This window comes from Ischnura elegans, chromosome 7 (genome assembly GCF_921293095.1).
Source record: "Ischnura elegans chromosome 7, ioIscEleg1.1, whole genome shotgun sequence".
NCBI classification, from domain to species: domain Eukaryota; kingdom Metazoa; phylum Arthropoda; class Insecta; order Odonata; family Coenagrionidae; genus Ischnura; species Ischnura elegans.
This window is the reverse complement of record NC_060252.1, coordinates 91,931,844-92,201,470: the sequence shown is the minus strand read 5'-3', so window position 1 is coordinate 92,201,470 and position 269,627 is coordinate 91,931,844. Positions and strand designations below refer to the sequence as shown.

Here is a 269,627-nt window from a genome sequence, read left to right as displayed (position 1 = left end):
TGAAGAAAACTTTCTGACCTTAGCCAGTTTTAATAAGTGATTATTAAGACATCTTTCCCTGAGCTCTGCGCCTCATGCATGCAATGGTAACCTCAGACGATGTATAACTCCTATCTTCTCGTATAGAAACTAGGTCCCTATGACGTCACGTGTAGTGGCATCGCATGGGCGCCAATCTGGCCCTTTTCAAATAAGGATAAAAATGGACCATTGCCTTTCGTCTAAACCGGTATTTCTAAAACGAAATAATTTGTTTAATTTGAATACACTAGTGGTGAGTAACGAATTGCAATCAATGCTTTTCGTTTTCTTTGATGAAGGAAACTACCCTATTCAATCTTTAAAAATTTAATGAAGAGTGAATTATATTTGGAGAAATATGGTAGTTAGGCATGCAGTTGATGAATGTCTTAACTCCTCCTCACCGTATAAGTACTGAATAGTGTTGTGTTGTAAGTGACATGCTTTTGATCTCAGATCCTGCGGTCAATGTGGTTGTGAAATTGATTTTTTGTATCACACCTGAGAAGGAAATTATGATTCCTTTGTTTTTTTTATACAAGACTCATTCTGTATATATACACATCAATGTATCATTTTCAATCATTTTCTTACTTGGAAAATACGAGACCATCCCCGAGGAATACAGAAGCCTGTGTTCTTATTTTCGTCTGAACATGAATTCATGTTTCTCTTTGTACACAGGTGATCCTTGACGTTAGTACTCATCATATTGCTAAAGATTTGTACAAAAGTCAAGCAATAAGTTCAGTACTAATGTTGGGGTGAAATCATATTATTTATAATATTCATGTAATGATGTATCCTTAGTATGCATGTATTACTTTTAGAAGTACAGGATTCATCACTTTCAGGAAAAATCACCTGCTGCTCTTGGTTTATATTTTCATGATGAATGAAATAATTCCTTGCATATTATCACTTTACTGTGAAGATATTTAGTTTCTTTTTTCTTTGGGATCTTTAGTTTTTATAAGTGTGAAAAACTAAATTGTTTCTCCATTTGCAGTTTTCATTCACTTATAACTGAAAGGAATAATTGAGTTTGATTCCATACGTCAATTTGAGCAAGCTGACCCAAAGCTTTGATTTTATGCAAGCATTTAAAATAATGTACAGGTGTCCTCGAGCCTTAGTTTGTTCTAAATAAAATGTGGACTCCAGCTGTATCTAGAAAGAGAATGCTTGTATCAATTGCATTGCATCGTAATAATCAAACCCCTTACCCAAGAGAAGAATTAATTTCAATTAAAGTATGAAGTATTCTGCAGTTTATATTTGAAGCTATATGGCATACTGAATATTTTACTTCCAATACTGTGAATAACTGTTCAATGTTCATGGTTGAAAGTTGAAACTATCTCTGAAGATATCGGGTCAAGAATAGGTCTTTTTGGGTAAACTAACACCACTATGTCACAATTTTTTCAGCACCCATTTATTATTTTCCTGGGAATTGATAATGACGAAACTACGTACATTAGGTGTACAATTATGGAGCTCATCTCTCTCAACCACTTTTTCTGATGCAAGCTTTATTAAGTTCAGTTTTGCTGCTCACATGGCGCAGAATAAGAAAATGCAATGCTAGAAAATAAATGATCTGAAAGTAAATTTAGAGTTTTTCTTTTCCTTTCAAGTAAATTCAAGCTAAATGCACACATTTTCTCAATGATCTCATTGCCTAATATTCTACCTTAACCATATGAGAAGTGAAAGTTCAAGAATGAAATGTATTACTATTATAAATACAATTTGTCTGAGACTGTCATGATTTACAATTATTCATTGATCAAATCACCATTTTTTCCCCCAAACACTCCCCTACTCTTTCATCCATATCCTCTTCTGTTCTCCCTTTCTTAGATAAATTTTCACTAAACAACTACCTTAATTTTCAACATATACCATGCATCCGTAAGAGGATGAATTAAAGTTAATTTAAGCTGTATCTGAGTATTGTCATTTCCTACGAATAATAATTCTCATACTCATTTTGTGAGGACTGTTTGCTGGTGCTGTGTTCATCCACTGAAAAGTGCTTGGAAAAAGATAATAATAATAATAATAATAATGTTTATTTGTCCAGAGATCTAGAAGCACAAGGGGTGCACTGGATATAGGACACGTCAAGATAAAAAAATATATATACAATAAATACAAATATACAATGATGCAGGATACATCAAACTTTGTTTAAAAATTCATCTACAGAATAATACATTCTTAATTTCAAATATTTAAGTAGGTTGGTCTTAAAAGTAGTGACACTTGATGGTGCCTTAAGTTCAGGTGGCAATTTATTGTAGAGTTGAAGGCCCATACAATTTGGACCAGCGCTGGTATTCTTGGTGCGCACATACGAAACATGCAGCTGGTCAATTTGCCTCGTGGAATGATGGTGGACATCACGGTTCTTAATGTAATGAAATAGATTTCTTTTTGTGTAAGCAAGTAAATGAAAAATATACACACATGGTAGTGGTAATATGTCCAGTTTCTTGAACAAGGGACGACAAGGTGAATCATAGGGGGCATTGCACATCAGCCTTATAATTCGCTTCTGAATTTTAAAGATTTCAGTAGAATGGGGAGAGGAACCCCAAAACAGGATACTGAAAATAATGTGCGAGTAAAATTCACTATAGTAAATGGACAATAAGACATCATTATTTACCGTGTTCCTGATGCTTCTTATGAGAAAGCATGTTGAACTGAGCTTGCTGCGCAATTTGCTGATGTGCTCTACCCATGTCATATTTTTGTTCAGGATAACTCCGAGGAACTTTGAACTGGAAATTTGTGGGAGTTGTTTCCCCTCTACAACAATTGGTATTGCTTCGGATTCTTTATTTTTGTTACAAAAATGAATAAGGCCAGACTTTTCAAGGTTCAATTTAAGAAAATTATTTTGACACCATTCATATAGGAGATCAACTCTTGCATGTACTAAGGCCCATGAATGGCCCTGGTACCTGCAATTACATTATCACTATTACTCAAACCTCCATCATGTTCAATTCTAGTGATGATACTGACTTCAAATTTCTTGGTTTGCATCGGCAAATACCCTTCATGGATCAAGTTTTGCTTGCTTTGCATCTCAAGTGAACAATGTGCAAACAACAGTTTGTAGTCTGGAATCATGCTATTATCGATGCATGAAATGCCTCCAGTTATGTGATTGATCTTTATGGTGTAAAACGTGTGTTTTTAAACATGTATAATCTGCAGTAAACTTAATGATGAATTAATAAGGAGAAAATGCTTACATGTACAGAAAATTATGGTAGATCAGTGGCATGGGGATGAAATGCACAAAAGATTGACAAATTAGTTGATGTTGAAATTACAAAGGAAATGATCATGAATTTCTATTTCAATGGGTTTGAGCTTTGCCCACCTTTGGGAAGGATAGCAAGCAGCTCCACGGCATTCAGTAGCGAATACAGAAAAAACTCAAAGGGGGGCGCAAAGGATACCTTGACTTACCTTTACTTTTATCGTAATAAAAAATAATCGAGTCACATGCAAAGTTTAAGAAGGTTTTAATTAAAGTGATTATGTAAAAATACACAATGCCATCTTATGATATAAAAAAGTTAAAACTGTGGTTGTGCAATGTTTGGCAATACAGGGGGCCCTGCGTGGGGAGGGGGCTTGCCCCCAGTGCCCCCCATCTGTACCCGCCAATGACTGCATTGTGGTTTTCCAGGTTTTTCATGCATTTTAACCCTCCCAGAAGTGGGTTCCCCATGGAACTTTTCCAGCAATTATAAACTGCATTCCTATTGTTGAGCTGTAGCAATTTTCTTATGAAAAAAGGCTGAATAAGGCATAACAGTTGCTAATTTTTTGTTTGATATGAAGAGCACATTGCTTATAATCTTAGTTCATATCTAGCTCATGCTTATCTTCATGTCTGAATTACATCGCGTGGACGACTATGCCCTTATTACACAACTTTTACATTTCTAGGTTACAAATGTGGACCCATTATTTTTTTGCTGTGAATATAACTTAGTGAAATTAACAAAAATCATTCGGTGAGATCAGCAATTAACTAGTAGAATGCATCTTGTTCCCTCTTATTTATCTAACTCTCCTTGATGCATCATAGCCGAGATGTTCGGTTGGTAATTTATCCAGTTATTAGAAATATTGCCTCTTTATTGAAAATTTAATGCCTTAGAATGGAGGCATTTATTGCAAAGGCCATCAGATGGAGAGAACAGAAAACATTTCAAGTGGTCATTGTCATAGTGAATTTTTCTTAGTTTTCCTCAATCATGTTGGAGTACATATCAATGGCTAAGTTCTAACAACACCTATCTCAAAAATAGAAAATTTTCTGGAGAGAAAAAAAATAGGTAATTTTTTTTTACTTGTTCACTGAAATTAAAAACCAAAAGTTAGTAAAACTGAAAAAGAAGCATTCATTTGCAAACATAAGAGTTGTTTTTTGCTTGTAATTTATTTCTTTAACGTTATTAGTCTTTGTTTAAGCCGTCTCAAACAGGCCGGATTTGAGATACATACGTGTTCATAGGTGGATCCAGGGTGGGGTACGGGGGCACGTGCCCCCCCCAGACCCTCAAAAATATGCAACATTTTTAATACGGTCCCATTATCATTGCGTTTGTTTTGTATTACGAGATATCCTTGTGCCCCCCTGAACAAAATCCTGGATACGGCCTTGCTTGTGCCCCCCCCCCAGAAAGAAATCCTGGATCCGCCCCTGTATGTGTTGTTAGAACTTAGCCATCGATATCTGGCCATTGGCTGCAGGTGTGCTCCCCAGAGGATTAAAGGCATCCGTAACCCAGGACAAACAAGAAAGTCCTGTGCAATGGGCCTCACAGGAGATGGCTAGGGTTTTCCCCAACTTAGGTGTTGGTAAATTGCTGAATTTAGGCTGTTAGTTGGATGGTTTTGCTTACTGACATGCATGTGTTACCATTTCAATATTTAGTTGGAGGACTGGACTTTAGAGGGGATGGTGTATCTTTCAGTTTCATTTATACTTCGTATATTTTATTCGTGTGTTTCAAACGTAATCATAATAATCTATTTTATTAGATTTTTTCCTGTTCAAGAGGTAATTGCCATTATGAATTTTTATTAGTTTCCCTCAATCATGGTGGAGTACATAAACAATGATCATGTGTTCTGTTTACGTAATGTGGCATATTCCATGTTTTTATGTCTTTTCATTGGCGCCTTTCAAAAGTGAGCATTTACGGTCTAATGTATCTGCTTATTTTTTTCTATTTCAGAAGCATGTGTATTATCTTGCTTTGCGGTTGAGTAATAGTGGATTTCAATCAATTCCTATCGATAAAAAAGATAATGCTGTGCAATTCAAAATCTCTTTATGACTTTGTTTCAAGTGTTTGATTGCTTCTATGATATATTTTTTCAATGGTCTAACCGGAAATCTTGAAATCACTGTGAGAAATTGAAGATTCAAAAAAGTATGTAACTATCAGATGTTGCTAATTGGAGTGATTCAGAAGAGAAATAGAAATATATTATTCCTCAACTAACTAATAATATTGCCACTCAGGAAAAAGATGTATGCTAAATTTAAGTGCCTAAGGCAACACAGATAATTGCATAGAAGCTGAAAAAATAAACTAAAATTGACGTTAGAGGTCTTAAAGGGTGAATTGAATGAAAGGAGGAATTAAAGGGTGAAGAGGTAATCTGTTTAAATATAAACCTGCAGGATCATATTTTTAATCTTGTATTTGTTAACAAAGGAAAATTCTGTCATGTGATTCATTTAATTGCTACATAATAGTTGATTATTGTGAGTACTGTGGTGTGTGTATCTCTTACTCAGTGTATTCAGGGTTGTGTTAGCTAACCGGAGGTTTATTACCCAAGTAGCAAAAGAATATTGAAAAATGATTTTAAAATGATTTTAAAATCAAAATATCATAAGATGGCTAAATTCATGACTTTTTCAAGATTTTAAAATAATTTTAAAATAATGTATTAGGTGTTGCTCTTTTTAAGTCATTGTACCATTTGATCTCATTTTGTTGATAGTGTATTCTTGGATATGCAAGATTTAATGGCTTATTTTTGCCAAAAATGTTCCTTTTTTAATTTCACAGAAAAATAATTATGTGAACATTATTTTAAAACAATTTCAAAATTATTTTACACACATTTTAAAATAATTTTAAAATAATTTTGAAATAATTTGATAAATATTTTCTAATCATTTTAACATAATGGTAAAATCATTTTAACATAATTTTGAAATAATTAGGTCATTATTTTGAAATCACTTTAAAACGCTCATATAAATTTTCATTGGTACATGTAATTTTAGTCATACCAGTGTGATAAAATAAACCAGTATAAAAATTCTCATTCCTTGGAGGTGATTGTGGATAACTGACAAGTAGCTTTACATAAAACAAGTAATACAGATATGAAATTGAATTTTGCCATTTCTTGAAATCCACAAAACTGTATTTTTTAGCAGTTTTCCATACTATTTTTAGAAATTTAAAATAATGGATTTCCGGGAAAAATATCCCAAAATGAAGGCATATCATCAAAAAATGGACATTGAACGATCCGAGAATGCAATCAAGGAACACCTGAAAACACTCTCAATATGTACTTTATTGCATACTATACAGGGATAAGGTCTGAGCAAATGGCTTTTAAGATCAAGTTCGTTTCTAATAAAAAAAGCTGGAAATAAACTGATTTGAAACTTATCCAAACAGTGGCATCTGCTTCACAAATATGTGAAAGTGTTCATGGTAATGATGGGACTTCTGTGAAAGCACGCAGATAATGAGATTCTGTAATTCTCATGATGCATGTACCACTTTCTTCAAAATAATCATGTCTGTTGACGCTAGGATAATTGTTAGGAGGGAAATTTTTTTTTACTGTTCCTGGCACAGTTCGAAATTTCAAACGTGTTTACTTATATCACATAAGCATAGCAATTAATCATTTTAAAAAGAGGCTGAATTAGTTACAACATATTTTAAAACTATTTTAAAATCTATATTTCATAGCTCATACAAGAGTAGGACATATTTTAAACTTATGTTAAAATCATTTTAAAATGGTGAAAAAAAGATTTGTAACGTTGAAACAGAGAAAGCTAATATGTTTTCAAAATTATGTTAAAATCATTTTAAAATGTTCTCGCAATATATTTTAAAATAATTTTTACATAAGATTTTGCTACTTGGGTAGATATTGGTTGGTAGTTATTCAGAGTTGCAATTATCAATCTATTTTTCACAGTCATAGTAAGGCTTTGAACTTCTTGTTTCTTACTTTTCAGAAAGCCTGATTTTACTGGGAATAATGTCAGAGGAACTTTAAGATATATTTTATTTAATAATTAATTATTATATCATCATGTACATAATACTAAGCTTCTAGCTTCATGAAGATCACAGCGTACTGCATTAATGTATGTGGTTCCACTTTGAATTTTTGTTTAGCATACAAATTAATGAAAGAATCTTGTTTTTCTCTTTGGTATTGGTTTTTCCATGATTGAAAATAGAACTCCCGTGGTGGGAATTCTGATTGTTGCATCTATTTTCCCCATTCTCGTCTACTTATATTTGTAACGGATTCAATGAGGAACTGAGGGTACCATAATGTTGGTTTAATGCCACGCTCTGCTGATCTATAAACATTGATGTTATTTACCTTTATTTAAGATTATCACATGAAATATTCTCTGAAGATTCAAGGGTGATGGGCAGGAATTTTTCCATATCGAAATAAAAAATTGCAATTTTCCATGATTATGAAAGAGCGGTTTCCAATACAAAATGCATTGAAACCAATTGCAGAAGGAATATTGTGCTTGTGGAAAATTACGTGTAAATTTTTATTTTCCAGTTGGTCACCGTATATTTATTCAGAGGGTAAAATTTTCTTCCTCTGTGATATTGTGCCATAAACGTGCATTAAATTGTATAAATTTAAATTCATCCAGCAGTTGGGCTGTACTTTTAGGGTTGAAATATTGTTATAAAGCATTTCTTTATAGTTGCTCAGTGTTTGGTCAAATTCTTTAAATTAAATCAGCCTCAGTACTTAATGACCTGATTCTTAAGTTTTGAGATTTGCTGAAAATTAGTAAAGACTGCTAATGATGAGTAGGTATCATACTTAGCAGTACCTATTGATTGATTGTAAGAATGGAGTGTTGGCTGCTGTAAGTTAGTGCAATAAATAAACATGTACCTTTAATGAATGTGCTCAATGCATCCAGCAATAAAATGTATTTTTTCCTTGGTTATTGTGTGTTGGTTTTATGTTAATTATGCTATTTCATCTAGTCATTTTAGAACATCTTAACAAACTCAGGACTTGTGGCTTAATTGCATCAACTGTATTACTCTGTACATTTTATCTTCGCTTCAAACATCTGATGGAATTATAACTTGCAATTTATTAGTTCCTTTTGTACCAAATAAATTAAGTATTAATGTGATAAAATATTTGATTATAGTTTATTTTTACTGAAGTACATAGATATCTAAATCCATCTCATTTACTAACTCTGTAGAGTATTTATTTATTTGGATATAAAATAACTAAATAGTGGACTTTTTTATTCATGTGCTTGTGGAATATACAATTAATTATTTCCTTACCTCACTCATGCATGAAAAATGACTGCATATTCTACCATGTAAAATTATCTCTGTGTGGTAGTTAATAGCTATCTTAAGTCATTTCTGTTCATTATAAACATGCTCTGTAACATGGATTTTCATTGATGGGAAGAGGAATGGCTTAATAATGAATATAGTGTTTAGCTTCTTATTGAAAGAGAAAGAAAAAATATCCAATGGGAAGTAGAATTGGAAATGAAAAAAGACTCATAAAAATCCTGTATCATGCTCTTCCATTTGTATTTCATAGGCCAGATGTGATACAGATAAAAGAATTGGTCTCTATTGGTAGGTTTTCTGGAGTCTGCATTCAAATCAGAATTTTTTAATGCCCAGTAGAGCAGTGGTGATTAAAGCATGGTATGAATTTTTCTTACTACTAAAATATGAATGTCATTTTGGCAAAAACATACATGCAAGTGGATGGAGATACTTTGTAGATCCATCTGGAACATAACATAATCACAGATTTTCTTTATATGGTATTATTGGTGGACTTGTTTGAAAAATTATTTCAGTATTGAAGTGAAAGTAACAGAGGAAGGTCTTTATGAACTTTAAAGGTCAAGTGACTGACCAAGTTTCGGTTTGCAAGCAAGTGAAACAGTCCCCTAAGCAAATATATTTGGTTGTAGGTGGTAAAACCAGAATAGAATAGCCCAATTTGTATTTTTGTTTATTTAGAAATCACTAGCTGCTTCTAGTATAGTCACTTTCAAAAATCAGTCCCCACGCCCAGCAAGAGCAACTGTGTTTTCTGCTGGGCTCAAACTTCCTGTGTTGCCTGTGCCTTGAAAGGGCCTGTTTGACTTACTCTAACTGACCGCGAAAGTCTAGCGAGGCATTCTTCACGACTTTTCCAACTCCTTGTGCTAGAGCACAAGTCAAAGCATAAGTTCTCAGTCATGTGATTCTCAACCTGATAGTATTCTGAGATAGATAGTCTGGGTTGTACTAAAAAAAATACTGAGATGTATCTGCATCGCAACGCACACATAGGGCAGAAAAAAAATCTGAATTTACATCTGAAAGAGGATTCCAAAAGTTGCCAACAAAATAAACTTCTTAATTATGCCTTAAACTCATGATTACCAAACACCACCAATGCATATTGCTCTATTTTTAAGTATTTAGACACTTTAACGGCACTCTAATAGGCGCATTCATTATTTCAAAGCATTTCCTTGGGATACATATTATCCTGCAGTTTTCTACGTGTCTCATCACACCAGAAATCAAAAATACTAATGTGCGCTAAATTATTATGTTTACTTTGGAACTCTGTAATTACTGACATTCCCTCAAGTCTACATTAAAACCTGTCATTTTCCTTAATACCCATAAATATCTTGCTACTGCTTTCAGTGAAAAATTATGTTTATCTTTAAAGCAATTCAAGGTAATCCCATTGCTCATCTGGAAAAGATAATGCAAAAATTATGTTCTCTCATAAAGCAATTGCCTTACCAGCAGTTTTTTTCTGGTAAGAAATTAAAAAAACTACCTTTTATTTTCTATTTTCAGGATGGGAATATTTACAGTTGCTTTTGCCTAGGGTAAAAGTAGTCAAATTGCACCATTTGCACAACCCGATCATGTCCAATTGATCCCCAATGGACAAGGAATGCATACACTTCACTTTTTTCTTTGCTTGGGATTCTGTCCTATGTATGCGAGAGTAGGCTCTTGAGACTTGGTATATTGGAATGAGCGAATTTATTCTTAGCTTTTGGTAGTTTTGTTTACAAATTTTCCAAGAAAAATGATCTACATACAGGTTTTGATGCCACTTGGTTGTGGAGTCCAGTGGCCATATGGAATCGCAAAATTCTATTCATGCCATTCTATTTAGTTACTTTGTGGTAAATTTTACTACTTGTCTCAGAGAATTATTAATGATCATACTTGGAGGGTGTAGTTTTGAGTTAATGCTTTTTGTCAGAGCACACATTAGGGTGCTTACACTCAGTGGCGGATCCCGAGAGGGGCTAGGTATCCAATCTTCACTAGATAAAATGGTAATTTTGTTTAGCTGTTAAATATATACAGGAAAGGAGAGCCCCGAAAGTCCAAGAGTTTATGGATAACTTCGTTCACCATGGCTTTTTTGCATTGGAACTTTTATGATAAGGAATGGAAATGTAAAGCATTATAGAAACTTAAAATGAGGTTAAATCGCTGTTTTTTAACTTAATTCTTGGGAAAATTAGTAATGAAACAACCTTAAAATGTTTTGTTACAGTGTGATAATTTTCGTGACCTCCCCAAACCTCGCTACTGTTGGGAAGTTACTTCCCAGGCCACTCATCTAGTCCCCCAGTGTCCCTATTGTGGATCTGACACTGCATAGGAGTTAATTTGAATAACTTCATCATTACCCACCATTAGTGTATTCATAGAATACAAATTATTTGGTTTTATAAATCCAAGGTTAGACGAATGGCAATGGTCAATTTTAACTGATTTGAAAAGGGCCCCATTGGCGCCCTTAAGGCCGTGGACTCGCAAGGACATGTAAAAAATTTTTTTACTTTTTTCTTCAAATAAATAAAAAAACAATCATCGAATCCACACTAGATAACACAACAGAAACACATTAAAATCCATTTTTAAGGGCAACAGCAGTTGAACTTTTATTCTTATCTTCAAAGGGTCTAGCAGGTTAAGATGTTGAAAATTGCCCCCATATATTTTGGAAAATGAAAAATATGTACATGAAGTGCAACAAAAATTATTTGTTTCCCCGAAGTTTCAGGCCTTGACTATTCAAATTAACTCCAAAAAAATTGAAACAATTTTTAGTTTTTTTCCATATCTCCAGTTTTTATTTTTGTAAAAACATTTTCTTGATTTTAAAATTTACATGCTATTACGTTCTACCTCCCTGTTGTTTTCAAAATTTTTTGATTGAAAAATTAAATCTTGCATAAGTTTGAAATTTTAATAATAACATTAAAAATTTTATGAAACAATAGACACGCCGAAAAAGTATTCATTGTTACCCCTAAATCAAAGTATGATACTAATTTTTTTCGGATTTTTAAAATCGGTGGAACACGTTTAAAAACACGAAAAACTGCCTAGCGCCAATTTGATTTTTGAGCGCAACGATTATTGATCAGTTTTTAATATTATTGATTGAGAATAAATATTAACAAAAACAATGCATATCACATTAATAATAATCGTAATTAATGCTTATAACCATGCTGTTAATTTATTCAAGCGTTGAGAGATGCAACATCTGCCGAAATGATGTATATCATATATGCTGACTAATAAACCATGAGGTTATCGCTAGAGTTTGAGCCAATTTCCCAATTACTACGGGAATATGACAAAAGTGGTAAATAATTGGTGCATCGTCTTCTATTCGTCTTTTTGACCATGTATAAAGGCACGCCCGTTTTACAAGTGGCACGTCGTTGCGTAGGTTAACACTAAAAAAATTTGTTGAAATTGCGAAAATGTGAACATGGAATTAGAGCAGAGGCTATTTGTCATCTCGCGGCATATATGAATTCTCGCATGCGTTCTAGCAATTCCCCGCTTTACACGGCGCAGTTTTGACTGCATCTTCGTACATACGTCAGATTGCGCAATGATGTGGCCCGTGTAAAACGGTCTTTAAGTCATACTGGTATAGCATTTACGGCAAAAAGTATCATTAACCAAGACCACGTCAATAATTTCCTTGGAATACTTTCATCAAACTCAGCTGTATCGATCAACGTTTTGTATCAGTCTATATTGTTTCCTAATATTTTTAATTTAATTTTAAAATTTCAAACTTATTTAAAGATTTTTAGTTTTCAGTCAAAAATATTCGAAAAAAATCAGTAAGGTAGAACGTAGTAGCATTTCCATTTTAAAATCAAGAATACGTTTTTACAAAAATAAAAACTGGAGGTATGGTTGAAAAACGAACAATCGTGTTTCAAATTTGTTTGGGGGTAATTTCAATTTTTAAGCCCTGAAACTTTGGGGAAACATAGCCTCTGATGAACTTTAAGCGTATGTTCTTTATTTTCCAAAATATCTGGGAGAAATTTCTTCCATCTTAACACGCTTTAGAGAGAAAAGATACCGCATTTCTTAATGAACCGAACGTTGAGGGATGTGCACTTGGAGTATATAATTTCTCTCGTAAATCTTGAATGCTATTGTGTACACACTTATAAGTTAACTATGCTTATGCGAACTACAGGCACAAAAGCACTCACTCATGCCAAGATCAATATAATAATATAATACACACGGTCAATATAATTTAGCTTAAATTTGTCACAATTCTTTCAGTTTTCAATGGGCAATATAATGGTTGAAATTCTAAAAATTTACGTTAAAGTAGATATAAACGAAAGAAATCTACATTATTTCGACACACCCGTACCCATAATGTAACCGACGCCTGAGCGGTGGGACTAAGGGATTTTTACATTATAAAAAGTAGCCATCTGAGAAAAAGTGGGTATATCCTCAAGATATTTGCTATTGCTTGCAAAGAAATTATGCGCTTTTGAGTTCAAATAATGATAATAGTGCCACGGAAAAGGATACAGAAAAATTAACTGCATCTTATTTTAAACACTCACAGGTCAATGGAGTGAGCTGACAGGCACACATGCCTCATGAATTCGACTGATTATATTCAATAACCAGTCTAAGTGGTTCCTGGAGAAACCACAATAGGAACTCGATCGGGTACCCATTGTCCATGCCTTCGTTCCACTGAACTCAATAAAAATGGAATGATGATTCCCAAATTTCTCCCACACATAAAATTTTTCATTCGTAAACCCTATAAAAGCGTTACTGTCGTAATATGCATTCCCATAGCATGGTTGATGTGATGGCCAATAGGGGATTTGTGCTCATTTTTACTATGACTAATGATAAAAAATAGTTAATAATTGGTAGTAATTTTTAAATCGTTGATGTATCAATATGTTATGAATCCCATAAATATTATAAGTAATTATAAAAATTACATTTACCTTTACATCTTTTGCTGAAATTATCGACGACCAGACAGCGATGACGTTTTAATGTTGAATTGAAGAGGAAGCACAAAAGAAATACTAAGCAAGCTTCTTTCAAGAAACAGAATTGACCACTTAGCACATGGTGCGAATCGCAAACCACACTAGAAAAAAACGATAAATATTGATGGTGTCTTGTTTCACTATCGATGTAGTTAGTTTGCTTTTCAATATCTTTTAATTCATTTCAATGGACAGTAAAATTAGGAACCAAAGAACAAATATCTCCTAAGGAAAACTTTTAGATATTTCTTATCAGAAGAAAAATATCTCCTAAACATTTATTAAAGCATATGATATCTTTTCGGAATGATGTGCTTCAATACCTACTTATTGATACGTCAAAACCGAGATTTTATCCGGCTAACGGACATAGAGACCCGGCTAACGGACATAGAGACCCGGCTAACGGACATAGAGACCCGGCTAACGGACAAAAACTTCAATAGAGATGGCGGTTACTCCCTCAGTAACGCATGGAAACCCGTATTGAATAAAATCCGATTGGCTAATACCGAGGACCAATCGGAGGGAACCTGATATCCCGGCACGCTATATAAGGCAAACACCTTCCGAGACATGACACCCAGCCCTGAAGATGGAGTACGACTCGTACCCCGAAACGTCGGCAGCCATGACGGAGATTACCCGGTGGAGAACTCGAATATCCTTCACTACGAGATTTGATGCTTGAAATGTTGTCCTCATCTTTTGGCAATTTGCAGCCACCTGGAGGGATCTGTTCCTATTTACTCTGTGATATCAACTCTTTGGTTTTAACACGTAAAGCGAATGAGGATACCGGGGAAATAACGGAATTTCCTTGTATGGCCGTCGTGGCCGATGAAGGGGTTGGGCTCCTTGATCTCTAAGGAAGCAATCTCTGTAAAAGGATGGGCCAAGAGTTGATGCGCTGCGAAGGACGACGGTCCACTCTCTCTCAGTGATTTGTCAAGGGAAACCCCAATGTCCTCCATAATACGCCCCCATTTTACATATGTGTCGCTATAAATGGGCACATAATGTACTACACATGGGGAAGCGCAAAAGGGTGGTATATCCATCCCGTTCCAAAATCCTTTCGCTCGTAATCACCCATCCCACACCTTGCTTCCTCCCCGAACCCTACCAACACCTCCTGCTCATCTTCGACTCATGATACAACGACGAAGTCTGCGGGCGATATAAGCTCGCAGATCTTTTTTGCTAAAAAAAATGCGTTGCAAAACAGGAACTCTGTTCTCGTTTTTACTATGAATATAAAGATTAAATAGTTAATAATGGGCTTTAAACTTAAAAACGTTGATATATCAATATGCAATAACTTAAAGAAATATCACCATTAATGACAACGATTTGATATACCTTTTAAAAGGAAAAATTTCGAAATCTTATGCTTCCATACCTACTTATTGATGTAAGACACGGTCTCAGGCGTTATTCTGTGGAATTGTTTCATTGTTGAATGAAATAAAACAAAGTTATTTTATTTCATTCTACTTATTGATGTGTCCAAAACGAGCATTGATGCTGAGGTTGCAATGTTGTACTCATGTTTTGGCTACAATACAGCCAGGCGGAGGAATCTGTTTCTCTTTACCCTTTACATTTTAAAATCAAGAAAATGTTTTTACAAAAATAAAAACTGGAGATATGGTAGAAAAACTAAAAATCGCTTCAATTTTTTTGGAGTTAATTTGAATAGTCAAGGCCTGAAACTTTGGGGAAACAAATAGTTTTTGATGCACTTCATGTGTATATTTTTCATTTTCCAAAATATATGGGGGAAATTTTCAACATCTTAACCTGCTTGACCCTTCGTAGATAAGAATAAAAGTTCAACTGTTGGTGCCTTTCAAAATGGATTTTAATGCGTTATCTACTATTGGATTTAACGCGTAAACCATTCGAGGGTACCGGTGAAATAACGGAATCTTCTTGTATGGCTGCCATGGCCGATGAATGGATGCACTTTGGAGTTACCATGTAAACGGTTTTTTCTTAAGTATCCAGCCTTTTCGACATTTTATTTAATACTCTGGATTTTACGGGCACTAAACCATTAAGGTTGGACGAAAGTGTGCGAATACATATATTATAATTGTCTGAAACGATTATTCTCAAATGGGTGAAATCGCGCAATCGGATTGCTAATACTTACTCAAAGCTTTCGTTTAATTAAGCTCAAAGATTAGCAATGAAATTAAAGAAACGATGTTTACGTTGTCATGGCTCAGTAATAAGGAGTTGCGACCCTATGTTTAAATGACAAAAATGCTCAAATTTGTCTCCCCTACCACCTCCTGAAGTATTGCAGATTTCTGATGACACACCCAGTATATCTGCAGATCAATATCAGAAGTAAATACCATAAAAAATGTTCTTTACCATTTTTACGCAGCTAACGTTGAAGAAAAATAGCATTGACGACAATATTCGTATCTGATTGAGACGAAGTCGATTCAAAAGAATCCACTGAGTTATGTTTTCTACCAAAGCTTTGTGCATATCAATCAGTGTTTTTGAGTTAAAGTTGACAATTACCTATGGCTAAATTAAATACTTGAGTCAGTGAGGGGGAAAATTTAATTTTTATTGGAGAGCCAGCGAGCGGGCTTCACTGCAGGCACCTACATTAAATTTATCCTAATGCAATGCAACACTTGTTACACTAGTGGTAAGCAGTTAGCCTACGCTAATATGTCAGGCGTTTTATTTCCAACTTATATGTGTAGTCATCATTCAAAGGCTCAACTGGGATGCATTTGTAGACAATAATCAATGAAAGAAGTAGAGTTTAAAAAATTGCATGCACATATGTAAAGGTAAATCAGCAATTATTATTGGGAATTGAGAGCCTCAGAATAAAAATAAATAAAATGTTAGTTTCTCCAGAACTTCTTTAGGCAGTAAAAATCCTTTGAAAGGGATGATTACCTCTGAGCTTCAGCAAGGTTTCAAAATTTTGTACCAGTTCCAAATTGAACTGAATTTACGGATCTGCAGCAGTAATGGGCCTGATATTATTGACGAAGAACTTGAAAGCGCATGAAATCTTGAATTATATTCCATAATACTTCCATTCCACGTCAGTGCTGGGTGTTCCGTTTCTCAATGTTCGATTACAGAGGTGTAACGTATTTATGATACGATAAAGTTACTCCGAGTAACATTTTTTCCACGGCAAGACAATAAGTATTTGTTTTAGCCTGAAATTATAAATTTACGGATAAAAAAATATTTCCTATGCTTTTGCTCAATACCCAGTAAAAAATTTGCAAACTGTTGCTAATTAGAAAAAAAACTTTTCCTAAATATTTTCCTCAAGGGGAAGAATTCTTAGGAGATATTTCTACTTAAATTCCTAATTTTCCTTAACTATTCATAAAATAATTACACTAGACACGCCTCAAATTTTAACATCTTATTCTTAGGCAACAAGGTGAGTACTCTGGCCGCCTTTTATTTGCGTAAAAGAGTCTCCAAAAATTTAAACAAAAGAAACAAAAATTAGGTATGAAATATGAGTGCAAGCTTGCACCTCAACACAATGCAAACGTCAAAAATGATTTTTAAAAGGTATTTACAGCAGCCATCTTGTCTAGTTTCTTTGCACACTGAACTGTTGACGACACAACTTGGCTAAATATTCACAGTTTAAGAAACTATTTATTTACAATCTACCAGTAGCGGATCCAGAATTGAGACAAGGGGGGCTACGTATGGGGTAAACTCGCAGCAGTAGTGGGGATCCGAAGAAAAATTGCCATTCTATCTAGTGTAAATTCGATATCCAAGGTGAAGGCTATAGCCCCCTTTACCCTTCCCCCTAATAGATCCGCCGCTGCAATCTACTATCTATTTATTTATTTATAAACGAAAGATACGAAAGACGTATTTAAAACCTGGGAAAATAAATATGTGTAGTGGTGTAGTGGTTCTCGTTTTCCGATGTTGGTACCATGAGATTTTGCGTTTCAGGCATTTTTTTCACAAATGTCTTTCTTATTTTATCATGAACTTATACTTTCCCATACATATTTAGATTTTTCACAATATTTTTCTTTTAATGACTGCCGTCTCACGAACGTCTTGTTAAAAACAGCTTCGATAGCTCGAAAAAAACTGTACTTTTCTAAAAGAGCCCTATAGAGCCCTAGGTCATATTTCTTTGGATCTCTGGAAGTGCATCTTTTAAAGAATATGTGACCAAACGGCCTTGGTGGCGGCGGGGTAACGTTCTTGCCTGCCGAACAAGAGGTCGCGGGTTCGAGTCTCGCCTGGGTAGGTTTCCCCGGTCCAGGGCATGGTTGTTCGTGTACATTTATTTGATACCTTAGTATAACACACCGTTCTAAAATGGCAATTAAAAGCTGAATCCGGTTGTTTGAGAATAAAATAAATATAATGTATAAATAAAATTCTTATCACTTTCACCGACGCGCTCTTTCACCTGGTTTCTTAGGTCTTTTCCCTGTTGTCCGAGACTTTTTCTCAGTGTGCATTGAAGACCACATGGTCATCGTGATATCTCGGCTCTTGAGTTGAATAAAAGGCAGAGAAAACTGCCGCATGGGCCTCCCGCGGGGACACTCACTTTCCGGGTCATCTACAGTACGCACTGCAGCCATCTTCTTCTCTGCGTGCTTGACCGTAACTCGCAATCGAGCAAAGCGTGGTATCACCACTGAAATCACACTGTACCGCTGAAAGGCGATGATGGAAGTGAATTTGTGTCCAGCTTGAGTGGATTCGGGCAGTTATATTACCCACGGCGATCGAAGGCGTCTGTGAACCCATTACTCTCAACAATTCTTCGGATATTGGATGGATGAAAGGGAAGGAAAGATGAAAGAGCTTGGTACTGCGGAGAGTATATATGTATATGTACAACTTGTAGAGACAACACACTCAATAATGAGAAGTGTAGAAAAGCTGAATTAAAATTTGCAACTGGTGAGTCACAAATGCTCACAGTAATTAAAAAAACAGTAATAGTCGAAATATTAGCATTGAAATAAATTGCCTAAATACTTGAAGTTCGTAGAAAAGGAAATATGAAAATAAGTCTTGTACAACAATCTGGTCACTTAGCAATAGTTAACATGCATATTTGTAAGTAAATTGATGGGTTTATGTAAAAATACTACCGGTCAGTACTAGCCTCTTATTCCTCACATCGTGTAATTAACCTTTGATCAACGCTTGGATACAAATATCCCTGAACACGTCAATATTAAGCTAGCTATGAACTGTTTATATAAATATTTATGATGAGAAGACGAAGTATAGAAATCAAACGGGAAGGACTGATGGGCGGATGGATATGTAAATTGAGGAAAATATTTGAGTCAAGAACTCTGATTGTCAATGATTCCAGAAAATGAGTGAATTAAACTGTAAAGTACTTATTTATGCTCTACAGCAACTGGAAAGAAAATATGAAAAAATATGTGAAGCATTTTTCAGAAGTTTTGATGGTATTTAATACTCTAGTATAAATCTTCATATGATAAAGTGGTGTAAATTTATGTTGACAGTTGTATCAATTGTATATACGCTGAAAATTACAAGGTTATAGTGTATCTTTATTAGATGTCATGAGCTGAACTAGGCTTGTAAAGGCAAAGCAAATGTCGGTGGAGTAAATATAGTCAACTCCGAACGTTTTTCAGATATTTAACGACTTTAATACAAAATTAAGCTATTCTGCAATAATTATTAAAGTGGAACAGGAGGAAGGTGAAACAGCGGGTATAAGTGTTTAAAATAATGTCGGTTTCTATTGAAATTTGTATGACGTCACTCAGTTGATTATTTTTACTTCATTAATACACAAGAATTGCGACGGAAAAAGTTTAATATCTTTGAATTACTGGAAATTCGTTTGTCCGGTAAAAATCTATACTTGCCTGTATTATGTGAAAAATGAATTTCACGCTCTCCATTATACTTCGCTGTGATTCAAATCCGTCTCCTTCCGAGAAAGTATCACGAACTCTACATGCCAATCATTTTCTCTGAAAATACTCGCCACTACCGTCCCAATTGCGTCACACCTGCTCGATTACTCAAATCCTAACTATCATCAACTAATTCGGTTTTCAATAACTTTCCTCCGCCTTCATTTTTAACTTCAGAGGGCCTGTGCCCTTAATTCACCATTCCCATTCCATTTAAATATCCATAAAAGTCTTAAGATGGGACAGACTCCTAACAGGAAAGAAGGCTGATAGATTGAGTGCTATCTACAGGATTTTTATTAATTATAATAGTCAGTGAAAATGATTTCTCTTGTAAGGAAAATTAGTAGGTCAAAAGAGTTACACCTGTTATTATTCCTTTTTGAAGAGGAGCATTCTGCATTGGAATCGGCTGCCTGTTGAAATATTTGAGCTCTTTTCTAAATGATTAAAGTTAATTAGACGTAAATGCATACTTTATTTAAGAAAAGTTTGCTTTTAGCTGTGTTAGTAAGTGAATTAATGCAGTGTCACCAATGCGTACTTTTAGAATTTATATTTTCTTAACCACATTGTATTTTCCTATTTTTAAGGCAAATTAATTAAGTAAATGTGGATCGAGGTACAGATAAATACAGACAAGGCTCGTAACGATACAGTGCTAAAATTTGTAAGTTGAAAGGGTAAGTTGCGTTAAAGTGATTTGGCATAAAAATACGACCAGTTGAGAGAAAGAGAGAGAAAGTTATCCTTTCTCTTAAGACCATGTATCATTTTCTCTTGACAGGTCGTCTTTCCACTGGATCAAACCTGAACATAAAATAAAAACGAATGGGCATAAAAAAAGCATTAAGCTTGGAAAAGCATGATAAAACACCACTACCAGAAATCTGTACTTAATACTGCTACAGAAAGAGTTACTGAAATAACTTCTCAAAAACCGGCAGTATTTTACTGTTTTTGATACATATAAAGAAAATATAATATTTTACCAATTTTCAATGCATGTTTCACTATTGAAAATATGGGGCATTTTGAACTTGATGTATTCGATGAAGTTTATGAGATAAAAGCTGTGTATTTGCGTGAAGTACAAACAAGTGAAAGCATAACACTCAATAATGCATGGGAAAATATCAGTACAAAAACGTATTTCTCTCGTCCGGTCCTATTTTTTCTGTTATCACAACGAAAAATTTAATTAAAACTTTTATTACAAATCCTAAATTTCCAGGGCATACAAAATAGGCATCATGAACATTTGTATGTACCAAGCATAAAAAAGTTTATTTGATAAAAATGCCAAAGCTACATTTTAAGAATTGAGATACAGGAAAGTAAGAACAATATAGAAATACTCGTAATATTGTTACCATGAATTTCCATTAAGTAAACTCGTCGATAATCGATCCGTTACAGGAAAATATTTACTTAGCAAAGTGGTTTGAATTGAAAATTCTAAAGTGATAGGCGTAAGTTCATTGAGTGAATTATTTCAAATAAAACCGAAATAGCGGAAGCGATGCGTCCCCTAAATGGCGTTGATTTTTAAAAACTTCATTGAGTCGATCGATTGCGAGCGAAATTCGCCGTCGGAGCAAACAGATATCTGCAGAGGGACACTGAGAAATAGTCCGGCATCAGCAAATCCCTGTTCCTTTCCCACTCTCCGTTCGCGCCCGACGGAAAGTCACAAATTGGGCCAATTGGAAACCACCTTGGGAGCGACGAAGGTTTGCAATTGAGCCTATTCATTTTCACGGGCGAAAAATTGAACATCCAAGAATTTTTCTTCTCTGCTTGAAAAAAATACAGCGTCGGAAATGAAACTCATGCGGCATAAAAAGATCGCGTGCGTAAATATTTGGAGCGTTGCAAGTAGGTACATGAGGATCGTTGACTTTACCAGAAAATTATTTTAGCCGTACGTAAATGGGCTGAAATTGATAAAATTTGTGAAAATAGTTACGACCTTGCAAAGATAATTTTCTCTTTTTATATTTTCCAATAAATTACGACGGAAAAATTTCTCTGAAGGTCACGGGGGAGAAGGAGTGTATGGTTAAATTACGGTCGTGGAGGTCAAATAAGGCATTGAGGAGAGGTGAAATGAATAGATGAAATCGCTTCGCATTTAGTTTGTACATATACCAAAGCTGTTAAATAATTGTGTACCCATCTGTGTCACAAATGTGATACAGGCCCCAAAGTGGAGTTGTATATGGAGGTATTCTCAAAATCAGTCTCCAAAATCAGATAGACTTAACTTTGCCAATACTCCTTTCCAGGAGCGATATTCAGCCTTGTATGTATAATGCAAGAAATTACTATGTTATTTGGCTTACCAGTGCAAGCCAGTTTCTCATAAGTTTTTCGACATATTTTGGTTTTTCTGTCTCAAGCAGCTTTTTAATTGGAAAAAAAATTATTTTGTAAATCTGAATGTTTGAGTGTATCTTAAACGTACGAAAAAGCTCCATTTCACTCCTTTACATCAATGATCATGAGAGGTTAGCGAGCTGGGGTGTAAAACTTAACCTGGGGGTTAAATATTCACTCCATTTGAACCCTCTGTCTCCTGCTTATATCCTCTGGATGTTTTATCTCACAGATTATGGCACAAAAAATACATTCCTCTCAAAAACCATAATGAATCTTAATAAATACTTTGAGCCAGCAGCGTGAAAATTTGACGCACTTCTCTTTTTTTTATTTGTCTATGATTCAAACCCGGTTCCCCTGAATTCACGCCAGGACAATCCACGCACTCAAATTACCAACGCATTTTCTTCCTCTGAGGATCCTTCTTTCGAAGGCTGGCTGGTTTATGCTGTTAGATATGCAATACCACAAGACAGCATGTTTACAGCATAGCGTCACAATCCCGAGGCTAAAGCTAGAAATTTACTACGCTGTTCACTATGTACGTTTTACAAGAAAATAACCGCGGACAAGACAGCAGCGTACCTTAACTGAATCACCCGCAAGTTCTCGAAAAAGTGCGAAAATTCTTCAAAGAAAAATTCACCCGCATTGACCAAGATTCGGTCAATGCGGATGACCGGTTGATGAGAAAACCAGTGACCCGTTCTCTAGTGAAATCTATCGCACCTAAAGGTGGACTTGCTGATAACTCCGTAGAGGTACGTCACTAGCTAGTCCACGGCCATTCACCAGAGTAACAGCAACGTGAATCTTAAAATACTGAGGCCAAGGTTCTGGGTAGAAGTCGTCCTATTTTTTTGTCTGAATTTCCCAATAGCCGTGCGAGAGCAGAATGGGATGGGGGTCATCTCAAACCCCCCCTTTTTACCCCAAGAATCGCGGAGAGCCGTGATGAGGCCTCTCAAGGAGACCCTTAATGGTGGACAGGGTCGAGACAACTGCGTCCTCTAAGGGTGGCTGCGGCGATCAAGGATATTTGTGGGGAGGGAGAGAGTAATCGGGGACAGTTCTCACTCGCGGAGGCTAGCGGTTGGGTCGATGACGAAAGGGCGCCGAGGTTTGTCAAGGCAATCGGGAGGTTAGGCAGAACAATGGGGAGAGGTAACATTTACAAAGGTGATGGAAAAGAGGGGATGAAACTCCAAGATATGCTAGGGTTAAACTCCGGCTCATCAAGAGTAAGTAAACCTTGCTTAGTGTCTTGGAATTGAATATATTAGTTGAATGAAGTCAACCTGGATTTTTACTGAACTTACAGATTAGGTCTTCCATCCTGGTTGTTGCACATTATTTTTAAGTTTCGTTTTGAGGTAGAAACTCAAATGTATGATCTTAGGTTTTCCCGGCGTATCAGTTGCAGAAAAGTTTCTCGGGTTGTCCACCGGTTGATGTCGTCCATGTCTCCCGACGTTTCGATCCGCGACTTGCTGATCATCCTCAGGGGATCTTCCGAATGCAAATATTTTCTCATATAACTCAAATATTTTCTCAAATATTCAAAACTGGATTTACATGAAACCGGACAATTGGGATGGTAGTTGTTTAATTTCGCATATTTTAACGCTTCAAAAGAATAATGACTTCTCAATAACAGTAGCTTTTCACTGGAAAATGAAAGTTTTTCTCAACGCTCAGGGATAGCAGAGTACAGAATGTGGAAGAAAGCAAACAGAACCAGTTTCAGTTTTTTCAGTTGCGCACGTATTGAACTCGTACTGAATAATGAGTGATCTGATATGAAAGAGTTACCTGCGTTAAATAAACTAAAAGAACAGGGAACAATAATCAAGCACAATGATATAGAGCGATGGTATTTCCAAGACCTTTCAGAACAAATAAAGTCAACGTATACCCGATTTTAATATACGTTTAATCGATTTTGAACGGCTGAAATCAGTATAGAAATCACTTTGTAAAAGGATAGATTTTTAGCGCCACATCTCACAGCTGGTCAACTTATTCTTTTATGTAATTAGAAATGCCACCACTCACCCTTAAATCTCGCCTAAGGAACTTTCCTCGAATAGGGTAGTTTCCTTCATCAAAGAAAACGAAAGGCATTGATTTCGATTCGTTACCCACCATTAGTGTATTCATAATATACAAATTATTTGGTTTTAGAAATACCGGTTTAGACGAATGGCAATGGTCAATTTTTATCCTCATTTGAAAAAGGCCAGATTGGCGCCCATGCGATGCCACTCCACGTGACGTCACAGGGACCTAGTTTCTATACGAGTAGATAGGAGTTATACATCGTCTGAGATTACCAATGCATGCATGAGGCATAGAGCTCAGGGAAATATGTCTTAATAATCACCTATTAAAACTGGCTAAATTCTGAAAGTTTTTCTTCGTTTAATAAGGTATTAATAATCCTTATTTAAGCCAAGCGCTACTAGCTAGCAGGGTACTCTGCTACCTGCTAGCATCCTGCGTCGCATCAGCACTCAAAGCCTCGCCCCAAGGTCACCTCACTTGCGGCAGCGGGAACCAGAACGACATCACACGGAGTTTTCCCAGCATTCATACTTAGCGGTCACGTTTTCGCGCGCTTAAAAATTTTCACTTTTCATTTAATCCCGAAAAATAGATATCGTCATTTAAAAATCTAAAAGCGTGAAATACGTACTCCAGGAGTAATAATTTTTCGATTTAAGGCAATAAAAAAATAATAGGACACCACCCTATTCAAGAACTTAGTTTTTCAGTTTCTCCTAAAATAAACTTTGCGTTTTATCTGATAATGATTTATTGTCTGCAAAAATTGGAACTTTAATCTAAACCATTGAGAAAATACCATATTGTGTTTTAGTAATAATTTTTTCCATTACAACTATCTTAAATTTTAGGATTATCATATCAAAACACCATAATTATTCTTTTATTTAGTCATTTTCATTAATGCATTGCAAATTTTTGGTATTTTGATAATAATTTTACTATAATTTTTTTTACTATAATATTAATAACTTTTAGTGAATTTCGTGCGTAGCTTCGGAGGGAGCTCTGCTCTCACCCGAAAAAACTAATCTTCAGTGTAATTAGTGAGTTGGTGAAACTACAGAGTTCACTAATGTGTCTAATGCTTCCTTTTGAAAGCTTAAAAAAGACGATGAATCATATTTTACAATAGAATACGGACTGATTGTTTATTTCCAAAGCGATACGTTTTCTAGAACGTAGTGTAAATAGGAGTCAGCGTGAGCAGTGAAACATGCATGTGCGCTGCGATCTTGGGATATAAATAGAGATAAATTTCTCTATAAATTCATACTCACTGGTATCGACTTTTGCTGCAGCTTGTATCTCTACGACTGAGTGCAGTATGAGATAATTCAATTCAGGAATGAAAAAATCAGAAAAATGTGAAATGAAATTTTTGACGGTAAAAAGCAGATCAATCCAAACTGAGGAAATTTATTTACCGTTTCTAATTCAAACTTGTAGAAATTTTAATTAGAAACGGTAAATTCTTCCAATAGTCATTTTGATTGCGTAGCATCCAATCAATTTTCATTGAGGGTGATCCTATGGAAAATTTTTGCAAGAAAATAACGTGAATGATATATTCATCAGAGTTCTCAGAATTAACATGCGAACTTATGGCCACTAAAGTTATTTTTATTTCCTCTATGGGGTAGTCATTTTTCCTTTCATGAAACTCAATGCTTGTCCATAGTTCGGCTGATTGAAGGCTGATGAAATTCCTGCTTAAAACCCCATTCATGATTACGTATTCATTGAATTTAGTTTTCACCTCCCGTGGATTCATGATACGGGAAAATTTTATTCACAAACACCTTTGAAATTTCAAACGCTTCTTTGGATAAAGAATATTCAAAAATTATAGAACGTCATTAATGAGCTTGCTGAGGATGATTTACCGGTAAGGTAGACATTTGATTCTAACTCCTAATCAAATATTTTTACTTTTAATTGATTTTCTAGGTTTGAAATGAAAAAGTAGGTATATAACTAATCATGCGTAGTAATTTTGGACAAAATGGCAAAGAAAACAGTTGAAGGAAATCTATTATCGCTTTATGAATGTTCGTATTTACCATAGGAAACTTGTTCGTTATCAATCCAAAATAAGTTATAAGAATCTACTTAGCTTTAAAAATCATGAGAACTATTTGGAATTAACATCCGGATCTTCTGATAGAAGTACCTATGCTACCAACTGTTAGACCTACAATAAGCAGATTCGGATTTGGGGTTTGGTAGCTTTGGTAACATTAGCATGGTCAATTATTTAAATAACTCTGCACTTGTGGATAAATTTATAATGTTTCTCAAATATGTGCTTTAGTAATTTTCTAATTGCTAAAAATATTGGCTGGGTTCCTCTTCAACCAAATTACTACATTGTAGATGGTCATTGACATACTCATTCAAATGTTTCTCTTGGAGTGTAGGCAGCTGCTCTAATATCACAATTTGCATTTCCGGTCTTCATCCCTAGTGCTGAAAATTTCCTTCCATTCAACTTTGGAAATTAAGCACAGTTTGGTTGATTTTAGTTGTATAAACCTCTAATAAGATTAAAAATAATTGAACCAAAGAAATAATTTACCATTATTATTTATATGTCACGGCATTATTTAAGTAAATATAATGAAAATAAAGCTAGCAAGATGATTGCTATCCGCTAACATTCTAAAGGCAAAATATTTGAATGTAAAATTTTAAATTCGCAATTAGAGATAATAATGTGAAGAAAATAACCATAACACTAGCTACTAAATAATAACACTGCCAAAGTAAGCAATGTATTCGAAGCTCTCAACCCTTCAAGTGAGTTATTTGTAGTAGCAAACAGACCATCATCATCAAAGTTATCATTATATAAACGCTGTTTTCTTTACATGGGGCCAAAGTTATTTAATTTGATTCATGCCGCCCGCTGGAATTAAAAAAATAAAAAATCCTCAAATTTAATATTAAGATTGACCAAAGACTGGATTTTCTCGAAAGAAATAATCGAAATTTTATTTTGATGTTATTTATTTAGGACACTCATGTATCATTATTTTTTTATTGGCATACAATTTGTTATTTTATGGTGGCTCAATTCTGGTTCTATGACCTTGGAGACCTCCTAAAGCTCCTTATATTTGTTATTTTTGTAATCAGATGTAAAGCAAAATGTAGGAGTAAATTAATTATTATTATCATTTATTATTATTAATATTATTGCAAAATTATTGACTACACATTTTTCATTTGAAGATATACTTAATGTACAATTAGATATACTTAATGTACATATACGTACTGTACAATTTTATAAAATGACAATATGATATACCTCAGAAATTTTTTATATATTGTAAAATTTTAAATTTGGAGACTATCTATTTGATTATAACAACAAATGAGCATTTTTTTACATTTATGTTAAACTATTATTTGAATACATAACTATCAAATGTATTTTTTATTTAAACAATTATCATTGTATCCTGATAGTATGTGGCTATTTATTTGATTGTATGTTACAAATGGCTATTTTTGACACTTATGTTAAACTATTATTTGAAAAGGTAACTATCAAATGTATTCTTTATTTAAACAAAAAAATATAATGATGATCCTAATAAGATCTCATACGCTTCAATTATTCACTGGGCGCGTGGGCAACAGAGGTGGCCCAGAGTGTTTCATTTATGTGCCATTTTACATGTGATGACATTGTGTACACGTGCTTTTCAGAAGATGCACATTATTAAGTCCTCGAAAGCCTCATAAAGTAGTATTTCAGAAATCGGCACGTGGTTGTTAGCATTAAATAGTGCTTAAAAGGAAGCGGGCGTGAGTGTGCCACACGCGTTTTCGATGCTCATAATATTTCACAATTTTTCAGTAATTCTGCATTTTGTTCCACTGTTAACTATTGAAAACCTTAACAAGAAGACGGAACAACCTTATAGGCCACATCTTGAGACATGATGGCCTGATGAAGACGATCGTCGAAGGACAAGTGGAAGGCAAGAACGGAAAAGGAAGACCTCGAACAAAATATATGGAACAAGTAAAGAGAGATGTGAAGGAGAAGAAATACGTAGGTGTGAAAAGATTAGCCGATAGGAGAATTGAGTGGAGAGCTGCGTCATACCAATCCTAGAATTGTTGATCAGTGATGATGTTAACTATTAATATGTTCCGTCGAGAAAAAAATCTCCCTAAACAATAGGAATAGTCCAAATTTATTATTTGTATTTTTTTACAAATTGTTGAAAACTTGAGGCAGTAATATAATTGAATTTGAGCCAATAGTGTGGCCCACGCGCTCACCGCTTAACAAAATTTTATGCGCCCACTGAAAGTTTAATCATTTTTATCAACTCCGGTCCGTATTTGCTATAAAGTAGATGATGATAAAACCCCAAGAATGCGGTGTTTTTAAGATATTTCGTAAAAAATTTAACATTTGGTTTTCACCTCCCATGGATCCAAATGTCGGAAAATTATTTGCAAATACTTATTTAAATAAATAAAAGATCGTAGCACTTTTTCACAAATTTTTTTACTGCGTACAGCGCGTTTAGGCTCAATGAGCCATCATCTGGAGAGTCTTGTAACAGATGATGGCTCAGTGAGCCGAAACGCGTTGTATGCTGTAAAAAATTTGGTGGAAAAGTGTTACGATCTTTTATTTATTTAAATATGTCTAACTTCCATCAATTGAAGCCTGAATCTTTTGAATTTGCTATTTTTTTAGCTTTGCAACTACAAACGTTTCTTGTGATTTAGCATAGTTGAAAATTGTAGAACACAATTTCTAAGCTTACTGTAGACGTTTAACGGATTAAGGTGAGGATTTTATTATAATTCTTCATTGGATTCGTATACTACTGATTATAAGTTTCCAGATTTATTTAATTTTTTTTTTTTGGTCTTCAAGATGAGAGCTAGGGACCTATGATTCCGCTTTGTATGCGTTTCTCGCGGAACTAGTCGAGATGGAGTCGTTACGAATGGAGAAAGAGTCAACTACCTATTAATATCGGCATGAATAAGAAAAACGTGGTATTTATTTCAGTCATAAAATTAAATACAGGAGAGGAATTTTCCGTTAGTAGGTATACGTTAAAACTATATAGAAACTTGAACACGATCTGTAATTGTACGTACGATTTCACTACTCTTGCTACAAATAAAGTAAACCGTGGCAGGTCACACCCGTCTGAATTCAGAGAAGCAAGTAAAGAATTTTCTTCGCGCGCTAGTTGCGAGAAAACGGCAATTAGAAAATGGAAACAGTACCAATATGAGCCGTACGTGACGCTGCCGTCGGGTTGAGCCAACCTTGAGGTTGACTCTTTCCCCATTCTCTAAAGGCCGTTTTACACGGGGCACGGAATTGCGCAGGTTAGAGCTGCATTAATTTCTAAAATGACGTGGAATTGAGTGAATGCATGAACGAACTTAGAACAGGGGCTATTTTGCCATCTCGCATCCACGCATTCTCGCATGTGTTCTAGCAATTCACTGGTTTACACGACGCAATTTTGATTGCGCCTTCGCACATACGTCAGATTGCGCAATTCTGTGTACCGTGTAAAACGGCCTTAAGACTCGTCGAGAAGGGGAGGCGAGGTGCAAGCAGGCCAATCCGATTCTTCTCTCTTTGCCCGTTCGAGTGTTTTATGGCCCAATATCCCTGCCTTCGTATGCCTCCGAAAACGGCCCTTTGTTGGTGACAAACGCCTCCCAATCCCTTCTTCTTCGCCGTTTCCAAGCGACGCCGACCGCCCGCCGCCCGTCGCGTCTTTGCTCCCCCCTCCCTCGAGGGACCGTAAAAGTGACGAGGGTAGATCCAGGAAGTGACGCGCAGATAAAGTGACGTAGTCTAGAGGGCGTTTGAGGCACCGTAATCAAGTGGTGTGCGTTTTGCAGCGGATGGCTTGACTCTTGAACGTACGTCTATTAAGCATCTTTCCCACCACTCGAGATTTTTTGAACTAGGATCGTGGAATGAGTCGTCTTATACGCGAAAATGAAATTTAAGACAGATATACTGAAATATGTACACATTGTATGGACATAAAGGCAACAGATGAAGTGAAGTACCTGGGAGTCACGATAACCTCGAACCTCACGTGGGGAACACATATAAGGAATACTTGCGGCATAGCCCTGAAGAAATTAGGATTCGTCAAGCGTATTGTGGGAAGATTTTCGGATGAGAAAGTAAAAAAAGGTGCTATTCCGCACTCGCCCAACCGCACCTTGAATATGCAGCGACCGTATGGGATCCGGTACAGAAAGACTTAACCTGCGAACTGAATAAAATACAAAGGAAGGCTGCGCGTTTCGTCAAAAACTGCTACGGGCGTACAGACAGCGTTACCCAGATGTTAAGTGAATTAGCCGACGGAGTCTCTGGAATCTGGAGCCACTGGAATCTCTGAGCTGCGCGCTAGGCTTAGATTGCTTGAACAATTGAGAATGGATGTCTTTAAGAGCGACACAGGGAACATAATATTAGAGCCACACTATATTTCCAGGTCCGATAGACGCGATAAATTAAGAAAGATGTTTTGCCGAACGGATGGATATAGGAATCAGTTTTTCCTCCGAACCATAAAGGACTTTTATAAACGCTAGTCCCAACTTCGTTAGAGCACTTCATTTTTTTGTCTGTGAACGGCTGGTCTCCTAACACCCCCTGCAAAACGCCTTATAGGTGGCTTGCGGGGCATTTTGTAGATGTACATGTAAATCTATACAGAAATATGTATTTGTGTTGAAAAGAATTCCAGATGGTCTTTCAAGAGTGGTTGTTAGAGTCGAATTTGAACGGTCTCTCACACTTCTGTAGGAAGCTTAGCGTAAAGCGTGACAGATTCAATTATATTCATAGCTTTTACTCATAAGCTACAAATTTGTTGCAATTTCTTTTAATTCCGAACTTCTCTTCTACTTCATGTAATAGTCTAGAGAGCACACTTCATTCTAACACCTTTGCTCCTCGTTTCTTTCCAAAGAGGTTATGATGTCAACACTCATCTCCAAGATAGCGCTGGGAAGGCTAGAAAGCCTTCACTGATTAGTTGAAACGCTTAAACACCGTTCAAGATTAGATAGAAATTGGAGACATTCAAGACAAGACGACTTAAATGCATTCACAAGAAGATGTTAGATTGTCATGAACATTCGAGAAAGATCGTTCAACGAGTTTTTAAAAAAATTTGATCTGAATTTGAAAGTATGAAACCGCCTTTGCAAATATACTAATTCAGCAAGAAACACAGGAAGGGTGCGATGCAAGCAAGCTTATCTCTATAAAAATTGCACCCTTCGACAAATACAAAGCCGAGTTGTATCATGTGCTGGTGAAAAACTACCAATTTTTCATTCTTTCCCAAATATTTCAAGCGACTTGTGACGAAGTTAGTAAGAGAGTATGTGGTCCTGTATCATCGCTCTTTGTGTAATCCAACCCGCGGTTATCAAACCCGATCTATTTTTTACGACAGATGGTGGCGGAGGCTTCCGCGGGGCTTGAATGAAGGGTTAATTCCGAAAGAGTGTGGAACGTATTTTTGAATATGGACCTAGTGAACAATAATTTAGTTAGGAAAAAATCGTTATAGTGGATAATTAGGAAATTATGTTCAGTGTAATTGCTTGAAAAATTGAAATGACGTTTCATAAAACTATCGCCCTAAAATATGAAAGAAATCCCAAAAATACTGGCAAAATAGTGTTTTTAAAAATTCACGAGAACTATATGTTCCCTAATGTTGATAAATAAAGCATCGACGGACTCCATATATTTCTAAGAATGCGTACATTAAATGTTGCCGGAATATTATTCTAGTTTTGAAAAGAAGCGGCGAGAAGAGAGCATATGAATCACGCATATAGGGTTTTTATTCTAGTCAAGGGCCATTCGCTGTCTTAAGTAATTTGTACTTGCAATCAAAACGTAGTTAAGATCGATTGACTTGTCAATGGTTTCCGAGAGCATTCCGGTGTCTAAAGAATATCCCAATCAGGTACCCTATTAATAATATTCGTAATTAAAAATAATTAGGTTCCTGTAAGCCTTAAACTTTGACGTAAATTTAAAAGATGGAATCATTCTTTATATCTTAGGCTATTACATTTTTAGACTCATTTTATAGATCCTTGAGTACACTTAGGAACATGATCGGCATATTTGCCTAACTCTTGTTTGATGGGCTGAAATCAGTATGTGATGTTTCCGTGAACTGAGCTCATTAATTGAATAGCCCAATTTCGTTTCAGTCGAGATTTCTTAATGCAAAAGAGGTCCCAGCAATGCCTTTTCACCCAAAAAAGACTCCTTAGTCGCATGGGTTATAAAAAAAATACACGTAGGATATAATAGTATCCATAGAGAGTAATATTATGTCCTTTATGTCCTTATATCACTCTCAAATTGCAAACAAATGCTAGAAATTTTTGGAGGAATCTCCCCACTAGAATAATCGCAGGCTTTCCCAGCGTATAGAATCGTGGAAGGTTACTCGGGAATTCAACCGGGTGAGGTTGTCCAACTCCATCTCGGCCGACGTTTCGATGTATGATTTGTGTATCGTCATCGGGGCATGATCTTCACATACCTCTACGGGGAGGAGACTCACAGAAGCATTTGCCAACTGGAAAAACTGCGGAAGGAAAAGGCTAGACGGTTTAGTTCTCTTGCCTTCCTCCTTCGTTGCCGCCACGAAAACATCATACCACCGTTTGCTGTCTTCCGGTCATATGTCGACTCACCTGTTGTCAAACGAATCCTGAGAGGAGCCAGCATGGCGATTATCCGGGAACGCATCCATTAAATGCCCTGATGACGAAGGACAACTCGTACATCGAAACGTCGCGACAACGACGCGTCGGCCGAGATGAAGTTGGAGAATCTGACCCGGTGTAATTCCCGAGTAACCTTCTACGATTCTCCCTACAAGTATTTCCCAATATTACTCTAAGATTCAACAGTAAAACTGTCATGTAACTTTTTTTCCATGAAATGGCAATCAGTTACTCTCAAATTTGAGCGCCATCTGCACAACAGTTTTGCCACAAGCTATGACACAGTTACCGATAAATCACGACACAGTTTTTAATTCCTCCAAGCGAAATTCATCCTAAATAGGTGAAAAGTTCCATTTCAATGAAAAAACAGACATTGATAACCTCAGTAAAATTTATTTTTATTTAATCAATCAAAATTAATGGTAACTAGGTGTGGCAATATATATATATATTGCCACACCTAGTTACCTAGTTAATATATATATATATTTTAAATTATATTACGGTATAAAAAACGCGATCGTAACATTTTTATGTAAAAATGTTGTCTATCGTTGTCATCTTTGTATTTTATATTGTTCATGTTTTCTCTTTCATAGCCCTGAGGATGATTTTAAATAAATCGAAACGTTGGCAATAACTTGGTTTACATTGACCTATAATCCAAGAAATATCATAAAAAGTTATTAAACAAGGTCAACAATACAAGAGGACAAGCTATGACGCCACAAATCATCACGAATTGAACGGGTTATGATGCAATCCCCTGAAGGAAAAAAAAAAAACTGAAGGTGTGTTAGTGTGTTTGTTAAATGTTCGTGACGTGCCTGTGAGTGACCAGGGGTGGGTTCGGCTAGGCTTCGCATTCACACGATTGCATCGGTTGAATGGGGCGATAGCGGGTAGCGGGATGCGCAGGCGGAAACCTCGATACAATGGGGCCAATAGGAGCGTCTCGTTGTCAAGGCGCTCATAGGAACCATGTCCGCAACACGCGGGGAAAATCCGATGTTGCGAATACAATCATTCGTTGATGAGAAAAATACCGAAAAATCACGACACAGTTTTTAATTCCTCCAAGCGAAATTCATCCTAAATAGGTGAAAAGTTCCATTTTAATGAACTAGCCCGGTGAATCAGAGGGGCTTTAGGTATTGGACACGTTTAAAATCAGGGTATTCTTTTTTGACAGGGACCTGTTTAAGTCGTTCTTTTGTGGGAGGGTCCGACATTAATATATCACCTGGATAGTATGCTCTGTCTCTCATGCAATTAATGCTAATCACTTCTTACTCCTTCCCCTATTTACTATGCGTTCTTCCATCTAACTAGGTATTAAGCATTTCCTTCACGTTTATTACGCCACATTTACACTAAGTAACATGTCAATGTTATATAGCATTGTCATATAACTTTTTCCATGAAATAAATTTATTGGAAATCGAAATGTGATAAAACAATCTTATGCAACAATGCTATGCAACACTATTTTAGGAATTAACTTTAGCAAACCAAAAAAATTATATAGCTTTGTTTTATAGCATCAAAAATGTGTAATAATATAGTGTTAATACATTTTTCCCTTCCAGTGTCGGCAAAGATAAAAAAAGCTACATAGCTGTGTTAAATGACTTTGTTAATATCTAATTCGAACGTCTGAAAATATTATATAACTATTATAACTATAATTATATAACTAATATTATTAAACGTTTTTTATAACATTGCTAAATAGTGTAAATGTGGCTTTCTCGACAAGCACTAAGGTGAGTGACTCAAATCGTCAATAACTTCTACCGCCAATAGAAACCGTAATATAGATTTTACATTAATTAGGTTGGGATCCCCTGGAGGATCGGAGGTAAATGCCAGGCTTAGGTACCTTAAGCAACGAAGAATAAGTAATTATCCAAGTGAAAGGGGAAGACATCATCAAATGACCTGATTGTATCACCAGGTCCGATAGAAACATTTCAATAATTGCTAGATCAAACTCACACAAATGGAACGAGACTCCAGGGCGGGCTCGCTAGGATACACTCCTGGGGCACGGTCTATAAGCGCGAGCTTTTCACCTGTGCACCGCGAAAGGGGGAGGACAGGAAGGAGAAAGGAAGAAGGCGCCGCGCCGCCGCGATAGGAGCCCGACGACGCCACCTGGGACGGGATAGGGAAGGAAGGGATGGGACGAGGAATCCCGCACCGTCACAAAGGCGGGCGGGTCCTACCACTAGCGAAACCAGGAAAACCATTGCTGTGTCAGCGATTTTAGAGTATTATTCTATGAGGAAGAATAATCCAACGATCAAATGGCTAGATATCAAACTCAAGCAGTCAAATCTCTTACAAATTACGGACACCATAATTTTTTTATTATTCTCTTACTGGAAAATGGCTAACGCCCTTCATCTCCCGCGAGGCCGGCGCTGGTGAATGTCTCAGGGCACTATCCCTTCGAAATGCATAGGATATAGAGATTTAGGTATCTCTCCTTCGAATGTACCCCCAGAAATGGACTTTTCACCTCCAAATTTTTTTTTGTAGCTACGATCTCGATCTCCTGCCACACGCCTATGAAGGCGGCTTACAGGGTAGAATGTAGATGCTGTGGCCAAGTACTTCCTCGTTCCTATTCCTATCCGCCCATTCCACCGTTCCCATGATCCTGCGCGCCCACTAATGCCCACACTAATTGTCCTATAAAGATATAAAACTATCGTTCCCTTAGCTACTCCCTACTTGAGGGACCCAAGCGGCCGCTATTGCCTTAGATTGTCGCCCGTGGAGAGTGGTATGGGGAAACTGGTGGTTCTTGCGGCAGACCGCCAGGCGGAAGCACTGTCGCTCCCCTTCGGCTACCTGTTGATTACCACCGGCCCACTCTCGCGGCTAGATTCCTTCCCCCCCCTTCCCTCACCCCCTTCCCACACTATGATTCAACATCCACCCCACCCCCTACCTTGCCGCGGCAGCCATTAGCGCTAATCATAAATTAAGGTGCGTCCGACGGCGTGTGCCATCTGCCACGCTATCTCGCAGCGCTGTAATCGTCGCCCCATTAAGAGGCCGACCTCCAACGCGGCTAATAGCATGATCGCGAAATCTGGCAGCCCTTCGGGTCGCGTTTGTTTGTCCGCCGAGGAAAAGTGCGTCGCCCGAGGATAGCGGGTCGCGCCGCTTTCCATAGTTGTTAACAAGGAAAATACATAGACGAGGCCTGATTTCATCACTTTGGCTGATTTCTGTTGCAGTTTCAGTTGTATTTTAATCGGTTTTCAAAATTATCCGCAGCGTGGCTATGAGCGTTTTGCGATCCTCGATTTTCCAATATTTTGCGTTATTGTGTTTGCATGTGCGAGTAATAGCATTGAATAGTTATGAAGTTAATAAGTCATATCATCATGAATGTAAATTTCGGTAAACACCCCTAATCATTGCTTATTTCCCCGTCAAACTCAGATCGCTTTTCCCATCAGCGAAGTGGGTGGCGTCTTTTGTAAACCCATATAAATGCGCGGTGGATGACAGCCAGGGATGGCAAGTGAAACGAAACGAAAATGTTTCGTCTCGACCCGGAGGGAAACGAAAATACGATGCCTGGGTTTAGTTTCGTTTCCACACGAAATTATAATCAGCAAGGAGCTTAGTTTCGACCCGGGAATAAACTTTACTCCCAGGAACGAAACTAAATTAATTGAAACTCCGCTGCTCATAATTAACCCTTTCTAACCCAGAGGTTCTTCGGGGAGAAATAAAATTTCAAGTTTTTTCATCTCGAAAGCTTGAAAATTTTGCACTCAATCATGATTATTATGGGCAGGCCCGTCGCTAGCTGATCTGGCGCCCGGGGCGAACTGGGATCGTGCGCCCCCCCCCCCGCCCCATAACATTGATATATCTGCAATCGGGAGAGTTGAAAATATAATTGAAAACATTTTTTCGTAATAAAGATATTTTATCGATAATGAAAGTAAAACATACAAGGATATTAAAAAAATTTTTTCGTCGGCGAACACGGTGCGCCCCCAACGGGCAAAATGCCCTGGTTGCCCCGCCCTCGCGACGGGCCTGATTATGGGAGCTATATATTTCGTAATTAAGCTTTACACCACAAAGTAATACGTAGTTAAGATATTTCTGAAATAGAACTGATAGTTTATGCATTTTTGATGTTGCTTCGAAACAAAATTGGGTTATAATAGGTTAAGTATCGAACCCAGAAGTTGAGTGGAGGGGATAAGAGGGAGTAGTTTCTATAAGTATCATTCCCTATTAAGCCCACACAACTACATTCCCAGCTAATTTTCCTCATTGGTGAAGGAAACTACGGTTTGAAATTAATGGCAACGCAATTATTTAAATGCTATTAGTTTTCGAGTGAAATAGAAATGGCTAACTGCTTTAGAAATGCAATACCTATGAGAAAAATCTATCTGTTGGATTCCATTAATTCCCAATTAAAAAAAAACCGATTAACTGCAATACAAGTGCAATTTCGGGAGCAACGCTATGAATTATAGATGAGAGGGGTACTTGAAGTTTGGTGGTTTCACTTTGCATATATCCTCTGCGCTGAGAAATACATGCGTCTGAAAGGGAGTTCCTTACCTCAAATGCCATCAGATAGAGGGAAAGTAATGCAGACATAGTGAGAAAAAGGTCCTTCTCTGCACTTCATCATTAAACCTGCTTAACGGTTGCATAAACTTATCATATTAATATCTTGATAGATCAAAATGTTTAGCGAGAAAATAGATGTCTCAATTACAAGCTGGAATTGAAATTATTAAGTCTTAAGGCACACAGTTGATTGATTTACGAAAAGAACCGTTTAAAGCTTTTATATTTTCCTAAATTTATCCAAATATTGGTATAAAGCTCTTCATCATCTTTTCGATGACAGTAGAAAAATCTTAAATTTTATCTTATCTTTATGCATTATCATATGATTATTGGATCCAATATTTTTGATCAAATGGTCAAGCTAAAATACTGCAGGTATTCCTACTGTATAAGAATCTTAAGATCAGGGAAGACGGAACTTGCTGATTAAAAATTCAATCAAACTCCATGCCTTTCACGGTCGTTGCGTAACATTTCAGGTTAAAAATTTGATATCATGATTTAATTTCAACTTAAAAATAATTCTCCGGATTAAAATAATTCTCTAATTCTCGACTAATAAAATAATTCTCGACTAATAAAATAATTCTCCGGAAAAATTAGTATATTATTCTACGGAATTATTCAGCAAAAATCATAGAAGAAATGATAAGATTTACTGGCCACCTTTAGTAACATTACTCATAATAAACTAATGTAAAATAATGTCATTCTAAGGCATGACATGGTTATATAAAACACAGCATTAAAAAACAGAATAGAGCCATTATTTTCTATGCCATCAGCCAATGCAAATAAGTAGGTTTTAGCCGATTGATGAAAGGTATTATTTTGCTCATCGATGCTTATTGAAACCTACATCAAAGTTTAGCTAAAATGAAGACCGTTGGTCGAGCTCCGCCTCGGTGGGTTATTCCTATCCAGATCATGGATGTTCCAATATGTTTAGTTCTTACATAGTCACGAAAACCCCGATGTAAAGGCCAATATTTTATTAGTATTTTGCCGGAGGAAATGACTTTTTTAAACAATGAGTAAATGTGCGCCAACATTTTCATCTTTGCAGAAGCAGACTTTTATGGTAAGACATCTTTTTTGCACGTCAATTTTTATATCCTCCGCTTCGTCGAGTAGCTAAAAATTGATGTGCAGCAAAGATGACAATACCCTGAGGAAGTCTCCAGCAACGAAGACGAAAGTGTTAGTAGATATTTTGAAACTCTGTCTTGTGTGCACCCTGAGGAATATGAGTCAAGGGCAAACGTTTTACCCATTTGAAGATATTGTGTTGAATTCTTTACAAATTCCAGAATAATGACCTCTCGGTGACTGAAATGGTTTACGAATTTGAAATGCTTTATGAGAAAATTAAAAAATCCTATTCATAACAATTTATCTTTGCTCAAATTTAACCAAAAAGGGCTATAAAATCCTTTTCGGTGCTTATTCGCTGCCTTTCCTTCGCGAATGATTTTCCTTGAAACAGGATGAAAATAAATTTGATTTCTCAATAGCTCTGATTAAATGACAGTGAATGAGGGCCATTTTCCTGACACTATGCAAAACATGTCTCCCTGAGGGTGAGGATAAATACAGATTTTCCTGCCAGTATCAGTGACGAATGTCTCCCAAGCAACATTGATAAACCTCGGTTCTTTTTCCATTTCATTGGTTATGTGGGTCAATACCTTGATGCACCGGTATGCAAACACATTAGGCTCAATGCCAGCTCTACTTTCGTAGGGGGATTCCATTGTCCACGTGGGCACTATCACCGTTGAATACGACCTCACAACGTGGGCCATTGAATGCGGGTCCATGCACGTCGCCATTTACCCCTTCATTTGTTCACAGCCCTTCCCACAACGTCCCTCCTCCCCCTTCAGCGTGCAGCGGTAATCCTTGGAACTAAAAGCTCAATCGTTCGGAAAATCATGTGACCACGCACGTCAGCGTACGAGCCGCTTGCACTAATGTCATGTGCATTTACCTCCAACCATGCTGTCTTACGTCATCAATCCTTCATGCACTTCAAACGTAATTCTCATGCCTAATCTGCGAGGTCCCTACTTCCACTATATCCCACTCTCGGTTTGCGCAGTATATTTCCAATGCCTGAAAATTTGACTGCAAAATCTTCCAAACATATTAACTCATGTAAACAGGTGATATCTAAACATTACCATTAGCCTTAAAAATCTATTCGGAGTTAAAATCTGAAAATTTAGATGAAACAAAATAATACAAGAGATGATTCGATGAGTACACGCTATTCGCCGGGAACAGCAAGAGTCCTCGAAGGAAAAAGAATTTCCCTGACTATCGGTGGTTTACGTGGTTGAAGCACATGGCTAATACTCGTGGGATCTTGATCAAGGAAAATTATATTTTCACGCTTAGAGCTTCTTTTACATATCTAGTGAAGGAATTACTATCTTACTTACGCTGGTCTAGTACCTTCTAGGTTATTCAAATATAATTTATTTTGAGAAAGAGTAAAAATTAAAAACATTACAGAAAATAGAAAGCAAAACGGAGAAATTTAACTGCTAATCATTGGAATATTTAGGGTGAAGGCGATTGGAGCAAGAGGAATGTCACAATTCTGTATCTCACAAATGCGAACGTCAAGTCACTATCAATTTCACTTAAACTATCAATGGAATAAATAAACAACTCTCGAGTTTTCGCGCGGGTCAGAAAAATTAAAACAGCCAGCGTTTCAGGTTCCATAACGTTACCCATTTTCAAGGCTATCATTTCATTCATTAATGGGCATAGCGAGACGGAACCCAAAACGCCGTCTACGTTAATTTTCCTGACCCGCGTGCAAACCCGAGGGAGGTTCATTGAGTTGAGTTGCTTCCACGAATTCTTGCTTAAAATTTCCTCTCTAGAGGAAAATAGGTACAAATTGAGAATAATCTAAAAATATATATAAGCAGAACAAATGTCATACTTAATTAAATTCCATTTTAAAATAAAAAGTATTAACAACAAAAGATATATTTTTTAAATTTGATACTTGCAACTGTTGTTGCCAAATAGTAGATGTTATTATTCCTACCCGTAGCTTTCGATGGACAAAGTTATTGTCAATCTTGGGATATAATAAAACTCTCTTGGCTTCAATGGAAAAGGGAATATTGAAAAAAAAACACTTCTTTAAAAAAAATTATTCCCGCCTTGATTTCGATGTCACAATATCATCTTTAAGGTCTGTAGTGTAGGTCTGTATTCAATGTAGTAACATCTAAACCTGGGTCGGAATACATTTTATAATCGTGGGAAAGTGGTAAGGAAAAATTCCACACCATCTCGCTCTTATCTCATGATTTAATCTGCAAAGAGAATATTTTCATTCACTGTGGGATTACTATGAAGCAGCGGAAATGCTACGCAGGTTTTTTGAAAATACTTTGCGGCACATGGGCTGGCTGGGAATATCATTCCGTCATGACGGTGATGGAAACCGTTAGCCTCGCCCTGCGCCACTGTCGTAATCGAAATGGCAGAGAGAGCACAAAAATATTTCCTTCTGCTCCCTTGCGCTCCTTCCTACCTCACTTAGCCCAGCCTCCCCCTTTCACACCAGAGATCTCGGTGGTCCGTTCGTTCTGCGAACCCCCGCTGGCAAGCGAGAATGAGTTAGCCCTCCCTTTCCTCCCAACATAAGCTCTGGAAAGCATTCCGGGGCGGCCACTAAGGCGAGATGTTACAGCGAGAATCATTTACTCCCATGATTGCTTTAAGAAGGGAACGCGGGAAATGGAATCGGCGCTGAAAATGACGACTGCGAAAGTCACTTATCCTCTCCACCATCTCCTCTGACCGCGCCCCACGCGCAAGGCTGTCTCCGTGACGGCCGACTGCTTTTCAGCCCGTGGAGAACCTAATTTACCAAACTCAACTCGTGTACTTCGGTGCTATGAAACGAGTTGTTTTTCACCTCTATGCATACTATCGAGCTGCTCTGTAAATAAATAGGACCATTCGGGAGAATAAAACGCACTGCGGAAAACTTTAACCCATATTCCTTCGAATATTAGGCTTGAAAACAATACGCGCGAGAGAAAAATAACTATCCAAAATATCAAAAATGCGTGGGTCAATTTTAAGTGAACTGTATTCAAATAAATGTTCATGCTCTAACTATTTATGAGTTGTAATCCACCTGAAATAGATAATGTGACAGTCAGTCAAGCATTTCATCATTAAAAACACCGTTCTTAATTCTCAGGTTAGCCGAAAAATATGACTGTCCTAAATCTCAAAAATGCCTTGGCCACATTAAAGAACCCGTGGAGAACCTAATTTACCTATTTCAACTCGTATATTTCTGGACTATGAAACGAGTTGTTTTTCGCATTTATGCACACTGGATGAGCTGTTCTATAAAAAAATAAAAGGATTGCAGAAAATAGAAAGCAAAACGGAGAAATTTAACTGCTAATCATTGGAATATTTAGGGTGAAGGCGACTGGAGCAAGAGGAATGTCACAAACCTGTATCTCACAAATGCGAACATCAAGTTTAAGTGAGCTATCAATGGAATAAATAAACAACTCTCGGGTTTTCACGCGGGTCGGAAAAATCAAAACAGCCAACGTATCAGGTTCCATAACGTTACCCATTTTCAAGGCTATCATTCCATTCATTAATGGGCATAGCGAGACGGAACCCAAAACGTCGTCTACGTTAATTTTCCTGATCCGCGTGCAAACCCGAGGGAGGTTCATCCATTGTATTCACCGGGAAAATATTTTATCGTAGATATTAACTGAATAATTTTTCATGCTCTAAATATTTTTGAGTTCTAATCCATCAGAAACAGATGCGAGGGTCGTTCAATAAGTCCTTAGAATTTCCAAGAGATTGCAAATTAATTTTTCCCAGTATGCAGTTCCCTTGACTGGTCAGCTGTTAGAGTTTCAGCTGTACCCATGCATTGGTTTTATTGTTGTTGCCGATTGTAGTGAACAACTTTCATTTGTTTATAAAAATGGATAAAAATGACTTTCGTATGGTGATCAAATACTTGTTTTTAAAAGAATTTACGGCGAGAGAAATCAAATCTGAGCTGTATGAAGTTCATGTCACAATCTTCCATTGTGTTTGCAACTATTTACAAATTGTGGAAATGGATTAAAACGTGGCCGGACATCCAAAAAAATTAACCTGGTTCCGGACGCCATGTGGAAGTGTCTACCCCCGAAACGATTGACAAAATCCACGATATGGTTCTAAGTGATACACAAATCGAAGTGTGCGAGATAGTTGAGGCATATCGCAATGCACAATCGCTTCAAGTTTGCACGAAGAAATAGGTGTGAAAAAATCTCGGCTATATGGCTGCCGCGTTTTCTCGCCGTGGAGAATAAACGAAATCGTGTGGTCAACTACGAGGCTGTTATGGCGCTTTTACGCCGCAATTCTGTGAATTTTCCTCGTTAATACATGAGTTTTTATGAAATATGGATTCATCAATACACTACAGAGACAAAAGCAGCCGAAACAATGGAATTATAAAGGTGAAAATGCTCCAAAGTGGGCAAATATGGTGAAAGGGGCCGGTCAGGTCATGGCAAAGACATTTTGGCATGGGTGTTGAATAATGTAAATATTTTTACTTAAAAAAGAGAAAAGCGATAAAGAAGAGAACTATGCATCATTATTGGAACTTTTGTTGGTATAAATCAAGAAATTCGTCCTCATTTGAAAGAGAAAAAGTTCCTCCTTCAACAACACAATGTACGGATGCACACCTATGAAGTTGTATTGGCCATAATTACGGAATTAAAGTTCCAATTGTTACAAAATACACCGTATTCACAAGATTTAAACCCCAGCGACTTTTTGTCGTTTCTCAACTCGAATAAATAGCTTTGTAGACAAAGGTTTACGTCTATGGAGTGGATAATAATCACCCAAAATAATGCCAATTATGAGGAGAAATATAGAAAAATACTATTAAATATTTTACTGAGCTGGAAGTCAAAATTGATAAATATTAAAAAAATTGACCCAAAATAATTTGTATTACTACCTTTTTCTAAAAACTTATTGAACGACCCTCGTAATATCACAGTTTATCAAGTATTTCATGGCTAAAGACACCATCACTTATCCCAGGTTAGGCAGTTGATTTTTTTTCCATGATATATAACGTTTTTTACAGCATCAACAAAAGCCTAGTGAGATTATGCTACCCATATCCTTGGCAAATATTGACGTTAGTACCTGTAAACGACAAGAAAGCATCCCGTGGACCAGCCAGTGATTACCTTGGATTACCCAGAATTAAACTCAAAGAAAACTTAGGAAATTTAACGCGGTATCCGATTGAAATTTCTTTTCGTGGGGAAGAAAAGCAACTGAAAGTAAAAAGCAATTTGAAAAAATCTGATACAGATAAGGGAAAGTTAAAGAAACGGATCAAGTACTCCTCCTTTCCCATGGCTTTTGATTCAATCATTAGTGATTGATAATAAGTGAATTATATTTTCTATGTCCCTCATTATAGGCTTTCTAAGCGCGCGCGGAATTCTTTCAAGGCCTTCTCTTCCAGGCGGCATCAAAACTTCATTCTTCAGCATCGGCTCTGTCGTACTTCGCCTGAATGTACTTTAATTAAATTTAAATTTTACCCAGGACAAAATGCATTGCCATCGAAGCATTGAAACACCTAATAGTTTTCGTTAACAATAAGCTATATGGTCGTTATTTTTTCATACGAAGATGCTTAAGGAGCAGTAAAGCTTGCCTCACCATTCCTTATTGGGCTTCCGTCTTATTTCTTTGAGGGAAGGACCAAACCGTCTTAAGAAAAGCACTGCATAAGTAGCCTTGCACTTAATAACACGCATTAATACAAATATATACGGGCATTAAAGGAACAAAATTTGTTGTGATTGAAAAAAAATTGACTTAGTTTAAATCTCGATTAACGTATTATGGAATATTTTGCGGATAATGTCTTCTTTTGGAGTTAGTAGAGAAAAAATATTTTTTAAACGGCAAAATACGTTTAAGAGAACAAAGAAGCTAACAATCTACAATCATGCTTACGTTAAAAATAGGCTAATTGGATGATTTATTTAATGTATTTACTAGAATGACAAAACATAAGTCGCCAAGAAAAAAATATATTCCTGAAACTCGGCCTAAAATTATTGTTTGCCTCTTTTTAAAGTACTCGAAGGAAAAAGGGAAGTTCGTGTACGACTTTTTGATGTCTTCTCCTTGAGGAAGACCTTTGAAAAAGAAAAAGACGACAATCCCGCCTTTTTCGATGCTCTTATTTTTCTCTTCTGAGAGAGATCATGTGTTGAGAGGTGGCAAGGGTTCGCAAAGCGATGGATATGTCATTGCTCCCCAGAGTAGTGAAAAAAACCTTTTTTATCTTTTGCTTCCACTCTCAGAACTCTTGCAACAGTGATTTCTTCAGAGTCACTTTATCTTTTGAGAGATCCTTGCTCTTATTTCAAAAGGATTCCCTTTGATTTTTTTCCTACGTAACAGTTTCTTTACTCCTAGAATTTCTGCATAGGGGGTAACTCGTGAAGCAGACCCGAAAACATGCGTGCTACTCTGGAAAGCTCACAAAAGAGCGCTGAGTACATTGCACGTAGCGTACCAAAAATTATACAGTAGAACCTCGGATAACGACCGCACTCCGTTCCATAAAGCTGTTCATTATCCGAAATGTTCGCTATCCGAAACAATTTTCCCCAAAAGAAATAAAGGTAATAGGAATAATTGGCTCCTAGCTCATATTGACTCGCTATTATATGAAAGTTACTGGGTAAATAGGTATTGTATTACATTGCATTACTTGTAGATTTACTATTGTAGACGTTGTATTACTTTGTATCCATTTGGAATCGCACACCACGGAACACAATCATGGCCGCTACACATCTGTTCGCTAACCGAAATTTTGTTCGCTATTTGAGGCAAATTTTAGCAAAAGTTTTGGTCGTTATCCGAATTGTTCGTTATCAGAGACCTTCGCTAAGCGAGGTTTCACTGTACACGGCTATTAGAGGCGAATACTTTGAACTTGTGTAAATAATCAATGTTTTCAGGCTAGCGATCTAATGTTGCAGTAATACCTTGAAATTTACAATGTAAGTAATAATTTTACAATCGCCTATCCAGCTGTCTTAGAAATATTGTCCAAAGGAAGCTTGAAAACCACCTTGGGCGTATCAACTTATACCTTTGACCCGAAAAAAAGTAAAAGGAAATTTAAAAACATTGTAGGTCTCTATCCCCATATGAGAACCTTCTTCATTGCATTCAGAAGGCCAAATAAACCATTTCCATCAATAATCATAAGTCATATTACTCATAGTGAGGAAACTGAGAGAAATATTCGAAAATCATCAGGAAAGAGGTCGAAATGATGGCTGCAAGATAGCTTGAAAAAACATGAGAGTAATTCTCAATTCACAAATTTTGATTGATTGCATGAGTATTTATAAGGACACCGAAAAGGTTTAGGCCAGACGTTAAAGATAGAATACTCGGAAAATAAAGCACATTTGGATTTGTATTTTAACTAGAATGTTTAGTTAAGGAAATTTATTAAATGACAGGTTAAATTTAATTTCTCAAAAATGTTTTTCGAACCATCAATAAATATTTGGCAATAATTGGCGTTTGCAAAAGCTGGAATCGTACTGACTACTCTTTTTTTCTCCAACAGGTTGCAGTTACCCTTATGCTAATGAAAGAAAAATTGTTATAGAAATCAACTGCGGCTGGAGAGGAGAAGGTTTTATATGACACACCTGAAACTAAGCAACGATCACAAAAATGGATGCACCAAAAATCACCAGGCAACCCAAGAAAATTCAGTTGATCCGTCAACAATCGAAAGGTTATGCTACCGTATTTTGGGATTAAAAATGTGTGATGGTAGCAGATTTCATGCTGTCGGGGATAACGATAAATACAGCTGCAAAATATGAAACACCAAACCCCATTAGGCAGAGCCGTTGAAAACAAAAGAGAAGAAATGCTCACTTCTCTAAGTGTTGTTATCCATGACAATGCCCGTATTCTCAGCGCAGGCGAGCCAAAGTGCTCCTTGAGTAATTTAAATTGCATATTTTCGATCACTTGCCGTGTGAACCCCTAGCTATCACCGTGTTCCTTCCATCCTTTTGCTTCAATGGGGATGTATCTAATAGTGGAGCGTTTTCAAATGGATAATGAGCTTGAATACAACGCTAAGATTCAATTCAGTCATTTGCGAAACCGTTCTATAAAAAAGTTATTGTAAAGCTTGACAACATGTATCACCAATACGGCAATCGCCGAGGCTTATATCGAAAATTAATCAAAAGTGTACTTAATATTTGGCAATGAAATTATTTTAACAGCCTCTTTGATGAGTCAATGGAGGTTGGTAAAAATGGCCGTCAAGATTTTTTATGCTATTTTGTGAGTTTTATAGATTTTGTAGTATCTTTGAATGTAATGCTATTAATAGAAAATTAATATTTGTATTCTTTGAACGGCAGTTCCCCTACAACTACTTTCAACAGCATTTTTTCCTCGCCTAATATTAGTTTTCCGCAGCAATGAATGGTAGGTACTCATTCATTGGAAAGAGTATTTTGTTCCCAATACCGAATTAGCCGAAAACTGATGTTGACAATGTGTTTAATATTACATCTTGGGATAAGGGTCGTGCTTTGTGTGGTTAAGATATGGAGGAACAACAAAAATACCTGGTATATAGGTGAATGTCGTCCAAACAAGACAGGTGGCACCGCATAGTGGATCAGATAGCATTTGCAGGAAAAAAGAGTATCAGATAACATGAGTGGGAAGAGACAACTTTTTTTTAGTAATACCTCTACGCTCAACGTAACGCTATATATGATAATTTAGGAAATTAAACACTATATACCTATAACTATAAGCCGCAAATAAAATACTGAAAAATTTTGAAAATGTACTCCTTCGATATTTTTCTATCGTTTCATAGAATAAAATAACAATACCCATGGGAAAAATTCCATGAATGAATATTTTTCAACAAAAATTAATAAGCACTGCAGGAACAAGTGACTATGTACGCAGTCACGCGCACGGGTGAATAGATAAATACACTAGCGGATAAAGTTCGCTATGAAAAAATATTTGACTTAACTGGGATTCGAACCCGGATATCCGGATTGCCGGTCAGGTGTGTTAGCCAGTTGTCCCGAAGTTCGCTCTGAGAAAATGGCTTGGAGGTGTAACTGGCTAACACACCTGACTGGAAATCGGGTGATCCGAGTTCGAATCCCGGCTAAGTCTAATATTTTTTCATGGCGAACTTCATCCGTTGGTGTAATTAAGAATTAATAAGTTCAGTTGCCGGACAGGATTTTCAATTGCACAATAAGGGATATAAAGTAATCGTGAAATTCACTTCATTGGCATTAACTAAACACAACCTTACATAACAAAGCCCATGTGAAAAATTCCATGAAATAACATTTTTTCCACACGAATTAGTAAGTTTAGTGTCCTGACAGCATCTTCAATAGTATGTCGAGATGTATAATGTATCGTAAAATTTACGTTACTGAAATTAATACCGCTTCGAACATTCATCGTATTCCTCGTGGTTAAGAATCATTTTCTGTATTTGAACAAATAATTTCAAGATAACGTTCCTTAAAAGCAGTTCAATTTCACGTGTGGCAGATGAGTTGAGATTGGTCCAAGCGCAGACTACCTTTCTCGATATCAGGTATATAATTTATCCTTAATAAATTAATGTTATAAAATGAATAAATGCATTTTGGATCGCAGTCAGAGAAGGTAATGTAAGAAAGGAGAAATAAATGCGTCCTAGTTTCAGGAGAAAACAATCCACTTTCATTGACGCAAAATCTACGTTAAAAAAGTAAATTTGAATGTGAAAATAAATTCAACTAAACCTATCGTAAGTAAGAGTGGCAGATTAGCTTTTTCACCCCATCAATGCAAGATTTAAAAAATCGTACCACTCTAATATTCTCAGTACAGCGGTACTGCTCAGAGTAACTGCTTTAGTTCGCACAGGTGTAATTGAAGTGAAAACTTCTGATGGTTCGGCACCTTTTTTCAGATGGGTAAAAAAACTCTGAACTTGCATGATCGTGACCTTAAAATCGTCATCTCCTCGCTGCTAACGAAGGAGAGAGAAATTAAGAGAGAAATATTTTTGAATTTGCTCGTTCCTCATGTATGAAAATATATTCTGAAGAAGAAAGGGTCGCTATGTTTAGTGTTGACATTAGTTGGTCAATTTTGTTCATAACTATAGTTATAAAAAATATTGTCTTGAATTTCGGCTAGTAACTTGGCTTTTCCGAGTTTATATTCCTAACTCAATTGCCGGGAGAGTTTCAGCCTGTGCTCTTTCGCGGCAGTTTTCCGTGGATTTATCATTCAACTGTCGGCAAACAGTTCTCAACACCATCCTAAAAACTGCATAGAAAGTTTTTTATGCCTAATTTCTTATATGGGTAAATCTTTTTATGTTTTTAGCTGAGTTTCGACGTTGATCTAATCAGTTAAGTATCTTTGGGACTAAGTTGCCTATTTTTGTATGGTGGGAAGCAGTCGCCTACTAACTTTAGTATTATACGATATAGGTCCATATATGCTGCGTATGAAATTTGGATAAAATTATAAAATAATTTTGGTGAATGCATTTTAACTTTATCTCGATTTCAAGGGGAGTTATGAATTTGCAATGGCCGCATCTCGTCAGGCTTTCCTTACTGGCCTGAGTCTGCGCTGTAGGCTCCCACCTCTCTTGGAGATCGTTTTGCTATTATAGGTGGGCGAGGTGTTGCTAATGTTTTTACGAGGAAGAGAGATTTTCCATGAGGGAAGATTTTTTTTGCTTCAAGAGACAATATAAATCCTACAGATGCCCATCACAATCACGAAAGCGTTACATTATATAAAATTACATTAAAATAGGAATGCGAGATTGGATCTCTAAACTAAAAACAATGCACTGTTTGGATTATCCATGTCAAATGATCGACTGAAAAACACCACGAGATACAAAACTACAAAGATGCTATATTTACAAGACATATGGATGGATTCGAGTGAAAATTGTTTGTTTTTTACTTCAGTTGCCATTAGCATATGGTATCAGTTTTAGAATGTACGGATAAAGACAATGACATCAATGCAAGAGTAATTGAAATAACTGATGAAGATGATGACTCAGATATTGTTAATACTGAAAACGCACAATTACATTACGTTAATTTATTGACATAGGCTTATTGTACTTTTTTAGTTTGTGTACATTACTTGTATAAATAATAATTGTAACCATTTTCATATTAATAAAAATAATTAGTTTTATATAATTTTAAATTAAAATATTACTTTTAAAATAATGAAGAGAACCGTATATCCTATTTAAAAAAACTTCGGAAATCATCGTCCAAAAACGTTTAAACATAAAAAGCTTTCACTTCCAACAGCAGTCCCACGACTGCCATTTAAAAAAAAATCATATTTAACCATAGAATAATTGAAATTTCCCAGTAAAACTGGAGGTGAAACTATTGAAGAATTTATTTATTTAAAAATGATTACATTAGATGACGATGAACATGTAGGCTGATCTATTTTTGGCACGTTTGAGTAGGGGCGCAGCTAGGAATTAAGGCTGGGGGGGGGGGAATTAGGTTAATACCGGGGTGTGTGGGGGTATGGAATACCCACTAGGATAAGCGGTAGGTGCGAGATTTATAAATTGCGGAATTTTAAGATACATGGTTCGAAATAGTGAGTTTTACGGCTTTATGAGGGATATTTTATTAATCCTTACTCTATTCTATTAGTAATATCAATCCAATTGAGTAGAATGGATTAAAATTAAAAATTTCTCTGAGCCTTGGGGGGGGGGGTTTATCCGCCAAAACCCCTCCCTCGCTGCGCCACTGCGTTTGAGCACCATTCGTCCGGGTAAAATATAAGAGGGATCAGAAATGTGGTGAGAAGTACGTAGTAGAGGGAGAAAATGAAGGAAGGAGGCTCAGTTGAAGGGCGAGACAACGAACATTGTAGACAAAAGAGAGGACTCAAGATGGCGGTAAAATATGCTAGTGTCCACCGCGCAATTTATTCGGTTCACAAAAATCACCAATCGAAAAGCTTACAGCTGTACCATCTACATTTCACTGGAAAATAAACGTTCATGAGGGATTCTATGCCGAATTTATATTGAAGATGATATGGCATTTTTTTTAACGAAGCACCGTATTTCCAATTCTATTTCTCGAGAGTGATAATAATTTATTGTAAAATAGCTGACACGGCGAACGTCGTACCGCCTAATTATCAATGAACAATTTAGTTACACTATTTATAAATCAATAGAGGGTTTAATGATTTAAATAATTTTTGAATTTTTCTAATAAATTTTAGAAAAATAAAATTAAAGAGAAAAATCAGTGAAACTACATAAAAAGGCATTTTATTGGCTTGTTAGAAGCATATATTCTTTATTCAATCGACATAGGGTAGACCGGGTCTCTCATACGCGGATTTCTTCCAATGAATTTTCTAATTTTTAAGTCTTGACTTAGGAAATTTTTGACGTTGTGGTTTTATAATGCAGTTAATAAAGTCAAAATATTATGCATTCAGTCGTTCACCTATTTGCTTTATAACCGTAAATTAATGTTTTTAGGTCCAAGTCTTGCCCCGTTCTAGATGCAAGTTCACGCAACGCTAGCCCGATGTTTGACTGACGCGCAATATATCGTGAAAATAGCCCCTAGAAGCAGCATCGATATATGACTTGTGGCGCGCTATGCATAACTCGGTTCGGAAAAAATCACTGCGTAAACTTGACGCAGTGCCCAATGCGTAAACGTGCCCCGGTCTACGTTAGACATTCGGATTTATTCACTTGAGTCAAGTACCTTCTCATGTACAGTTTTTTTGTTTTCAGGCGCAAGAACAAAGAAAGCGGATGGTTTATCAACCCGTGAACACGCCACACATTCATGGTCATGAGAAAAACATGGCGTTTCTAGATTCAAACCACAGACTTTCACCTTGTGATTTGTTACTCGTCATTGCGAATAAAATATGAATTGGGCATTTCATTCGTTTCAACTCAAAGTGCATAATGGGAATCCTCGGAATGAGAAAGTCCTCATCTATGAATTTTCCATTGAGTATGGTCGCGTAAATCACATTTATAATCAGTTTTTTAAATCACCAAACGCAAATTATTGCATAGTTTTGGTTGGTTTGGGTTACGAAGCATCGTGAACACCGAACCTACCCTCTGCCGTAAATTGTGCCGTGATAAGCCACGCACATCCAAGGACTTTAAGATTTCAGATGGCTAGTTGGTAACTTCGTCTTTGTTTGTTACACAGTCAGTACATTTGGATTAATTCAGAGCACAAACTATTTGATCCTGATTTACCAAGTTTCAGTCATCCCCATATCCGCTCGTAGCCGCCAAAATTGCTCGCTCAATCGAGCATTTGTGATTTTTGTGACTATCAATCATGGTCGTGAACACTTAATTGATAAGTTCATCTTTCGATGATACGAAATTTCAACACTTCCCAGGAAATGAAATCAATTCGCTCGATTCGTCGGCAGGTACACGGCCATTACTGTTAGTCAACAATTGCTTAGAAATCTGTTTACACACGTGGTAGAGATGTTTGTTGGCATATCAATTCGAGCTGGGCTTAGCTTGAATTAAATCATTTTAATATTATAAGTGTGTTTTAACTATTGAAATTTTTTAAATAGTGTTAAAAAGCTCAGTCATGAAATTGGTTAAAACAAAACAAATCATCTAGTTTTGGCCAACTTGATAGCTTTTGCAGTGTTACCAACTCCTAAAAAAATAACCCTAAGATCAAGATAAATTTTTTTCGTGAACATTTACTCTTTTTTAATGTTTATTCAGTTATCTAAATTCATAATTGAAATATATGAAGCACGTGAGACACTTTCAGTTGGAGTAAGTTGTGTGTTATGAAGTCTTTTGCTATAACGGTTCATGATTTCAGTTGCCTTCATCAAAATTAAGGCGAGATTACTTGATGTAATATGAAATAGTAGTAATTTATCTCGAGTATTTGTTAATCTCAATATCCGTATTCAAGCTTTCCTTTTTTGCCTCTTGCTAAATTATGGACTCGGTAGGCAGAAAAGGAAATCTGGAAAGCATTAAAATAAGATAGAGATGGCACTTTTCCACGGGTTTATTTAAATTACGGTAACAGGTACAGGTGATTTTAAGGTACCTTCAATAAACCTGTGGAAAAGTGCCATATCTATTTTCTTTTAATACTTATAGGATGTCATTCCACTGCATTTCGCCTGCTTCTGTTACTTTTATTCTAAATCTGGAAACTTCGGAAAAGGATTGAAAAAAGAGCATTGCGATATAAAGGGAAGGAGAGAAATGCTTCACGGGGGTGGTCGTGGAGCTGGCCATGAGGAGAGACGAAGTCTGGGAGAAGGTTTGGGGAACGTTGCTAGGAGGTTTGGAGGAGGTCGCAGAGACGTTGGGAGAGGTCGGGGGAATGGTCAGTGTAGGAGGGAGGTGAATTCGGCCCTCACTAATGGACCCGGTGACCACTAGCGCCAGAGTCATGCCATCACCGCAAGTGGGCGTTTGGAAAGTGGAGGGGGTTTGCGAGGTCAGCGCTATTGGGGGGCGGAGGATCGACACGGGGCCTACCATTGGCTGGACGTAACCCCCCCCTCCCACTTTCACACCCTCATCGAGAAGGACCGATCCATTTTAACGCGGGTGTGATATAATTCTTCCGTTTCTTCTTTTTCGCGTCGTCTGTCTCTCCTCCGTGGGAGTTTGGAGCGGCTTTGTTTGAACTTGCTAGCCAGCGATCATATATACTTGCTCCTACGCTGCGTTTCCACGTGTTCACCGCGGTTGTAGGCAAAGCTGTGAGTTGTTAGTGACGCAGTGTTCGAATGGTGTGGAAGGGATGTCCATTCCGAACCGCGGTAATTAGAAAAAAATCAGGATCCAATAGATGACGCAGGATTACAAGCCTGCATATTTCGCTCGACAACTCAGCTAATTAGTTTTAGAGAGTCCATTTACTATTGGAACTCTTAAAGGCTCTTTTTTGAGTGGCAGCTAATACGGGTACCCCTACCAATTTAATGACCCAGTGCATACTGTAAAGTTGACGTGTATCATGAGTATTTAATGATAAAATATGTACCAGCATTTAGAAAAAGGATTAAGTTTAGATGTTTTATCTGCTCTTTTCAACTATTGGTAAGTAGAGCCGCACTAAGGACGAAGAGGACGGAGAAAGTTTTGAAAAAATTATTAAAATGTTTAATATCGGTAATTTATAAATGTTAGTAGTAGTTTGCACATAATCGTTAACGGTCCATGTATATAGGTAATATCATTTTAAGATTATTAAAAGCAGCGGATTAACGATAAAATTTATTGTAAAAGTGTGCGGTAATAATGATTCAAAAACACATATGAGTCATAAGGAAATTTGTTCCAATTGATATTATTCTCTTTTTTGCCCCATTGTTTATGAATTATGTATTCAAGCTATTTCCTATGAAGATAGGTAGGATAAGAAAGATATTCGCATTATGAAAAACCTCTACCACAGTGAGAAATGGAGCTGCCAATGGAGAAAATGAATTTGCAGGATATATAGGCATTAAAATGGGCCTTAGAAAGGGCTATGCTTAGCTTCTAATCAGATGGCATTATACAGGCAGCTTTACGAGAGGAAATCGGTGGCCTCAAAGTAACAAAATAATATCATGTTCTCTGATGATACTGTCCTGCTAGCCACAAATCTATAAGCATTACACCAATTTCACAGCAATGTAGTAGGAAATAGGGAAGAGTTTTGCTAAGCAATACTAGGTATATAATGTTTTCTAATGTGGAAAAGCAAGAACATCTTATAGTCAATGGGGAGAGAGTTGAGAAAGTTGAGAGACAAAAATATTTAGGAACGTTTTTAAAGGAGGATGCTGATTGTGGAGGAAACGAAAGCAAGAATCAGTTTGGCAAAAAGCACCTTTAACAAACTGAAGAATACCTTCTGCTTGAGAGACCTTGTGTATTTAAGTTAGTTAGTCTAAAGTAAATTAGTTTGCCTGAATACTACGATAAGGATTTTAAGATATAATATAATTTCAACTCTATCATACGAAATGGAAGCCTGGGCCTTGACAGAAAAAGAGAAATGAACAGGATAGAAGGTTTTGAAATGTGGGTTTTACTGGAGAATCCCTGGAATCAGTTGGGTTTTGAGTACCAAAAATGGATAAGGTCTGATGATAGTGGGTAAGGAGAAAGAAATGATTGAAACAATGAAAGTAAAAAAATTACAGCAAATAAGAGATTTGATGAGAGGAAAAAAGTTTCTAAAATTTTACTTTAAGTTATACTAATTCAAATTAAGGTTTATTGCGTGGGAATATTTGGGATGGGAGATTAATGGCGAAAGGGCGCTCGTCTGGCTAGGCTATTTAAAGTTATGGTACAAATATGGTTAAAATATGGTACAATATGGCACAAAATCAGGTCGCTTCAAACAAAAAACATAATAGCCAAAATGACCACTAAATTTTAACAAGTGGCGTATCATAAAGATAGAATGGCATTCATTATTGTGGAAAAAAGGATATTTGGCAGATAAAATTTTTGCTTTTCGGAAAATCTATGAGCAGATATAAGGTCCTTAGATTTGCATTAATTTTATTTCTAAATTTAGAGATGAAGTTCTGCAAAATTTCAGTCGGATATAACAGAAAAAAACGGATCTAGAATCGGGGGAATTTTGTCTATTTTGAGGTACGTAAATGTAACAATAAATATCATGCTTTGCATCCATGTTCCACAAATAATGGAAGTTTATTACACGAAAATAACGGATGAATGATGCATGCAAATGGGATAATTGTTTAGTGCTATCAACCAAAAAATAAACAAAATGTGTTATTCATCGAAATATTTTTTGCACCGAAAATTTGTCCTTGAAAATTAGAAATTTCTGGGACTTTTGGCCAGCACTACATGGCATGGTTCTAAATTTTACCCTGACGCTAATGTTGCCCAACAGAATGTTCGTGAAAAAAGTATTTTTTTTCAATTGCTAGGTAATCTTTGGGGTAGTTGAATGAATTTATGAGCATACAATTTGGCTATGACGAAAAAATATTTTTTATGTAACTTGTTAAGAAAGAGAATTGTTCAGGGAAGTAATAACCATTCAAATAAGATAGTGGCGTGAAGAAAACTAAAAGTGTTACAGATGACCGTGGAAAATTTCAAAGAAAATGATTTAATAGCTCATTTATATATAAAATGACCTAAAATATATCTTATTTTCCTGATGAAACTATGGCATTCATACTAGTCTAGTCATGCTAAGAAGATACTTAACAATTACGGACGTGATTCGTTGAAAATTCCAAACGTGCAGGTGATAAATAACCTGTCCTAGGCGATGTCATGTTGCACCTAAATGATTTTTCTTACCGACTATAATTTTGAAAATTATTCAATTAAATGTTACTACAAGGGTAAAATAATTTAAAAAATATATTGATAAATGAAATGAATCGTGAAAAGATCAGATCACGAAAAAAATTTATAACTTTAAAGTATATGTATCTTATAAAAAAAATGTTTTCATAGTTCTTTCTCAGTTCTTTTATTACTGGAATTTTATTTTTTAAATATTTTTCATTCCTTGTAAAAGTTCCTTTTGGTAATTAGTGCCAATTTCAATGACTGACCATATCAAAATTATGATCTCTCTTCATGGAATGGTCAGTGAATGCTCAATCCTTTCTTACATTTCTTATAGATTATTAATATTGATTGACTCTGTCCTTTAAATATTGTGACGCTTGCAACCATACATGGGATAGAATATATGATACCACTCATTAATTTAACGGAAGATTTACCTTTGTTATGTGAGTATAAGACTTTCTTTTTCGTGTTAAAATTTATGAAAACTATTTTATATTGCGCGTCTTTTCATTTTTAGCAATTTATTCTGATAATACTAATCGTATATGATGCTTCTATAATTTAATAAAATATTATAATATTTAATAATAATTAATATGATTTACTGCTAAGGTTAGTTCCAAATATGGAAAGGTTTGAATATGAATGTAGAATAGAATTGGCTAGTGATTTGAGAAACTTGTTAAGTTAAAGAATTTCTCTGAGAATTTAACACTTTTGTTAATATTAATCGAGCCAGTAAAAACTGTATGCTTTAACTCGAGAGCAGTATTAACATTTTGTTTCATCGGCTCACGTGATTTATAGTTTAAGTAACGATCCACTTTTTTCAGCTTTTTCCACCAATGTACAGTCATAGTGCCATCACTATTTCTCTCACAATCGGTCATCTTCAAAATTATTTAAATATGGTGGTCAACCATCCATTTCAGGATATAATATAAACTCTAATATCGGATGAAAAAATTTAAATAGTAGTGATCGGATCATTTATGGACAATCTTAAGGGACAGCTATGTAAAGGAAGTTAACGTATTTTAATGTGAAAAAAGTTCTAAACGGAAGTTTATAAATGATCCCATAAATTAATTTCTCAGATGTAATGTCAGAACTAGTACAACAGGAGAGGCAATTGAAACAGTGTGATAACATTTTTTACCACATTGCAGGCATTATTTTTTATCACATAGTTTTTCAAAAAATCCATAAAATCCACTTTATCCATGTTAGTTTCTCTTTCCATGATATCACATAAATAATATTTTATTGTCGTCTAAAGCAAGCAAACGTCCAAAATTTCAAGCCAATCTGATGTTGGGAAGTGTGTTAAAAATTAATTGCAAGATTCGATTGCCGAAACAGAAAAATAAATAGGCGAAGCAAGTTTACAAAATGTGTGTAAAAAAAATGGCCTATTCGTCGCTGCGGCGTCTATTTTCGCGGCACGGGGTCAAAAAAATATTGACCAGGATCCCCAGAACGCGTTCCTGGAATAAAAAAAAGACATGAGTGGGTGGTGCTAGAATTAAAGACTCGACTGAAGGAAGAAGGCTCATCGTACACATGGTTCTTCTAAGTGGGCGTGGGACGAAGGAAGGCAGAGGGAGAAATAGAGAGTTTACTCGACCTTTACACGAGGTGTCACGTCAGAAGCACTCCAAATTTATGCGCCGTTTCCTCCACGGCATTTTAGGGGCGGCTCAACGTCTGGCGAGGGGAGACCACCTGACAAGTTACGACCCCTATTGCCCCGAAATTATCACTATTGGTCACGTTGTCGCTGGACTGATAACGAATTGGAGGCATTTCATCGAGGGTTCATCCGTTATTTGAACCAGAAATCATTCGCTTTTATAATTAATAAAAGTATGAGAATTTCTATATTGCGGCAAAACAATTACCCCTATTGCCCCGAAATTATCACCATTAGTCACGTTGTCGCTGAACTGATATCGAATTGGAGGCATTTAATCGAGGGTTCATCCGTTATTTGAACCAGAAATCATTCGCTTTAATAACTAATAAAAGTATGAGAATTTCTATATTGCGGTAAAACAAATAATTTTGAAAGGTGGACTTTTAAGTTGTCCTAATATTACATAAACGTTCCACAAATAAAGATATGCTACAAACATTCCCTTCCTTGCCATGGCATAATTTGAAGACACATTTATGAAAACCGTCTTCATTAAATTGTATTGTAAATACTTACTCTAATTTACCTAAAGCTCTTAAAACATCACTATAATAAGGATGATAATTGCGAATACCTTTTAATATAATATAGTCTTTAATCATGCTTTTAGGTCCACCAGTTCATAAGCTAGCCGGCCGCTCCCAAAAGTCGCTCATCAAAGTTCTCGCTGTGTCGAGCATGTTTTTATTTGTAAAATTTTATCTAAAAAGACACTAAAATTGATTAAAAAAAGATAAAGGCTTTTAAATACGCCTGGTCTCTTTTAAATAATTTCTGCGGGCTATAACATCCATATGGGGCTCTAATGGAGTCTGAAAAACTGACTGTTTCAGGTTACCCTATACGAAGTAGTCGAATGGGTTAAGGTTATCTCGGACAGCGTATGACTCGACCCGTAATTTTTTTGGTAATACGGGAGGTCTGTGAGGTCATTCGTACCTGTGAGGTCTTGCTAAGTAATGAGTCTTCAAATCCTTTGCACTAGCTCTGATTTCGAGTCATGATTAACGTGTCGTAGTTAAAAAATGCATCATTTCTGAACATTGTAATAGGAATTATAATAACTGATTCCTTTATCCGGGCGAAGTTGAGACTTAATAAGTCCCCTCTTCCACCTAACCCCTCGTTAGCATCATTGCAAACATATTCAAAGCGGTAAATAAACGTTCACAATACAAAAATATACAATGCACAACATTAGTGAAAAATTGACAAGACATTGATGCCGTAATAAAAATGATATACGCAATTGTACTAGTAACTTAATGTCCTCCATTGGTTTTTTTTGCAACACTCTGTATAGGACCTAATAAATTGTTTATTTACATGATAATCGACAGTGAAAAAATTGCTGAACTCCATTGCTCCTCTGAGATCAAATTCCTCTCCTCGGGAAAACGGACTCGCTGGGAGTTGGAGATGCTATGATTAACCTGAAAAGATGGGAATCGTAAATAGGTGAATCACAATGACCACGACCCCCTCTTTCTCCTAAACCGTAAACCAACATGTATCCCCCACGTCCGTTCCCTCCCGCTCCGTCTGGCAGCGCGGACTTGCAAACAAGCGAGTAGGGTAAACCCGAGAGGCGACTTATTTGGTCACACTCCCGATTGCGTTTCCAACGACTCCAATCATCATGTCAAACACGGCTCGTCGGCCGAGCAGTAAAAATCCAAAGGCCACGAATGGGTTTGACGGTTTTTTGCAGGTCCCGTCAGAGTTATTAGGGTCCAACGGCGACGCTATCCACCGAAGAAGGAAGGAGAGGTGTGCTTGGGTACATTGGGGATTTGCTTGAGAGGTCTGCTTCAAGCTGCACATCACCTTCGAACATGATCTTCTCAGCAACTCAGATTTTTAGGTCTTAATGGTCACCGAGTTTTTCTTTGCCATATTTCGTACATGCTCGGCACTTGCGCTTTTAGACGTGGTTAAGTTATTTTTAGAGCTGTACTCTCACCGCAATTTTTATTTTAAAACTTTGACGGTTCATTTAGTTAGCTTCCATAATTACTGTGAAATATATATTTGACATATTTAAATCAGTGTCATTATTCTGTGGAAAATGATTCCGAACTTCCCTTGAAATAGAGAGTAGCGTTATCCTCCTGAAAGGGTAATTATTTATCTTCTGGTTTTATTATTATTGAAATGAAAATACCCCACCCTGGTAACTTTTCACTGGAAAATTATTTATAGTTACGACGCGTTTCGACGCCTAAGCATATGATTATGTTTGTAGCGCCTCAGGTTGTGTATTTTCATTTCAACATGGATTTTCACAGCCAAAAGCCAAATCAAGTAAATTCAAGTAAAAGCCAATTGGATTGAATTCATTATTATTATTATTATTATTTATGGTACTCTTCGGATAAACGTTCATTACTTTAAGTTAACATACAATTTTTTGTTATATTTAGGTCAAAATAATTATAACTGGTCAGATTGATTGTAATTTGGTCAATTTTTAACGCCGCGTTACCTCTCCACATGCCTATTTAATAGGCTTCTGGGATAGTGTGAATCTAGATTTAAATAGTGAAGAAAAACGCAAAATAAGATTAGGTATAGCGCAGTCTCATATTCAAAGTCTTAGCGTATAATGACGCGCATGTGTTTTCATAATAAAAGTGGCTTATGCATCCCAATGGTTTTCAAGTAGATTTTCACTCGGCGTGGTTTGATGGGTTGGAGTTCTAAGAGGTGAGCAGGTGGGAAGACGAGGGAGATTTCATTTCAGATATCTCTGCAAGGAAGTGAGCGAGTGGCCGAAGCGATTGATGATTGATTGGTTGAGGGATGGGGACGACTAATGGACAAGAGCAACATGGTTCACAAATTATGCGCAACGGGGAGACATCTGCCTTCCATTTCTCCATCAGTCTTCCACCGCCTCCATTATCTAGCACAACCCTGCTGACGCAGTATAGGTTGACGCTCGGTGATGCAAGTACGTTTAATGCAGCGATGGCAATCTAAACAAAATGAAAATCAAAACCAGTTAAATTTCAATAGTTTCGTTCTCGGGAGCGAAATGTAGAAACGAAGCGAAAAAGAATTAAACCCGGGGATCTAAACTAAGGGTCGAAACGAAATCGGAGTCACAAATACTTCGGGTTGAAACTAAACTAAAAAACGAAACATAGATTACGTTTCGCACCGGAGGGACCACGTGCTTCACCTTCGAACGGTTTCATGTCGACCCACAACTCGAGTATGAAGTTAAGGTTCGGCCCACCGCCATTAGATGCGCAGGGCACTCATATTATTACCACAAACAGGTTAAAAATGAACGCAAACTGGCCATTCGATTTTAAGCTCGATGTTTTGGCCTCTTTACACGTATATCAAACGTAATGGGTCGAAACTATTCCCTCTTATCTCCCTCCACTCCACTTTTGGGATCGAAACTTAACGACGAGCAGCAGAGTTTCGTTTAATTTAGTTTCCTTCCTGGTAGTTAAGTTTCGTCCCGGGTTGATACTAAACTCCTTGGTGATTTTAATTTCGTGTGGGAACGAAACCAAACCTAGGTCTCGTATGTTCGTTTCCCTCTGTGTCGAAACGATATATTTTTGCCAAGTGAAACGAAGCGATATATTTTCGTTTCGTTTTTTTTTGGTATCCCTGGTTAAATGTACGATTAAATTTAAAAAAATATGTATTTCAATTCTGCTTACTTTTATCGGTGGAATAAATTTTCAAACCTTTAATGCATCTTAAAAAAATACTGCGAAGTGGGTGCTAATTAAATTGCGCAGTACTCTGTTAGAAATTACTAATTAGTTGCTTTCTTAATAGTGTATTAGAAGCACAGTTACGAGTCAGTTCTGTATGGTCGTCAAAAATTGTAAACGGCTAGATATTTTATTGCTTAAAACGGTTTTTTCACTCACAAATAATTTATCAATTTAATTATTTATTCCAAATTTTATATCTCAAATGTTTATCGCAAAAGCTTTTATTAAATTTTAGAATAATTTCAGATTTTCAATGTGATAATTGTATAAGTCAATTTAAAAATACTAGAGCAGGATAGAAAAGGATAACAGTATCACTATAATATTGTAAATAGTACTCTTAAGGGAGGAAAAAGCGTAAAACTATCAGCCGATGTCACATCCATACCATTGAAAAGAATGATCTCAAATTAAACATGTTTATTGTTTTCATTTAAACATTGTTTAAATCATTAGTAGAAATTTTGAGCTATGCAATCATAAGTGATTGGAATGAAGTGATTCCACTGATTGAGAGGGAAACTGGAGGAAAATGCGATTATTTTTCATTTCATATATTGTGTTTTAAAGTTTAATATAGGGCGAAGGATACAGAACTTCTAGTACTCATATAGCATGGCGTAACACTCATCATTCTGTAGGAGAAAGATACCGAAGAAGGATTCGCCCCGAGAGTTGGGTGAAAGACTCGCTTTAAAAGAGAAGTTAGTCACTCTTTTAATACGTTCCTGCGTCTCTGTTTGATTCGAAAGTTGCTGACTTCAGAACCTCGCCGATAAGATGCATAGTCTTCTAAATCAATGTGAAGCACCATCCAATTACTAAGACTCGATAAAGTCACTCCATATCTCACTTCAGGAGACACGATACGCGACGAGGAATTTCGAACTGATTGTTTCTCCTTCATTCAGGAACCACCACGAATCTTCTCCTTTGATCTTGCTATCTTTTGCTTTGAACTGTATGGGGGTTGGAATTGAATCAATAAAAAGCACCAGGCATTAGTCACAGTGTCTTATATACGTTTTTGAAGCTGAATTTAACCAAGCAGTTCAAATGCCAAAACTAAAATTAAAAACATATAAATTATAGTTTAAGTGTTGATTGGAATTGCTTTCTTAAAAATACATGAAAATATTTTAAGGATAATTCTGCATAGATGCTTTTTACGTTTTGCCGTGTATTCAATTTCAAAACACTATACTTGAAAAAAAATTGCATTTACCTCCAATTGCCTCCTCAATTAATGGATTCACTTCACCAATATGTTGAAATGGCTCAGGAAAAGTCGGATACGAAGAAGTTTCGGTGTCTGCCAAATACTCTTTTAAGCATTAATTTCCTATAAACCAATTACCGAGATATTAGCTTTCGGGCATCAGTTCAAGCAAGTAATTATGCTATATACTATCCTCTAAAATTACCACTCCGGTGACTTAGTCACTTTTTATCGGCAATAAAATATCTTATGGAAAAAGCCAGTTTCAATTTATTCAGATACTCGACGTAAAAAGGAATTTTTCGAGGTAACACCCGTTGCCATCAATCTTGAAAAATTGAGTTACTTATGTAATAAGCGTAATTATCACAATTTATTCAACTGCAGCTAAAATGTTGAGTGAAATATCGCATAATCCTCGTGGATGAGCGCAATAGCACAGTGTATGTGTCGTTGGTGGAAAGGTCGCAGGTTCTAATCCTGGGAACTCATGCCCTTCAAACAAAGCAACTTGAAGTGCGAGGCGATGCAGGGAACTCGTCTGCCTTGGATATGTATTGCTTTGATCTGCTTCACACGATATTAAAACTTAGAGGATGTCATCGTGGAAAAAATTAAGATGAATTCTCCAATGGAATTTGAAGACAAAATTATCATTTCTCGAGTAAAAATGTTTGAAGAAGAAAAAGTGAGCAGGATTGCAAAATGCATCACCTTTTTATGGATGGTTGCTGTAAAAAAAAACTTGGCATCAATTACTGACAAAAATTTAAAAGACTAGATTAAACAAACACTGTGGATTTAAATTAAAATAGGAATTGAGGATCAAATGCTTTAATATTCAGCTTAAGCTCTTCATAGGAATATGAAGCAGTAAATGCATGAGCTGTTAAGGGACATTTTACTGTCGTATTCGTGCATATGAATTAACTGCTAATTTCTTGCAAATGTCCCAGAAAAATAACGTGAATCGTGAATTTTTTCCCCGAACGTTGTATAAATAGAAAAAAATCTCTCCTTAACAACGCTGACAATAATTGCAGACAAGTCAGTATTATTTTCATCAAATAGGAAATTATTACAAAAAGTTATTATCATACGAGATAAGCGAGAAAAATAATGAGACTCGCAAAACTGCGGGCGACCCGGCCACGTCTGCCTGTGATATACCGATTTGTTTATTCCTTATACTTCCTCAGTCCGAGTTTTAACTCCATACAGCTTAAACATTATTTTTGACAGCGCCATCAGTGAAACTGTATTTTTGTTGTCTGTTACAAAAATGGAGCATCAGAATTTAGAGCAACGTTGTGCGATAAAGGTTTCTCTTACACTTGGTGAATCTTTGAGTGTGACTTTTGAAAAGTTAAAAACTGGCCTATGGGGAACATAGCTTATAAAGAGCGCAAATTTTTTCCTGACACAAATCATTTTTGGAAGGTCGAGAAGACTTTGAAGATGGCACTTGCTCAGGGAGACCTTCAACTTCAAAAACTAACGAAAGTGTTGAGCGTGTGAGGGCTCTTTTGAGATCAGACCGTCGTTTAACAATGAGTTGAATCCAGATATTTCTTCCAAGATATTTTCATTACACAAATGGGTGAAATAGAAAACTTATAGAAGAAAAAATAACTCTGTGGCTCGTATAGGGTCGGTTATATTTCGTAGAATAACTTGAGAACATAAAAAAATTGGAATTTTCTTCAACGACTTTGGTCACAGAGCTGATAAATTTGGAATGAAAAAATTGAGGGTCACATATTTTCATGGAAATTTCACAATTTACCAAGGGGCGGCACTAAAATCTGCATTTAGTTATTATTTTTTGAAGTTTTTCACGTGGGTCGCATCTTTCTTAGCTCAGTGACGTGTTGTCTTATTGTCAGACATTTAAAATGAAAGAATATGATAGGTTCAGGAAAAGTAGATAGTTTTCTCTTCGTGTTATTAGATAAAAAAATTGGCTGTGCTCTGTGTAGAGTAAATTGTAGAGGGTAATAGCTTTTTTTGTTTAAAATTCTCTAATTTTCCTTGGGAGATGGAATAAAGGTTTTTACACATTCAATTTTTATTTATTAAATTAAATCCAACTGCTCACGGTTTGACACGAGGATTTCTTTTGTCATAGATTTTGCCCTTTTAATCTGCTAAAAGCGCATGCATCAATCAAATGGGAGTTCATCGTGTCTGTTTAAGGCCTATGAAATAAGGCAACAGAAGTTTTAAAGCATATTAATAAATTTGCATCCATCGCAAAATATCCTATAAAGTGGCTAGTAGGCTAATGCATTGAGAATGAATGATGATTTTGCAAATTGTGACGTTCATATGACAAAAAGCCTTCTAAACTGAGGGTGGACTTTACAAAGAAAATAGCCGTGTAGAAGAGGAAAGACGCCTCATTTGATATTGGCGAAACGCTAATATTTTCTGCCTGCGGCAGTCCTTCGAAGTATTAGGATATGCAATCTTAAGCCGGTTTTAGGTGGGACACCCAATTTTAGCATGGTATATTTTCTAGCTGCATCATTTTCTTAATCGGGCGGACAATAATTTTAGAATTAGAGCGGGGTCTACTTTGTCACCTTGCGTTCATCCAATTCAATCCAATAGCATGGAATCTCCTTACTAAAATGTTCTAGTTAAAAATGAAAACTATTCCCTAGAATGTGCTCATAGAAATTACCGTATTCGTATACAGTACTCAGCCTTCAACCCGTGTGCCCGGGTACGGATTCCGGAGGGGGCTAAGATTTTCCCCTATTTCTGTTTAAGTGTTTTGTGGAAGACAGGGTTGAGTTCTCTGTACATTGGATGGGAAGTTCAGCCATGGTCCTATTGGCAACTTATATAATGCGTAGACTAATGCTGTTGTGCTGCAATGTAGTGTTACCTTCCGAGCTTCCGTTACAATAGAGTAAATGACGTATAATAGCTCTAACTGTCGGTGTCATTCGGTAGGTCACTTCGTCTAAACACCTACTTACCGATGGCACATTTTATATATCACCCCGGCATACCTCCATTTCCCGTATTGGGTCTCTCTCTTCCATTCACAATCAGAGCTCATCCCCTTCTATTCCTCACATACGTCCATTCTCTTCCGTTCTCTTCCCCTCTCACTGAACATTGCTCCCTTTCACACGATTTTCATTATCCATCCCCTCACCTACTCAATACTCACTCCATTCATACCCTCTACCGATTCCATACCTCTTATTGAAGTTTTATTTACCTGTCCACCATGTCCAGCTATTCCCTATTCCTCGTTGCATTGATGATACGGATGGAAAAAAGTTTTATGAAACCTCATTTATCATATATTTATGAAGATTCAATCTTCAAGTTATTTTATTTGCATCAATTTGTTTTTAACACGAATATTTTATTTAGGCTTGTTCTTCCTGCCCATAAATTGTGCACGATGGCCGCAAATAAAATTTTATTTAAATTCACACATAGAGGTGAATTTTTAAAATTATACGTTATTTTATGTTATTTTCAATGTTCTAAAGAATCGTCAAGTTGCTCTCCCATATACCGTAGCAGTACAATTAAGCAGGCTTCTAATGTTAAATATACCAATTATATTTAAAGAAGTGTATCATTTTATTTAATAATCTCTAAGGTAATGGGTTTTTTCCCTCAAGGAAGCTAGGTGAGACTATAAAAAGCCTAGTCTCTCGAATGATAAGTGCCGCAGATTAATAGCAGAGTAGTGGAAAGAGCATATCATTAGCAGGGGGAAATGGAGACAAGATTGTAGGAAAGGCGTCATAGCACTATGTGAGAAGAAAGTCGTTTGCGCTGAACCCCCTTCTCTTAGCTACTACCGGCAGTTGATGAAAATTTTCACCACGCGGCTCTGACGCAGTTAAGGGAAGCGAGCACCTCATTCCGCAGTTGGAACGGACAGGGATTAACAGGTGTAAATAAGTTTTAGGGGGATATTTTGGGTCAAGGTGTTGAGGGTGGTGGGGATAAGACTCGGCGGGCTCTTAAGCACCCGGGAATGAAGCTAGGAATAATGCGATTGAAGATGACATGACAAGGGAGTACTGGACGAAATCAGAAGGAAATGGAAACGAGGGCTCGCTGGTGACCAACCGGTGAATCTTCATTAGCTGCGTTGGAGAAGAAAATGGGAAAATCTCATTTTGTGATACACCAGCTACTAAAATTCTGGAACCACGTTGCTTCTATATCAAAATTCTACGAAATGGAAAAAAAAATGTGTTGTCATTTTAGCAACAGTTGGTAATTTTGGGAAGGGATGTGAAGTCTTTGGTTAATGAAGGGGACCTGTAAATAAACGGCTAATGTAAAGGTAGTTTATGAAAAAATCTAAATAAAGATGTCATGAAGCTAAAAATTTGCACAGATATTTATACAGTAGTAAAGATTGCTCCTGGTCAGTTGAAATTAGGGGAAATGATTTACATTTTTGGTAGTAAATGCCCAAAAAAGGCAATGTATAGGCAAAATAAAACATTATAAACCACATTATGCCTCATTCATTTACTAGGAGTAGGATTTTGAAACGAATTCAAGATAAAACAGCTCTGCGAAATATTCTAGAATTCCTTCTTACAGGTGTGACAAGTTGAAAATTTTATCTGCGGTTTCCACATCCATTATCTTTCCAAATATTAGTGGAACTTTTCAGAGACCGAGTCAAAACGCCTGAACTGTAGGTAATTCACAGGTATGGTCAATTGAAATTTCACGCATGAACCAACGACACATAAGTGATATATTTTAGCATTTTGATTAGTGGCGATATAGGTGATATCCACTAAATACGCTATTGTATTCACTCTATTCACTATGTATCAAAATCTCTGAGAGTAAATGGTACAAAGAACAATAAAAATTAATTTCAACTAAATTGGAGGGATAGAACCCGAATTGTGTCCTATGGAGCGTTTAAACAGCCAGAATATATTTTATTCAAGGGAAATTGCTTTTTTAAGTAATAAAAGTAAATATTATTTCATGGAACCTTTACAAATCGCCCAACCTATTGACTAATTTCAGTGCAATAATGGGTTCTCTTACATGCTTTGTGAATGCAGTATTTTAAATGCTCTATCACTGGAAAATGACTGATAAAAATGGTAGAATTACGGTATTGTTTTGCCCATATCTTTCAGTAAATGCAATAATATGCGTTTCTTATATATTTTTTGAAAATTATTCTGCTCAATATCTCCAAAAGTAGTTTAATTCATAGCCTACTAAGAAAGATGTGTTAAAATATCAATGAAACTTAATAATACAAGCGTAACTTAAGATCCAATCCCTGGGAAACTTAATGGTCCACCTGATCTCGCTTTTATGACTTCAAATATAGAATTGATTTTCCTAAATCTATATTACGCCACCTATTAGCATTAGAATTTTTGTTACATATTTATGTATTAAAAAAATGCTAATGATTAATTGTGTTCAGTATTTCGTAAATAAGATTAAATAAAGTTTAGATTAAATTTCAGTGAATTTCGTTTACTACTTAACATTAATTCGTATAGCTGAATTAATAGTTTCATTCTTTTAACATTAAGGTGTTCTTCTACGATTGATTTCTTTTTTTATCAAAATGTCACTAAAATATTTCATTTTTTCAAGCAAGTAAATTAATGGTAAATAAGAAATCTCTCATTGAAAAAAAGTAAATGGTAGATTTAATGGTCATGTATTTTAACTAGTGAGATTGGAATTTTTTAATAATATTCTTGTCGATGCATGATTTCAAATAAAATTTTATTTGTGATCATCGGGCATAATTCATTGGCTGGAAAGAAAAGCCTCATAAATAAGCTTTTCGAGTTAAAAAAAAAATCGTGCAAAATCTAATCTAGAAACGTGACGCTTCGTCTGAAATGAGTAATCCAATTCCATTAGTTTCGATGGTCTAAGTAAGAAAGGCAACTACGAGCAATAACTTTCCATATTAAAATAGGCAAACTTGTTGCACCTGCTGGCCTTGGAAATAAGCGGATTCTGAAAGGGTTTTGCAAGTCAAAAGTAAAAAGATTAATGAGTTTCATTTTAACTCCCAGGAACACTGACAAAAAATATAGCAGGATATAAAAACTTTTTAAAGACAATAGAATAAAAACTAAAATACATAGACATCTATAAAAGAAACACGACATGCAAAGAAAGGTCAATGAATAAAAAGCTGCGTTGAGGAAATTATTATTAAATTAACTTAAAAATTTCTCTTCATATCGCCATTATCCGATGCATTCACGAATGATTTCCATCCCTTTACAGTCATTTTGCAGCTTCAATAAATAAGTCTTATGTTTGATGTCGCAACCAAAGCATTATCTATTTCGCTACGTATCATTATTATCGAAACGACGTAAATGAAATTAGATGAGAATTATAAAGGATGAAAATCAATGGGATAAAAGCAAGTCTTTAAGCATTCCCAGCTTCGTCACCTAGATTTTCGTCACCTAATTCCCATATAAAAATTAAAATAATGGTTAGAGCTTGAAAATGATGTGTATGTTTTTCTAACATGTCGCGAAAATTTAAAAACAAAATTGTAATTGGCAAAACGAGGCCTGGTCATCATTTGCGTTGGCTTAATATGGTTCACTTCTACGTATCTTTAAAAAATATTATTTGCGGTTTTACACCGAAGCATAGTGGACCAAAAAAGGCAGAAAAAATATATAATATTTTCAAGGTAGGAACAGTACTGCAGAATATAAAAAGAAAATCTTGAATGAGAGCAGAAAATTTTCACCTATTATCATGAAAATAAATTCAGGTGCCTAATAAAGATTAAATTGTGTTTATTTGCTAATTAATATGTGAACAATACGCAATGTACCAGAACTATTTTTTTCACGTTAAACTTAAACTCTTTTGATGGAACTTTCCTCCAAGATCAAGAATGTTCAAGCCAGTTCCGTCGGGTGATGACTCGCTAAATTGCTTACTAAAGGGGAGAAGATATTCGTTTCGGTACGTTAGATAAGAGCTATTTCAACACGGAACGTTTTAGAGGGAAAATTTGATCGTGCGAATGAGATAATTCGAGCCATCGAAACACATGTATCACGATCAGGAGTTGCGGATAGAGGAGGCAGTCTAGGAAATTAAGAGGCGCGCTTCTGAGGATATGGGGAGGTGTTGGAGGGCGACTGTGGCGTATGGATTAATTTTCAGGGTACGGGGGGAGGGGTCTCGCACCCGCGTCGCATTCTCATCCGGGCAACAAGTGGTGGGAAGGGAAGAAAGGTGGGGAGAGGGGTGATATTGTCGGTGAAGTTTTAACCCTCTCGGAATATGGGGATGGCATGACGTCATCAAAATCCAAAGTTTCAGCTCACGCTATGAAAAAAGGATTTCACCTTCAACAGCCTAGAAACAAAAGCAACATAGCGAAAAAAAAATTTTATTAACTGCTGGAAACGTAAAAATAAGGTACTACGAAGAAAATAATGTAAGAAAAATGTTATCATTGAAATTAAAATAGGAAAAAGGTTATTACAGAGTTGGAGACGTAAAAATAAGATAATAGGAAGAAAATAAAATAAGAAAAAAGTTATCAATGAAGCGGTGACATTTAAGATAACTTTGGGACACTGAACAGAATTTTTAAGAAACTTCTAAGAGTTGAAATTAATGCACAATACAATTAGCGTTATTTCATATGATAATGATATTGTAAAGATAAAAATAAAGAGAATTTACTGAAGAATAGTGCAATGTGAACTAGTCTGTGTGGACGATGAGAAAGTGTGTGTGGGACAGACTTCAAGAAGGACTTTGAGAAGCAATCTTATCGACAAGAGTAATTTTAATAAACACCTTTTATGTTAGAATGATTTCAATGCCCGGCTGTAGTATTTTGCCATGACAGTGCGAGATAAGCTTTTGAGGAGATTGATATATTGTAAAGAAATTTTCAGCCTGGAGTAAAAGTTTCAAAAGATCGACTGTTTCCTTCCAGGTCTCCTTAAGTCAGCTATAGAAATTCATCCTAATCCTTTAAAAAATTCCTCTCACCATGAACATACTCGCTCCATCCATAGTTTGAAAAAGGTGGAATATTTTGCTGTCTTTATTACCTGATGATAACTTTTATGCACCGAAATTCGTGTCGTGACATGGGGCAGACTGGCTTGGGCAGGCGGGCAGGAATACCAACCGCGGGGCCCCAAGGCGAAACTCTTAGGGTCCCGCGGGTTTAGAGAGTCCCGGGCACTTTCATTAACTTCCATTTTCCTTGGACCGTGAAGGTGCGTAAATTGTAAAATTAAAGAATATTAGAGGCCCCTGCAGTAGTTTTCTTTCGTTTCATACACGTCAATGCTGTATCCAAAAGGATTCCATTGAAGGAGGCCGAAGAACATGGCGGTTAAGCGTTTATGTGTTGCCATTTCACGCGCATTTTATTCGGCGACACCACTAAGCAGCGGTATCTCGTTCAGTGCTACTTTCATCATTAATCGTCGTGGAAATAGTCTTTCTTAGTTTGCGTCGTCAAGTATGCGTTAAATGTGTGGTTTATATGATTTATTGGCTAATCTAAGCATCACTGCATCATGTATTTCCTCGTGAAAATTGGAAATCGATGACTGATTGCGCCGCGAGTGGCAAATATGAAACCTGATTTTTATGCGCGCGGGGCGACAAAAATTCTAGTGGCGTACCTGAGAATCCTCGATTGTAATATTCGTGGCTATAGCATTGTACTACAGCCTGTTTAAAATTCTATTGCCCCTACGCGGACGTCGGGTTTGGTCATGGTTGAGTCTATTTTGGGGAAGTGCCGGAACACTGGAGTGTTGGTAGAAATTTTCAATTTCGCTTGGGACTTGACTCAATCCTGCTTGACTCAGTCTGATGTGCTCGGCCTTCCCTCCAAAGTCCCCCCATGGCCAATCGCTGGATTTCTGCGCATTCTGGCGACAACAAGTTTTGGCCTAACTATAATTATCAAAATAAATAGGGGATGAGTTTACTTCAATTTTTTACCTTATTTAATATTTCGAAAAGAATTTGTGGAATTCTTCCGTTTTCGCCGCAAATATTTCCAACCGTTATTCCAAGGTTAGTTGCTTTCCTTTATCTTTTAATTATTCTCAAGTTGATAAATGAAGAGTCTCTTTCTCGGCTTGTGTGAGCTTTGAATGTTTCTCGGGCTTTCATACGGTTAAAAATTCCATCGTTACCAACATTTCGAAGAGCACGTTTCTCGTCATCTTCAGGGCAGCCTGTTAAAGGGATTGAACAGCCGGACTTATGTGCGATTGCACAGGGGTAAGGCGGATGTGATAGGTGGATGTTCTTAAAGATCATGATGAAAGAAGAAGTCAACTAAATGAAACAATTCGTCAACATTTCTTCTTAATATTTCGTATTATAGGTGAATCAAACAGGGTTCTCAAATGGAAATGACCGTCAAATTTGACACCACTCGTCAAAAAAACACTTAACCAGAATGCCCCCCTTTGGCAGTTTACGGGGATTATTATTCCCACGTCAGGGACTACCACAGACACAAGAACACCCCCGAATGGACACCTTCGCAAGGCTTTCAGACCTCGCTAAGGTGACCCTGGGTTGCAACCTGCGACCATTCGTAAAGATGGATGGTCTCTACTAAGGATGCCAGATTATTACGCACACACACTTCTGTCGTGGTTTACGGAAATGTTACTTCCACGCCAGGGACCACCACAGACCATACACACCACCCAGAAGTATCTTTGCGGGGCTTTAGTGACCTCGCTAAGGTAATCTGGGTTATAACTTGTCCTCTTTTGCAGAGCTGTAGGAACTCTGCTTAAGGATGAAGTTTTACCACAATCATAAATCGTTTAGATGTTATAAAACCGGGCATAAAAAAATAATTGCTGTTGCGCCATGGAACCAAATTATTGGGCGCAATCACCAATCATATCTGGCTTAAGCCCTAGGCAACCTTATATAATCCCGGTTGCTTCAGATCCCCGCTTCCGACTGCCCTGAAGACGTAATACGCTACGTTTCTGACTGAAAATATCTCTTTTTTTTGCGTCATTTATTGCATGCATAGAGCAAAATATGGCTACGTGTTGCGGGTTGCCTACCCCCCCCCCCACCCCAAAAAAAAAAAAAAGTTCTTTTGGGGGCACGATAAAATGTCATTATCTCGATAACTAACAACAATATAGCTGATACATTCGTTCTTAATATCAATTAAATCTCAAACTTATATCTTATTTCAAAAAAAGGGTGCTCGCTCAAACCAAATTTAAATTATTTTCATTTTTAGCTCTTTTCGTTAAAAAGTTTGAAATTTTAAGGCAAAATGGAAAACAGAAGATACTACCCGGTTTCGAAAAAAATTATGTTCGTAATACCCATCCGGATACGCAACTTTTTCCGGGTATTATGATTTGCTTCTAAAATAAGTGGCAAAACGATGCACCCTAATGAACGCTATGCAGATCAGCTTTGGTTCCCATCAGCGTTAACGCTTTCAGAATCAAGTGTTTGATCATCGCATGAAGTTCCCTTTCATGCACTTTTATAAACAAGTGAAAGTTATTCACTACAATTAGTAACAACAATGAAACTATGGAATGGATACAGATGAAACTTGAACAGCTGACTACTAGCTGACTAGTAGTCACGAGTGCTGTTTCCTGGTTAAGGCAAATTTTTGATACAAAGAGAGCAAGTTATTGGAGATTCTAAGGACTTATTGAACGACCCTCGTATTATGAAAAATAAATATGACCGGGAATTGGGAGGTCAAAGATTTGGTCCCAACTCCGTCAAATGCTTTTTCTTGGTGTAAGTAAAGGACACTGAATTCAAATTTCTAGTTTTATGCGTTATGTAATTGAGATCTGAGGAGTTTCTCAACTACCTCAGCGTATCACTAGAAAGCGTTTTGAATCCACTATCAAGGATATTAAAGAAATTTCATTGATACATGAATGAAGAGTAATTATTCCTTCCATTTTTTTGGAAGGTAACTCAGGCAAAATATATTTTTGGGTATCGTTTGCATAAGCACCTTTCATGATATAAGCTGTTAATTTCAACGTTGGTGCGGCATGCATACGCAGTTTGTTTGTCATTGAGCCCATACTGAGTTATTAACGTTTTAATCAAAGCAATTATTAGGTAGACCCATTATTCTCTGAAAAATGTTAATTAATCGTATATTATTCCTTGTTTTCATGCATAGTGTTAATAGGTATATTCATAGAGGCAAACAGTCTACACCATTGAGGAACATTTATAGAACGCCCTTACCAACGAGCATTTTCCCATCTTCCAAAAGCAAATTGGTGGTAGGAATTCTAATTCAACAGAGCTTGTGGAGAAATATGAGCCTGAATTTGCTCTAAATTCAATAGCTTATTGCTAGACTAGAAATTAGAGGATGCAAACATATTTGATCATTTGTACGGCTGAAAAGCTGGGTCAGATTTCAGTTGCAAGAAGAAGTAAGAATAGGGATACATTTTAAAAACAGCTGAATACTGAAATGTATTACCTTCATGATATTCATTAATAGTGAGAAAAAGCCTTCACTGTAGACTCCAAGGCATTCCATTTGGATTGCTAATTTGTATAATCAACACAAACTTTTGACGAAATGTGCTTTAAATAAATTATTTTGCAGCATGAGCATCTTTAATTTAAAATAATTAGAAAAAAATGAAATAGACGAAGAAATAATTAAGCGTTACGTAATTCGTGATATTATATTGTTATTTTTATCGAATATCCTTGGGAATAAAAAAATGAATCAATAGTATAAGATCGTGATTATGAGATACTCTCACGAAGTCACGGATTATATCATTGAATATAAGGATGAGAAATTGATAAAATTTGATGGCTTAGATAGGAATTAGTACTTATGAAAGACGTTAGGTTGTGGCTAAGTTTTTGACTGTTGACTTTCCTCTGATATTAAGAAAATTTCCCACACTAAAATTCTCAACGCTAGCAGAATCATACATGAAAGCGTCAATCGGGAAAAAACGTATAAGGAGAAGCATAAAAACATTGAATATTCATCGCTTAATTCGGATTATATATGTAAGCCTGCTCGCGCTACGGTCATATACCTAGCTTACATGAGCCTTTGATCCTGAGACATTGGAAAAGAAAATTTAAGAAAAACCCAAGCCACTTTCTCGTAATGAGGGCCATGTATTTGCAAAAATATACGCCCACGTTGCATCAGAATGTGCTCAATTACCAGCTCTGAATTACCACCCCATATTTTCTCATCTTTGATTGGTAATCCGGGGAGATATTTCTTTTCAAACAGGCGAGGAGAAAACGGCGGCCAGTGAGCCAGCATCCGCCGCAGATATCGCTAACCGCCCGTCGAAGTTGAGGCCCGTAGGACTGCCCTGTGTGAGAGGGGAGGGGGTAGTGACGTCATAATCTTGGACGAAGGGGAGGTAAGGGAAGTGGGTTAGGGGATAGTCCCTGCGGCGCGGCGGGTGCGGGAAATGCCGCTCCCACGCAAGCTCACGGCACTCCTCTCGCATTGAGAGAAAGCCGTGACGTGATGATGACGCCATCAAATCCGACTCCCTTTCTCCTCTCTGCTCGTACCGCATCTCTCAACCCTTTTGGAAATCCAAGCAATACCTTCTCTACCCTCATTGCTTCCAGATATTTCTTAACATGGGCGCCCAAAGGTGATGGTTTTCTATCAAGAATTTCACTCTTCTTGCTAGGAAATTTTAGGCAAAAATATGCTTGGGGGACTTGCATAGTCACTGACGTTAGAAACATCGAGGCAAAAGCACAAATTAAGTATTACTCGGTGTGGCGGTGAAATGGCGAAAAGAAAATGTATCAAACGAGTGAATTGTGGGTTCTTAAGGATTGGAGGGACGAGAAGTCACTCGAAAAATTCTAAGAGGATGGCAAAAACAAATCTGACACATCATACCTAATGATACATGATTCGTTCATTTAGGACACATCATGCCTCATCTTGCATTTCGAAAGATTGGAAAAATTATTTTCCCCGTAAAAGATAAGAAATAAGTGAGTATAAAGAAGTTTGCTGACAAGTAGGGTGGAGAGTTGCGTCAAAACCAATCCTTGGATAGTAATGAAAGTAAATAGCCCTTATGATAATGCTGAAAATATAGCTCTTAACAAAAATATATTGTGTATACAGCTCTATTATGCAATAAATAATTAAACAGCAAGATGGAAATTCAAGCGTCTAGTTGGATATGCTAAGGTATCATACTTTATATGTTGCATAATATCAATTTGATTTCTTATACGCCTCATAATTTGAAGCTATTAGTCACGTTAATGTATGTTTTAGGAGGTGTATGGCTATAACTGATGTTAGCTATATCCGTATCATTAGATAAAATTAATTATAAACTTCGATGTGGCTCTATATCTCTATATCTCTATATCTAGACATTTACTTTTTTATTAAACTTAATGGTTGAAGATCTTTCCTTAAATTTAATAAAAGCTATGTATTTGCGTTAAAAATTAATTAACAGGTATAAAAAAATTGTCCAATGTTGGATATGAGGACATTGAAAACCAAAAATTATTACCGAAGGAGGTATCTATCCCTGTTGACTGGTGGAATTTCGTTTTCACGTGACGAGCTACTCGTTTAAAACTTTCGTCATGCTACTGAAGTTTTCAGGAAAAAGTAAATAGAAAATTTCCGAGTAATACCCACCAGCAATTCAAATGTAAAAATTATAATAGAAGGAAATAATGGGCATAAATTTTTTAATTGGTGCCAGAGAAACATACTGACAAGGATAACTTTTACATGTTCTTAAAATTTTAAAATGATAAAATAAGTTCAAAATAATTAAATGGCGTGTAAAATAGGTAAAGGGGGATCTATCTGCCATTTTAAGAATTCATGCTTAAATATTTCAAACAAATATTTATTCAAGCTTTTCCACGTGTATGCATGATGATGAACGTCGACATTTCGTTTAAGATGGATGAGGAGACTTCTACCTTTCCCGGTCGAAACTGCGCACCTATGAACTCGCGATTAAGGAATCAAATTAGCGGAGAGCAGGCAACGCCACTGTTATCTGGCTCCCATCGCCTTCTGTTCCCTCGATGGAGATGGGGGGGAAAGGGGTTTGACGCTTAATCGCTGCTATTCCTTTCGTCCCGCCCAATCTCGTGGAATAAAGACCTATTAACTGTTCCACTAGCGCAAGTAGAAAAGTCAATGGCATTTCACGCCACGACGTAAGGGCAAAAAAAATCTCAAGCATTCCTCTTCACTTCCTTGGAACGTTAACGAAGACGCTTACGAGAGCAGAGTACGAAGGTGCTAGAGGTGGCCGGAAGATTGGGGAAAATGAAAGATTCTCGTTAAGGAGTGAGGCCGTAAAGACTTTAAGTTTCTCCTCTTCACTGACAATCAAAACTTTGGGTAGGACGGGCGAAACTATAAATGACTCTTCTTGTTGGATCTTTGTGCTTCAAACGATTCGGCGAAACTATGCTGGATTCATGCACAAAGGCGGCGTTATGCATTAACACGCCCTGATTGTTCATTCCTCTCGTTTGTATTTTTTATATTTACTTCATTGAATATGCCGAGAGAGATCCTTTGTGCCGTTGAGGATGAAAATTTAGAGGTGGTGAAGCGCCAAAAAAGAGTGCTCTCGTTAAAATTTCAAGACCTCCCGGAATCAAGCCTGTAAGCTCAAAAAGTATGCGTGGAGATAAAGAAACCAGATACTGGTGAACGAAGTACTTTTGATTAGGAGAATTCTATCTTTAGGCCTTTAATTATTCGTTTTTACCTCAACAATGAGATGCGCCTCAATGACCAACAACTGAGATCCTTCTGTTTGCACTATAACTGTTTCTATGACCAAAAACCAATATACAACTTTTTGTTATAAATATTTGCATTGAATTTAAAAGTTTGGCATGAAACAACGATATTACAAGAAAAATTATGCACGTTATCCTAACTCAAGCAGTGATTTTATACAATCCTAGTCCAGAAGTTAGCACTTAAATTTTTTTTCCCATTTCATTGCGGAACGATTTTTAATCACCAGGTAAAGAAACTAATTGTATAAAAAAGAGATATTACTTATTTTTTTAAATAATTAGCATGTTGTCAGATTATTTAGCTCTAGTCAGGTTATTCGGGCTTTAGCTACCTGGGTCTGAAAACGGATATTGCCGAGAGAGCGAAAGGGTAAGTCTTGAGACTCAGGCCGTTACGGTAGTATATAGAAAGATTTAAATAAATTGATTATTTTTTCTCGGACGTTTGTCTAGAGTAAATATTTTGAGGCTGAAAATAAAATGGGATATCCAATTGGAGCGGTTGAAGGTAATTATGTTTCTCAGCCCTTTCTCTAAGAGTGAATTCATCCTATGAACGCAATTGACAAAAACGTACTCCATTTCAATTGTCACAGCTGATTCACTTCAAAATATATTCGTTTGAGCTAAGGTCATTGGTGATGTTTTTAACTTCCTGCACAAAAAAATTTAGCAGCACATTTTTTAAATGGAATTTACGCTCTATTCATTCCCTTATGACGATAATTATGTCATGACATAAGAACTTTCCATCGATTTAATAGTCATGGTAATGCTTTTAACTTCCAAATAAAAATTTTTGTCTTGATATTTTTTTATGATTCACTCTCTTTTCATGTCCTGATGGTGAAAATAATGCCATGACATGAGGAAGATCCGTCAATTTCATACTTCATAATGATTTTTTCAAAGCTTTGTATTACGAATGTATCCCACGCTTTGATAGAATCACCTGCATTCTATGGATCACCATCGATGGAAATTGCATCGCTGTTGCACCAGATACAAGTATTTTAGTTTTTATTTCACTCATTGTTCTATTTAAATGAGGAATGTAGATAAAATTACCATCCACTGCACAAAAATTGCGATTTTTATAAAACTCTACATTCAATTTCCATATCATACAATACAATTTTCTGGAACGTGTTTCCGGAGTAATTTTTTCCCTCATATGACGGCTGTGGTATCCATCATCTATATCCCTCTGTAACTTACAATGCCTCCCAAGCTAAGTCCTGTTCAGGAAGGATTTTCCCATCTATGCATGCGGAATCCATCAATGATACAAGTGAGTGAATGCGAAAGAAGAAAGCTATTTCTTTGCAATATCGCTGCCATCTCAGTGGAGATAACTTTCCACCGAGTGCACAAGATAGTACTCCTACAACGATATGCCGTAATATGCATTCCTCTTGGATGAGAAAACTTGGATAAATCTCTTTAGTACCAGCACTTGCAACTGAAAATGCTGCATATAAATAAAATCGATCATTCACTGTGGTTATTCTAAAAATGGCGCGTGAACGACGTTTAAATTTATATCAACGATTATTAAATCCATTGAAATGGTTAACAATGTTTTATTTGAAAATTTTAACAAATCAATCTGAATTTTCTTACTTTTCACATTAAACTTTGCATGTATATTTTGTTTTATGCCTATTCCTCTTCATTCTATCAATAAAACCTATCTTCATTCTCTTTTTTCCCATCTACCCAATGTCCTTCTCTAGTATGTAGTATTCAGATTCCATCCCCAGATGATATATTTGGTATGACTTGGTATTTTAGGAAATGTTAGACGTCACGGGTGAGGGAAGGAATCTTATAAGATACAGGAGGTTGGATGGAGAGATTAACTGTTGGGGATGGAATACAGTCAATAATTTCTGTAGTGATATCGCGGAACAGCATATGAAATGATAAACAAAGATATCTTACTTCCCACTCAAATTTATTTCACAGGGCTACTACACGTAATTCAATATCTTGGATTAATTATCGCGTGGCAGTGTGTAGTGCAGCTGTGAAATATATTTAAGTGGGTAGTAAGATATTTTTTTTTATCATTTGATATGCTCTTCCCAGATATTTCTCCAGAAAAAGTTGACTTTATTCCATCCCTACCTGTTAACTACTCCATCCAACCACCTTTATCCCATACGTTTCCTTCCCTCATCCGAGACGCTTAACGTTTCCCGAAATACCAAGTGAAAAAAATCACAGGACCGGCAATCGAATCAATGGCCGCCGCACGGATTACAACGCTTCTCAGGATCAAATTCACATCAATCAGGATTCACTTGCAATTATGACCGAGGTTCGTGGCACGGATGTCATGACCTCCTAATCCGTCAATGATCATAACGAAGAGTAAAAAAGAAGCTTCAAAGCAGCCGCAGGATAACCTGGGCCTCATACCAGCGCAGCGCCGCAGCTAAGTCTGCGCTATCGTCAACTGTGGTTAATTAAAACTTACCACATAACCGTCGGTGAATGCACAATAATTTTCATATGAAAAAGGGGAAGGTACTTATTTGCTACATTTCCAACAATAGAAAAAACTATATGTTATCAATCCTGCCAATTTATTTTTATTGAGCTATTTCGATAAGAGCTTACATAATTTCGTTAACGTTTCTTGACCGAATGATTACCGTGCCTTACCTTTAAGTTGGTGTGCCTTATATTCGTATTGGTTATTTTTCCTGTGCTACACATAAAACCTTTTTGTTACTCTTAAATCATGGCATTTATTCCGTGTACAATATTTTGTTAAAATTATTTCGACGCGACTGTGTTTATGTTTTTGCAGCTGAATAACTATAATACGCTCCTTTCATCAATTAACTCTGTTCAATTGCTAAGAATCGAAAGGTCGTCATTGAAAAAAGACGAAAAAAACGACTAAAATAGTGGTTTTATTTGCTTTACCAATTTATGGGCTATAATTAAGATTTAAATTCCTAAGTTTAATGTATAAGTCCTTTCTCTTGGACTACAACCCTATGGCGTTGGAATGGCTTGCGCGTTCGCATGATCCTAAGAGCTGCGCAGGTGGGATTAAATCTAAATTACTTCAGGTGGGATAATCCATGTCAGATAGGTCGAAGGGTGAAAACGAAAGGTAGTCCTCGTGATGGCTTCACGTGAGATATCTTGATGGAATTTAAGTTGCCAAACCCACCACTCTTTCTTGAAAATATGAAGTGCAATTTAATGAGCCTCGGAAACCCAGACTGAGCAAGTGAGGGTAGCTTACGGAGAATCTGGGCGGGCATGCATTCACCGAGGAGTGAGGAAAGGCTGTCTACTATCATAATTGCATTTTTAACTTGTAGGGTATAGGCGTTCTAGATGTGGGGCTGGAGAAGAATGGAGAAAGTGAAATGGACGGAAAGGAGGAACGATGATATTGTGGGTGAGGAGAGATGAGGGTAAGGAGACTTTGAGATGGGATACCGAGGAAACAGAAGGTTTGAATGGAGCGAGTAGTGAGCGGGGAAATGATTTTGAAAATAGTGTTAGCGAATAGAATGTTGGATAAACGGGGGAGAGAAAGGAGGACAATAGAATTTTTTGATAGAATTAGAGGGAGTAGGCCTCAAGGTGAATGGAAGAGAGAAGTTACTACCAATATAATTCGTAAACACTCCATGCAAATGTACGCGAATTGATAAAATACTTTAATAATAATGCTTAAGTTTTTGGGACCAACTGACTCATTTTATAGGGATTCACCAGCTATAAATTTGAAAAAAATTAGTTCTTTCTTCATATCAAGTAATCATTCGAACCGTATTGACTGAAATGTAATTACTCAGAAAAAAAAGTTGTCTAAAATTTTACCTTTATCTATCAAGTGTCTTATCTACTAATTCATCTTTATTTATTTCATGCAAACGTAAAAAGCAGTTGAAAACCTCCGAACGGAACATTTTATTGTTTAACGGCCGTGATAAGTACTGCCACCACCAAAATATTCATTGAAAATAAAGTAATGTAATGAATGATGAGTGCTGAACGGGATTCCCAACGAGACAATTTTCAAATTATTTTTAACCACATTGGCATTTGTGCTGTTATCGCTGTCTCTTTTCGCTCCGACAAAACTAATAGCCAAGAAACAATGATGTGAATTATAATAATAAATGTACCTATAGAAAGATAGGTAGTGCTGCTACTTTTTATCATCAAATCAGTTTCAATAAGAATCTCGTCAAAATATTCTTACCTTACTGTAAAAGGCGAGGTGAAAGTTTATATAAAAACTTTTAATAAGCATTTTACTAAATGAAAATTGTGCTTGTTCATATGGTTTAATATTGGTTTCCATTGACACCATCGGTGCGGCATAACAGTTTGCCATGAAACAAAGAAGATCGGTCTTATATCAATGAGAATATCTCACTAAATCAAATCACAACATCTTTGGTACTGTTGCAGAAATTACAACCAAATTCTTTGCGCAGATTTAAAATACTGTGCCTCAACGGTGAAAGGACATACCCCAGCACGAACGATAAGGCAGAATAGAAAATTTCATCCAAAGAAACACTGAAGACTGCGAAGAATATGTCGAGTCTGCACATAAAACAAAATTCATATAATTGTCACATCAGTGGAGGATAATAAAGGCTACAAAATTTATGAAAATTATGGGTATTTTTATTTACCTGAGTTTTCCCAGCGTTGCGTAAGCCAACATGATACAAATAAATCAACATTAGCACTATAATTAATGTCGCTGAAAACGATCTCAATTAGGCCAAAATAAATTGGAAAAATTAAAACAACACATTTTAAAGTTCTATATACGTTGTGATAAGTAATGGACTAATTTGATAAAAGCCTTAACCTTGGAAGTAGTTCTTACAATTTTGTTACCTGAATTATCGGATTACTTTCTCATTAACTACTCTGAGTAATAATATCTAGCCATCATTCGATGATTATATAATTGATTTATACGACAGAATGTATACAATGATGAATGTTTAAAAAATTAATACGTTTTCTGAAGGTATCAAGCAACAAACTGATTTATTTGATTAGTCTTTTTTTATAGGGAGATACGAAAGCCATTCCCTTTTATATCATTTGGATGATATGAAAAAGACAATATACTCATATCCTAAAAATAAGAGCAAGAATTCAATTAAACCGGTTTTATGAAATATTTCAGGTGAAAGAAAAGTGTTTCCGGAAGTAGAAAAAATATTTTACATGTAAGTAAGTACATATATTTCACAGGGACCAATTCCTATCTCAGACGCTCTAAAAACGCTGAAGAGATGAAGGTTAAAAATGAAATAGTTTACGGATTTCAAAAATATTTGTTGCACGTATTTCCTTCAGTTAATACCATGTCAACTGCAGACATAATATCTAAGGATTTCTCATAAAAAGTTCTAATATTTTAACCTGAATTATTGGATTAATTTCGGTATATGTATGCAGTTATGCAACCCTCATTACAATACATTGCCGTCTCATAGGAATGTGGTGTTTTTACTGTCGGATATAATCCAATACCTTTTTATGACACGTATATGACAAATATCGTCATATTGGATAAATAAAATCCTTAGATATTATGTTTCCAATGAGATGTTATTGTTATTTGACCTAAATCCACTATAAAATAAACATGCTTTACGGTTTGAAAGAAATAAGTCAAAGCGAAAAAATTTTCTCAGAAGAGCATGTATTTCACATTTTTTCATTGACTTTAATTTTATCATTGCAGATTTAATTACAACTATTAATGGATAGTTATGAAATACTCAAGCATTTTGGGTGCAATGGAACATAAAATTTCCTACATTCATGCATGGTTTGGCTTTTACACTGTTTCGGCAACTACTGAATTTTTTTTTAACTCTATGGCCAAATTCGTCCTTTCATGCTTCACAAATCCGCGATGAATTACATAGCCTAACTTTTTCTATGTTTAAGGACGCGAATTGTATAGGGGTACGTCATTTACTGACTGATTCACTTCACTTTTTAGATGCGTCCCTGCTAGATACGATTTGAAGTCTACCAGTGAAATTTACTTCCGTTGCAGAACCTGTACAATCTCCTGGCGTTAGTGCAAACGCTGTCCAGTAAGTTGATAAGCTGAGACCTTTTTCCCCTGAATTCTAGTGCGGTAATTTGCATTATCAAGTAGGTTCACACCTCCCATGTATTTACTATACTCCCCAATAACACGAATAGTATTTTCTTTTATTAACATAGAATTGTATGTGAAAAAGTATTTTCTTTTTTCTGCTGAAACTTTTCCCTGTGCCCAATGGAAGCAAAAACTTGTATTGCTGTCTACAGGGACAATCTAGTTATCATTCCATCGAACAATACTAAGACCTTCGGCTTTATCAAATGTTTGTTTTCATGTTCCTCTCGGTTTCACTTCGACGGTTTTATTATATTCTATCAGGCACTCCGTTGTATTTTTATTGATGGCTCCAGTGAAAAATAATCCTTTTTCTTTCAAAACAATAAATTGTCTTCAAGATGAAAAGAAGTTATCGAAAAACATACGATGATTCGAGGGATCAGGGATAACCTTGAGAAATTCCAGAATAACACTTGCTTCCAAGCCTAAATTTCGATGGAAGTAATTTTCTATCGCCTGGTTGAACCCTAAAACCGTCTGAATAACATAAGCACCAAAGTTAAAAGCAAAATCTAAAAGACTTGTTTTAAAAGAGCATTTATGCACTGTAGTGACCAAATTAAGGTACCATTTTCTCATTATTTCAAAATTTATGCGCAAATATTACGAATTGTAATAATTTTTAATTCAAGTAGTCAAATTGAGGTCATAATTTACAAATCTGTCATTTTTGTCCAGACAGGAATTGTCTGTAAACTGGAAAATACGTTATCTTCTGTAAAAATATTCACTTTGACTCGTTTCTTTCAAGCCGTAATGCATCTCTAATTTATATTGGATTTTGGTAAAATAATGCAGTATCTCATTGGAAATATAATATCTAAGAATTTTAATTATCAAATATGACGATATCTGTCAAATACGAGGCATAAAAAGGCGTAGAATTATATCTGACAGTAAAAACGGCATTATCCTACGAGACGGAAATATGTGGTAATGCGGGTTGCGTAACTGCCTATAGATACCGGATTCGGCCAACGTTGCGAAAACGTAACATTATTTTCCGGATCTGATTTTTGCTTAATGTTGACTCCCTGACGAAATATAAGCTTTAATATCTATTAATTGAAATTTCTACGTCCACATGGACGAATAAAAAAACTTAATAAAGGGAATAGTTACTCTAAGGAAAAATTATTTATCTTGCTTAGCAGGAGACTCGAAAATTGACACATTTTGAGTATTTTTATAAATATCGAAATATTTATTCATTGTCATTATAATCTCACTAAAAATCAGTTTAAACTTATTTTTATCGAAAATAGTGAATTTTACATGGATAAAATTCAATTGAAACATTTTTTTGCATTTCTCAATAATGTTGCGTTTTCGCAACGTTGGCCGTAAATGGGTTAATAACTCTGAGTAATGATTTCTAACCGTCGTTAGATGATTGTATAATTAATTTATACTACAGAATATATGAAGTGATAGATGACAAAATTTTATATAGATAGCGTAATTTTAGGGCTTTAATGAATTTCTCAGGCTCTTTCACTGTTTGTTTGAGCGGGTTAGATTTAATTTGGATTTATTGGACGTCGGTGATAAGATATACAGCCAGATGAGAATTGTACAAAAGTCCCAAAGGAAACATATCAAAGATATTTTCAAGATTAAGCTCAGGTAAGAACTTCGGATATCGTATTACCAACTCCATGAGTATGTATTGAAACCTGAATTTTAATGCCACTTGATTGAGAGCCACTTTCACTGATGTAGTTACATTTTTCTACAATTAATAGCAAAAAAATATATGTTTAGAGTATTTAATCGATATCCAGTCGAAAAAATGATCAATTTCAGACTCTGTTATGACATTATATCTATGCTGGCGAAAAACAGTCATGAAGGTTCCTCAAGCTTGACATAGAGAAAGTATATTGCGATATCTGTAAAAGTTTTGGGTAACAAGTAGCTATCAATTTTCAAGGAAAATGGGCATAGTGAGTTACTTCCCAAACCTTCGGCTGTAGTTGATTGGTATAAATGACGAGAGTGGAGGCTTTGGGACTCTACAATTGCTTTACAGATAACGAAGTTTATCCAAAAGTTGAGCAACCGAAGTCAAAAACCTCAACAGAGGTTCGAGTTATTTATATACACAAATATATATAAATAACACGAATGTATTTATATATACATGTGTATGTATATATATTTTATGGTATGATTACGAAAAAAGTGAAATATAACTTCCCTCTCTCTTTCTCTTTTGTGATGAGGCGGTGTAATACATTTTTGCATAACTGTTTGACTTAATGCTTCTAAAATAATTCAATCGAGAAAAATGCGTTTCGGAAATTAAATTGGATCCATAATTCAGTCATTCAATGACTTTGACATAACCCCAACTTCAAAGTCCGTTTCTCCTGCAAACATAGCTTTCGTTGTATAAAGTTACTCCGTTGAAACGTAATTTTAGGGCTTTAATGAATTTGTCAGGCGCTTTCACTGTTTGTGTGAGTAAGTTAGATTTCATTTGGATTTCTAGGATATCGGTGATACGATATACAGCCAGATTGGAATTTCACAAATACCTCTTCAATTGAACCCTGTTAATTCCACGAACAAATCCTTCGATGCATTGCTAGTATTAATTATGTTATTTTTGATACTCAAAAAAATGTTTTTTGCGTAATAGGTAGGGATATTACATTGCCTACTAGGCGTATCTGGCGGAGAAAGTTGAATCTCAATAGGCCAGTATTTTTCAAGCAACAATTGTGCTCTTTTGATTGCACATAAAAATTGTAGCAAATTAAAATTGTTAATACTAGTAATCTTAAGCCGTTAAATCATAAGTATAAGATACATTAACATCTACTTTTGCTGCCAAACGACAAAAATATTTACCAACCGTCACAAATTTAGACTACAGTAAAATTATAGGTAATATTATTATTAGTTAGATAGGTAGATATCTTCAAATATACGTTTTATCAACCAAATTACCAGTGTACAGATTGGAACACACGAATTTAAAAGGAATTATAAATGTCACGACTGAAATTAATTCAATATTAGAGAGGGAAAATATTAACAAACGATTGTTAAAATTTAATTTTGTCCAGAGTTGAATAAAGTAGAATTTTTTAATGAATGGGAAGCATACCTACATTTACTTATTTTTAAAAACTACTGGAAACTTATAGTCCAGAATAAAACTTAAAATATGTAGCTATGAAAATCTTTATCCACGCAAAAACTAATGCTAAAAGAAAAATTTTAATACCAAAGAGCCATATGCGCAGAAAAATTCCTCAAGTCATTTTAAAACATTGAAGGAAACGAAAATGAGGTGCTAAAAATTTGTGGCTCCAAAGAAAGTTATTTGCACGATAATATTAGCCTGAGGTATAATTTTCACATTTCAATTCCCTCTTTGAGGGGCATCTCATATTGTAAAGAGCTTATTAATGCTCAACGAACTTGAAAATCAAGATATTTCATATGCTACTCAGTTCTTTAAGGCTAAAAGTCAATCAAAACTAGCTTTGAAGATATAGCTTCATTTTAATATTTCTTTATGTAGAATAGCAACCTTGTTTAGAACGTAGTGTAAAGTTTAAGCTGATATGATTATGTAACAGAGCGTATAAATCAACACAAGCATAGCTCTAAAAATTGTCGACACTTGATTTTTGACTAGCTACGCACCTACCAGCAAGGAATAAAGTAGGTTGTAAATCCTATCAAAACTTTACAAAAGGAATTTATGATCATTAGCATAGTGTTTTCATTCGAAATAATTTTTTCATTTCATTTTCAACTAGGAAAGAAGCAGATTATACTTCCGATCAGAACTCTATGAAATGTATATCTGCTCATTCGTATTGTTTTTTTTTTCATTTCTCATTATATTTTGTGGTTCAAAATGTTTTTATTTTTAGTATTTACACGCCGTATTTGTAAATATATCAAGTACGTTGAGTATTTACTCGTAGTATCTCCTCTTAATTCTCAGCAGTTTTTTAAACCCGTTTCTTGGGCAAATTACACCGTTTACGTTCATAAATGAAGGAAATAACTGCATATGAATGGTAAAAAAAGTCATACCTGTGATTACAAGCGTTAATTACCAAGATTTAGCATTATCTAAAACTATAAAATCTCATCAGCACATGCAATAAGATATGTGAAGGGAGTTTCCGTTATATTTTTATGCCAGATTTGTTTCATTCCTTTAATTTTGTTTCAGCGTATTATAACCTGAAATAATGTCCTTGTATTTTAATGATGAGCCGCATTTGTCAATGGTACTTGTGATTTGAATGGTTTGAAACTTAAACTATTCTATTTCACCTGTGGGTGTATTTATTAGTGAGAAGTGAGACGGTAATTTTCCCTGGATTAGGGCAGCAGCAAGAAATGAATTGCTAAATGTAAATCCATAATTATAGCTATTTTAATAGTTTTAAAAATAAAATCCTAGTATTTTGAATAAATATTTTACTTTATGGGGTGGACATAAAATGGCCCAGGTGGAGAACTGAAAAATTTGGGCAGCACATAAGAAGAAAAAGGATGCAGCAGTAACTATATCAGGAAGAGATTGCATGGGTAAAGGAAGGATTATGAATAGAGAAATATTGGTGCCAATAAGTGGATCATTTAGAAATAATCTAGTACTTAGTAAGAATATTTAGTGAGATATGGCTGGTAAAGATTCTGATCGAGAATTCAGCCCTTTAATGTGAAGAAACATTGACGCTGTGGAAATAGTACGTGAAAAGACTCAAGGCATTCGTATAAGAGTGGATAGAAAAGGTGAAGTGGACGGGGAGGAAGAGGAAAGACATGAAGGTTGAGAACAGGAAACTTCCAGATGAGATGCATAGGAGACAGAGGACCTGGGCACTAAGCAAGGAGTGGCTGATAAAAACCTTTTTAAAGGGAGGATTGTTAAGCAACCGAACGAGTAAACAGGGGACGAGGAGGAAGAACATAGAACTTACAAATGTGACTTGGAAGAATAGATTTTATAAGTATAAAAATCACAATTGATTATTGCCATCACGCTCCATATAAATCTGTCTTAGCCGTCAAAACAATACCTCCCGAAGAATTCAATCGTTAATGTATGTGTACTTTGAACATAACTACCTCTTCAAAGAAATACGAGGGAGATTCTGAGTAGTTGAAAAGCTTAAAAAACATACGTAATACTCGAATACATGTGACAAAACCATGTTTCAATCCCCTTTACTTAACCGCTGGAAGAATTCAAGCGCTAAAATACTCTAAAATACCAGAAGTTAGGACCTTGCTTCAGACGAAAACCATGGCACGCGCATGGAGCATTTTTCTTCCTGCGTTCTTTCCCGGCATAGAGTATTTATACATTTATTGACTGAATACGCTAGATTGCGAGCCAAAACAATATATTTGCCGTCAAAACGATCCCTATCGAAGAATTTAAGCGTTAATTAAGGAGCACTTTGGGCATTTCAACCTCTTTCAAAAAATGCTAAGGGGAATTCCGAGTATGTTAAGCACTAATGGACACATTGCTCGAATACACGCGACACAACCATATCTCAATCCCCTTTGCTAACCCGCTTGAAGAATTTAAGCATTAAAATACTCGAAAAATACCAAGAGTTGGGACATATGAAAACGAAAAGTAGTTGCACTTTTGCACAATAATTTGATTCGTTCGCCGCGATTACCACTACCAGAAACCTATCCCAGTCTCTCTTACGTTGTATGTTTGTCACTGTCTCTCCAATGTTCGCCTGTTTCCCACCCCTTCCTCAAATATTATCAAATCCTCCCCGTCTCTCCCTCAGGGGTGTAAATATAATATTCTTATCTACTACAGTGTCTTGTACCAGATGATGGCTCTGTGAGTCGAAACGCGTCGCACGAATTAAATTATTTTGGAAAAGTGCAACTATCTATTATTCCAATATGTCGAAATTCCACAAGATGTATAACGCCTTAATCAGTTGAACTTATTGGGAGTTAGAACCATGCATCAGGCGAAAACCGTGGCACGCGCCTGGAGCCTTTTCTCCTCCTGAGTTCCTTCCTTTCCCTCGGCTCGCCGCACATTGATTCCCATCGACTGAGAAAACCTACGGCCAGTTCTTCCCCCCTCTGACTCTCTATCACGGCCTCCACACACACTTATCCTGTATACATCCACCATAGGACAGAGAGCACCACGCCCCCTACTCCCCTGCAACCCAACTAACACTCTCTGGCACCCAAAAAATAAAACAAAATAACCCTTCACCACACGCCCCTTACCGCGCCGATCCCTATCCAACCCCACCCCATCCTACTCGAGTATATCCCATCCCCCCCTTATTCCCGCGTGCGGGCGTGGAGGGAGGGGTGGGGGAGGAAAGGGGTAGGTGGAGTGGGGATGAGGAGAGGGGATATAACAGAAACTGGGTCCAGACGGTTCGTCGCACTAACTCCTCAACACTCGCGTCGACGACTCTGCTTGCGGGACCGACCGACCGACAGCAGACATTCCGGCTGAAGAAGGCGGCACGAAGGGAGGACCGTGTTCCTCGCCAGGACAGCGGCGGCGACCCCTGCTGGACCAACTAGCCAACTATCTCTGCAACAGGCCTTTTCAGTAAAGAGCCGGGCCCGAGAGACGAACCCAGCACGCTCCGGTAGAAGGGGCACAGCAGTTTCTCAAGGTTAGCAAAGACTCAATGAAATAAATTCAATTTCTATTTCTTGTACGGATATTTTCGCTGATGTATTCTCTATTAGCTATAATCTGTCGCAAAGATGGAGAAAATCGTCAAATATTCCTTTCCTTATGATATTTCAAGTATTATAGTATTCCCAAATAATATTTTAATAGCATTATATCCTTTCGAAATATTATTTTCAACCTTGCTTCAAAATAGCTTGAGCTAGTTCTGAAACATGGGCAGAATTGTTCAAAAAGTGAGAAAATGTCTCAAAAATAGACTGAGGTCGACCATGAACTTTTCTTTCCTCCCTAAGGCCTCCCATTTTTACAGGATTGATGGGATTAAAAAGTATTACTCCTACACGTTGTTACCTGGGTTAACTTTCTCCGATCGGAAAGGATTTTTAAAAAAATATGTTACAAAAATATCAAGGCCTATTTTCCTTGAATCAAACTCCGGTTTATTAAAATGCATCGTAAATACAAATTTGTTGGTTACCTAGTTATCTGATGTGGAAAGCATTTCTGAAAAACGATTTCTTTCCTCACGTTGATGTTCCCTATTCACGTGCTCCGCAAGAAAAAGTACTACGTAATGTATACTGGTCTCATTTAGTGTCGTGAGAATTGATAAATGAGAGAAAAAAGGTGTGTAGGTAACTAAAAAAGTTTTTTAAATTAAGTTATACTCCGATGATCCTAGTATGTGTATTTAGATTAAGAAGGCTTCCGATTTCTTTAAACAATTGAAAAGTTCTGAAAGTGTTAATAGCTTCTTTCTTCGACGGATATCCGTCGTCGATGTTATATGGCTGAGAGAAATATTACAGGAAAGATTTTCCATTTTGTAAAAATAAGCAGTAATTCAGAGTCTGGAAAGAAATTCAGAAGTTTTGGAGAAAAAAGAAGTTGGCTTCGGCTATACATGAACTATCTTAAGTTTATGACTGGTAATTTTTGGCACTTCTTTGCATAAACTAGACGAAATCCTAACATACGAACCTTATAAATATTCTAAAGTTAAAATCTGTTTAATATTAAGGTGATATGTGTTCTGGTACTTCCTAGAACGCTGTAGGGCTACCTTCCTAAATCTCTGTTGATTACACAATGTGGTAAGGTTTAAGGCTCGGGTGACAGATAAAATGGCGGTGAATATGTCGTGCAACACCGGTCACATTTGATAATTTACCATTCTGGTAGTGAAGATTCTGCATCGGCTTAGCACATGAAAATTTCGTTCTACTACCATTATAATAAATACCCCATAGAACATATTCCGGGAGATCTCCCCAGGTATAAAGCTTATTGAAACCAGAATTAGCGTTGGTAAGGACTTTGAAAGCCATGGCTTATAGCCAATTTTTTTTGCTTGAAGATGAATTGAATACCCGCGATTTTTGAGAAAATTTGTTCAATTTCATGTGAATTTTATGCTTTAAAAAGTTCTATTAGTGATTCGTAAAATTAAGACTAAAAATGCAATATTATTGTGATTTTGTTCAAAAGTTAGAGTAAAAATAGTGCGCAGGAAAAAATTAGAAATTGTACCGCATCATGTTTGGCATAAAATTTTACCATTGGCTTCTTTGACGGGCATACCTCCAGAATAAGTGGCTGCATCTTTGTTAACCGTGATGAAAATAAAAAATAGTGTTGCAAAATGTAAAAATGTTGAATTTCGAGACTGTAAACAAAACTGTTATTGCATTTTAAAGTGCGTAATAATTTCTCATATAAGAGTTTCCTTATGTTAATAAAATATTACAGTTATAAGGCTGGAAACTGATTCCTGATAAGATGGTTCTTCGTGGAGCCCTCTTTTTTTCTAATTATTAGCAGGTTGAGATGGAGCATACGCTGTGGCCGGGCTCATTCAGTTTGAATGGAAAATTCGATGAGCTAGGTTTTTCTCGGATCTCGAATGATATTTTTTTTATCATTAGGGTGAAAGTGTTGAAAATCAATACTAAATATTAGCAAATAAAACTTCTCAACCACATTTAAAATTTTAGCTGGCGGAAAAAACCTTATTTTGTATCAAAGCCGCTGACGCGGTGTTGTTTTTAGAGCTATAGTTACAAGGTGTATTTCTTTAATAAATGTTGCAAAATGGTTGCAAGGATATAATAGGAAATCAAATTTCATTCCGTTAACGATATACTATAGTCTATACTTACGCATTTCCAGAATTTTCTTTGGAACTCATTCGAGGCATTTTGAGATATCATCGTTTCAATGTTCTTATTCAACAGAGATTTTTATCATCTCAATTATTGAAACTGTTATACAAAAACTTATTCTGAGTTATGAATCGTATTACCAAGTAATTAGACAAAAATACTCAGTGATAATAGGAAAAATTAACAGATCGGTACCGGGAAAATATTTACCATTGTTCTTAAGCATTTGAGATCTATGACAGTTATTTTATGCCAACTCCAGTAACATGGGGAACAAGGAAACTTTGTTTGTACCATCTGAGTTCTATGAGTTAAGTAGAGACAATAAGTTCCCAAAAAAAATTTGATTCCCTAAAAAAATGGTTTCCTCTCAAAACCTTCGGGTTTGTAAGCAAACAAAAATATTCTATCATTTTTAATTGATATTAAAAAACAGCGTCCGATACATAGTTGTAGTTACTATTCCCTCTCGTGCTTTTACTAGTTTCGGTTATTTTATTTTCACCACACTCTTTATTTTTCAAATTAAATAAAGGGCTAAAAATTGCCATTAATATTACTAATTACAATATTTAGTTCTGAATGCGAAAAATGTAACCATAACAGATGATTGAAGGCCTGTACTTGTAGCTACCAGAGAAAAACTAGCAACGCCAAAATTTGAATACTCTCTCTCCTTAAAAAATATTTTCTTACGATTATATTCCAAACTTGTTCCGGTTTAAATAAAAAAAACCCTGTTTAAAAGCTAAATTAGTTTTTTTCTCAAAAAGGAATAAAAAAGTTTTCTGCTGTGGGATTAAAACGAGGCACTTAAGATGACGCCACTGGCTGCCTATTGCTTATCATGATTTTCTATTACTTACTAATGGATTGTTTTCTTTCCTTTTAATTGAGGCTACGCAGCCGTACTAGTCGAAAGAAAAAGTTCATTTGCCTCATGTTACTAAAGTTGGTAGAGGTGTTTACACTCTCGTTGGATTGCAGAGGGTGAAATCACGGCGCAACACCTTACTTTTATTTTGAATAGTAGCACTTACTAGACAAAAAAATTAGCCAATGTCTGCAAGATGATTTATATTGTCTTTCAAAGTAAAATACTTGAAAGAGAAAGCTTTATTTTTTATAGTGGAACTCTTTATTTGAAGAATTTTCGACTTTAACTGGGTTTGCTCAAAACTACAAAACTTTTATAACTGAAGTATCATGTGAAGCACCTTAGTCTATCGGTAAAAAAATTGAGTTTTACGGCGAGGAAAAAGACTTAGCTTTTAAAAATTATGCTCATGCTTTAGATAATAATACCAAAAAACCTACACTTCCTCCTGCAACGATTTGAACTGTTACGCCTCGGTGTAAATACACTGAGAATAAAATCAAATGAGATATATGCTACATGTGTGACGAGTCATTTCTAACTACTTGTAATTATGGTACACCAAACGTACTACATTTGAAGTAAAACCCATCTCATAAAATCAGTATTTTTGTACGTAAATAGCATTGCTAAGAGTACTCCTAGGTGAAAAACTTAGGCGTCCGGGTGATGAAACATAGGGAATTCATGTATAGTCCTTTTCAAGTCACTCCTAGAAAGTGACAAACATCTGTTGCAACAATGTTTCCGGCGCTTTCATTAAAATAAAGTCTAATTCGCGGAAAAGCTCATTGGAGGTATTTTATTGAAGGATTGCACAATCACGTTAATGCTTCACAAAGTTTTGTTTCCAAGGCAATTTTAGAGACTAACTTTTCACGGCAACCGAAATTACAAATGCGATTGTTTGAAAATAAATAGGCTTTCCAACTTTGGCACGGTACGCCTACTTTCCATGAATAATTAAGGGAGTCCTAGCCAGCTTTTTAATTACGAGGTATTCATGTCAACTATTACTTTTAAGGGCAAAGCTATTCTTTTTAAGTTCACCGGTGCAGGAAAAGAATTTACTGATTTATCGATAATATGATTAAGATATTCATTTGGTAAAACTCTTTGTTATTTTACAACAATATGGTATCAACGTAAGGCCTTTTAAAAGCTTCAAACTTTGATAACTTAAACGATATTTAAATTTATAAAAGCTACTCAAACTGTGTTGCATGTATTTCCGTATGAATAAACTAATACATTTACTATGCCTTATTTAATAAAAATGTAGTGAAACACAAACTCAGTATTTAGGATACGCGACGAAGGAACTAATGTAATTGCAAAGTTATTCACATATTTGACCAAAACTTGATATCATCTCATCTTAATGGGACAAATCCAGTTCTGCTTGATAAAATATACGTGCCTTAAGGTGGACAAGAAGGCCATTTTCACCTTAAAAATACCTCACGTACGCGATTAGACGAAATAGTTTATAACGCCTAATTCAGTATTATGGAGTTAATGAACAATATTGCCTTTCTTGATATACTTTGAACAAACTGGTTTGTGTATAAAGAGTACCAGGTATATGTGAAAAATGAACCATAAAAATATTTTGAACAATATCATTGTGAAATATTCGCAGCACCAATTAAGGAGGCCCTTGAGGGAAATAAAGTTTATAACTGGTTCATTTATGTGAAGTCTAAGTAGTGGCGTGGCGAGGGATCCTGGGGGGTCTCAACACCTCTATTTCAATGGTTTCGAATGATTTATTCATAGCGTTAGAAACAGAATAGTGATTGAGTTAATTTTTGTCCAAATTCGTACGATTGGTTTTATTGTAAGGGTGAGTGGGAAACATTTATCGGTAAAAATGATGAATTTTTGCGTGATGATCGTTTAACCGGTGACCGAGTTGCGTCTCGTTTGTGTGTCGTTTGCAGGGTCCGGCGGTTGAAATGGTCGCCTGGGAGACCTGCAATTGGCAGGTTTGTTGCGAACCTCTCAACGGCACCTCAGTTAATGGGGAACCAGCCGGCCACGATGGGCTTTGGTGCAGAAGTTTAATTTCCTTTGTTTCTCCATCCGAGAGCGTACAAGGGGTTAGCTCGCAGTATTCACACAAACTGTGAACCTGCAAAAGCATTCACGAAGCACAGTCACGGTGACATGCATGCGTGAATCGGAGAGCGGAAACAGAATGGACCAGGGATTTCCTAAGTCCGATTGCTCAACTGCTGACCAACATTTGTTCCTTCTGGTTTAGGGTTTTTTCTATTGCTGTATCTTATTGGCGATGAAAATAATTCGTGACTTCCACAATTTATTTTAAAAACTACCGGTTTCGGCTATCATTCACTTATCTAGTATATTAATAACAATTTGGTATTTTTGTTTCAGGTAATGGCTTGATAGCCAAAACCGGTATTAGTTTTTAAAATAAATTGTGGAGGTGACGACGCGTCGTTCTCATTGCTAATATGGAGCCCTTCCACCAAGTTCAAGCTTCAAGTTTAGATTTAATGCTTTTTCTTATCTTTTTTTATAAATAACTCTCCATAAGCTACAACACTCAATGATTGTTCATACATTACAGCTTTTGGATTAAAAATAAAACAGGAGGGAGTAATATGGAGTTGTAATCGCCCAATTTAGATAACTTTGCCAATTATTTATGGAATTGTGTTATTCCTCTTTCATACAGTTTATTTGAAGAAATACATTACACGTATTTTCAGTTAAAGATTTATGACTTATGTTTGGCATGCACATTTTTTCCATTAGAAACGTATAGGAGTAGGGAAGATGGAGTTAATATTGGATAAATTTTATTGCTCAAGTAATAACGGAAAATGTGCTTTCTTTTCAAAGCTACGCCTCTACGGCCTCTAATGCTACGGAAAAACATTACCCATTAAACTCGCGTAAATCTCCAGGATTATATAATGTAGATTAGTGATTACTAATCCACTCAAAAGAAGTAATACGGTGAAACCAATTTTTCTAGAATTAATCTAAATATGATTGCTCAACAACTCAAAAAGTATCCACACCTTTTATTATAGGGGGATCGGGTTGGTGTGGTGGCTAGTGTGCTGGCTTCCCACCCGGCGGGCCCGGGTTCAAATCCCGGTAGCAGCAGAGAAATTTCAGAGACTGCCCGATCCCTTCTTGAATATTTAGTGGAGGACATTTCCAGCGTAACACTCCGTCCGTCGGATGGGACGTTAAGCCGTGGTGCCTTTCGTTAAGGGCAAACTAATGCCGACGCTAGGTGTCTCTCCACCCTTCCTTACCTGGCGTAAGTGAACTCAGCTGTCGGTCGCCTCCTCCAAATACCATACCATACCCTTTTGTTTTAGGTTTTTGTCGTAGCTGTCCTCCATAGTAACAATTCATTCGTTTGGTATATTTTTCAACACAGGTTATTCTCATTTCTCTGAAGAAGCGGAGTAAAATAGGACAGAGGTAGATGGTAAGCGGACTGGCTGACCCTAACTTGCTTATTTGCGCTTCGTTAAGGCTTTGTATAAAATTAGTGTCTTTTTCTTAACAGGTTTTGTCAAAAATTTTGATGTTTAACACGAGGACGTATGGGATTGGTATTTGAATGACTGCAAAAATCACTGCACACGAAAAGAATAGGAAAGAGGGCACTTTACTACTATTATTTACATACCTGCTGAACTAAAATGTCAGTTCTCTCACTAAGTATTTAAACGTAATATAAGGTTACATATGTACAGGTATAGCTATATTCAGCTATTGTAGGCACATATTGTATACATTACGAAAATACAAATTCGGATATATACGAGTTGATTCTCGCGTATGAAAAATACTTGCATGTAACATGGACTTAATATTTCCTAGAATTTTAAATATTTTATCAACAATTATATGATCTTAGCTTAAAAACTATGTTGTTAGATAAAATGAACATTTTTTTAACTTGAACATGTCTCAGTAAAGTATTATTAACTGAGTTTAAGTTGCAACTAAGAGCCTACGTTTTTATTACGACTTTACGAGAAGAAACATCCACTCTCCTCCAAGACGTATTAATTTTTTTCATTCTCGGAAAATGAGTATATTTTTGGGTACACTTGAAAGTCGATTTGAGTAAGGATGCTATGAAAAAATGTACCACTGAACTCAGGTAAAGAGTGGTTTATTAAATTTTTTTGAAGCATCGAAATCAATTTGAAAAAATAAATTGAATGGAAGAAGTAGATACTTATTGGAGATCCATTATAAGATATGAAGTGATATTACTTTGCAATTTTCCACATAAAAATTTTATTTCACCTGAGCCAAAATGGTTCACTGCACTGTAGCATTATCAAGACCAACAGAAAAAGTTAACCATGCTAGAATAAATAGTCTCGTAAAAATTTCCACACTTACAAAAAAATACGAAGATGGGGGTTGAAGGAGAAAATTATCCTATTCCTTGGTTTTTAAGGGTGGGGAAAAAGGGAAGTAAAACCAGATAATAGGATAGTTTTCTTCTATTATTTGGTTTCACGGTGTCTATAAACCAGTTTCATTTTATTTTGAAGCATTTTTAAGGTTTCAAAGCTTCCGCAGGCCCCTATATATAAGCCAGATCTAAAAAAGTCTTTCGCTCCGGATTTTAATAATTTATAAAAAATTACCTTGATATTTAAAACCACATCAGAGTATCCTCAGAAACCCACAACAATATGAGTATCATATCTAAGCCCTCAACAGTCATGATATAGCCTCTCAAAATTTTGCTCTTTTAACACCAATATGAATGACCTTGAAAATTTAACTTTGGGCTGAAATCCTTGGCCGGAAATCACATCTCTGGAATCCGTATTATTTTTAATATTAGTAGGACATGAATTTTTCATTTTTATTTTCGTTCTTCCATAGGATCTGCTCACGGTTGTAGTAGAAAAAAGTGTATTTCCAGGGGATAATGCTTTCATGAGTTCTCGCATCGTTCGCGGATATTTTTGCGGAGATTACTCATCCATTTGTGACGAACAATTCCGCTTCACTGAGTTGCGACGGCACGTGGAATCAAAAACCTCATCAAAGACTCAGCGATAATGCAAAGAGAATTGAAATTGAATTTATCCTACTTAATATCCAGCATGCGACATTTTCCAATGGTTTCCTGTGTTACAATGATAAATGCTTGCGAAATGTCCGACTGAATTACGCTGAAAGTCAAGTATTATGAGTCATAACAGCATTAATTACGAACTTTCCCAAAACTGCTGTTTCATTCAGTTGATATAGTCAGTTGCGGTGTATTTCTTGGCTGCAATTTTGAAGCCTTCAAGTTTCTACATTATCTGTTAGATAAATTAATGCCGTGCTCTCAATTTGAGACCACTTCCGCCGATGGGATCTGGAAAATTATGTTAACAAGTCATTTTGAGATGGCATGAGAAGTGACCATATTATGCACTGTATGTGCCACCTAATAAAATATTGCAGAGATAAATGAAGAGAATATATTTATAAGCAATGCAAACATTCACGCAATAAATATTGTGAGGGATTTGTAATTTTCGCCTATAACAAGAAGTGTTGATGAATGTGTTGAATACTAGAGCTCCCCTCCTTTAAATATTTCAACGGAGTGCATTTTTGTAATTTTTATGCTTAGCATTGCACAAATATTATGTCATTAATAATTGATTACCATTATTTCACTTCCTCAAGTCGAATTATTTGATCAACATTTGAAGTACCTAAACTAAATACTATGCATCGAAAGTTTATTTATGATAGTTTTTTTTCAATTTTTAAAATTCATATATTTTCTATCGATACCATATAAATCACTCACACGGCTACTATGATCAAAGAATTGGTTCACCATAAATCAGAATTTATTGCAGGATTCTTATCAAAAGTGTGATGCAATAAATCGCCGGGCTGCATGGTAGGAGTGGCGTAATACTGGGCTTAAACACGGAACTCTTTAGCAAACCATTCCAAAGATAGAAGAGAGGATCAGCCATTGAGGGCACGGTATCTGTACAGAAAAAAAGAGCAAAAACTCTTCATTGCACAAATTCAAGTTCATTTAATTACTTTCAAGATTATATTGAATAGAAAATAAATGTAAAAGTGAGGAACTATTGCAATAAAGCAAATTCCACCCACAAGCATTGAACCAAAGATTAGTTATCATAAAAACGCGAATATTAAGAACAAACTATAAGTCATGTACCTTTCATATGAAGGGAAGTATTTATGAGCAACGCGTTTTACCATCGCGTTTTTTATTTTACTTACTAAAGTGGGTGATACTGGTCATATAGATGGAAAGTTGAAAGACATTTACTTCGGTTGTTTAACATTTTTGACCTTCAGCTTATTAACACTCAAGGATTTAACAAAAGGAAGAGTATTTATGAGATGAAGTATTCCTATGTCGACATGTACCACGATTCCATGTTTGAATATATTACTTCTGCATCTTCTTAGGTATGAAAGTTTATGGTTTGAGATCAAGGCAAATGTTATAAAAGATCTACCTCATTTATTTAAAAAATTTAATATGATTTTGCTTTGTCTAAGTTTTGAATAAGTAACATACCACAAAAATGAAAAAAACTCCAACAGGCTGAAGCGTCGGCTTAAGAATGTCGCCTTTTCTCATTACAATTTCAAAACACTCCCCCATGCTTCTCACGATTTGTATCAAGTTTCCGACCGTCATGCCGAATACACGCGAAGACTTTGTCTGAAATTTCTGTATGTCATATGCAGCCTAATTATTGCCAAAAATATATCTGCGCTTACTCGTTTGACAAGTCCGAAATTTGGCATACATTATGGCTTTTGCCTACATGTCTTTCAAATAAATTACTTTTAATTCCCTTCTTCTGTCTACTGACCACTCTTCTATTTATGATTTGAGATTCCTTTCACTCTAAAATGGCCATTATAGGTTAAAAATACCTAATTATCCATCTTTATCTATCTCCAAATATTTATACTCCGCGCCAATTACGCAGTGCTCGGTAATTCATTCCTATATTCCTCTCCAGCTACCTCGGCATTTCTGTAATCCACCGCAACCACGTTTTGAAATACCTGATACATGTTCTTATATTTTTCTCCGAATAGCCACGTCACAACACCGAGATTACTATGAAGTACTCTAATAATGTTATTCCGGTTTGCAAACTGTAATCGTGTCTCTAAATAATTTGAAAATTATCATCTTGAATTCGCAAGTTGATTCTAAGCTGTTGCTTAGTAGAAAATGAAATAACTGAGCGCTATGGTGAGCAGTCAAAGATCCTCAAGCCTACTTTGGGGAATTGTGGATAAATTTTAGGATAAGGTAAACATAGATCAAAATTTCATGTTCCTACCAATAAAACAATAGAATTGAATTTTATGAATAGAATTGACTCTAGCAATTCACCGCTTAACACGACGCAATTTTGACTGCGCCTTCTTACATACGTCAGATTGCGCAAGGATATGCCCTATGTAAAACGGCCTTCATACTTAGTTGCTAGGAGAGGCTTTGTTCTGTTGCTTTCCGTCGCAAATATCTCGATAAGTACCGAATTTCACATTCCTACCAATAAAACAATAGATTGAAATATTACTTCCAAACCACTCAAAAATAGTGCTCAATGAGCCGTATGAGTGAGACATGACGAGTATTTCGAGTACGGGTTATAAACAAAAACAGAATAAAGCAAATGCTTTTCTTAGTGATTTATAAAATTGAGTTATAAATAAACTGTTGGTAAATAGCTTTAAGGTACACACATTGTTTTAGAGATACTCATGGTGTCACCACACGAGCTATAGGTATCTTACGTAAAAGCTTAATGCATTGTTATTTGATGGTAGCCTTAAACAGGCTCTCCTACAAGGCGACCCAAAATAAGTCTTCATTTTCATTTGAAATCTAATTTATGGTGTGTAGCAATCAAACTTATTATTATTATTTTAATACTGAAGTGATAAAAGTAGTTCACCTTCATCCTACAGAAGCGTTTGTCATTGCTAGACACGCTGAGGTTCAATTAAAAAATAGAGTATAAATTGATTGCGCCTTCGTACACACGTTAGATTGGGCAAGGATGTGCCCCGTGTAAAACGGTCTTTATATTCAGTTGCTGGGAGAGGCATTATCCTGTTGCTTTCCGTCGCAAAATCTCGTTAAGTACCCAAATTTGGAGACTGAAACAAAAACTACCCCTTATGGGTATCCATTTCTTATCATCCAGAAACATTTAAACGATATCTGGTGGTGACGCTTGAGGGACTTACTAGAGATTCTGATATGCCGAGTATTTTTAGTATTTAAGCTATAAAGGTGGTACCTATACATTCACCCTCCTGAAACATTTGTCATAACTAGTCAAGCTGACTGAAGATCAATTCAAAAAACAGGGAAAAAACATGGGGAAAAAGAAACCCGATCGGTTTAATCCCAGTTTTCCATTAACACTGGCGTTTTCGGGACTGATGGACGGTCGCTGAATGTAGGAGCGGAATATAAGGATTATTGGAACGCGGCACAAAGGAAATTGAAGTCGGAGCTTGCTTATTTTTGAGTTATCTTGCGGATTCCTCCTCGGGGAAGATAAATCGATCTCTCGTGGAACGAGGCCTTTCATTCATTCATTCATGGCATTCGTCCAATCCACTTGTTTGATTTCAAGCGAGCGCTTAAGGGTGCGAACGGAAATCGTATACGACTCACTCTCGACTGTACGAGTTTGAATGGGCCATATACATATATATCGGTATTTGGGGAAAAAATCGGAGGAGGAGAGTGAATGTGCTCAGTCATTCTCACACACTTTCTAATTCGGCGTATGGCAGTGGAACGCGAGTTCTGAAGGTATACTATATTCTTCTCCGCTTGTTTAAGTATCGACTCCCACTCATCCTGTTCAAAAATTTCGAATCATCTTTTGCATCCTTTGGCAAAAGAACCGTTCGGGAAGAAAGGTTGCGCTTCTTTATGAATACCGATGCCGAATCTTTAGCAAAAAGGCAGGAGAGTCCAAAAGCAAAGTAGGAAGGGTTTCTATCGTGAAAAATGAATATACTGAAAGAAGACCTACCAGATATTTGAAAATGTTGAGGGAGAAATGAAATGATGCAGAATGATGATGTCTATTTGTAGTGGAACTTTTGCGTGAGGGAAAAATTATTGAGGAAACCAAGTGAGGGAAAAATTATTTAGGAAACCATGATTGAAAAGCAATGGGTAGAAAGCTAAATAAATGGAAATTTTCGTGGCTTAATGGTTATATCCATTCGGGTTTTTGATAGCATTGATACTAAGTTTATCGGCCCTTTATGAAGTACTCATCTTTATTGGCCTTTGTAAATGAGAAAGAGGACTTTTTAGACATTGCAAGAATGAAAATTGTTATCTTAGCTAACCACCAAATACAAATAAAACCCACAAAGTGACCCAGGGCAATAGGGCAGGGCAGGTTCTGATTGGAAAGAATAAGCTGATCCCTAGCAAATTTAGTGAAAAATTTGTAAAAATAAAGGAAATATTGACTGAATGTAACTTGGTAGAAATAAATTTGAAAGAGTCAATCATTTTATCTACAAATCGAGACATTCTTTTCCCTCTTCCAACTACTATCTGATAAATTACTGAAATAATAATGTTCCCTTCGCTTAGCTTTTACATTCTCTGATACCCTTCAAATCCTTTTGCTCTTCTACTAAACTATTTCTAAAAACACAAGCATTTTCTCAAAAATGATGAATGTCCATTTGCTTTTAAAAATGACGCATTCACATGAAAAGGTGGAATTTAAAATAATCTTGATTTTATGAGATAGTAGCCATTTTAAGTGACTCAGCCATCACATTTGCCTACTCCTGTAATTTATTATATTCCAGCGTGCAGAATACAATCACTTAAAATTGTAAATATCCTTTAGTTTGTTGTCTAAAGCTATTTTTTATTAAACTTAGGTGATATATGCATAATAGGAAATCGCATCATTTCACACTGTGCACACCTATGCCTCATGCAAAACCTAATATGCACCAAGTGTAGTTGGCAGCTACTTTTCATTTCCAAGTATATTTTCGATAAAATTTACGTGCGCGCTGGGGTACTACCTCTTTTGTACGCACACCCTTACTAATAACGATGTGATGTTGAGACGGGCGTATGCAAACAAAAAATGTGTGTATTAATTGCGTAAGTTTTCTCTGAAGCATTGTTTCTCTGAAAATTATAGCCATTTACGGAACTAATAAGTTTTCGTCTGAATAAAGTGAACGCGTATTTAAAATAGTATCAATAGATCATGCAAAGAGTTTCCACGAATCACTGAGAAAATATTTCCACGAAAAAATCAACGTGACTTGAATATCAGTAACAGTTCATGTAAAACCGCCCAACTTCGAGCAAGCTTACCATCGGCGGTAACACTTATTCATTTTGGCTGACATAAAACATCCTGCCACTTATTGAGAATCACTTTACAGGAAAAGTAGATATATTTGGCAAAATTAAAATAAGTTTTCGTTTATGGCGCTCGCAAAGTTCAAACTAATTCTACTGATTCAAAAAGACGTAGCTTTAAACTCTATAGAGTTTTTTTGCACATGGCAGGAAGATACCTTAAGAAATATTTCTCTTCAAAAAAACTGATGAACACTAAATCTGATGGTCGACCGACGCCTCCATAAATATCAGGTAAAAGCAATAACCAGGCTCGCTCACGTCCTTTGCTATCTCATATTTTTCTATTTCACGACATTGATCTAGGAGGTTAGATAGTAAATAACACTGTTTTGGCAATGAGTCCGCTCGGAAACTAAATGAGCCAATATTATATGCGTAGACCCACATATATGGATGATTACTCCAGCAATATTGTCATAAATTTCATGGCAGTAAATTGTAATAAAACTAAAGTAATCGGTAAAGTAAGTAAAGCGGGAAAATGAGGAAAGAAAAAAATGATTAAAAAAGTAAGCTAGCCAGATGCAGCTCTGGGTTAGAAAAGGTTAATTACTAGCGTTTATTCATCCTGTTTTAATCTGAAATTTTTGCATTGCAAGCATTCTGACTGAAAAATCATGAAAAACTAATATTTTTCGCGTTCTGAGGAGGGTTATTCGTTTAGGTATTAAACATAGCTGTATTAAGGGTAAAAAGTAAGATTGGTATCTTCTGATGCTGGCTGTAACAAAGGAGCACTATGATTACCGCTCAGCAAAAAAAATTGAATGTATTCATAAAGGTAAAGAAAATAATGATCTTATAAAAAACCATAATAAGTGATTATTGGCTTATCATTGATGCATGACATGGGGAAAATATACCTACCTCCAAACATTACAATTTCCTGATGAGACAAACGATTGCACTTATGTAAGTGAAGAGCCATTTAGAATAGTCGTAAGAAATTTTCACGTTTGGTACCTAAATTATGCAATCAAATTCGTTGAACGAGGATTGGGGTAAAAAAATTCTTGGGCCAGTTATTTTCGTGACAACGTGAACAAAAACATTTAATCACAACTATAGGCAAATACTACTATAAAATATTATTCCGTAAGATCACTCAATTTTTCACCATTTATGATTATTTCTTTGCATAATATATGGAAAACATTTTGAAAATATATCCAAACATATTTTTCATCAATTATTTGAGCAGCTGAAGTCAACTGTGGCGCCATTCTCATTCAAAAATCGTGTTTTACTTTATTTTCCCGTTTTCACTGAGCATGCCAGTGTTTATTCAATGAAAAATAATTATACAGTATTTTATTTAATTCGTTAACGTAATATATAGCATAAAATAAGCATAAGCTATGATTAAATGAATTTAGCCACCTCAGAGGAACACTCTTTTGGTGGGCTTAGCACCCGATGCGTACGGAAGCACAGACAAACAAAAATATCTAACCATCAAGACAATTTAAAGCACAGAATACCCTTCATAATTACAAATATATCGAAATCAGTGCACAGTAACAACGAAACAGAAATCATTATAACAAAAAATATGGATACCTACTTAAACTGCATTTCAAATCAATCCCTAGCCAAGAGGTTTAAAAAAACGTTCAATATTCTCCTGCAATTTTCTGATATTTCCCTCAATATTCTCAGTAACATTGATTTAATTTTTCTCGTGTTGCCTGATATTTATAATGTTCTCTTTCTGCTATTACCCTTTCCTGCTAACCAAAATGAAAGCCTCGACATGACAACTACTCAATCAGTTAAATTTACTCAGTCTCAAGGGGATATTTCCATCCGCCACCTGCACCCAAAGTATTCCCTTAATTGAAATGGCCTTCACCTGCATCATCCATCTTTTACAAGAGTGTTGTGTGGCAACGCATTAACCGATTCGATGCAAAGATTTTATATCCAGGATTTTCCACGGGCCATTAGTTTCTCCCAAGATATATTTACCGCAAATTTTTCTATCCAGCCTTTAGGATTGAGAACATTATCTAGTTCCACGCATCAAAATTATTTTCCACTGGTTGGTCAATTAAAGAATAAGAACTACAGAGGAAGGAAAATTTAATAAGCTCGTATGAAATGATCGCGTTTAGCAAAATATTACTACGGGAAAAGAATGAAAGATAAATGAGATAAACACATAAATTCTCGTTTGGCGTTAAAATTCAATGGAATAGAAAGAATGTCATCATAAATAACACTTCTGAAAGGCGACATATAAACGCGTCAAACTTTGATAAAAAGAAATGAACCTTTCACTGAAAAGGCATCAGCATGTTGTAAAATTTTTCTGTTTGCTTACCCTCTGGCGAGGGGCATTTAGTTATTTTGTGCCTGGAATAGAATTGTAACTATACAAAATACTAACATCTACTCATAGCATTAAAATTTAGACAATAAATTGAGTTCATACTTACAACATTTGCATAAAAAAAGTATTAAGTACCTAAGTTAAATCATTTGGCGAAAGTTAGAGAAGGAACCCCAAAAATTCCATAAGACAACCCACATCATAAACATCTCTTCTCGGGATTCAAACCGGGATTAATTCTTCATTTTAGCCAACGTTTCCAGGTCAGGCTTGGGGCTAATCTTTAGGGCTGCTGAATTTCGTTTAATACGTTTATAATTAATTTATTTAAACAAATAAAACGAAATTCACCAGCCTCTATGATGAGTCCCGAATTTGAGCTTGAAACTTTGGCCAATATGGAGAATCTAACCCGGTGGGAATCCCGGGAAGAGCTTACCCAATATCTATCACTTGATTACTCGCCAACGAAATGTTAAGCCCAATAAACCAACACGTGAAGCCATTAAGGTTATGACCTTAAAAAAGACTCGTGTAACTAAACTCCCTTTCAAGAAATTCAAAAGGCTTGGATGAAATTTCCGGAAGGAAAAGAGCTCGTTAAAAAATTGCTTTGTATTCATAACATATGCAGCTTTTTTTTTAAAGGGTAGTCTCTTTTTCTTTTTGGGTGGTTAGCGCGAGAGGAAAGGGGAACAAGTGAATACAGAATAGAGGACGCCTCGAACCACATTACAGCCTCTTAAGAGAGCCACTGCCGACCCTTATACCGTCAGACCCCAACGAGGTCATTAAATCATCTCCGCTCTCAGAGCATGACGAACACATAGCAGCTTCCTAAACCTCTCCTCCTTTTGCTCACTTTTACGAGGCGAATATATCCACGTATCCAGTCTGCCTATGTACCGGGATGAGATGCTAAACTCGTAATTATTTTAAAATGCTGCTATATTTCAAATAGAAATTACATTCCCGATAGGCAGGATCTTTCAGTAACCCAATCTATCTCCAAAAATGCGTCAGCGCTTACAAAAGGTCACAAAGTGACTAGTTGTAATGTTGAGGAAAATTTAGTAAAAAGTAAAATAGCTTTTAATCTAATTTTTGCATTGAAGGTCACGGGTCAGCGATACACGGCTTAAAATATGTTTAATATAACATGAAAAAAACGAGCGATCTCAACAGCAATACTGGACGCTGTGTAACAAGAAAAAGGTGTATCATAAAGCTCATCATTAATTAGGTATCTGTTTAATAACAGGGCATAAATATTCCTAAGAAGCAAAATTAAAGATTACGAGCAAGATTTTTCAAGTAAATATATTTTAACATTGTAATATTTTGCTAAATATATTCTTTGCTGAATCTTTTCACTTGAAAAAATATGTGGCGTTTATTCCACAGTCACATACAATTTTTCTTCTTTATGCTCGATGATCTCCTATGTCGGGATATATTTTGCCCGGTAGGCATCAAGTATATTATAAGGGTTTAGACAAAATCACTTAGGGCCTGTTTACCAGTTTGCCGGCGATTGAATAGCAAGAAATCACACGGAAATCCATCGCGTTTCCTAAGGATATTCAAGGACCACTCTTCTTCTCCACATCCATGCATCCATGACAATCACACGACTGCCGATAGAGGTTGCGTTTCTGTATCGATGGCAAAAGCGTCTCCCGTTATCTTGAACGCGGCAAAGCAAGCAGGGTATAGGGAATGTGTGACAGGGCAACTACTCGCTGTTGACTAACTGCTCCCTCTCCGTTTGATGGATTGCCGTCCGCATTTCCCGTTCCAAAAATACACATCCTACGCACCAATCTCTCCTTTCTTGCATCCCTCTCCCACGGAAAATCTTCCCACTTTAACTTTAACTGCTTTCCCTCCGGGTTTGACGGATGTTTTTCCTAGAAAAACTGCCTCGATTCTCATCTCCCTGGCACAATCAAAACCAAGATAAGTTTGGCTTGAAGGGTTGTTTGTGTATCTCGACAAACATGTATTCAAAATGATGAGTATCGCTCTCACTTCAATCATAATATAATAACGTACTTGCCTACTCGAAAACCGAAAATACCATATAAAGGAAACAAAAATCCGATGCTTGACATTAAAATTGGATTTTAAGCTCTATTTTTATCATAAGCAAAGTGAAGTATCTGTATGAATTACCATCTTTCCTCCCAGGAGACTTTTTCCTGCCGGTAGTTCTTGAATATTATGGGATTCACATTTTTTCCTTTTTTAAGATAGTCTTTAAGTGGCGTGACCTTTGATCCTATGGACTGGAGTGCACGATCCTTGTATACTTTATCGTACGAGTCATATTCACAGTAAGAGTTCTTGGGTGAATATCATACAAAATCTCTAAATAACCCTCGAGGACGACGCATGCCTTATTCTAGAATCAGTTGATGAGCACTCAATCCCTACTGGATTATTCATTTAATTTGTGAAGCTCATCTACTTAGATATCAGCAATATTTTATCGCGAGATGAAAACTTAAGCGACCTTGAAGCAAATAAAAAAAGAGCACGAGTAACACCCTTAACAGCGCTGCTGCACATTTTCCGACGGGCCGTGCATGCGCTTTGCATAATGAAAGTCAGGCGTCTGTGGAATAACTTCAGTTCGCCCGAAGCATTGCGCGCACCTCCACTCCTCTTTTCGAGGGGCCACTCTTTTAATTAAGCCACGGCCAACATCGAAATCCTTGCGGTGTTTTTAAAAGGGCCACAAACCCTTTCCCCACTCTCGGATCTCTACCTAACCGCTCCCCTCCCAACTGAAGTGCTGCTGAAGACAAGTCGGCGTGCGGCAAAATACGCCCAGCCTCCTTTCTATTCCTCCCGACCAAATCCTACTGATGCAAATTCCCTCCTGATCACGGGGCGACCCACCTTTTCCTCCCACGTGAATTCCGCATACGTTTAGATACCTCTCACCTACATCCACACCGTGACCGGTGGGTACTTTCTCGGGATTTCCCGAGCACCAGGAAGGAAGCGTTAATTGGCTGATTGTCAGTCACATGCATTAAGAATTTTTTGGGCCTATTTCGTTTTTTCTCGTTCAAATTCTATTATAATTCAAAAATTATCAATTAATAACTGATAATTCTAGGCTTTACTTTGTGAAACCTCTACATATTGGTGCTTTAGGAAATTCTTCACTGCCGAAAAATGAATCACTGGTAAATTGAAACATATTCAAAATCAATTTTGCCCCTAGAATATTTAATATGGCTGCACAATAGTCCAATAGCACTCATTTGGTTTGCAATGTACCCAACTTTCCAGGATTTTTACGACAAACTAAGTACGTACAACAAAACTTGGATATAAAATACAATTTTATGATATTGTTTTCTCAAATGAAATAGTATAACAATTAAAAATTTATGTGTAATTATATGCATTTACCTTGAATAAATAAATGTAAATGAAGACCTTTCTTGTCTCAGTTACCGTTTGGTATTGACATTTTTTTCGAATCCGTATTCAAGGAAATAACGGTAGACAAAATACGCCAAGGATGGAATTCTCCCTGAGGAAATAATTTGGCTTAGCTGGGATTCGGACACAGATTTTTCGATTACTGGTCAAGTATGCCAACAGTTTCATAACCAGCCCATCTTTTTCCAAGGCAAATCTCAGACTGGGTTTAACGAAAATAAGGGTTGACATCTCAATTCCACGCTTTGGCGTAGTTTTTTATGACAAAATTCATTCTTGGTGCACATAACTTTGTACCTGAGCCCGTGAATACGTAAAAAAAACTTTCTTCGTGCAGGATTCGGAAAACTACGACTAAGTAGGTTTCATTGCTTCCGCAGACTTCTGTTTCTCTGCACCACAGTGTTAACCCGAGATGTCAACAACTTGTTCAATAAACCCACTCAGCCAAGGAGAAAGATGGCTTGTGGACGATGGATGGTGGTGTAACTGATAGGGTGCCTGATTAGCAATTGGGAGATCCGCGTTCGAATCCCAGCTCGGTGATTTACCCTGGGTGAATTTCATCCTAGATGTATGAAACTTTTTCCCCGTGCGCGTGACCGCGTACAAAGTCACTTGCTTCAATCTGTGCTAGGAAAGCACTGGGTAACCAACCTACTTTTATGTCTACATTTATGCATTTATATGCAAGTGCTAATAAAGCGCAAAAATCATTCCTAGATATCTCGATGATGGCAAGTGATTTTATACTGTGGCATTAAAAAATATAAATATCTATTTAATATTTGTATTGTGTAATTTATCCCAAAAATAAATTTAGAAAAACGAAAAAAAAAGAAAATAGATGCCGAAAACGCGGGAAAACACGGGAGTTTCTTTTGGTAGTAACTAAACGGGCATCCCTAATAAGTACCCAGCAAGTCACCTTTGGGAGCTTAGATGTAGGAATCTGGACCCCAAATTGGAAATGTTGAGAGAGAGCTGGGAATTGGGTTGTTTTTCTTTAAATCGCAGGGACGGTGCCCTGGAATCCTTTTTGGATGGGACAGGTGGCGCCTGGCGCCCAGGCGCCTAAGCCCTCGAGTCCTTTTCCACACGTAGAAGCAGTAAGGGGGAGGCGTTAGGGTCGCAATTCCCTCCTCTCTTTGATAAGGCCTCGCGTCACCGCAAGCGGCTTCTAGGGCCCGTGCGAGGTGAATACGTTTGCCCCTGCTTTTATTAAGGCCCTCCCCGTTGCCATCAGCACTGCAAAGTCTCGGGAACTCGCATTTGTGCTCGCTATGACTTTTCTAGTCCCCGCCTTTAATAAAACGCAAGAAGTTCGATATTTTTTTAAACCAGATAAACTATTGCCCGTCGTATTGCCTTGAGAAGAATTTTAATCAATATTAAGACTTGCTGGGCGCTACGATCATATCGTCGGTTAATAAAGAGGCCGCGTTACTCCCAATCGACCGGTCGTTTATCCTTTTTGTCCGCTACACATGAATCGGTTTATAACTAGCGTTATCTAAATAGGAATTTTAAAGCCAGCGTTGAATGTACATTCGTCAATTCACCATTTAACACTTACATGCTTCAACTTTAAGTGAAATTCTTTGAGTTAGTTTTATGATTCTACTCGAAAGTTGAAAATTTGCACTGGCTGACGATGCTGAAGGGAAGCATCTATTATTCAGTCGTTTCCCCGAAAATCGTTGACACTTCAATGATTTAATAATTTAAAGGTACTTTTAATCGTCACAAGGGAGTTGGATGAGGAGTAAAATATGTATTTTTCTTCCTAAAAAATATTCCGAAAACCAATTTTCTTCGGGGTACATCCATCATATTTCATCCACATAGGAAATACTTCATCAATAATACGAGACGTATCCAGGCAGTAAGTAACGTTGTGACAAAAAATGTAGTAAACATTTTTTCAGGACCTAAATTTTATTGAAAAATGGAATTAAATATATTAAACTACTGCTCTACATAGTTTTCGAGTTTTTTGAGGCACGTTTTATAATTTTAGACCAAAATATCTAGTATTTCCTCATAAAACGACACCACCAAAGATGGCATACAAATTGTTTTTATTCCTCGTCTTTTTTAAAAGTTTACCAGCTAGCTTATACTTCAACACCATTCAAAGCCTTGTCATGAACATTCGCTCCTCATTCATTTACCATTTTACCCAAACTTTCACCATTCCATCACCCATTGTATTTTCACCGAATAGTTTTCAAAGTATTCTGAAATTTGACAAAAAATATCGGTGAGTTTTATTTTCATGAGTTCAAAAATGAATCACCTAATAAAAACCTCAGATGGCTGTTTCTGGAATTGTTTCCAACATTTTAAATGGACTTAAACAAGAAAAAACATTACAGAAAGCAACCTAAACCGTGTCAACTGTAGCCAATGCACCAAGATAACTAGTGTACAGCAGCGCTACCGCGGCACTACAATGAACCAGTGTTTGATTTGTGAATGCGCCTTATAGAAGGTGGAGAATATGGAGAGATAATGTTTCGGCGATGAAAATGATAAATTTTTGTATTCATGGATTCTTATTTCTTTATATTTTTTTAGTTTTGAAAATAAGTTCTGATTTCTATAGTAAAAACTAGATCAAAGGACCAGATAGGAAACCCTTTTTAAATAAATGTATTTTCTAAAGACAGTAGACAGTTACATGATCTTAGAGAACCTATACTAGTGGCGCAACTTTTTCCTATCATCAAGAAACAAATCTCAGAATGTATTTTTCAATAATAGGAGAACATGTTATGAAAAGTTGTTGCGAGGTAAGATTGCGAGAGGGAGAAAAATGTTAAGTTGTTGCCACCAAAAGAAATACCTCATTCTGTTAAAAGAATTACGGCGCACTCATTATTTCTATTGCTGTATGAGTTGAAGTTTAACGAAGCTCACTTGTTGTTCAATGACCGAATAAGATACGAAGAATCCTTAAGCTAATGCAATCAAGTTTGCCTTTTCCCACGCTAACTCGAGATAAAGAAGAATGCTAACTTAAGACGAGATCAAAGAGAGAAATGTAAAATTTACCGTTTTCCTGTGAAATCAAAGGGGGATAATGCAATTTCTTTCCGTCATGCTAGATGCACATTTTCTCACACATCCCGGTAAAAAATGTCTTCATCGAACTTCAATGAAGACCTAAGAGTGTTAATTTGCTATTGAAAAAACACTTGGTCAGTTTTGGAAAAAATATTCTCTTTCTGGGCCACAAGATCTTTACATCTTTTTCAAGACCTTTCTTAGATAAAAGGATAAATTTGACTCGGAGGAAAATGTAGGGCTTAGATTCCTTGATGCCCTTCATGCATCAAGATCCTTAGAAAAAAAGAGGCAGTCAAATTTCTATAAAAAAGAAGAATGCGTAAAATAAGTATATTATCTCTATCGAAATAAGTTGCAAGGGAATAAACACCTAAATAAAGCCTAGTTCTGATCAAAACTCAATTTTGAGCTAATTAACGGTCTGAGATACGGAAGTTTTTGATACATCTCTCTTGTTTGGCCTATAGCGAAATCTGTCGATTTCATTTACTAACCGTAGTATGAAATAAAGAAAAATTAATTTAATGCATGATTTAAAATTCTTACTATAATCATTCTTTTGACGCAATCAGTCCTATTCCCCACACATAATTGAAATTCAAAGGGAGAGAAACGGAGATTTTTTTAAATGCCAGATGAAGAAAATTAAATGGAAAAAATCGGCAGAAATTTGATTTCCTTTGATTTGTGCGATTCACTTTATTTAAACCGTATCGAATTGAAATATTGTTCATTGAAATCATTTCTCTTATACCTATTTCATCATTTTGAATTGCTACTTAGAAATGGAAAACGAGACAAAAACTCCACACTCATGCAGAATAAAATGATCCTAATTTTTTTTTTTCAATTTTACGAATGCGTTTTCCGTAAAATAAACTACTTTTTTGTAACACGGTTCTGTGAGCCATAGTAAAACTTTCTATTTTGGCAATGCGGGCTGAATCCCAAAATTTCATTGGATATTTGTTCCAGTTTCACAAGGCAGCTTAGCGTTCAAATCAAGCCACCAAATACTTTCGCACGTGATATTGAGAACTCCAATTGCTTTAATATCCTGTATTTATAAAGAATTGAAATAGTTTTTATAAAATAACATAATTACATGTTCTAAAAAAATGATTGAAAGTGCCCACGCAATTACTTTAATTCTAATTTTAATGATCCAATAGGTAGAATTTTCCTCTACATTATTACGTGGAGGGGATTGAGTTGGTGTGTCAGCTTGAGTGGCTTCCCTACCAGTCGCTCAGGGCTCAAATCCCTGCGGTGGTGGAGAATGTTTTGGGGGAGCCCGATCCCTGATTGTAGAGTGTGGTGTGGACTTAGTCCTGCATTTCAAGTGCAGTACTCCGTCCGTCGGATGGGACGTTAAGCTTCTGTCCCCTTGAGGCCTTTAGTTAGGGGCAGGTTAATTCCGAAGACGGGTTTCTCTCCACCCTTCCCTAACGGCGCAAATGTCCTTAGCTGTCGATCACCTCCGGCAAATACCATACCAGTAAAACCTTGATTTTATGTCATTAGTCAGTAATAATATCAGTCATGTGACCAGACAACAAGGATTATTAAAATTTCATTGTTAATTCTTTTATTCTATTTGCATAAGTTCACTGGTAATATCTGTCATCTTTCCCTCATGGAAATCGCAACGTATCCAATCTACTCAGTCGTTTATTTCTTTAGTGGAGGAAAAAATTGTAGGAAAATTACCCTGCGGAGATCGAGCTCTTGGTACAATTGAACACCCCGAAAAAGAAGAGTAGGAACACTAGGTTAGGGTCAAATCGGAGAGCCGTAGTGGGCCAATCTTATGATTGTAATATTATTATGGATGAATAGATTTAAATATATAATCATAATAATATAAATCCGCAGTAAGCAGGAAAATCCGTTTTTTCGCGGCTATTCTTAAGAAAACAGGTACCGAAACTCAACCCTGAGAAAAAAACAAAGGGATCAATAGCTGCGAACCTCTGGGAGCTCGCCGCGCGGTTTAATAGGTCCAGAAAATAAGATGTCTCCTGCCGGCTGCCATCGCATTATTGTTTCACAGGGATCCTTTGGGCTCGCATTCGATTCCAAAACTCATTTCGGAGGATCCAGACTTGCAAAGCGGCAGTAGCACGGATAGTTCCTCAGTTCTTCCAGTGCTGGAAAATCGGCTTAAAACATAGCATCTTGGACGGCCTGCCTTGTCCAATGTGCGTCTATATTCTTTGAGTAGGGTTTCTTTCGAGGAATAATTTATGGGTAGATGTAAAAAGAGAATTGGATCATAAAATATTAAAAGATGAACCAATAGGTCCATCTGAATCAATCCTCTAGTTCTGTGCAAAGGGTAAAGCCCCCAGAATTACGACTGCGGAACCTGGGATATTTCAGCTCCAGCCGCAGTCTCGGTGGGCTATGGATCGCTTATTGTTTATTTATCACAGTAGTCTGAGTCGATGGCTACGGAAGAAAAAAATATTATGCTTTCCTGAATAAATGCTATCTTAGTGCTTTAGGTATGATTTTAAAATTAGAAATAAAATTATTTGACCAGACCGGAGTACAAAAAAATGCGTGGTAAACCTTTCAGCTAAACTTAGCCATCCCTTAACTCGCATTCGTATACGACCTCAAAATAATATTCAACATGTTGAAAAAATAATTGGAACTTTATTTCAATATACCTTTATCTCTAAAAACTACACCAAACGTAGTGTTCTTCAAGTTCGTCGTAATTTTGAAACATTTTTCTTTAGTCATCAGATTTCAATTTTAACATTTTGCCAGTCATAACAGAATTATTTTAATCCAATCCTCACATTTCCAAAGTTATTTGGTCGGAGCTAATTATTTGGTATGCACTAATTATCTTCACATATATCCACTCGACATTAAAACAAGACATTTTCGAGGATGTGATTCTTAAAAAAAGTGGCCGGCCGTTAATTACCACAGAGCTATTATAATCTTTTGGTGAGTCAAAGCAGACTACTTAATTGAGATTGTTGCAAGAATATCATTGCGTCCCCTGCATGAAAAAATTATAACTTGAAAAAACAATGGAAAGTCCACTAAAATTCTGAATTTCTTGTGTAGAAGAAGTATCTGCTGATGATTGCGACGCACCACTTCTATTGTGCGAGAAAACGCCAATGGTAATGCTTCAAAAATTTTAAATCTATCGTTCTTCTTTTTCTAAGCTTAATTTATAGTTATTTTCAACAACATGAACCTATAAATAGAAAAAGGCGCCTAAAGTAATTAATTAGAATTTGTTCTCGAAAGCATGCGTATAAAGATTATTAGAAGCTCAGCTTATTTTATCCCCATATTATGAAAATTTACATGGATTAAGATAAAATTCACAAATATATCGTTGATATTTCATAAACAAAAATCGGAGGTTTACTGCTGATGCATTCCACCGCCTGGGTTAAACATTGATTTTATCGAGTGGATGTTACTCTTGCGACGAAAAGCTAAGTTTTTGTAATTTTCTAAATCTATAATTTTTTACATTCGTTATAATATTCGCGTATTTTTACCCAGTACAGTAATTTTACGTTTTCTTATTGATTCTGTCTAAAAACAAACGATAATATTGCACCGCCGCGCTTAGAAGCAGTGGCGAGATATTATTTATTCGCTATGTCACGGAAGTGCTAGAGCTTTAATGGGGCAATACCGGGTTCTGAAAACGTACTTATGAGCTAAATGTGGCTCATATTATGAAGATAAGTGAATCGAAACCGGAACGTGGTATTGTTTGCGGTGATTTTTCGTTATAATTTTTCCTCAAAATTTATAGCTCCATTAATTTGTCATTAATACGGGGATGCTCAAATACGAGCATATACATTGCGGTTGAGAAATTCATCACTGCTCTATTGCACGGGAGTGCTTGGACTTGATTGACGCTATACCCGCGAATAGATTGGCAATAGAGGCATGGTAATGCACACCAAATGAAAGAGTTTCGCAGTGACACTATCTTGGAGCTATTCTCGATAATACGATGGTACGATGCTCTAGGTACACGTTAATATGTGCCATATTGAACTATATCCATTTTTTCTCAACCATTATGGTCATAAAAGAGTTGAAACGGTTTTAATGGAGAACCGTAAGAATACAAATACAGTTTGGAATATTTGACGTGGAATTGAAAAAAAAAATGCTTAAAAATAAAAGACGCATCATGATTAAATACAAAGAGTTATCATTGAGATGTCTATAAGTTAGAATTATGAGATCGCATCACTCCGTTGTGACCGTCGTATTTTAACTTTTTTAATGGTAACATTCGTTATTAAAAACTTTCGTAATAGCTATAAAGTTTTTAGTCGTGGCAGAATAAGTCTTCATCAACATTAACTTGAATCTTAAATATAAAATAATTAAATCTGAAAATATACCAAGTCAAAATTTTCAAATTTTAGTAAAAGGCAGATATTTAGCAAGATCTATGCTCTTTCAAATTCTAAATGGTATTGTGGCATTTAAGCGAGTATTTACTTATGCGACTTCATCCATATCGTACTTCATCAAAAATACGGTTAGAGTAGTACGCGTGCGTCCCCTTAATTTTGCACCACTGCACGGTATGCGTCGGAGAACAATTAAAACCTGCACTATTTTGCGGAAGTGCTTGGGCCTGATTGACGCAACGCCAGCGAGCAGATTTGTAACAAGTGCATGCGAATGTGCGCCCATGAATGAGAGCGTGTGTGTCGCAACGCAAGGTGCGTTTTCTTTTTTTCGCCGGCCCAATGGCTTTTGCAGGAAAGTGGAGATTTGAGGGACGTTGAAGTGACGGACACCGCCCGCGCTGAAGCGTTCGCGCACAGACGGACAGAGGCGTCAAGCTGTGCGCGTAGCGTTCTTCTCGATGCACGTGTCCATCGCAACCTGCCTGCCTGCCATCTGGCGGGCGCGCGCGGTGAATGGCGCACTTGAGATAGGAACAAGTGAGGATCGGCTAGCGAGGAGGGATGTTGTTGTAGAGGCGTGGAGGTGGACTGGCCGAAGCGATTGCGAGACGCAGGAATGAAGCCATTAAATGCCTCGTCGAGGAACGATTCGAACCGGAAGGCTGTGGAAGAGAATGTGAAACAGGTGGCGCCCATGAAATACCCTTTGAGGACAGACGTTTTACAACGTTACTCTCAAGTTTTGAAGCAATTATGCCTCTATCAGAATGATAAATGGGCGAGATCATAACACCATAGAGTTTTATCGAAGAAATGGCTTATGCTACAAATTACATTGTCCACATTTTATATACGCGCGCTAACTTATATTATGTGAGACATATCCCTATTGCGCCGTATTCAGAAATAGGTTAAAATATGAACTCAGAAATAGGGTAAAATGTGGTGAGCGGGGTAAATGGCTGGTCAACCAAGTAATATGCTAACTGCAGTCTGAATTTTTACTATAAGAGTGTATAAAAGGATATCAACATTTGCCTATGCCTCTCTGACTTGAAAGTTTTCCATGATATTTCCTAAATCCTTTTTTTTTAATTTTAGGCACGATAATTTTAAGAAACAATACGCTCTGAAAATATCAAGGCGATAGCTAACATTTTAAAAGAAGGCAAACAAAAAGTACTCTCGGTCTAGAGAGACATAAATTTATGATTTTTATTTGGGGGAAGGTTTTCTTAGAGTTTCACTATAGCATTCTTTTTTGCATACAAAGAAGTGATTATCGGATTAATATTACCCAATGCAGATGGAAACACGACAAAAATAAACAATTTTTAAAGGGTAATATGACGACTGACTTTGGATTTAGAAGAAATTCCCTTCGTAAGAGTTGGAAAATCGACCATCCCACCTGGATTTATTCAGAATGAAGCTGCAGATACAGAATAAAGATTTGGATATGTTAAATATTATTAAAAACAAAAATTCCGAAAGCAGTTAAAGAATATAATTATTTTGTGTGTTTCACGTCATCAGAGGTGTTTAAAACCTTTAGTCCGGAGACTTCCCGATGCTTCGGAAAAAAGATATCATGAAACCTTTTAAATGACCAAATTATTGCCAATTCATAGCACATCCTTCTTAGCATTTTATCATAGTATACTCATCCACGTTGAAAATTATTTCTTTTTTGCAGGCCATAACTTATGAGTTTATGAGCATGGGAAATTTGTGATTAAAAAACTATTTTGAAATATTATTATTGAGAGAGAATAACGAACAATAATGGGAATTCAATCAAAAGTATTGCCTAATTTAAACCACAAACTGTTATCCATAAGCACTCTCTTTATGACTTTCCATCGATTCCAGCTGAGCTCTGTCATCGGTCACCGACATTAAATAAATGAAACGCGTATCATTTCACGCAAACCCTGAACACCTTCCGCGCTTGGCCACTCAGTTATGCTACGTCGCCCTTTGTCTGTGCCTAAAACTTTGAGATTAAATTTCCCTTTGTGTCATCCTTTATGCAAAATTCCATTTTTCAAAACAATACCGCTCTCTTGCTCTATTTTATTCACCGCGACGATTACCTAGATTAAAAACAGTTTGGGTGATATATTCCGATCCACTTGCACCCCGTTGAAAATTCTCTTGCTTCAAATCCCAGCGCAGAAAATATAAATTACATTCGTCGCTAGTGAGCATGATATATCTCAATGGATTTTAGCCGGCGTGAATTGTACTATTTTAAATCCGCTTCAAAAATTGATTTAGTACAAATGTTAAACGCAGAAAATACTGGGAAACTAGGTATTTTTCAAAATTCTGTTTCGCCTTCCTAAGAAGAAAAAGGACAGTAAAGTCAAAACTTTTCACACTGAACGCGTATACGCTTTGCTTGAAATTACTTTTAAATTATAATACAACAATATATTCTCAAGAGATAAGGTATATAGGAGGTCCATAACAATTTATGCTACTATTAAGGTTCAAAATAAGCTATTTTTGTCGACTATATCAACAATTTAAATTATAGGTAGCTGCAGGTGCGCACTTTCTGGATTATTTTTATTTTGTTTCGGAATCTTCATTTCAAGCTATAAAGCTATGCTAACGGGCAAAAATATACATCTTGAGCAGGACATTTCGATTTTTAACCTGTGAAGGTCGATAAAGAGCCCAAGAAGCAGTTGTAATCAGTTTTCTTTGAAAGGTAAAATGCATCACCTCCAAGTGTGTAACTTATTTTTACATCATCTAATATGATTTGACTCCTTAAAATTAAATATGTACTCATTTTCAGTTGGGTAGCGATTCATTCGAAACACGCAAAGCCTGAAAATTTATAGAAATTACCCAATACTTGCAAGATAAAAGTCTATTTCCATATATTTTGAACCCACCAATGCGCTGCGAATACTATTTTACTTAAATTTCTACCTCGACCACATCGGAATGTAACAAAAAATATTAATGCGTTGCTGAAGGAAAACATAGTTTCAGGTTAAATAGGTGAATAGGGAAAAGTAAAATAAATACTCTATCAAATGGGATGGTATCTTCATTAAGTCTCCTTGGTGAGAGGTCTAGCCGCACTAATTGGAGACACCTATTAAAACGGCGCATCACTCACAATAGAAACGAATTACTCCTTTAAACATCACGATGCATTATTAAAATTTTTTGTTCATATCTAATATTGCAATTTGCAAGTGTCTTCAAATTTTACCACAGTATTTCCTTATGCACAATATTGTCACGCCTGAAACTTGCTCACAAAATTTTAAACTATTTATCCTAAAAGATTTAAAATGAGAACGTCTTTAACGAGTAAATCGTTGCGATGAAAAGTTATAATATGAGCGGCCGGTGAATTATAACCCTTCCACTTAATGTATTCATAGGCTAGAATATTTCTATCATAGCATGAAGTGACGCATGTGAATTTTGTCATAGCTATGAGAGTCGGTGACATTCATGGTGGCATTCTTTGAGGGTTTGGCGACAAGAGAAAGGAGGCAGCATTAGGCCAAATAAATGCGTTGTTTGAAGATAAAATGTAGGTCGCACCTTGGCGATTTTTTAGGATGTGAAAGACAGGAGCTCTACCCCAGCTGGTCATTCTTTCTTTCAACCCCGCACATACCATCTCATTCCCGCACCAGCAGCTATTGTGTCGTCCTCCCAAGCCGTGAATCCGGTCGTCTGCGAGGCCTTTACGGCAGAGGCGCGGCGCCCAGCCTGTAGTTTATGAATCAAATCCTTTCCCCCACCGAAAGAGTTAACAATACCCCGAAAGATCACACGCGCCCTCTTCATACTCAAAACTCCCACCTAACGGTCACCCGACGAAGCAAACCCGTGTCACCATCCCTCCCTCATGGTCCACGTTCATTTTCACCACCTTCAACGACATTCCCTTTATTCCATTCTTTTTTCATCTTTTTCGACTTTTTTACCGCTACCTAAGGAAAGAAGACGCTCCTTTGCTCTCTCTGCCTTTTTCATATACCCTCTCACCTCGTAGCGGTGGATATGGGTGCGTTAACCCCCATCTTAAGGGAAATGTGCCAACTTTTGTGACTCTCTACGCCCAAAAGTATATGTTAATATACATAGTGACGCTCCCCTTCAACTTGGGAATGCTGGAGTGGCGGAAAGTAGACAACCGTAACCTTTAGAGAGCACTGAGTTCCAGCTTGGAAATACAGAATAGGATATCTAATACATAAAGTAAACTTATTTAAAATCAGCCTAATATCCCATTACTCATAGAAGTTTTTCTTTTAATTTTACTCTAATTTCTCAAGTAAAAACACTTGAAAAAATTTCAAATTGATTTGATGCGTTTCATACTCGCACACAAGGTGGAAGAACACTTGCTTTGAATAACAATTACTATGCTAGTACTTATAGCATAACGTAGCATCACATTTAAGCATTCAAGTATCAAAACAGTAATTTGATGCCATTGCATGCGAGTTTTGGTGGTTCTGAGAGGTGATATAAACGCCATCAGTCAAATTTCTGTGGATGTTTTGTGCGTAATATAAATGAGCGCATTGCAATTGATAGTTTGGAGTCAGGCGGATAACAGCCAAATGCTGATCTGTACAAAATACATTTAAATTTTGGCTTAAAGTATTTACAGCCGAACATAGTTAATATAATCGCTCATGATAATTTTTTTCCTGAAAATTCCTTTAGTATTAAGAACGGGAAATGACCATTACAAGATATTCGTCTCAATATTTCCAGCGATTTCTTTAATATGCAATTACTTTTCGATATGGCATTCGATTTTAGGGCCTGCGAAATAGCCTATCCGCAAAGCTACGTGATCAAGCAATGTCTCCAATGAGGAGTCAAGGGTATATATTTATAAGAGTTTCATGAGTTTTATCTCGCGAATGAAAGCGAGACGTTGATAAATTATTTTCCAGTTCTTTCAAAGCTATTCGCAACAATCTATCGATGCCCATCGCGTGCCGACACTCGGCTTCTCTCCTAAACCTCACGGATGACCCTAAAAATTCCTTCCCTCCGAACTTTGCCCCAACCCAGCTACGCGACCCGCCAATCTCCTATGGCGACGGCGGAGATAACGAAGATGAAAAATCGGCCGGTGGCAATGCATGAGCCTTGGCTGGGCCCGCCGCTAGACGTGGGTGCGTGGCGGATATTGTTCGGGGATTTCTCGAGAAGGCCTCGGGGTCGAGGAAGGGAAAGTAAAAGAGAGAGAGAGAGAGAGAGAGAGAAAGAGAGAGAGAGAGCATGACTCTTTGTATATATGTATGTTGGGGGAAGAAAGGAGTGTGGGATGGGTCTTCTGATTGGGATGGGCTCTTTGTCCATGGATCTTTCCAGCGAATGGAGGGGCCGATGGAGAGTAGGGGATGATGGGAAATGGGGCGTCACATTATACGGCAGTGATTTATACCTCCCATACCCCCCAACCCTCTCCAGCAATCCGTTCCCTCGCCTATTACTCCCTCCTCTCTGATTTAGCTTTTATTACCACGTGCTACATCTGATGTTTAAATCTGTTCTGAGGATTGAAGCATTAAAGGCGCTTACGCTGTGCTGAAAACCTCTAAATATTTACTTTTAATATGCTTTTTTAAAAAAGGTTTTCAAGTCATTGATAAAAATCCATAGAAATTAAAACTCAAATATAGGTGTTCAAGCATAGCGAAGATAACTCTATGACTGATACTTAAACTTTTGTCTCATCGATCTCCACGAGCCAATTGTAGCTCCATTACCATGTAATTAACGCGATCAAAATAAATCAAATATTTATATTTAATAATTTCCTATTGCATATGTTTTGTTAAAAATTGTTAGTCATAGATAAGTCCATGGAAATTGAAATTCAAACAAAAGTAGTTAGGTATTTTGTGGATAACTCTATTAAAAATATTCAAACTAAAGCTTCATCCGTTCCCATGAGCCAAATGGCGCCATTACCATGTCACTAACGCGATAAATCAACTATTTATATTCGGTAACATTTTATTAGATATGGATTGTAAATATAAGTTCTTAAGTAATAGATAAAATCTTTGGAAATTGAAATTCAAATATATTCAGTTCAGTATTATGTGGACAACTATTAGCAGGACAAATTGAGCTTAAGCTTCATCGATCTTCATGATCAAACTGTAGCGAACGATCAATTAATTTTATTTGATAACTTTATAATACATATGGTTTGATAAAAAAAATTATAAGTCATAGATAAAATCTATGAAAATTGAAATTCAAATATAGGTTGCTGAGGGTTATGTGAACAAAAAAAATTTAAGTTAATGCTTCATCGATCTCCATGAGCCAACTGTAGCGCCATTATTGTATAATTAACGAGTTCATTTAGCAATTGTTATTAATAAGTTTCCATCTTTTTGCATCTTGATACTGACCCAAACTGATTAAACGACATAACTCGCACTTTAAATCGAATCAACATAATCACATTACTAATACTGACCCATGTTATACTGATTGCAAGCAATTACTGCAGCTGATAAAATTAGAATAAAAATACGTGATTCAATCATTCAGTCATATTTATTTCTCACCAATATAAAGATCGATTGAGGAATGGCAGGAAACGGTATACATTTTTTGCAGAACTTGAAATTCTGATTTCTTTTGTTCTCTCCCAGATTCTCACCATAAATCCGGAGGTATCATTCCCGGGACATGAGAAAGAGATTGAGAAACGCTACAGTTGGTACGCGTGAAGTTGCAGACGGGAGAACGGGCTGAGGAACATATCTCCTGCTCTTCTTCATTGCGTCGGAAAACTTTGGGATATTCAAATTTCACTCTCAAGAAGAGACGTCACTTCGGATTATAATTTCTAATTTCGCTCAGTTGGCGACCGTGTCTTGCGCTTGTATACATTATCAAATCTTCTCTCTCCAACTTATTTCTTATTTCCGAACCCTCCGTTTCAATGCTGTTCTAAAGTAAAAGTTTATGAAATAATACTAAGGGGAAGCCATCTTGCAAATCAAGAGCCTTCAAGAAAAAAATTATGAAAATTAAGTCGTATCCGTACAATGCCACCCATATTTTAAACGGGACGGCGGAAATTAAAGTAAAGATTTATATGATGAGTGAATTAACAAGGTGGTATTATCATTATCCGTTTTGGAATAATAATAGGCAATCTATTGAATTGCGTAGTGCAAGGCATCGAATGGAATTTAAGGATAAATGGATAATGCTAGTACCCTACGTGAGTATCTGATATTCCATAATTGCATCAATGTTTATTCTAGTATTTTCAAATGTGTTTAAAAATATTAACTTTCAAAAATCCGCAATTTTCACCGTTATACCTTATTTATGGTGATGAAAGAACGTACCAACGTGTGATAAAAAGTTTTTATATATACGAGAGTATTTATCTGTGGAAGAGAAAATTACTACTACGTCGTACCCGGAGCGCAAGTGACGTGATGAAAAGCGAACATTGCCAGCATGCGTTTACAGCACTTAGGATGGAAGATTAGGGGAGATGTGTTCCAACTGGGATGATTTTTGCAAAAAAACGCCTTCTCTAGACTCACGGTTGGCGTTGTGATTAAAGCTATCGGATCACGCTCAGTGACAGCGGGAAATGAGTTCATCCCGCTGCTTAGGCACTTTTGACGGGGAAGAAATCCGCACGTGTTTGTCTTTAAAGTTCTACCGCAGACGCATCACTCTTATCTATGCCATTCTTTCATCAGTTGCCTCATTTGCAAGCCTAGTTAATGGTGCACTTGGCTGAAATTTAGGAATCTGTAAAATGGAGCATCCTGGGAAGGAGAGAATCTTTTTGATGAGTCATAACGCCTAAGAAAGCAATTTTCTTCGTATTTAATAATTAACTAGAATATTAATACAATTTTTAGTAATATATGCGAGTTCATATACTTCTAAAATTTCCCTTGCCTTCTCCAAAGATGAAACTTATAACGGGTGAGGACATAATCCAATGCAAAACGCTATTATACAGAGCGAGCTGAACATTGATGAAATCTTAAAGACCATTTCTGCCCATTATTATTTTAGAGCTAATCACTTATTTTCTGGTTCTAATCCTAGACAAGGCGTGGTACTAATTGTGGGTTGCTACACATAGAATTAGTATGCTAAAATGAAGCATTGAATCTCACAGAATTATTCATCTTAATGCATTCTAAAAAGATTACGCTCTCATTTTAAGACGATGCCTGCCATAACATTATATGGTAAATCACTGCATAGTAGCTTAATGGCTTACTCCTCCGAAATATTTTTTCATAAAATCATTGTCATCCATTAAGTCATGAGTTAATATCAATAAACAAGGTAAATGTGCAAGCTCCAAGACTGATCGGATTTTACTTATAGGTATTTTTATGATTGCTGTTAAGTTTATGACAGGAAACGTCTTACTGATGTACGTGTAAAAATCTGAGTTTAGTACTTTCTTCCATGATTGTGCAGTGTGAATAAATATTAGGGATGAATCAGATGATGAAGTTTCATATGAAGTATTTCTAAGCATACAAATCTCGTAAGGCTATTCGCATTCAGGAAATTTTAACGAGTAAAGTTTTTAACAACACACTCAAAGAAGTGAAGGGTTATTATGAATTATTAAGAAGTAAATACGAGCGAAGGTTTTACTTGCCTCCTGTGATAACGCAGGACTCAGCGTTTATGTTTAGGAACTCTCTCCAATGGCGTAAAAAACTATGATAAGTGCACTGAGTAAACATAAATATAATAATTTTTCTTACGTTGAAGTTCTTATGCACACTCAGCATGAGGTAAATTCCTTCAACTTCCTCCTAAAGCAATTTGAAATACACGATTACCCCTCATGAGCCGCATAGGTTTATGGCTGTCTATCACCTGATTTATAGTAGCTGAAAAATATTAAAAGCTAGGCAAACTCATTATGCAAAAAATGTAATACTGTTGCTTGTATTGGTTATCTAAAATGTATCGTATTTAGTACAAAGCATTATATTAATTGGAATTGCACTTCTGCTTTGAAACACTTCAACTAATAATAATTAATCTTTTACGGATGTATGAAACATTTTTAGTTGTTTTAAAAGTTTCCTCTGTGGATGACTACATCTATGGTCCAAAATCATCTTAGAATTTTACTACTTCATGGCAATGACTTTTTAGAAACACAGGTGGGATGTCTGAATGGAATTCGACAGGTAAAAGTTGAAGAACCAAACTGAGATAAAATATAATACCGAAAGAAAATTTAATCCTCTATAAGTTTGTAACACCGTATATTAATTTTTATCCTGTCTTCAACTGTATTACATTCTCTTGCAAACGTAGCAGGATTTGTCCAGAAGTAGGTATGACTAAGTTTTATCCCGCAGCTCGTTGGAGGGCAGTTTTAAAAACTCAAATGGAAACAATTTTTAAGGGTTTGATTTGAAGATACTGAACGAATATTACAAGCAATTTTAGCTAAAAATGCGTATTTGACTGAATACGAAATAACCGTCTACACTTTAGCGGGCTTCTGTATCAATTCAATGCCCAAGGACATTATCGTGGATTCTCCTCTGCAAAATCCTCGATGATGATAAAAGTTTGCTCCCAATCCTAACGGTACTAAATTTAGTCAGGCGTAATTAGGGTAATTCATCCATAAACTTAAAGTTAAAATTAATCTACTGTAACCTGATGGCTTTTATTATTGCGTAGTTTTTCAAAACAGATTTGAGACCGGGAAACGAATTTTTTGGAAACATTTTACAGCCAGGAACACGGCCTTAGCCCGGCAAAATTGGTAGCGAAATGCTCTATGGAATCACTAGTTCTTCACACACCTTACAGAGATATCAAAACCCAAATATTTACTGTAGGTGCATGAATCGGCCGAATGACAAGTATTTTACTATTCCTAATTAAACACATTGGACGAAAAACTAAATAACTGTAGCTGATTAGTTACAAAAGGGGAAACCCTAACCGTAAGAAGGTTGTAAGCCAAATTATAATATGGCCTAAAACCAAGCCTTGTGCCTACATGTGTTACCCAAGAGAATCCAAATGGATGAAGCTATGTCGAGAGTTCACGTCTTTTTCGGCACTAATTGAGTGGTTTATTGGAGATACTGACATGGTTTTCCCCACTTGAGTCCATTTTGCGGCCCGGCTTTGAGTTGCTGTGAAATACCCTCAAGGGGTTGTTTGATTCCCAGCGTGATGCGGCGACTCATGTGGTGGGCACAAGGACAAGAAGACTATGAGGGAGAGGAAGGCCCAAGGGACATGGCAAGACGATGAGCAGACGACGGGTCTCAAGGAACATCGCCGCATGCGGGAAGTGGACCATGAACACACGCTGATGAAATTGGACTGCCTCGTAGTGGCGGCAGCAGGAGAGGGAGGGGGGCGCAAGGGAATCGGGAAAACTACTCCTTTGTCATTTTCGCGTCTTACACGACGCAAATAATGCTACGCCATACAATGCCTCACCATAGTACCATATAGGAAATAAGCACGAATATTATTAGGGGAACCTCAAATCGGCATCTAAATGTGTTGTCATCCACCGTGCATTTTAATGGGTTTACAAAAGTCGCCACACGCTTTGCTGACGGACAAATTGATCCGAGTTTCCCCGGGAAATAAGTTATAATTAGTGGGTGCTAACCAAGGAGGTTTTAAATACACTGAAGGCGCTGTATTCGCGTTTTAAGCGTGGTCAGAATTCCGCCATCTTGGTTTGACAATTTTCAGACTTAGTCTCAAACAGTGTACGTATATAATCAAGTATTCTATTCCTTATATCGCCTCTGATTTATAAAATGAAAATGCAACAATTACTTCTTGATTGCCGTAGGAGTTTTCCGATAGTTCGTCATACTACCGTGTATATTAAACTGTCCATAGTGTCAAATCATGGTGATATAATATCGTCGTGAACATAGTTTCATGCTATTATTGCGACCGGTCCGCTTTCGTTAGATTTTCATTGGCTGTAATCTTATTAATTACCAGTATAAGTGAAGGGGAATGGATATTTTACGCTTGTAAAATGTTATTTTCGGCTAAGCTAGTTGCACAGCCGAACTGTGGTGATTGACAATAATTTTTCCTTGGGTAAAGATATTCGAGGCATATTTTCACGAAGCCTTCCCATAGTGACAGAAAAAAGGTTTACTGTGTTCGCTTGCGATAGTATATTTTAACGTTACAACGATCATGACCGAATGTTTCACAAAAAAGTTAGGATTGACTCTTATGGGATTATCAACGTTATGATCAAAGTAGGCGTGGCTTTCCTACCCAAGCAACCCCATTCCTGCCACACTGCCCTCAGCGGTCGGAACCAGCGGTGCCCCCTCCAGTATATTTACAACCTCTTTGGTGACAACCAAAATTTATACACATGATGATGTGTCTAATTAAATTCTTATATTTTCAATGCTATTCGCCGCAATTAAAAATATGTATTATGCGAAATATTGAAAAAAAAAGTGGATCGAATTACACTCATCGTAGCGCTGCGCACATTTTTGAAAACCGATTAAAATGCGACCGAAGTGGCAACAGAAATCAGCCTCCCATGGAATGGAATTGGGCTTCCTCAATGCAGTCCTCCCGGAGAGAAGTAACAGGTGGATAGTCGATGTCATGAGCCACATAAGTTTATTCACGAAAGCGTGAAAGAAGGTCATACAATCAAAGCAAGCGTAATAATATGGCGAGCACCGGAAGTTTGGAGTGTATGACTTCACAGGCATCCATTTTGATTTTTTTAGTTTTCACCGAAATTAAATACAGGTAATTCACTTCCTGACCAAAAATGGCCGCAACGTTTATCAAACTAAATTTAAATACAATTTTCGTTTCTAAGATGAAGTCAAGTTTCAATATATATATTGTTAAAACAATATCCATGGAAACAACCTATTACGTGAAAAACATTACGGAGAGAAGTCTCAGACGAAAAATCCCCCGAGGCGGGCCAGGTGGTATTCACGTGGGATAGATAAAGCAGGTAAAAGAAGGCGAGCAGGGAAAAGAAAAGTGGAAAATAAAACAAATATTTTATTTAAATAATTTAAACCAGATCAAAGATTTTCAAAGCAAATTTGAAAAAAAATAAATGAAATAGTCATAAAAGGCTTAAAATTGGGTGTCTACCTCAAATACTTGAATTTACTATCACTATTTCCTTTTTCAGTGGCTATTGTACACTACAATATCAATTGATATTCTCGAACGCTATAGTAAGACTGAACCAGCAATTACATTTCTCAGGAGAGAAGGACTTCCGTTGAAAGCAGAGATGAATATACATTCACCTTGGCATGCTAGTAACATAATTTGAAAACAATTTTATGTTTCAATACAAGAACTCACCAAATATTATTAACATTTTCCAAAGATAGGTTTTTTTGTCTCATTAGCGGTTATCATGTTGTCTTTTGCAAATAATGCTATATTTCTTAAAATCAATAAGTACGTAATGTTTTTAGACTGACAATCTTCACAATGCAGCAATAATTACTCAAAAGAAAGAAACTGTAATTTAAATTATTTTTTTAAATTGCTTTTGAAGTCTAATATGAACTTCGTGAACTGATAACAAGAGAATATACGTTACCATTAAGGTTTCGGCAAAAATTTAACCTTATTAATTTTATTCGATATTTCTATCAAAACAAGGTCCCATATAGTTTATAGCATTATGGTGGAATGAAAATTAAAGTGAAGTTTTTGTAAACTTCCTTGGACAATCAAATCATGGCAAATTGTATTTCAGAAATAAAATACATTATTATTTCCCAATCGGAAAGAACCTTGTTCAAAAAAAAGCTTTTGTCCTTAGCAATCTATCTTGCTTATTGAATTAGGATACTTGGATAATTTTCGGGAACTGTAAGGATTATTAAATTATCCCCGCCAGGGGGTGCAACCAATTTTTGATCAAGTCCCGCAATGCTTGAACGACTTGGAGATTAAGCTCAATGGCGGCCATCTCTACTCACAATAGGGTCACAGTTTATTGCCGTCCCTAATTTTCTTCATTAAGAGAAACCACTTAGAAAAGGGATCACTGGTTGATAACGAGAATTATACACGGGTCTTGAGAGATTAACCCGGTTGAGATATTTTCGGTTGTTAATCAGCCTTTCATTGGACTGAGAAGAACAAAAAATCATGGTTAAGCAAGAAAATGGGACGCTTTCTCAAGAGGTAATGCCACTGGTTGTTTCTAAAATTAGGCAGAACAGTGAAATGCTGAAAGTCTCTCATAGAAAGAAAGAGAAAACCAAACGGTAGTAAGAGCATCATAAAAAGGTGACACGCTGTATGGCTTTCAAACTTGCGTCTTAGTGAAAAACCTATTTAGCCTAAAGAGCGTTGTGACAATTCTGCATAATATTTTGTTATTGCTAAGCTAACTATGATTCCTAAATACTGGAAAAATTATCGACAAAGTAGCGAGCAAGTAGTTTGATAAGAAATTAATGAATTATTTTCAACGATAATGCCGGATGGGAAAACTCAATTAGATGGAACTTCAAGAAATAAATTTTTTGATAAATTGGTCTGAATTTACAAGCGCGGAGACCAATACTTCCCATAGACTTTTATTGCACACTCATATCACCAATATACTTCTAACATTTTTTATTGATATTTTACACATATTTTCAGCCACAAAAAATGTTTACTGTTAAAATGTCTCCAATCCCTTAAAATAGCCGGTGAATTAGTCTTTGTTAAAAAAAACATTATTTCAAAATCCGACTGATTTACGTCGATAAAAATAAATGAAGTGACTGATGAGCAGTCTAGAAAATGTAGAACATGCAAGGCTGCAGGACGTCTGAAAGACTGAAAAACCGATAAATTTAATAGTAGTTAATCAATTTTGAACATAGTATATTGTATATGGTTGCGATGAAACCAACATCATGGCAACCATATTGGATTGGTAGGTAAAATATCGACACGGAGAAGAAATTGAAATGTAGGAACGGGTATTGCCAGGTTTGCCAAAATCAGTTTTCCTTTTATTCAAGCACATCCCGTATTTATTTGCATATTTCCTTTTAAAACCATGAATATATTCTCGAATATCCTTTTTAATATTGTGTGCATGCTACTGTTTTTATTTTCCCTACAATTTTCCATAATAGAAGGATATCCAAAGGATAAGTGCTGTCAGGCTGTCTGATTACTGATCAACTCATTAACCCTCATATGGATTCTCTGCGCCTTAGCGGCGCTCGTGGTTTTAAAAGTGGTGTAAAAATTTTCCATTCCAATGGATCATTCTGAAATTTTCAGTAGTCTACTTTTTCTGCCTTCTTCGTTTACGTATAAAATTTTGTTAGCATAGTGTCGATAGTTTACATTTTATTGGCCTCTAATGGAAAAAGTTACGTCGTTGGATTTTCGGCGCCGCTGCGGCGCTCAGTATTTCCTCGTCGCTACGTCATTGACTGCACTCCCAATGTTAATGTCAAATCATTTATGTTTCGTATGAAATGCTATAATATATTTATTATCATATTATTTATATTTTTAAACATTATAAACAAAATGAAATTGTTAAACAAAAGGAAAATTTTACCATACCTATTTTGCTTTCTATTACAGCTAAAAATCAAAATATTTGCCTCAATATGATGTTCATTGACAAAACTTCATCTTTTTACAAAATTATTCATAAAAACTTATGGCTAGTCAAAGTTGTTTTCTCATGGGCCGCCGACTTAGTTTTGCTTGGACCGAGAATTTCCTCATCGTTACGTCAGGGTCTGCACTTTCAACGCTAATGTCAAAGCAATAATGTTTCATATGAAATGCTATAATCTATTTTAATCCTATTATTTAATTTTTAACTTATAAACCAAGTGAAATTGTTTAACAAAAGGAAAATATTACAATACCAATTGTGCTTTCTCTTTTAGCTAAGAATCATTACGTTTGCTTCGTTATAATGTTCATTGACAAAACTTCATCTTTTTGCGAGAATTATTCATAGAAACTCATGGCTATTCAAAGTTGTTTTTCCATGGCTTCCGACTTAGTTTTGCTTGGGCACCTTCTCCGCTCCGCTTCCACGTTACTGCCGTGGTGATAGTCAGCTTTGGGTAAATACTAGAGTGACTCTGTTTAGAATTACTCCAAGCAGCAATTCTAAGAAAAATTTAACACAATGCATTATCCGAATTCGTAGAATAATGCTTCCTCACCGTTGTGTGAATATTTCTCGCTGAATGAGTAACTGTAACTTACCAAGAGATTCAGAAGTTTCACCGAATACCGTGAAGAACACATCGCACAGTTATTGTTATATGTCTTGTACTTTTCATTCGAAAAAAATCCCTTTGCGGCTACGATAGTCTATACAAAATTGCTGGCGTTTATATAGCTACTGATGACGTGACAGTTTACCATTGAGGTGAAATCAAGATAACTACCCAACTAATTTCGTGATAGAAAATAATTTCTCTTTCCTGACGATGAGTTTAGACTTTACATGGTAAAAATCGTTTCATTATGAATAGATGAAAAGACAATTTACCATGAGGTGAAAATTTGTAAACATATATCTCGTTTCTATGTGTACTGAAATGTACAGATGTTTTATGCATTGGGGGTGTTACTAACGTAAAGGGATGAGTGAGAAGGAGAAAGGAGAAGGAATGCCAGGAGGTTGTTTTGAGGTGAAGGAGCGGTAGTTTGTAGACTGCCAAGGATCGGGGAATACCCAGATCGTTAGGACAGGTAGGAGTAGAAAATCCTTATCGCAAAAAAGGTTGGGAGTGCAAGGAGGCAATTAGATACAAAAGCCTGCTTTTTCTTCATCCTTCTAACGCTGCATGAAGGACAGGGAACAAAAGCCTTGTCAAAACGCCCCGCGGTGGCCCTCCCTTCATTCCAAGAAGGTCCAGCTCGGTGGGTCATTAGGGTAGTGAGAAGTTCAATCAAGTTTTGTGGGAGGGGGTAAGAAGGTGGTGAATGACGAATAAGGGAGCTTAGTGGGAAAGTATGGAGAGTCTCAATGTTTGGGTCAGTGAAACGCTAAGAAAGGAAACGGAAAGAAAATGTAAGGGAAGTCCTTCCAAAGTGAGGGTATTTTTGTCACCCCAGAGCATATTATCATCAGTTTCTCACGCAGATTTGGACGAAAAAAAGGCAGCTGCTCATTCTCCTCTACCACCAATAACACATACTTCTAAGAATTTATTTTTTTTGGACTTCCCACCAATCCAGGAGTAAAACCTAATCTGATGCACTCCCACGCAAAACTTTTTTACCCGTCCACATCTAAGGAAACCTTTCGCTTGGGCTACACGTCCCCAGTGGGGGAATGGGGCTCCGTGGTAGGAAAAGAGTACCGTCTCTTCTAGCTCCATCTCCAAAGAAGCGTTGAGTTCTTTGACACGCCGCTTATCATCCCATATTATTTATATTTCAAAAGCCATAAGACTTGATTTTTTTAATTTCAGGACATAAGCTCCCAGAATATTCGTAAGATTTGTCTTGATCGCCAGAATCTTGTAAAAATCACGAAAGTTACACTCGTCTCTTCACACTTAACCTACATCTGTTCCATTATTAACGTTTAATAACTTATCCTTCTATATACACTGCAAAGATATAACATATGGGTGGACGCGTTGAAGCAAAATTATGTCATATGGGCATAAACGAATTTTATTTGGTCATCATTTTTAGCATTTAGATACATAAAATTATAAACAATATAAACATTAAAAAGCGGAGTTTACCGAGCTCTGCATATCAGAAAAATATTTCAAACAATAATTACTCACGAAATTAAAACTTTCACTCAAAAATAACATACAAAGGGAACTGAAATAAAGAGCATTACGGCAAGAAATGGAAAAGAATGCAGCGTTCAATTTTTTTTGTTATTACTTCAACAATAAGGGTTTAAATCTAGCAAAACACGGTAAGAAATAAAGATAATAGATGTATTTACCATTATCAATCAAAAAACTTGTAAATTCAGGCTAACTTTGAAAGATAATAGCAAAAAATGACGCGGCGCCGCTGCGGCGCCGAGAATCCAACGACGTAACTAATTTTGTAAATCCATATGAGGGTTAATAATAATATAATTTCTCACTTCAGCAAAATATGTTTTCATTGATTAAAAGTTTTTTCCTTGAAGTAAGTTTTACAATATTTTGAAAAATATTTTCTTGTGAAAATTAGAAAGCAACTCATACTTTACTGAAAAAGTAAGTTTAGGACGAGAAATACAACTTCGTCATTTTCCGGAATCGGTTTCCGTCCACAGCTCCCCGAAATCATGAACGTTAATTAACGTTAATTTCTGGCGTTCTCAAGGGAAATCGCATTAACTCCACGTTTGCAACGCCTGGCTCCTTCATGCAAATAGTTTTTCCCTCGATATAAGGCGCACGGACCTGCCTGTTGAAATTAAGTGTCGAACATTGGTCCGTCTCATTAACTATGAACGAGTTTTCTAGCAATTTAATCACCTCCTTTTCGGAATTTTTCCAAATTGAAACCACCATTGCTGTCATCACGTTTTAAATTTATCTGTGTCACATTCTCTCTCACAATCAGTTTATCGGCGATGCCAAAGAAAATTAATATCTCGTAATATATCTTCGCATCAATGAGCTACAGTATTTATCTTCCAATATCATTCAAAAGGAAATCCCTGGTCCGTATCGATTATCTTTTTTTAAGGGTAAATTTGTAGATAAAGTAAGCTATTTTGGATTACTTGCACTTAAAAAGAAATATAGATGGAATAAATATTGATTCAAATGAAGATGGTGCGGCAAAACAGCTTGTACAAGTATTACTGTTCCTAAATGTGCTGCGATACTTTAAATTAATATTAAAAAATTTCACATCACTGGTATGCCTTCATGGTTTCTAACAGACACAAATTTTATTTGGAATTGCAAAAACAACGACTGTAGATGATTTTAGATCCAAAAATTTCTATAAAATACTTTCCTTGATTGCCATTTTCTCATAATTAGATAGAAGTTTTTTGTGCTTGGAATATTTTATGCTATTTTATTCTTCGAGGGAATTCATTCTCCCTCCCAATGAACTGACCGCTCATTAAAGAGGTCAAAATTACCGCCACCAGTCATATGCATCAGGTGCCCTACGATTTCATTCCTGTTTCCTGCGGCGAAATCAAAACAATTATTCTCGCTAGAATTTTTCTCTTGCGACCTCAATATTTCGAAGGTCAAGTAACCGGTCACCAATGCACCTCATACTGCCTAGGCCACATAACCGACGAACTTAAGGGTGGCATTCGAATCAAGTCAGTTTACCAAAGCAATAGCTCCGATTCATAAGCCAACTATTAATCAGATACTGGGCATGAAGACCTGGGCGCAATAAGTAGATAATGAACAATTTTTGCTTAGATGAGGAATCCACAAATTCATAAGTCCCTCCTCCCCTTTACCAGCAGAAATTAATTTTTTCAACGATAATTTGCAAATAAGCTCAGTAGACATTGCTGAAAACTTACTTCTTACTCTCTGGATTCAAGAAACAATGTTTTAATCATATATACTGAAACTTCAACTTTGGATGTTATCCGATTCTTGCAACTATGTTTAAATGACGTGTTAAAAATTTTTGAACACCTCATAAGAAATCAATAAATTGCCAATTCATTACACGTGAAATAATTGCTTGCTTCCTGATAATTGGATGAAATACCTCTAATATTTGGTGAACTCTTGAATGCTTATGTTGTCAACTCGGTACAGTTTGAATTCAGATAACCTCTGGATGACGGAGCTAAGTGCATGTATAATGTAGAATTTTGTGCTTTAAAATCATGTCAAGATAACTTCCGACATTTCTGAAAAGAAAATGCGTTAATCATTGAAGAGATAAGGTTTACCCAATGATTAAGTTATTAGGATTCCATAAAGGTGAGTGCCCACCAAAAGCAGCACAGAATCATTATTAATAGATGCATAACCGGAACGGAGGAAATTGAAAACCAAAAGGCTTCCTTTGAGTTGTGGGCGCATCTGTAAGCCTCTGCCGATTTAACACCAGAAAAAGCTTGATGATATGCTAATCAAACTGTCATGGAACGCAATCCATGCGGAAGACATCAGAAAAAATTAATTTTGAATAGAAGAGCCCATGCTAATGTTTGGTTCTTCACCTAATACTTCCACATAAAAATTATTACAATTAAAAATGCGATGGGAAATAGCTAGATAAATAATTTATTTTCAGCAATGAGCACAGTTCGATATACTTCAATGAACATGATCTTTTATTTTTACCGAGAACTAAATAACCTATCACCTACTGCAACGTTTTTGGGAGAAGCGTGTGAGGCACTGAGACCTTCCGCAGGGGAAGGAAGATAAAATTTATTTTTATTAACTCGGATTCATGGACGAGTCAACACGGCTGTTGCCATGGTAACCGAGGTTGAGAGAGAAGGACAACAGTTCCATCATGCTAGCTACTGTCTTCCCCAGAGGTGTGTCATATAGAACTTACAATTAGTCAGCTACCGCAGAAAGTCATCCTGTAAATTCGGCAAAATAATAATTTCATTGGGTTGATATGATAGAACACTGAAAAAATATATTCAATATCGATATTTGAAGTTTAGAGGCCTGAATGATAACTTAATCAGTGATTGTTTTTCGGGTTCATTCCGCGTTGACTCATATTTTGTGGACAACGCGGAATGAACCCGAAAAACAATCACCAATCAACTCACGGCGGAAGCCTCCATAATAATGATAACTTAATCTATTAGGTAGAGACAGAACAGCAGGTAATACTTCCATCTGTTTATGGAAAAGAAGAAATACAATAAAATTATCTACCAGGAGACAATACATGAAAATAACTGCAACTCTTCGTTATCGATTCCTACATTTTTAACGGAAATACTGAAACTACGAAACTGAGAAAAATACACGAGAATAATGCAAAAGTGAAGTTTGGCCTTCAATTTAAAAACTAGTGCAGGAAGTCCTTCAAGTAAGTGAGGCTCATAAATAAAGGTAAATACGGGTAGTAATAATTATTTAATCTATCAAACAAACATGAAGTAAGAAATGTAGCATCACATGCAAAAGTAAAATACTTTAAGAAATCTAAGATAATCGTGCATGTTTTAAGTCTTCGTTTTGGCAATTCCTTCTTTCAGAAGGATAGAATGAGGAAATTGCTCTCGTCTGCTGTCATAATGCTCAAGGATGAGTGATAAACGGGAAAATAAATCCCAGCAAGAAACAAACAAGCGCTAATACAGTATTCAAAAGTATAAAAAATAGAGCACGTTTTAAACTCATTTCGGCAAATTCTTCTTTTGGAAGGACGGAATCAGGATATGGCTCATGCCTCCGGTTAAAATGTTCAAGGATGAGTGATCAAAGAAAAAATAAATCCCAACGAGAAACAAACAGACGAAATACAATATTTAAAAATAGTGCACGCTTTAAAATCTTCGTTTTGGCAATTCTGTATTTCATAAGAACTGAATGAGGATATGGCTGCTGTTAGAATACTCGAGGATATGTGATCAACGGAAAAAAATAAATCCCAAAAAGAGACAAACCGTCGAACGATGACGCATTAAATTTGACGGAGGACAACCACCGTGGAACACATCCGCGTGAGCCGATTTTTTCTCCGCGGTTTCAATAACTTCCGACGGCTACAATCGTCTTACGCTCCCCTCTCGCCATAACAACCCCCTACCCACTGCTTTTCCCCTCCCCTTACCGATCGATACAGCCCTCTCGATTCGATCGTTGCGGCTGCCAACGCGAGTTACATCGGAGACGGAGGGGGTGCGGGTAACTCTCGGTACAAGAAACACTGGGAAGAGAAAGACGTTGTGTCGACGCGTTCGTATTTAAGAGGGAAATCCAATGTAGTTTTAGCCTCATACATATTCAAAGTCTCCTCTTCCTCTCGTGGGTGGACAGATTTTTACCACCGACGCCAACATCTGAGTGAGGAAACACATTTTCGGCTCGATAGACTTTCCCACTTTATCCCCTTTTCTTTAAGACTCATGGCCAAAATTTTTATGAGAGAGTATTATTTAAATTTTATCAAAAGTATTGCTAAACTCTTGCGGTGGACATGGAATCATAAATAATCAATTCGGATTGATGAAATTATTTCAAACCAGTTGAAGAAAAGTTTGACAATTCAGCATTTTCTGGCTCCATCATTTGGTATTTGACCATAATGTTAATAGAAATATCTTTTAGCAATCCGTTGTTGCTTAAGTCTTTCTACTCTTATTAAGACTGTTATTCTTTGGATTTTGCAAATATTTCATAAGCAAGCTTAGACTGCAGAAATGGTTATAACATACTCTTACATAAGCTTGTCAAAAATCAAATATACAATTTTTGGTCCTGAAAATATTTTTGGCAGTGGTGAGGCTGGTGTACTGCACATATCTGTATATGATTTTTCATTTTCTAAATTTCAAAGGGGCGTTATTAAGACTGCATTAAAATTACAGAACATTATCACCCTTTGAATTAGAATGCACACTATCCACGGGCTCATATTTTGACAACCTCAAATGAACATCCTCACCACGTAGAGCACATCCATCAAATACCAAACCTACCCCCAAGGCATTCAAGAGATTAAAAAAAACTCCTCGCTGACGTTCAATTCCTTCACCCCAGGAGTCAATTCCAGCGTTTTATATTTTTTTAATTGATCGGGAAGGAGAGAGAGAGAGGAAAAAGGACACGATTCATGTGCGCGGGGAGGAATATATAAGCTGCCTCCGATCAAATTTCCTCCATCCCTCTTCGTTCGAGCCACGCGCCACTAACACGCACACCTACAGCCTTTCTCCGAATAATCCCTTCGCGACACAACACTCAACCCCAGCCACAGCTGATTTGAGGGGGTCTTATTGGTATTCCGCACGGAGATGACGTGACAGAGAGGCAACAGATGTCATTTCCTGAGGGGTCGCTCTTCATCCCCTCTTTCTCGATCACAACCTCCCTTGCTCCAGTTCTCGGCTGGAAAGAGAAGCCTACAATAGAGTGGCTACGTCTTCTTTCCTCTCGCGGGCGTCCGGTCCTGGAGAAAAGTCGTTGACGCCCTCATCCCTCTCTATTTATATCCTTCCCTTTACCCACTTACACCGCTGTCATTCATGGCAGCATCTTTCGCACGAAAGGGTTCGAGGGTTGTAGGCATGAAAGTAGAAATTGTGAACTCTTTGCCAACAGCATGGTGGTAGAAGGAATATATTTTTTCTCTCAACTAAAGAGTCCGTTGATTTTTACGGTTGTGATGACAGGCTATGAGTACAATAGAATTAATTCAAATTCAACAGAAAAACGAGGTGTTTTATCACGCTTATGATTCATTGAAATTCTATGATCATGGATATCCCACAATTATTTAAATTGATTAACCGAATATCTTCATTTATCTCATCTTAAAATTATCATATTTTATAAACACCAAGGATTAAGTTCGGCATGAAAAAATATTTGGCCGAGCTAGGATTCGAACCCGAATTTCCCCATTGCCGGTCAGGTGTGCTAGATTGCATCAACAAATCATCTTCTCAGAGCGTACTTCAGGGTGAGCAAATACTTTTTAATGTTAAACTCAATCGCTGGTGTATATAAATTTACACCCGTGACTGAGTACTGAGTCACTTGTTTCATGCAGTGGTTTATCATATTTTCGTCAGCATTTGATAAATAAGCTGATAGGTTTCGGTGTATCCTTATTTTTCTTACCAATTCAACAGTTTCTAGCTACTCACAAAGGAAGTTTGCCTTTATGAAAGCTCTAAAACCTTCGAGAAATTTCAAACAACTACTAAATCAACCTTATAGGTTGGCTTCCAAACTGGAGTTTCTGAATGCAGTTTTATCCTTAAGCTATGGTAGTAAAAAATGGAATTTTTATTTATCATTGTCTTATACCTCTGTTTTTAAATTTCACTGAAAGTTTTAAATTACGAAATATCCATTTAAAATCTCTTTCCAATATGGAAGCGTTTTATTGCTAATAAGGAAATGCCTCTTCTCTACATTTGCCGCCTCCCTGGTAAGTCTCATGATTTCCTTTACACAGAGTAGAACCTATATGAGCGACTCCTGAACGTGACTTATGAGCTCCTCTATTCACCGGCTAATGCAGAAATGCAATATCTAGCAATGATATTTCCCAGCCCGTTGATTTTCCTCGTAACCCTCCACAGATCTTAAATGCATATGACTGTCAATTTTTCCACATTCTTAATATTTTATCCAGTTAAGTTATAACCCTCACCATGTGATAAATGATGATAATATCCTTACTGATATGAAATCTATCACCGTAAAAAAACGATGCATAGATCGAGTCTAATATTTATTTATGACATTTCGACGAAGAGATAATATGAGCTGAATATTTAAAGCTATTATGAGTAATGGTTCATCGAGCGAAGTTCTTTCTTCCGTATGTCACCTAATTCCCCTAATTCACTATCCTACTTTTTCTAAAAGGTATTCCCAGGGATTAGTTTTTATAACCTTGCTACCACTTACCCTGTTGTGATAACAAAGCGCCTTCTGGAGAGCAAACTTTTTACCGGTATCCATCTGGCAGAACAAAGGCCAAGTTTTCAAGGCGCTATGCATTGTAGTTGCAGGCAACGTAACTTCTGTATGTCACAGCTGCTCTATTTGAAAACCTATTGCGAGCAAAAAAAAATAATTTTACGAAATGAAACACGTTTACTCCGTCACCCTTGATGACTTCATAGAAAAACTTCCTTCTGGAACAGATTTATACACTAAAATGTTTGCAATGAAACATATTTATTTATATTTATTTAATGGAAGGTGAAATCGGAAGCTATTTAAACCTTTTTGGCATAAGTTCGTGCTCTCATATGCATAATAACAATGCACATTATTTAGTAGACATTCACAATAAATCACATGCATTAAATATTTTTCCAACGATACTTGAATCTTTGGTGAATTTTTGGCAATGAATACTAACTTTTTCTCAAAGCTGTGGTATTATAGGACTTTAAAGTACCTTATTGCGCTATAAAACTTTCATAATTAGCCAAAAAAGAATATGTTACTCAAATCTAGACTGAAGAAGCTAGCAAAATTATTTGATATGACCCTGGGATCAAACTTCTGCAATCAAAGAAGATTATAACGATGGAAAAATATATATATTATATCTGCCTAATTATGATCACTATGCCGATGATGCATTAGCTTAACAGCATTTTAAATTACATAATTTCAATTTTGATACGAAATTTTGATGCATGTATCCAACCAATATCCTACGTATGAAAATGTCTCGTAATATTTAATAGTGCACGTACTTCTTAGGAGGGAAAAAAGAAAGATACAGGGCTGTCTGATCCACCTAGATGTTCACGGATTCTTACTTGGTTCGCAAATCCCTCGCCTATGCTTCGGCGGTGGGATTACTGAGAGAGAGAATGAGATATGAATAAAAAAAATATGTCCACGCCAAACAGGCGATGCGGCACGGCGAGGATTTCGTTAGGGTGTGCAGTGTTCGTCCGCCGAGCCTCGCGCGCCTGAAACATTCTCAGAGTTCTCTCCGAGTTTTTCGGGGTAGTATAGCTTTCTCCGCCGCAGGGAAACAGTCTCATACGTGCTCTCTAAGAGATTCTGAGCCTTTTACCTTCCACGTACTTGTCGTATAGGGAGCAGTAGTATCCTTTTCGCTGTCTTTTTCAGTTGTGCAAGTGGTCGTCAAAAGGTTTACTAGCATATGATAATTTTTTAAATATTTAATATCGGTAATTATTACGAAAGGAAATCCTTGACATACAGTGAGACGCAACAAATGTTAAATGTGACTGCATAAATATCTTCCCATTTATTTTTATAGAGTTGGCTCTCAACTGGATTTACTTGAAGACGGTGAATCGAACATTTCTTGAGAAAACTATAATATAGTCAAAATACATCAATATATTAAGCACATTTATATAGTACTATTTGATAACCTAAGCATCATGAAATTTAAAAAATACTCATAAGTATTTCAATTAATTTTACATGTGAATTATCATCATTTGAAATGTTAACATCATAAGATGGTAACAACCTTATTGGCCATATATTTAGAGGGAAAATTTGAAGGCAAGAACGGAAAAGGAAGACCTCGAACAAAACATATTGAACAGTTAAATAAGGATGAGAAAGAGAAGAAATACGTAGGTGTGAACAGATTACCTGATAAAAGAATTGAGTGGAGATCTGCGTCAAACCAATCCTAGGATTGTTCACCGATGATTTTGGTGATGACGTTGAATTATAACTTGACAACATCCACCATGGTATGGACTATGAAACACTAACCAGGCTTACTTTTCTCACCTTCAGTAAATTTGAGGGTTGAACATGGATCCTGATTGTGGAAAAATAATACAACCTTCCTGATCTCTTGGTATTAAAAACAAGTACAATAAGTAGATTTAAGGTTATATGTAATTAAATATTTTTCGTGAATTATTTATATTTATTTAACGAGAATTTATCGCATTTATTTGATTAATTATAATGGTATTATACTTGTAAAATTTTCCAATGTATTGACAGCTGACAACATTGGTACATTGAAATAATGGAAATCATTATCAGAGACCATGGGACCTCTTTCGCGTCTTGTAAAGAATTTCAATTTATTTTATTCATCCAAATCAGCCCATCAGATTAAATTTAATTGAGATAATCAGATTAATTGCAATCATGAGCGTCGACAAATAATATTAAGATGAAACAACATCCCAACAACAACATGAGGGATGATAATAATAATAATAACAATAATGTGGGATATTAATAAGTATAGGGTTAGAGTATTCTGTGACTTTTATGAATGTTGATCAGTTAGTTAGAATGTGACAATACAATACAATATTGAAAAGAAATAGAACCCTGATGCAATGGTTATAATGCATCCGACACAAAATTTTAGAATTGACGCCTATGTTAATAAAAATCTGAATTCTCTAGTGTTGATACCAATAGTAGTACTTTACATATGCCATAATGTCACAGGTTCTTTTCAAAAGAAATTCTACTAATGCATTTAATAAAGGGTGTCATAGGTAAAGTACTATCTTAGACCTCAAGAAATACATTTAATAAAAGAAGATGTGAGATATTGCCACCTCTCATTTCCAGAAAGACTATTATGGAAGCGTCTTCTATGCTCTACAAATTGTCTTCACTATTCTGAATGCGGCGGTGAAAGGTCAAAGGTATTGCTTTTTACATACACTCTCAATCATCGGATCTCCGTCGGAAATTAATGAGTCGCCTTGCCGTGCTGACAGCGAACACGGCACGAATAGAAACGCTGTATGAGGAATATCGACAGTACATATTTTATATTCAGGAGAAGTTCGGTGGTTGAGAATGCACGAAAAGGAGACAACAGATACCGAGTGAGTATGGGAAGCTTTCTTACTTAAGACGAGACGCGATTTTGGGTTGGAGTCGAGGGGAAGAACGAATGCGTCTGAGATGGAAGACAAAAACGTTCCTTTTGTGCACTTTGGATATGAACGGCCTCCGCGCGCTTGAGAGAGCTACAAGAGAAAGAGTCCCATCTTTGGCCGATATCGGCGAAAAATACTCAACCTTGCTGAAGGGGAAGCAAGGTCGGCAAATAATAAAAAAAAAATATCTTTTGAATTTACTCAGAGAATGTACACTCCGAATTCTCCGTTCTACTTCACGACGAGGCATCTCATGATATCTAAGACGTCGACACTTCCTCCAGACAGAGCGAAGGAATCAACCTCTACACCGCAAGATCAATGTTGTCACCCTGTGGGCGACAGTGGCACTTCTAGCTTCAAATTATTTGAGTAAACTTTATAAAAGACCGCTGTAACAACCGATAGGACCACGCCCTGGTGGAATATAAAATTCAGGCAAGCGGGAAAATATTCCAATAAACCTTCTTATTGGAATGGAAAACAAGTCGAGTGTCAAGGAAATTTTCCAAGTGAAGAAAGATTTGAATGCTGGAACGTGATTAAAAGTTAAAAATCCATCCTTCTCATTAAATTGCAACGTACAAATTTTCAGACATGGAACTATAAAATGTAACTCATAGATGAAAAAAATAAAACTCAGAAGTATATTGTGCAAAAAAATTGATTATTTAAATCTTTGAACGCTTGGTTTAACGTTGCTTAAGTTTATTATCCCTGAGGATAAGTATCTCAAGAGGCTAAGAAACTCACTCTAATAACCCATCGTACTAGGTTCCTACAATAATTTTCTCTTATTCTTGAAGAAAAAAATATGTGCATCAAACGCGGTAGCTATTACCATATTTTTACTACGATTTTCATTTTTGGTTGTTTAACATAAAATTTATAGCCTTGTCATAAATACTCTATTTGCATTCGCAAGAACAATTGATTACCCTTAAATAGTACTATTTTTAATATTATCCCAGAAAAAAACAATTTTCTTGATCTAACGAGCCAAATTAAATAAACTGCTTAAATTTTCAGTATTTTGGATGAGATTTCCTTGCCTTGAGGCAAATGAAGAGCCTATTTGTTTTTTGGCCAAAATTTTGGGTATTAGAACAAACCACGCTTGTTGCAAGCTTAAAAATAGTCCTATAAAATCCTAAAACAAATTCCGGAGGGAACAGTTAAATTAACATAATGTATAGAAACTGATTCTTTTAAAGATATTCATTGGACTTCTCGGCAAATGTAACATGCTTTCATGTAAGTGTTTAACAAGCATGAAACTATGTAACACAAGTTTAGATTTTCTGGTAAATAGGGTTGATATAAAATCCCGGAATACCTACAGGATTATTGGGCTCCATGACATGGTATCGAGTGAACTCATTTGAAGCTCTACTTGTAGAAAGTTTTTATTCAAATTTCGATGTGTCAATATCTTACAAAAGACATGATGCAATACTTTGAAATGAATTTAAAAAGTTAACTGGGAACCTATATTTTTTAACCTTTTCTGTTTGCAATGCCTACTTTTGCTTGTCTAAGCGATCACTATTATTTAGGAACATAATAGTGAACTATGGGATAAGCACAGTAACGTCGCGAGATAATCCCAAGAATTTCAATTAGAGACCACAAATTGAAAAAAAATAAGTAACTCCCTGGGAAAAATCGGTTCAAATTGAAATTACGAGTATTTTGATCAGGAAATTTTGGTCATTTACGAATGTTTTGAGTCATGTTCATTCTATTTCTATTCCGTCCAATCATTCTAATGGAATGACTTCTAGTTGCCTAAATCGCTAAGCCTACTCCGGCTGGCTAATAGGAAGGATAATTGGCGGAATTATACTGCGGCATGTAGATGCGTTCCTCTTTAGAGCGGCAAAAATAAGTTGAGCCGCATCTTCTGGCTGCAATTATGAACTAAGCGGCTTCGGAGGGAGGGAGGGCATGGGAAAGGAAACATTTTCCCCGCCTCATTAAGAGCGCGCGCCCCCAAGGCTCCCCTTACCGGAGTTGAGGCCACAACTTTGACCGTAAAGCGTCCCGTGAAATTATGGCCAAAAACACGGAAACGTGGGCAGAAACATGCACAAATGTAATTTCGCCTTTTAAAGTGAAATACGCGGCTTAAAGTCCAGCGATAAACATTCGTCTGCGTTTTCTTGTAATCCTCAGAATAAGTGAAGGCGCACTCCCCGGAGTCGCGAAGCGTTCCGTTCTTTATTTGAAGGCCAACTGCGCTTACTTGGAAAAGGGGTAATTCCGCCTAATTAACAATTCGTGCTCTCTTGCGACAATTAAGCTCCTTAATTAGGCCTTACGCCGCGGATGACGTCGGTGTTTTCAAAACGGGATCATCCACGTGATTTTTTGTCGAAGCATCTTTAGACACATAGGGCAATGGGAGAAGAGAGAAAAAATATTTATGTATGGACTGTAGTACTAGAGCACGGATCTCATATGATCAAATGACCCCTTTGTTCCGCCTCTGGCATCAGCTATATGCCTTCGAAGTGATAAAATGTCAGGAGCAAGGTAGGCAAGCTATTAAAACAACAGAATTAAGCTGCTTAAATCAACCAATTTGTGATAAAACGTTTTTAATCCCGGAGCCGGATATCAGGACCCGAGAGTTGCCTAAGCAATATTTTCCCAAGTACTGTAGAAATGTTTATGACCATTGGTATCCTAAAGACCTGCAACCTTCTTAGCATGTATTAAAAAATTCTCCTTCGTAGAATACAATACACCAATCAGAACAGGTGGTGTGGATAGGAGATGAGCTGTGGCCTTATATAATAATTAATTTAAAAAAGTGTGGTGATAAAAAGGAATAGAGGTGTAGCCCAGTTAATGGATTTGGTAGCAATCACAAACCCGAATATAGCTTGTGAAATGTCCAAATTTTACAGTACGAAATATTATCTTTATTTTAAGATGAAATTTATCAACCATAAGAGTGCCGGGGAGTCTTTATTCCATCCAATTAAGATTTTAGGCATGATAAAGATTTTAGATACCATGATTACATGTTCGTTATGGTTGTTATAAACAGCTCGTTGTGATCAGTATACCTATCGGCAGTAGTAGACACTTGCTAATAATTTCCAATAGCTCAAGTTTAACCCTCAAATGGATTCGCTGCGCCTTATCGGCGCTCGTGGTTTTAAGAGAGCTGTAAAAATTTTCCATTCCTATTGATCATTTTGAAATTTTCAGTGGGCTATTTTTTTTCTTTCTTTTTCTACGTATATAATTTTGTTTGCATAGTGTTGATAGTTACCATTTTATTGGCCTCTTATTATTCAAAATTATATCAAAGAATAGAGGAAAGAGCTGAATTACGTGTAAGTATTTGTTAGGATCTGAGGAATTTGAGACGATTAGGAAAGTTTTAAGCAAGTGTTTCGTGACCAAATAAAACAGATAAGGCGGGAGCGATGCGTAATATATGCTCAAACTTCACGAGCAAAGGTATCAGCCTCTCCTTTAACAATTCTGGCCCCTCCTCACGCCACGGTGGTATTTTTCATTTCCCTCACTGCCAAAAGAATATAAAAAGGGACCACAATAACATCCGGCAACCCACTCCATCTTTTGTGGCTGCGTGCCCTATCTGCCCTCGGTGGGCCGGTGGCGCCCATTTTAATCCCCAGAGGCTCTCTTCCCCTCGGAAAGGTCCATCGAGGGGACAAAGCAAAGGAAAAAAAGGAACACGAATACTTAGCGCATACATATTCACGCGAGAATTAAACAAAAATCTACATCTACTCGTTATTATAGCTGGCTGGGTGTGAACAACATGGGACGCTATTCCATACTACAAGGTATTCATCAACTTCCGTGGTTCTTTTTAATTTGGAGTCATTCAATGCAATTGCCATACAGAAAGTTTTTAAAGCTCTGTAGGCAGGAGTTATTTTATTCGCTACATTAATTTAATTGCACTTTGAGAGTAATGGAGCCAGTTGATAGTGAATGAATGCGGAATTTAAACGTCGGCCTTTTTGATTAGCAATGTTCTGCACTATTGAGCGTTGGCGACTATCAGCAAAGGCCATTCACGGTGTGTGGTGAAAGATGAATTTATTCCATGGAGATGCAGAGTTTATTCGCTTATCGATCTGGCCGAGATGTTTGGCAAACGAAGGGCTCTAATTGAAAATGTTTCTCTTGAAAAAATACGATTCAAATGAAAATATATCCTCTTCCGGAGGTCAAAATAATGCATGCATAGAATTTATTTTAAATAAAAGAAAGTAATTAAAAATTACCTTGAGTTTTGGATAGTGCTTACGTGATTAAGATTTTAGGTACCATGATTGCAGTAAAAATTAAACTTTGCTAAGTCTAATGATGGTAATAATACGCTGAAATTAAAAAGAATCCAGAAAATAAAACTAACTTTTGTTTCCTTTAAAACGATATCGTATCTTGATTGGCATGGTATGGTATTTGGAGGAGGCGACCGACAGCTTAAGTCTTTTGCCCCATGAGGGAAAGATAAGGGTAGGATGGGTCGAGAGAAACCCGGCGTCGCGTCGGCATTACCCTGCTCTTAAAGAAAGGCGCCAGGGGACCGCGGCTTAACGTCCCATCCGACGGACGGAGTGTTGCGCCTGAAATGTCCTCCACACATCATTCAAGCAGGGATCGGACAATCTATGGAAATTCTCTGCCACCGCCGGGATTTGAACCCGAACCCACGGGATGGGAAGCCAACACTCTAGCCACCACACCAACCCGATCCCAACGTAAATGTGAAGAGATTCAAAGATGGAGTAAAGCAGTTGCATTCAAGAGAAATTTTTTTTTGCGATTTATCAATTTCCGCAGCTGAGTTCATTACGGCTAAATTACAAAATATTACTAAAGATCACTCAGTATCAAGTAGTTATAAAAATTCATTACACTAGATGCTAACTGATAGTCATAAGCTCTGGGTAATCGCCACGGTTCAACTCCACTCGACGTTCTCATAAAATAGTTTTTACGATATTTTTAAAAAGAAATATTGGTAGATGAATAGGAGAAAAAATCCATGTGTTTCATGAGTGTGCATTACAACAAATTAGGGAAATCAATCACCAATTATCTACAAAAAGCATCACTGATCGTCACTCAACGTATTTGAAGACCATGCACCTAAAAGCAGCGACACAACACTCAGGAGAGATGTTGGCACCGTCAACAATTCATTATACGCCAAGGTAGACGCTCTTTCCTGGTCCTATAAAGAATTTCAACAGGATATACGTATTTTATTCTTTCAAAGCTGCTCGTCAGTTGCAAATAAATTGGGTCTGTCAGATTAATTGGGCTAGTTACAACCATAAGCGTCTGCTATTAATGTCAACACGAAACAGCATCCCATGTGAGATAATAATAAGAAAGTAAAGATTTAAGGGTATGCCTGTTTTTTTATGAATGTTAATAGATTAGCTGGTAAAGAATTCACAATTGAAATGAGATGGAACCCTGAGGAAATAGCTGTAGATACGGCACAAAACTTTGGCATTTACATCTACGTTAATATAAATCTGATGTCGTTACTTCCTGATACCAAATGTAGTACTTTACGCGCGTCACATATTTGTATGTAGTACTTAACGCATATCTCGGGAGAATATTAGTGATTGAGAAATGGACAACACATGCTGAGTGAATACACTAATAGAAAGGTTTCTCATTTAAGACCCGACAATTTTGGCGTAGGCTCTAATGATACGAGAAATCAGGGACAACACTTTGGTGTTGACGTGCATGTTAATAAAAATCTGAGTTGAACCCGAGATTAAAAAGAACGTGTTAATAAAAAGCAACACTGTATAGATACTTCGTCTCGTATCGAAGTCACTCGACGTATTTGGAGATCGTGCACTTGAGAGCAGCGACATCACACCCAGGGTGGTGTTGGTGCTATCAACATTTCAGCGTGGCTTCGGCTCTAGCATTTCCTCATTGTCGGTCGTCAATGAGTCACGCCCGGAGGAGCGTGTAACCGTAGCGCTCTCTCTCTCTCTCTCTTCCTCTGCTGCATCGAAGACAAGTGACAATGGGGCGCGAACTGAGAACGTTCGGTGCTCACATACACACACCTTGCCGTTGAATTTTCCCTTTCGAACGGAACACAATGAAGGCTTCCACACATGGAAAAAATGGCACCGCAAGTAATTAAGGTAATGGCACGCATGAGGGCGAATAAAGCGTCGAGGCACGCGGGCTGGGGAGATTTGAAGGGGATGCGACACTGGGTGCCACAAGCAGCCACGCATTCCACGCGGAGGACAATCGCCGCCCTCAGAGATCGTCCCGGTCCCTACTGCGGTTAAAGCGCCAAGCAGCGTTGCCGACGAACTAACTCTACTCGACTTGGCCTAATACTAAAGTTGCAGTGGCCTAACTCTGTAAAATGGCGTCTGCTAGTTAGCTCTAGCGTAAGTGGTGTAACTTGACTTGAAAATTTCTCAGAGAAAAAAATCATTCGCCTTGACCAGGATTCGAATCGGGTTCCCCTGTTTCCGGTCGAGTGCTATAGCCAGGTATGCTACCGAGGCCTCATACTTCTCAGTGAAAATGTGTGGACTATATAGGGTCGCATTTTTCGCACTATTTGTGCATTGCGGGTGACTCGGTTAAGTTTTCACCGCGGCTCACTAATTAAACTTGTTATAGCATGAATAATATTTAAGAAAAGACCAACTTTCTCAATGATTGCACTCATGAGCTAGGAACGTAGCATTAATAACTGACAGTAATATATCCATTAATGATGGTAATAAGCTATCTATAGTCTTCCAATCTATTTCACGGTTGTTATATAATCATAGATCTGATTGGTTGAATGCTATTTGGTCTTGGCCATAAGAAGGGAAGTACTTACAAGTAGCGATGCTGAGAACATTCGCAATTAACTCCACATTAATCATCAGCTCCCAAAGTTTTATTTTAAAAGTGTAACTTTTTCTATCGCTATATTTTAAAATCTTATTTTTTTTAAATATCCATCCTCTGAAATGGATTTCATGATTGATTTTTGAAATTGGCGCAAATGGAACCTATAAGTCTGGGTTTTATTGGTGCACGTCACCCAAACTTTACAATAATATATTACAATTAAAATAATTCTATTCAGTAAAATTTTAACGAAATCAGCAATTACTTATGACAGTTCTAGGTTATTTTTTTAAAAGCCAATCAGCTATGCAATTACTGGATCAACTCTAAAGCTGGGTCGGAATCATCGAAAACTTGCTTACTTTTACTAATCTGAACTTTTTCTATTGTTAAGCTGCTGTGAATGGTGCAATCACAAAGCTTGTCCATGCGGACTATTGCCAGCTTCCCTTTGGAGTTCCAATGGCCACAGGATCCCAGAGTCGATTAGGATGCTTGAGGCTGTCCTTTTCGCACAATGCAGGGATTAGGTGGACGGGGAATGTTTGCATGCTCCGGCCTTCTCCTCTTACACCTCCTTAGTCCTCTCTTTCTCTCTGCTTTATCCACAAGATGACGATTCAAGGGGAGAGAGAAGGCTAAAGACAGATTCAGCTAAGGGAAACGCCCTCTCCCTCCCTTCGGTGCTGATGGGAATGTCCCCAACGTCAATAGTCCATCGGAATTCCAAGCAAAGCGGCGAAGGGAGGAGATTATCACGAATTGACTAGGCCAGCTTAGGGAACTCTTTGAATTAACAAGGTGAAATTGACTTAAAGAAAATGTTTCGCTTGCGAATAAAAACTTGAGACATATTTCGATAATCTTAAAAAAAATCTTTCATCTATCATGAAAACAAATAATTATTTTACGTAAAATGGTGAAATTGATAATTTTGGATGTACTTATGGATGAGGATACGGTGATTTGACTTTCTTTTACCATAGTAAATTTGCCACAAATTCATTCCTTGTGTACAATTTCAACGAATATGTTTTTCATTACCTCTGACATTTTTCTTCTTTTACCACATCCTTCGAATGTTTCAAAATTGCAGACAGGATATGATTATTAGAACGATATGTATTATAATGAAAAGAATGTTTTTCGGCTGTGTTTTTTTCAAAGTCAATCTCCTAGCTGAACTTTCCCAAATGCTAAGCTGTTGTGGGTGGGGCACTAGATCACTAAGATTGCCTATGCCGACTTTTCCCTTGTAAGCAAAATTTTTAAGCCCTTGAAGAATTATTTTGTTGTATTTTTCACCCATTTTTGGGAAAACAAGCATTTTCCAAAGAGTAAATGAAGTAATGTCTTGGAAATACTGGAAGTTTGATCAATATTTTTGATTTATTTATACAAATAGATTAAAATAGGTCATGAAATCTTTGAATTGTCATTTGTATCTCCTAAAGTCGCTTCTCTTGAAAAATCTGAGCTGATTGTCCAACTATTTCGAACTAATTTGGTATAATAATTGCCATATATTGGTCCTCCGTTATTATTCGCTTTGAATAAAATCTTCACTTTAGGGCGTATTTGTTATTGGCTCCATCAAAGTTTCGCATGCATTCTATGATAAATATTTAAAAGTATGAGTTCCAAAATATTTTTTTCTGAATAATTTCACCATCCATATTTTATACAAGATATTTGGCGCTAATCAATACCTAGCGTAAATTTATATTTTAAATATCAATAAAAATTATATTTAAAAATAAAAATATAAATTATTTTAAATGAGGCACAACTTTTAGAGTACGATTGCACCAAATAAAATTTCAATATGCGATTTCACATATTGAATCATGAGTTGGATTTTAAAGGTGTGGGTGAGACCGTAAAATCTAGAATAGAACATGAGGAGAGGATAGGATAGAAAAAAAGAAAAATTCACCAAGCGATTCGGATATACATTTTGAAAAACCCAGAGCAGCAGTGGAGGGAGTTGTGTGCGTGGGATCATTCTCGCTGGCGGCTCGTTCCCACTGCTTTCAATCCGAGCCGCGTAATCGCAAGTTTTAAGAGGTAAAGCGCGCTCCGAAGCCTCCTGCAAAACAAGAACGCCAGAAGTTGGTACTGCCAGCATAGATATTTTGTTTCAGCGCGCAAAGTATTGATCTGGGCGCAAAATGAGCGCGGCCGTGGTCGGCAAGAAAGTTTTTAGCATCCGCAAGCAGGATGAAAGGACCACATCACGGTGGCCGATAGGCTTCGACCGTTCGAAGGATGAATTAATTGAAATAAAAGCGTTTATCTCATAAAGCGTTGTGCTCACTTCCAAATTCAGCTTGTGTCCGACCGATTGAAAAGTTTTGCTATTTAGCTATAAAATTACACGGGATTCTGTAGAAACTTTGGGAAACGTTCTTTTTATATGGCCAGAAAATAAAATAGGAGTCTTCAATAAACAGACATGCGTTTAATATCAGCATAATAAAAAAAATTGATGGCATACATTTTCTTTTGTATCTAATAATGTATTACATTCATGAAGAAAGTTAAACACACTGTGACAGATATAAAAAAGGAGTGTGGGGAAACGTAATGTGCAGTTAAATTAAAAATTCTATTGAAAATACAAAGTTAGTGATTTTGACATGATATTATATTGGTGAAGAAAATAAACTAGGTATGAGACATTTATTGCCTAAATACTTTACATAATCAGGCTATAAATATAACGGAAACGGTAAACATATAAGGGGGTGAGAAGCCAAGGGTTACAAGTATTTTTTTTCTAAACAGAGTTAGGTAGAGAAATTAGGTCAATAATATAAAACTTTTTACGGGATAATTAGTAGTGCTTTTGAATTTCAACTATACGTCAGCACAGAGCAGAGACCCAATCGTACCTCTTGGCCACCAAGTTTTTGTTTAATTCTTCTATCAATTTCTGTTTCTAATTCAATTTAGAAAAAAGTCACTTCTACCCTTTGGCTTCTAGCCCCTTCATATGTGATGAGGTACATTTGCATATGGTGATAAATGTAAATATGCGCGTTTGAGCCAGTAAAGTTGCAAAAATTTTGAAAAAGTTATTTTCAAATGCTCATAAGTATCTTTAATTTTGGTAAGTAAATCTTGTTGTCTTCCGTATGATTTCAGCACTTTTGACGAATAATCATCACCTTCACTGCGCATTAAGCTGGTACAGAGAGTAATTTGGGATGAAAGATACCATGTGATATGAAGAAAAAGAAATAGAATGGAGTACTAATTTACACTAATCTCTGTGAAAAAAAACGAATAAAACCAAATACGGAAAAAGAAAGAAATCCATGCCATTAACACCTAATTCGTGATTATGGGCGCTGATAAGTCAATATATTATGTGTACCATGTTATCGCATGTGTCTCTTTAAAAATAAGAATAATCGCAAATGACACTTGATATATATGAAGAGATTAGGCATAGATAGGTAAGGGGAAAGGCAATGCCCAACTAAATCCCTACTCACAATGACACACCATGCAAATGTTTCGCTGAACAGTTTAAGTTATACATATCTCTAAAAACAGTCCCAAAATTAGCATGTCATTAAAGTAAAATATAGCAATATTTGGTTCGATCATAGCATATTAGTATGGTTTCCTGCTAACACCATCAGTATTCGTATAAATGAGCGCATTGATGTGCGTAAGAATGGTTTAAGAAACTTTCCACAAGATTCAAGTGGAAGAAGAAAATTAGTTTCATCTCCAGCTTATATAAAGCGAAAAGAATGCCAAGAACGTGTGAAGGAACTTTGTGAATGTCTTCAGTCGAGAGAGAAGGAGAGGCAGGGGAAGATTGTTCTCCTCGGAGACTTTTGGAGGAAGACATCCGAGAGCGGAAGTGGCGTCACGTAGGGGAAGGATTCGCAAGCTGGCTCATGGAAGAAAAGAGCGACGAAGAAGCGGTTGGAGGTGAGAGAAGGAGATTTGACTAAGTGACCTGGGTGACAAAGTAAGGGGAGCCAGCCAATGTGGAGAGGCGTTGTTGGAGCACTACAATGAAATAGGCCTGAAGCTCCACTCAAAGGAGCGTGGATTGTTACCACAACGACAGCTCCGAAATTGCATCGCATTTTGATGAAGGGAGTGGACGAGGACATAAAATTCAAATTTGCGCATATTTCGTTCCCAAAGTCTTGATTTCTTCCTTGGACATGGCTGCCACGAAAGTTTTCCCATCTCATTTTGTGCAGAAGGGTAAAAAGATGGAATTAAATAAGGGGAAACTTCATTTTATCGCGAAAGGAGACCGTATTCCTAATAGAAGCCAGATATTGCGCGGATGGTGAATGGAGCCAGTTGAATATTGCAATAATCGGGTCGATTTCCTCGTATTTGGCTGTGAAACTCATCTACCATTGAAAACTATAGGCTAACAAAAACTTCTAGGATTCTGATTATTGGCAACTTTTAAGGAAAATTTATAATCTAGAGTTATACCTTTCCAGATAGAGTCCGGCTCATATGGCTGCTCCAAAATTGCTCCTTTCTTGAGGCAATCTCAGTGACTACCTACGCACATATTATGATGACTGTAAATAATGTCGGAGAAAATATCTAGAGATAATTGAATTACGAAAATAGAGTACATGCGCTCACGTTAATGCAAGACATTTTTATCGATTGAAAATATGACTTTAAAATTTCAAAATATTTGACTGGATGCTATTTTCTATCCCACTGAGATAAAAAAGTTAATTTTTGCATAGAATATTATTTGAGTAATGTGCACTTGTATAAAAATGTTGAATAATTCTCATTTGGTCATATTTTTATTAAATGTACCATTCAAAAGTTTTTCAGAAGCTTAAATAAACAAAAAAGAGTGGTATGAGGAGTGATGAAGGGGAATTGATCGGTGTTTATGCATGAAAAAAAATATTTCAGCGACCAATCATCGAGGGTTTCACGCATTTTTGTCAACTATATGCCCATGCATCACTTGGGAAGGAATATTCATTCGTACCGGACAAATGAATTCAAGGTATGGAGTTTAAATCATCGATTATTCGTGAGTGGCATTTTCAATTTCCTGACTGAACGGCCCCAGAATATGCACGTCTCATCTGTTTTCTCTGTCCCTCTATTTCTCTCGCCTTTATCCGAACGTGAGTTGTAACGAGCAGCAAATGGTGACGCACCTAGTCCTCCATCTATCACTGAGCTTCTCATTTCCGTCAGGTAACAATTCAGGTGCTTTGAAATAGGATTTTTGAAGTTTATTTCGTGCCAAAACCACAAATTTATGCCCAAGTCGAGGATTAAACACTGAACACAAACACGATGAAACACAAATACGATGTCCAAGACGAATAGCCGTCACGATATGGTAATTAAAATCTTTAATTTAAAGTTGCTCTATAGTCACTCCCATTTCCTTAAAATAGTGTTTTGAGGAAGCCTATCTCTAGGGTAAATGCCGAAATATAAGGTTTTGGCAAGTGGACAAATTACAATCACATCTTTAATTTTTTTAAATTCTTCCTCACTATTGAAAGTGCACACATTTTTCTCTGATATTTTTATCCTAGGAGACTGAAATGTGTTGTATTTAATGAGTCAATGAAGCTGTACGAGTAACGAGAGTACGAGTTTTAAAGGCTGTGTTCCTTATAGAAAATTTGCTAACATTTGGTATTAGCATTTCTAAAGCTAGCGTGAATATTCCTCACCTTTTTTTGTACAAAATCTGAAATATTCCTTGGCGTAGAAAAACTACTATCATGCGACCCCTCTTTTTTAACTCAGTTCTATATACCTCATTCCCAACCATGCCAGGGTACATATGGCAGGAGTTTTTGGAATACGTATACTTTGATAATGTCACGCAGTACAGTAATGGGATGTGGGTAGGTTAGTGAGTTCCAAAATATTTAGAGTAGAAAAAAAGATTTTCTATAATTTCAACATTTTATTATGGAAATAATAGAGTTGACACGGTGACTTAAGTATCACCACGCGTCAACACTACAGCTTTCGCGTGTGCTTATTCGCAGCATTCTCTCCTATGAGCAAAGAAATAAGTAGTGTAACTGATGGCATTAAAGCAAAATAAGTAACAAGGAGAGAGGGAGATGGTTCAAAACTTATCTCAACGTTATCTCCCTAAAAATCATCACTACTACTATTACTACCACTACTACATGATTATGAAGGATTATTTTGGCCTTGCTAATACGTGACAAATATTCTCCGGTATACTCAGGTGAGTTCATATTACTTTTCCTTAAGTAATCTAGGGCAAGGGTCGGTCCCGAATGAGTTAGATAGAACAGGTTATAAAGGGTATGAAAAAGAAGAGATACTTCCCTATGAAAATGCTAGTGGATAGGAGAGACCAGTGCCGTAACTTTGGGGGTGGATGAGGGGATAGATTCCCCCACAAAAGCCTTGGAAAAATAACAAAAATTATTTAAATTAATGTCTAGTTTTGATAACTGTATCTGCTTAAAGTTATATATTTAGAGCCAAAATGATGCGAAATGCGATGTTTCCAAGGTTGTCATTTTTCAAAAATTTTCCCGAACTTCCCCGTTGCCTGGGGGGAGGGAGGGGTCGCCACCCGAGGTCATCCCATCTCTCCAAAGCATATTCCTTGTTAGGTCATTGGGAGAGAGGAATGGTGAGCTGCGTCAAAGTAATCTAAGGCGGGGTGATTATAATGATGACCCTTTGGTTAGCTTTTTGAGTCTCGAAATAAAAGGTTTTATTGTTTAAGGATGAGTAACAATGAGAGAGGGAGTCGGTGCAGAACTTATTGCATCGTTCATGGATCCTAAAAATGAACACATCTACTGTTACTACGTCTAATATATGATTATGAAGGAGAATTTAGGATAGAATTCAAAATATTTATTTTTATTGTTGGATATTAAGAAACAATGAGAAAGGGAGACGGTAAAAAACCTATCCCATCGTTCAAGCATCCACAAGCATCAACACTACTACCATTACTCCCTCGATCAGATGATTATGGAGGACGAATTTGGCCTTGATCACACTTGCCAAATATTCTCTTTTCCTTAGTTTATGTTTTGTGTGTCAAAACATTTATTTTTATTGCTAGACAATAAAAAAAAATGACAGAGGGAGACGGTGCACAACCTATCGCATCGTTTACGCACCAACAACAATCAACTACTCTATTACTGCCTCACTACTACTATATCAATCACTTATAATTTTACTGCCTCTACTACATGACTATAAAGGAGGATTTTGACCTTGCGTAGGCGTTCCAAATATTCACTCGTTTCCTTAAGTTGCGTTTTTGAGTTTTAAAAATACTTATTTTTATTGTTTTATGATAAGTAACTATGAGAAAGGGAGACGGTGTAAAACCAATCGCAGCGTTCAAGCGTCCTAAAAATCAACACTCCTAATGTTATACCTTCAGCTACATGATTATAAAGAACAATTTCGGCCGTGCCCGCCAAATATTCTCTCGTATCCTTGGGTTAACCCTTTTTCAAAACCCTGTGGTGGGACCCTGGCGTGGTCCTTAGGGATACTCGGGAAGGAAGAGTGGGTGTATGGTATGGGAAGACCTGTTGCGCGACCACCTTTCTCGTGACGTCACCGTCCCACCCCCTCGAGTCCCTCCCCTTTGACCGCGCCCAGCGGTAGTCGCCGCAGAGCAAGCACCCTCACCGCACCACCGAAAGGGCAGCTCGAGAGCCATCTCCGTCGACGCAGCTACAAGGACACTTGTCGGCGGAGGGAAAAAAGTAATCTGGCGATTTTGGGAGGTGGGGTTGGAGGGAAGGAATTTCCTCGCTTGGGATTTGGTGGAGAAGGGAGGAAAATTTGAGTTTAAAGCCGAGAGGATGAAAAGAATTGCTATAAGGGTAAAGGAATAGGCGTGGTTAGCCGAGAAATAAAAAAAGCCATTGCTTATCGCAGATTCCATTCATAACTTACTCAGTGTAATCTTTCCCAAATTCATTGCACCTTCTGATCTGGTGAACTATGAAGCCCCCAAATAAAATTTTTCATGAAGAATCTGAGTTTTTCTGGTGAATAACTTTAACGAATTCTTCTCGATTTTCCATCAGGGTTCGCATGCTGTAACCCGATGTTTTGTAGGGATACTTTCTCAATACCTTGACGCCTGAGGATAAAAGATATTAATCCCCTCTCCACCACAATGTTTTACCTTTCAGCATCGGTTGATGATGGGAAGAAAAATGTTTTGGAAGTGCAGGTTGAGTAATAGTGGGGCGATATATTTTTGCACCCCTCATTGATGCTCCACATTAATATTCCCCTCAAAGATAGATCTAAAAAGAAAAATCGCCCTATAAGAAAGTTAAGGAAGTCTATAAAAAAAAGTGTGACATGATGTGTACTGCTTTACAAAATCTTGGACTCAGGATATGCTGGGTGAGGAGAGACAACTTTTAGGCCAGTTACACAGGAGACAGAGGGCTTATATTGAATGACTCTTATTGAAGAGGGCTTAGAGTGAATATACAGATCATGACAGAGGGTACAATGGTTGCTAAACCGGGAAGAGGAAGAATGGTAAAAAAGTTTATTGATACAATGAAAGGGGGTAGACCTTATTGTGATCTAAAAAAAAGGAATCTCAGCGAAGGGAGGGAGACCGGCCGGGGTGAATTTTAAAATACTCCATGCAGACCAATCTTCACTGATTTAATACCTTGAATTACAGCAATTGATGTTCTGTAACAACTTTGTGCCGTCACTTGTTATGCAGAGTTCAAACATAAGAGGGAATTTTATTCCATTTTGCAGTGTTCTCAGTATTCCTGCGCGACGATTAGCGACAATGCACACTGCCGACGATGTAGGAAACCTAGGAAATCTTAATTTAAAGCTGTATATACCGGGAGTGGTATATTTTATTCTCTGGAAATTATTTTAGTAGAAAAAAATAGTTTTAAATGGTAAATATCATCTATAGTTACATGCCTGTTTGTTTACACTTGTGCTCGTGGCAGTAATCGATGAAATGGCGCATGAATCTCGTAAGGTTGAGCCTTATTTGAGGAATAACCGATCTCAAACCCCTTCCATTGCATCCCCCTACCACATCCCTGGCGTCTGTTCTCGCATAAATTAAGCGATGGACATGGGATGCGCTAAATCTTTCACTTTACTCGCCAGCCTCAATACTTCCCTCCTTGAATGGGGAAATACTTCGTTCGGAGGCAAGATGGATGCCCGCCGACGTCAGGGAATACCAATCACCCCCTATTGCCTCCACTCTTGACCAAACCTTTCTTTCCCAATCCCGACGCGAGAGCAGGGAAGGGATGGTGAGATGGAGCGGGTCTTCGTTTGGGGAAGAGTGCCACTTTAAATGGCTATCCCATGTCCTCAGACTGCAATCTTGCCGTCGTGTGCAAAAATGGGTGGGATGGCGAAGAGATGAAGAGCCTTTCCTACCAATGACTTTATATTGGAAACGGCCGAAAGGTGACGCGTGTAATAGCCAGAGCTCATGTGTGGTAGGCAATAAGTTTATCTAAATAATGAAAAAACTATCACTCAATCCAACGATTAATTCCAGTGGTAGAAAATATAGCTTAGAGGAAATGGTATGATAAATTTATGCACGCCAACAATTACATTTATCCTTATAATCTTTGGATAAAATGAGAAATAGTTTAAAAATCGAAAGCAAATAGGAAGTGTCAGGAGGAATCTGCAATACTTAAGGAGGTATATGGGGTGACAACTGTGCAATGGCAAAGCACACATTTTTAAATGCACATCGCAGTTGCCATGAAAACAGTTTTTCTTAAGTATCCAGCCTTTTTGACATTTTATTTAATGCTCTAGATTTTTAAGGATATTACATAATAAAGGTTGGACAAAAAGTGCGATTATAATTGCCTGAACGAATTAATCTTTGAGGTTTATTAAACGAGTGCTTTGAGCGAGAATCAACTACAAGATTGCGCAATTTCAGCTATTTTGAAATCAATTGTTTCAGACAGTTACAATTAATTATTTGATGTCCTTAAAATACATAGTATTAAATGAAATGCCGAAAAGGTTTGACAATCCAGAAAACCCGTTTTCATGGTAACTTCAAAGAACATCCAAAAACTTTTTTGGTTGCAATTTCTCTGTCATCGAGGAGTTGCGACCCCATGTTTACAGGAGAAAAAATTCTTAAAATTGCCCCCTTAGAACCTCCTTAAGTATTGCCGATTCCTCCTGAAACATCCTGTACATAAACTCCAAACTGGCCTTCGGGAAAAATTCAAATTACCTCTAATCTCGCACCGTTCATAAAAATTCTACTATGCATCAGAAGATCGCTTCACAGTCCGTGTGCATACAGGTAAAGAAAAACCTCTCTTGACCTTCCCATCACTTCAAAGAGAAGTGCCCGCATGACGAATCAAGGTCTCTATGAGATAAACCCGCATGTCTGGTTTGTCGAATGAACTTTCACTGCCTCCATTCAAACGAGAGTCCGGGATCGAATTAAGTAGATTCAAGTTCAACTCATACTTTGACGTAATTTTTATGAACTATGCTATCTTGCACTTACCAATTACGAATTTAAATTCTTTTCTGCACTATTCCACTGTTTTTCAAGGAATTTATGCCATGACTAACCTAACAATGGTGTGAAAAATTAAGGGTTATCATTGATTTTGTTATTAACATTTGTTTTTATTTCAGTCAGTTTTAGTAATTATGGAATTTGTAGATGATATAGAAAAATTCAACACTTTAGAGTTCATTACCATTTAGACCTATTTTTTCTCTCACCATGTCAGCGTAGCATCATTTTGGCCCAACGTTTTCTCTAAAGCAATTTCTTTTTTTGCGCGAATCCTCATGCTACATTAATTTCAATGGATTCTCTGATTATTATTTTACTATATACTATTTATTCAATGCTATTCGTTGTTCCCTCTTAACATTAGTTAAAAAAATATGCACGAGTTAGAGCAAATTTCCCATCAAATATCTACCTATCGCTTATGAGTTCAAGATATTTTCTTATTGAATTCATCGACAGGGGTAACTCTGCATCATTGAGCAGAGAATAAAGAAATTCCAAATTAACGCTTAGAAATTTAATTAATTCACCACCATGACCTGGAGATTTTTATATAAACAAATGTACCATTAAAAATATTTTCAATGCAGTTAATTAAGCGAAACCAACTCCCTTCAAATAATACGAGTATTTTTTTCCGCGGACGTCAAAAATCAAAATAGGCAAGAACAGATTCTACCGGAACAGGCAGTGTTTGAAACGAACGAGAGACGTCCTCCGTCTGCCCAGCTGCGCGGAGGGCATATCACGGAAGACACCAGCGTAACGGTGACAAAGAGTGTTCGTAAGGGTGGGATGACAATGCCGGGAAAAGACTGAGAGGACAATGGGCGGGCGAATGCACGGTCGTGGACAGCATTGCGTCCAGTGCGTTGCGGAGAGCGACGGATGGAGATGCGAAATAAATTCACCAAGCTTGGAGAAATGGAGTGGTATGAGGGAGAAGACTCGGAGTGGGAAATAGACAGGAATGGGTAGGCCGGGGTTACTGTAGTTGGAAAGTTATTTGTAGCTTACACGTAAAATAAAAAAGCTTTAAGGTTGAATCTTTCACGGCACGGAATGTAGGAGCTAACACTTCCCACGGGTGTGTGCCATGCGTATTTTTAAGTCCCACGTTAGACGATAAAGTTACCAGCCGGGCATTTTGAAATGCCGGACAAAGTCACAGAAAAAATAAATGTTAACTCGTACATGCATTTTTACACGTAGTTAGTACACGCGTAGTTGTGAATTTAAAAAAATTTGTCGTTCCGGACGGCTAGAAAATGACCTTTAAAAATGAATTAATATAAATCCGCTTACGTCACATATTTTTTTATTTATGCAGGCGATAAAGTTACTATCTATGAAATTTCGGACTAACCCACAACATAAAAAACTTGTAAAAATGCCGCCTAGATATGAATTTAAAAAAAATTGACGTTCCATACGGCATGAAAATGATCCTGTAAAATAAAGTTATTTATATCCACTTACGTTGCACATATTTTTTATTTTGGTAGGTGATAATGCTACTAACTTTGAAGTATCGGAAAAACCCACAAAAAAAATACTTGTAAAAATACCGCCTAGTTATAAATTTTTAAAATAATATGCGATCCGGACGGCAAGAAAGTAATCTTGAAGAATAAAGTAATTTAGATCCGCTTACATTACTTACATGTATTTTTATTTTAGTGCACCGAGCATTAGGCGATGCTCGGTGTACTAAAATAAAAATTAATACTCGGAAGTTACTAATTTTTAATTCCGGACAAAGCCACAAAAATACATGAAAAAATTATTGCCATTAAACAGTGAAATTTACAAAAAAAACTGTCATTTTGGACGGAAAAAATTATCTTGAATAATGAATAACAATGGATTCGCTTACATAATGCGCCTTTTTATTTTAGTGGGCCTAGCGTTAGAGGATATATAGTTACTCGCAGGACGTTTCGAAATTTCTGACAAATCCAAAAAAAATATATGAATCGTTGCCATTTAAGCTATATATTTCTCAGAAAATTATCACTTATGAAGGCAAGAAAATTATCTTGAAAAATTAATTATACTAGATATTTTATGGATTCATTCACGCCCTGTACACTAGGCCACCGCGCTAAAAATGCATAGCGTCTACCAATGTGAAGAAATTTCAGAGAAAAACGATCTGCAGGGATAGGGCTCAAGATCTGTACGGCTTAAGAGAGAGGACAATAAAAAGAGGGGAAGACGGAAAATGTGCTGAGAAAGCTCTCTTGGTACGGTTCGACACCTCTGGGACTTTGAAGGGGCTGCCCTTGAACGATATTGGCAGTGGAATTGAGATGACATGATAAGGGAATCAAAACGAACCCTCTGGGAGGTGTTGAGTATGTCGCCGTAAAGATTGGTGGACTCCGTTGGGACAATCGTCGGGAGTCGCGTTGGGCCGAAGATGTTCTTCTCTTCGAATTCTGTGAGAATCACACCCATTCAAGACAAAAGTTGGTCGCAATAGATTTGGATAGAGTGCATTCCAGTCTAAGCCCCAAGCGTGCGAATTACCGCCTGTGCTAAGAGTACGGACTTATAGTTCGACTTAGAGCAGGGGAGCATTTTCTTGCCCTAACTTACACTTCTAGGCTTTCTCAGAGGTGACCATTCACTTTCCATGTTTCACAACGAGATTTATTTTTATATAACCTTAGTTTCAACTGTAGTATATCACTAATGAAGTGTTATGTTAAAGGCTGATAATGATATAATGATTTCACAACTATGATTGGAAAGCAAAATACCGCGAAATATCCGCGTAGAACCGACCAAGATAGTTTTTTTTCCCTTTTACACAGTAGTGAAAATCAAAACTAAGGTGCAAATTTCAAAGAGCGTTCGCAAACGTTAATCATAGTGTTACTATTGAAAGGCAAGATAATCATATAACGTTTTCGAAGGCATATTAACATATAAGTATGGGAGTGGAATATGCCGAGAGAATTTTTATTTTATCTCTCGTGGTTTCCCAAAGTAAAGTAACAAGTGTTAGACGTTCTCCTTGGCTTTTCGTTTTTGGACATTCAAAAGCTACACCTGAGTTTTGAACCCGGTACCCATCGCTAAGAAGCCCATCTCTCAACCCGCTGGGGTATTACCCTCCCTTTGTAGCGAGAAATAAGAGGAATTTTCCGCACAATATTCAGAGGGGGGTTCAGAAGTCTTCCTGGCTGGATAGATCATTTCATTTCATGTCGAACTGTCCCCCTTAAATTCAAGCAAACTTCTGATGTTTCTCTTATCTGCGCGATGGACGCTGTTCACTCGGCTGAATCGGATTATAATAGAGATAAAAGAGCATTTTGAAAGATTTTAATCATTTGATAGCTTTTCCTATTTTTTAATACCGATTTTCTTTGGCTTTGAGAAAACATCCTTTAGTTTTTAGATAACCTGTCCCTTTTGTTTACGAGGTGTGCAAAGAGTAACGTGCATCATTTGGAACTGCAAAAATTAGGTGATCTTGACTGTTGGAGGGTTTTGTTCTAGAATAAAAATAGTACATACAAAAGGAAATTATGGATATTTTTCACTAGCAGAATGTTCGATCTTTCCATATTTACCCCTCAATCGGATTATTGATATGTTTATAGACGAAAAACTAAGATAGCTGAAATACTGCTGAATATTTCTTATAAATTATCATTTATGCTTTAAACACTTTTATTTACGATAAAATCAACTACTCATAATAAAGTTAAAACTCACTTTCAGCATTTATGAGCATGCTCACGAGTAAAAATACTTAAGCTTTAAAAAACTAAAACCGTCGAGATAATCAATCTGAAATTTTTGAAATATAATCAATCAGTAGCCGAAATAGTAACACAAAAGGGTCACGAAAGCCTCGAATTTGATTCAATTCGTAAAAATATTCATGTACAGCTAAAATTAGGAGTTTACTGTAGGTATCTGTATTTTTATGTGAGTCTATGTCCTGTCATCGTGATAAATTACATAATTAGTTAACTTTTTACAGTCCAATGTTCCCATTTGGGGACAGATTTATAAAAATTCATAAAAATTATGTTTCTTATCTGTTATTACTTGTATAGCTTTTGTTACGCAAATATAGATCTTGGATCTATTTCTACAGTGAAACGGATGACTTTTGTACACATTGGTCGTTAATTATGCCTTTTCAAATTGGTTATTTTCATCGCCTCTGTTGTGAGTATGCGGTTTATTCGATATTTTCCCCTGCACTCGCTCTCCAGTAACAAATGCTCATTAATTCGAAACACCAATATACATTACATTGTTAAACTTTGTTTTTGGTCAAGTGCATGTTTATTATTCAAGCAATATAACAAAAGGTTGTGTCGTGTTCCCATCTGGGAACATGCTTGAAAACGGATAAAAAAATTTTTGTTCGAGTTTTCTTTCATAATTTATATTAATTAGTTGTAAAATATACAGGGTGTGTAAAAAATATCAAAAATCAGTTGGTAAGTTTGTTAGGTCTTTATAGGGTTAAATATACCAATGCAATAACGTTGGAAACATTTTCATCCATATTAGTTACACTTATTATTTTCGCCTATCTGGTTTAATTGATGGTTTGAGGCGTTACTTTTTATTGTGGAATTTAATCATATCGAATAAAAATTCAACTATGTTTTTCCACATAAAATATTTATTTGATCACTACCATGGTTTTAACGCACTGCGTCATCCTCAGGCCCGAGGATGAGGATGACGCACTGCGTTGAAACCATGGTAGGGAGCAAATATTTTATGTGGAAAAACAGTGTTTAATTTTCAATCAATATCTGTTTTTGTGTTTAATCACAAATGATGGGTTTTGGGATGCATCATCTAAAAATATCAATGATAACAAACGCTAAAGTTACCTAGGAAATATTTATTTGAGTTTAGACAATGGTGCACCGCACGACCCTTCTGTGAGCTCAAAGAATATTCCATAGATGCTCTCAGCTTGAATAAATCAAAATTTTCCCCATAAAACTAATTATTATTCATCAAAACCAACAATCTCTACTAGAAATAAGGTCAATGCATTTTCAAATTATTGCTTAGGTCCAACGTATAGGTGTATTATTCTTTGCGAGAACATTTGGAAGAAAAGTGGACGCACCTTCAATACTGAAAACAGGTTCATTGACAATATGCGATATCGAATGTGGCTTTCATTATACTGAGTGCAATTTGCATCATTTGCATATCCTCAATCAAGTGGTTTATTTTTTCTCTGGTGAACTGCATCGTCCTTTGAGAATTTTGAAAACAATACACATTGGTATCTTCGTTTTTACTTCCACATTTGAAATAGTGAGGACAACAGATCATTTTCTCTCTCTTAGATGAGTTGACCTTTATTTCTCTAACCTGGCCCAGAATAATGATGGTCACCAACAATAGAAGGGATAAAAAAGTGTTAAAAATAAATGCAGCTGACGCACTTTATTCTGTAATGACATTTCAAATAAAAATATGATTTTCATTCTACCATTTGGTGATAAATTATAAAAGTAACAAATTTATGACAATTTTCAATAAAAGACAAATATGGCACCAGAAGCTCGCGAATGTGTCCTCATTTTGCCAAATCATGATAAGAATTAAAATATTACAAAGAGTATTGATCTAATCAATATGCGCCAAGTGAATACAACTAAAGGAAACCAGATGTGCAACAGCGTTTTTTGATGGTCTAATTTGATGGCAAGACCCTTTGAATTCGAAGTAACTTAAGAATAATCTTCACAAACATGAATCTCCAATGCAGTGTAACAATTATTCAAATTATTCTGAATACGGTAAATGCAAATAAAAATATGGTAAGGTGTAACCAATTTTTTAAAGCTGTAATTATTGGAACAAACTGGAAAAAGATTGAAATGTTAGTAGGGAATTATAACCACGGTTCAAAAGCAATCCTGAATTTAGATTATCAACCTGATATAAACAGAATATTCAAAGGAAATTCTAATAATCGGTATTTCTTATTACATTCTCGTAAAAAATTCGAATAATAATGCTATTTTAATTTTATAACTCTAAATCGATTTGAAACGATCTGGTTCTGATTGAGGCTGGGTTCAGTAATTTTTTTCCCACGAAAAGACTGATTATTTTCCATTTTCTTTCATTACAAATACGCATTGGAATCTTGAATTTTCAAGAAAATTAGCGGAATAGATAGCAAAGGTATGGTAAAAGATTTGAGCTCAAGTGGAGTATTCAAAGTCAAAAATGGGAGTCGTGGAGGGTATTTCGAAATTTTTATGTGAGCATTGATTGGATTAAAACAGGAAAGGTTGTTAGCGAGAAATAACGACATATGATACAACCCGTTTGTTACGCACCAATTATCTACCTGATACAGCCAATTAGGAAGCCATGAATGGGAGATTTAACATAAAGCTACTCTGAGTCATGTAAACATTGGCCGTTTTGGGTAACGATAATTTCGAATTTCTTTAATTAGAGCTTTGAATCAGTTTGAAAAATGAAAGACTTTCCAACAAAGAGACTGTAAACAAAATGACCATAGGTATGATTTTGGAATTCACGTGGAATTTTTAGCACATGACGAGCAAATTCGGACCACCAGAAGGTGTTTTCAATTATTAACCTTTTTTAATTATGCAGGTAGGAATGAAATGCTGTAATTGAAATGTCGCCCAAGGAAAAAGAATTGTGGACTAAAAAATGTTTACCAATCGTTACTAATGTCACTCAGTAAAAATTTAAATCTATAAATCAATTACATCTGAATTGAAAGTTTCACCAACATTTCGGAAGTGATATAAATTTAAGATCAAGTTGAAATATAAAACTTTAAATCGAAAGCCCTCTGGAGTTACTATTGTCAGGATTAGCTGATTCAGTGATCTGTGACCGAATGAAAATAATTGATTGTAAGATATTTATTAAAGAGGAATTTCCTCGATAAATATTTGTGGGTAGATTTGAAAACTATTCCCATTCATTAAATATTTAACATGAAAATGTCATCGGCAACTTTCATAACTGTATTTTATCATATCTCAATTTATCTCTGATCTAACAGAAGCACTCTCCCGTTCAGATCCACTGCAGTAATATCACATTTCATAACATTTCAAGTCTCGCAAAGAAAAAATTTGATTGCTAACCTTCCTACCTTTTCTGTGATTACATTGGCATCATAATTTACGAATATTTAAGAGGGCACAAAAGTGCCACTTAAACGGTTGCTTCGCTTTCATCTAATATGAACGAACAATTCGGACTACCAGAAGGTGTATCCAATTATCTATCTTTTTAAATTGTGCAGGTAGGAATGAAATGCTGTAATTGTAAGCTGCATATCAATTATCCGCTTGAAATTTGCTATCATTTAAAAGTTTGCAGTGTAAAAAAGATGATTGTTGACAACATTTGCCTGTATCGAAAATTATTCAGTTCAATCTTAGTTAGAGAGTAGACAATATATTGACAAATGTTTCGCATTGTATCCTAAGCAAATAATTATCCCATGAATATTACACTGCACTCCAAATCACGCTCAAATAATAACAACCATTCTTTCTATCTCCAATCTTCTGTACCTTTAAATTTTTCCTTAGGCTATATCCGTAACTCTCTTTCCTATTAATACTTATCTGCACGATCAGAAGGACCGTCACCATTAACTTCTCCAATATCCAATGAATTCCTTCTTTAAATAATCTTCACTCCCCTTTTTATAGTATACATATCATTTTTCCCTCTCTTGCTTCTTCCACCGTTTTCCACTCTGTACCTCTATCTCCGTGCCCTATCTCCTCTCAGAATACCTTCTTTCCACTCTTTTTCACAAAAAACCTCTCTCTTAACCATTACATAGATCTGCATTGGAGTAAATAACTTTTTCTGTTAAAAAAGGTGATATTTGTCAGTAATAGTAAAATTTCCCAAGAAAAGGGAGAAAGTGTGCCTACTATTGTAACTAAAATGGATGCATTAAACTCAGCTCAGTAAAATCCGACTAGCATGAATACGTTCTAGTCTATCTAGTGTTTAAAGCTGTAAATTTACAACATAGTAAAAAATTCATTTAAAATATTTTAGGAAATCCACCTGAGATATTTTATCACCATATCTATTCTGAAATAATGCTAATAATAAGATATGTATCTGACTCAACGACGTGTATTAGGATGCAACTGAGCAGAAACCTCCCTCTAAATTACGTTGATCTGGTTTAATCAGCCTCTGGTATGTGATACCATTCATCATTATGAACTACAAGGTTGGCATCGTCAAATAATGCTCAAAAGGAAATCATACATACATTGATTAACTTGTGCCACAGAAGCATTAATTTGCATAATCCAATTGCAAAAAAATAATACGAAAAATTTAGGCTTCTGAGGAAATATATGTCTTATAAAAAACTAGTTCAGAAGCTTGGCTTCGATAGTATCTACACATTGCTCTTATTGAGATCATAAATTCAAGACAAATCTCCATGAATAAAAAGGATTTTTATCAAAGCATATAAAAAATCCACTTATAGAAAAATATTTTACCCTCCAAACGTGCTCATAATAACAGAAAATTTAATATTTATGTCCCGCTATAAATCTAAATAGCCTGGCGTTCTCTTGCAGTAGTAGGTTAGTCAATTTCAAAACTATTTATTATCTAATGGTGCATTTGGAAGAAAATCACATTAAAATATTTAAATTCTCAAAGTAAATTTTTCTGTTAGGCAATGGTTGAATACGTTACAGAAGTGCGTCCGGGGGTAAATCAGTGGAAACTGCGTGATGCATTGATAATTCATTGATTGATTGATTCATTAGAAAGTAGTACTTTGAAAAGGAATGAGGGTAAAGCTGAATTTTAAAGTATTAAGTAGAAAGCAAAGCATGAAACATTATAACATAGCTGAGGGTCATTACGTAAGGTTGATTCATCTTAGCAAATACTATTTCGGTACCACAGGAGTGTTGAAGCTGGAAACTAAAACATGGTGCGATAATTCACTGATAAGAAGAAAAAAACATTCACTCTGTCTAGGATTCGAACCCGGATCCCCGGTCGTGTACTTTAGCCAATTAAGGAACCTAAAAGTATCCAAGAGGGATATAAATCGAAACTAAACGAAAGTCAAAACCAGTAATATTTCAATAGTTTCTTTCTCGGGAGTGGAATGTATAAACGAAACCAGATGAATTTAAGCCCAGGGAGCTAAACTCAGGGTCGAAACGAAATCGGAGTCAAAACTAACTCGTGTTGAAACTAAAACAAAACTCTTTTAACGAAACGAAACGCAGGTAATGTTTCGCACTGGAGGGACCACATGCTTCACCTTCGAACGGTTTAGTTTAGACCCACACACACGACCCAAGTAGAGGTTCGGCCTGCCGCCATTAGATGCATAGGGCACTCATGTTATTACCACTGACAGGAGAACGGTGAACGCAAACTAGCCATTTGATTTTTAAAGTCAATGTTTTAACCTCTCTACAGGTATTTCAAACATTATGGGTCGAAACTATTCAACCTTATCTCCCTCCACTCAAATTTTGGGATCGAAATTTAATTGGGAGCAGCGGAGTTTCGATTAATTTAGTTTCATTCCCGGGAGTAAGGTTTAGTCACGGGTCAAAACTAAACTCCTTGGTGATCTTAATAACGTTCAGGAACGAAACTAAACCTAGGCCTCGTATTTTCGTGTCCCTTCGGGTCGAAACGAAACATTTTCGTTTCGTTTAACTTGCCATCTCGTTTAACTTGTATTTAAGGTATCATTCCTGCATGTGGAATTTTTTTAACATACATGGTGGTAGCTTAACTTACTAAAGCAGTCAAACGGAGATTGGGGAATCCTTGTTCAAATCCCGGTCAAGGCGAACGATTTTTTCTCTGCGGAATTTACGCATCATTTAAGCTTTGAGGGTGATTTCTTGAAGTATTCACCGTGGATAGGTCCCTTATGCTTACATTAAACTAGCAAATGGTTGGATCCCTGAATACCTCATGACGATGGGCGAGTTGTCCGTCGAAACGCTGGAAGGAGAAATGGAGGAACTGACCCGGTGCGAAACCCTAGAAAACTTCACTGCAAATGGTTCCATGCAAATATTTTGTGCAAACGATCTCTTGTACTTGAACGAACTAAAACTGAGTTCAACGCACTCACTGAGAGATACACGGTCGACTAATGCCAAAAAATCCCCTCCCAGATAGTAGGCGGGTCAGCCGTGGGCTTCTTTCCATCCAGCCTGTCACCGCAACTCCCCTCACGCAGAATCCCTTTAAAACCGTATTATAACAAAAATCCTCCCCCTCTTCCGCTGAGGGTACCTACCGCGGTGAGAGACAGAGATATAACGTACGATATGAATGGAGAGAGAGAGACTCTCGGAGTTTCTCTTTCCATTGCCGTGCGTTTCTCGACAAAATGACGGGCGCCTCGCTCGATTCTTTTGTTTTACGAAACAACAGCCCTCCTCCTCTTCCTAAACTTCCCCCACCCACTCAGTTTGTCCCAGTTTGCCTCCGTCTCTTTGACTCTATTTCTCCGTACCCATCTTCTTCCTTCTTTCTCATTCATCATGACTCTGCTCCCGTAGTCATTCTCCACATGTACAGCGGGATAAACTAAGAGATTTGCAGATTATGATCCACGTCCCCTTTGATCCTCTATGATCCCTACCCCTCCCTTTGGATTAGTTAGTTATGTAAGCATTTTGATGAAACTATCTAGAAAAAAGTTATAGTTTCAGCTATAAATTCGTTTTTTTAGCAAAAAAAAAGTACCCAAAAAGATTGTTTTTTTAATGTGAGAGAAATTTTCCGTGTATAGCTAGTAAAAGTCAAAATTGTGCAGCAATAGAAATATTAAACTCTTAAAATCTCTCTTTCTGATAAAAGTGAAATGCCATGAACCAATTTTGACTCAAAATCGCTTCTAAGCAAATTTTATTGCAAATTCAGCCGAAGAAATCGCATTAGTCATTCTTCTCAATAGCTTTACTAAAACATTTTCATCGTACATATGTAAAAAGTGCACTAAACGCTGTTGCTCAAGGTAAAACACTGAGTAAATCATTTAGCGATTTATTTACCTTGAAGAAGCTCATTTCTAATGGAATAGATGAATTATTCTAATACCTCGTAAAACACCACTTGTGTAACAGCCTGCCATTATTTCACTAAAACTATAAACTACTAAAATTGTCCAAATAACAATTAAAAAGAACGCTGTGAACTATAAATTCGTGGATTCATATCCCTATTCGCCGTTTTTCGGTTCAAGAGGAAGAAAAATAAGTTAAAGTGAGGGAGGAAAATACACAGGAGCATATATATAGAGACGTCGCTTGTGGCGGTGAGGGACATCTGGCGAGTCGGACGTTGGCTTGTGGCTCGGAGGCAATCAAGGCGACATTCAGAAGCCCGCCCGGGACGAAATACATGGTCCTTGCTGTTTACTCACTCGTTCCCCCGAAAATCAGCCGATTTCTATCTCAAAATGAAGAAAGGAACAATATTCCACGACATTCGATCAGGGAGGAAGACAACATCTGGACCGGAAGGTCCATTTAAACTGCGGGGGAAATACAATCTACCTATTCCGAAGAGGGAATAATTAAAATCGTGCGATATTCAATGTTGAGACGGATGATGCAAGGTAACTGAGTCAACAGAAGGAAAAGATACGTGAAATTATAGCTATCCAACCATCAGATTATACATTATGACCGAGAGAATTAGTGGACTCAAATGCAAAAGGAATGAATTACACACACTACTGCCATAAATTGAAGGGAAATGAAATAGGATCCTGAAAATAGTTTCCCATTGAATGAAGTGCCTATAGAAGCATCTATGAATTTTAAACCCGCAATTTCCATTCCAGTGGACTGTATCCTAGAGTAAATTAAAAGGCTTTTTCCCAACGACACCCAGAAATAACTACATGAGACCGTGGAAATTAATTCTGCTATACTTCAATAACATCTATGGTTTAGAGTCAAAGCAAGAAATCTCTTATATCCAAGTGTCTCAGTGAAGAGTACGAAAAATAAAATGTTTGCCTCAAGGAATGGAATTATACTGAAAAACGTGACATAAAAAGACAACATAAAATTTCGAAAAAAAAAATATTGAAACCATGGACAACCACTAAATTGTATTTAAAACATCTTGTAATGAATAATTCATCGACTAAATGTCGTAGCCCATCAGGAGGACGGAATAATCACATACACAGTACAGCTATTCCCAGAAGATGCGTAATGAAAAAGACTGAAATTATAAACAGAAACCACAATTCTGATGACATAGAGTAAAACAGAAACAATGGAATTAGCATTCGATGCCAGATAGGCAATAATGGAATAATGTGTAATTCGCGTGCAAGAATAAAATGTTTGAAAGGGTGACTACTTGGAATGACTTTTAGATGGGAATCATTTCATATCCAATGGTAAAACTCAGTTGTACTCAAAGTACAAGGATTTTGTGTGATGCAGACGCTGCAACTAGGGATTGCGGAGCTGACGATACAGTAACAGGGAGAGGTTATTGGATGTGAAGTTGAAGTTAAAAACAAATGATGTACATTGGTATAATAGGGTACCAATGGACAATTTCAGACTTCCTTACTAAACTAGTCACAGTTCGAAAAAGCCCTTTTGATAGTTGCTTCAATCCCCTTCTTCCTTCAGAAAAAAACAATATCAATCCACAATTTCCTAGTTATATAGTTGAAATTTGTATGAAATTTTTACAGTAGCTATGAAGTTGAAATAGTGGAGTAGAAAGTAGATGAAGTAGAAAGATGATGTCTAGTGATAAATTGGAAAAATGGAAGAGGTAGAGTAAATAAAGGGAGTTAAAAAAGCTTAATGATTAGTGGACAGGGATGAACATATGACCAAGCTGAAAAGATAAAGAGAAATAAAAATTGTTTCTCTAATGAAGGGAAAAAATGTCAATAACTTTTACCAGTAGACAAGAAAAATACTTTGTACGGACGTCAGCGAGAATAATTGAATTATTGAATTTTTATTAATACAATTAACTTATTGAACTGTAGATAGGTACGTTTCAATTGTTTTCAGTTATCTTTTTATATGCGAGAGTGGCACATTCAATGTAGAAAGACCAAGTAAAATGCTAAAATGTCATTTCAAGGAATATTTTTTTGATGAGAGAACTTTCTAACAAAATAAATGGAATGAATTGCAATTTATTCTAGGATTATCAAACACGTTTTGATCACAATATTGCATTTTATACTGAATAGTTGAGCTACAATTGTGATAAAACCGCCTTTACTATTACTTTATCTTTAAACTTCAATACATTACTGTAGGGAGGACAAGCAAATTTAATGCGAAGGTAGGTAATGAAAGCACACACTGAGATAATGCCTTCCAAATGGCCAATTAAGTAAGCGCATTTTATTTTCACATGCCTTTAATTTTTCTGGCGAGATAAGATATCAGCACAATGCATTGGGACTTAGAATCGCAACTAGAAAACTAATAACTACTCTGCTAAACTCAGACTGAACCAACAGAGCAAACATATGAATTCATCGTTTGGAGCTTATCTAATACCAAATTTTTGCTGGTAATCAATACTCATAGCCACCAAGGGTAATATGGCCTTAAATGTAATTACAGGCGAAATGCCAGAGGCATATGGTACCTATATGCCAACGGATGCCTACCTATTTAGGGGCATCGGGAATTTGATGACTTTTAAGGACAGTTGGAGTTGCGTCATGGGCCCTTCTCTCGCTGGATGGGCCGATAACCGGGCAAGAGCAAACATATCCGCGGGCGATCACAGGGAAGGGGAGCAAGCTCAACTTATTGCTTCCATCTTGCTAGGCATTAATGAAACTACAGTTCCTCCCTCCCCCGCTAGGCGGCCGGCGGCGGCGTCATCGTGATGACAGCGACTTGCGCCATTCTCTCCCACCCTAAGGGTATACCTAAGGGTATATGAGTAATCACTCATTGTTACTCGAGTTCTCAAATGATTACCTACTTGGATACTCATATGAATACTCCAATACACAATTGAATAAATCAGTACCGGTATAAATTTTGAGTTAAGTGTGTAGAAAGTAAGTTTGTACTCAAGTCAAGGGCGCTGGTGCAAAGCTTAAAGTATGTTCGTAAGTTGACGGTTAAATGCTGTGAATGTTAGACGTCATGACCTGATTGGGTGATATACTCCATTTGATCTCGGACAAGCCAAAAGATTTGATGATATGAAATGATCAGCAAAAACTACTCTGCTACTGCAAAATTGATATCTGGAGGGTTTTTTAGTAAAAGCATTTTCGGATGGGACTTTATGTAGTGGTTCCCCTGGCGCCTTTTCATGAGGAGATTTATGCCGACGCCGGGTTTCTCTCCACCTTTCCTTTTCTACCCTTCCGTGCGATAAAAATGACCGGAAGTGTCGGTTCCCTGCTTATCTGTCTACAAAATGAATATTAGCGAATGGACTTTCAGCCTTGGAGTTGGAAAACAAATATTGAAATCATTAATGAAATGAATAACATGAATATCTCTTTCTTAACTCAATAGTGCATTCAGACACTGTGCTCTTGGGAGTGTATTCATTGCAATTAATTTTAAGAGAATTTAGAAGCATTCACCGTAGATCCGGACAACTTGATTTCTAATTTATTACCCTGATATACATTACATCGGCTCAGTACATAATTTGAAAACTCAAGCAATCACTGAGGTGTTTTGCGTTTTTAAGTACTGTATTTTATTTCTGTATGGTATTAGATGATAAAGTGGACTGATTGGGTGAGAAACGAGGGTATATTCCGAAAAATAGGCGGAGAAAAAGAAACATGAAGAAGTATACGCCAGAGAAGGACCCAGTGGATAGACTAAGATACAATATGTGCCTAACAGCATACTGTAGAGAAAAATCGAAGGTGAAGTGCCCTGAGAAAGACCAAAATATAACCACTAAAGAAGAGAATTAGGAGGAAGAACAGTTTGAAAATGAAGTAATAAGCATGGGAAAGGGAGAAATGGATTGCTGCAGTATACCAATTTTAGGATTGCAGTATTTTGGAAAAAAATTAATCAATGAGATACCAAATAAAGTAATGATTCGGGTAGCAATGCCGACATTTGAGAACTTGAGGAATCATTTCAGTATCTGGGTAAACATTAGGATAAACTAGCCGCAATAAAAGATTAATTCGACAAATTCCTAACCCACCCTATCTTACCCTTCCAATACACATGACGATACCATTCTCGCAGAGTTCTCACGTCACCGTCGGTTGACGATTCCCTTAATATTTGCTTACCGCTATCGAATTCATGAGCCCTCTCTCTCCCCTTCCTGCTTGCTCAAACCCATTCTTTCCTGCGTTTCTGTGGCCGAGGAACACAGTCTTGTCGTTTTGAACCTTAACACGACTCTTTGGATATGATATTTGAGTGTGGAGAGGGTGACTTTCTCCGAGTTCCTCCACCTCTTTCTCTTACCTAAGGTTACGACAATCTTGCCCTCAATTATGACTTGATGGGTTTTCCAGGCACAAAAACGTCGGGTTGCGATCCTGATTGGTCTGTGAAGCGGTAAATATTGACTTGGTACACGGTGATGCCACAGATGTGTATACGCAACAGTATTCATGGCAAAAGCAATGAGTGCTATCAGAGCAAACGTTGAATGAATTCTTCTCTTTGGCTCTGTAGGCCCTACAATGCCGGGGTAGTGTCGTTTTCGTTCAGCTGAAGTTGCATAAAAGAATTGAAATACTAAAATCTCAACACAGCACAAACGAATTTCAATCATTTTTAGCTTAAATGTGTCTCAATTTGGAGGTAGAAATTCGTATCAGTGCCTAATCGCAAAATAAATATTATTTCTATTATCGATCATATTTTAGACGAATTAGTAAGTAATGATTTTGTCTTTATTCGTCGTTCCGTCATTTTTGTTTTTACATTTTGTCATTACTTACTAATTTGAAATTCGCTTGCAAATCGAAAAAAATATACAACTGAATTGAACTATCATCATCTATTTTATACATACGTGTGAAATGAATACTTTGAAATATCACCATAAGCGAGGCTATTTCTTTTCTGGTTTCATGAAAGAGGAACCTAATGAATATCTCTTAGGTTTCGAGACCATAAAATAAAATAAAAAAATTATCAGCAGAATGGTGTGACTATAACCTCAAGTACTCATGATCCATGTAAACTATTAGCATTAATTTAAGAATGAATATTAATAAATTCCTTGTTGAAAAAGAGACTATTGAATCTTTCACGTCCAAATCTTTCTTTGGGTCCTCCCTCATAAAAGCTCATCCTTAACGGCACTTTCCAAAGCATTATCCCACAATAGATGCGTTTTACTGCCGAGTGGAGACCCGACTCATGACTGCTTTGATGCCTTGTTAATGTTGCGCTTCGGATACGCACGATCATAAAAAATACGCCCAGTATTACCCAACCGCGACGGCTGGAAATGCTATCCGGGGTAAGAGGTCACCACTGAAACAGTGTTTACAAAACCATTATGAGATGGGAGTGAACGAGGGGCAAATCCTACATCCAAAGCTAATGCTTCACCTAGAACCGTATTGGAATAGTGTGTACAGTTACACGTCACTTTGGGGTAAGGAACAGAGTGAGTAATCCTATGCATCACTTCACTGCTGTGATCACCTCCTCTTGCCCTCGTAATCATCTCCGCCTTCAACAATCCGCCCCTAGTTTGGCCATACTAGTGCAGCGATAATAACAGCGCCACCGCTGATGTATTCAGGAGTAGAATGCTGACACTGGCAGTTTCACTCTCCGTGAAGGAGAATTATTAATTTTTTTTACCCCTTTGTCAAAGATACAGCTTTAGTCATGTGTGAATTCAATATGTCTCGTATAATACAACATTATTTTCAATACATAAAGTGTGAAGTGCTGAAAATAGAATTACAAAGCTTCAAAATGAAATTTTCAATATATTGCTTGCTGAAAAACAAAAAAATTGTATATGAGTAATTTAAGTAAAAGTAGCGGGCGTGACTATGTGGAAATCATGTATCGTGCGCGATGAAGGAATGAAAACTTCGTTTTTTCCACATGGTGATTAATTTTGCCCAGGCATGGTTTTGTTGCAGCGCAACATTAGAATTAACACTAACGATAATGATAAACGAAGAAAACGTATTGTCCACAATTTATTAACCGAGTACTTGGTTAATAAATTGTGGAAAATACGATTCTTTCGTTTATCATTATCATTGGTTATGTTCCACAACATATCTCCAAAGAATGTTAACATTAACGCCAACATTAACATGAATTGTATTTAATGATTTCCCGGCGAATATATTCCAAGAAGTCGTCGAGTCGTGTTCCATCATCAACACCGAGGATGGAACACGACTCGAGTTACAAAACGTCGGCAGAATGGAGAGAGACCACCCGGCTGGAAGCTCGAATGACATTCTTTGAATATCATTAATTTTTATAATTATCACCCTAACATTAAGGTTAACATTAATTACGAAACACTGTAACGAAACCATGGTCGGACAAGGTGGATCACCATGTTGAAAAAGCAAAGTTTTTAGTTCTTCAACCGCTACGATAAAAAAATTATCGCAGAAGGAAATTATCGTAACATTAAAATGTGGTAATTCAAAAATGAATGTATGTAACAAGTAGTCAACTACTCCATGGGGTTTTAAGCACTTACTCCATTGGCACCGTTAGAAAATTCCGCAGAGGGGCCTAAATCTCTCAGCGGTCACTTCTGCATCCCGGCTTGTGTGACGGAGCGAGTAAGGAATCGAGAAGGGGACCAGTAGATGCGGGCCTTGTGCTCTTTTCCGCTCAGTTTACCAGCCTCGCAATTGGCCATTAATGGCGCGGCAGAGAACACGCAGAGGAGCTAATGGTCGAAGAGGGTAGTTGGTATTCTCTCGTCGACACAGAGACGGCATTGGCAAGTGGTCCCTTAAAAAGGGAAAAGAATCAGGCATAATGAATATATTTTCCGAGAAAAATCTCGCAAATTCAGACGTTGTTAAGTAACTTAAACCATTATTCTCACCCTCAAACTCAGTGGCGTATAAAAGTTATATCTTGTGGGAGAGCAAGATGACTACCAGGCATGGATAAGTAATTTTGAATGAAGACACCAGATGATATTTTACATAAAAAAGAAACGTGACTATGCAAAAAAATAGTAAGTACAATATGGAAATGTGTAGATAGGAAGTGCGACGACATCTTTTGGTGGCGGGCGGTACACGCTAAAAATGATCCTTTTTTGACTCCTTTGAAAAAATTCTAACTAAAATAATCAGCAGATTTATAGGGATTAAATATTCCCAAATTGATGATAATTTAATCCATAAAGATTATTCATTCACTAACTAGGAGATTTAAAATCTTTTGGTCTTTTGCTAGCTCGTTGTTTTGAGAACCGAGAAAAAGGAATTTTGATAATAACAAGATCTCCAATTTATTTTAGTTCAAGGTATCTTCAAAGCATGTATGCTTAGCCATAATGTAAAATATTTATCGTTATGCTTCGAATGCACTAATTTCTTTACTTTTCATTAAATACTTCTAGCCCAACATCATATCAGTAGAGTAAGAACCATGATATTGATTGCTACCGAATAAAAAAAAGGGTTTTAACCCCTCAACGCCGTCATGCGTACCCAGTACGCGCCCTTTAAATTTCGTATGCCGCCGTCATGCGTACCCAGTACGCTTCCTGACCTACTGTTTATAATATTTTTTCTCCGCCAGATATTGTATGTTAAATTAAAACTAATTACTCTATCTTTTGAAGAAATGTTTTTCCTTTCCAATAAAATATTCATAGCGGTTTTATGCCTTCAAGATTTTTTAAAAATGGTTCGATAAAATTCCGTTTTAAACCAGCGCCTTGACGACTTCGGTCCAAAAACTCAACGCCTTCTTTCAGCTGTTCTATCATGAAAACTTCCGCCTATTCTGCTTGAGAGACGTCAACAAGGGTCAGCTACTTTAGCTTGAGATACGGTATCTTCTAAGCTCAATGCCATCTCTCCGTCTTCTCCTTGTTTGTCGTCACCTCGAGCCCCAAATGTGTTTGGTCCGCCTCATTAGTCCTAAGCGTCCTAAGCGAAGGGGCCATGTGCTTCGCTCTGCATTTATTTTTTTATTTTTTTTTCTGGACAGTAATCAACGAAGATAAGATTCCATCTAAACAGTCAGCGTATACCAGGGCCCCTTCGAGATATTTTCTCGTCTCTTGAGGGAGCTTCTAAACCACGAGCTTCAGTCCACCAGAGTCATTCATGCTGTGTGGTGTTCGTTCAGGCAGTGTGTTGAAATTCTCATCGGGTGTACTTCCTGTGTGTGGTATTTTTTATAATTGGGGATCCTACGAAATGGGAATAGTATTGAAAGGCAAAAAAGAGACTCGGAAGTCAGTTTGTGTGTTAGGCTATAGTAAAATCATTGGTGGGGTGAATTTCAAGGAGCTGTTGTTGCATTCGTACGTAATGTAAATAAAACGCCATTACAAGTGATGTATGAGGTTATTCAGGAGACTATTGAATGAGGCAGTCCTAAATTCATATGTTGTTCACAGGAAAAACACGTATAAAAATTTGACTTATCATTTCGCGTGCCATTGGGCGAGGTAATTTTTTTGAAATATCCAACGTCATACGAACTGTTTGGACTTGGCCGTCACTCATTACACAATTTAGAACCAAGACTCACAAAAATAGATTTCCTAAAGACAATTCTGCAGCTGGGAAGAAATCAAAGTCTCAAAGGAGGTGCGCAGTTTGTGCGTAACATGGGAAATGAAGAGTTTGCGTGTACTGGTGTGAGAAATGCGCTGTGGGATTATGTTTGGATTGCTTCAAATCATGTCACACAAAGCAGATTTTCTAAGGTAAATCATTTGAATATTTGCATATTGACGTTTGAAACATTAGCATGTGATTACCTATATGAAATGATACGGTAATAATGGAACAAAGTCAAAGAAGTGGGCGGAGTGGTAAATTTTCAAGTAGGCGAAACGGGTAATCCTATCGAAAGTATCCAATCTGTTATGAAATTTTCAACCCCAAATAACTAAATTACATCATTTAATTGTATTTTTTTAATGCATGGAATGTTAGAGATCTCGTAGCTTATTCGAAACCAAATAAAAATCTTTCAGAATTCAAAATTTATTTATTAGTTCATAAAAGGAGATACATAAAACAATGAATATTTTTTCAAATCGCTCGAAAAATTATTATATAGTAGCGCATTATATTACGCAAGTTTGCAAAAATTTTCAACGATACTGATCATATATTATGAAAGATATAAATTATTGAATGATAGTATACCAAAAAGGCGAAGATTTTTAAATCTCATCCGGCCGCTGAGATGGGATTTAATTAAATGCCTGCCGCGCTTGAGGGGTTAAGGATGTCATGGGTGATTTTCTGCTGCCTGATTTTAAATTGGAAAGAAATTTCAATTTGGCAAGGACCGTTAACCCCTGCTAAAATTGTAATTATCAGCTACTTGGTGATGCCTATGTTCGATGGTTTATCTGAAAATTTCTCATGCGATCTTCTTTAGTGGCCTTACGTTCGTTATTTATTTACTAGAAGCAGGATATAGATACCAGCTCCAAATGATTGTTTTATAGGCATTTTAAAGGTGTATCTGGAAGAGAATGGCAAAGGATCGGGGAGCAAAAGAAACGAAGAAGTGCTAGATATGGTGGGTGAGGAAAAGAAACTTATATAGAAGATATACTTACTTAGAAGGGCGCAAGGTATAAGCGGGAAAGAGTGCTTTTAACCGTGTTGTATTGTATTGTTGTATTTAACCGAAGTAAGGATGTTGGATAAACATACAAGGGGAAAGGGAATATTATTTTTTTAAATATATTCAAATGTGTTATTGCGAATAAAAGAGGTCCGTTTATTGAGGCCTACTGTAGTGATTTAACAAATATACTTTGTTCCTATCTGAATCTATCTTCACTACGCATAAAATCATTTCAGACTTGATTTTGTGGAAGTTCGATATATCCATGATAAAACTTTCATGGCAATTTCCATACTTCTCTTTTAAAACTCATTTACCGACCATGGTTTCAACATGTTATGTAATTTTCAAGGTCAAAATGGCTATGTTCTCTAGTAATATAGCATTTAAGAAGATGCACCAATACCTGTCCACTAGCCGAATTATTTTTGCAAAGAATGTAATTTTTTGCGTTGTTATCTCCAAAATTTCAGAGAATATTGAGTCAATTTTCACTAAAATATGCTCCCTTTCTCTAACGTGAACTTTTGCATTTGAAAAACTATTATATATTTACATTAGAGGTGATATGTATATAAATTTTTGAAAGGGACTTATGTTTATACTTTGAAAATTTAAAGGTGATTACATATGCACAAATGGTAAGAAAATAAGACTGCTGGGTGATTTCATCTCAAATCAGGCAGAGGGGTGTCAGGTGACCATCACCGATTTCTCTGAAATTTATATATGTGAAAGCAGTATCCTTATGATGAATAATGATGCCTTTATCTCAGCTCAGAACCAAACCGTCATAAAGTTACCGTCCTTCGAACATTGCAGTGTCAGGCCTCGGAGTAAAAAATGAAAAATCACATAAATGGTGATTACTAAGGAACCATGGCCTGTAATGCAGTGGTTATTGTTTCATTTTGAAGAAAATTCATATATGCACATTATGGCGTAACTTTCAAGTCATTTGAAGCAATAATAAACAAATAGGACTTGTTTAAACAATAAAAATTAGTCATTATTTAACAATTTATTACTAAAAAAGGCCACCTTTTATTTTCTTTAAAATTTCTCAGGGGGTAGTTTAAATGTTCTACTTTCAATTAAAAAAATAAAAAAAGGTAGTATTTTTATACTTTTTGTTTTAAGGCATGTCAAAGTTAGGCATGTTTTCGACCCTTTTACACCAAGATTGCATACCTTCAAGGGGATAAAAATGAAGTTTCATTCTACTTAGCATTCATAACAGTGAAAATTTCATATCTGAATGATTGGTTACATCTATTGAGTGAAAGCAAGTTCAATCTTGTTTACTTCCATGGCATCCAATGTGTGCAAACACCCACTGCTACTGGCTGGAAACTGTGAATGAGTCGCAATTAGCACAGAGTATTTTTCAATGGCACTTTACATAAGTCTTCTACTTTGGGCCATGTGGAACAATTCGATGGACCTTGTGGATGTATAAACGAGACACTAATGTCATTCTCTTCTAAACACACTGCAGTGATTTTAGAAATTCACCAGGTTTTTCGGAAGCACACGATGAAGTCATTCATAGTGAGATTTTGAGTATTGTATGTCTTTATATCTGATTTTGTTAGTGTCACAGCCTGTTTGATTGTGTGGATTACAGAGAGAGCTATAGTTGTCCCGTGTCTGTTAACTACCAAGACAAGAAACTTTTGATGCCATGTACAGGTGCTCCTTTCACTTAATTATTTTTTGTCTAAATTGTGCTAATTAGCATGTGTAAAATTCAAGTTTCATAGTAGGCAAGAATTTATTTACTTAAAGGAAGTGATAAATGCCAAACATGTACTTCATGGGAAAATAATGTCTCAGCAGCTTTTAAAGAAGCGAGAGTGAAATGTCTATGGGTGACCTTGTTCAAATTTTATCATTCTTTTCCACAAGATAATCCAAACAACTTAAATGGCTGCTTTTCCAGTTTCAACCAAACATACAATTGACATATCATGCAGAGCTAAAAAACAACTAGGACTAATGGCCAATGCTGATGTATACTGTTGGCATCCTCTTCCTCATAGTGCTCATTAAACGTGTTTGTGCTCTCATTTTACTTGGATGATGATAAAGATTGTTCTTGTGTAACTCCTAATCAGCAAGATGTGTTTCACCGCCATTGAGAATCATTCAGACAAATTCATGGCTGAAGTTTAGGATTAAACCAAGAAAGGTGTGCATCACCACTATATCCGGAAAATAGAAAGGGAAGCTATTCTAAAAGAGAAGTTGGTAACATTAATTGGTGTGGCATTGATGCTTCATTTTGACTTTTCCTAGAATTAGAGTGAGATTCTTCCAGATTAAGTACAACCCTATCGCTGGCAAAAAGTACAGATATCAGTATTTACCTGCATGGAATATAATAACTAAGGTATGCAGGCACTTTAGATGATTTCTCACATGACACTGTACATGCTTTTCTTTAGATGAATCATATAGAAGAACAATAGTGTAAAAAGATATCATATGGAGAAATAAATCATATATATTTTATAAAAGTCAGCTGCTAATTAAAAAAAAATTCAGATATTTGACTTGGGGAAAGGTCTTAAACAGGAAGAAAGTCATTGATGGTTGTTCAGTGCAACTGGTCATGAGTAGGGGCCATCTGATGGAGTTGTAAGAATTGGTCAAAAATTATGCCACAAACTAAAACCTGAGATATTTCAACCGTGGCAAGTAAATTCAAAAAAGTCCTTTGTAGAACATGTGAGTATTTATTTGCCTAATATCAAACTTTTGATTGTGATTCGTTACCCACCTTCAGTGCATTCATAATATGTTTACAATTTAATTCATTTTTAGAAATCCCTGTTTAGACGAATGTCAATGGTCAATTTTAACCTCATTTGAAAAAGGCCGGATTGGTGGCAATGCGATGCCACTCCATGTGACGTAACAGGGACCTAGATGCTATACGAGTATATAGGAGTTTTATATCACATTATTTTCCCATGAAGTACATGTTTGGCATTTATCACTTCCTTTAAGTAAATAAATTCTTGCCTACTATGAAACTTGAATTTTACACATGCTAATTAGCACAATTTAGACAAAAAATAATTAAGTGAAAGGAGCACCTGTACATGACATCAAAAGTTTCTTGTCTTGGTAGTTAACAGACACGGGACAACTATAGCTCTCTCTGTAATCCACACAATCAAACAGGCTGTGACACTAACAAAATCAGATATAAAGACATACAATACTCAAAATCTCACTATGAATGACTTCATCGTGTGCTTCCGAAAAACCTGGTGAATTTCTAAAATCACTGCAGTGTGTTTAGAAGATAATGACATTAGTGTCTCGTTTATACATCCACAAGGTCCATCGAATTGTTCCACATGGCCCAAAGTAGAAGACTTATGTAAAGTGCCATTGAAAAATACTCTGTGCTAATTGCGACTCATTCACAGTTTCCAGCCAGTAGCAGTGGGTGTTTGCACACATTGGATGCCATGGAAGTAAACAAGATTGAACTTGCTTTCACTCAATAGATGTAACCAATCATTCAGATATGAAATTTTCACTGTTATGAATGCTAAGTAGAATGAAACTTCATTTTTATCCCCTTGAAGGTATGCAATCTTGGTGTAAAAGGGTCGAAAACATGCCTAACTTTGACATGCCTTAAAACAAAAAGTATAAAAATACTACCTTTTTTTATTTTTTTAATTGAAAGTAGAACATTTAAACTACCCCCTGAGAAATTTTAAAGAAAATAAAAGGTGGCCTTTTTTAGTAATAAATTGTTAAATAATGACTAATTTTTATTGTTTAAACAAGTCCTATTTGTTTATTATTGCTTCAAATGACTTGAAAGTTACGCCATAATGTGCATATATGAATTTTCTTCAAAATGAAACAATAACCACTGCATTACAGGCCATGGTTCCTTAGTAATCACCATTTATGTGATTTTTCATTTTTTACTCCGAGGCCTGACACTGCAATGTTCGAAGGACGGTAACTTTATGACGGTTTGGTTCTGAGCTGAGATAAAGGCATCATTATTCATCATAAGGATACTGCTTTCACATATATAAATTTCAGAGAAATCGGTGATGGTCACCTGACATGATTTTGCACTATCTGCCTGATTTGAGATGAAATGGCCCTGCTGTTCCACAAAATAAAATATATTTGCGACCGGTTTCGATACGGCGTATCATCATCAAGCAAACAACATCAAAGCAAACCAAACATCATCAACAGCAAAGTCTTTTTTTCTTACCCTTTGTACATCATGAAGGAGTTCCATCATGTTACGCCACCCACCATCGCATTTATCGTGATTACATATGTTTAATGCAAGTAATTTGTCACTGTAAAAGGCCGATTGCATGTAGAAATTGAAATATACGTTCCTTCAGTGTGTCAAGTTGAAGTATTAGCGGATGTGTGGCACTACATGACCCTGTGCTCAAGAATTCAAGGCGACGCAATGGCTTATACGCCTATTTCCTTGAAAGTAATGATTCGTATAAAGAGAACTCTCGCCCAGCAGAGTGGACTTAGGCGCTCACCTTCCGTCCTCCTGGTCGTTGCGTCAGCGACAGGCCCGTTTTAATGCTTCCGACGGAAATGGACAGCAGGGATATGGCCAATTCCACGAGGCTGAAATAGAAATACGCTGTTGACGATAAACATTTTTGAATAGGCTGTGCGCAAGACAGGAAGCCTACAAGAAAAGTAACAAAAAGACGCAAGAAGATCAAAGCTACTTATTCTCTTTACTTCTCATCTTGTGTTTTGCATTATAGTTATGTTTCTTCTATGTAGGAATAAATATCGTTTGGCGTGCTTATTTGGCTTACTCCCAAAATATTGTTCAATCTTATCAAAATTATAGCCATTAGTAATAGTGTTCCTTTTTCTCTTACCCTGAGTGACTATGTTAAATGCATGTCCCTAAAGCATTTTCTTCCACTGTTTCGTTTATTATTGCAATGAGTTGTTCATACTTCTCAAAAATTATCCCCATCCGTATTCAACAATTCATCATTCCTTTCAGAACTAAGGTCATTACTTTAACGATTCGTTAATGTTTCCCAATGCTAAAAAACTCAGCACAACAATTGAGTAAGACCACAACTTGCCCTCTTAATTCACAACACATGATACCCAACCTATTATCTATCTGAGTTTAGTACCGTGACCTCCATTTCCCAGGTTCCACACATGAAATATGTACACGAAAAATGGAGCAAGAGCAATCTTACTATGCTAATTACCCTTTTTTTATACATCACGAGGCAAAGTATATCAATTTAAGCATCAAAGGAATCTCATAAATGCCACTTTTGAGCAGATTACTCATGTTCATAACTGTAAGTGAAAAGGTTGAATTGATGTAATTATGTCATATAGCATACTAAGTATATGCCATGTATAAACTATCGTATAAGCTTTCAGTATAAGCTATGGCCACTAAGTATATGCATAGCCTCTTCGCGAGCTTTAAATCCTTTCCTGAAAGGATGAATCTAGTACATTCCTAGATTAAAGAGGATTTTATTTCAACACACTCCGCATTAAGAGAGCGAGTCCATTAAGGATACACTTATTTCAAACTTTTTGGCTCGACGACAATTATCCGTGATGGCAAGGGAAGAGAAATGGAACTGAGGGTGCATTTGGGAAGATACGCTTCGATAAAGACATAATAGAGGTATCCCTCTCGCTATTTTTTATTGGAGCACTCATACAAAAATGGAAGCGCGCGGAAATTAAAAAGATGCTGAATTATGGGCACAAAAGAGAAGAAAAGCTTTTTTCGTAACAGCTCCTATAAAAGCAAGGGAGATATTGCTTGATGTTCTTCCATGGCATCCATGGAGACGGAGCTGAGTTTGGAATGATCTGTTTTGGAAGAGAGAAGAATCAATTTATGCATGTTTATTTCTTTTTAAATCGGTGTATTCTCGATATATAGCGTAAAGGAGTATAGAGTGTTGACTAAAAAAGTCAGTGGAAATTTTATGCCTAATATATGTTACGCGGAAGACGAATATGGAGTGAAAGACATTAGGCACAGTAGATAATTTTTTTATGGCTAAAAATTGGTAAAGAAGAAAGCATAGTAAAAATCTCATAGCAGAATATGATGTCTTACTTACAGACAGAAAAAGAGCTAACAAAATTCAACCATAAAGCAACCAAGGCAATATAAATGAGCAAAACATGAGCTCATAGAACTGAGCTGTCTAGAAAATCAGTATTTAGAATGATGAGTACCACGTCGCGACGCGTCGGTGAGAAACAAATCCTCCAGTCTATTGAACATTGCTTATTACTCTACAAATAATTTTTCAATAGCTTTTTTCTATTTTTCGGTAGAAAAAAGTAAATGGCTTTTGAAATTCATGACTATAACCTATCCTGTATGGCAACCTTTAAGGCGCTTCTATGGTGTTATCAGAGCATGAATAAGACCTCAATTGCGCAAATCTATGAATCTTGATGAGAAAATATCAAAGAAACACATATGTACATTTAATTTGACCCCTTACCAAGAACAAACAATAATTCGAGTTTAAAATAAGACAAATAATGCCAGAAATGACATAGAACGTAGCGTTATATCGATTAGACGCTGTGCAAGGACGTCCTTCTTCTCGACTCAAATGGAAATGACGTTGGCTGGAGGGGATAGCAATTCGAGGTTCACACGTGGGAAATTCAAATTAAAGAAAAAGGTATCAGAAAGCTAGTTATCTTCGAAACTCATTTCTACAAAGATAAAAACAACTGCGGAGAAAATTTTTTTTGTCATATCTGAGGAATGGCCTCATTGAAATGCAATTTTACTTAAACCAATTCGAGCATTCGCAAGTATATGAAATGAATGAGGCTTTTATACAATCTGATAATTCCAAATAAGCACAGATCACTTTAATGCCAATTAATAAGGCTTTTATAGAATCTGTTAATTCCAAATAAGCACAAATCACTTTAATGCCAAATGGTTTGCGCTTTGAATTTGGTTCAGTATTCAATGAATTTTGAGGATAGAAATTAGTTATTTATGAATTACAAAATCATACTCTTACTCAAAGATAGGCCAAATTAACTTAGATTTCTACAAGAGCAATGTCTGGCAAGACTAGGATCTTATGCTGCAATTCACTTTTTGGCGCGGAGAGTATAGGTATAAATTAAATTCAAACAAAGTTCATGCTGCTGTATACGTGCATCAGGAAAGAATACTCTTATTTTTTAAAGACCCTATCCTGTGATATATCGACGCACTAACGTCTCACACTTTGCTCATACCCTCAGGGTTCCCTCTAATCTCTGCCTCAAAATACGCTCCCCGTAAAAACTCAACCCTACCTCCTCGAATGCTCCACCACTATTATCGTCACAGCAACAGCCTCCGATGGTTAAATTGGAGATGCATGCATCGACCCGGAACAGCGATTCTACCCAACTCGTGGGTATCGGGCGAAAAAAATATGCGACAGAGAAAGTGAAACCTGTAGATGATCTTAGTGGATGAGCGGGTGTGGATGCTAAGTTAACGTGCTCCACGCGCAGCGCATTTGAGATCCTCGCTCTCGTGGAAAATGGAGAGAGGGATGAAGTTGGTGGAGGTTTTGACAATGCTAAGCCGTGCGAAACAGCTCTGTGGCGCCCTCTACACGGTCCCTGCAACATTGGCCTGCACCATCACACCAGAGCTCGTCAAAACCCTGGCGCATCTCGAGACAATATACCATGCAAAGTTTTGAAAAATATCACGGGGAATAAGTTCTCTGAAATCAAAAGGAAGTAATTATAGGATTTAATGTTTTCTTTGTCAGTCAATAACTATGATGATAGACCGTTAGAAATAAATGGCCGGCAAAACATTTTAATTTAAATCTATAAACCGAAGTACATTTCATAATTTCAAAAATTGTTTACAGCGCATTTCGAGGATGCATTTATGAGGCGACATAGGTAAAATACCTTTTGAATGTAAGCTAAATATTTCCTGAAATTTTTAAGATCAAAGGCCTGAAAGACCCTAAAAATACAATTGGTTACTCCTAAGTCAATGTATTAGTCAAGGGAATTTCGCGGTATTATTAACTGATAACAGCAAACGGCTCAATTTTATAAATGAATACAACCACAAAGTGATTCTATCAGAAGGTTTATCCGGAGAGAAATAAGTGAATTCATAGACTTTTGTAATTGAAATCGGAAAATACCGGGATCACTAGCAAACCCGCTTTGAAAAAAACAGGCTAGACATGTTTTTTTCGCCGCTTTGAGTACAGTTGTCACAGAAGATAGTCTTTGATAGTCTTTAATCCTGGCTATGAGCCTTCTCACACCTTCCCTCTGAATGATAAAATCGGTTTTCAACGTGACACCTCTTTCCAGTACTTTGAATTTGATAACGCTGCTAAGGGTTTGAAAGTAAGAAAATTTTCAGCGAATTCTCATCACCATGAGTTAATAAAGTGTTTAGGCTAAATTGAATTATGGCTAGATATGAGATGAAAAATATGATGTTATTGGAATAAGAATTTCACGTAAAGCAGTGGAAATAGTTAAAGCTGAACATGAAAAATTTTTGTATACTAGTTAAATAAAGCTATACGATAAAAAAATTCTTAATAATTAGCAACTTTTATGAGCCTAGAATTAATTATCTTCTTTCAATTAAGCTTAAGAACTGAAACCCGACGTTTCACGTTCATACCATACGAGCGGCGTGGCTGTCATATTGAGATTGCAGTTTTCCATTTGAGCAGCATAAATTGGAGTCATCTGTCGAATCAATGTGAAATAGTTATGTGGTAGGAAAGCACAAGAAAACGGAGAGCGTTTCAGAAATACTCAGAGTTCTGAGGTGGGAGAGTTTACAGGAGAGGAGGAAAAGGAGCAGGCTATGTGACATGTTTAAAATAATGAGTGGGGAAAAAGCATGGAAGGAGTTTGGAAAGGACATTGCAAAACCCAGCTTTGTTGGAAAAAAAGATCACCAGTTACAGATAAAGTGCCGATCACAAAGGACATATGCATAGCAGTTCTCCTTCTTGAATAGGACCACAAGGAACTGGAACGACCTAAACTATTTGAACCCTTCCCAAAATTTTGCATATTTTTAAAAAACGGTTGATGAAGTAGGGACCAATGGTTTCTTATGATGTTTCCGGTTATTTTGCAACATTTTTTCATGTTACCACCAGGCCAATGGCCTACTTGAAAGAATTTTATGATAATAATAATAGTAGTATTAACATCTAGTCTGAATTTGCGACCATTATATTTTATTTTACGCCCTCCGACAACCGCCTCGCTCTGGGCACAGGCTAGTATAACCGGAATTAAAGGCACAGCTTCTGGAGCACTTGCATCAAAACCACTCAGTAACTCTGCTATTCTACTACCAAGGAGGTTTTAAATATCTGCAGGCGCTGTATTCGAGTTTTAAGAGTGGTCAGAATGCCGGCCTCTTGGTTTGACAATTTTTGGACTAAGTCTCAAACAGTTTACGTAGATAATCAAGTATTCTATTCCTTATATCGCCTCTGATTCATAAAATGAAAATTCAATTTCCGATCGTTCGCCATACCACCGTGTTAAAATATCCATAGAGTAAAATCGTGGTGATAATTTATCGGTGTGAATATACTTTCGTACAATTATTGCGACCGGCCCGCTATCATAAGATTTCCATTGTCTGTAATCTTACTAATTACCGGTAGAAGTGCAGGGGAATGGATATTTTACACTTGTAAAATGTTATTTTCGGCTAAGCTAATAATTTTTCCTTGGAAGAAGATATTCGAAACCTATTTTCACAAACCCATCCCATAATGATCGAAAAAAGGTTTACTGTGTTCGTTTGCGATAGTTTATTTTAACGTAACAACGATTATGACCGAATATTTCACCAAACAGTTAGCATTGACTCTTATGGGATTATCAAGTTTTGATCGAAGTAGGCGTGGCTATCCTACCAAAGCACCCCCTGCCACACTGCGCTCAACGCTCGGAACCAGTGGTGCCCCCTCCAGTATATTTACAACCTCCTTGTCTACTATCCGTTCCCCTCTTTTTGCTACCCAATCCTCCCCTACTCCATTCCTCCGCTTTTCAAATCCGCCGCAGGCAGCGATTTCAGACCTCTTCCTCGCTCGTGGATTTTTTCTCTGGGATTAAAAAAATCAGACTTTTCAATTTGATCTGATTCTCTAATTTCCTCCTGGAAGGATTAGAGTACCGGAACAAGTTGCTTGTTATATTGGGTTGAAACTGAAGACACGATAATGGAAAATTGGCTTTGGAAACTTCGGGATCCCAATTCCAATGTTGTCCTACTCAGTCGCGAATATGTAGTTGCAAACGATTGAATCGAGCGTGGCAGACCTATGCATGCAAATTAATCGTTATAACAGTGGGCGGTGTACGATTTACGGTAACACATAACCACCGTTCCATTTTCTTCAATACTAGATTAGTCTTTTCCTTAATCCCGATGTGCACGTAACCAATTCACCAAAGCTGGGCACTATTAATCTCATCTCAATTTTTAGTAAGAAAGAAATATTGTGGGAATAAAAAACGCCATAACTTAAACAGAACATATTTTCAATGGAAATACTTTTTCCATGGTAATTTTCAATACAAATCCGATATTTATATACTAATTTAGAACCATAAAACCATTTTTAGATAATAATAAATTACAAATAAATAAATATATTATGATGTATATTATGAAATAATTTAATTATTAAATGCTACCTTGGAAGACGTATATTTCATCATCTAATGAGATATCTATATAGAATAGCATCCAATTAAATGGTGGAAAACTACTAAATCGAAAAGAGCAATATTGTAGGCCGATTATAAGTATTAAAGTTGACCCTGATATGATATTTATAAATTTGTATAAATACTACTTGCGTATTTATTTATCGTAGAATAGTTTCAAACTTGTATTTATTGCCGATCAATAGGAAAAAAGTGCTCAGTTATCATGCATTTATACATTAACCTGCCGCTAGTGATAGTATTATAGAGTCGACCTACGAAAATGGTAACTTCGAATATTTATGCATTGAATGATAGGCTTGGAGGTTAATGATCTCCTTATCATAAAATGTCTATGATTTCCATGATAATATATTAATTAAAATAAAAAAATAGATATTAAAGTTAAGGAAGGGTTCGATTCAGTCAATAGAGCTATTCAAAAATAGTCGTTAGCTCCGAAAGGAGAGGAAGGTAACGCTACGTAGAAGAGCTTTGAAAGAAAATAGAAAGGCTGGCTGGGTATTAAGACCTGATTTTAAAGTAGTTGATAAAAGAGATTAAGCCAGGGAATTGGGATTCCTCGGACGAAAGGAGTAGAGGGTGGAATTGGAGGGTGAAAGGAGTTATTGGAGGCAGTTCCTGCAAAGACTTTACCAGACTTTAGACTGGTTGCATAGCGCGACAATGGACGTAATGACTAACATTTTACAGTGAAATGCGTATTGTTGGAGAAAAATATTTTCCGTTAGATCAAAAATTGACTAATGTTGCCCAATATTATTTCACTTCCTCATTCACTCGCTATCAGGTATCATTGAGAACAAAATTGACTGTCAATTGGAATCTTTTACTTATTTACTTTAAAACACAAAGTACTAATAATAGAGCATATTGCAAAAATCTAGTACATATTCCCTCATAACTTCTGTATTTTTTAAATAGATGGAGATAATGTGTAGGCGATATGAAGATTCATCAAACAAATATTTAGAGAAATGATTAATACCTTAGTGTATAATTAATCGCAACTTTAGATTGAATTGAGTGGCATCAGGAGATGTATAATGAATCAATGCATAATAATAATAATAAATAATGAAGCTCATTTCATAGCTTTAACCATTATATTTAAATTTATTTTAACGCCTCGGTTTCATAATCACCATAACTTATCATTCCACAAGCAATAAGCAATTTCTGCAGTCGGTGTTGTAGAGAGGGAATGGGAGACATGGGGCACTAAAGTGGAGTTTAAGGTCATTCACTCATAGGTGAAGTCGTCGTTTGAGGTTGGTTTAGCGAAGGCAGAAGGAAGGGAGGTCGGTTGAATGGTTTTTGGTGTAAGTGATGAGAAATCGAGACGGGGGAGGGGGTATTTTAACGTCTTTTGAATATTACAGATTTTTTTTCCTTCTTATATTCATTTGTCGGTGAGTTAAATATTTTTGGATCAATAACAGAAAACATCTCTGAAATATTGTTATTAAGTGAGGGGTAAAATAACTGATTCCATGCGGAGTCTCCACTTATTATGTCTAGGTAGTGGCATTAAGCGGCATTTTTAAATATTTGGCATTTAAAAATTTCAAGGAACAGGATAGCAAACAGCTTAAATTTTCTTTCATCTTCCTTTAAATAATCTTTCATTTACCATTAAAAACTAATAAATCATATTTATCACTAAATTAAGTATTTTTGTGTATGTCATTTAAGGCTAGCTATTGCTATTATTGCACGGAAACTTTTCATTTAAGTTTGATCTGAGCTCGTGTTATTTATGTATGGATGCAAGCATTTGATATGAAATTCTTTACTCGAAGAAAACATGCCATGTTTTCCGTTTCGGCATGATGCCTCGCCATTACCATTGTTAAGCTCGCTAGAGCCCTATTTAAGACCGTTAGATACTGTGAACCGTGCATACGTTGACATAGGAGCCGTGCATTGTTCGACAGAGGCACACTTGGATTGGGAACAGCGATGAATATGGGGCTCGAGGTTCCTGCTTGGTTGCAAATGCTCACGTTCAAGGCTACCGTTTGAAGTGCACGCGCTGGAAGAGATTGCAGGGAAAGGATGAAGCTGTGGACGGACATGTCGGAGTCGGAGTAAGGAGGGCAAGGCGAGGGGACTGAAGCTTCAGAGTTGAATACCAGAGGTGCTAAGTATCCGTTTTTCCTTTTCGGACAACGAACTCATCATGTCCCATTCCAATGCTCTTTAAACCTTAAATGCATTTTGCATCATATATAATACACTTAACTCACTGCCAGTTATTTCTGAAGGGCATAACCCTTCCTCTCTATCGCTTGGTGTATCAGATAAGATACACCACGTCGCTGTACCATGTGGTTTTGAAGCAGTCAGTAGGTGCCAAAGGTGATAATCTTCTAATTATCTTGAAGGATGTTAGCTCCCCGCATGGGAAACGAGTAAGAAGATTTACCCGAGTGATATCTGTATATGTAATTCAATTAGTATATGAAATGAAAACCTTTTGTGGAAAATTTACAAATCTATGACACACATCCATTTAATGTAAAAGTTGTCTATAACCATAATGAATCACATGTAGCGTATAAGAAAATCTTAAAATTTCAAAAAATAGAAAAAAAGGTAATGAAAATGTAGTAATTGAAGCGTTTTTGAATATGTTTTATAAAGAAACTTTACTTTTGGCACGTATTTAAAAATTCATGCAGTTAAGGGTTAATAATATTTTCTTTTAGTTGGGAATAAAATATACTTCATAGCAAGAACACTTATGGAACTTCAAATTCAAAGGTTAACGACACGTTTCATTCTCAGCGAGTTACTTTCTACGTTCAATAGTGAGGATAAAAATTTAATGGTTCAAAAAATGTACAATTATTCGAACAGCACAGGAATAGGGAAGCTCTAGGTTACCCCTAAGATCGAAACCTATGTGGCAACATCCGTATACCGTTTAAATATTTATAAGAAAAAGAATATTAAATTATATATAATTATATAATTAAATTGTATTAAATTATATAATATTTAATAAATATTACAGTAAATACAGAAAACATCCCTGGAATATAGTTATATGAGGACTTAGGGGTAAAATAACCGATTGCATGCTGAGGCTCCACTTATATTGTCTAGGCAATGGCCAATTCCGGCAATATCAGGTGAGCGTCGTAATTACTTCTAAGGCAACCATAATTATTTGCGAACATCATTAATGGTGTAATCTTCAAAGCAACAACTTTTTTTATCATTGATACTCAATCACGTGTATCAAATTCGCAACCAAAATCAAAATCAATTACAAAATGTAAATCTATAATCAACAAATTTTATCTTTACGTTTAGCTTACCAAAATTATAAATTAAACCTTCCTAAACATACAAAAACTGTACTGATTGCCCTTAAAATGATGATAAAAACTCTCTTTATTCGGTATATAATGTTTGTAGGCTTCAAAAATGTTTACCTTTCAGTGCAAACACTTTCTAAGAACTTTATTGAAAACTCCAAGCCAGGGATTTCATTGGATCCAATCAAATTCACATCTTCAACTGTTATAAGTGCATGAACTTGACTTGAGTGTGTAATTTATGTTGCTATTAGGGTAGGGAGAAGAAAAAACTGTCTAAAAATCATATTTGGCCTATTTCGCTTGAAATGAAACGCAATCGTTCTCTAATTACTTTTTAAAATAAACATTGGTTTTTAAAAACTTACATTTAAAATAATATATAATGTTGGAACTGTGCAAACATTTATTTGAAGAAACTTAGGTAGTAACACAAGGACAGGTACAATTTGATTTAAAAACAAAGCCTTACTTCAATTATCAGGGTCAATAGTGCATAAAAATAAATAGGTTTTAAAAATCTAAGTGAGAGTTTTTAATATAAAACAGCAATATAAACAATCCTAATAAATAGCAAAGCGGTTATTTTCACTTATTCTCCATTTTTTGAGGCAGTGATGCTCGATGAGTAAGTCGTAAATTAATACGTACTGATGTGAAATTTTTTTAACGATATGAATGGATCACGGCATAAAAGTAGTTAAAATGGGATTTTGGAACTGTTTTTTATTCCATAAGTCATTTCATTGGACGGATTACGAATGACTATTTGAAAGAATAAGAACCACGATGAATGTAAAATAAACGGTTAATGGTCCATTCCACAGTTAATAATTACAGTGAAGGAAATGAAACAGTTTATACATTGTACAAAGTAGTGATAATTTCATAAATGTTCATTAATGGTGGATTATTATGCGAAAAGCTTGGATGATGAACAAAAATTGCTTCAAATGTGCCCCTTAACACCTTGGGCTGAAAGGACGAGTGTAGCTCGTCATCAAAGATGGAAACCATCCACAACGGAAAGGCGAGATGAGTTGTAGCGCTATTTAGGGGAACAATATAGATCTTTTGAAAGTTAAAAAAAAAAAATGTACATAATGTACATAAAAAACTCATATTTCATGAAATAAGATTCATTAGAAAAAATAAAATGAGTATTTATTCAAGTAGCAATTGCTGGGTTCTCTATTTATTCAGGTAGATACTTTGCAATATGAAATAATTATCACTATTTATTTTACTCTTCTACGTTGATTAAAAACTACAAAATATCATTTCATTACCTTCCATACCATTTAAAAAGAACCGCAGGAAAAATAAAGAGAGGATATAAGCACGATATTCAGAAAGTAAATTGGAGTTGAAGGGGCTAAAACCAAGGAATATCACGCTAGAGTTTCTAATCCAAAGTTACTCCTTGAAATTCCAACGTTTTGTTCATTTCCGCCCTTCACAATTAGCTCCCAATAACACTCCGTAAACAATTTTTGGAGAACGAGGGGGGATAGATGGGTCGCTGATAAATGATAATCTGAGTTTACTCTTATAATTTTAAGACGTCCTTCCTGCCCTAGAAGTTATCATACCTACGACGAAATGCAAAAAAGAGACGGAAATATACGTCCATGAAATTATGGAGGAACTGCGTATCATGGCCAATTTAAGTCCCATCCCCTAAACCACTTAATGTTCGCAAGAGGCGATGAGATTTCCGTGAAGCCCTTGTAAACGTTCTCGTCGGCACAACCTCATTTCCTCCCTTACCTTAAGAACCCACTCAACTGACTGCTTGAGTAGCCCCACCCCTCTTATCTTCGCACCCCGTGCTACCCTTCAACGATTCGGTGGATGCCCTTGGGGGAGCAAAGGGCAGTATCAGATTAAAATTTTAAATCCATTTGCCCACGTAACTTTCATTGCCAGATTTTTGCCTTCGGATAAAACAACCTCCTGTTGTTATTTTCCTGTAACATTGCAAGTAATTTTATCTGCCATCGCATTACTCAATGACCTCTCGATATATCCTAAGATTTAAATATTTTCGTGAAATCCATTGCTCTACGATGGGAAAAAGCACCGGAAAACCTTTATGCATATAAGTATAGCTATCATTATGTTACCTTCTACCATTTTTCCACCACAAATTGCAAAGTGAAGCTTTACTAATCAAATAATTCTATAGACAGAATATCATGAGAACTACTTTTTGTAGATATTCCAGAGAATTTTCCGAATCACCTGTTTTTCCGCAATTAAACCGTTATATGCTAACGCTGAATATTTCCTAAACAATTCGTTTCCCTGGGATAAACCGTTTCTGGCAAGACATCATACTGATCAAATTCAGTTTACACATATTTGTTTGTAGACGTCTAAACGATAGTAAAAAAAATTTTGGCCTGAAATTAATTTTATTCGTTAAATCTAATCGCTCACGAATTCCGATCCGATTCATTTTCAAAGGCAAACGATGCTACGTTATTGTAAGGACAGGGCATGTGTGGATATTGCTCCACAGCGTGAGATTGATAGTTCGGACGAGTTTAGATGGCAAGTGGATGGAGGGTGCAAAATCACAAATTGTTGGCGTCCTTGCGGATGGGGGTGGTGGGGTAGTGGGCGAGGCTTCTTCGCTGGCGTCACGTGATTGGATTATCAGACTATTTCTCCTCCTCCTCCTCGAAGCCACCCTCAAGGGGCGGCTCTAATTTCACTTATGGCACCACCGCGACCCTTACCGGACGCCTTATATGCCTCAGTATCCAAAGCAGAAAGCAAAGATGATGGGTTTTTGAGGCCAGGGAGTGGATTATGGAGGACTCATATCTTTAAGAGCGGTCCTCTCACCTAGATTTTGATTAGTTTCCCCGCATTTAGAATTAATTCTACAAATTACGCGTCGCTACTTCCTAAAGATTGATTATTTTGCAGTGGTGCAATTTATTTGATGCATATGTTTAGATATAAAGCCAATTTTCAGTGTGATCAATATTTGCAACATTATAGAAACAATATATAAATAATTACTGTTATGATGACACCGTCCTCAAAATAAGTCGTACATGGCAACCGGTAATTCTACTGTAAAAGTACTACATTCTTTCCACACCTCCTATCACCTTACTCTACTCCCTATTCATTTTCTAAACAGTGAAATATGTAATTTTTTAGTTCAATCATCAAAATTTGAAATTTTTTTAAGATATTATTATTACATCACATATATACATATGCAGATAAAAGGCATTACATCATAAATTATAATTATTCAGATGAAATATATTTACACATTTTAAATAAAAATAAACCATTATTTTCACGTCGGTCGTGAATGCATTAGCAGTGTAGCGAATATAACCACCGAATGAATTAAATTTACCATTTATTTGTAGAGCGTGTCAGGGTAGAGGGTGGAGTGCTGACTGAAAGTTCCTGGGTTAACAACGCGGGTCAAGCCATTATGACACCCCTTGATAAAATCCTCGAAGTTCGAGGTGACCCAGGGAAGGGAACTGGCTCCCTCACCTTGAATGTGTGATATTCACACGCCTGCCTGTGGCTAAATCTGAGGTGTAATCGACCTTCACCTATCCAAACAATGCTTCAGGTTAAATCACTGAGAGAGTGATTTATTATTTAGGCCTTTTTATACGGGTTCCGTCATCACGCAGGTTGGTACTGAAAATATTTGTTAAAATTTCGAAAATGCAAGCCCGGAATAAGAGCAGGGGCTATTTTTCTAGGTCGCATAATGATTTCTCGCATGTTTTCTAGCAATCTTCCGCTGTGCACGAAGCAATTTAAACTGCACCTTCGCACACATGTCAGATTGTGCAATGACGTGATCCATGTAAGGCGGCCTTTAGAATTAGAGTTGTAGAATATTAATACTGATTTAATTTTTCCATTTTGTCCTTTATTCTAAGGTGCGTAAAGTCTAAGGTGTACTATACCTTCACTTATACTCAAGCAATTATTCGGGTTGAATAACTAAGTGAGCTATTATTCATGAGGTCAAAAAATAATAACACTGATTTTATTCTATTCTATGCTTTAGTCTAGGATCCTTCTAAGTTCTAAGCTCTAAGGTCTAAGCTCTATCTTCGCCTATCCCAACCATCCATTGCGTTGAATCACTAAGTGAGTTATTATTATAATGAGGAGAAGAATCTTAGCACTGATTTTTTTCTATTCCATCCTTTTCAGGAGTATCTAAAGCACACCCGCTTCCTCCAGCATCCGCCGGGCGGCCCACCTTTCGCCATGCTCCTGCGGCCCACCTCAACGCCTTGGGCGTTCCCCCTGCTTCTCCCCGCGATCCTCCTCCTGATCCTCCTGACGGTCGGGACACTCGCATCACCCGAGTCGCAGTCCTCGGCGGGAGGGCCTTCGTCTCCCGGGGAGCAGATGCCGCCCTCCGCGGCCATGATGCCGCCGGCTGAGGGTGCCGGGTCGCCGGGCGGCGACTCGGCCGCCGAGCAGCACAACGCCATCTCGGCCGAGAAGCGCGGCTGGGCGGACATGCAGCACGGTTGGGGCAAGAGGGGTTGGGCGGATCTGAGGTCAGCGTGGGGAAAGAGGGGCTGGAAGGATCTGCAGGTCAGTCCGCTACATCCATAGCGTTTCTTATATCTCTGAAAGGTCGGAAATTATATTCGTGAATAATTTTTTCTCGGGTTTTAGCGCGGGTAAGAAAATTTAAGGCAGCCAACGTTCCAGGAATCCTTAAGAATTGGTAACGAGAAACGTAGGCTGCCTTTAATTTTCTAATTAAAAAAGCAAAGTAGAGATCAAATTTAACAACGTTTGGTATGTTTTCATTATGATAGCATCTTTCCTCTCACTGTAACAATGACGGTATAGAGTTCTGATCAATTCTAAAAACTGCAGTTACTGGACACATGTCGATATTCTAAGTAACACAGAGTTAGCTCCTACCAATAAATTCAATTTTATATTTTCAGTATTGAATGTAAACGTCTTGAAGTATTTTATATTTTTCGCGTTTAATATTAGGCAATTCAGATAATGATCTCACAATCTTCACAGAAAGCTTTAGTGCATTGTAGTATCCGAGTGATTCAAAAAATACCTATTTTCAAAATTGAAGTTGATGAATGGCTTTACTGTCTGTAAAAAAAAGCAAGATACTCGAGTTTGAGGAGCTCTAGCGTCTAAACGAAGCAATCGATTTCAATGCAATAAAAAGCATACGAAAGAGAATTTAGTTCTACGTTATATCATGTACTTTAAAAATTCTTTGGCTCAATAGTATTTCCTGTACTTAATTTATTCTCGAAAAAGTACCCGTTTTTTGCGCGTAAAATCAAGGTGCCCAACTTTGAGCGCTTAGCATTTTTTTACCATTTTTTTTAGTAGATAAATCGGATTCAGATACATACATATTTGCAGAAAAATTCATCAAAATTCCAGTCATTTCAGAGGCTGAAATTCAAAGGTCTCCCAAGTGAGTCTCAAAGCCGTGAAAAAGGTATGAAGAAAACCTGTTTACGAAGACTGTGAGATCGTCATTTGAATTGCCTAGTATATATCGGAAAGAAAATATAAAAATACCTCAAGATCCCTTAAATAATGGAAATATAAATCAAATATTTCGATAGGAGCTAACTCTGTGTTGCTAATTACTGAGTACTTTAAATTATAATACAAATCCTACATTTAAACTCCGTGATAGTTATCCTTAAATACCGCAACACACGATAACCATCATTCATTCTGCTCTTTCCACTGCCTAGGATATGCTCAAATAAAGGGCTGCTTATATGCGAAGAAAAAAACGTGTGGAAGTAAAAATAGTAATATGACTTGAAAAGATTTCTTCAAAAATCACTCATGTAGCGTAAAAAAAGTAGTTTCAACGGAAGAAATGGAAAAATGAACCGTGGTATATTGCAAAGATATGAAACAACACTCCGGTATCCCTTTTACCATATTTAACTAACGAAAATCTTGAATTTGAACGGAAAAATACTACCCAAAGTCGTTGCACGTCCATATAGGAAAGGGGTGGTTTGTTTTTATAGCGAGTATTTTTTAGGGGGAACCCGAGAACCTTCAGTCAACAGGCAAGCAGGTCCACGGTCATTAAATGACATTACAGCTGTTTCATGTTTCATGGCAAAATTTTGCGCTAACCATACCAAGCGTTCGTGTGCATTTTTTCTTACGCTTGGCACTACAATTTTATTAGATTTTCTGGAGGGTAAAATTCCCGTTTACCGCCTGCTTTATAATTTTGGTCCTCAGCAGATAAAAATGCAGATTCCTTGGGTTTATCTCGTTCAACGATAGGCTGCAAGACAATGCTTGAGCTTGCGTGATTGCGACTTCAGTGCGAGAGAAGGAGTCGATTAATTATGCCGACGCACAAGGGATCTCGACGTTTGCCACCCGGCTCATAAGATCCCTTGCTAACCCTTCCACCCTGACTAATTATCTCTAATTGTGGAGCCGTAATCTGTGCTACTCAGAGTCATGTGGCGCCCAGACTTATTATACTCCCTTGCCCGCTACTTAATCTATAAAGAATTTAAACGATTTTAATTTTTCCTGGTGAATACTTCTGACGAATATTTCTCGGGTTTGCATCCAGGTTAAAGCTTTTATACAAGCAAACGTTTCGGAAGACGACTTGTCTCCCATCCTCAAGGCTGTGTTACTTTATGGAAGTCCAATTTCACACTGAACTGGATCGACCGTTTACCGAGGGCAACAATACGGCTCAGGTGTCGTCCGATTGGCTGTAGATCTTTTGAAATTCTTCACGTTTAACCCTTATGTTCTTCATACAGCTGATTACAGGTCTCCATGTATTGCTAAGATGAAAGCCGGTGTCCCGATTAAAATTTTTGGGATTGAGGCGGATCTCTATTGAAAAAAAATGTAACTGGGACCGCGTAATTAAGGAAGCAATAGCGAATGGCACGATATGATATTTTGTGCCGTTAGGAAATAATAATTAAACAGTTTGTATTCATACATTGGAAAGAGTAAAATTGGGGAGAATAGAGAATAGTTAAGCATCAAAAATCTACTAATTGTAAGCGTAGAAAAGTGAAGAAAATTATTCCGTCAGTGAAAATTAAAACGCCGCTGCAGCACATAAGAGCTACGAAATGGTCGGGTTATTATTATTCTTCTTAACTTTGGTATGTTATTCTTCTGCTAAATTTACAGTGAGACCAATTCCAATTGGTCTCACTGTAAATTGGTTGAATCGTCTTCCGTTTCTCACCGTTCAAGTTGGCAACAAAATATCCTCTGCTTGATGGAGGGGAAAGTTACGGTTGCATCCTTAAGATTCCTGGGGAATTTTACCATCTCTGCCTTCTCTAAAAACGGAATAACGTGAAAGAAGTTTTGGACTCACGAGCGAATCGTTGGACCTTGCTGTAGTGTAACAGTTGCTCGATGTGAAGAAAAAAAGGAATGAGAAGAAAAATGCGGGAGAATTATGGTGTGAGCGTTGTATATGTCGTTTCAAATCCATTTGAGATTTTAAAAACTCTCTATTTTGCATTTTTAGCTACGCACTGTCAAATTCTAAGGTAGTCGCATCGTGAAATAGGTTAAGAACGATGGAAAAGGAATATAAAATGGTAAATTCATAAAGAGAATTATATTTTCACTCACAGTTAATTATTGTCAAAAGGAAATCCAAAGGAACTGACATCAATTGAGTCGCGAACACGAGAACTTAATTTTGGAGAGTAACTTTCTTTGGAAAACAGCCGTATTATTTTCTTAGCCTTCGATGAAAATTTTGAAAAAAATGGTTGCCACATATTTTTACAATCGTATAAGCACAAAATAGGCCTTTCAATCAGCGTATATGTCATTTTCGATAGTTTGAAGAATTCAAATTTTTGAACGAACAGATGTTTCATAGTATTGATTTGAACCTGCTCCAACAAATCAAAAATGAAATGGTCTAATAATAGCGTGAAAACTCTCTCACAAAACAGCACATTCAAAGAGTTATCCAATGAATCTCCCTTCTGGCAAAGAAAAGCATTTTCGACAGCTAGCGCTAAAATCCGATGAAAAATGTATTTGCTCTCTCTTGCCTTTTTCCGAGTTCTTTGTCAAGGTAAACCTTCCCCGTAGCGCTGGGATTTCAACTTTACTATTTTACTTTTCAAAGAAAAAGTGATGGCATGATATAAAGAACGATATACGCTAAAAAAAGATAAAAAGGAACATGAAAAGGTAGTATGGTCACAGGCGTCACCCTTCAGGGGTCATTGGCTGAGTGTGAGAGCACATATGATGCACAGCCAACATGACTACCAGCCGGGGGGCCCGTGAAACATCTGTTCTGGCCTTCGTGAAATGAAAAAACTCCGTAAATAACGTTCAGTAAGAGAAAGATTTCGGGTAGGGTCAGCAAACGTCAACAGGATCTCTTGCTGAGTGGTTGATTTTAGCAATATTATTGTTTAACCTTCGGTTAATTTAGTATTTTAGAGTATCAATTGAATGATCAAAAAAGATAATGAGGTTCCAGGCTATTAATAAGACCTGTTGTTAGCCTTTAAATTGATAAATTTTTCCTTTACATTTTATTATTATTCTTTACCTACTTTTTTTCGTGTTGGCTTTTGGTAACTTCGTTTTACACATGTATGCATTTATGCTACGGTGGGAATACACGCATTTAAAACATTTCACAGGTTATGAGGCATTGAAACGATCGAACACTATACATTTTCAAAGATTGATAGCTAAAAATATTTGGGCTATGCTTTATACCACGGCTTCATACCAATTCATATTGAAACCCATTTTCTTCAAGGGAATGTGGTACACAATAGATCAGGAAAATAAGCCCTAAGCCTAAGGCCACGAGATCTACCTTACATTGCTTGCAACCACAAAAATTACATTATTACTTAGGTGACTGCTCATAATTACTTCGGCATAATCCGAAATCTGGGCTAAAGTTTCCGTATATGTCCTTTGAGAGACTTATATGATACTGAATGATGTTAATGTATCAGTCTAAAAAAAGAACCCCAAATATTTAATTTAATTTTTTGTGCGATGGAATAGAATATTCTCGCATTTTATTTTTCTTTACGGACACTTGAATGGCTGACTTTTGCAAATTGGGATTAAACTTTTCATATATTCTACCTATTTCAATAATATCTATATTTATATAATTCATCATGCATCATTCATCATGCTTGTAACAATGACCTTTCCATTGCTACAACAACTGCATCCGCGATAGCTCAATTTTTTCAAGAGAGAACCGATTATTGTATTCTCTGTTCCACATAAGATGACTTCTGCGCTCTTGAATGATACCGATATAAGTGTTAGATATTTTATCCTACCTTTAAATTTAGGAGTCAAAAACCGCTCGAGCGTTGACTGCGTCAACTGATAGGGGATGAAAAAATCGGCGTCTGCCACGTCTATTATGAGAACCAGTGAAAGGGTTGGACAATGAATGCAAAATAAGAGCGGACAATGCCTAAAAAAATAAAAACCAGTTAAAACCCCGCATTATTTGGACTCAACTTTTCTGAAAGTTTTCTTCGCTGTTCAGAGAGAATTGCTTGGAGGGAAGTAAGCGGATTGCTTCCTTCCAACATGGTCCATTGTTTCTTCCGATGGAAGCTAAGAAAAGTTTCAGAAATAAAACAATATCTTTTTCACCGTACGGCAACGGTTGAGGTTTTAACTCCGGGCCACCTCTGCACTGAAGAGGATATAATTTTACCAATTTCGCACTTCTCTCGGAAGGAAGCAAACTTTACTCAACAGCAGCTTTCAAAAAGTGAAATATATGATGGAAGTATTATGGAATTAATCTAAGAATGTCTATGTGTACCCTAAGTCATAAGGTTTCGTTAATTTACATATGTGCACAACTCTTTTCGTCATCTGTAGCAAATATTGGCGTCGTTTGTGTCACTAGATTAACTTATTTCACTCAAAAAATTGATTGGAATGTAACTGACACAGTAAACACAGCGAAATATGTTGTTTTTGTAAAATTTATACTTACTGAAAAATTGAAACGTATTTTGTTGACGCTAAATCTGAATCCAGAACGACACAAGACCATTACCAGAAAGAACCATAAAACCATTACAAGAGCCATACCGGGTCCATAATTATTTATCACCACGGTTTTCTATCGAATCAGTTAGCTAATAAGTTAATAATTAAGGACAAAAATAGCTCATTTAGAATTGAAATTAATATTGAAGAGGCATGGGCATTCATGTAGGCATGATACTTACAAGTATTCATGGAAGAAAGCATATGTTCCGTAATTGTATCTAACGCCACTAGCAAGATCGTAGGTGAAATCATATGCCGGCGAGATACCATGAGCATGTTGCAGGTGTAATACGAAGAAAGCCGAATAATCTTTCATAAAACGAGAAAAAAACTCTGAATACATTTTTCTCTCCGTATTAATTAAACTTTTACAATTTAATTTTAAAATTATTTACTTATTCAACTGTGAAAATCCGCAGTATTCGCTAAAATTTGACCGAATTCCTGTCACAATAATAATGAGCTTCCCAGCATCCTACGCTTAGTGAACGCAATTCCGCGTCTGACATGCGTGGAGGGCTATCGCTGCGAAGCAAAACAACCACAATATTAGGGCGTGGGGGAATGACGCATATCCATATCAGTCAGTTGCAACGGTACAGTCACCGTGAAATGAAAACATTGAGCCTTTTGAATTAATTATATGCTCACGGCAAATGACATGGCGTCGGCCGCAATCACCTCGTGCGTGATGATGAGACCGTACGCAACAAATGAATTGATGGACAGCTCTAATGTGTCACACTCACGGCCTGCAGGTGGAGAATCTAGCCGAAAATCGACGTAAATATTCGTTCTGCCACCTTCATCTATAAATATGTGGTCTCATTTGTTTGGAGAGCATGCCTGGAATGATTGTTTAAAAATTTGAAAAGGGCAAATCACAAAAATATTAAATGGTCTCGCAATGGTGAACCATTCAATGAAGCATCAATTGTTATTTACGCGGCTCAGACTCATTCAATTTTTTCACCTTTTATGAGACGTTTGTTCATTGTAAACGCAAATAATACCTAGCCGATTTCTTTACCCACGGAGCCACAAATACATTGCCTTTATTGAGCACAAGAGGTTTTAGGCATAAGATTCAGTTTTTTTATTATTTTAAACTAAAGTAAATCAATACCATTAGACCTCCGATATTTAAAAAACCTTAAGTGCTATAATTTATGGATAAATTTCAATTATTTACGTGGGGATGACTTTCGTGTACATCTGTGCAAAATTAGTAAAGTATTTGTTTCATTATTCATTTTATATGTAAGTTTTAGGATTTCATCCTTTTAGGAGAAGGAGATTACAAAGTGCTAAATATTTCGGAAATTATCTTCAACATATCCATCCAGGGAACATATAAATAGTAAAAATACTCAATTCCTTGGCTTGCTTGGCATACAATAATTCTGAAAATCCCTCTCCATAAAATTACAGTATTCTTGTTTTCAAATTATTTGCCAAATATCTAGGTTCCATTTCCATATCGCCTCACGCATCTTTAAATTTTAAATTAAAATCAAAAATCTTTGAATGACAGAAAAAATCCAAATTTCCAAAGGTTCCATGTCCTCGGATTTAAAATTACCATATGATTTTTTCACTTGCTATTGTTTTACCCATTTTAGAAAGTGATTCACAAATTGAATATCTCCCAAATTTTAAAATTAATTTTTAATTGAGATTAAAAAAGTTCCTATTTTGTATAAATGCAATGACATTGATACAAGAACTGAATCATTCTCAACTGGCTATGCTTGTACGCTATCCTCAAACTCTTTACGTATCAAGGACTCGAGATTGCTTCAATTATCATTCAGGGATCTTAACTTTCCGTACTGCAGTGGCAATCGAAAAAATATGTGAAGGTAGGAGGTAGCTTTTATTATGTCAAACAAAAGCAACCGTGAAATGTCACCAGAATCCCTGAAACAGAATTCCATTTATGTTCTCTCGCATAAGGAACGTGGTCTTTCATAAAATGCACAGTGGTATTCCATTTTTTAAATTGAAGGTTCTCGTTTCATTATTAAATGAAATAGCATTGAACGTAAGTAGTGCATACCAATTAACACCATATTAATGCAACAAGCACGTAACAGATATCCTCATAAATATACAATATCCGGAAAGCAACACTAATTTAAATATAATTAAAACGTGTGCAGTTATAATGTCAGTGGAAATACTTAAAATGATTCACTCGCGTTTTAAAAGTGGGGAATAGAAAAAAAATTGTTTACTAGAATAATGGCCGTTTTATCTTCAAACAGGCCCAAGCGTGAGGTTATATGTGATGGGACAAAGCAATACCGTACGTTTGCCATTTTCAGTTGACACTGGAAAAATATGTAGCGATATCAAGTTCTCAGTTATTTAGATTGCTCGTTGATGAGGATTTTTATGTATCCGAGATAAAAATCTTGCATAAAAAATATTTTCGTGTACAACACTAAGGGTATTATACTTGATATGTACGATAAGCTTATAGTTTTTCGTCCAACCAAACCATTAAACAATATCAAGAGTAGACTTAACTATGCAAATTTTACTTTTTAATTTGAGGAAGTAACTCAGGAATTCATTAAATTTTTTAAGTGGTGAACGCAAGTTTTCATAGAAATTCAATGCTAAAATATTCCTCACCACCCAATTTCCGAAACTGTTTCATGACTCCTCATGGATTTAAGCGTTGCAAGACGAAAAAAAATCATATTTAAAACAACAGACATCTTTTAAGGGTAGTAAGGTTAGACAGTAGTGTGGTGGATAAAAATTATAATTTTTTATTAGGAGCACTATATTTTTTTCTTCCTTATTTTTTATTGGGAAAATTAGGAGCGCTGGCAATGACTTACTAAATAGTGTATCTTCTATAAAAACTAAAATAATTAATTAGCATTAGAAAGAAGAACTTCATGCTTTCACAACTTAGGTTATAGCATTCTCAGCAGGGAAAATGAAATAGTACGTATAAATTGGCAAAAAAAATCATAATCATAATAGTTAAATCATAATAGTAACCTGCCATAAAAATAATTAAACTTTTATATAAATAGTTTGGATAGACTTTAAATATTTAAACGTGAAACACATTTTACGCTTCACACCAAGCTTTCAAATGATTATAATAATTTTACTAAAAAAATCTGTGTCGTAGTTGAGATATTACCCACTCGGTTTATGACATTCTGCTTCACTGGCTCCATACTGAGTGAAAATAATGGTTAAGGAATTAATCACTTCCATGCTTAATATTAATGAACTTATAATATTAGAACTGTTCTCCGTCCATAGATTTGGATGTTATGACACGGACTTGGAAAGAAACCCTTAGAAAAGGTCTTTTAACATGGCCAAAAATAAGTGGATGACCATTGGGATTAGAAGTAGGTTGGATTTAAGCATTGAAAGCAAAGGAATGAATCTTTTAGCATTAAAACATGCTTTCAACATTTTCTGTGGTCTCTTGCAATTCAAGCAGTATAAGTTACATTTGACACGATTTGCTTACTATCAAATTGGCCTCCGAATATTATCTTGGCTGTAAATTTAACGTAAAGTAAAGGGTCACCATAGGGATATAGCTGTTTGCAATTGAGGAGACTCAGTAATGTAAGGTGGGGGTCCTCTTTATCTTTATCCAAAATTAAGCTTCACCCACGCAGCCACCGGTATCCTAATATTATGTTTGCTTGGACGGTATTATTGCGTGAAAGATCCGGAAAAGAAGAAAAGACGAAAGAAATCCGAATGAGACCACAAACCATTCGAGATTGGGAAATCTGAGAGAGGTTGTAACCAAACAATGCGTACTCGGAGAAAATCCGATGGATATTGCGTGGGAAGAAACCGGGTAATTAGTGAAAAAATACAGAAATGGAAAAAACAAAAGCAGCGGGAAAGCGTTCACCAATCGGAGGATGAGATGAAATTAGGCATTCAAGACGCAAGAAACGTGAGAGTCAGTCACGAATCGGGAAGGGAACGAATGGTAACGTCAACAATTGTACGCATATCGAAATTGATACAGTGTAGCGCTCGGGAGAAAATTACTTATCCACGGATTGTTTTTCTCTAAGGAGCTCGTCAGGTCTTTAATAAGATGGAATTTTGCTTCAATGGAAGATGAAAAGTAATAATCTGGATTCCAGAAAATTTCTAGGTTTTTAATTTTTAGAAAATTTTGCCTGCAGTTTGACTTGAGTTTTTATGGATTTCCAGCACGCTAGTGATTTGAAAAAAAACATAATTTTACCAGCAGAAAGGAGTTCACAACTTGGAATCTATATAATAACTATACACTTTACCTATACTACTATGTCGATTCGTTTAGATTCTGTCGTAGTTTTGGGTACTGTACGGAGTTAATTTTCATCGAGGACAAAGCGTATACACACTCCATTGTAGTGGAAACACCTTCGGTTACCTCTAAAAGATTAAAGACATTCTCAATATGTGCATTGGGACTTTCATCATTTGATTCGCCAACAGACGCCCACAATGGACGTGATATTGGAATAACTGGAGTACAAAATGAACCCAGCAAATCTGAAAAAAAAATATCTTCGTGCAAACTCTCAATGACGAAATTTCGGCTCTTGATGCTCAAAACGCCATTTACACAGAGATGCCGACTTCCGAAGTAATCATAAACATACATAAAGTTTATTCACCACGCAACAGGGTTAATTAGATGATTTCTTCGAAAAATATGATATAATAAAAAAGCTATCTCTCCAGAAATGTTGACACGTGTGGCGGATAGCAACAAGTTTTTCTCATAGAAATTTCCCAGGATAAAGCCTTCATTAAAGGACTTTAACGCTGGCTAAGATAACGCAGTTTCATAGGTCTCACATTAATTCGGTAACGCACCCATTGTGTCATTCATCTTACTTCATGCGTAGTTAAATGCGTCTGTTAGGGTAGTAAGTCCAGAAACTTCAAGAAATTTCAGCGTTCTGTGCCCTGTAGCAGAGAAATTAGGACCATCGCCGTGAGAAAGGCTATTTTCACCACAAGGATATTTGCTTTGAAAAGGGTCAGGCGAATTTTGTGATCATTTAATCCTATGCCTTACCTGCTATGTGACCTGGTGATGTGCTCCATATATTCCCTTGAGTGAGTTCCGTGTAATACACCGAGTCATCCTAAGCTCCCTCTCTCCTATACGTAAATTTATTTTATGCCCATGAATCATTAAATCTAATTCATCATCAGATCCTCTGCTTGTTAATGTCTAAAATCCCTAATGAAAATAAGGGACAGAAAATCAGTATCCTACCCCATAACTTCCCACCAATAATCTCCATGTCAAGGTACTCCAAGGGAGTGATATTCGAGACCATCAAGTAGGGAATCAATTATTTATAAATATATTTAAGCGATAATTTAAGGAAAAAGTAATCAGCTGGTGAGGATTAATTCATATTGAGCCAGTACAAAATCATAATGGTCAATAAATGCATTTATGTACATATTTACAGCCATTAAATAGCTTATCGATAGTATTTATATAGATTTTAAATGGATAAAAAAATAATTTAGAGAGCAATATAAGGGATAGCTGACCTCTTTTCGTTTGATTACAAGGCAAATGGTATGCAGCAAGCAATGGGTCCCAAAGATAACAAATTCGCGATTAAACCCCTATGACACTTGAATGATTAACTTTTTAATGTGGAAATAAGTGAGATAATAAAAAGGAGAAAGATTTTAAAGGGAGAGAGTATACGACCCACCCTGCAAGGTTCAAAGGTTACCCAAGGCGTCATTCCACACTCAAAAAGTATCAGAGGGGACACATTAAGAGCAAAAGATAAAAGAGAAAGATGGAAGAGGAGATGGCGATGTTCTCAAGGATGAGTGGAAGGCCAAGAGAAGTCCAGGAGTGTTTTTCTTCAGAAGGGAAAGAGGGACGCCTCTATCCTCCACTTGACGCCTCGATGCTTTATTTTGCTCCTCCGCTCTCAGCGGCCTTACTGATTTCAATTATGTCTTCTCCTTCTCTCCTTTATCTCTTCATCCTTTGACCGACTTGAATTATCCAGGATGAGAATGGTGAAAATAAAATGAATGAAGAGGAGGAGGAACGATGAGGTGCTGGACATGGTGGGATGAGGAGAGACAGCCTCTACATGAGTTACGGAGGAGTTATGGATGTAGCGAGTACTTAGCGCGGAGAGGATGTTGAAAACGGTGTAAAAGTGAAGGATATAGGATATAGAATAGAAGGATAAAGGGTAAACGAGGGAGATGAAGGAAGATAATAGGATTTTAAGATATAATGAAAAGGAGTTGGCCTTATTATGAATTGAAAAGGATAGTTCATGATGGAAAGGGAGACTGCCAGAATGCTTTGTAAATTCTCAATTCAAACCTATCTTAATCGTTAGAATATCTATGTAACAAAATAATAAATATCGTACCTAATATCTGAAAGCAATAATTTTGTAACACTTGCTTAGTCACGGACTCACTGATTCAACTCCTGGGTTGAAAATTTAGGTAAGGGTAGAGCCCACTCCGGTCTAAGCAATAGATGTGAGAAGACCACTCCAATAGGGTTGTAGGGCAGTTCCTTTTCCTATGCTACCTCGCACTTTAAGGATTTTGAGTCACGACTTGTCTGTAAGCTTCACCTGGGTTTTAAAGCTGGAAATCTTCTGCCAGTAGGAAAGCGCTCAACCCACTTTCTCATTAGACTTCCATAATATTACACGTAATGCGTTCACAAAAATAAGAAATGATTAGGTATATTTTTAGCGCTTAATTATTGAGTATTACTCGATGTTTCTTTATATTTAAGTACATTAATCAAGTATCCTGAAAAACTGGAATGCCTCTATCGGTGGAAAACTTCGACGATCGACAGTCCAGAGATTCTAATCCATCCATTTAATATCGCTCCCTTTAACATGGATGGAGAACGAACATCGAGCCATTACATGTATAGTAGACATAATCCAATACGTCTCGTTTTACGTTTCCGAGCAAGGTAACCACTAACGATCAGTGCACAGCTCCGTGGAATGAAGCAGAAACATTTTAGTAAGCGTACACAGAAATGAAGATCTAACGGTGGGAAAAAAAGAACTCTATTCCTTCGAAGAGCGGTGATAGTCGTTAGTGATCTAAATGAGGACGTAAAATGTGTTATATGATATTTGGGATAAAGTTTGAGGAGCTCTCCGAAGGCACAATTATCACTCAAATTTTCTCCTTTCCTGTATCCCTCCTGTTCTCTGACTACTTCACTGCCCAACTCTTTGTTGCCCCAAAGAAATAATTACATACCATATTCTTTTTTCGTATATAAATCGTCGCATTCATTATCTATTTCTACTGATTGCAATTATGTGCCTCCGCTACGTATGCCGTGTTAACGTGCTCCTTTTTCATCAACGAATCAGTTATCCCTACAGTTTGGAATATCGTATAGTACTACGTAAGGTTATATTGATCTCTAAGAGTGTGATTCGGTGAGTCATTTTTCTTTCTCCCCATAATTACATCAAGAATATTGATATCCTAAAATGTCTCGTGGATTATAATCGACCAGGATACACAAAAAATCCGAAAAGAAATCCATTCCCTCGCGCAAAACACTCCCAACCGTCTCTGTTTGGTAGACTGTTTTGGTTGGCTTTGAAGTGAAACGAGTGTCCACTCCAGAGAAAGAGAGAAAGCCCACTTCTTCTCCATTTCCCCCTGCTTTGCATCACAAACGCCCAGTGGGATATTTCCCTCCGCCCGCCGACATAAGGGAACCGCTCGCTCCGGCGGAAAGAAGAACGCCGTAGATTTTCGCCAACTGTTGCCAGCTCCCGTCGCCAAGGAGGGCTGTGGCGAAGGCGGTTTTGGCCTCTACGGAGTGTGATTGGGGCAGTGGAGAGCGGTATATATAAACGAATGGGTGGACACTGGGAGGAAAAATAAAGGAAGGGAAAAAGGGATGAGAGCCAGCGGATTCAGAAAGGCTACGGAGAGCAGGAGTGAAACATTGTTCGATATTGAGTACTTGAACGAGAGTCCTATTCTAAAATCAAGAGCTCAAACAGTATACACTATACATGTAATCACAGTACTAAAATCCCATGACTGGGGTACGGCGGCCCTCTTTTTTCCCAATTCCAAACAAGTCCTTTTGTTGTTATTACTGTCTTCTACTAAGTCGTCGATGGAAAATTGGAATAAAAAGTGGTATTAGGGAAGAGGATATCTGCGATTAAAATTAAGGCTGCTGCAAGGATATTTAGCTGGCAAAATTCTTAAAATTAGGCTTAATTATGCATCACCATTCAGCGATGAAATTGAAATATTTTTTTAAATATTGTATAGTATCAAGATATCTTCCCAGTGAAATTATCGTCGTATTAACTCTAGTGATTCCTAGCTATTTCTATCTCTAGTTTTTATTGATATGCATACTGTACATTATTATTCTGGGCGCTCTCCTCATTTGGAGAATATCAAAAAGTGCTTTTGCCTTAATGATTTTACGTTAATCCAAGATAACTAATTTTAACCATCACCAATAGTTAACTTTTTAACCCTGCAACATTTCGAAAATCAATAATTTCCACGACAAAAATTTATCCAATTAGTTAATCCAAGATAACTAATTTTAACCATCATCAATAGTTAACTTTTTAACCCTGCAATATTTCGGAAATCAATAATTTCCACGACAAAAATTTATATTTTAATCTTGATAGAAACCTATTAGTGCAAATAAAATAAGGAAATTTCTACCAAAAATTTTTTAGGGGCAATATTTTAATCTCGGTAGTTCTTCAATCGATATCATTAGTATCGAAGGTTCTCCTTTTCCGAAGCTATAGGATACGGAATGATAGAGCCTAGCATCGTATTGACTCATGCATCAAAGTTACTTGCCAAGGCTTTATCTACGCCATTTGATCGAGGGATACATCCTTTATCACTGAATGGTAAAAGGCACAGATAAATCCTGTTTTAAATTCATTCACCCCCTACCTTTAAGATCTGCCTCAACCCAGTCTTCTCCTCCGAGTAACCCTCTCCAGAATTTGCATATTCCCATTCTGATTAACGCCCCTGTCATTCAAGAGGCAACAACTCCGATTCTTCGGCATTATTAATGAACTGCGTCCAATACAGTCGAGTCTTAAGCTCTCTCTTCCTTTAGTTACCAGTAGCTTAGCCTACTCCTTTACTTAAAAGCGGTACACGTGGATTGAGCAGCCTTATACTATAGGGATACGAAAGTGCATGCTATGTATAAACTTAACTTTACAAAATAAAGCTAAACCATATTCACTCGTCTTTCATCAATGAGGTCGCATTTTCTCATCGTAAGTAAGGATCAATTTCAATCTTAATGACTTACGGTATAGTTATATCGTCCAGTTCCATGAAAATGGATTAAAAAGTATAAAATTCTATGATATAAAATACTCTGAAAATAGAAATTTGCATCAGCCTGGCCTTAATTTCTTATGCTGGTGGATGTCCCAAATATATATATTATACCACTGGATTTTTTTCAAATAACAGCATGTCAATTTGAGCAATATAATTTGTGAGTTTTAAATTTGCGTCCGTAATTCTGTTTATTTTATAAACCACGGATGTTTTTATAAATCCAAAAACACGATAGGTATACTTGATGCTCCTAAGTAAAGAGAAAAAATGCGTAAAAAATATCTTGAGTGAAAAAGGCAATGCATGTGATATAGCTAAAGTAAAGTTGCACTTTAAGAAACATAAAACTTCAAACCATCTTGAATTTGATATAGAAATAACTTCCTGCCTAATTTACTCAAAGGCTTGGCTTAGAAGAAATCGTTTAAGTCAAAATTTGGATATAAATATGTTTCAAGTCGAAATGGGCTTGCTCATCAAGTATTTTTTCTGCTCTAAAACGTCTGGCTTTTCTAAGAACATAAAAATTTTGCTGCCGCATATTTTTAAAATTTGCATGGTTAGGTAGAATCGTTTTAAGGGATATTATTCATGCAGCCAATTTAAAAGCCAATGCATTCCGTAAAAGAGCTTGCACATATATTACCCCATTAAAGGTTCAATTCCAAGCGGTCCCAGCTAATGGAATGTTAAAAGGGCTTCTACAAGGATAAGAACTGACAAAAAGAACTAAAATAACAATTGCTGCTCGGAAAAGCAGAGACAGAATGCTGAGCTTAAACTTAGGAACTGTTTTCTGAAGCAGGTGGAAGTAACTTAGGTGCAAGCCCTTCTATTTTTCCCGCGACTTAAAAAAAATAGCGGAGCTCTCAGAGCTTGCAATTGAAATGTGATAGAAAGATTCATGATCGATAGCGGAATTTCAGCCGTTCTCTCACGTGGAAAAGATGGGACCCACAGAAGGCCAAGAAGAAGAATGCCAAACTAAAGATGTTTAAGTAGTCAACGCTTCAAAAATTAACATGATCAAATCGACAAAAGCTTTGAAGCAGTATTTTAATTCTCAGTGAATGAAATTCTACGTTTATGTTGAGGCGCTTTAAAACAACCCAATCACTTTCAAGATAAAAGATTTTTCTTTCATTACTGTAAATTTACTCTTTGCTCTTTAATCAGGCGAATTTATTCTTGGATTTTTCCAATTTATCTCATTCAGTCCATAGCTTCCACTTCCAATCTCTTTAAACATGATGTAACGGAACACGCACACTCATTTTAAGGTCTTCTTAAGGATAATTTGCATTGCGAGTACCCTGGAGAATGAAATCATCGCAATTTTAGATGTGTATAGCATAGTATCACTCTCATAATACAACGTCATTGGAAGTTATTCTCAAAGATTCTCGAAGAATATTACTCCTTTTCTTTATTTTAATGCGGATCACAGAATTTCTTCCCGGCTTAAGCTTTTTCTTCGTTTCCAGCAAATTTGGACGAGTTTTCGTAATTGGAATTAAACTTTCGCCAAAATCATGCAAGTTATTTTTTAAAATGTACATGAGACAATAAGAAGGAGTAAAAAATATTTTCAGCTGGTCAGATTTCATACCTAATTGCATTTTCAATAATTAATTATAAAAAATGTGAAGTGTAAATAAATTAATAAAGTTCGAAGTATGAAGGTAACTTACACCATTTGCTAAATATAACTACTCCAGTCCGTTTATTTGAAATCCACCTCATATTTACAGTTTTAAAAACAAATGAACCCATCCTGGGGATAAATAACGCCGGCCACATTACTCACATGTGTATGAAATAGTCGCGTAGCTAAGATGTCGATTACTTTGGGCGAACAGAGCCCTAAAACGAAATGCCAATACACATTAGACTGCAATGCACTGAGTACTTCTCTCTGTCGTTGACCATAAATCTGAAAAATATTTCGCAAATTGTTAATTTTACCTTTTTCTCACTCTTTCCGCTAAAACAAATTAAAAAAAATGTAACTTTAACAAATTGTGACCAAATATAGTTTTATTTAAATTTTGGACAACTTACCAAATAAAGTGGCATAAGTATGATAAGTAATTTTCCACCGAATTGATTTCACCGTCAAATTATTTAAACTTTCATCACTCCTACAATTGGACGTTCCATTGACCATTCTACAAGTTTAAATGTGTGTAGGATAAAATCTCAAAGCAATTCTTGGCTAAATGCATAAGTGTAATCTACCGCTACATGTCATTAATGTCTCAAGGTAAAAGAGGCGCATTATTTAAAAAAATTACATTTTGGCATGGAATATTAAGGTTGAAAAGACTAGCTACTTCAAAGAGGTTAATTTTATTTTCATTCTATTTCACCACAAAAAGACTTCATCCTCATTTGAATAACTAAATTTAAAAAGATACTCCCGACCCTACGAGTCTGTGGAATGGAACACCCACAACATGAACCTCTTCCTCTTTTCAGTTGTCCTCCACCACAACAGTAATTATATTAAATGATCAGCTAAAAATTTTACTTGAAAAAATAATTGCTGGTTTGTTTCAATTATTTCGTTTCGTATTCCAGCATGCAGTATGTTGGAAAAAGAAACGTAAAGTCAACTTTTTCACTGATGATTTTATCTTTATATTAATTGGAGAAATAACTCGAACCAATGTGCACTAATTAAGATGAAAAGAAGATTTTATGGCTTTAAAATAAAATAAGAAAATTAAGAGGCCATCAGACAATTATTGAGTAGCAAATATGCATTTACCAAATGGCGGATCGAGAATTTGTCAGCACATACGATACCTATCAGAGATTCTTGGGAAAGCAATTTGAAAAGTTTTACCTTTTTCATACTACTGAATGCACGAAATGAGTAGCTAGATTTCTCTAAAGGTGCGTCGAATGGTCATCACAGCATTACTCATGCAGGAAGAATCGAACTGCTTATGCCAATAAAATCTCCTCATTCTGTCATTGAGTATGCACGAAAATGAGAATGAAAATAACTGACGATTACATATTTACTCCCAAAAATACACAGTCGCAGCATGTTCTCTCTCTTGGCATTCAGATATTTTGGAAAATGTACATCCAATTAAAATTTCTCCATCTAAATTAAGCTGCATTTGCGGCGGTCTTATCTTCAGCAAATAATGATGTTACTTGCCCGTGAGTGGATGAGCTCAGCAATATGCGATTAATCTTCTCTCTTAAATGAGAGGAATATTTAAGAAAACAAACACAATTAAAAACTGTTTGCAGAAAACCTTCGAGTTTCTTAGTAGATCTTAGTAGATAGGTTTAAGTAATGTATTACCCTTAATATTTGCCAGAAATATTCGTCAGAACTAGGTCAGAACTATTTAGAATCAATCCTTTCTAACTCTATCGGATGTTTTTTGTAACTTGATTGCATGCACGTGTCACTTCCTTGCTTCCTGGGGTCTTTTCGGGAAAAAGCTATTCACATTTATTTCACTACCTTTCGATGGACTAAATAATAGAAATAAAATATATCCAATGATTCAGTTACCAGTACTACTTACTATAAATTCTCATATTACACTGAAGTAAAACTGCTTAAGTAATCGACTTCCGTATTACGAGGCTAAAACATCTTACTACGTCTTTTTTCTAAGGAACTTAATATTAAATGTTATTTAAAGTTTGTTTTCATTCCTTTGTGAAGAGTCGCATCAACCTTAATGGAACTGATGAGTTGCATACTTAGAAAAATTCCTAGAATCTGATTCATGACGCCACCTTGGTTCTTGAATCCCTGTTGAAATAAACTCTCCTAAGTATAGTTAAATTGTATTTTTTTTAATTCAATGCCTCAATTATTGATCTCATAATGAAAACATTCCTGCAAAGTAAAATTATGCAATTAGAGTGAAAAAGGAATTGAAGTCAATGGAGTTTTACTGCGTGATAGTATTTGCCAACACAAATTTTTACGATCAGCACTTCTTTCTTTGCAACAATATGTTCCACTTCATATCTTCTATGGTTTAAGTGATTGCATACTTTTTCTTTCATTCTTAAAAAAGAGGAAAAATGTTCGAAATCGCTGATGATGTGTTCATCACAGACTGAAACTTTGACCTATAGGAAGGATATTGAATCATTACTTTTTAAAAATACAGCATTACCACGTAATGATCAAGATGTTTGTATCTCCCATTTCTGTATTTCTTGTGCAGTTTCCAAAAAAAAAATAAAAAATTATCGTCACCAAAATGGTTTGATTAGTAATTAAGCAATACAATGTACTTAAACGATATAAAACTACAATGATACATTTTAATTCGAACTGAATCGGAAAGTTATTTCCAATATACGGAGAGGACTGAAAAAATGTCATTCGTTTTAAATCTAACTGAGAACCATCCTCTTAATTACATATTCTAAATATTTTTATTCCTCGGGAAGCACGCTTGTTAACATATTCTCTTATCTAAAGGCCGTTACCGGTATATTATGAATACAGTAAGCCGAGGCGTAAGGAAGGAAGTGATTGATAACTTTGAGGGATAACTCTTCGCCGGCTCCATTACTGCAGGAAGTTGTGGACTAGGGATCCTTCCTAGACGGAAGCATTGAAAGGAGATTGAACTTTTAAAAAATTCTAGCAATTAGTGTATGGGTGACAGGTTCTAGGAAACTGATGCATAGAGTTGAATTAGTGGGTAGATAGTTTTAATTTTTACTCTTTTGCTATATTTATCGATAATTTAATAGAAATAAATTGTTCTTGCAACTACTTTCCTTTGCATCTGATGGAACAGATAAATATTATACGAAATTCACGCCCATTGCACAAGGTCCTCTTCATTTCGGGTCTTGAAAACTACAATATCCAGTGAAGGTATGTGGAATGTAATTATTTTTTTATAAGAATAGAAACGTACTTTAGGGCCCAGGGTAGGCGGAGGAGTGTAAGACACATAAAAAAATAAAAAGACACGGCTGAACACGAGTATCAAATAATTTAATAACAAAAGAAACGGTCGATTTACAAAAAAATACTTTCTGAACTGTGGTAGCCAGGAAACCAACTAAAAGACTCGGGGAAAAGGGGAGGTTAGAAACAGGGATGGGGGATTGTTACCTTGGCTGTAGAAGGTAGCGCTGGTCGAAAAAGGTGACTTTTCTCCAAAGAGGATTTCACCACCCACCAAACCGCTCGACCGATAGCGTAGAGTGAGGCACGGCTCAGAATTATCAATAAAATTACAGAACTTGAAAATTAAACGAATAACACACCTTTTTTTCGCAATTGATGATATTGCGAAAAATTACATAAGTAACTATTATCTTCTTTGCACAAGACCGCTTTCATTCAAACCCTCTGAAAATCAACTTCAAACACTAAAATCGCCATGAAAATGTCCATCTTAGACAAATATAATTATATGTCTTAGGTGACCAGTCATATTATGATTTATGACAGTTTCTTACGAATATTGATAGCCTATTAGAGCATTCGTATACCGAAAGGAATGCTGAACTTAGGGAAGATAGCAACTCTCTCATGACCATCAGAGAATCATCGGGAACGAAAATTACAAATTTTAAATCAACGACACTGAAAAAAATGTGAATTATTGAGACACCCAAGGTAAAGGAATCCTTTCCTTTGGAAGATAAACTATAACTGCTCAAGTTAATAAAAATGGAACCGTATATTAGCTTCTGAAATTTTATTTGCGGAAAAAGTTCCCATGGATTTACATATAAAAGCACCATACTGATGGTGCTTTTATATGTACCCAATTTTATTGGTAAAGAATCAGTTTTCCCATCCCGAAAAATACTCCTTTTATGAAAACGTTGCCGTTCTGTAAAATAAAGCAGAAGTTCAATATCTATCAGTAAAATTACATACGAGGAAATGAGAACTATTTCATCAACTCCATCTCCAAATGTACACCAATATCTAACTTACGATATGATGTTTAGTGCCAAATTTTGATATGTTACGTCACATGCAGAAAATGACGAAATATGTCGAACCTCGTTAGCAAGGATGAAGTTTAACGTCGTGTGATTCTTCGCGAACTTCTTTGAATGACGCTTCACTTTTGATTATTTTAATTTATCATGCCGAAAAATTTAATGATATTTTCCCTCTTTCATAAAAACTTAATTTTTGAGTTAATGGCTAAATGCATGAGTAAGTTTCTTCCATGCAACTGGCCAAGAAATGATGATCATACGTGGGAAAATGGTACTTTGGTAGTTTGTTTATTTAAATTATTTTTTGAGTTTATAGCGTCATTCTTAGTCAATAAGGAAAATTTGATGTTCCTTACACACTTATTCCTATGAAATTTTTTGCAGCCAAGAAAGGGATTGGGAGGAAATAAATTCGTTTTGACCCAGTTTTTGGTTCCAGAATGATATACTATAATCCTAAGGGATCTATCAACCTCATATATATATGACCCCAATACCCAAAATAACAAAAGTGATTCATTTATTCGAACGCCGCATGTATCTCACCCTATTCCAATTCCGAAATACATACATACAGGCATAAAATTCTGATTTACTCACCCACAAAAGTTATCTCCTGGGAGAAATCAGCCAGATCTTTACCAACTGGGGCGAGCCCATGGTCAGATGATCAATGAACATCCTTACACGTACAGTGGAGGTCAGTGGTACATGACCCACTAAGACGGGCGTGTCATGGCACTCCCAGAAAGGATCAAGGCTCCAGATGATGACATTACAGGCTCTAAAGGTATTAGATACAGAAACCGCTTTCTCGTTCATGGATTCATAAAACTGATATTTAAAAGAAGCCATCCATTAATCACGCACGAAATATATTTTTATCCCAAATATACTCCCATAAACGTTTTTTTATTCATATGTTGTAGATTGTTTTTGGAACTTCTCTTCAAAATACCGGCCAAGGTTCGATATGAGAAATACTGACGGTTGGATGATTAGATATTTTATTTAATAAAGAAGAGATATATTATTTGTAGACGGAATATAACAATAAGCGACCAAAAATGAAAAATTATAAAGGAGAAACGTAGAGGTAAGATGATTGTTCTACTTTTTCTACTTCATTCTAAACGCTCTTTTTTTTAACGGTGCTGTAACAAGGCAGGCCTAGTGAAAAAAATACTTTAAAATAACGTTCATTATGATTTGAGACATGTTGCCTCTACCATAAGCATGACTATACCAAAGGCAGGCTGCGAAATTTTCTGGTAAGATGATAGTGAAGTCCTCAGATAAATAAGTGATCAACAATGTCCCTATTGCAGGTGTTATGCTTGTTTGAATTTATAGTTGTTCTATGATAAATTCGGGTGTAAATATTTTACCCAAGAAGCTAATTAATTGCAGTGGAATTCCTTAAAAAGTTCACTGAGTGAGTAAATCATGCTTCTCAGCTTTTAAAGGTGAAACGAGCGATCAGGATTCCCTTTCGAGTATATATCCTCTTGAGTTTCTTTGAATGATCGTACAGAATATCCTAGTCATGCAGTGACACTGCCTATCTGCTTGATGACACTGCTGGCATAGTCGAGCGTCGACGTAATACTTTCGGTTTATCATTAAAGTTAGGGATTCCCATAAAATCGTAGAATATGAGGTGACATGAGAGTCAAGCCTACCATGTTACCAACTCTAATTAGTTTTCTATAATGGAACGCACTTGTAACTATAGTCTTATATATCCAAGTAAAATTGAAACAAAGGGCACTTTTCCTGTAAAAACGTTTTTTCCCTCTTTAATTCATATTTAGACCCTTTTTGCAAAAGACTTTTTAGATAACAATGCATAAATTTAGGTGCCTTGAGCAATGAGAAAAGAAACTGAGAATCATGAAAACAATACTTTACAGGTTAAATTAGGGTGTACGGAAAATGAATACTTTATTCATCTAAAGACAAATGAAATTTAAAAAAATCTCCATATGGTCATAATATTTAGTAAAACCTGTTAGGGGATATTAAAAATTGGTCATAATATTTATTAAAACCTGTTAGGGGATATTAAAAATTCCAATGTAATATTGGTGGGTTTGTAAATTTTAAGATTTTTCCAAGCTAACCTCAAACCTCCCGAGACAAAACTCTGTCCAGTCATGCCAATCACTGGGTGAAATTTCTGAATTTAAAATTACCACTCTTTTGTAAAACAATCTATATTTTCTTTCCGGCATTTATTATTGATTATTTCCAGAATTTTTATATTTTGATTTCCGTTTGTTTTTTGCGTTCGTCTTGAACAGCTTTAGATTGAGCTTTGAGTGAAAGGAGAACGAAAATTTTACAAGTATATAACCGACATTCATCGGGAATAACACAATATTTTTAACAGCCCAGCAATAGTATGACTTTTTCACCCATTTCACTGTGAAGAAATTCCTCATCCTCTGTTAATTACCACGCCATCAACACGAAAACCACTAATATATATCTCAAAGATTTTTAATTAAGAGAGAGGTAAAGATAGCAATAAAGCGAGGGACAATGCAAAAATATGTCCTACTTATTTTTAAAATTCTATTTATAGTGAACGCTTAAATTTTCTAAGAGATGTTTTTCTGCTTTAGCCTTCATTCACGGAAAGAGATAAATGTAAAATTTACCTACCATAAAATTTAGAGTCTTTTCTCTCTCTATTTGGCATACACAAGTCACTATGAGTGAAGAAGTTATTTCTAACCGCTAATATCTTCTTCATAGCTCAGATTCATTTATTTCGTGCAAGTTTGAAAATTAAATTCATTGCCTTTGATGTAGCTTTGATTGTTTGGTTGCGGAGAAGTGATAACAGCAGCATATTAAGCGTTTTGATGGCGAAATTCTCAAACAAAGCACGCGAAACGATGAGGCCGATATTATAAGGTGTTAAAGTGTGAGAATGAATGCAAACAGGGACGCAGGAATTAACTCCGTTGCAGTGAAATTAATAGCAAGCATTTGCACTGCTATTCCAGTCTTTTTTTCGTGAGGAACTGCTTGTCTATCCTCTTGAAATGTCCGGGTAAATCCTTTTCCAGCATTCGGTGAAATTCAGGTTTGAAATTATTTAGCTGCACAAGAGAATACAGTTTTTCGTGTACAAGTGTTTTCTAAATTTATTCACAGTAACGTGGCATGAAATGAGCCCGTCGAGAATTATATCAAAAAATGAAAAATTATGTTGTAGCCTCTTAAATAATTAAATATCCGTGACAATTGGAGGCTAAGACCAGTATTGGAACCACTAGACGTCGGATTGCTGTGCAAAATCTTCCGAAACCGAAAAAAGTTAAATTTTACACCTCAAGAATATAAGATATTAAAGATTTATGCTTCGATAATTACTTTAATTTCAGCTCTTATTTCTCTTCTTCAAAGCTAAACTTAAATTTCGAGATATATCGAAACAAAACTTCAAGAATATGGTGTTTTCTAGATGTTTATCGCTGATAAAGACTAAGCGACATGTCCTCAGGGTCACGTGCCTGTTTTAAAACCCGTGAAGACTAAAATTAACAAAGTAAAACACGCGAAATCCTAGCATGTAAACTCCAAGTCTCTAGCCTCTTCAGACAAAATTTGTGTAAAATCTACAGCTGCCTTACGTTTTAGGTTCGCTCGTAGCAATAATTGACGGATTGCGCCGCCTGCCTTGTTTAGTGTTAACGCATGGGAGATATCGCGAGCAAGAGTAGACTTGGCATCCCACAATCTCAAGATGTGCTTCGCACCCTTCAACAGCTAGCGCTCAAGCGAAACCAAAAAGCAAACGCTTCCAGCAACAGAGCGGAGTGAGTTAATTCTTTTGTTTTCAGCCTGGGGTGACCCGGGGGATGAGGGTTAAGAAGGGTGTGTTGTAGCGGATTCTTGATGATGTTTGCTCATCTTTCTCGCCGACCTCTCACTCAGGGTGCAAGAAATCCCCATTCCTCCGCGTCTCGGCAAACAGCCAACTCTTATGAAGATGTCTTTAAGCCTTTTCGACCCCACATCTCTAGGCAGGGAATTAATTTCTGTTTGTATCCCACCACTAAGCTGTTCAAAGTATAAAGTCTTCTGTACTATCTTCTCTTCATTGTTTAGATATAAATTCATATTAAGGTCTAAATGTACTAAGCGAACAAAAACATTTGAATTAAGAGCGGAGTTAGGCTTGCCTTTAAAATACAATCGAGAATTTCATTGTCTTGATAAATAGATTGAATTCCGTTAGACCCTGGTTATTGGTGCATATAACCTATAATCTAAAATTGCAACTAGGTGTAAAAATGCCTGAGAAATATTCATCAAAAATGTGTGTATTTCAGAAGGATAGGAATCAAAAACCTATTAGAGAGAGGATAATCAACGGCTGAAAATATCTTAAATCCTTTTAGGACTAATCTTAGTACAAAACCTGAGCATCATCTATTATTTTTTTATTTTAAACATTAAATATTTACAATTTTTTTAATTCTAAGTTCCGAGGTCTATTACTTGACACTTGAACTTATACACTCTTTCTCTATAAGGAAAAGCAGAAATTGATTTGAAAAAATAGTAGTACAATTAGGTTTATTAAATATGATTATTGATACGTGAAAATCGCATATGCGATAAATGCTAGATTGTTGCGATACCCGAGAATAAATAAGACATAGGCGCGATTACAAGACTTTTATGATATTTAAACCAAAAATTTAGCTTTTCGATGGGAAAATTCGTATATTTAGTACCCTCCCCTTGCTACGCCAAGGACGTTGGGCCTTAATGGTTCATAAATGGCTACTTGTATTTTTTTCGCTTGCTACTGGAGAGGTTGAGAGAGAACCATTGTAACTTCTGCGATGTTAAGCAAATGTTTTTTGCCATCTGACTAGAAAAAACTGAGTTTGGTAATGCTGCACTCCACACAATCTGGACAACAGTTAGCATTGTGTATGCAGAGAGGTTTTTCAGCCAGTACAATTTAGTTGTGGCTGACAGACACACCAGTTGAAGGAATAAAGTGTTTAAATTTGTTAAATGTAGATGATCTACCAGTGTAAATGATATTCAGGCCACTAATATCATTTTTAATTATTTACTTAATATCTTATTCCCTAATTCATTATTGTTATATCCCATAATTATATAAACTTTTCCGTATTTTTTCAAATAAGTGAGTATCATCAATTTTTGTCGTCAACTATTAGTGATACGTAATGGAAATAAAAAAAGAAATAAATTCTAAAAAATGCTATAAGCTGTGATTGAAAGTGCTATAAAATTAAAATTAAATTGCTATTTTCGCGTATCTATACTGATGATGAAATGATATTTCAATTCATCTTCACCGGTCAACAATCCTAGGATTGGTTTGATGCAGCTCTCCACTCAATTCTCCTATCAGTTTATCCATTCACACCTACGTATTTCTTCTATTTCACATCTCTCCTTACTTGTTCGATATATTTTGTTCGAGGTCTTCCTTTTCTGTTCTTGCCTTCCACTTGTCCTTCGACGATTGTCTTCATCAGGCCGTCATGTCTCAAGATGTGGCCTATAAGGTTTTTCCGTCTTCTTATTACATTAAAAAAAAATGTAGTAGTGACCTACTGTCAGTATTACTCCTTAGTTGAAATCATAGCACGTAATGCCTATTTGGTAGTAATATTCACATTTGTGAGACTGAATATCCTTCTCATTCGAGTAGTCACATTTTTGGGGACTTCCAGGAATAAATCGTAATTCTCTTAATTTAATGGGAATATAACGATATTAGTCGTAGGCAATCGCAATCTCTTGAAATAAATATAATGACCCAAACATTTCCGTATGTTATCATCAATGTTATGCCCGAAAATACGTTGAATGTGGTCGCATTTTTTTAGTGTTCCAATCTGACAGAATAGCAGGTAAGAATAATAAATGGAGCGAAAACACGGCCCCAGAAATTTATGAAAAAATAGCTTGCGCGTCACTTCGTTCACAAACACGTCAGCCAGGAGAGCACTGACAGGCAGTCATGAGTGGAGAGGAGGGCGCACGTAGCTGAAATGAGTGTCATGTGCCTACACCACAGTGTCATCTGCTCAGCAGTCAAATTTTGTATTATTAGTCCTGGAATGCAAGAGTGGGAAAGTATCAAAAACTACGATTAAAACAGTGTTTTTCGTCATGAAAAAGCTCATCTCCATCACAAAAATAATATGAAAGAGTAGAAAACCTAACAGAGATGTTACCTGTGCTATACAAATGCTACAACAGTGAAGGTATACACTTTTCTCGGGACTCCGCGCGGGTAAGATTTTGTAAGAGCGCCACAAAATGAAATAATAACATTTTTGCAAGAAGTTACAAGCGTCACATTTTGGCGCTCTCACAAAATCTTACCCGTGCGGTATTCCAAGAAAGGTTTATACATTCTGTTCGCCGGGAAAGTGTAAAATCTTACATAGCACTGAAGGTGTTTTCTGGATTTAATTCTTCTAGACATTAGCGTATAACACAGCATTTTTAATACAAGATAAACGTAAAATCTTTCATCACTTACAGCTATAGGAACTATTACGCGTAGTTTAACCTAGAAATAACTTTTTCTAATTTCCTCACTGCAGTGATGCTAAACTATCGTAATTATTTCATTATTTTGGTTGACTAACAACAATATTTCACATTGAATTCACTGCGAGAGTAATCCTGATAGCCAGGCCTTAGTAGAAGTAGAATCTACCCACGAGTATTGGTAAAACTTTTCTTGCACAAGTACACGTAGTTTCTACCTACTCCATGAAAGAATAAGAAATTTTGCTACAAAATAAGCAGATTAAATCTTAAACTAAATTAAAAAGTATTTGCAGCATTATCAGCCTTATATATTTATCTAAATGGCGTGATGGCTATTGTCCAGTCTTTCTGATGATCCGGATTCAATTCTCTTTATCAGAGACTGCCCGATCCCTGCTAGAGTTCTTTGTGGAAGGGCACTTCATGAACAGCACGCCGCGTCCGTCTGATGGGACGATAAACCGCGGTCCCTTTGGTGCCTTTTGTTAAGAGCAGACATTCTAACGTTGCGGTGCGCTGGATTCTTCCTCAAACTTCTTTCCCTACCCTTCCCTCATAATGCAAATGGCCTTTGCTTTCGGTTTCCTCCTACAGATAGCTAGACAAGTAAAACAAAAGCATATACGCCGGTCAAATTATTTGGCCTTTATGATTTCTTGTCACTTTTTACCCCGAATACCTTAATTTCATTTTACATTCAAATTTTGTGGTTCCATCTATGCCATACTACCTCCCAGTGTGGTCTTTTTCATTAAACCCTGTGAATAACCTCAAGGTACAAGACAATTGTCTCTCATCCAATATCAGATTTTTCTGCGGACATCATTACCTCGAGCATTGCTGGAGGATGCAATCAATGATTGAGCTATTATGCTTGTGTTGCAATCCTTACCTACAGACAAGGCAATACTTGGTTTAAACTCCACATAGTATCATATTATAGGAAAGTGAGTCAATAAAAGAGAGCAGTGGGTACGTTCTTCGGAAATATTTTGAAAGCAATCCAATCCGGTGGAGAAATGGAAAATCATCTCCATTTTACCGAGGTTGAAATATAAATCTTCTGAACCTGAAGGTTTTATGAGTTCAATGATCAATGTAGGTAAATTAACATTTTTTTCGACATTTAGTTTACTGAATTAAGATCGGGAGGGGAGGATGATTGAGACTTTTGGCATGTGGCTGCTAAGGAGGTCTTATTAAGCGATTCTGAGAAAACCTTACCCCTCGTACTCCGTCACTATCAGCCCTTTTCTCTCCATCTAACGGAAATAAAACAGAAATGCTCTCCCTTGGAAAGAAGTGCCAATCAATATCCACATCATCAACTCTTTCCCTCCATAAATCAATGCTTCTTTTCGTTTTTCATGAAACCGAAGGCATTTACTGCTGAAAGTAAGGATATTAAATGGAATAAAAGCGAAAATAGTCAAGAGAGAATCATAAAATCTCGTTAGCAGAAGGGGACTGGTTTGTGGTTGCCCATGGACTCGGGCGGCGATGTGGTCAAAGGGTTCCAGGCGGAAAACCCGCTCTTTCCATGATTTGGACCATGCAGTTCAATGTTACTTCAAAGTAACAGTCTTTTCAGTTCTTGTGGTTTCCACAATTTTATTTTTGTCCTCCCTTAATGCTAGGGGTCACAGCGAAGATTCTCACTCGCCCTACCCTGCCACTCCCTAGTCATCATATCACCTCGTGTACGAATTCACTAGGGTTTCCGAATATTTTCAAGTTTTAATGGGGAACAGTATCAGTGAGAATGTGATGTGGGGTTTACCGGAGATTTTGGGGTCCTTCCTAGGTATACGGAAAACACTTGAGGCCAAAGGTGAGTCCGGGGATCCTTCCTTCGAAAATTTTGGGATTTATGATACTGAGAACGTGATTTTTAGGACTCATAAACCGTAATTTTTATTTTTTGAGACCATCTCACTCGTTTTTGGCGCCGCTTCTAAAGGCCCGAGGGGGGGGTTGTGACCCGGAATACCAACCGTGGCTACGCTACTAGATATGTGTGAATATGTAATGGAGCATTCTGAAAGAATTGGTGAATTTACATTATTGGAAAATAAAATACTTTACGCTTAGATATGGACTTGCGTTATTAATGTGTGAAAGTATAAAAGGGACAAATATTTATTCTAATCAATAAGTGCAAGAATAATTATTCACTCAATGTTTCTTGTACTTTGAAAGTAAAATGCAAAAGCGTTTGGATTAAACCCGGCTGATAAGCATAACCAAACCTGTATTTGATTGAAATTTACGCGTGCTATTGACTATTCACCCCGGCCATCTAATATTAACAACATTTGACGCACAACGCGAAACCCGTTATGTGTCAAATAAAAGTTTTGGAAAACTAAACCTGTTTTTCTATCATAGATACTTCTACTTCCATTATATCAAGCTAGAATTCACTGATACCAATGTCAACTTTCCAAGGGGATTGATTCAATTTTATCTCTGAACTACTAGTAGTATGTAAAATATTATTTATATTTACGTATTTACTTGAGTGTCAGCAATTTAGTCACAATCAAAATAAACACGAAACCAATGAGCAAATGTATTGTACAAATTATCTACCTTGTATTGTACAATATTATTATTACAACTATATTATACCGTACAATTTATTTAAAATACCAATATTATGTTATAATGACTTTTACATAAACATTTGAATATTTCAATAATAATGAAATGCGGTAATGTAAGAAGAACTGATTCAGCCTTTTCAGATCAGAGTAATGATGCAATTAAAATCCAACGTAATTACACTTGATGTGGATCTACGGCTCACCTGTCTCCATGGTAATTTACAAAAATGATATTACAATACCGTTAAGTAAGAAATTTACGCCGTGTATTCCGCACTTGTTTAAGACCATTGTTTCAGTATATCGATGACTAAGTTCTAACAACACGTATCTCATAAATAGCAATTTTCAGGAGGGCAAAAAAACGATTAATATTTTCTTATTGTACGCTAAAATTAAAAACCAAACATTCATAAAACTGAAAAATAAGCATAAATTTGCCAATAAAGAGTTGTTTTTTGGTTGACTTTCATTTTTTAATGTTATAACTCTTTGTTCAAGATTCCTGTGTCAAACCGGCCAAATTTTGAGATACGTGTTGTTAGAACTTAGCCATCGATATGTTTTTATTGCTAAGGTAATGACTCAAAATTAACGCATGACTCATTGACGTCTTAATTCGCCCAACTCAGAAATTGTACAACTAGTTTTGACGCATTCATGTGGCATTTTCCGGTACTCTTTTATCGCGGGAGTACCCAAAGATGATGATACAGGAATACGTAGAATCTATTTGTACAAAAAAACAAATGAGCATTTACTAAATCCTTCACGCGTTTCATTTACGAAGAGCATTCCGTTATTTTTTCACTACTCTACACTCTTAAATTGCGTATGCACAAATTTACTTGCTGGAGGTGCACTTAAAATTAAGAGGCTGTAAGCGTAATATTTTATTTTTAAAAAATTTAAAAAATATTGCTTCCATCACACCCAATTCTCTACTGACTCATTGTAATTCAGTGTTTTCTGATGGTGAACGACGGTATTGAATCCTTATAGCCAGAATAGTACTCCCCTTGCCTCCGAGATATCGATGGGGGAATAGTTGGAGAAGGGGTCAGTGAGTGACGAATAGCAACCGAGGGGGCGCAAAATTCCCTCAATCACTTTCCTTTCTCCCCCTTCGACGACAGTGGTTATAGAGTTTCGCTCCAGTGAGCTTACAATCGATAGAAGCTCTTAAATCCACCACCGAAGCGGAAAAATAAGTTTGATTGTTCATCTTCGCCGTCTTATCTCTGACGTGGATACTATCCCTCTCCCCTAATTGGCCCATTCTTGATAATTCTTCTTTCACCTAAAGACATATTTTTCAGATCAAAGTATTAACTCTAGAAACACGGGAATTCAACACTACGTGGAAGAATGGTCATGGATAATTTTGACAAAAAGTACTTTAACTTCAACTATCTAATTTTTCTCCCTCTAGCTTCTTAAATATAGAGATTTTTTTCAAGAGAGATCGATAAAAAAGGCTTCATACGTCTACATGTTTTCAGAAAAAAGGAATCTTTGCATTCATAAATTATCAATAACTAATCTAACTTTATTTGAATGTTTTCATTAACGCAAAAATTAAACAATTTCAATCCTAAAAAAAGTTATAAAATATATTCCGAAGAAAGAAATAGCTTTTTATGCTCCATTATAAATGTATTTTGTTTACAAATTAAAATTTGCATATAACCTTAAAAATTCTCACTCATATTTACGAATTGTTTTCAGTATTACACACAAAATATCTGAAATTCACCAAGTCGAAAATATCCAAAGACTTTGAATAACTGAACTACTTTCAGAATAATATTTTATCAATTGAGTAGCATGATTAAATTATTTTTATTTAATGTTGTGAGTAGGTTTATTGGGTAATGCTGTGTAGGGTTCAAAATCACTTATCCTGACTTTCTTGTGAAAAGAAATCGTATTAATTCATCGGCAAATAGAGAGATTTTGCATCCGTTTTGAAAGTGGAGTACACTTTAAAATTAATTCCATGATTTACCACGCTAATAACACAGTTTACGCGGTTACGTCCATTTACGCGTTAAAACAGTTTACGTGGCTATACGCAATAAGAAAATCGTGGTGTAGAAGAAATTATATCAATAAAAATTAAACTTCCTGCTGTAGTCGCGTAAATAACTATTCAGCCTAACGGTAAAAAGTTTGTTCTTTAAATACAAACATTGGTCAGAAATATAACTTGATCGCAATCAATTTATGTTCAAAAGCATTGGTACAATAATGCACTAAAAATGTAGCGGATCTCCAAAAATCTGTGCTTGATGAATCAACGTTTATCGCTTTAAAATGTTATATGATGTTAATTATTTTTCTTTCTTTGAGAATATCCTTCCTACATTTTGTATCCTGGCTGAAAATCTAAGAGTCTCACTGGAATGGGTGTAGGTTAGGGCGGATCGCAAAAATCGATTTTTTTCAAATCCATCTGGCCCAATGAAAAAAAGTTGTGGGACCGATCAAAAATAAGGCCTGAAAAATTTGACACCTGTACGTGAACCCCTGACCCTCGCTCAAATGCAATTTAGGGGGGGAGGGTCGAAATACGAAAAATATAATATTTTATGGTCATTCCCTATAGATTTTGCCGAGTTACTGCCCTTTAGGGCAAATATTTCGTGCATTTTGACGTATCTGCCATCGTTTAGCCACAAAATGCCTAATTTGAGTCCGCGTCCGCGAAGAAAATATTCCAACGCCCACGCAGCGTCGCGGATACCAGAGCCGCAGGCCGATCCCTTCCCCTCCACGCTCACTTCTCCCCCTCCCACGCCTCTAATACAGCAAAATTCATCCCGCGCATGCTGCTAGGAGGTCGTTCATCTTTGATAATATAAATCAGAAGATGGTAGAAGGTAAAAAACGATACGTAGTGAGACGACTTGTCACTTATTTGGCGCCTCGTCGGCGTTAAACAAATCGATGTTACCAACTTTTAGAGAAGTGATGAAATATTTTTAGATCTGCGCACGCAGGAAAAGAGACTACGGTCTATGAAGACGCCTCTCAAGTGGCTATGAAGGTTTGGGAACTTAGGTTATGCACTTCTATTCCGGTATTGTTCGACTGCTGTGACTAAATGGATGAAAAAGGGTGAAGGCCGCCGGCGTACTCTCCCCGCGCCCCTCTCCCACGCCCCAAATGCACCAAAATTCATACCAGGGGCGTCTTTCTTCGTTAGTCTTACTAATATTTTAATGTATCAACATCGTCCAGTGAGGAACAATCACGAAAGAATTACTCAATTACCTGCTTTCCAGTCTGTATTTCTTATGTCAGTGTCATTCCTCGTCTATTGCTGCTGTCAACAAGGTTTTGGTAATTTCTTTCGCAAATCTCTCGTCCGTATGTATAATAAAAGGAATATTGAAATTCAAATTTGAACTTTCATCGATAGATTTTTAAATTCCACAGCGCTAAGCTCAGATATAGCCGAAGGAACCGGAGTCTCTTTCCAATATATCATCAGCGGGTAGTCATTTACGTCGATATTTAAATGCAGCAATTAAAAAAAATCTCGGATTGGTCGCCAAACGCATCCTTGCAGAAACGCAAATTGGGTCCCTAGAATACCCTCCCAACGTTTATGTCGCAAATCTAAGTCAACATAGTGCAATTAGTAAATAGACCACTGTAAGGGATGAAAACGATTTGATGCTTTCCCGGCGAATGATGTGGGTAAACTCTTTCCGGGGTTCAACAAAATTTATCCCTTAGGATGAGCCCCCAGTCGGAGCTTGAAATGTTGGCCATTATGGAAGAATTAACCCGATGGAAATCCCGAGAAGAGTTTACCCACACTGCAAGGGATGTTGGAATTATGCTTATATCAAAGCGATGATGCCTCCTTTTTGGGCGGTATCCGTTTGGTACCATCATAATCAAATCCTTTTTAATTTTGTGTATCTACTTTTCACTACGAAAGGAATCGATAATCGTAGATTTTATAACTTTTTCTAATCCTCCGACGGGGGAGAAAAACCTCCAAAAGTGGGACCCTGTTTCTTCAACTAACACCACACATTCCCCTCTAAACTTGTATTGATAAGTCCTCTTCCCTTTTTTCATCAGACAAGAGTATAGTCTTTCATTCCAATAAAATAAGGCCCTTTTATGGCACCTCTCTTTTCTTATTCACAGTAATTAGCATCTTTTTCTGTATAATTAAGTAATTCTGGTACACTAGCTTTGATGTATGTTACGAAGTTATGACTTTTGCGTCAGCTAAATTTGCGATAACGATCATTGCTGTTGCTTGGTTCTTACATATACCTCTATCACAGTTGGCAGACGCATTTTCCCCGAAGAAGTTCCAATTTGAGTTTATAGTCCTTAATTGTCATTTCATGAGGAAAGTAGAGATACAAATCGGCAAATTTCTCGCAAGTTTTATTTTCTTCGGATGAATTGATGAAGAAAATTTTTGATACTATTTTCCCGTACAAGAATTGACGATGTCGACTCAAAGCTCTCCGATGATTCCCTTTTTTCCTCAGTTGTCGAGTTTCTTTAGGGTTCAATCCAGCAACCATCATCTTTCTTTTCGTCACATTGTCTCTCAAAATAGTTCTTCATTGGGGGAACCTTATGCTCCTCCATGCACTTACACGCAAAAAATATCGCGTAGTTTAAAATATTCCTTTAAAATTGTTTGAGTCTTATACTTCAATAAAACCCTACTTTTGGCTTATTACGATTTTCCGTAAGTTTTATTACTTCCTATGGTACCGCTAAATCCATTTAGTCACATTCATAATGGAAGAGAAGCGCGTCACCATAGTTCGCACACCTTCATAGCCACTCGAGAGGCGTCTTCATAGACTGTAGTCTCCTTTCCTGCGTGCGCAGATCTAAAAATATTTCATCACTTCTCTAAAAGTTGGTAACATCGATTTGTTTAACGCCGACGAGGCGCCAAATAAGTGACAAGTCGTCTCACTACGTATCGTTTTTTACCTTCTACCATCTTCTGATTTATATTATCAAAGATGAACGACCTCCTAGCAGCATGCGCGGGATGAATTTTGCTGTATTAGAGGCGTGGGAGGGGGAGAAGTGAGCGTGGAGGGGAAGGGATCGGCCTGCGACTCTGGTATCCGCGACGCTGCGTGGGCGTTGGAATATTTTCTTCGCGGACGCGGACTCAAATTAGGCATTTTGTGGCTAAACGATGGCAGATACGTCAAAATGCACGAAATATTTGCCCTAAAGGGCAGTAACTCGGCAAAATCTATAGCGAATGACCATAAAATATTATATTTTTCGTATTTCGACCCTCCCCCCCTAAATTGCATTTGAGCGAGGGTCAGGGGTTCACGTACAGGTGTCAAATTTTTCAGGCCTTATTTTTGATCGGTCCCACAACTTTTTTTCATTGGGCCAGATGGATTTGAAAAAAATCGATTTTTGCGATCCGCCCTAGTGTAGGTATATAACGTAGACTCTAATGTATTTTGGTTGAAAATAAAACATTATTGCCTCTCTAACGCTCTCCCAATAATTTCCATTTATCATCATCACGCGTAATATGCAGTAGTAAAGTTACACCATCTCATTCTATATCGCCTCTTATAAATTATTGTAACTTTAACTAATTGCCTAGGGCATAAATTTTCTTTTCGAAGTAAATAAGGTAGCACTTAGTAACTATTTTTCATAATTCTTTAAGGACTATGGAATAAAGCCTGAATAAGTCGTTCCTGGTAATACCTCGGTAAATAATGAAAGTTAGGAAACACCTAATCGAAATTGCTTATTTTATCTTAAGTTAAAAATAGATTATGATTTGAACGCGGCATCATATTACTAGAATCTTGAGATCGTCTCCATACGGCTATTGATTATTTTACGAATCCGCAGCGTGTATCCCGAGCGGTAGTATCATACGCTCTGGAGTATCGTTGGCGAGAAGGACTTGGCTATGCGGAACGAGAAAATCATATAATGAATGCCAGAGTGCATGGCCTGATTCCCTTCTCCGGCGCAAGCTGACGCCTCCAGGGGCGGCCATTCGATTGTAAGTGACCGCAGGGCCTTCGTGCGATTTGGCCAGCTCCGGCCAAACACGGAATTAAGTCGGCAAACACATCGAGCGTGGACGAAAAGTGAACACGGTCAGATTCGGGTGATGGAATACAAACAAAGGAGAGGCGGCGGGCGGGGAAGACTGGGGAGAAGGTTGGTCGGATAGAGGTCTTTTTACGCCCATGACCATACGTACGCCCACGTCGAGTCAAACAGTGACCGACGGGGAAATAGGGGCCGTGACCTAAGCCATATACTGACGGAAAGACTCGAACAAGGAACATATAAAGAGAAAGGCACGGATATTACAAAAGAAGATCCTCAAGTCGGTGTCTAAATGTGTTGTCATCGCACCGCGCACTTAAATGGGTTTAAAAAAGTCGCCGCTCGCGTCGCTGACAAATTCGAAGGCATATTTAGGAGAAGGTGGAACGAGGGCACGTGCCCCCAAAGACGCTTATAAAATACAAAAAAAATTAAATGCGGTTATCATTACGTTCGTTTTGTTGGGTATGCTACTACGGAGTCTCAATCATGAAATTTCAAATTAATAACTTTCACATTAAAATAAAGAGGATATTTCGTTAGTGATTGCTAGGTCTTTCTTTTTTATTTTCAAGTATGAGACGATCGTTAGCCTGTCAGAACCCTGTGCTCCCCCCAGAAAGAATCCTGGATTCACCTTTGAACAAATTCATTCGAGTTTCACTGGGAAATAAGGTGTAACTAGGGAAATTAACTGAAATTTATGCACATTATGTCGTTATCTATCAAATTCATTACTTTTTCATTGCCATTCCTCGCAACGGCAAACATTATATGAAAAATATAGGAAAATAGAGGATCACAATGCACTAATTTCCGCGCCGTGGGCATTACGAAAACATTTAAATGCGACCGAAGTGGCAACAGAAATCAGCCTCCTTGGGAATGGAATTCAGCCTCCTCCATGCAGTACCCGAGGGGAAAGGTATGAAACAAATTATCGAAATTGCTTATTTTATCCACAATTCATGTTATTAGTTATGCATTGGTTAATTGATAACAATTAAGGCACACGAACGAGACAAAAGTTAAGATTTTTTGAAAAACATAGGAACAAATTCAATAATTAAAAATATTTTTAAAGAAAAATGTTTTTATCTCCGCAAAATACGTCATGCGTAAAATTATCACAGAAGATAATACCATTGTTATACGTACTTATTTTGAGACCTTTTCTGTCATATCTTTGTTAGTTTCAATTAATTTGAGTTTAAATTCATCTTCTATTACCTCCTGAATAAATGGCAAGGAAATTCAAAGATTTAATACTTTCAGACGAAGGGACGTGGAAAATTATTATCAAAATTCATCTATAGCTAAATAACTCTGTGCGTTGTGGAAAATTTTCAATTCCCTCGCTCAAAAGCGCGACAAACAGCTATTAATATGGATATTTGATGATATCAATAGCCTTTTGAGTGGGCGGCCACTTTAGTAATTTTCTTTTTAATTAACGAGAGGGCGATCGGACGCAGGACAAATTTTTAAACCCCTAAAAATGCATTTTCCAATTCATAAACGAATACATGTATTAATTGCAATTTTGAATCAAAGCGAATAGCTCATTTTGAGTAAAAGTGAACTGGGTTTCGATTTGTAACCCCAACTCATCTAAAACACGAGTTATATCTTGAAAGTCAAATATTTTTTATTGAAGTCATTTACGGTTAAAGCTAAAGCGATTTTGAAACATTTTACGCATACAAACCATAGGCTGAACTTAAAAATTGATGGTTGTCCTGTTCTCGCAATTCCTTCGTTACCTTATTTTTTTCATTTATGGCTATACAGTTGAATGTAGGTTATTTTTGCAAACCCTTGTTAAGGCTCGTTTTCCTTATCAACTAATGAGATTTTTTTTCCTTTTGGCATACAGTTGTAATAGAACTAAAGCCATTATATATTTTCCGCCATTAAGCTTAATTGATTTTTTTAGATCGATTATTCTTCACCACTAAAATTTCAATAATTTATGTAAGTTATGCGGGAATCTGAAAGTATTCATCATTTGGTAATTTTTGGTGGCAGAATGGAATAAAATGCTGAATTTTCATTCCACCTACGGGTAGTGTACTTTATTGGATAGAAATGTAGTCTCACCTAAATTTCTATCTGATGCTAGTGATGATAATAATCGGCTAAGAAATGATGGTTTCAGGATGTTAAACCATTTCTCGAGTAGTGCCAGAAACCAAATATAATCACAATAAATTTATGTCAGTGCTAGTTAACTGATCAAGAGGGAAATAGGATGAGAAAGTTAAAAAGCGGCTTCTGTGTAAAAATTGTATATGAGTGGCAATGAGCAAATTTTCTCAATTTTCGCTACTACTCTTTTTGAAAATTCAAATTTAAATTTTTATATTCATGAGAATTTATCAGTAAAATTACTTGATTATTTCTAAGCAGTGAATTCCCATCGCACCTTATGGGTCCATTTTATCAAATATGCGAAGAAACCTGCGGTATATACCATTTTTCTTAATGCAGAGCCGCGTGGAAAAGTTAATTTTCTCGTTTTAGAAGAAATTGCCCGTTTGGTAATTCTTTGAATGGTATTTAACCCTTTCAGTCTATTAGAATAGGTGTATTGTCGCAATTTTTATGAATATTTGATGTAGAAGTCTATGGCATCGTAAGTGGATCATCTTTTATTTTTATTCCAAAGATTCGTGACTTTTTTTCAAGCACAGCAAATGCTAGAATAAACGTTTTGACCATTCAGACTGTTTGTTCTCGATTTAATTCCTTAACCTGCTTTGGTGACGTGTTTACTATGGCCTTGGTTGCAAAACAGTGTTTTTCCGATACCCAAATGGCTTGATTGACCTCAATATCCGGTCATTCTATCAGCCACTATGGGATGAGAGTTTGGAAATAAGAGTGGAATGGGATAATACGGGAAGGAAGGTGAAAGGCAACAGGTAAACAGAAACGGTATGACCCTTCGACAAGGTAAACAGGGAATCTAGACCCACTGTGGACGACTTCTATATAGGCATGGTCACTGTGACGCGCACTTTAGAGTTTCTGAGTTCCAAATAAAACTGTTGATGGATGAACAGGCATCAAAATAGGAAAATATTTTTAATTCTTATATTTTCTCCCAAATAGGGTTACAAATGCAGTTATAATGGTGGAAATCAACTTCCAGTAATTCAAAATCTATAGTATAATTTAAAATGAATTTCTCTCATTTTATATTTTGGAAGAAGACTATTCCGTAATTTTACAATGATCTCCTGTCAGTGCCATTATTTTCTCCTCTGCCAGGGTTTTCACCATTTTTTTATCATTAAAATGCCATAATAATCATTAATCTGAAATGAAGCACTTAGCATCTGGTATCCATAATCTACATCCCATGAAATTACGACGCTTAACTGAAGCAAGTCTTACCTTTTGTTTTTATAATTATTTATTCAAACTCATTTCTACCTTATTCTCGGTACTTTATATAGATGCTTAAAAAGTTGATTTTCTCTGAGGCGCACAACGAACAAAATTATTTGGAACAGATATTTTCTCAAGAGAAAAGGCATTATCACTGTCTTTTATTATTTAATTAGATGTCATCTTGGTAATATTCTCAAGTACCGATCACACCAAAAATCAGCCATGAAGAAGGTACTAAAGAATCTGCAGGTCTTAAAATTAAAATTACATCAAAACCTACCATCTTTGCTCAATTTTCTTGCTAGGTAGTCAAATTGGGTGACAAAAAAACATTATTCTTTGCCAAAGCATTGGAATGTATTGAATCCTTCCTCGGGGCTACGTAGAAAAAATCATATTAGGGTACAACTCCTAGATCTCACAGCTTACTAAACAAAAATGATACAATTTTAAAATGGATAATTACCTTAGAATTTGCTATTTAGGTGCATCGTTGTGGCAACTTCATATATAAAAACAAAGATACCGCATTGAGGCCCGATTCAATCTCATAAAAGGCTAATTTCTGTTGTCACTTCGGTCAAATTTTAATCGGTTTTCAAAAATGTCCGCGGCGCGGAGATAGGTGCAATGCGAATCACTTTATCCCAATACTTTGCAGTATAATGTCTGTCATTGCGATAAATAGCATTAAAAAATGATGGGTTTGATCGATTACATCGAAATATGTATAAATTTCGGTTAAAACCCCTAATTATACCTTATTTCCCCGTGAAACTAAGATCAATTTGTCCGTCTGCGACACGATTGGCGACTTAGAGGCCGACTATAGGATACTCTTTTGTAGTATTCGTGTTTGAATGAAAGAACATGGAACTTCAAAAGCCCTAGCGCGATGTTCCTCGGAACCACCAAAAGAGACCTCTACCAGTCAATATGTGTAATTAGTAATGGACTAAATACTTTAATTTTTGTTAAATAAGCTAAGAGATGTAGGTGTTTTACCCTCGTAATATTCTTACTATGTAACCCTTTAGATGGAGTTTATCAAATTCTGTAACGTTGGCATAGAATAATGACTAAGACTAATAATGAGTAAGAAACATTAATTTTTCAATGACTCAAACCGACGATCTACACTAGATATTTTTAATGGATACATAAATCAAGAGGCCGAGAAGTAAGATACTGTATCGCTTTAAACATGTGTGTTATCAATAAATCGTTAAGCTACCTTTTTAAAAACGTAGAAAAATGCAGCGTCTGTGAATTGGAAGAACAATAAAAGGCTCTCCTGACGAACATATAATTAACTATGAGATAACAGAAAAATAACTTTACCGCCTACCTCATGAAAGTATGGGCAAACAAACACGTTCGCCCCTACGACGGCACCGGCGTGTGATAAGTTGCACCCGAGCGCTGGACGCGGGAAAGGGATTCTAAGTGCGTGGGAAGTGGTGGTTGCACGGCTGCGTTCGATCCCAGAACCGCAATCAAACCGGCGATCACCGTGTTCCGTACACTCTCTCTACTCGGGAACTTGCCACTCGTCCACGGCGATTGCGAGCGGAAATCGACCTCTCCAGGAGAGTAAACGGCCGCGCGTGCAACAAGAGCTTCAAAGGGAATGGGAAAGGCGCTAAAATCTGCGTCATTTGGTCGCTCTTTCATTTTTCATCTTCGTGGCGTGGAGTGGACCGCTACGCCGGGAGCCTAGCTGCGATCGCAACGGTTGAATAAGGAGGTTGTAGAGGGCCGGTGTAGAAAATGCGAATGCATTAAAATTCAGAAGGTGCAAGGCAAAGTGAGTGGTGCGACGATTATGCATAGGAAAACTATCAGCAAAAAAAGAGTATATTTTTGTATTTTAAAGCACTTAGTGCGGGTGCTTTCCCTTTAAGCAACCTCAAAAACCTTATGCCTTCAATGCACAGTGATAATGAATTGGGAATGTAGTAGTACTGTACGTTATTGTCATATTCTTGGTGAATGCATGATGCTTTCAATGAACCTCTAGAGTAGTTTATTTCCAAATGTATTATTAAATTCCAAATGAATACAAACATAATAAGTTTCGCTTTAGAGAACTGTAGAGAATTCTGCAATTGCTAAACTGGAAAGGCTTGCATAGATCCAGCCATTAGAGTAATTATTTTGTTTTACCTCTTGTAAATGTATATAATATCTTGGGAAATGTAATGAAAAGTAAGAGCCACATAAAATGATAAGAGAGATGGTTTAAGTGTTATAATTACGCCTTAAACTCGTCTTTCTCATTATCTTGCGAACTACTGAGCATAAAGCTGTGAAAATTTTGAAAAGTTCCCTCAAATCCTGAATTGGATCGTATTTAAAGAGTCAGGATGATGATGATTTATGAGTAAATGATTACTTCGCATTTCCTTCTTTTTCTGGAGACATTTGGTATTTAACGCAGAGGTTTTTATAACGTATGAAGAACATCAATTTTCTCATATATGCCCCCGTACAATGCAAGCAATTGAAAGAAATATATTGAAAATAACATAATTTCATTTACAGTTTTATAATGACATAACTAAGTATTCCCTTTAATGCTGGGAATGAATCGTTGGCAAATAAGATGAATTAACTCAGTGTATAGTCTGAGCAGGTTTTGTTAGAGCTCGTTTTATTTTGCTACACTAAAATTTCTCCTTACAACAAACAACTGATAAGGAGTGAGCTAAGCTGTAGAAGTTTGATAAATACCTCATTCATTCCTCGTGGGGAAGTTTATATAATTTTAAGGGACACTTCTGATTTAGAAAAAAACAAAAGGCTATAAATAAAACAATTAAAGGCTGAAAATATAGAAATACTAAAACGTGCATTTATAATACCATAGTGTGCTTTTGCCACACATTTTTTCAGAATGGCGATCTAAAAAGAGGACAAGATTTTTGCCGTGACAATAATGCTGCGCAAAGTGAGCCCTGAGGACCGTATTTGTGCTGCCACCGAGTTACCATTATTTCTTCCGTATAGCCTTCGCCAGCCCATCATCCCCACTTGGCACCCACTGCATGAAAATTGTAAGGTTTTGGCGAATTTAGGACTCTGCGTGAGAGAGTCGAGATTAAAATGATTCGAAATGACAGGTACATTTGGCGCAGAGTGTTTAATCTCAAGCAGATCGAAATAAATTACACTTTGAAATGGTTTTAAACACCATTTCATCATTGTGAAAATGTTTGTTAGCTTTATTATATGAAATTGTTCAAACTCCGACTAAAGTTTTTTTTTCAAACTTCTGAGTTTTGATGAAGCTCATGTCAATCAAAGTTGCAATTTATGAATAACTTTGGATATAAATAATTCAATTTTGAATCTCGTATTTTTTTTCTATTCTTCAACCTCACTCAGTAGGTAAATTGCCATTTTGCGGTGAAGCCTGCGGAGATCTAGCACAAATTATCGTGTGTCCATACAAAGCTGATGTATTCTTATTTTCAATATGAAATTTCAAATATTGAACTCGCTAATTACTGTGTTAAAATTTGTGCTATGATACAAATTATCGACCAAAGGTCAATAAATAAAATCCGACTGCTAAATTTACATAATAATAGATTGCAACTCACACGAAACAAATCCTGCAGCATATAAGTCGAGCAATATTTTAAAAAAGGGGCCTTCGTTATCAGTCGAGAAGCATTTCGTAGAAAATTTAGGAGTTCAACCTAATCATTCCTCATTTTAGGAAACCAACCTCATCATCTACTTCCATTCCGCTGAAGGAAAACTTGCAAAAGCATGCCTGAAAAATTTACTGGAAATACGTTTAGCAAATGTCACGTTGAAATGTGTAGCATTATATATTTAGCACTCAGGATTCATAATCTAGAAGAAAAATGTCCATTTGGAGCCTATTTCTTCAAGATATTTTGCACTACATATAATGGTAATTTTTTCGGGCCCCCACTACTGTTTTGATGTTCACCCCTAGGCCTCCCATCTGCCCCCCCCCCCTTTATCCCTTTCCTGGATCTGCCACTGGCAATAGGTGTCTACTGCCTAAAAGCCGCCCATTGCTGGAAGCACAGCCAAAAAGCAGAATAATGCTTCTAAAAAAACTTTTTGTAAAGTATTTGATCTTTAATTGAAATCTATAACCAGCTACTAAGATAAAATAAAACCAAAAAAATGTAATATTATACAATATGAAATATGTGGTATCGTTAGTGCACATTTCCAAAAATATAGATATTTGAGTACAGTTCACGCATTCTGACTGTACTAAAACACCCGCCTAGAGAGAGACGGCGCACCTGCGGCACTGCTTTGAGTGGTGTGGGAGAGAGACTAACAGTGGCGTACGCAAAAGCGCAATCAACATGGAGTGGGCAAGGAAGGGGAGCGAGATATGAGTCAGGCAATCGATCCCCAGGAAGAAAATGAGGAAATTTCGAGGAAAGGGGAAAGGGAGAGAGAGAAGGTTGGAAATGAGCTCAGTAAAATGTGCAATCGGCGAGTCGCATGCAATAACGGAATGAAAAGACATTCACTAAAAAATATAGCTGCCACTGCTCCCGAGAAAACCCTTCGGGTTCAGGTTCGGTAGGTGCATTCACCTCTTTCGCGAAGATAACTCGGGTCGACAGCTCACAATACTTAAATATAACACAGTACCAAATCTTTGGAATGATATTTTCAAATAGATATGAACAAATATGAGCAATATTTTTCATAAGATCAACAGATTAAGGCTTCATTTGGTGGAAGCTAGGTATATTTAAATAAATAAAAGATCGTAGCACTTTTCCACATATTTTTTTACTGCGTACAACGCGTTCCGGCTCACAGAGCCATCATCTGGTACAGTACCACATGATGGCTCGGTGAGCCGAAACGCGTTGTACACGTCTCGTATACCAGCATGTATCAATTAAATTTATAATCTTATATGCGCACCACATTTTTCGTTTTTGATACTTGAAATGCTGGATATTAACTTTCCCATAAATCAAGTTTGAAATTTTCAATAATTTAAGGGACTTTGGATGTTATATTAATTTCACAACCAAGGATTAAACATTATAAAAAGGAGAAATACTTCTGGCTACTCAAGATAAGAGTCAGGGAAATCAGAAATTTGGGGATCTAAGTAATTGAAAACTTGAGTAACGGAACAAACACAAATTTCCATCGCCATCAACAGATAAAAATGCAGTCCGCGTATTCATTGACAGAAATCCGACGACGCCAAATCCAGAAGAGACACGAGAATCCAAAAATTTTCTTCGAATAGCTCTAATACATCTTTCCCACATGGGTAAATTTGCCTTCGGGAAAGCAAAACCGCGATTTCACGTCCAAATATCGCACGCACGAACGATATTCCGGTGCACTTTTAGAATGATAGATGGCGCGCGCGTGTTTGGCGCACATAGCTCCCCTGAAAACGTGGAAAAAAAGGAAGAAATGATACTATTTTGGCGATTGATCGACCGTTCAACGTTACGCCTGTTGAATCGGCTACCCTGATCGCGCTTTGCTTACGTACACTACTAAAGCACACAAGCCGTTTCCCCACATAAGCGCGCGGAGGTTCTGTCATTTTTTTCCTCGCGCCAATTTCTCGGTTCTCCCGCTAGAGCTACCGTCGCGCGTGACGTATCGTATGATGCGGCGCATATGTTCACATTCAGCCAATCGTGGGTACAAATAGCTTCTGGCATAGTCATTTGCCTCAATGGTCGTCGTTTCCGACGGATCATTCGGTCATAAACGACTCGGAATGGTTTTACGCTATTCCTTTGAGAGGAAGATGCCCCTTGGATTGCCGTAAGATATCGGTATTTCGCGTGCTCCTTGTGAAAACGTGAGATATTTTCGCAAAGTGCGGAAAGTTTCCCTCATAAGATAACCGATGGATGGAAAGGTGGTTAGAGTCGATCAAAAATTAATTCCGATAAATATGACGGAGAGCTTTCATTACTTAATCGATAAATCAAGCTGATAAATCCAAACTACCAGGTCTGCAAAATACATTCTCATTTTTTGTTATGATCAATTCGGATTGAAAAAGTAAATCTTTGATGGGAACTTCAAAGTACAACAACCTCTTATTTACTTATAATTGAAGTACCAAAATAGTTATATCCTATTTTACCCAACTGAAGTTATGTGTTAATGAGAGGCTGTTGTTGGCTGAGACTTCAGTTAGGTACAATAGGATAGGTACTGCATTTAATACATGTAATTGTGAGGCTGTTGTATTTAAATTCTCATTCACACTTATCTGAAGTAAATGAGAGGGTGATCGTGTTTCAGAAAATTGAACTGAATGGTTTTCAAGAAACAATATGTGATTTTGCAGTCACTTACCTATTAACCTTGACAACACTATTGATTGAATTTTTAACTTTTCATCACATTCTCCCTTTTATTAGTCTAGTTTAATGATGTCTCATCGTTCCTTGACTACTACGAGGGGGAATTGAAAAGTAAGGTCTCCTATTTTTTTTTAATGGAAAAAAAATATTTTCAACTTTGCGTTTATCACTGGAAAGGCTGAGTATTTTGCTATTTCTTCATAGACGCCTTGATGATCAATTACTTTTTGCATCATGTTAACCAGCTTTTTAATACCGGCGTCGTATCACTCTCCCGCCGCGTCTCGCAGCCAACTGTCTATTGCGTCTTGCATTTCCTCGTCTGGCTTGAATCTCAGTCCCCCAAGGAGTATTTTGAAATCGGAAAAAAGGTGTTAGTCGCTTGGGACAACCTTTGGTCTGCAAGGAGTGTGGTCGATGATAACCCTGCCAAATTCATTGAGTATGGCGATCGTTTGATGTGACACATGTGGACGCACTTTTTCTTGTGTTCATCGGTGAGCTGCTTAGGGACCCACCTGACAGACACCACGTTGTAACGGAGGACCTCCGACACAATATTCTGCATGGAGAAGTTGCCACACCCTTCATTAAGACCTTCCTTTATCTCATGAAGTGTTTTTTTCGGTTATTGCGCACCATCTAGTCAATTTGAGCCGCATTTGATTCCGGCAAACTCGGCCTACCCGACCGCTGCTCATAATGGACGTTTACCCGTCCATCAGAAAACTACCGACACCATTTCCGCACGTTTTTGATGCACACACACTTCTCGTCATATACTTCCACTAACTGGCGACGAATTTCTTTTGAAGAAAACTCTTTCGCTTTCAAAAATCGAATTACAGAGCGTAATTCGCACCTGGCAGTCGCGCTAAGCGGGAGCTTCATGACTGCTACACAGCGACTGAGTGGCCTAAGGTGTTCTAAAGTTTAGCGTAGGAGCCAAGAAATGCACTGCTATATTCAAATTTTGCCTATCGGCTCGCGTTCGGAAATGACGTCGTTGGAGATCTTACTTTTCAATACACCCTCGTATAATCTAACCGAAAAACTTATAACGACATTTTCCTCAACACATTTAATTATATCTCATCTTGCTCCTTTCAAAAATTGGTATTCATCTCCATAAATTATATGGAATGAATTTCAATGCTAATGAAATTAAATACCATGTGGATTCATTGAGAAGAAGGTGGTTAGAAAGTTGAGAAATACGTTGATATTTTTAAGCTATAAATTTAGGATTTTTACCTTCCTTGGTAAAAATACAATGCAACTTTACTTTCTGCTAATTCGTCACCTATTGAAAATCTATTCAAAAAGGCCAAAATATAGCGCAAGTCTATTTTCGAGCTTGCGGCGTTCCGGCATCAAGAATGAAAATAAATTCAGAACCTGGGTGAAATTTATTATTTCACGATGAAAAAACGAGTGGAGGCTGAGAGACATATCGATACAATACGTGAAAGAATAAGCTAGAAGTGGTTTCGATGAGTCAAAACAAACCGAAGACTAATTGGGAAAGGTAGCTACAGGTTTTTTGAATAACATGTTCAAATTCCCATGAATGCTGAGAAAATGAATTTTCAATGGCCAATCCCCACAGGAATAAAGTTTTTTCATGCAAATATCATTAAAATATTCTCCGAATGAACGCAATATATCGGTTACTCCCGACACTGTGTGGTAGTCGCATCTCAAATATGGAGCCTGAATAGTATCACGAACGAGCTTTTATCGGCTCCTAAATTCATGGTTTTCAGATTCAGCAGTTTTCTTTGTTACTAAAAAAAAAAGTGCAGCGTGACGCGCACTTCAATTAGATGGCAAACTTGTATAGCGGATAAAATGCGAATCAGAGAATTCAAAACAGTGTACAAAATTATCCCATCACCGCAGATTGAGAACGCGCGCATATTGCTTTAAAAATTATATAAATACTTGGTGCTTATCAAAATTGATTTCAAATATAACTTCAATTCCATATTCAGTAATTTCAATCAATACTATCTGCAGTATTGTGTCAGTGGTATATTAAGGAACGAGGATTATTGTTATTACCCAAAAAAGTCCCTAAGGCTTGATTTCACCCCTTAAATTTCTCATCGTTTTCGAAACATTTTTATTCAAACTAATACGCTCAGCCTATTGCCTATTTTATTGCCCTGATTTAAAGAAGAGTGTATGATAACGTAACTTATGCAATTATATGCTATCAAAATATCCCTTTCAATGTCAAAACTGAAACTAGTGGGACTAATGAGATGCATCAAGACCGATGGTTGAGGCTAATTTTCCACCGAAAGGTATTCAAATATGGCAACTTGTCTAAATAAACTGTCATAGAGTGATTTAAAGAGTTTATAATCTGTATCATCAACCCAGGATTGTTAAAATGTAAAAAATGTGCGATGAAAACCTATTCGTCTTGTCACTACTGCAACTTAGGCCATTACAGTGACCAGACATTAAATCACATAATTATGCGAGGGCTATAAAGGAAACTGTGAGAAATATTTAGGTAATGGTTTTACGGAGATTTTAAAATCATCAATTGAAAATTTGGCATATCTATTCATTATGATGAGTGAGCATGACATGACAAATGAAAGACTGAACCTGCAAAAATAAATATAGCGAAGGAAAAAATTAACGTACTTACTGTCAATGACCTTGTTTTTGAAGACTTTTGAGTAATCTATTAAGTACTTCACGATTATGAGAAAATGCGGCATAGTATAGAAATAAGACGTGGAAAAAATCCTGGTCGCTGACGGAGGATATGAAAATGTTAAACGATGACAAGCTATCAGAGTAGTGAACCTTTTATTTGTTTTGATTCTTACTGCAGGAATTAATTTTGGCTCTAGATGAATCTTCGATTCAATTCTATTTGCCTTAGAGTTTAAATGAAAAAAATTCTACATATCACTAACCAAAAATCGAAAAAAATTGAAGACGACTCACAATTGTAAAGCAGTGAACTTATTAGTCGTTCTCAACTTAGCAGCAGTCATTAATTTCGGTCCTCGATGAGTCTACGGTTTACTTTTATATCCGTTGCTGAGGAGGGAATGATAAATAATTCAACACCGGGGCTAGAATTATCTCGGCGGCTGTTTTTCCCCTTTCTTCCCTCCTCAGTCACGTGCGCGTCAAGCCCGGATTAATTGCATCAGCATCCGCGAATGCCGGAGCGGGCGTGGGCGGGAGATACAAGAACACCCCTTCACGGCATCCGTATTCAAAAGGGAGCCTCCAACCAGCCCACTGGGGTAAGGGGCAGGATTTCGTTCCGCATTTTTTTTTTCCTTCGGTCCCACTCCACTCGCGGACAGTGCTCGGCAATACTCGGGGGGTTTTGATGCTCCAGAGACGCGGTGAACGTGTCTGCTTTATCAGCTTGATCTGAAGTACGACTTTGAACATGAACGGAACGAAAAGAGTCGACGAGAGACAAACAGTTTCGGGAAGTGAAAGCCATTTATACCGTAGCGAAGCGGGTTTGATTCGGTGATGCTGTTACTTGTAGTCTTTCTTGCCTTTGATAGTGTTGGCATACAATTTGTAAAAATGGGTTTCCATGGTAACCTCCCGATCAGCGAAAGGAGGCCCTTAATCTAATTTCAATCTTCATAGAGTATTTCAAGGAAAACAAAAGTTAAGCCAAATACTCGAAATGGTAATTATTTCGCAATTTCTAATTCTAGATGGCTGTAAGAAGGTACCTCGATTTATATATGTTTAAACGGCTGTACGATTATGTGAAATAGGAAAAAACGCTTCTAAATTTTAAATCTGGCAGTATACGTATATAACCTAACTGGAGTGAGGGTGAAGTGGTAGCATTATTGGAAAGAATGTTTGGATGGAATTTTGGGGATCCTTGTTGGTGCTCAGCCGAGCGTGAATGTTTTTTACAATGCAAATCGTGGACTTAGGTATTTGTGACTTTATGGACCCAAAAATAAGGCCCCTTTTGCTATATTTTGCTATAAAATTGATCTCCTCCAAACAACCCCTTTGCTCCCAAAAAGAATGAATATAATATGCTTCTTTATGGGCAATTTAGCGCTGAAATAAGCTTAAAATTATCCAGCAAGATTACCTCCCGGCTCTTGAAATTGAAGATATTGTATCACCCTTTAGCAGCACATTAAATATGATATTTAACGGAAATACAGAAGATACTAAGGTTTTACCGAAAGGCTATTCATTTATTTTTTAAATCTGTTATTATTTATGCACGTTAATCAGGGAGATATCAAAAACCGGAGCCCTCCTCCAAAATCTAATACACAGCATTCGATAAAAATTAGGTAAGGAGCCAATTAAGCTGAGGACCAATTAAAGATAATATAATACAAATTAATATGGATTTCAACGAAAAAAATCAAAACATAACTGTTCTATTTATTAAAATAAGGTCTCAATAAAGCTGTGGAAAGAATAAAACACAACCAAGGAGATTGTTACTAACCGCATACTGTGTACTTTCGACGCGGAAAAAATACTTTTTTCACTCTTAACAATCAGAACCCTTACAAGCTAGCAGTTGAATAAGCTCTAAAACTTCCTTTTGATGCTACGTAAACTACATACACGTACTTCTTTTTCACGAGACCTAATATAAAATTTTGCAATGTCGTTTTACGCAACCTACCAGTTAGGTTTAAATATAACGTTTACTGCTTTCGCCAGCTTGACCCCTACTCATATCATCTCATTTTATAATTTATATATTATTTCATTGTCTTAAACTTAATTGCTTAAGTTTAATAGCTCTCTCCCATTAGGCAAAAGGCGAATACTTCCTCAATATCTGTCAATCTTATTCATACTCTCCTCATTCCTATCTATGCTATGGTTTCATAAATCTCTTTTCCTTATGTAAACACTTCTAAAATACCTTCTGTCATCTATAAATATCCTCAAGCAGTTCTTTCTTCTCCACCATTGATTGAACTTATTCTTCCGTCTTCCACTACCTCCATTTCGCCTTCTTCGTTCTCTTGCACACCTACATCTCAAACGCCTCTAACGTACTTTTATCCCCAATCTACAGCTACCACGTTTCCAGTCTATAAAATATTAAACTCCGAATCAGATCACTTCTCCAGTCTTTTTCTTAAGTTTTAAACCTCGATCCTCACAGCAACTTTAGTGACTCCTGCCAAAGACTTTTCTGCCGAAGATATTCTCTTCCAGATACACTTAATGCTGTCTGTCCGTTTCCCTGTGACCTTCCCAAAAGGTTAACTTGTTCGTCCTTCTCAACATTGTGACCTTTTACTTTAATTTATTAATTTTTAAGTCTTTACGAAACCGGATGAGTGCAGTCTTCTTATCTGAATTCCTAATTCCTCGCCCTATTTGCCCTACACAATCACATGCAAAATTGTCGTCAACTACCTAATCAGATCATTTACCAACCTCCGTTTGAGTGCTACGACGAAAAAATATGTTTCTCACCTAGCCATTTTTTCATTGGTTTAGTAAGAAAAAAATGCAAAAGTTTTCAACCAAGTTCCATGAATTGTTGAGGTCAAATTCTTTTTAGGTTAATTAGACAGGAAATTGAAAATCTACAGATTTTTATATCTCTCAAGAAGTATTTAATTAATAACATTTTCATATTTCCTGTTGTAAACATTTCGATTTTGAGATGCATGCACCAGGAAATTTTTTCCGTTTGATATACACCATTGCTCCCATTGTTATTAATACGTAACAGATGAAAAACACCGATGGCGTCAATATAGTAATAACGCGTGACTTTTTATATTCATTTACGTAATTCATACTGTTCAATAATCACCTATAATATAATGAAATTTGTTACTCCACTGCGCTAGTAATTATAACATCCTGCTTGTCAACGTGCTAATTCTTTTCCTCTATTGTTGCACAGGGAGGCTGGGGTAAGCGGGACTGGAACAACTTCCGTGGGGCGTGGGGCAAGCGGGGCAGCGGCTGGAACAACTTCCGCGGCTCGTGGGGCAAGAGGGGCAGCGGCGAGTGGGGAGGCGGAGGCCCAGAGTACAGCGCGTACGACGAGGGCGAGGAGTGGGGCGACGATGGAGCACGCGGAGCCGAGGAGGACGAGGGACCGTACGGGAGGCGGGAGCTGGAGGCGGCGGCAGCGGCGGCAGCAGAGTACGGCAACGGGGGCTACCTGCCCCCGCCGCCCCCAGAGTACTACGAGGACAAGCGCAGCTGGGCAAATCTGAAGGGAGCGTGGGGCAAGCGGGCGGCCGAGGAAGAGGACCCTGACGACCTGTACGAGGACACCTATGGCAAGAGGGCGTGGAAGAACCTCAAAGGTGCGGTCTGCCAATTATAGTATTAGATATTTACGATAGATTACATTATATTATATTAAATAGGCACGGAATAATGCTAATCATAATCCCACCGTTGATTAGGAATGATAATATTACCATTTAATTGAAACTTGAAGGTTGAACATGGTGGAAGGGTCCATATTAGCTATGAAAACAGTTCGTGACTTCCACAATTTATTTTTAAAATCACTACCTCTTTCGGATGTCTCACCATCATCAAGTACATAAATATCAATACAATATGGTGGGGACAGGTTTATATAAGCTAGGGTGGTTTTTAGAGGGCGGGGGATCCGGAGCTGGCATTGGTTAAGCAGGGAAGGGAATTGGGTGGGGGGAAATAAGTTTTATCGTTCGGGTTGTTTTTAAATGAATTGTGGAAGTCACGGAATATTTTCATTGCTAATATGGACCCTTCCACCATTTTCAAGCTTCAAGTTTCGATTTAATGGTAATATTAGTATGCCTAATTAAGGGTGAGCCTATGGCCACGATCATCCCGTGTCGCCTAAGTTGAGAAATTATGCAGAACCAATTATGGTAACCTGCTGATCACAAAAGAAAAATGTTAAGCCGTCCTCCTCGAAAAACACCATACGAGACTGGAGTAATCTACAGGCCCTCCCAAAAAAGTTTCGTATTTTTAAAAACTGGTTAAAGAAGTAGCTCTCGAAGGTATCTTTTAACGTTTTCAATTGTTTATTGCATGTTCATGTTACCATCAAACCAATGGTCTACTTGTGACAATTTAATTACAATACTTTGGTTGCTGATTGCCTCTGTAATATCTCAACGGTTCCACGAAAAACGTCCAAGCCCGGCTTTCATAAAGAAACATTTTCCATTCGTAGCATACGATGAATCGTTTCCTTACTTCTATGAGTTCATTTTCAGCTATGAGTAGATTCTTCTTCTTGTAGATTGCCCTCTTGGCCTGTGCTATAGGTACTCCTTACGTTTCCTATTTTGCTTCGCCCCACGTTCTAATACGTTAGTCGGCTTCCTAGCCAGCCAAACCCTTTCATCACCTAAAGATTTTGTTTTCCGAAAGTATTGTTAGCCCAGTCTTCTCTTTTTTGCCGCAAACAAAATATTTCTGTTTAATTCTTGTTGATTTGAATTCAGATCATCTCTATATTGTTTCAAAAGAGTGGAAAATTGAAAATCATTCTGTTATACCCGGTCAGAAAATTTACAACATCTATCTTAGTTGAATTATTTATAAAGGACTTATTGATTGAAGGAGCCGATTGACGATATTAGTATGCTTTAAACTTTACTCACAATCATCAAAAAATTAATTCAATTCATCCATTTTCTACGATTACAGGGTCATGGGGCAAGAGAGATCCCGGCTGGCACAACCTGAAGGGCCTCTGGGGTAAGAGGTCATCGCCATCCAAGTGGAACAAGCTGACCTCTGTGTGGGGGAAGCGGTCAATCGGAGGTAAGTCTATTCCTTGATTTATTATGGTGAAGCATCTTTTACTCCTCCACATCGATTTTTTTTACTGGTGTAAAATTTCATTTATATGGAGTATGTGTCCTCGTCACTACCAGTTTGAAAATTAATTTGTTAATAAAAGTGAGAATTATATCGGCTAACTAGGATGACCATGCATTTCACGTCGTGGTTTTAATTACCGATGATATGCCACCTTGCATAGTAAGATGGAAATAATAGATTTTGCTCTTTGCAAAAATCTGTTTGTTTCGATGGATGACTTAACTAGCATTTCAAGAGTAAATTCTCTCAAAAAAATACTGTAAACCAATAAATGATAAAACTATCGTATATAGTGTGAAATATAAGAAATTTATCAAATGATTTTCCAACAAAAACAAATTATATTTAGCAAAATGGTGATAAATATAAGCTATCACTACTAAAGAAAAAAGTTGAAAATCAAAGAAAAAATAAATTATTCTTGTACAAAAATACTCTGAATAAAACGGAATATTTAATTCTTAATTGCAACTTAATATTTAAAATTAAGGCTAATACATTCATGTGCATTGCTTAACTGGTTACAATTATGGAATTACGTTTGTAATCACTTTTATAAACACTAGTACGCACACTAAAATAAGTAGAATTGATTTTAGAAATGCTACAAGAGGATTCATTTTTCAGTTACATTTGGATCTCATTCACACTTAGCATTCAGAGAGCATTTTTTGTGTTAATTTTAGACATTGTAGTGCTACCCTTATAGGGGCAAAGTGTTTTCGTTACTGGAGATTGTTCGGTTCCGATTTTCACCGAATTGATGAGTGCCATAATATTTTTAATTACTTTGAAAGAGGTATCACCAAATTAGCTATTTGGGTAAATTTCGGTGTAAATGGCATCAACGTACGGTAATGAGGGTTTCATGAGCAAAAATTGATAAGAGTGGCTAAGGTAGAATCCGTGGTAGTTTTTCTGCAACTGTGTAATGGTGACTCCAAACAATAATATTTCGAATTATCACCAAATTATCCATTTGATACTATTGATTAGAGTTTCATTGCCTTCGTATGAATAATCCATGGTAGTGCTACATATATAAAATTGGTGCGCCATAAGTACCGCTTGACAATTAATTACACGAAAAATGGTTGTATGTGGATAAATATAAGGTAAAGCTCACACATTTTACCACTGGAAGAAATTAATGTTTTATTTCTTCTTTTTCTTGAGCAGGAGAGACAGGAACCAAGTCAATGGATGGCTCCTCAGTGTGAAGAGTTGCTCGAGGGCCCTCGGGAACGGGACCGGACATCGCTCCGCCCAAACAGGACCCTGAGACCCTTAATCCACCCCTCCCCCATTCTCACATTCCAATCTAATGATCATCCCCCACTCCCCGAAAATCCTTCTGTTCTCTTCCCGGTCTTCACAATTTATCATTAGCTTCCAAACTAAGACAAAGACGTACACACTCCCAAAATATCGCTTCGGTGCGACAATAAAATCGTTCTTCCTCTCCTCTACCTTAGATTGCTTTTGAAGGAAAAATACATCTTTGCTGACGTCTCTCATTGTAATATAACCTCCATTAGTCGTGAACCAAATCAGCATATTTGAGTGATGTATGCAATTTCAAAACATCCTACTCATGAATGGAGCGTGAACATTTTGTGATGGCATAGCAACCGGGGAAAGCGAGTAAAAAACCTAAGCATTGAAAGCATCACAAATGCAGAAAAAGGATGATGGATTTAATACAAATTCATAAAATGCTCTGAAGAGAATTTCACTCTCACTCAACAAGGTCAACTAGAAGCTCCCAAATAGTTTATTCATCTCGGGCAGGAGTCTCGTGACAGTTATATACATTAAATAAAAACTATTTATACTTGTTTAAAACCACCACTTAATTCAATCGATTGCCTCAGCAAAGGTACACAAAGCAACAAGTATGCCACGGGTTGGCAGCTCATGTATTAATTTTTTTCACAAGCCGTTGCAGGGCATCGGTTTGTTACAGCATCAATGCGCCTATATATTTATTGAAAAATTATTCTTCATATTAAAATTACATTCGACAGCTAGATGGTTTTGACTTATCTTTGAGAGCAGGCAAAAAATAATAAGACGTTAATCATAGCAATGGAGGAATTAAAGAGTGGATCACGTAAGCGCACCGAGAAAGCAGTCAACATACGTAATTCATTTCAATACCATTTCATCACTTCAACAATGCCCTTTCTTGCCCAAATTCGAACACCAAAATTCTTCACTGTATCTGCCTTTTTGACCATTCTACCACCCTACCCCTTCGTAAATACCCCTTAAGATGTAATAATAAAAATATAGATTTATTTTGAGGAAGCTAAACTCTTGGTTTTCGAAACATTCGCCTGTTTGTAAATGTACCAATTTTGATGGGTGAAGTTCCAAGCGTGGATGAATGTGCCATTTTCTCGGAAGTGTCCTCTTTTGCATGGAACCGAAGTCATCTAGACACGGAGATGCGATTTTCAACTCTCGCATTGCACCAGTGACTGGATCAACACGAATTTGGAGTTCTAACGGAAGATATGAGGTGACATCTGGACTTAAAACATCGGAAATGAATGGCCATGGGGACAAAAATGTGAAATTGGCACGGACGAAAATAAGAATAAAAATGTTGTGTATATTTATTTTTTAAGAATACTGTATTTGAAGAGGATTATATTCCAAGTGTAAAACTTATTCCGCATATCTGTAGAGTATGAAAACCAGAGTGATTAAATATTGGTTACTGTCAGCCTTGAGTGTTTTAATTTTCCAACGCCTAACTGCCAAATCCATTCTAAAACCACAACATATTTCTACATATTAGTAGACAAGGATTTTCCTTGAGTCCTTTCCCTTTTTTAAGCATAACTGAGTGTATTCTGTGCATAGATTGAAACCATACATATTTTCATATAAATTAAATGAATCCTAAGGCTCGAAATGATACTAAACAATAAATTAATGAATAAAATAAAAATAATCAAATCATAAATATTTGTAAAATATTTTTAGATTTTTTTTATTCATAGTCCTAATGAAGGTTTTAAAATAAGCCTAAACGTTGACAAACATTTTTTTGCATTATGTAACCATGTAATCCCTCCATAAATTATTTAATCGTTAATTAAAAGAAATCAAGGCAAGAGAAAAAAGAAAATATAAAATAAAAAAGAAATATAAATTAGCTGCGCAGTAAATCGATAACCCTCTGATTATGGTGGGAAATGAGCTATATTTGGGTTATTTCTTCAGCTTAAAAGACATCATATGCTGTATATTGCAATAGATAGATGAAATTCTTATCATTTAACCTCTATAGTAACCACAGTAGCATATTTTTTCATCAAAAAATATAATTATAATTTATAAAAGACCCTGCAGCTTTCCCAAATTAGAGAAGTTATCAAATAGAATTAAAAATATGAACTGGACAGCATAAAATCACACATTACAGGGTAAAATATTCGCTCACTTCCCTTAGAATCCACCTTATTCAGGAGCTACTATCCCAAGCTATGTTTCCCTTTGTCATTAGCCACACGTTCCTTTTTCATTTCCATTCCTAAATTGAGACACATTCTGAATCTGAAATCCTACACAGAATATCAGAATTGGAGGAAAACAGGAAAGGAATTGGATGGCTTTCCATTTTGAATCAGATTAAAGACTAATGATTGGCGTTATTTGATTGTTTCGTCGTTGATAGCAGTCAGAAAAAGGAGTGGGTGAAGAAAGTCATTTTTCGGGAATTATGATCCTAGAAATGATGATAAACCAAAATTTAATGGAGGTAGATAGAATGTCGGGCATGATTATAAGCCATCAAAAGGTATAAAATTTGTATTTTAATTTATTTAATTCAATTTTCACATGAAAATGTGGCAAAAATTCAGAGTGTAAATTATAAAAAAAAACTTGAATGAGAAGGAATACAATTACAATATAAAATCTAACAAAGGAAAAATTAGTAAAGAAAGGAATACATTCAATTAGCTCAGATGGGACATGGCTTGTTCGGTAAAATTCCTGCATGACAAGTTAAAAGGATCGATGGGACGAGAGATTGAGTTTAGAGGGAAGGAGATGCGATATCAAGGTGAGTGCTTGATTAGGAAGATTCAGAGGTTAAATATTAATTAACGAATAAAATTATTCATTTTTTTGGCAACCAATAAAATCTGCATACATTTTCCCCAAATAATCATGTGTTGACCATTTCACATACAGGCTGCCTACAGGCTGCAGAATTTCAGTCATGCATATTCTTGTGCTGTATGACGCTGGACGCTAAACTACATGTAATTGTTGACCTCATTATTGTTTCGCGGGACGTCTAGAAATCCTTGTCAAACTCTTGGTAGCGAGTTCGCATCTTCTGAATTAATTGCCTGGTGATATTGCTAGCGCTGAGAGTTTCGTAGCTCAAAAAACTTACTACTTCAACATAACTTCCTTGCCATAAAAGTGGGATTCTTTCACTTGCAAAACTGCTGCTCAAACAAATAGATGCGCGGCCAAATCCCAGAAGCCTGAAATATCATTATAGCAACGCCTCAGAAACCTGAGTTCATATAATTATATCATTATTTTTCTTGTTCAGGCTTTCACGGTGTTGTGAAGATTCACCGTAGAGGCTGAATTCCTTCTTTTAGACCTTATTGAGATGATTGTGGTTCCAAGAAAGTTCACAGTTACATTTTAGAATGCTTGCCAAGATATCCAATAAATTGTAGTTATTATGACTGTTCTCCTGCAAACAGAAGAGCTCAAAATTTTGAATCGAAAAGAATGTTATCTCAAAACCTGAATATAAACTCATAGGTCTGTAATTTGTGCTACCCCAGCTTTAAATTGATTACCGACGATGAAATGATCCTATTTCTTTGTTTTAACCTCTTCAAAAAAAAACACTCCGTTTACGATCGTGTTAAATAAAATGGGGCGAATAATATTCCAATCACAACTTCCCTTAATTGTGGTAAAACTCATGCAAAATCTGGTATTAAATTTTCAAAAATTACGATTAGATGAAAAAAAAACTACATTTAGATCCTGATTTGGCATGAAAATTCGGCTTTGCAAACTATGAAAAACTGCGACGATAAAAACAGCAGACTTTGCATGCCAGTGCAATGAGCAGCTAAGGACCGAATGAAACCGAATCACACATATAAATAACCTGCATTTATAAATAAGCGATAACTGTCCAAGCTTTTAAGGCTTGGCTTCTGCATGGTGGCTTTTGAATACATTAGCAGTTTTTCCATAAATAAATTATCATCACACTGTGAATTTTGCATTAATATAGCGATATGCGTTCGAAGTCAAACTCTGAAATTCTTGTCTGCGACATGCATTTCCAAAAACAATTCTTATCAGTCTTAATAGTACGCAGCCATCAATGCCATGTAAACTATCTGCACACGTAATCATTAGAGCAGTCACAATGGATAATTGATGGGATTGGCTTCAAATCACCTTACATCAGCAATACACGATGTTTACGCGTTGATGTTTGGCTAACTTGTAATCAATCGGAGGAAAATTTGAGCGGAACTACCAAATGGAAATTGTTATCCTAAAGTTATCATCTAAATTACGAAGCAGGAAATATGTATTCATCCCTCTAAAATTATGGATGATTCGCTATTTTGTTGACAACATATAAATAATTTATACTAATCTGACGCTTTTCGTAGTGGCAACGAAGATAATTGTATATAAGAGTAATAATCTGGATTTCAAGGCAACAACCGACATAAAAACTTGAGGCACAAAAATATTTGTAGAATTTTCAAAAAATAACCTCAAGAATAGACAATAAATGAAGCAATTAGAAGAATCACCATAAGTCTTTCAAGAAGTAGCTCCCCAAGGTCTCTGAGTAAGAATAATCAAAGAACTAGAAGTTCCTCTCTCCTTAATTATTAAAGGCTTTATTAATGGCCATTACTGATGTGAGCTCGTATTATGGATTCATAAGAAGTCGCCGGAACTCGCTGCTATTTCCAAAATAACATTCGGGCATACTGGGGTATCAAAGCATGATAGAGGGTGGCGCCTGCTACCACTAGTGAATGCGTCCTGAAACTAAAGAGGGGGGTGGAGGAAAGAATAAAACTGCTCATACTTCAAGTACGATGCGAACGTGAGGCGTTGGTAATGGCCTTCCGACAAATGACTTACGACCATCATATCGTACACAGCCATTCCCTTTGTTCGGAGATATTCCCAGCAGTCGGCGCTGCCTTGAATATGAATATACGCATTTGGGTCCCTTTTCTTGGCAACATTTAGAAATGCGAGGTCTTCGGTGCCTTAATTGAGGTGTCACCGCGTTTGATGGGTGAATTTTTCTCAAATGATGCCACAGTAAAGGAATATCTCGGCCACTCTAACCCTACTGAGCATAAAATATATGCCTCAAGCAGTTGGCCTTATGTTTGACTATTGTTTTTTTATAATAAGAACAACAAATATTTTCTGAAAAATAGATAAATATATTTTATTTCACTTATTTGCGGATTTTCGCACTAATTTGCACTCCTTCCTTAGTTAAGACTTAGTAATTAGTTCTCCTATGGATATATTCCTCTTTTTATACTAACAACGAGGCGAAATACTTAGTATTTTACCCTTCAACCATCACTGAGGTCAATTTTATTGCAAACATTTAACGAGGTATCTGGTGGACATCAATACTCATATGGTACCTTCACTTATAGTTATCCTACTCATTAGATTACCTCCCCACGTAAACATGCAATGAAATATATGTTGCTGGCATAAAGTGATCCTTTGACTATAGCTTGAATTGTCGGATATGACCATTTTTCGGGGTAAGGAGACAAATTTTCTTCAATAATTGTTAATTTGATTTCATGCCACTAACGGTTTATGGATCTTCACCCTCTGTAAAGGACTTCAACCATAATTTGTGAAAAAATTCAAGATTTGATGAAGACCCTAATTTTGTAGCTAAGAAATCAAAACAATTTGCAAAAAATGAATGTTACGTGATTTACGTGGACATTATCCTTCGCCATGGTTTGCAAAGGTACCTATCTTGTGCAAAACAATCTCCCTTGGGAAAAGTAGAAAATCGGGAATATTTTGACTATTTGACTCCTAGTACGTGTGCACAATATATCAGCAGTTCCAAGTGTGGTATGAAAGTTATTAAGCGAATAAAAAAGTTATTTTTCATTATACCGCGTTCTGAAGTCATTTCTTGATAGCTTTTCCCTCGTGGTTAGCGAATACAAGAATATTTTCATTGCGGCAAACCTATGCCAGTGCAACATTAATGATAATTATAGAAAATACCAGTAAAGCAAGGTAAAGTGAGCCAGCTTTTAATTATAATTTAGGATTAAGAATTTTTCAAGGTATGTGAAACGGATATATACGTACAGCAAATAGGCCACAAGAGAATGAAGATAGAGACACAAAGATTATTTCGAGAGTTTACGTGGGAGGAGGGGAAAGATTTTAAGCTAAGGGGTCGCGTAAACGAGAAGCGTAATTAATTTCGGAGAATAAAGGAGACAGGTCAGGGATAAACCTGGGTATTGTTGGGGGTGGGGAGTACCATTGGCGGGGCTGGCCGCGTCCCCTATCGGCGGCTTAGAAATGAGGCGCAGCGGGTGGCAGTGGAATTGCAGGGATAATTAGGTCTTGGGGTATTTTTCCGATTTATAAAGAACACAAGGGGTCGTCATTTTTTGCGCAGAATACTTTGGTTCCTTAGCAAGACCATCGCGAAGAATTCTTTCAGCGAAGCACATTTAGTATATATTTTTTGCAATTACTATTTGCATTTATTTGCTAAAAAATGGAGGCATATATCAAATCTACAATATTTTTACAATTTACGGTGGAAGTCTCTTATTGACGTTGGAGCACCAGAAAAAGTTGCCGGGATAAATCTGAATTGAGTAATTTTGGAAAATTAGTCCCCAGAGACGAAAATAATTTCAATCGATAAAACAAGCGATAGACTAATGATCACCCTATGCCAAAAGCATAAATTTTAGCGCATATTTTATGGGATATCTATTACGTATTTTCACACTTGCCATCACATTCATAAGGAAAAATATAATAATCTTAAAAGAACATCTCAAACCTTGGTTATTAATCGTGACGAGAATTGAAGTTGAGGTTGACATTCACCTTCCCAGTGTGAACATAATCGGATTTCCGCTATTCAAGCAAATGCCTAAAGCTTCAATTGAACAGATTTGAACAATAATTGGTTAATCCGGATTATTCATCCATCGCAATAATATTCTGTGACCAGTGACCAAGATCTTCGAAATCTACTTCATTTACATTTGAAGGATTGATATGAGATTACAATCGTTTACAAAATAGTGCATATTCTTTGAACCTCTAAATATTAATTTAAAGGAGATAATCACCAAATATTTTATAGTTCCAAGCTATAGAAACTTTCTCCTATATTATTTTCCTTAAATGTTTAAATAACAAAAATTGCTAATTTTCGGAAACCGATATTTAGATTTTTATGATAATCTTTCAACATATTGCTCAACTCCACAGCGCCACTGAATGGTATATAAAATTAAAATGCGCGGACATAGTTTAACGATTCGTTACCGCAAAATTGACGATGAATAAAATTATTTCCTCCCTTCATCAGCATAGATAATTCACTAAAGGAATTAAAATGCCACTTGGTTAGTCGCGCTGAAAGATGCTCTGACAATTGTTTTGAGATCCAAGTCCTGACAAAGTTTGCATTTTTTGACACAAGTAAGGTTCTCCATAATTTTGTTGTAAATAATTCGTCCCGGCTATGACCGTAGTTTACATATACTTACAAAAACTCGGCAGGGATAAAATACGTTATTGTTGACTGGAACTGGGATACTTTAGCCCGGCTTCGTAATAAAGATTGATTTCATTATCGGGATGGAAATTAGGCACGACAATAAAGATGTTGCTTGTTAAGGAAATTGGAATTTGAAGTAAACGCTCAGTGCGTATTCATTGCCGAAGGGATAATTACATTATCCCTTCCGCAATGAATACGCATGTTTTTGTTTCACAGCGGTTTTTCGAAGAGATTGGAGCAGAGTTCCACGAGAGGTAAAAGCATTAAAGTGTTTCATTAGGGTTTCAATGTGATCAATCACAAGCATTCAAAATGATGAAATTGATAAGAAAGATCAACATAATTGCATTACAGAAATAATTACTTTGCCCAAATACTCTATTTAATTTGTATTATATTTTGCTTAGAAATTAGCAAACACATTAATTTTTTAAGATAAGAATAAATGGCATCGATGTTATTGCAGTCGAGCCCCAAAAATTTCCACAGGTTGAGATTATTTTCATCAACCGAAGCAACTCCAACCAGCAGACTCAAGCCACTTCTTTTTTTTAATAACTGGTCTTAAACACTTACTACTACTCCAATCCTGGCAACTACTCTACGACGTTATCGAATTATCAAACAGGGGTTACTGCGGAGCACTGAATTGTTCATACCACGAAAATTTTGAACGGTGTCATGCTGAGTTCAATGGTGTTCCTCACTATAAATTGATTCCTTGGGGTAAATTTTAATATTTTATACCACGATAGAGATGAAAAAGCATAAACGCGTTGAAATGGTTTTCTTTCAATTAGGTTTCTTAGAATGTTTTATCAGCGACTCATCCACTGCAGTAAATTTTTTAAGTTTCTACGAAAATACCTTTTTAGCAGTCTTAAAACAGGTTGAAAAATATGTTAGAATTCTAAAAAAGTTTAGTGAAGCGAAATAAATAGAAATTTACCTCACTCACTAATTTTTGCCTGTGATGAAAAATTCAGGTCGATGGGAAATAGATTTACACCAGAAAAAATGTTAACTAATTTTCTACCAGGATATAAACAATTGGAACCTCTAAAAAGTCTACTTTTACAGATAAATAATATATAGGCTGGCGGATAGCTTTAATTAATGTATATGAATCCTATATCCTCACGTTGGAGTAATTGATTGACCATTTGGACATAATAAGTCGTGCGATGAAAGTTTAGTAAAATTGATTTAGAGGCCTGCAAGAGTCACAGAAAGTGAAATATTATTGTTTCATTAATAGGAGTAGGGCGAGTTTATCTCATATCAGAATTGGAGGTTTTTAAATGAATTGAGAGAAGTGAACATAGCTTATGAACAATAGAAGACCCGTAGGGGAATATTTTTGACACCTTTCGATTTCCGTGTTCCAGTCTTTACTATGTTTTGCATAAATGTTTGTATTAATTGCTGCATTTCAATAAATGTAAGTATTAATCTTTTTATAAAAATGATAAAGCAATGATTTAATGACTGCACTTTGCACATATATAGCTGCACTTTGCACATTAGTAATTTTTTATCCATATCCTATTGAGCCAATACACTACGCTAAAAAAAACGTATCTATCAACGTTTTCATACAGAAACAAATGAAAACATAAGTTTCACGAGGGCTAAAACAGAATAAAATACGAGTTATACACTTATAGAGCTGAGATATGAAGAAAAGTAGCTTCAAACAATATCCTAACAAGAAATAAGTATAATTGCAGAATTACCTATTTAAATTTTGCCGAAATGGACTGATTGTGTTTTCACTGGGTCGAATTAGAAACGGAAAATATATACTCCAGAAATCAAATATAATCAAAATATGTTATCAAGCTCTATTTGTAGGTTTTTATGCGTTAAAATTCAGTACATCTTTAACAAATACATGCACGAAAAGAAAGAATTAATAAGGATCAAATTTTACCTGATTATAACTTCTACAACAAAAATGAATCTTCATAATTCTAGTGTAATAATCACGTATTTCAGAAATTATCCTTTAAATTGCCTTCCCAGCCCTTTTTATCTTCTAATCGACATAAAATATCAAAAGGGACTTTCTATTCCAACGAAACGCTAATATTTGAACCTTCACGACCTCTTTGTCATGTAAGAATGAAAATCCTAAGATTATGAAGAGAATAACGAAGGAATGCGAAAAACCAATTGTACGCTCATTAGAATAATACACTTGGAAATTGACCAACTTAAGAAAATAAGTAAATCCGATCGCCAAGGAATGGAAAAACGATAAAGTAACAATATATTTAAGTTTAAATAAAGGAGCATAAGAATTATTTTGCAGTAGTTGTAAGGGCATCGGGAAGAAAAGTTGCTTTGAGATCTGAAGGTGAAGTGAACCCATGACCCAGCCAGGTACCATGTGCCAAAAAAAAAGAATTATAAATGGCTGCAACATCAAAATAGCTTATAGATTAATAATTAGGAGGAATAGTGACTGCCTCTTGGATAAATCTCTTCTAGGATTAGTGGCAAACAGCACAGATAAGTGTTGAAAATGAATAGCAATTTATCGTAAAAAAATTGTTCAAATTTAAGACTTCAAACATGCCCAAACATTGAATTGCTCAGATCTCAAAGCAACTTTTCTTCCCTTTCGTATACTACTTATTAAATGATATATGGTTTTAAATAATTCTGGTGACCAGTTATTATTAGATTATTTACTAATATCAAAACATAGGTAGTCCTCATATTAAAAATCTAATTATACCCTGTCACTCATTGTGACAATTCAAGCCGGTTTTCCCCATGAAGCTCACATCAGAGTCTTTTCAGTTCAATTAAATTTACTGAAATTTAGTTGACAACAGTTCATTACAATTCAAGGCACACTCTACCACACCTCGTCTTCTCCATTCAGAGGCCATTAGGAGAGGCACCGGCACTCCTGTGATGCAAGTAAGTGTGAGAGAAGGCGTGGGAGATTTTACTATAGAAGATGAGGAAGTCAAAAAGACTGGCCGAAGAGTAATATATGGCCAGCATCCATTTGCGATCCGCAGTCCGACCTTCAACTTTGCTATCTCCCTTTCAACCCTCATCCTCATTGAGTGCATCCATCGAAAAAAAAACACGGAAGTAGCTGAATATTGAGCGTCGATTGGCCGTGGAATGTGCAGTGCTAAAACCTCACTCCCAACGCTAATGGAACGCAAACATTTCGAGTCAAAAAGCTACCGCCTGATATGATGCCCGCTCATCTGCAGTCATTTGGCCGCTCGTTAAATCCCCCTGGTAGCAGGAGAGAGATTTACGAAAAAAATCGAGGGGCGACCTGCGTTACACCCACGGTGTGAAACAGTTTTTTTATTTAAGCCGTGCTCTTTTACGGCAGATTAATGATTTCGGAGGGTCGGAATAATGTAGACTGCCTTAACGCTTAGGTATGCATAGAGGAGAAAGAGAAAAAAATGCACCAAATAAATGCCCTAAAACAAGAGAATTCCAGTTAGATCGATTGCAGAATGCTAATGTGCCCCGAATTCGGCTGTTTATTTTTTTTAAACCTGTATGCATATAACCTGCGCGTGTATAACGAGTGCTTATAGTTAAAATCGGGAAACAAAAAAGATTCTGGTGTTCATTTTTCAATTATAAACGGTTGTTAAAATGGGAGAGTGGATTAGATAGAGGGCATTATTTTTCCTGAAAATGAAGCACTAACATAAACAGTAACAAAAATTTAAATGTCCTATACATTGTGAGATAAATAAATGTATGGAAGAGACTGTTTTTCGAAAGATTAGGCGGCAGAAATAGTTAAAACGTTTGGTTTATTTTGAGAGCATGGGATTTTTTACAGTGATACTTTAACCAAATTATGAACTACGGATGCAATTTAAAAATAAATTTACTGTAATTAACTGCAGGACATTCCTTCATAGAAATTAATTGGAGGTCTTCCACCTCAAGTTAATTCATAAGTATAGGAATTTTCTAGGCGCCAAAATCTAATCATGATAATTTAGAATGGACAAAGGCAACGGTCTATTGCATTTTCATTGGAGGATAATATCCTTTGCTTCTATTTGTGTGCTCAAATTAGCAATCTTAAAAAGAGTATTTAGTGACCTCTTGAAAGTGGTACCCTATACCCCTGTGCAAAGTATAGCGTGAGCAATGAATAATATGCTACTCCGAAAAGAAGAAGATATATGAAGCCTTCAATGAAACAAAAATAGGTCAAAAATTCTCTTTTAAGTAAAAGGATGCCCTTAGCATAGATCTGTTTAATGAAAGACATTTAGATTATTATGATAGTTTGAAATTATTCGCACATAGTCCAGTGAGCCTTTTTTCATTGGCTTAGTCAAGGTTTACACCTAAATAGGAGCTTTTTGAATTGATTATCCTAGGCTTGTAGCAAATCTATATATAGATAACTTTATTTCCTGGTTTAGTTGTGAAGAAAGAGCTCATTGTCAAGTAGTGATTTGAGGATCTCAAACCATTCAAAAACCGTAAGAGTATCAGTAACCACGACAAAGGGAATGCTTATTAACTTACAGCTAAAAAGAAACACCTGATGGAGGGGAAAATACGGCAAAATAGATGCTTGAAGAATATAATTCGCCCTTGCCCGAACCTGTGACAATAGCGGACCGTTTCTCTCGCTCGGCGCTCTGAATACCCTCTGTCAGTTATAGCGTGAAAATTTTCTTCGGAATACAAAATGCATAATAAGAAACAAACCATCGACAAATTTGTATTAATGTATGTATCGATTCTATAAGATTGTGTCGTACAACATAGAGCATTATGGGAAAATAGAAGCCGGCTTATTGGATACTACTTCTCTGTACTCGAGGGGGCTATAATTTTTTTCATCCTACCGATAATTTAAAAGACTATTTCGTTAAATCGCTTACGGGATAAATCTGCCTTAGGTTTTGAGACATTTCAGTGTGATATTCAGCATCATAATAGGGGAAGTCAGACATTCAGTTGAGTGAAGGATTCTCTCGGGATTTCCACCGGTTGATTTGATTTATAGGCACCAACGTTTCAATGAACGCCTCGTTCATCGTCCTCAGGGTGAATAATAAATTTTTACTGATTAAAGAATGTTTATAAGTAACTATAAACAAATTGCAACAATTAAGTTACCCCTGATCGGCCGGAAAAATCTGAATTTTTATGAAACGGTGGGGTTCTATGATTTTTAATTTTCTTTAAAATGGGACTCCACGCATTGCTAATTTTGTATCCAGTGTCCCTATTGAAATTATTTTTATTAAGCCTAATTTCAATGGCCTCCTTAGCGAGCCTGTCCCAGAAGTTGTTGGAACGGCAGATTAATTTGGCGCTATCCCATTTAATTTGGTGATCCCTATTAATGCTATGTTCAGCCACAGCAGACTTATCAGGCTGTCCAAGTCTGAAATGCCTCCGATGCTCCTTAATCCTGGTGGCTATCGTTCTACCAGTCTCCCCCACGTAGATTTGGCCACATTCACAGGAAATCTGGTAGACGCCAGGTGTCATTAGGCCAACGGGGTCTTTTGCCTTCACTAATTGGTCCCTCAGTTTACTAATAGGTTTATGTATTGTCTCTATATTGTATCTTTTGAGAATGTTCGAGATCTTAGTAGATACTGTCGACATATATGGCAGAACGGCCCTGGCTACAGGCTTAGACTCTTCTTTCCCACCCGACAGACATTCAGTATTCAGCTAATTTCATTATGGACGAAAGCGTGTTACTTTTCTCACTTTCTTGTTCTATTAACATTGGAAATTTCCAAGCCCTCCGCTCTCGTGCCTACGTGATTGATATGATTTTTTAATTTAATATTTTATTTTATTTCTTTTTATTTATTTCCAACTTGCCCGTAAAACAGCACATAAATGCCTTTACAACGTTGGAACAAGTCTTAACAAAGGACGTAACAAAAATCCATGTCCTGGATAGGGGTCATCTACCCAGGCGGAATTCAAACCCACGACCTTCGTTTTAGCAGGCGAGGACTTGAACCACAGCCACCGAGGCCGGCTATAGCTGCTGCAACCTGCATGATGTCAACACTAGCGATAAGGGCGGCAAACTACAATTAATTAATAACTAAGATATTAATATTGCATTTCTTCATTCATCCTCATCACCGGCAACTATCCTGAGATTGGTTTGATTCTGTCGTCA

At 36.5% G+C, this 269,627-nt stretch overlaps 1 protein-coding gene across 1 annotated transcript; it reads left to right on the top strand.

Annotated features, from left to right (window-relative positions):
- Window positions 1-90,214: 90,214 nt before the first annotated feature.
- Window positions 90,215-257,344, top strand: LOC124162299 (prothoracicostatic peptides). The gene is made up of 5 exons (XM_046538785.1): window positions 90,215-90,461; window positions 200,478-200,870; window positions 252,674-253,085; window positions 254,437-254,553; window positions 255,793-257,344. Exons 2-5 carry the CDS (start codon window positions 200,535-200,537, stop codon window positions 255,831-255,833), a joined length of 906 nt encoding a protein of 301 aa, XP_046394741.1. The 5' UTR covers window positions 90,215-90,461; window positions 200,478-200,534; the 3' UTR covers window positions 255,834-257,344.
- Window positions 257,345-269,627: the final 12,283 nt, after the last annotated feature.

Excerpts from the sequence above, each read along its gene's own strand:
- LOC124162299 (XM_046538785.1), top strand. The coding sequence starts at position 200,535 with ATGCTCCTGCGGCCCACCTCAACGCCTTGGGCGTTCCCCCTGCTTCTC. Across the intron at positions 200,871-252,673 it reads GGGGCTGGAAGGATCTGCAG|GGAGGCTGGGGTAAGCGGGA; the intron begins GTCAGTCCGCTA and ends ATTGTTGCACAG. Across the intron at positions 254,554-255,792 it reads GGGGAAGCGGTCAATCGGAG|GAGAGACAGGAACCAAGTCA; the intron begins GTAAGTCTATTC and ends TTTCTTGAGCAG.